The sequence below is a fragment of the Aedes aegypti genome, chromosome 2 (assembly GCF_002204515.2).
Source record: "Aedes aegypti strain LVP_AGWG chromosome 2, AaegL5.0 Primary Assembly, whole genome shotgun sequence".
NCBI classification, from domain to species: domain Eukaryota; kingdom Metazoa; phylum Arthropoda; class Insecta; order Diptera; family Culicidae; genus Aedes; species Aedes aegypti.
Genome location: NC_035108.1, coordinates 149,665,791 through 149,932,520, shown reverse-complemented (window position 1 = coordinate 149,932,520; position 266,730 = coordinate 149,665,791). Strand labels below are relative to the sequence as shown.

The 266,730-nt window shown below is 36.8% G+C and overlaps 3 protein-coding genes, 1 long non-coding RNA gene and 1 other non-coding gene across 18 annotated transcripts; 4 read left to right on the top strand and 1 right to left on the bottom strand.

The window, feature by feature from the left end:
• Positions 1-21,116: 21,116 nt before the first annotated feature.
• On the top strand, positions 21,117-50,924 carry LOC5568874 (death-inducer obliterator 1). The gene is made up of 10 exons (XM_021842708.1): positions 21,117-21,317; positions 21,660-22,021; positions 31,311-33,798; positions 39,460-39,637; positions 40,132-40,482; positions 40,562-41,140; positions 41,203-41,439; positions 41,726-43,267; positions 43,332-43,638; positions 49,288-50,924. The coding sequence occupies exons 2-10, from the start codon at positions 21,760-21,762 to the stop codon at positions 50,040-50,042; spliced, it is 6,699 nt and encodes a 2,232-aa protein (XP_021698400.1). The 5' UTR covers positions 21,117-21,317; positions 21,660-21,759; the 3' UTR covers positions 50,043-50,924.
• Trnaa-agc lies at positions 44,720-44,791 on the top strand. Its single transcript has one exon. It is a non-coding gene; the product is annotated as a tRNA-Ala (tRNA).
• A 10,648-nt stretch (positions 50,925-61,572) lies between the features above and the next one.
• Positions 61,573-97,270, top strand: LOC110676114. 3 transcript variants are annotated; one of them, XM_021842706.1, is made up of 5 exons: positions 61,573-61,874; positions 69,532-70,080; positions 96,279-96,410; positions 96,488-96,545; positions 96,725-97,270. In XM_021842706.1, the coding sequence occupies exons 1-5, from the start codon at positions 61,811-61,813 to the stop codon at positions 96,834-96,836; spliced, it is 915 nt and encodes a 304-aa protein (XP_021698398.1). In that variant the 5' UTR covers positions 61,573-61,810; the 3' UTR covers positions 96,837-97,270. The 3 variants fall into 3 exon arrangements, with proteins under 3 accessions (XP_021698398.1, XP_021698399.1, XP_021698397.1); XM_021842707.1 differs by having other exon boundaries at positions 69,526-70,068; XM_021842705.1 differs by having other exon boundaries at positions 69,526-70,080.
• On the bottom strand, positions 76,186-77,390 carry LOC110676115. Its single transcript, XR_002500082.1, has 2 exons — positions 76,692-77,390; positions 76,186-76,333 (listed from the first exon to the last, which is right to left on the bottom strand). It is a non-coding gene; the product is annotated as an uncharacterized LOC110676115 (long non-coding RNA).
• A 7,062-nt stretch (positions 97,271-104,332) lies between the features above and the next one.
• On the top strand, positions 104,333-225,470 carry LOC5568875 (protein N-terminal glutamine amidohydrolase). Of its 12 annotated transcripts, none has more exons than XM_021842703.1 (5): positions 104,333-104,476; positions 105,669-105,936; positions 204,176-204,478; positions 204,590-204,714; positions 224,439-225,470. In XM_021842703.1, the coding sequence occupies exons 2-5, from the start codon at positions 105,866-105,868 to the stop codon at positions 224,570-224,572; spliced, it is 633 nt and encodes a 210-aa protein (XP_021698395.1). In that variant the 5' UTR covers positions 104,333-104,476; positions 105,669-105,865; the 3' UTR covers positions 224,573-225,470. The 12 variants fall into 12 exon arrangements, with proteins under 12 accessions (XP_021698395.1, XP_021698393.1, XP_021698390.1 ...); XM_021842701.1 differs by having other exon boundaries at positions 105,573-105,936; XM_021842698.1 differs by having other exon boundaries at positions 105,412-105,936.
• Positions 225,471-266,730: the final 41,260 nt, after the last annotated feature.

The window sequence follows — 266,730 nt, the reverse complement described above, 5'->3', positions numbered from 1 at the left end:
AGATAAGCGGAAGTAAAATGGAATGATTTGGCAACAGACCAGCAGTGCTGAGTTTGCTCGGCGTCGAGAATAATATTGTAACACGGACATGATTTCCTCATTGCTAAAAGGTATATTTTGTTTCGTTATAGATCTTTGAGCTACATTTCCAAATAAATAAACAGCAGAAAAAATCAAAAAATAAATATCGCATTTAGAGTTTTCAGTTTTCCCGGGAAGCGGGAAATAAAATTTTGATTTCCCGGGAATTCACGGAATCCCGGGAAATTCTTAAAAAATGAAAAATTTAGCTAATTTGATGGAGTTTTTTGAAATCATACATATTTTCTTTATATTATATATTAGACCACTAAATTTGTTAGCTTCGTGTTTTGCTAAGCTTCACAACAAAGAAGTTTATAAAATTTTGCAGAAGTTTTTTTGGAGGTCAGTCTAGACAAACCGTTTGACATTCGAATAGTATTTACCAACATTAACAAACTAGTCTTTTTTTTTTAATTGTGACTGTTACGTTGAATAGAAACCATGAAAAACCTATAACCGTTCTCAAATCATGAAATAGATCTCTTGAATGTTCCTTGATAGGGTTCAGAACCACTTGGGCACTTCCATGATTCTCTTTGGCATGAGAAGTTTTTCTTGACCGAATTGTCTGAAACTTTGCAATAAGAGGCACTTCAATACGACGTATATTATGGCCCAATACGAGTTCCGTAGTTTTCAAAAAACCCCACTGCCGAGGTGAATCAAAAGTGCCAAGAATAGGATCCGGCTCCCTATTATATTGCATGTAAATTTTCTTGGAAATACATGTCTTGCGTTCAGCAGTGGTGGAAAGAATCATGCCGTTTACGCAAAATGAACCAATATTAAGCAGGATCCACGCTCACACGCTCACGAACAAACAGCGACCGATTTGGTCACAGATTCTTGCATCGGAGAACCAGAACAAAACAAATGTAAAAAGAGCGTGATTGCTGGATGAGCAGAGTCTGCTCACAGCCGTTCTTTTTTCCGTTCATAGCCATTTTTGTGAATAATTGGATGGATTATGATTATAATTGATAGATTACAAACTAATGTACGACAGTATTGAGAAAATTGACCGATATGTGGTGTTATTGTAGAAATATCACACGGAATCGGAAGCGTGATTGCATGTCAAAATATGGTCAATTAGTTAGTAAAAATGAGCTTCCCGGGAACCAGGAAATCATTTCAAAAAAGAAAAATATTTCATATATTTTGCTCTATTTAAAACAACTTACACCGAAATAATTTCAAGCGGATTACATAACTCCTCAAGAAAAGTTCAAAACAAACAATTGTTCGTTATTCTTCTTCTTCTTCTTCTGTTTGAGCTGTCATCAAACAGCTCGGTAGGGAGGGCTGAGTGGCAGAGACTATATTGCCCTGTTATTGATTTTATCGTCACATGGACAGTTCGTTGGGAGCTAGCATTTAACAGTTCATGCGTTTCACATTAATAATTATTTTGCTTCAGGTTATTATAAATCTAATTTGATTTCTTTCAAGAATTTCACTACCTCTTTAAATGTTGTAATATTTTTCGATTTGAACAGATCAAGCAAAGATCTATATTTACATTCAAAGGAATATTTTGATCGGATTCTTCCAAATCTTCTTCTTCTTCTTCTTCTCCTCTGATGGCGAGACTTTTGTGAGTCTATACTGCCAAGTGTTGTCAAATCATGAAGCATATGATTAGGGCATCTCCATCGTCCCTTAAATTTACTTAATGCGATCGAAATCTCTATCAATCTTTTTTTTTCGGTTAATTAATAGATTGTACCGATCCAATTTGGTCGGTAAACTACTGTAGTTGTACTGTCAAAGAGAAAAATCGCTCTGTTTGGTGTTAGTTATTATATTGTTATGTTATTTGTTTGAACGAATTTTGAAATTTCTCGATAGTTATTAGCGTCGGCTTGGTCAAGTAATGTTTCTATGTTATCGTGTTCAGTTAGTATTTTGTATTGCATTCTTGATTGTGAATATTTTGTGCAGTGTAGTAAGACATGGCTGGAGTCCTCTTTAACCCCACAGATATCGCATTTGTCGTCTTGTGTTAATTTCCATAAATACAGTTTTTCTTTTGATAAGGTATGGAATGTTCTTAATCTCCCTATTGTAACTATTTGTATTGTATCCAGTTCAAGTTTATCAAACCACGGTTTGAAGGTAGGTTTTGGCATAAGATTGTAATGTTTAACTCCTTTTTCTGTCGAAGTTGTGATGTATTCTTGTGTCCATTCTTCTAGTGTTTCTATTTTCGCTAAATTAATTGTGTCCTTGAGTGGTATTCTTGTGTGAATCATCTGTTCGTTAGTACATCCTTCTTTAGAGAGGGTGTCTGCTATTTCATTTCCTATTATACCTTTATGAGCCGGTACCCATTGAAAGTTTATAGTTTTCCTAGTTTTGTTTATTTTATTTCTAATATCCGTTATAATGAAGTTATCATCAGTGTTTTTATTTTTTATACTTATCAGTGCAGATTTTGAATCTGAGCAAATCACAAAATTGTTTGTATCTTTGGTATTAATTATGTCTATAGCTGTACTTATAGCCATTAGTTCTACGTTCATAATTGACATCGCGTTATTGACTTTACATTTGATTTTTTCATTTTTTTGTTCGTACCATATACCTATTCCGCAAGCATTCGCTGTTTTAGAACCGTCTGTATATATTTTGTGAAATTGATCGTATTTTTGATTTAGATAGTTTATTGTTATCATTTTTATGGCAGTGTTGTTCATATCTTGGCTTTTTACCCCAGGAATTTCGGTCTTTATTAATTCATTTAGTTCAATAGTATTTGAACTTTCAGTTTTGTTGTTGGTTATTATTATTAAATAGTTGTTTTCGAAAATTATGCACTCCAAGAATGTATAGCATTTAGGTAAATCATCTAGTTCCAAGAATTTTGAAATTATTTGTACAATTGGTTTATCATGGAAAAAGGTATTGATTGCTTCTTTTTTGGCTAGCCATCTAGCTCTATATTTGATTGGTAATTCTCCTGCTTCAGTGTATAGTACATTTATGGGTGTTGATTTCAACAATCTAAGGCACGTCCTTAATGAAGTATTAAACGAAGAGTTTAGTTTAGCTAAGTTGGTTTTCGCTGTTCCACCATATAATGTTAATCCGTAGTCAATTTGTGATCTTATAATTGCTTTGTTGATTTTTAGTGCTGTTTTAGGGTGAGCTCCTTTGTTTTTCTTACATATCATTTTAATTACATTCAATCTTTTTTTAACTTTATCATTTACATAATTTATGTGTGCTTTGTGTGAAAGTTTGTAATCCAGAATGTATCCTAGATATTTATGTATTTCTTTTTGTACTATTTGTACGTTGTTTATTCTAATATTTATTTTGTCATTTAGTTTTGAGTTAAATAAAATGACAGCGGATTTCTCCGGGTTGATATCTATTTTGATTGATGCCAGTTTACTCTTGATTTGTTCTAAAATTATGTTTGATGTTGTTTCTACTTCTTCTATTGATTCTCCAATTATTGTAATAGAAAAATCGTCTGCAAATTGTATGAAAATTACTTTGTCTGTATTTATATCATGTAGTTCTCTTGTATAAACATTAAACAATAGTGGTGAGAGGGGGCAACCTTGTGGTAACCCTTTGTTGGTATTTTGAATTATGTCTCCTTGTGTTGTTTGTATTATTATTTTCCTGTTTTTTAGGTACAGATCTAACCAAGTTGTGATTTTCCTAGGAATTCGTAGGTTGTCTAATTTATTTAATAAGATGTTTATGTCTACTGAGTCAAATGCCTTTGTGAGGTCTAAGAAAATAGTTGCTACAATTTGTTTCTGTCTCTTTGCTTCTGTTATAATTGAGTTTATATGGTTGATACAATTAATTGCCGAGTATCCTTTTCTAAATCCGTATGATAAGCTGGGTATTAGATTTTCAATCTCTAAGTATTTGTTTAATCGTTTTTTAATTTCACAGTTTATTAGTTTCAAGTTTATGTTTATCAAAGCGATTGGTCTATACGATGATTCTTTAAGTTTATCTTTACCTTGTTTTAATATTGGAATTATTTTGATTAATAACCATTCTTCTGGTATTTTTTCATTCATCCAAACTTGACTGGTTAATTCTAATATTTTAGTTAAAAGCTTTAAATTGATGTTTTTCAAGAAATAATACGATAACCTATTTGCTCCTGCGGCCGAAGTGTCTTTTCTTTCTCGGATTGTTTTAATCATATTTTCTATTTTTAATGGTTCAACGTAAATTTCTTCTTCTACGTCGTAGTTAGTGTTTGAATGACAATGGTTTGTCATTGCCTCTTCCTTGAAGTTGAGTTCAATGAATTTTGTTGCAAGTTCCTTATTGTTAATTATCTCAGAGTTTTCTTTATGTTTGAAATTGCCACTTACACACCTGACAATTTTCCACATTTGGTTTACATTGGTCTGTTCATTTATTTCATTTAACATTTTATCTCTGTATTCAAATACTTCTTTCTTCAAAGCCTTTTTGAAGTTTAATTCTGCTTTTTTGAATTCGTGTTTGTTAGCTAGAGTTAAATTGTTCCTGAATTCTATGTGTTTCTTGTTTTTTATTTCGTAGAGCTTTTTAATGTTTTCGTTCCAGTAAGGTTTTATTTTTTTCTTACTATTTGGGTATATATCATATGTTGCTTTTTTCATTGCGTTGTTTATTTCTTTGTTAAGGTCTTCAACATTTGTGAGAGTGTTAGGGTCAATTTGATTAAGGTTTTCTATTGCTTTATTTTTGCTAATAATTGTCTTTTTTGCATGGTTGTTGAATTTGTTATATTGTATAATGTGGCATTCTATAAGTTTATGGTCTGTTCCTAAATCTTTTGAACTGGTCTCCCAACTTGTTATTGGTCCTAGGTCTGGTGTTGTGATTGTTAAATCTATTGCTGAAGAATTGTTATTTAGGTCTTCCCACCTGGTTGCGACTCCAGTGTTCAAGAATATGACGTCATGATTTCCTAGTAATTCACTTATTAGCTCTCCTCTTCTGTCAGTTTTGTTTGAAATTTTATCCCATGTTGAGTGATGAGCATTCAAATCTCCTCCTAAAAATACTGGAACGGTACTGTTTTCGATGTAGTTAAAAAGTTTTTCGAGTGGTTCTTTGATTTCTGTTATTGGTGTGTCTGGGGGTAGATATAGCGAGATGAATATTATTGGTTGCTTAAGGTTTTTAATTTTTACAATTGTCATTTCAAGTTTTATATCTAGGATTGTTATTTCTTCGTATATCAACGTAGAGTGTACTAAAATTCCGGTGCCACCATAGCCGTCTGGCCTACAGTTTTTAATGAATTGATAGTTGAGAAATTTGTATTTCTCATCTGGCTTAAGCCAAGTCTCTTGAAATAAGAATATATGTATGTCATTAGTATTAAGGTAGGTTTTTATTGCTTCTCTTTTGTGAAGAGGTCTTATACTATGTATATTTAGTTGAGATATATTTAGATCGTTTAAAAAGCAATTATCCATGATTAAATTTTAGGTGTTACTGGTTTTACGTGATTTCGTCAAATGTATTAGGTTCTGTATCATTGAAGCTATTTCAATAAGGAGTAAGTCTGAATCCAGTTTGTTGTCATTAGTTTTGTTTGTAATTTTCTCGATGATGTTTTGGAGTTGTTTTGTTAGGTTTTCTTGTTCTGTTTGAAGTTTTTCTGGTTCAGTTACTTTATGTGGATTGTTCTCAATTACGTGTACTTGTTCGGGATAAGTGTCAACAGTCGGAAAGGTGTTTTTGTGTGTTTCTGTTTTGGTTTTGGGTTTACTTTCTGTGTCATTGTTTGTGATATTGCGAATGATTCCTCTGTAGTCAAGTTTTTTAGATGTTGTTTGGTTGACTTGTCTGAACTTTGTGTTTGTCATACTGGGTTGTTCCAACTGTGGGAATTCAACGGTAGACTCTAACAAAGCGAATCTGTTGGAGGTTTGTAGGGTGTGTTTGGGGTAAAGCTGTTGGGCTTCTTGGAAGGTCATTTTATTTAGGGTCATTGCTACATTTATGTGTTCCATCCTAACCCTTTCGGGACATTCTTTGTTGGTAGGAAGGTGATTCCCACCACAATTCCTACAGATTCGCTTTTGAGTCTTGTCGCATTCTGTGTGTTTGTCAGTTTCTTGTTGACCACACTTAATGCAGGTTTTTTTCCCCTTACAAGCCGTGTCTTTGTGCCCTAGTCGCCAGCATTTTGTGCATATTCTTACCGGGTAAATGTAAATTTCGGGTTTTTCAATGACACCGTAGATCGAAACAGTTCGCGGCAGTTCTGGTCCTTCAAAAGTAACTTTGATGGATCGAGTGTTAATTAATTCTGATTTTTGGTCTTTCGGGTCTTTTCGTCTTTTGATTCTTTCGATTTTTGTGATTTTTTTGTCAGAGATTGTGTTTTGATAGATTTCTTTTTCTGTGAGTGATATCGGTACATTTTTGATTATGCCTGTTGTTTCCAGTAGCATTCTTGGAATGAATGCTCTGTAATTGTTGTTTTTGAGTAGTTGTGTCGCGTTTAGTAGCTTTTCAGCGTCTTTTGGTTTTTTGTAAATTAGTTTGTATCGGTATTGCCCTGCTCTTTTGAGTTCTGTGAATTGGTCTAGTCCTGTGTCGTGGAGAAATTTCCCCACTTCCATTGGTTCGAGTAATTTTTCTCCTTCCTTGATTGAAATAGGTTCGATGAATAGTACATCATGTTGGTTGTTTTGAATCCAGATTGTTCGGTCATTGTTAATGTGTTGGTTGTTTGATTTTGCGTTTGTGGTGTTTGAGGTTAGGTTATCTGTTGAATTTTTTATTTGTTTTTGTGTTTGTGATCTGGTGCTGAGTTGTGTGTGTGGTTGTGATTTTTTTAACTGCTTTGTTTGTTTGTCTAGATGTGTGTCGTTGTCTCGTCGTTTCCGTTGGTGGTTTTCTTGTTGTGTTGGTGTCTGTTCTTTTTCGGAAAATCCGGCGAATAGGTCTTCATCGTCTGTGTTGGGTAAATTGGTCTCCATCCATTCCTTACCTTTGTCTGGTGGTAGTTTTGGGTCGTCTGTTCGTGTGGTGTCCATGTTAGGATTCAGCCAACATACAGCTGGCGTTCCTCCCTTTCACTTTTTTTTTCTTAACCTAGCTTACACTAATCACTACCGAGTTTTTCTCTTTTTTATTTCTATTCACAACTTATAAACTAACACTTATTGGCCGATTTTTCTCTCTTCTATGTACTTATTATCAAATTTGTGGAAAAATAAAACTATTAATTAAAGGAAATATAAAATGGAGATAGAGATTTAAATTTGGAAAAAAGTTTTCGCGCACGCGGTTTGAAAATGCTTCACTACACTCGACTGGTTTTTTGATTGGCTCTTGTGGTCCGCTCAGAACGACGGTTTGAGGAGGAATGATTCTTCCAAATCTACTACAGAACAATATGACGTGCTCTGCTGTTTCAGGCTCTTGACAAATTTCACAGTTTGAATCATCAGCTAATTTCATCTTAAACAGCCAAAACTTCGAGTAGTCGTGACCAGAAAGTAATCTATTCATCAGCCTTACCTCGGTTGCAGACAGATCCACACCAAAGAACCACGGTTCTTTTCCGATTGAATTTTGGAAATTATAGAACTTAATCCCTTTCCCTTCAACCTCAGCATAATCGCGATACCACAGGTTTACATTTGTCAATTTATTGTTTTTGAGAATCATAAATGCGTCTTTAATCAATATAACGTTGGGCATGGTCATAGTTCCCGTTGTAGCTTTTTTCGCTAAAGCATCAGCTATTTCATTTCCACTGATGTCCACATGGCTGGGTATCCATTGTATGGTAACCCCCCATTGTGCAATTTTATACAGCATATCGTTTAATAATTTTGCATTTTTAGTCTGCTTACACGCCGTGCTTAATATCGTACATGCTGATTTAGAATCTGTGTATATTATAGCGTTACTTATGTTGTTTTCTCTCACACTATTAAGAGCAATATCTATTGCAATTAATTCTGCCGTAGTAATACACGTTTCTTTTTGTAGCTTAAATGATTGTCTCGTCCTAAGGTATTCGTTAAACACTCCTATACCACACACGTTGCCGATCTTAGATGCATCTGTGAATATTCTTGCCTTGTCTTTATATTTGCCATTCATCATACATAGCGAAGCCTGCTTTAGTTGAATTGGGTTTAAATTTGATTTTTTAACAGTTATTAGCTTTATATCAGATTCTATAACTAAATTTAGTGGTTTCTGTGTTAATATTTCTAAGGGGGATATACTATTGATAAGTTCTCTATTATCAAAGTAAACAGTTTCTAAATAAGATAATTTTTCTGTGGATGTTGTCTCAAAATCTATTGATTTAAGTTGTTCGCAGATAATATTATTGCAGTGAAAGTTCCTGGCTATTTCTTTTGCTGTACAATAGCTATGGCGTATTTCTACTGGTTCTTGGCCTGATAATGCTATTAAGGTATTTATAGGAGTTGAACGTGTACAACCGGTTATCCTTCTAAGAGCAGCGTTTGTAGCAGTTTGCAAATATTTTTTGTTGCTTTTTTTTGAATTATTGAAAACTGAGGCACCATATTCAGCAGTACTTCTTATTAAGGCTTGGTATATCTTTATTAATGTTTGCGGATGGCTACCCTTCTTAATGCCACTAATAACTTTAATCATATTAATTCTTTCATTTATATTATTTTTAATTTGTTTAATGTGGGCACCAAAACTAAGAAACCTGTCTAATGTTATCCCTAGGTAAGTATGATGTCGTACCGTTTCAATTAATTGATCATTTATTTTTATGTTTAGGGTCTTATTACTGTTTTGAAATAGTATTGCTTTCGTCTTTTCAGGGTTCACCGTAAATTTTAGTTTTTCCATTTCGGTATTCAACGTATCTACAGCTACTTGTGCCTTTTCATTTAATTCATTTAGACATTTTGCTTTTATAATAAGTCCAAAATCATCGGCAAATTGTACTAATACTATGTCATTATTTGATATTTGGTGAAGCTGTGAGGTGTAAATGTTAAATAATGTTGGCGATAATACATCCCCTTGAGGTAAACCGTTTGACACAATTCTTTCTAAAGTTTCACTTTTAGTTTTAAAAATTATTTTTCTATTCTTCAAAAAGTTTGTTACCCAGTTTACTATTTCGAATGGTATTGAGTATGTATTCATAATTTGTTCTAATATGCGTGTATCTATTTTGTTAAATGCATTAGAGAGATCCAGAAATATTACTGCTGTTAGGAATCCTTCCCGTTTATTATTTTTAACTGTATTTATTACGAAGTTTGTACAAGTGATAGTAGAATTATTTTTCCTAAAACCGAAAGAGATGTTAGGAATTATTTTATTGGTTTCTGCAAATTGTTGAAGTTTATCCAAAACGGCTGAATTTATTATTTTAGTTATTGTAGGTACTAGCGATATTGGACGTTTTCCGTCTATGTTACACTGGTCTTTATCAGTTTTTGGTATAGCTACTACTTTTATCGTTTTAAGTGAAAGTGGAAGTGTGCAGTTTTTTCAGTTTTTATTTATTTCTCTGATGATTATTAATTTTGAATCTATGCTTAGTGCACGGAGCATGTCATATGAGATTTTGTCTTCCCCTGGAGAGGATTTTGGATTTTTGCTTGCGAGTATGCTATTGAACTTTGTCAAATCCATCAAATTATAGTCTACACTACCATAATATCCTTCTACTGATACAAAGTTGCTTTTTCCGAAGTGTTTATCCAAGAACTGATTTGCTAGATTTTTGTCTTCTACTATTATGTTATTATTTATTTTTTTTCTTTTTTTCCCAGTTAATTTATTAATTTTGTTCCAGAGTTGGGAAGAGTTTAGTGATGGGTCAATGCTAGCTACAAATTCCATAAATTTATTAGATTTTTCCTCTTTCTTGGTTTTATCAAAAATTGCTTGTGCTTTCTTGAATTTAAGGAGATTTTCAAGCGATGATTGTTTATTATAGTCTGCCTTACTTTGATTTTTGTTCTTCCATGCCTCTTCAACTCTCTTCGACCACCAAAATTTTGGACAATGTTTGTTTTTAGTTTTACTATTTTTATATATTTGTTCTACTTTATGTTGAAAATCATTTAAATCTGTGATACCTGTTAAATCTAGTTCACTGATTTTTTGTTTTATTTTCTTGTGATTGTAAATGTATTTTTCTTTTTCAATATGTTTATCTGTTGCAAGTGCTATTTCTATTGCTATATGATGACTTCCAATGTTATAATTCAAAGTTTGCCATGAAATGTTGTTGTAGAGATCTGGAGAGCTAAGAGAAATGTCTATAGATGTAGTTCTATTGGAAAGTATGTTTTTGATCCATCGTTAAGAAGAATCACATTATATTCATTAATTTTGTCCATTATAATTTCCCCTTTACTATCACTGTAATTATTACCCCAGGCGAAATGGTGCCCATTTACATCACCCCCAATTATAACCTTTTTGAATTGTTTTATTGTTTCAAATATTTTAGTTAGATCTTCTTCTAAGTTTTGGTTTGTTATGGAAGGAGCTATGTATATGGAAACTATGACCATGTCCAGACGCATTATTTTTATTCCTACTACCTGTGTTTCTCTTGACAAAAGCGGGAACTCTATAATAGAGTATCCCCAATCCTGTCTCAAATAAATCCCAGTCCCTCCGTAGTTATCTTCTCTAGAATTAAAAAACTTGTGATATCGCGATATGTTGTACTTACTGGATTGTTCCTGGGTTGAATCTGTCCACGTCTCCGATAATAAGGCCGCCGAATAGTCCCCTCCAATCAGCGACCTCTGAAGTTCCTCTTTGTGTTTCGATAAGCTTTGTATATTTATCTGTAGCAATCTGAAAGAAGCCATTTTAAAGGAAAGAAAGAGAATAATTATAATATTGCATTATCTATTTATTTATTTATTTATTTATTTATTTATTTAGGTTTACATCAACAGACTATGTATAGTCCCAATCTGGGAGGGAGAAACCAATACAAATTTTTTGTACGTCATAGTGAGCCGAGATTCCGCTGTCACGAACTGTCACTGTGAGCCCAGATCTCAAACATTGGACTAACATGAAAAAAGCGCGTAACTGATTAAAACACATTTTCGTATTTCTTCAAAAGTGATAAAAATCGAATGAAAATCAATTCATGCACATAACGCAAGTAATGTCACGTGAGCACCATATAATCTGATTGAAGATAAAGCATTGAAAAACGCATCGTTCTACTTTCTCCAATGAAAATGAATATTTAGTGCATAGAAAACTGTGGCCCTTTTTTCATGTTTGTCAGGAAAGATCGAAGGTGCACAACAAAAGGAAACTACCGATTTTCTCGAAGCCTGCCTTGATTGTTGTTGGCAAGCTGGAGTTATCTTGCAGTTCAAAATAACGTTGTCTTATATTTCGTGTGTAGTATCGGTGCCTCCCTCCCAGGTCCCAATGATATTAAAAATAAAAACAAAAATACATATTATAAAACAAAACAAACATGACAAAACATTGAATATAAAAAAGTCAAGATCGTAAAACATTTCAAACTTAAAATATGTCTTCAGTCCCTCCGGCCAGCGAAAAAGCTAGAAAATTTACGACGAAGCATATTTCGTGTCAGATGGAAATCGAAGATCGACGCCACACGATTAAAAGCACGTTGCAGACCATGAACAGCATTGCTCAATCCATAATTGGTGCGACGAAATGGAAGCCTCATCATCGAACTATTCCGCAGTGGACGAGGTTGCACGTTCAGATGCATTTGTTGCAGGATAGCTTCGCAATCGATTCTTCCGTTTAGAGTATCGACGACGGTTAAAGCTCTACAAACGTCTCTTCGAATTCGCAAAGGTTGCAAGTCGATCAGTTGGCAGCGGCTCTCGTAACTCGGAAGGCGTAAAGGGTCTCTCCAAGGTAGCCTCCGAAGTGCAAAACGAAGAAATCTCCGTTGAACTGATTCGATTCGCTCGCATCCATTGTTGTAGTTCGGACTCCAGACCGCAGACCCATATTCCAATGTTGCTCGAACGAGGGAACAGTATAACGCTTTCAGGCAATAGATGTCGGTAAAGTTCTTTGCAGTTCTAAAGACGAAGCCAAGCGTTCTTGATGCTTTATCGACAATATAAGCGATATGATGGGAGAATGTCAGTTGCGAATCCAACAGAACACCCAAATCCTTAACGCACTGCACTCGTTCGATTGGCGTATCAAAAATGCTATACTCGAAGATTATCGGCTGTTTCTTCCGTGAAATAGTGATTACGGAGCACTTTGCTGGATTGACGACTAGTCGGTTGAGATCACACCATCCAGCGAAGACGTTTATCTGGTCCTGGAGATAACGGCAATCTTCAATTGAGCATATTCGCAGAAAAAATTTTAGGTCGTCTGCGAACGTCAGTCGACGCCCTTCCACAACAAAGTGTACGTCGTTAAAATACAAAAGGAAAATCAACGGACCCAGATGACTGCCTTGTGGTATGCCTGATGACGCGTAAAAGCAGGGTGATCGATATTCTCCTAAAGCTACCACTAATTGACGATCGGTGAGGTAAGAGCGGAACCATCTCAAAAGGCTACCTCCAACTCCAAGCCTATCGAGTTTGGCGATTGCAATTTCGTGGTTTAGCTTATCGAATGCCGCAGATAGATCGGTGTAAATCACGTCCGTCTGGGCCCGAACATTCATACTCTCAGTGATGTACGACGTAAGGCATAGCAGGTTGGTAGTAGTAGAACGGCCGATAGTGAATCCATGTTGATCAGCACTCAAATACTGTCTGCAGTGTGCGCTTAGCGAATCCATGACCACCAGCTCGAACAGCTTAGCTACAGCATTCAACGATGTAATCCCACGATAGTTGTTAACGTCACGCTTGCTTCCTTTCTTATACACGGGAAACATTTCGGCTGTTTTCCAGCAAGTCGGAAATGTACCGCTGGTTAGCGAAAGCTGAAATACCTTGAGAAGCGGTTCCAACAAGCTGCCAATCATTCTTTTCACAAAAGCAGCTGGAACACCGTCTGGCCCCGGCTTGAACGAAGTTTTGAGCTGTGATGCCGCTTTCGAGATCGTTTCTTGAGTAAGGTGTATGCTGCTAAGCGTTTGATTAGCCAAAGGCACATTGTTAGCCGCGGAATTGATGGAATCGACGGAAAGTTGTTCGTTTACAAACACACTTGCAAACTTGTTTGAGAACAGATTGCAGATTTCCTCTAGGTTAGACCCAGTAGTGCCGTTGAATGTCATGGATGATGGCAAACCAACTTCCTTCCGCTGTTCGTTCACATAATTCCAGAAGGATTTGGGATGCAATTTTAGTCGGCGTTGTATTTTACTCTGATGACGATGAAAACAGAAACGACTCAAACGCTTGTATTCATAGTTGAGTCTAACGTAGTAGCATTTCGATGACCATGTGCGAAATTTGGTAAACCGTCTGAGCGCTGCTTTCTTCTTCCTCTTCAGCAAAAGAAGATCGTTGGTCATCCACGGAACACGTGAATCGGTCCGAATGACTTTTTTAGGAACGTGCCTCTCAATGACATATGTCAGGACGTGAGAGAAGGTTAGTGCTGCATTATTGACATCCGTTATATCTAGAATGCAATCCCAATCTGTCTCGGACAACAATTCAGCTATACTATGGATATCAGCTTTGCGAAAGTCATATGCAACAACCAATGGACTAGAGATGAAATCACGAACAACATTGGTTTCGATGGCGACTACTAGCGGCGGATGATGAGAAACAACCTTGACCAAAGGTGCAGGGGCCGTCGATATGAAAGGAGCAGTATCACGACCACTCACGAAACAGAGATCCAGGTAGCGGCCATTTTCGTTCATCACGTGGTTGATCTGAGCCAGAGTAGCAGTACTGTAACAATCAAGAAGAATGACAGCACCAACGTGAAGCGAAGTGCGTTGATAATCGGGACACAGAAAACCACTGTTAGTTGGAGTCCATGCGATGTCTGGCAAGTTAAAATCACCAAGAACGATCATTTCGTCACTAGGGGTGGCATATTCCGAGACGACGGCGATTGATTGACAGTGCGTGTTGATGTAATCCATATCACGAGTCCGGTCCGGAGGGATGTATACCACGCATAGATAGAGTTTGCGGTCGCTAAGCTGAATAGCCACCCAAACTTGTTCCACAGAAATCCAGGATTCGTTTTCGATTAGACTTGCTTTCAGCCGGGTATGGACTCCCACAAGCACGCCACCTCCAACCGTTTTGCAGCTGTTATTCGTATTTCTATCGCAGCGGAATACCTCGTATCCTTCTCCAAAAATGTAGCTCGAAACTGTTCGAGAATCAAGCCACGTTTCGGTCAAGACTATGACATCATAGCCGTGGTCCAAAAAGGCTAAATGATAGTCGTCTATCAGACCGTTCATTCCTCCAACATTTTGATAGTAAATTATGACGTCGGATGCAGTTTGTTGAGCAGCGGCAGCACTGGAAATGGGATTACTATCAGGTGCGGAAGCATTGGATTGCGGATGGTACTTGCCGACATTCGGACTTCGGAAGACCCCGTCACCCACCCCAAGCACAGGACCGGGACGGCTGCAGGTCTAGCTTGAAATGTTGTTTGGAAATTTGTTTTATGCTTTCGTGTAAATCTTGAGGTAGATCGTTCTTCTGTACTAGATCGGTGTAGAAATTCATTAATGCTCCGCGCATGTTCCGTTCTGCTGTTTCGTTTGCTGCCTGCTTAGCTTCTTCGGCTATCTTTTCCCATCGCTCTTTGTCGGTTACGGCGTATTTGTTGTTCAATGCTGTTCCTTGTTCAGATGACATCTCCATTCGGTGTTCTTGGAGAATACGGTTGCGTTCTTTTTCGATTCTCACTCGTTTCTCATTCACAATTTCGGCTTGCTGTACTGTTCCTTGTGGCTTCGGTGCTTGCGGCTCTGCTCTTCGTTTGGGTAGTGCTCCTGTGTTCTGCGTTGTCTTTTTCGTGTATTTCCCTGCTGTCATCTTCGCAAAAGTCTCCGCTGGTGTTGGGTATTCTGCGGCATCTGCCAGCAGATCATAGATGTTGCTATCCAGGCGAGGTTTCAACATCTCTCGAGCTTCGATGTAGGTTAGGTTACGTTTTGCCATCAACCCTTTGATTCGTTCTTGTTTCTCTCTTTCCGGACAGTTTTTGTCCGTGGTGCTGTGCGAGGATTTGCAGTAAAAGCATTTGGTTGGATTTTTGCATACTGTATAGTTGTCATCGTCCTCATTGTGTACAGTGAGAGGCAAAATAAAGTGCCCACCTTACCAGTTTTCGAATTTCTCTCATTGATTTGGTTCAAATTAAAGTTAACACACCTAAATCTTTTGTGATATTTTATTTTTGATGTTCTTTTAAAGTTGCACTTACGAAATTTTGATAAAAAAAAGAATTTTACTTAAAGAAAAAGAAAATCAATTTGTATTGAAAAAAAAGTAGTGACAAAAATAAGTGCCCACTTCCTTCTTGGCCCCAGAAAAGATGATTTAAGAAAAATAAAAAGCAATTTAATAGTTAATGTGTCCTCCTTTGGCCTTAAGGACTTGCTGGAGGCTCTTCGGCATGCTTTTCACCAGGTTTTGTAGGTGTTGTGGATCTAGTTCTTCCCAGGCGCGCTCCAAGGCTTCAAAATAATTATTTTTGTTGGTAACACCAGTTTTTTCAACCCTGGCATCGAGAATCGCCCACAAATTCTCGATGGGGTTGAGGTCTGGGCTTTGTGGAGGCCATTCCAGCGGTTTAATCCGACAAGACAAGGAAGTGGGGGTGTTTTTCATGGAGTGGAGTAGAAAACCTCGTGAATATCGACGGAATAATGATGGCAGATTCCTACATTAACATCTTGCTGGAAAATCTGGAGGTTTCGCTGATCCAGACGGGCCTTGAAGAGAAATTCATATTTCTCTAGAACAACGACCCGAAGCATACTGGAAAGAAGACCAAGTCTTTTTTCCGGTCTTGTCGGATTAAACCGCTGGAATGGCCTCCACAAAGCCCAGACCTCAACCCCATCGAGAATTTGTGGGCGATTCTCGATGCCAGGGTTGAAAAAACTGGTGTTACCAACAAAAATAATTATTTTGAAGCCTTGGAGCGCGCCTGGGAAGAACTAGATCCACAACACCTACAAAACCTGGTGAAAAGCATGCCGAAGAGCCTCCAGCAAGTCCTTAAGGCCAAAGGAGGACACATTAACTATTAAATTGCTTTTTATTTTTCTTAAATCATCTTTTCTGGGGCCAAGAAGGAAGTGGGCACTTATTTTTGTCACTACTTTTTTTTTCAATACAAATTGATTTTCTTTTTCTTTAAGTAAAATTCTTTTTTTTATCAAAATTTCGTAAGTGCAACTTTAAAAGAACATCAAAAATAAAATATCACAAAAGATTTAGGTGTGTTAACTTTAATTTGAACCAAATCAATGAGAGAAATTCGAAAACTGGTAAGGTGGGCACTTTATTTTGCCTCTCACTGTATCTCCGAGCATCTTGAACATCGTCGTCGTCCTTTGCAGTTTTCAGTTTTGTGGTTGAAGCGATGACATTTGCCACAAAACAACACCCTTTGTATGTATGGTCGTATTCGATTCGTACAACAGAAAAGTTTTACCTTTTCCGGTAGCCGACTGGCTCTGAAGGTTACACTTACTCTGTTTGATGGTCTCGCTCTTCCATCAACGAATCTGTTGAGGCGGTAAACGTCGATCACCTGGCATTCGCTCTCAATCTCCATCATGATTTCCTCTTCGGTGATGTCGGTTGGGATTCCGACCAGCACTCCTCTCACGCTGATGAGATGGCGGGGTACGTAGGCTTTGTATCCTTTTTCCTTCAAGCGTTCATCTCCGACAAACAGGTTGGCTTTGATGTAGCTGTTGAAGAATGCTACGATTTTGTTACGTCCAAGATATCGTAGATCCGTCACATGGTTTCAGTACTTTTCCAACTTCCTTATCATCGATCCTACTGCAAACTTGTTGATGCGTCCCTCTCCTGTGCTTTCAACGAAAACACGATATGGTGCCTCGTCGCGAATCGTGTACAGATATGATTCCTGTTCCGGTACTTTCTGCGTATTTTTCATGTCCTTTGCCGCTTCGTCCGCCATTTTTGATTCCCCACGTGCTCCTGCGTCCGGCGGTTCTGAGCCGCCGCCACCTTCCGCCATTTTGTATCCTTCTGCTGCCTTCAAGAAAAACTGGTTTTTCGCAAAATTCTTGTTTATTTCAACTTTTTCACTGTTGTTTTCAGCTACTACACCGCGTTTCTTTTTCACAAACTAAACTTCCTTTTTTCACCGTCGCTCAAAAAACCCGGAAGTGACAGTGACTGATGAGATGAAATGGGGTATGAGGAGCTTTTAATAAAACTATTTCGTTCTTCACTTCAACCACTTTAGTAGCATTTCAGGTCTTACCATTGTTTTATAGTAGTCTGGAATACTAGACTTCAAAACTACGACAAGGGCTGATTGCTGCTAGGGTACACAGCAGGGTGGGTGTACGGCTGTCAACTACAAACAAAACTCGCCTAACAATCATCTCTCGGGCGGGCCGTCCCAAACAGCATCATATCTCACGCGGGCCGTCCCAAACAGCACAGGTCAAAACGCGGGCCATGCCAGACAGCAAAAGCGGATGCATTTCAACACTCAAACCAGGTCCGTCACACTCGGGCTCAGATTGGGTACCACTTCTAGTACTGCATTTGGTCCCTCGGTAGTACAAAAGGTACCCAAGTTTGACAGATCGCAGTACACTTTTCACGGCATTCTAGATTACCTTATGAGCCATAAAATTTTGGGAACTGCAAGGGACATGGAGGTCTTTAATTTGTCTTTGCTCAAACAGCGGGATGCCTTGCAGCGTTGTGAGCCAAACGAATACACCCACAAGACATGAACGGTAGGCGAACCTCGTTGCGTATACCCCCCCTGGTACACAGTGACCATTTGAACAACATTGCTTAGGAACGTCTGTGTGATGAACGCAATAGAGGCTTATAAAGGCAAATGTAGGGAAGGAGCTTAGGGTAGATTAAAAGTTGGGAGGAGTTCGGGACAGCATATCGATAAAACTATCTCTTGAAGTACTGCTTTTCGACACACTCAAAACTAAAAATATATTCATTAAATTTCGCATTACAAGGTTACAAGTTTCTTTTACTACTTACGAATTCAGTCTTCGAATTACAAATTCTGCCTTCGAACGTTCTCCCTACAATGCATACCCTAAATTGACACTGTATAATCAGTAAAAGCATTAGGTTGTATATTACGGTAAGTAACTCACGGTATGAAACCAATTGTACGCTATTTCATAGAATCCTTTCAGCATCAATATTGTGCATCCTGATAAAATTCAGAGAGAGAACTTCGCTCATTTTTCTCTTCTTTATCAACGAACTTAAGGTAACACACGATAGACTCATCGTGGCATCCATGAACAATCTATGTTCAAACTATCGTTGAAAAGAAAATATTTCTGTTTTATATCATATCGGTCATTCGGTGATCTATCGGATCATATGCTTGCTAGCAACAGGCATGTTGATACACTTTCAGTTCATCTCTGTCTGGTGGAACCGATATCACACCCCGAAAACTGCAAAATTGATAATCATTTATGGATAGCAAACAGTTGCACCTTAAGCACCCCCAACACATTTTCAATCGGAAGGATTTTGGCGCGCTCGAACTGACAAATCCTCCTTTGTAGTGAAACTTCTTCCGTCGACGTGATGTTGGACTGTTTTCAAAAACAGTCGAGATAAAATCCGAGCCGGCAGAGCAATGACAGTTAGTTCGTTCAAAACTTCGCTTCGGAAGTCCAACCGGCGAACTCCAGATTGGTGCTGCGAAGTCAATAGTTCATCCAACTACAGCATCAATTTCTACGGCTTTAATAAGAATTTAGCTAGGTTTAAATAATACAAATTTTCTACTTACTATTTCAATTCAAATTTAATTTCAGTAACAATCCTATTTCTCTAATATTTCCAATATATCTTCGATAAATTCAATATTCTTACACTTCAGCTACAAATCTTCCAACTAACATTCAACTAATATGTCAACGCCCATACGGTTTGACAGTCATTCCATCTGTTTATATCTCCGTCACGCTCTCAGCTAAACCAACATGGTCGCGACCTGGGAGGGAGGCACCGATACAACACACGAAATATGACACAAAGTTATTTCGAACTGCAAGAAAACTCCAGCTTGCCAACGACAATCAAGGCAGACTTGATGGAAATCGGTAGTTTTCTTTTGTTGTGTTCCTTCGATCGTTCTGGACAAAAATGGAAAAAGGGCCAAAGTTTTCTGTGCATTTAATTTTCGTTTTTATTGGAACAAGTGAAATAATGCGTATTTGAACACTTCATATTCAATCAAAATAAAAGGTGCTATTGTGACATTACTTTTGAATAAGCATAAATAGCTTTTCAATTGATTTTGTGTCACATTTGCAAATGCAAAAAAAACGTTTTAATCAATTACGCGCTTTTATCATGTTTGTCCATTGTTTTAGATCTAGGCTCACAGTGACAGTTCGTGACAGCAGAATCTCGGCTCACCTTGACGTACATAAATTTCGTATTGATTTCTCCCTCCCAGGTCGCGTCCACGGAGTGAACCCTTCTATCCCGGCGTAATAACTACCCCTATCGCTACTGACAAAAAAAAAAATTAAATCACTATTGTTCAACACACCGACCAACAAGAATTTCTTTTGCAAACATGTTTAAATTGACAGTGAACGAAATTAGGGGGTCTATTTTATAAATCGAGTCGATATAAATGACTCGACTGGAGTCACTGTTGACCGAAAAATTCGCTCGACTCAGCTCTGTCACTCGAGTTTTTCGACAGTTGTCACTCAATGTGACTGGATTACTATGGGAGTCGACGGGTGACATCTGAAATATGCATGCTTGCTTTGATCGACAATGAATACAGACGAGTCACATTAATCTGCTCGATTTATAAAATAGGCCCCTAGGAGCGCGTGAAATGTGGTTTACAGTCAATGAGAATATATACCGAGGTGTCTATGGGGTCTATTTTGTAATTCGAGCGAATTCACGTGACTCGTCTATAGTCATTGTCGATCAAAGTAAGCATGCATATTTTAGATGTCACCCGTCGACTCCCATAGTAATCCAGTCACATAGAGTGACAACTGTCGATAAACTCGAGTGACAGAGCCAAGTCGAGTGAAATTTTTGGTCGACAGTGACTCCAGTCGAGTCGTTTTTGATCGACTCGACTTATAAAATAGGGCCCATATTCTCATTGGTTTACAGTAAAGGCTGGTTTGCTACTGACAAGAAAAGGAATCGCCTATCTCGATGCGTGGAAAATTTCTCCCAAGAAATGGTTAAGAAAATCATATTTTTCTGATCGCAGTACGCAGTTGAGAAGAAATGTCACTTCAAAGGGGGCTCTCTGTAGGAAATTTCTTGACCCATTCAGTCAAGGAATTTCTTTACTTTTCTTGGGCGAAACAGCATACTTAGCTTAAATGCACGCAAAAAAATTGTGCGGTAAAAACTACTATTTTAGGGGGTTAACTTAAGCGCTCGCACCGGCAATTTTCAGCAGACCAGAAATGCGCTTGATTTTACCATGTCTGTAGTTAGAATCAGATTGTTGTAAATTATTTCTGTCAAATATACCAGTAATGCGGTGAGGTGTACCGTAAACATAGTAAATTGGTCTGAATTTCCATGGTAGTTTTAAGAATGGGCGTAGTCAGCTAAAATAGTTATTTTTACCACAGAATTTTTTCCCGTGTGGGAAAAACGATTGTGCTATTTTCCCCTCGAATGTATTAATAAAAAATCATCCAATCATTTCTTTGAGTGTCCTCAACTTGCGTGCAAGTCGCGAAAATTGTTCAATGACGGCGATGATGACAGCTACTTTGTTAGAAAGAAACAAAAACACCAATCATCAAAAAACTTGCGTGTTTTGCGTGAGCGGAAAGAGCATAGCACCAAACTATCGCTGGAAACGGAACGTCCCACTTTCCGCTGCGTTCGCTCGACATCAGAAAAGAAAAATATTCACCGAAGGTACCACGCAAAAATTTGCTCGCCAAGGGAAAGCAATTTTCACTGCCCCGAAAACCGAATTTCTGATGCTTCTGGAGCGCTCAAAATAGTTCTAAAAAGTCCGCAATAGTGTCCGGGCACCGGTTCCGGTAAAGTGCGCTCCGGAAACCGTGATTCCGGAGTGGAAAATAGGTGCGTGTCTGATTTTTTCCAGGAGCTAACTCTGCTGCTGCACACAGGAAGAGAAAGATGGCGTCGCCTGCTGCGAGTTTGCTGCTGCACCTCGAAAAACAGCAACGCCAAGCGGAAAAGCAGAGGAACGATTTTGTGACGGTGGCTTGAGTTGGGCGCAGCAGGCCACGACTAGAAGCGCGAGTGTTATTTCGGAACGAAAGATCGATTTTGTGAACAAAAGTCATAATAATTGTTTTGCTTAAAAGCGATTGTAATTAAGTTTGAGCGGTTTAAAGCAAAACGAAAGTGAAACCGAAACTTGAAACGATTGCACAAAGTTTGTTTTTGTTGACACTGTAGGGAAGCAAAGGTGAATATAAATCCACCGGTCGTCGCGAAGTGATCTGGGTTAGGTTTGCTTGCGAAGCATTGTAGGAAAAGTGGCCAAAAACAGGGGGACATGTCCAGCAGTTCGGTTTTCAAGGTTTATCCGTCGTCTCCCCCTAAGTCGTCGTCGATTCACGAGGAGGAAAATCCCGTTCTGGGTGCGGAAGGAACGTCGTCTGGGAATGAAACCGGATGCAGCGCCGCGGCGGGAGTTTCGAATTCGGCGGAGGCGGAGGCCGTCGATGAGCACCTCAAAATTGATTCCAATCTGGTCATCGTGGTCGGCAAGGACGGCAGCGTACATGTGGATCAGAAAACGTTGCACAGTTTGCTCGGTGAGTGTTGGATTTGTTATTGTGTTGTATCTTGTCTCATTTGTTTACTATTTTTAAAAGGCAACCGGAAAACCCTTTCCGGTCGTTTTGTAGAAAAATTTCTTGTAAAGAGTGACTAGCAGTGATTAAGGTGAAGATGCATCGAAGCAAAACCTCAAATTTTGAAGAGCACAAATCTAGAGAACTAGGCAGCCCACCAGCGTGTGATCAATCGGGTAAGTTTTCAGCTCAAAACGCTGTCTGATTCTCTAGATTTGTTCTCTTGAAAATTTGAGGTTTGGCTTCGATGCATCTTCACCTTAACCCGTTATCGCCCATGGTATCTCACAATAGGGTCCTAAAGCCCTGTCTCAATTTTAGTACCAAACGGTTGAGTTTAGGCAGGAAACACATGTTTACACAATTTTTAAATGATTTTTGTTTGTTTAAGCCCAAAAAATATTTTTTGAGATTTTGTCATTGGGTATATTTTATTTTCCGTGTCCCTTCCGAAATGTCAGATAGGAACAATCCCAGTGGTGAAACTAAAACCCCGGTGGCATTTTTGTCGACAAAGTGAACGTCAAACATGGTCAAAAGTGTCAAGGTTCATATATGGAATAATTTTTAAAATTAAGGTTTAAATATGTTATAGCCGTTATTTGAGCTAGAAAAATTGCTAAAATGGTTGAAAGAACATGCTCTTTCATATTATTAAATAAAAACAAGAATTCATTTAAAACTTTAGGGCCCAATTGGAATTCAGCTCCGTTTTTGTTATTCATAGTCGTATTCCCATAAATTGAACCTTATTTCACCAAAAAAATCCAAGTATATGGTGGAGATCAAAAAAAATTCTTGAAAGTGTGTCGTCCATTTCTAGTTGTTCTAGAAGTTTATTTTCGAGATTAATCAAATATATTTTTATGCTCTTCGACCCATTACAATTTAAACAAGTTGAAAAAAACTGCACGTGTAGAAGAGGAATGAGGGGGTTACAAGGAACCCATACAAAAAGTGTGATATAGAGGAAAATTGAGGAGGGTGAATATGACAAAATTTTGCGTGATGTATTTTATGGATGTACCCTGATACAGAAATTGCAACATAAGGAATAAAACTTTCTGAGGCGAAAGATGCATGCCAGAACTAAATCATTTAGTGACTTCAATTCAATTTTCTGCTCTACCACGTAAGTAAGATACAGACATACATACATTTACTCTTTTTTGAAGCCATTTCAACTAAAGTCACTTTTTACGTCAAAAAGTCACTTTTTTCAACTATTTTGAGCTAAATTTTCGGGAGAAAATAATGGACCGGCCTTTTTCAATTTAGGCTAAGTTTTAAATTAGGTAATCACCAGAACATCTTCTTGTCGGTATCAAAATAGTGGTTCTAGTTCTAGGTTTCCATGTGAAAAAAACTTGTAAAAAAGTTAATCTTTCATTGAGTTCCACGTAATTTGTAATGCAGGTCGGACTCGAATATCCGGGGATTCGGATTATCCGAAATTTTAGACTCGATTAACCGGAGTATTTTTTTTTATATATTCTTGGTGTTTAGTTTTTATGCATATGCATTTAAGATAACTTAGTATTGCAATAAACAATATGAATAGTTAAGCTGTTTTGAACGTAGGTAAAAAAGAGGGTTTTAAGAAGGTCATTTTTAGTGTATTTTTCTTTTTCTTCTCAAGACTCCTAATATTCCTACAAATAATTTCTGGCTACGCCATTGCATCATATAAATAAAACAAAAATGATTATATTTAAGTTATTTTATCGCAGATATTAATAACAAAGAATAATTATTCAATGTTCTATTTGAGAGTAAAAACTTATCATGCTTCCTAGGACAGACTTTATTTGCAAACCAAACCTTTAAAAATGGTCGGATGGATCTAAGCTAGAGCATACCCTAAGGTTTTTTTACGTCGGTCGACGTCCCGCGTAAAAAACACGTTGTTTCAAAAACGGCGTGAAACCGAGTTGTTTTTAAAAACGACGTAAAAAAGACTCGTGTTTTTCGACTATTAATTTATCGTCAATTTATCGTTTTCATTGAATCGTTCATGAAATCTTGCATGCATTCTTCAAAGAAATGTGGGGCCTCCTCTTCTTGGATTTTTTGATTCACTTCGGCAGGAGGTTTTTGAAAGCCACAGAGTTTATATTTGACAATAATATGCGCGGTATTGAAGAATTTTTTATTCCAATTCGACCAACTGTCCCCGCTGTCAAGTGAATCATGAAAGTGTCCAAGTTATTTTGATTGAAATATTAGGAGATTAGTGCTATTAACTACTTTAAAAGAATAGCTCAAAAGAACAGCCTGTTAAACCTATCGTCTTTATACTAAATGTCCATTCAGCATAACGTACCTCCCATTAAACTTACTGATGGAAAATTCCAATGTCACTTATATCAACCATTTGTTCTTTTTAAGTCGGCGTTTGAATGACGCGGTTTTAAGAAGTATTTCAATCATATTCGATCTTCTATCATCATTTTTTATTTGAAATATTGATTAATGTCCAAGTATAACATTTTCCGTAATCTTGATCTGGTTACATAAAACATTAACCTTATTAGGTTGGAGAGTTTGGATGGAAATGTGAAACGACAAAAATTTTATTTTTTCTAATGTTTCAAATCGTATTGAAATTTACAAAATAAAATACTTAGGTGATACTTAGACACAACATTTTGAAAAGATGCCACCCGGAAAGTGTTTTGATGAAAAGTGTCAATTTATGAGAAGTTTTGATTTTGAATGTCGTGTCATTTACAAGTTCGACAAGTGAAAAATTGAATCGGCTGGTGGTGCTATGCCACCTGGCAAATGTGAGAGGGTTATATTGTGAAGTGACAACAATGCTTGTGGATGTTTTATAGCAGTGGAGTGCTACATAATGTTGAAGTGTTTTTCTGCACCGGACATTTTTTTCTCTACCGTCTTTTTTGGCTTGTGGAGAGTGTTTCGGGATGAACCGAAGCCGCGAGGTTATTTTAGAATCTCTGTGAGAAATTTCTTCTCGATTACCACGTGTGAATGGCACGTAGTGAAGTGTATTGGTGTCTCCGAGCGCAGAACCTTTTGTTGGACAGTTTGAAGAGAGAGGAGCGATGAATTCAATATGGACTTCAAAGGGAAATCGCTGAAATTTTAATGTGCACGAGAAAAAATAATCGAAATCAAATATGTTCAGTAAGGGGCTGTCCATTAATTATGTAAGGGTTTATGGGGGGAGGGGGGGTTTGGGATTTCTTACGCGCCATACAATTTATTTTTAATTTTCATACAAAAAATCTTACCATGGGGGGAGAGGGGGTTGAAAAACCCTGAAAATTGTCTTACGTAATTAATGGATCGCCCCTAAGAAGCGCGCCTTAAGCGATAATTTAGAAGTAGTGCGGATCGCATCGGTAGTGTTTGATATCTCGAGTGTGTAGCTTACTCCTGCGAAGATGAGCTCAACAACGGTATCCATAAAGTAGTGGAAAGGAACAACAAACTGGTGAGATCGTTCCTAATTATATAACCTTCAGAAACCATTAAATACGTGCCAGAGTCGAAAATTTAATTTTCGATTCAGGAAGTGCGAACTCATTTCAAATATCCATTTGATATCTGGGTGTTTTCATGCGGGGCTTACTGCAGTGAAAACGACCTCAGAATGTGTGTGTATGAACAGCCATTCTTGAAATGGGTTGTTGGAATTGCAGTAGAGCTATCACCTTCCATCTCCAGGGCTAAAGTTGTCTGCATCTATGTAGACATCTAAGTGTCTAGATAAATAGATGCAAACAAATTTCCTCCATAAAAGCACTGCCGGTCAGTGGGCGGTGGATTGTAAACACATACACACACACTTAGACACAACATTTTGAAAAGATTGAAAATTTGTTGAAAAAGGAATATTTATGCAAAAGTAAACTTTTCTGTTTGAAAAATTGTTGGGAATATCTTAAGGTTTTGGAAGTACAATACAAATTTCCAAATATGGTACTCAACTAGATTTACTACCTGCAGAAGATCATATTGAATATTTCCAATCTATTGGATATTGATCGTAAAACAGTAATATATTAGAATTGAAATAAAACTGATTTCGGTTGGATTTTCAAGTCACTTTTAGTCACTTTTTCGAGAATCGAAAGTCACTTTTAGTCACTTTTTTCTCAAATCTGGTCACTAAAATAACTTTTTTCGGTACCAATTTTTGCTACCAGCCCTGCTCATCACTGAACTGAGATATGAACAATCAAAATGTTCGATCACTAGCGTCATCTGTTGAGGTTTAAGGCGAATAGGTTAGTTGATCAACTTTATCGAAGACACCAATTTTGTATATAACTAAACTAAGATATAAGCAAATAAAGTTTTGGCTAACATGCGCCATCTTGGGAGTGTTTTTCCGAATTTATAAGGTTCTTTGCGAATAGATATTACTAAGTTGTTCAACTTTGTCGAAGACACCATTTTTTATCTCATCGCTGGACTGAGATATAAACGAAGCAAATAGTTGTACGCTCGAAAGTTCTTTCATATGTTGCTTATATATGCGACATTTGTTGGCGTCTGTGCGCCACCTGGTGAGTTAATCCTGAATTAAAATAGTTACCAAATGGAAATCAGAAGTCCTGTGATCAACTTTGCAGAAGACAGTTTTCTCCTAAACCTCTTTATTTTCAAGATATTTGCACTATAAGTACTGTCCTATTTTTAGCCCTGGGCTTGGAATTATATTTTCCAGGGAGCGATGAATTTTGATAATTGATCACTGTTGTTAGTAGTTTTGATTAGATGTTGGGTGAATTTCAAAGCAATGGCAACCTCTTTATTACTTCGATTTTATCTTCTGACCTAAAGATTCTGATTAAACTACTGTATTATGCAGTTGGGCTGCACTACGCTGTCACTCATCAAAATTACTTTCACTTCGGGAAAATATAATTTCAAACTGGCGAGAAGATTACAGACTGAGGGTGGGTTAGGAGCACAATCAGACCCTTGAATGTGCAATGTGGGGTAGTAATTGGGAATGCCATCGACGGTTTGTACTCTTCTACGAGGTTTTCGAAAACCAACAGGGCGCGTGCACCGGGTTGCGGATAGGAGCAAAGGGAGATCAATAGCATCTACCTAAAATAATAGAGCAAGAAGCCGTTCCATGATTAGGTAATGTTTAGCGATCTTCTATGGTGTTCTAGTACTACAAAATTCTTCACTCACTGGGAATTCTGGCCTTGATAATATCAATAGTGATAAAAACATAAAATAATACCTAATACTTAGGGCCCTATTTTATAAGTCGAGTCGATCAAAAACGACTCGACTCGAGTCACTGTCCACCAAAAATTTCGCTCGACTGGACTCTGTCACTCGAGTTTTTCGACAGTTGTCACTTTATGTGACTAGATTACTATGGGAGTCAACGGGTGACATCTGAAATATGCATGCTTGCTTTGATCGACAATGACTACAGATGAGTCACATGAAACCGCTCGATTTACAAAATAGACCCCTTAATAAGTACAATGTAGCTTCAATGTAGTAATAAATGAAATAAAATCAATTTTCTATACTTGACAAGGTTTTGAAGACAATCAATGAGTGAAAGAACTACCTATTAGAAAAGCCACATCAGCTAAGGCTATACATATACAAATGTTGGTCATAGGGTCATGGCGAACACTCGGTATGTATGTCTATGACTGATTCTTATCTAATAGGGGCACTAGAAGACCACGCGGACAACTTCGAAACAAATTATTTTTATACATCGGTCTTACGATCCGATAGGCTCAGCTATGCTGCAAAGTTTTTGTAAGCTATTCATTACTACTGTTTAATTGCACAGCGTAACAAAAATGACACTTTCGCGTGTCTCAAGGATCAAATTATGTGTCTCTAGTAGATTTTGGGTCGCTGAATCTGATGCCGTTCTCAGAAATGTTCCAGCACGTCACAATTTTTAGCTACAGGTCGCCAAAGTTGTATAAAACACTGGTTTTATTGATGTTTACATAAAATTTAAAGTATGATTTATCAAACTTTTTGTGATATAATCTACCAAACATGCTAAATAGGACTTGAACTTTCAATTTAGATACAAATCAGTTAAAATTTTACGATAAAATTTAGGTTAAAACGATTTTTTTCAACATGTTTGCAGTCTTCATATAAAATTCTTCGTTTCTCTTATATGGCATAATACAATACTTTTCTGAACCACCAAAAAGTAACATTTTACCATCGAAAACATCATGAACTTCGTTGATAATTATTGTTCTATGCATAAAGTTTGAATTCTGTGACAAATTGAGCAAACGAATTGCCGTACAAGTTGGAAAACTTGCATGCAAGTTGGCTGAAACAGTCAAATTTAGCATTTTCAACCGTCAATATCTCAAAAACTAGACGTGCCATGATATTTCTGAAAACGGCAATGGACTCAGCAACCGTTAATTTAATAAATAGCGGTATTTTGGTTTTTGAGACAAAACCGTGTTCCGCAGTGTTGTTTATAATTGTAACAAAACTATTGTAACAATTAACTCATTACTAATCACTGTTCCTATATTCTCTTTTTCTCTCCTTCTTATCTGTTGCATGATTATGAGCGTCACTAATATTATGCATGAGCATGCACAATAAGAATAATTTCAGGATTAAAAGCAGTACATGGATACCTGGATAGAATACCTTCGAAAAGGATGCTCAAAATAGAATATTTCTGGTCAGGGAAGTATTATCATCAAGGGTATGTAAATTTTTTCCATTGTTAACTCATAGATTACACAAACAAATGAACTAATAATATCAAATATTTTTATATAAATCAGCATCGTCAATCAGTGCAAAAACAGATAAAGTTTGTAAAGTTATCACCATCGATTGAATTGCGCTCTTTATAATAATGTTCAATCAGTATCAAAATCTCCTAAAGCGTCGCATCGTGCCATCAGCAGCTCTTAGAATCACTCTCATATTGTTATTATTTTGTTGTTTATAAAATTTCTAGAAAGCGATCAGCATATTCTTTCTTACTTGTACAATGGCCGATCTATTTGGATTTTTAATAAGTCAAATCAAACTTCAAAACTCAAATTAAATTGCTTTCAGCACATTTACATTTTGCAGCATTAATCGCATTACTGTGTCAAGTCCCTGGGCTTGGGATTATATTTTCCAGGGAGCGATGAATTTTGATAATTGATCGCTGTTGTTAGTAGTTTTGATTAGATGTTGGGTAAATTTCAAAGCAATGGCAACCTTTTTATTACAAAATTTAGATTTTATCTTCTGACCTAAAGATTCTGGTTAAACTACTGTACTATGCAGTTGGGCTGCACTACGCTATCACTCATCAAAATTACTTTCACTTCGGGAAAATATAATTTCAAACTGGCGAGAAGATTACAGACTGAGGGTGGGTTAGGAGCACAATCAGACCCTTGAATGTGCAATGTGGGGTAGTAATTGGGAATGCCATTGACGGTTTGTAATCTTCTACGAGGTTTTCGAAAACCAACAGGGCGCGTGCACCGGGTTGCGGATAGGAGCAAAGGGAGATCAATAGCATCTACCTAAAATAATAGAGCAAAAAGCCGTTCCATGATTAGGTAATGTTAAGCGATCTTCTATGGTGTTCTAGTACTATAAAATTCTTCACTCACTGGGAATTCTGGCCTTGATAATATCAATAGTGATAAAAACATAAAATAATACCTAATACTTAATAAGTACAATGTAGCTTTAATGTAGTAATAAATGAAATAAAATCAATTTTCTATACTTGACAAGGTTTTGAAGACAATCAATGAGTGAAAGAACTACCTATTAGAAAAGCCACATCAGCTAAGTCTATACATATACAAATGTTGGTCATAGGGTCATGGCGAGCATTCGATATGTATGTCTATGACTGATTCTGATCTAATAGGGGCACTAGAAGACCACGCGGACAATTTCGAAACAAATTATTTTTATACATCGGTCTTACGTTCCGAAAGGCTCAGCTATGCTGCAAAGTAATTTTATAAGTTATTCATTACTGCTGTTTAATTGTTTATAATTCTAACAAAACTACATAATTAACTCATTACTAATCACTGTTCCTATATTCTCTTTTTCTCTCCTTCTTATCTGTTGCATGATTATGATCATCACTAATATAATGCATGAGCATGCACAATAAGAATAATTTCAGGATTGAAAGCAGTACATGGATACCTGGATAGAATAGCTTCGAAAAGGGCGCTCAAAATATAATATTTCTGATCAGGGAAGTATTATTATCAAGGGTATGTAAAATTTTTCCATTATTAACACTTAGATCACACAAACAAATGAACTAATAATATCAATTATTTTTAAAATATTTTTATGTAAATCAGCATCGTCAATCAGTGTAAAAACAGATAAAGTTTGTAAAGTTATCACCATCGATTAAATTGCGCTCTGTATAGTAATGTTCATTCAGTATCAAAATCTCCTAAAGCGTCGCATTGTGCCATCAGCAGCCCTTAGCATCACTCTCATATTGTTGTTATTTTGTTGTTTATAAAATTTCTAGAAAGCGATCAGCATATTCTTTCTTACTTGTACAATGGCCGATCTATTTGGAATTTTAATAAGTCAAATCAAACTTCAAAACTCAAATTAAATTGCTTTCAGCACATTTACATTTTGCAGCATTAATCGCATTACTGTGTCAAGTCTTCTCCATTCCCTATACCCTACCCCAACCCTTCTTATCCTTTCCGATGGTGTTCAAGTGGTCCGCATAGACTATTACGGCCATTACCTATCCCTTACCCCGGCTTTGGACTGACTTGCGCTCTCATTGCCCCACCAAACGCTGCAAAATGAAAATGAAAATTAATCGCATTACTGTGTCAAGTCTTCTCCAATTCCCTATACCCTACCCCAACCCTTCTTATCCTTTCCGATGGTGTTCAAGTGGTCCGCATAGGCTATTACGGCCATTACCTATCCCTTCCCCCGGCTTTGGACTGACTTGCGCTCTCATTGCCCCACCAAACGCTGCAAAATGAAAATGAAAATGAAAATGAAATATAAGTACTGTCCTATTTTTAGGACGCTGGGCGGATATGGGTTAATTTAAAATGACTTTGTGTCATATATGTTTCTCCCTAAGTAATTTACGGCAAATAAATGATTTAATGCTTTCAATTTATTCAATTATCTTCTCGTCGTGCTTTTGGTTAGGTTAAGCATGCTATTTAAATAGATATTTTCAAATATGTATGATAATAATAAATTTCTGTTTTTTTTACAGCAAATGAAACAAATGACACTTCAGTCAGTGTTGTCAGAATAACATCGCCAACACCGAGTATCGAGGAAGAAATAGAGGAAGAGCGAAGATTGTTGCAAGAGCAGAAACTTCAACAAGAACTCGAATCCGGCACAGGATCTAGCGATAGCGGTTCACTTGATTCCCCGGAGTCATCTAATGCAGCTCCATCGGTTGGTGGCAAAAATGAAGCTAATCAATCCGCAGCGGGTCCAAGTGGAGTTAGTACACGGAGAAGCCATAAACCTGCGGCAGCCAAGAAGGAGGACGTAATGCTAGATGATGATGGAGAAACTCCGCACGTCAGTATGATGGTAGAAGGGTTTTATCCTCCCGACGAAGCGAAAAAGTTTGCCGAAGAAGTGCTCACTTTGGCTGGACTGCGTAAGCCATTGCATGTAGAAACTCGAATCGATTATGAATTTCATCGATACGTCGTGGCCAACGATCATTGTTATACTCCACTAACATCACCAAGTCAGAAATTGCCACCACGTCCATACTACGAAGATTTGGATTCACCTATCGAAATACGACCCGGCGACGATACTTTGTCTACTGATGTCCAAAACATTCAATCAACTGCTGCGGAGGGAACCAGTGGTACTAGTCGAAAGAGAACCCCGAGTAAAGCCATTGCTTCAACGTCAACCAGTAAATCGCGACGCAAAAAATCCTTTAACAAGGATGAGATCAATGACGCTGAAGACCTTCAAAGCATTCTAGAGGATTCAGACTCGGATTATTCTGCGGAGAGTTCATATCCTGAAGAGGATGACAATGATAGCGATTTGGACTTTAGCATTTCCGGGAGATCGCCGAAGAAGCGCAAATCGGTTTCACATAGTAAACATCCAAAGAGTGCTTCTAAAAAGGACGAGTCGCTTGATTTGGGCAAGAAGAAAACTGTCAAATCGCCGAAGAAATTTGAACCGAAAACTCCGACTTCTATGCTTAACAAGACAGGAGGAGTTCCGAGAACATACGGTTCAAAGCGTAACTTGCAACAGCATTTATCAGTACCGGCAACTCAAGTGTCTGCAAATGTGGTCCCAGCAGTTTCTGCTCCTGTTCATGCTCCTGCACCTACGATAACGATCATTAAAAAGGATCACAAGAAACCTGTCAAGCCAGCTCATCACAACCAAAAGCTGATAAGTGATATGACGTCTCTGTTCTCTACTCCAGACATCATCAAAAAAGTCGGTCCTGGGGTTGGTCGTTCTGCTTCGCATGCTCTTACTCCCACTACAACACCAGTGATAATGCCCAGCACTTCAAACACGATCCGAGTGGTAACGCCCAATACTTCAGAAACGATACGATTGGTAACGTCAAACACTTCAAAATCGATCCAAGTGATAACGCCTAGCACTTCAAACACGGTCCGATTGGTACCAGCACCGAGTACTTCGAACACGATTCGAGGTTTCGTGCAGCTTACACCCGCAATAATCCGTGGATCACAAAAGCTACCGGCTCACATTTCGATTCAAACCCACACCAGTGCTTCCGAAGAACACGATAAACGTTTAGATCTCATTGATTCGATTGTTCAGCAAGAACTGAACCATTCGGATTCAAAGCTTCCACTACAGCAACCTGCTCAGCCCACCATGACGGAGGATATTGTGAAAATGTTGGAAAATAACCTCCCTCCTGGTGGTGTTCAGGAGTCTGTTCTCCCTATTACAGACAACAGTATTTTGGCCGCACTCGGCTCCAATGACGATGGTCTTCCGGAAGATCTCTTACAACACGTTGCCGAGCTTGCCGAACATAAAGAACTTCAAGAAATTCTAGATAAACAAGTCTTGGGGGTTATAGGAACCGATCCTCCAATCCCACCTACTGCTCCTCCTTTACCCGTTCCCTCCACGTCAACCATGATACCAATCCCAGTTTCTCAGCAACCGTCAATCCCCGCTTCAACTACGAGCAGCAATCCATCATCTCTAACAAATCCAGAATCATTACCAACAATGACCGTTAAGGAGCAACTGATGCCACGAAAGGAAGCTATCCAAATCCGGCGGAGTGATGGTCGCATCATCACTTTACCACCCATTGAAGCACCTGCAACTCGATCAGCTAAACGTCGCGCTCAGGCTGGAACTAGCTCTAGTGCGTCCTCTACTTCAGTGTCAGCAGCTTCGCACACGACAGTGGCCCCGTCAACTAGTGCCACTCAACTATCAGCTACTCAACACAGCAAATCGTCTAAACAGTCGACCAAGGTTAGTGCCGGATCGATATCTTACGACGATGGATCCGGCAGTTTGATGATCGACGAGTCGCGAGGGAAAGGTAACCGAAGTGGCACCTCCAGCAGAAGGACCTCGGAATCGTCCTCCACATCGGGTCGCGGTAAACGGCAAAGCACGGTGGCAGTTGCTGCGGCCATTGCAGCCGCTGCCGAAGATGACGTCGAGTCGGATTCGAGTTGGAACTCGGAAGATGATCCGAACAGGTTAGTTATATCTTCCGGAAGTTGAATTTACCGTGATCGCCTTATATTCTGTGCACTTGAGTTTTTTCAAATTTCAATCAGCTGTCGATCAACTTTAGATCTTAGCTATGAGGGAAATATTTATAGCAAAGCTTGTAACAGGTCTCTTTTTAGAGACTAGATCACTATTCTAATGCAAGTATTTAAGGCTTAGTAGCCCATCATTCGTTTTGGCAACAATGATGACTTTTCAGCTTGCATTTCAAAGTGATAAAACTCAGTCTTGATAGTTTATATTGACTTGAAAATGTATCACTGTACGCGCTAACATGCTTAAAGTATGCTGATACATTTTCAGCTGTGTCAGTGCAAAACCAACTGATTTTCTTTGATTCGAAATCGTCAGATGAATTAGCAACAATCATCAACGACGCGTAGAAATTTCAATGATGGCCTACTTCGCCTTAAGGCCGCGTGATAATTTATATGGTATAGACGCACAAATCTCTCGGATGTAATCCAACGGACATTCTGCGTCGTTGATAGAATTGACGAACATTTCAAATAATTAATCTATTTAAAGTGAACATTCATACTATTGGTGACGATCAGTTTGCATTTTGCTAACCAGGATGATCCGTAGCCACTCTTACTATTAGCTAGCTAGACACATCGTTATCATATACGACGTAGGCAATATAACTCTGAGGAAAATGACTAGTAGATTCTCTGAGTAGAAATAAGCGGCGACAATCTTATTTTAATATGGTTTTTACATTTCCATAATAAGGAATACCTCTTTTGTAACAATGGTATAAATCTGGGAGGGAGGCACCGATACTACACACGAAATATGACACAAAGTTATTTCGAACTGCAAGAAAACTCCAGCTTGCCAACGACAATCAAGGCAGACTTGATGAAAATCGCTAGTTTTCTTTTGTTGTGTTCCTTCGATCGTTCTGGATAAACATGAAAAAGGGCCAAAGTTTTCTATGCATTTCATTTTCGTTTTTATTGGAAAAAGTAAAATGATGCGTATTTGAATACTTTATATTCAATCAGAATAAAAGGTGCTATTGTGACATTACTTTTGAGTAAGCATGAATAGCTTTTCAATCGATTTTTTGTCACATTTGATAAAATGCAAAAATATGTTTTAACCGAATACGCGATTTTATCATGTTTGTCCATTGTTTTAGATCTGGGCTCACAGTGACAGTTCGTGACAGCAGAATCTCGGCTTACCTTGACGTACATAAATTTCGTATCGGTTTCTCCCTCCCAGGTATAAATAATCTAATTCCAGCTTCATTTTCGCAAAATTTACAAGTAGAAAGTAGGCGTTGTGAAGCATTGCATTTGTCACCGAAAAGTGAATCTTGTAGGAGACTGTAATAGAAGCCTAAGGTAACTTTACTCTAAATATTCACTATAATAATGACTATGGAAAGCAAGACGCTGTGATCGATCATTAGGGCACACTTGTTAGTTTTGAGAAATTGTTGAACAGACAAGGACAATGACTAATTTATTTAAGGATATATGAACGTAATGACTAATGAATACTTTCAACAATAAAAAAACGAATGAACTACACACTTAGAAAATATCACCGACTCCGGTAATTTTTTTACCGAAATATAAACCGCTGAGCGCTCGGTAATGCTTTCGGTAAAGTTAAGAATTACCGAACAATCTGTAATTTTAATCGACACACAGCTGTCAAAAAATTACAATATGTTCGTGAACTATTACCGAACGAAATGTTAAATAAATTACCGAACACATTGTTCATAACAGCAGGCAGTCGGAATGAGGTCATAAAAAACAACAGTGAACTTCATATTGATGTTAAATCTAATATATCGATTTATTTCGCATTTCTGCTGCTTTCGGTTGATGAATATAAAATATTAAACACCATCAATGGGCTCTGGTAGGACATTGTTCCACAATCCTGGCTGTTCACTCCTCATGAAGAAAACTGGTGCCACCGATTCCGGCATGATCGTTATTATGTCGCTGCAATCCGGAAACGTAAATTGTAAATTATTCCATCTTAACGCATTATAAAAGCAACTCCAAGGTCATACTTACGAAAAACAAGCACTAGACGTTCACCCCACTTCTGTAGTTTTTTGAAAAACAGTTTTAATGACCGCAAAAACAGAATATTAAACAGTACCGGATGCAATACGATGTTGTTGATTAGCGCCGCAGTACGGAAAAGAAATACCAGACGCTGATTCCCTGCTGCTGTAGTCTTTCTCAAAAACAGTGTTCACGGCCTCAAAAACAGAAAACCTATTAGACAGTATCGGATGCAATAAAATCGTGTTGACAAGCACTTCGAAACAAATATGGCGGCAACAGAAATTCCAAATTACCGTTTGTTCGGTGAAGCATTGAGCACTAAGAACTGAAGTACGGTAAAGAATTACAGTCTACGGCGAATCTAAATGATTTACAGTTGTTTTCGGTAATGAAACGACGATTTCGGTAAAAAATGAGAAATATTGTTTTGATTTTTTTATTTATTCAAGGTTGGTCGGTAAATCTTGTTTGTAATACCGAAACCTCAGTTAAATATTTATTTACAGTACGTTTCCGGCAAGAAAATTTACCGAACAACGAGATAAAATCTAAGTGTGTAGAAATATTACTAAACAGCCTAATTTTGTTTAGACTTGACGACAATTGACATTTTGGACTCTAATCTTACGTAAAAGACAGGAGTAATCAGAATAGCATGACTAAAAAGGACACTTAAATGACAAATTATTCAAAATCATTTCGACTAGACAGTATTAGTAATGACCGGGCATTGCAGAATTCGCTCTCATTTGAGTATGAAGCACGATCAAAGCAACCAAAGAAAAATATCCCATCTGTTGCGGTCCACGATCGTCATTGTATCGCAAGGTGTAACAAGTCTGATAAATGGAAGCAGCGAGCGAGAGCCCCAAAGAGAGAGCGATGATAAAATCTATTTTTCTCGCTTGTTTACCGTTGGGGGTAGGTGTTTTTCTTTACTGGCCCGATAAACAATCCACGAAGTTCCAATAGCAATAGTGTCCCCAGGCTTGGAGCATGTTTAGACAGGTTTTATCATGCACTACTATCCCCCCAATCCGATCAAAGTTGTAGCAGTATACGACAAACAGTCTCTCATATTGTGCAGCATGTTATGATAGTTACAGAGAGCGATACGTGAGAGATTCTCTCAATTTTCTCAGGATTCAATCCCTGGTAATGACACTACTACACTACTATTTCAAACAAATTCTGATGGAGTTGCTGATTTTCATAATGCTTTCTTTCCTCAGAAGCAAGGGAATATGGGTATTTTAAAAAAATTACCACGTCACAATACTAATAAAAACAGTTTATGTGCGCACCATAGCCTAGTGAGTCTGAGTATTGGTCCTGGTAGAGAGGAAACTTGGCAATAGCCAGACCGAGGGTTCAGCCTTGACAAGTTAAGCTGTCAGGCAGCTCCTACTGAATAACATACAAAAAAAATACATTCCATGAATTTTCTAAGGTTGATTGTATCTGTGTTCGAATGCCAAATGGAAACTTAAGCTAGGAAATTTCTTTGTTTAGAACTGTGAAAGTACTCTGAGAACACATAACAGCTGAGTCTGACACCGTCCGAAAGTTGTTATGCCAAAAAGTACTAGCTCACAATGGCTATAAATTTGTTGACTTAACCCGACCTCAACATACGTATATGTTACTGACTGCAAAGCGCCGGAATTTATGCCAGTTGTTGTTGTTTGATGAAGGGGACTTTAACCCGATGGTCATTCGTCCCTTAGGGCCTAGTACAATACTCATTTAGGCTCGTTGCTTAAAGGCTGTTATAAGGTACCAAACTCAAATAATTACAGCCTCAAATGTTGTTACAGTGTTGTTTTTTTGTGGAAAATGTAATCGAAAATTCCAGAATATTCTTTTGAAGAATTGTTGTGGTGCTCTATAATATATCTCGTAGAGTTCAATAAAACATTTCAAAGCGTTACTGATAGACAGACAACTCTGGGATTTTATACTGATATAATATATATAATATATATGATGCTCCTACATATTTTTTGTTTCTTCATAAGACTTTGCATCCTCTAGTGGAATATGTCAAGTCTTTAACATAAAAGCTTACTGATCAAAGTGAATTGTATCTAGAATACAGTTCATGCAGTGCTATTAAATGTCAACATTTTTGAAAACTTAAAATGCTTATAGCACCTTCTTCTTCTTCTTTCTGGCGTTACGTCCCAACTGGGACAGAGCCTGCTTCTCAGCTTAGTGTTCTTATGAGCACTTCCACAGTTATTAACGGAGAGCTTACTGTGCCAATGACCATTTTTGCATGCGTATATCGTGTGGCAGGTACGAAGATACTCTATGCCCTGGGAATCGAGAAAATTTCCTTTACGAAAAGATCCTCGACCAGCGGGATTCGAACCCACGACCCTCAGCATGGTCATGCTGAATAGCTGCGCGTTTACCGCTACGGCTATCTGGGCCTTATAGCACCTTCCCAAGCGATTTATCGCATCAGCAAATTTTGCCAACCGATAGTAATTTGGAAAAAGTCACCAGGAAAAACATTTTCCGATGACTTTTTCCACGGGGAAGGCTGATGTTTCCAATATTCAATTGTCAAAGTCACGTGATATAATTGACATCTAACAGCTCTGTTTATGATAGTTACTGTTACTGAATCCCATTAAGCGTAAAGCCTTATTTGCTGCTGAACAGAAATCGCTAAAGGAAATTTTTGCCGATTCCTTGCAGAAATTTTCTACAGCGACTCCCGTTTGAACGGACATTTCTTCTCAACTGCGTACTGCGATCAGAAAAATGCGTTTTATCGATTCATTGCAGGAATTCCCCATGTGTCAAGATAGGCCAATAGATTACTTTTCAGCAGCGAATCAGGCATAACTCTCGATAATCAAAATCATTGGGTCTACCACAAAAGGCCGAATCACAAAAAGACGAATCACAAAAGGCGGAATCACAGAAAGCCAAAACTAGAAATCCTTTATAAGAGAGATTCGCGGAAGCTGACATTTCTGTCAAAGTGTGAGCCAATCGAGCAGCGAGAGCTGTCAAAGTGTGAGCCAAACGAACATGCGTTATGTTTGTTTTGAACTTTTCTTGAGGAGTAATGTTATCCACTTGAAATTATTTCGGTAAAAATAATTTTGCATGAAGCAAAATAAATGAAATATTTTTCTTTATTAAATTTTTTTCAATGCGATTTTTAGTTGTTAATTTTTTGGGCTGTTTATTAGTTTGAATGTGTAGCTCAAAGATCTATAACGAAACAAAATAATATTTTTAGCGATGAGGAAGTCATGTCCGTGTTACAATATTGTTCTCGACGCCGAGCAAAATCAGCACTGCTGGTCTGTTGCCAAATATTTCCATTTTACTTCCGCGTATCTCTCTATATAGGATCACTAGCCAAAACCACATAAAGCAAAAATTTTAAAATCAATTTTATTGAAAACCACATGGTGCATGGTTTCCGGGCCCCCAAATTAGGAAAATAAATTTCAAAGTATCATACTAGTTTTTGATGGGTTTTAGTAAAAGTGCACAGAATTTGGCACGGTCACGATAAATAAACTAAAACTATTTCGACTATTGTGTGTCTTCTTTTCGCAGACTGTGGTGCATTTGTAAGCAGCCTCATAATAACCGTTTCATGATTTGCTGTGACACATGCGAAGAATGGTTCCATGGCAAATGCGTCAACATCACCAAAGCCATGGGTCAGCAGATGGAGGAGGATGGCGTCGAATGGAGTTGCCCCAACTGCTCCAAGAAGAAGCAGGAAAAACAGGTAAGAGATGCTGTACGACGTGATTGCACTAATTACGAAAATTATCTGATTTCGTTCGCCACATTCTGTTTTATGACGCCTTTATTGTGTGTATGCTTCTATGCGTGTGCAAGGTTTATGGACACAATGGGATTAATATCCTTTTTTATTATTGTTCTCCTGTCCGGCTCCCAATTATGTTAATTTGTCCCACAACTCCCGTACATTTGTATTGCTTTCAGGAAAAATTAGTTCCTTCGTTTAAGATGAAACCTTACTCTAAATTTGCGAAGAGAAAGAATCGAATATTGTAAATTAAAACTTGAATGTTTCGAACTAGTACCTATTAATTACCTATGTAATAATGTGTAACAATAAATGGTTATTCCTCTTATTTGGAAAACGGTGTTGAACCAATTGACCTTTTTAAGTTAACATTCGCCACCAAAATTTATTTTCTTTAAACTCCGTTATTTTATGTCCTTCCAACGGTTTCTCTCACTTTCACTTTATAGCAACCAAAGATGACAGAATTTTTGGTGTCGAGCAGTAGTACTACGAGCATCAGTGCAGTACTGGCAACGGCAGCTGGCCAAACTACGCCAAAAGTAGTTGCGGTTTCCATGTCGGGATGCGTCGTTTGCGGCAGTGAGTCGAGGATAAGCTCCGTTTACTGTAGCGATGAGTGCATCCGGAAACATGCCGGCATGGCAAACAGTTCAGTAGCCACAACAACGCCCCTATCCTCTACCGCTTCATCACCTACTCAGAGCATTGGCGGATCTACTACCAAAGAAAAGCAGAGAGATCGATCAACTACGGAAGTTGAACGCAAACAGGACCCGACAAATGTACCTAAACGACCGGTAAGTGGAATCATGTTAATGTAGACTTCTAGATAATTCGTGGTTAACTTAACGGAATCTGTATTCTATCTCTTTTCAGTTGTACGTTATAGAACGTAAAACTGGCCGTTGTAAAAACATTCCAGCTACGGAGAATCTCAAGGAGTGGCTGTTGAAAAATCCAACGTTTCTGGTCGTTACACCGGGGAGTCCCCAAGAAGCCATAATTCTTGCCAAACAAGCAGAAGTACGTAAGCAGCAGTTAGTAAAAGAAGCGCAGAAGAAAGCTGCCACTCTTTCCCCGGGCACTGGGCATAGTTCAGCTGGAAAAGTACAATCACAGCTGAAGATAACGGACCAAAAAAAGCTAACAATAGCCTCCCCTACAAGTCAGCCGAAGCAGCAACAGCCGCAACAACCTCCGAAACCACATGTGAGAACATTTTCAAGAGTAGTCGCTGGAACTCCCGTTGCAAAGGCTGCTCAATTGGCCTCTAGCATCAAACCGACAGTGGCATCGACTCCGAAACCGTCTGCAAGCAGTACGCCAAACTCTTCGAGTGGCAGTGAGCATGGTGGTAAGAACCAACGTAAGACTCCTGAAGCGAAGGCGTCAGTGAAACAACCGACTGTCCCTGTCGGAGAAAACATTCGAGAGACCGCCAAGAAAACTCTGAAGGTAGAATATTTGAATTTAAATGCCATGATGAGAGGTAAATTAACGTCTCCATTCCTTTTTAGAAACATCTCCTCCAACGATCGTCGGAAATAACCGAGAAGGACGTTGTGCGGCTTACTGAGCAGGAAATCGAGAAATTTGTAGAGGAAGTCGAAGAGGAAATGTTCCAATTCTTCAACAAGGACACCGGCACAAAGTACCGTGCGAAGTATCGGACACTAGTGTTCAACATCAAAGATCCCAAAAATCTATCGCTGTTCCAGAAGATTTGCGAGAAGCGAATCGGGGCGAAGCAGTTGGTAAGTGATACATGTATGTTTTATTTACATGCATGAAAAAAAAACATGCTAAAAAGCAATTTGCTCCAAGTCATCTTCAGCATTGCCAGGCGTATTGTAGAGCTTCATCTTCGTCGGCTTTGGATAAAAGTTTCAAGTTCTTTGCTATTAAAGAGAGCTTGTATGTGCTAGTCGTGAACAAAACCTTACAAATCCTATTTCTTAGACCACCAAAAGTTTACAAATCTGATCAAGGCACTTATTCTACATGTTCTGTTTCGTTTTGTTTTATTCTCTTGAACAACAGGCACGCATGACTCCGGAAGAATTGGCTAGTCAGGAACTGGCTCAATGGCGAGAGAACGAGAACAAACATCAGTTGGAGATGATCAAAAAATCGGAACTGGATTTACTGGCATGTGCAAAGAATTATGTCCTCAAAACCCACAAAGGAGAAGAAGTCATCGAAGGCAAACGTGACGACCGGTTGCAGCTCGATCCAACCACTGCCGTTGAGGATGTGGTAGCCGTGCTGAACAATTCTACTGTTAGCAGTACAAGTGAGGTGGATAGCACACTTTCGCCATCGATAGACAACTATCGCAAAGATTACGATTTCCACGGAAAGTATTCAAGTGGGCTTTATGGAACTGGCTCTATAACTAGTTCGACCGTGTCCGGAACGAATACAACTGCCACCGGCAGTGGCACTGGATCGTCTTCAACTTCCTCCGCCAAAAAGAAGGAGTCTCGGCGAAGCCGGAGTAGAAGCAGAAGTCGCGACAGAAGCAAGGATCGATCGAGGAGCCGTTCAAAGCATAAGAGACGCCGCAGCCGAAGTCACGAACGCCGGAGTAGATCTCGCGATCGGGATCGAGATCGTGAGAGGCATCATCGCGACCATAGGTCTGAACACCACAAGTCTGATCATAAATCTGAACACAAGTCGGCGCATCACAAGCCCGACCACAAATCTGAGCATCATCATCATCACCATAAAAAGCACGATTCGAGAGATTCTAGAGAAAAATCCGTTAGTGAAAAGACGAAAGAGGAAGCCTCTTCAAGTGTTTCCTCTGAAAAGGACAAGCAGCTCAAGAAAGTGGACAACAAACCAGAAAGTTTTAATTTGATCGATCAAATTTTATCTTCTGCTGGAGGCAGTGGTAGCAAACAGGTTGATGCTTCCGAAAAAAGTAGCAAAGCTGAACCTGAAGTTGCACCTGTTGTACCAGCTGAGCAAGATCAAGAACCGACCAGTACGGTAACAATTCCCACGCCTCCACATTCCACCAGCTTTGACAACGAGTCTCCAGTCAACGACTTTCCTTCATCAGACACGGATGGAAACGTTGAGAAGGGCCTATTTGTTCACTGGACAGGAAATGTACATATGATCGATGTCGCTTCGGTGGAAATGTCTATCCGGTCAGTAAGTGGAGATGTGGAAGAGGTTTCGAATAAAATCCCCGAAGATTTGGAGATTGTTGGTACGATAAGACCAGAAATGGTGTGGAACTACATTGGACAGCTTAAGAGGCAAGATAACTATAAAATTTGTTTAGTCAGATTCCAATCTAACGACACCGTCGCTTACGAAGAGCTCTATACTAATCTATTAAATCGTGGGAAATTTGGCGTGTTTGAAAAATTCCCCTCTGCCATCAAGGACTTTTATATTTGCCCGTTGCCAGCGGAAAAAATGATTCACATGATTTTGAAACCTCTGCGAGGCGTTGGCATCATCGAAGGTGACAAAAAACCGAATCTTCTGCTAGGCATCATTGTACAAATCATAAGATCTAACAGCGGAACTGCATCTTCTGGTGGGAAGTCAATTGCCGCCAAGGTAGGCCAGCAATAACAGCATAATTTTTCTCCTAATTTATTGACCTCGATTATTTTGTTTCTAGACACCTCGACGACAAACCAAGGGAACAACTAGCAGTAGTTCTACGGCTGTTTCGGCGTCTTTTGCACTGATGCAGCAGGTCATAACGAAATATGCGACAGTGAATAAGAAAGTTCTGACTCCAGAATCCGGAACGACGAGTAGTTCACCCTCCGGAAGTCCTCGATCACCGGTGGCATCAACTTCGTCTGCATCCGTTGCTACGGTTGCCACAAAATCCGAATTAAAACTGTCACGAACCTTGTCGGAATCTTCGGATCACGGAGAAGTGGACATGGACATCATTAAGGCGCCAGTTGTAGCCAAAGGTAATATTTTATGCAGGGCTGGTAGCGAGTCACTTAATAGTCACTCAATCACTATTTCTGACCTGGTACACTATAAAGTAACCAATGTCACTTATTTGAAAAAAAAAGTATAAAGTCACTGTTTCCGTGATCTGATGATAAAGCAATGATCATCGGGATCTGCCTTTAAACTCTAGTAGTAGAACTGTAATGTTTTATATATACAGATTTGGTTGTTGTTCTAAAACAAACATTTTTTCGAAAACATGAATTCTTGTCAATATTGTGCGGACATTGCCTACAGAGTGTCTGAAATTAATTTGTTGTGTTCTGGAAGAAATTTGTGATAATGGTTCAGAAAAAAAATTGAAATTTTTATGACGGCTGAATTTACTGGCGAAAGCGTATTTGAAAGAGGTTTGCCAGGAAACCAGGACCAATTCCTGAAAGCAGGCTTGATAGAAACTCCTCTGCGAGGCAAAGAGGAAGCGATTTTTTTGTTTTTCTGAGGAGAAAAAACAACTCAAAATTTTTAACACAGATCCTCAAGCGACTCAGGCGAGAGTGCAACAAAATTGAGGATTTTTTCAGGTACTCTTTCTCTCTTGTTGCGATGCTCACCTTTGCTCACGCTTCAAAAGAATTCTTGAGTCTGTCGCCCAAACAAACAGTCCTCGGGGAGTTGTGAGAGCATCCTTTTTTGATGGAATTTTACTCTGTTGTTTGCTCTGTTGTATTTCACCGAACTCTAATGATGTTGAGCAGCATTATCAAGCCTGCCTGAAAGTCCTGTTGAGTTCAGTGAAATTTCTGGAGTAATAAACGTCGAATTTCGGAAGGATATCTCTTACCTTCCTATTGATTGAAATTGAACAAAAGTTTTTCAATAAAAAAGTCTTAAACATATTTGAAATTTCAACCCAAAATATTTAGGGATGGGATTTGAACCCAGGACTCTTGTATGCTAGACGAGCGCTTTACCAACTAAGCTACCGCGCCACTTGGTAACGCAATAACTGAGTCCAGATGAAAGGGATCTGCGTGATCTGTGTGGATTTGAATTCTAAAACTTGTAACCAACTCAGTTATTGGGTCACCAAGTTGCTCGGTAGCTTAGTTGGTAAAGCGCTTGTCTAGCATACAAGAGTCCTGGGTTCAAATCTCAGCCGAGCACGTGGATTTTTTCATAATTTCACCCATAATTTTAAGCTACTTTTTTCTCCAGTAAAGGAGAGAAATTTTCACTTGGCTGCTGGATTTATAATTACATCTTACTCGACGAGTTACATAATGTATAATTGTGTAAAACTAAAATTATGTTGAGGGGAAATTTCCATATCCCTTTTAAGGACTGTTCATTTTATAAAGTGGAAACTTTGTCTATGCTATATCTTTTTTATTTATTGATAAAATCGTAATCGGTTTTCTGTGTATCGTTCAACTACGATGTTATGAAAATATAAGATTTTAAAGTATGCTTTTGGATGAAGAGCTAAACAGTTTTTCCAAAAACTCCTAAGAAAAGCTGTTCGTCAAAGTTTAACATTATTTTTCGCATAACAAAAATCCTATTTTTTATGAACGAATTGTACGTTTGTATCCTTTACTATTCTACTAAGGGTATATCTTTAAAAAAATAATTATATTCCACCGTTCTCTGACATTAGGTACCTTTAGTGATTTACCCATTTATGGCCAAATTTGCTGATACACCATCCTTTCACTCCCAGCAAGAGAGAAAAGTAAAAAGTGTGTTCAAAACTACTTTGGATTACTAAAGAAACTATGTTTCGTGAGTTTAAACCACAGTAGTTAAGTATAATTTTTACTGTTTGTGGTAGTTTTGGATATGGTTTCGGATATGGTGTATGGATACTCTGAAACAGTAATGAAAAAGCGATGGCCTGAACTCCTTACACTTCAGTTTTTTGCAAGTTTTTCACTTTAAGTTTGTACAACGCACCGAATGAATATTTCCACCTTCTTGCCGTTTCAAATGAAAACCAAAATGGCGGGACAGTTTTTATGCTATACGCATGATTAGTTGAACCAACAATGAAGGAAATTGAAACAAATAAAACTTTCATTTGACTTAATGATTTTCTTTTGTTGTTTCAAAAAATTTCTAGTCAGGATTGTTCCCACTAAATTCAACAATATTTTTGAGTTATTATGATAAAAAACATTGTTGTTCCAACGCGTTTTTGAATTGCAACAAATTAAAAATGTTTATTGAAAACAACACAAAAATTTATAATTTTGAATAGCTGTTAATTCTCTGCGTGCATACAGTCTTAACCTACACGCAAAAAAATTGTGCGGTAAAAACTACCATTTTAGGGGGTTAACTTAAGCGCTCGCACCGGCAATTTTCAGCAGACCAGAAATGCGCTTGATTTTACCATGTCTGTAGTCAAAATCAGATTGTTGTAAATTATTTCTGTCAAATGTATCAGTAATGTGGTGGGATGTACAGTAAACATAGTAAATTGGTCTGAAATTCCATGGTAGTTTCAAGAATGGGCGTAGTCAGCTAAAATAGTAATTTTTACCACAGAATTTTTTCCCGTGTATGCTTTCTTATGCGCATTCGTCTAACGCGTGGGCGTGTTTTCTTATCTCGAACGCAGTCCTAAATAACTATATTCGTTCCTAGACGGATGATGCAATTGCGTTATGTACATGTGATCCTTTTATCGGATTTGGCTATTCATTTCATCTTCTCGTCTTATCGTATCGACATCGAGCGGGTCTCGACAGGCTGTTAGATTTTACTGCTTTTATGATTCAAACCGCTGCTAATCTCGCGGCGATAGAAGTTGATCAATTTTTTACCCGACCTGACCCATCAGAACACCGAAATAACTCCGGCCATCGGAAATAAATTGGTCCACTTATGCAAGCATATGAAACTAGAAGCTTTTGGATTACATTTAGTGAAAACCGCATCTAAATCAGTTGAATTGATAATAAATAAAAAAAAATATATCGTGACTCGGTCGGATACGGTGCAACAATTGAATAAATACAACATTGCCATGATATAAAAATGCGTCAAACGATCTCACCAGTCGGTAATCCAAAATTTCGTTGTTAATGGAATTTTATGGCAGATTTCTAAAAACACGTTGATAAATGGTTGGTTCGTCACTATAAGCGTCGGCTTAATCCCTTCTTTTCCTTGTCTCAAAAAATGAGAGAGATACACTTACCTATTTTATTTATATTCGTTTGTCGCCATTTAGTAAAAATAAACCTTAAATAGTTCGACATTAAAAATGTCTACGCATGATAGATAACTTTTTAAATTGAATCTACTTGAATCGCATCACTTAGTAAGGTGAATACTGATCATGTAGCTTTTTTACCGCGGTGAAACGTTTCACCTCTAAAGTGAAAAGACCCGTACAAAATTTGCGAGATCTTTTCAACCCTTTAAGGACGAGTTAGATCACTTCGCTCAACATATGGCAGCGTGATTGTCATACATCGTTGTGCTGAAGGGGTTAGGGGTCTCTTGATGATGTTTCATATCAAGAGAGATTCGCGTTTTTGGGCGATACTGACAAATTATACACAATTCAACAAAATATAACGAAGAAATTGTAGCTTGATTGTCTATTCACTGCTCTTAAACTTTTCACCTACCGATAAATCAACTATTCAAAATACGCATATTTGTAGAAGACGGCTGTGTTTTTGTTTATCAATGTAATGGACGAATCTGACTGAAACTGACATTCTCCAGTACGTTTTAGGCGAAACCTTATACGATTATTTGAGATCGAAATAACAAGGGAAATTGTAGGAGAGACGTGTAGTATTCATTGTGGTTTTAAAACTAGGTTCATGAAATGTGAATTATAGTGACAAGGTTTGTGTATGTTTTCTCCAATAAGCCATTTTATGAGACGTTTCGAATCATATGGTTTCCATTTGTTTACTAGCTTTGGCGGCAATGCAACAAAGTTTTTTAATTTGCGCATGTAAAATTTAAATCAGTAGGCAGAGAAGATATTTTTCGTCTACGTTACCTGTAATACATGTAAACCGGGTAGAAACATGCGCTGAAAGAGATGGGGACGTCATCGCCAACAAAAATGTGACCACCGCCATTCAGATATCATGCTAGTTTTTTGAACAACAACAATAAGCGGACCGCCAGAAAACGTCATTCGAACGTCTCATAAAATGGTTTATTAGAATCAAAAATTGCTCATGAGAATTTCATTGGGTATTTGGATATCAGTTATTAATTTGTCAGATAGGTCCTTAACGCGAATCTCTTTCGCCATCTACCGTTATATGCCCTAATTCAGCGCATCGTAAAATTCCGCGAATTTTTTGGATTAAATTGTCGAAATTTATGAAAATTTCAAAATTTTCCCAACTTGTTATCTGTATGTGATGGTAATACATCACACTTGTACTGAAAATCATTTTTAACAATTATTTCCAACTTGTTAGAAATATTCTAAAATGTGCGAAATTAGGGTCTGAGGTGCGCTGAATTAAGGCACTTTACTGTACACGCAGCGAACTGGAATATAGAAATTCACACATTGTCGCTTATTTAAGGTGGAACAATTATTGCAATACGAACGTCGATAGACGCGTTGTATACGCTTGGGCCTATCGATCGCATGGTTCTTGGTTCGACTCCAGATTGCCGCGGAAACGTTTTTTGTTTTCAAATTTTGGTTTCACTAGGCAAATCTATGAATTTCAACCCTATTTCTTGTGGCGAATTTTCATAAGGGATTCCTATGTATTTCGGTAGTCCGTTTGCCTTAGGGTATTGTACTTCAGTGATATAATTGCAAATTAAATTAAAGCAATTTACTGCCAAAAACATTTCGAATAACTAAAGTTTATTTTATTTTAAATTTTACGTCGATTTGGTAACATTCTTGATGATAAGGACCATGTTTTGGTTTCTAAACATACAGTCAGTGACATAAGTTAGTAACCAAATGCTGTTGTTCCATACAAAATGCTCAAGTTTGGGGTGCTGTATCTCATCTTCTGGTAGACCGAATTGGCTGAAATTTGGATGACGAACTACAAATAACTTGAAGTTTTGCCTGTGAATTATTACATTGCAGTCATTTTACATAGAGCTTTAGAGGGTTGTTCAAATACAAAAGTAAGTAACCGAGAGACTTTGTAATTTAATTCTAAAACGGTAAGTTGTGGGTTGTTGGTCTGTTCCACAAAGTTGTTGAATTTCAGAAATCACACAAATTTGCAGAACACTCCAACTTTCCACGAGTTACCGTTTTCGTATTAAATTAAAAAGTCTCTCGGTTACTTACTTTTGTCTTTGAACATCCCTCACAAACTCTATGTAAAATAACTAGAATGTAATAATTCCTTCACAACCAAAATTTAAAAAAAAAAGCAAAAGCTATTTTTATTGAGATACAGCACCTCAAATTTGGGCATTTTGTATGGAAAAACAGCATTTGGTTTCCAACTTATATCACTGACTGTATATTTTGGGCTAGTGTTTGTAATTATGAAGTCGCTCCAAAGTCACTATTTTGATTACTATTTTGTTGTGTTAATCGCTCAAGTCACTATTATTCTACAGTCTGATGGCCGCTACCAGCCCTGTTTATGCCACTCAAACTCATAACTTGTAAACTTATATGGCTCTTCAATTTACAGCAACCGCAATGAAGGAACCCATCGCAGCGGTAGTGATCGATGATGATGACGATGAGCCATATTCCCCTGGTGGTGTCAGTGATGATAGTGATCACTTTGCCGATGTTACAGCAATTGTTGAAACGAAAACTCCCACTTTGGACAGCGAGTCGGAACGAATCAGGCGGGAAATGGAGGAAATCAATCGTAAAATAGCAGAGGAAAAGAATGAGATTGTAGGAATAATAAATAAGGCGGAACTGAAAGAAGATGAGATCAAATCAACGCTGGATCCTTCGCTTATTACGGATATTGCTATTCCATCCAATTTGTCGGAAATTTTGGCCAGTATAAAAACTACACCGTCATCAGTTGGTGATATTTTGAAAGGTGGTTCAGCTAAGGAAACGACTAAAAACGCTACGTCAGTTGAAGACGACGAAGATGAATACGTGCCGACAGCAGTTTATTCCAGCTACAAATCTGGCTATGGCTATGGTACAGGTAAAAGTGGCATTGCAGAATCGTCATCAATGCCTAGGAAACCTTCAGCAGTTGGAACCGGCAATAGTAGCGGCACCAGTAGATTGGCAAAGTTAACCGAAGAGGAGCTCCTCCGAATGGTTCCCGACGATAGCTACCTTCAACCAAGTAAACCAACTCCGTCAGCCATTGAACTGGACAGTGACGGTTCCGCTCCGTCATCAAAGAAACCCAAGTGGGACTCAAATGAACCTCCGCCACCTGGCATGGAAGGTGACATGGATGTAGTTTAATTTTGGCCGAATATGGTAAATCTAATGTTTTGAGATTCCGATAGAGAGAAAGCGTAAAATATATTTGTGACCATTCTGGCAAAGATTCCTTCAAAAAACAACGCTCTATAAATCGCTTTCATGTTCATAGTATGTGCAAACGCTAAACATAAACATAATTGCTCTAATCTACTCTTGTGTTTAGAAGTAGTAACACTTGCAAATTATTAAATTATTTAATAATCAGCAAGCTCGTATATTATGCATTACAAACTACACAAGATATCGAATAAGCAAGCGTAATGTGAACGTAGAAGGAAACATAATCGTAAGGTTGTCTGTAGTTTAACAATTCAAACCTTAGATTTATTGTAGAACTTTGTTATCACTTCTGTTGACTGTGACAGGGACAAGTTCTCATGTCCCTTGTAGATTTGCAATCTTTGCTATTCGTAACTTTTATATTATAATTCACCGCTCATGTATGTAGTTTTTGCTTTGCCTCGAAACACACTTCGGAAATGATTTGGCTTTAATGTAATATTTATCTATGCATAAAAAAACACATTTAAACGATAAACTTGATATTGTAAAGGGGCATGTTTAATATATGCGTAAAGTAGAAAATAGTAATCGTAAGAGCATTTATTTAGGTAAGGTGACACTAGAGGCAGAGAACCACAACATTTTCGGCGCGAAATTTCCTCCTTAGACTTATTTCAAGTCATGACTTTGGAATACAAATGTAAATTGAAAAGCAAAAATGTACAAAATTGGCTCATTTCGAGCAAAAGTATCGTTAACTTATAAAATGTTCTATGTACATGTTCTAATAAAAAAAAACATATGTGTAATGAATTAATGGATTTATGGAGAACAAAATAAATTGCTTCAACAATTCAACGTAGCGTCTATTAATACAAATGTCCGTAATTCTTGCTGATCAAACGTCAATCAGTGTTAAAGTGTAGGCTGTCGTTGTCTGCTTATTTATTTACGGTGAATAAACTTTTTCGCGCTGCTTAGACGGGTAGGACTCTTTATTCCTTGTATGCTTTTCTGCTTCATCATGTAACGCAACGCTATGGTAATGCATGAATGGTATTTCTGGGAGGAATAGACAGTCAGCAAGTTGCAAAAAAATGTGGAATGCCGTAATGTGCGAAAGATGCGCATTACCTTTGCGGTTCATTAATTTTTAATACTTGAATCTGAAAGTCATCTAGTAAGGTTAGACGTTTTCGACATGTGTCGTTCTCGTTTCTTTGTTCTTTCATGTTACTGAGCGAAGAAAGTACCGTAGAATGGGGTATCTTTAGAAATGTTACGATGAAACGAAAACAATATGTGTTTAAAGGGACAGGATGCGTTATTGATTTCGAAATTTTCAAAAGCATTTTTTTTCGTTCAAAATCAAGAGAATTTACACGAAAATGTGTTCACTGTATTCTGACAAGGCTGGTAGCGAGTCACTTTTTAGTGACTTGGTCACTTTTTTTAAGCCAGTCACTTCAAAGTCTCTTTTTTGAAACACTTTCAACTAAAGTCACTTTTTTCGTCAAAAAGTCACTTTTTTCAACTACTTTTAGCAAAACTTTCTGGAGAAATTATAAATCGGCTTATTAAAATTTTGGCTACATGTCAAGTTAGATCATCACCAGAACAAATTCATGTCAGTATCAAAATATTGGTTCATGGTTTGCTTGTGAAAAAAAGCTTGGACAAAATGTTATCTTTCATAGAGTGTAAGTTCATTTTTATAAAACTAAAGGTTTAAATATTTAGTATTATTTTTAAAAAAATCTTTTATCAATTTGTTTCATATCTTGTGGTGGATAATTAGATGTTTATCTTCTATTGCCGAACACTACGTTTTAAAATATATATCCTCATTATTCTCTTTGTCTTAGAAATTCGTTTTATTAACCAAACCATCCTGATACAAAGCACATTAGCTCTTTTAGATTTTACAAAATCTATAATATAGGTTTTTAACACTGAAGCGCAAATTAAAGAATAATTATTTATTGTTCGTTTTGACAGCAAAAACTTATCATACTTCTTAGAATAGACTTTATTTGCAATCCAAACCTTTAAATATGACCAGATAGATCTTAGCAAGAGTTTACACTAAGGGTTTTTTGCGTCGGTCGACGTATCGCGTAATTTAAAAAACAACGTAAAAAAGACCTCGTGTTTTTCGACGTTCCAATAATAGCAGCGCATGTCGATTTTCATACAAAATGCTCAACTTTGACATGCTGTAGTTTTGTTCCCTCTCAAGCAATCGAGTTGAAATTTTCTCCACAGAACTACATATATGCCCAATTTTGTAAACACAAAATTTCAAAATTTTCTAAGCCCCTGCCGGAAAGTGAGATACTAGGTGAAATTGTTCGAAAAAATAGCAGTTTTAAAAATTTGAATTCCGGCTTGACATTAAAGTTTTAAATTGTATATCACTTACCATTGGAACAATCTCCTCCTACTTATCAAACCTACATCTAACCCAAAAATGTTTAAAATATTTGTAGAAGAAAAAATTTTAAAATGAAAAACTGCTATTTTTTCGAAAAATTTCACCTAGTGTCTCACTTTTCGGCAGGGACTCAGAAAAAACTGAAATTTTGTAGTTACAAAATTGATCATATTTGTAGTTCTGTGGAGAAAATTTCAACTCGTTTGCTTGAGAGGGAACAAAACTACAGCATGTCAAAGTTGAGCATTTTGTATGAAAATCGACATGCGCTGCTATTATTCAGAACAGCACTGTACCTCCCATTCAACATACTGATGGAACATTTCAATGACACTCAGGCTTATGTCATTCATTTGTTCTCTCTTATTCATGAAAGTGTCCAAGTAGCTCCGCACCCCATTACATTTTCCGTAATCTAGATCTAGTTACACAAAATTTTAAGCGTTAAAGTAGAATCTAATAAAGCTAAATAGAAAGTACTCTTCTGTGAATATTATATTTGACGGAACTTCATCTATACACTTATAATTTTTATAGGCTGAATCTTGAATTCTTATCGACTTGAAGTCATTGAAAAGTTTTGGGATCTACACAGTTTATAATGGATTCCATTTTTAGCGGCCTTCAAGGTGACATATTTTAGGAGTTTGGATGGAAATGTGAAATGGCAAAAATTTTAATTTCACAAATGTTACAAATTCTTACATACATTTACAACATAAAATACTTGGGTGATCTTTTGAAAAGATTGAAAGCCTTCTAAATAGAGGATTATTAATGTAAAGGTTAATTTTTCTGTTTTAAAAAAAATAGGCAATATCTTGAAATTTTGGGAGTACAATAAAATATTCCAAATATAATACTCAACTAGACCTGCTACCTGCACTAGATCATATGGAATATTCACTATCATATGGGATATTGATCGTAAAACAGTATAATATAAGTAATTGAAATAAAACCGATTACGGTCTCATTTTCAAGTCACTTTTAGTCACTTTTCCGAGGATCAAAAGTCACTTTTTAGTCACTTATTTCTCAAATCTGGTCACTAAAATAACTTTTTTCGGTATCACTTCTTGCTACCAGCCCTGTGTATTCTATACTTCAACCGAAAAACAGTGAACACTTTTTCATCGAATCAAATTTTTAGTTTTGAAAAGATAAACTGCTCTGGAAGTTTCGATGATAACGATGACGGATCCTTGAACGTTAATGAATGTGTACTGCCGTGATTCAGCGCTGCTAAAATCCTGATTCCGCGCATTTAGGAAAATTTTAAAGAAATCGAAAATTATTTATGATAATAATTTATTGTGTATTTATGATGTTTTATTCTAACATACAGGTACCGTCAAACGGGGTTTCTTTCGACATTTTTTCACATTCTTTGACTTTATGGATTCGTAGGATATTAGCTAATTATGGATAGATTGCGATAATTATTTTAGGGGGTGAACCCAAACTTATGCACGGGAGTGTATTTAAGTTGTACATCTGGGGATTTTTTTTATTTCCGTACGGGTTTGGGCCGAAAGGTCTCAGATTTTCATGAAACTTTTGCCACAGGCAGGGCTCATCAATATATGAATTAAAAAAAAAATGAGAAAAATTCAGGGTCGCCTATTTTTCCGGAAAACTCAGTTGGAATTTTTTTGTTTTCCCCTGACACTACTTACTTCGAAAAATCATAACTCAAGAACGAAGCATCATAGAAACAAAGTTTTTTTATGAAAATGAAAGCAAATTTTCTCAGGAATAAAAAAAAATATTAACTGGAAAAAGTTTTCCACCGTAGAGAAAGTTCGTAAAGAAAAGCCGGAAAAACTATGCTCCAACTCGTAGAAAATTTTCAAAAAAATATTTTTGAGAAGATAATTTCATAAGCTTTAATCGCTGAAATTTTTAAAATGTACTTTTTTTTCGTTTTTGAGTTATGGCTTATTTTGTAAAAAATGTGCAAATGTGCCATTTTGAGGCTTTTCTTTGAAAAATCATAACTCAAGAAAGAAGCATCGTAGAAACAAAGTTTTTTATGAAATGAATAAAAATATTAATTGGAAACAGTTTTCCACAATATTTTCCACCGTTGAGAAAATTCGTAAAGAAAAGCCGGAAAAAACTATGTTCCAATTAGTGGAAAACTTTCAAAAATATATTTTTGAGAAGGTAATTTCATAAGCTTTAATCGCTGAAATTTTTGAAATGTACTTTTTTTCGTTTTTGACTTATGGCCAATTTTGTGGAAAATGACCATATAAGCCTTTTCCTTATAACTATGTTCCAATTAGTGGAAAACTTTCAAAAATATATTTTTAAGAAGGTAATTTCATAAGCTTTAATCGCTGACATATCGAAGCATTGGAAAAACAAAGATTTTTTTTATCAAAGCAATTGCAAATTTTCTAAAACATCTGAAAAAAAGATATAGCCATTCGCTTAATGTTGCCACCGATACCATCACAAGGACCTTTTCCATGTGAGGTTGGGAAAAAGTGCCATTCTGCTTTAATTTTAAAATCATTTTCATGGTTGCATACATTTTTGAAATTTGACATTAGGCGAATGGCAAGAGATGCTAGTATTAGAAAGTCAACAGAAATTAATAACGTCAAACAGGGAGTTCTGTTTGATCTTTCGACCTTGACGCTTGCTTTTGCCGGAGCGAGCGACGAGGGCAGGATCAAACATGTCGCGCGTCGGTCTCGTAAGTGAAAAAGTGGCGTGATCGGGAAGTTCGGTTGGAGTGAGTGAAAAAGTGCCGCGATCGGTTAGTTCTGTTTGATCTTTCGACCTTGATGCTTGCTTTTGCCGGAGCGAGCGACGAGGGCAGGATCAAACATGTCGCGCGTCGGTCTAGTAAGTGAAAAAGTGGCGTGATCGGGGAGTTCGGTTGGAGTAAGTGAAAAAGTGCCGCGATCGGTTAGTTCTGTTTGATCTTTCGACCTTGACGCTTGCTTTTGCCGGAGCGAGCGACGAGGGCAGGATCAAACATGTCGCGCGTCGGTCTCGTAAGTGAAAAAGTGGCGTGATCGGGGAGTTCGGTTGGAGTAAGTTAAAAAGTGCCGCGATCGGTTCGTTCTTTTTGATCTTTCGACGACCTTGACGCTTGCTCCTGGGCAGTGCGTCAAGAAAGCCCGAGCTGTCGTCCGTGTTTTTTTTTCGAGTCGCGCGCCTTTTTTTTTTTTTTTTTTTTTTTTTTTTTTTTTTTTTTTTTTTTTTTTTTTTTTTCTGGGTGCTAGCCGAGCAAACGAGTGAAGCTGAAAATGGATTGTGGCCGCTCAGTCAAGGATAACGGATCAATTGGTGAGCTCGTTTCATGCTACTATTTCTAATCTATAAAATATGTATGACTGCACATTTAATCGTTACAATGGTGGGATGTAAATATGATTTTTCAACAAACTATGGATGGTTCGTCACTGTGAGTGTCGACACAAACTCTGATTCATGATTTATTTATGTTTAACATTTTTTTTTTTTTCAGAACACCCCTTATATACCTTTATTTTTGTAATTAAAAAAACTTTGAATGGTTCGACACTACAAGTGTAGACTTGCGAAAGGTCCACTTTATTCAACAAACTTTGGATGGTTCGCCACTGTAAGTGTCGGCATAAGAATAAGAGTGTTCTATGATGTCCCAACCAATTGAGTCTTTTGTTTCTTTTCAAATGAGTAAAATATAATAACACATGCTTTCGTACTGACAGCTGTAGGAATGTTACATTTAGGTATTTGTTCAACAAACTTTGAATGGTTCGTCACCTCAAGTGTCGGCATAATTTTCCTCTACATAGAAATTATATGAACAATTATATTTACGTATAAGCATGTATATATCTCACAAATCATTGTTTATCATGGTCTAATCGCTTATCAAAGTGAATCCTTTGACCCAACGATCCTCCCCATTAACAAACATCCCTCCCAGTAACCTTTGTGGAGATGCAGAGGCAAACACGGTCTCCAAATAGCAAAGGTTACACACTAACATTCCTTCCCTCAATCCCACCTGACTGCAAGGACGTGGCCGGCGCCGTTATTGACCTTGTATAAATAGAGGCACTGAATTATGCACACTGAAGAAGATTATGGCCTATCCCAGCTGAACTTCTAGTTGATTCTTTGTGCATTTTCACTGACTTCGGTCAATCACGGAATAGCAACCATTGATATGTGTAGTCAGTCTAAGCTAAGCTAAGCTAAGAAATTAATAACGTCAAACAGGTGAAGTGACTCTCCATTTGATTTACACGACGAATCAAGAATTGTCACCTCGCTATACGAGATCGACAATTCTTACTTCACGCCACTCGTAGAATCAGCCCGATAGATTCTAGAATAAATTTTCAATAAAACAGAACTTCTATAAAACATCTAGGAACACTAGAATTTTTAACCGGTTAAACTTATTTGAACGACACTGTTTGAAAAAATGAAGCTCTTAGAACCATTGAACTGTCAGCGAAACATACAATTTCATGATTCAAGTTTGACTTTAATCTCTCATACATATTGTCTTAATATACATTATGTCTTGCAAACGATTTTCAAATTGAAATAATAAGATTTAATATGGTGGCTCATATTGCCCCGTAGGGGGACCATTTTGCCCTGTATAGTGTAAAATCACACACAATATAGTGTTTTTAAAAATATTTCCCAAGAATATTCTAAGTAAACTTTTTTCACAAATTACAACTATGGCATTATACGGAGATCGCAGCAAGCCACGCGCGCGGGCGGCTGCGTTTTGAATTTTGTGTTACATTCAAGGATGGAAAAAAATCAGCTCTTATGGCCGGTACGCTGATCATAAGTACTGTGCAAAAGGATAGGACAAGAAACGGTCAAGGAATGATTCCGCTACCGAAATTACTTGAGCTGTACGCAGCTGAGAAGTAGAGCTGATTTCATAACGTCGGTAACGCCTGCCGTACAAATCAAAGGGAGCTGTCACTTTTCCGAACGGAAAAATGTGCCGCTCAATTATTCCGCAAGTAAAAGTGACATTTCGCTCATATTGAATCAGTTGTCAAAATTACTTTGGTAAAAAGGAGAAATTTTACTTGAGTGATTTACGTTTCAGGTCCGTACTTGGCTTTACGACAAACAACACGGTATATGAATGGTCCAAGAGGGCCGTCGCTCTTGCTGCAACATGATTTCAACACCTTACCACGCGCGCTAATCATAGATATATCGAGCATCCGATGAACTGTTTGTCGTAGGACAAAGCGTTTGTCGGATATTGTAACATGTTGCGATCAATGCGAATCAAACGGATAATCTTCCTCACATAGGGTAGATGTACCAATAGTGGAGGTACTAAGCACGATTGAACTTCATTCAATCGCCTAAATTCAAGAAGCGCAATTAATGTGCATGCTGATGTTGTAACGGGAAGTAACGACCATTGAGTTAATGAGAAAAATGATTTCATCGCAGTAATCCACGGCATGTCAGTGTAAAATAATACCTCCACTATTGGTACACTGTTCCTTTAGTTGTGGTATATTTTTAATTTGTGTTCCTATAGTTGCGGTATCAGTGGTTTTCTTATGGGATCCTCCACTATAGGAACACGTTACCGCAACTATTGGTACAAGTAAGAAAAGTTTAAGCAATTTTAGTTATATTTCATCAATTTTAAAGCAATTTGAACGCTCTTTCCAACTATTCCGTGTATCAACAAGCCAATACGTCGATTGGCAGTGTCGGTTCTGTGACTAGTGTAATAAAATCAGTGAAAACGGCATTACCGCAACTATAGGAACACCCACAACTAAGGGAACACTTACCCTACCATGCACGATTGACTTTCAGATTAAAAACGAAAAGCTAGGAGACAAATCGTGGAGTGAAATCAAAAAAATCCTCCAAAATTATGACTTTGATTCGCGAATAATTGATCGTCAACTCACAGGTCGAGCGATTAATTTTTCGCGGAGCGGAGTTTGTTGTGATGGCTTGACGACTAAGGGTTTGTCGTTGTTGCTATGATCGCATGATAAAGAACAACCACGATGCATCATTTGTTTTGTCATGATCACAAGATTCCCATCCTTGGTTACATTTATCTCGTCCCGCGTTTATTTTTTATTTTTTCTCAATTCGGCTGGTTTTTACCAGATTCGGCGGATGGTGCCACGTACAAATGTTCTGTGGAAATATATTTTTCTAAGGGCCGATTTCTTCACCCCCGCTTAAGCCTTAAACCTAGTTTAACTATATGGGTAAGCGTGGTTTACGGCTTAAGCCATGGTGAAGAAATCGACCCTAAGTAATTAAAGTGTATTTTTTACTTTTTTTTCGATTTTCATGCGTTTTGCTCGAGAGTGCTCTGTGATGGCTTCAGTAATTGAATTCGTTTCGCGCGACTTTTTTTGTTCTTTTTTTATCTCCGGCGTATTTTGAGCGTGTTAATTCACAAATTAATGTCGATTTTTCGAGCGGTGATTCATCATTAGAGGAGCAACGGATTTCAGAGGAGTTCCGAAAAAGGAATTTGGTGAGTTTGTTCTGATCAGAAGCGCATGATTCCAATTCGTAAATATTTGTCGGCCAGAACGTCTACCGAACGTATCCTTTGGCATTACTCTTTCCAGCATTTGCGAAATGCTTAATGATAATGCTAATTACAACTAACGCATGATACTTCAAACTACAAATTAAGCTTATGGAACAATTAAATTATATTGTGTTTCTATGCTTTTCAAGAACTTCTTCTAATGTAGACCATACTGCCCCTATCGACATATTTATGAAAGAAACTACTCTGGACCTCTTTACCTATCATCAAAACTTACCTCAAATTTGAGTTAGTGACACAGTACTGAAAATTGAGTTATTTGATTTAACGGTTGAGTGACAATAACTTAGCCAGTAGGTATATTTTCACATGGATGCAAATGGAATCAATTTGCACCCAATTAACTCAAAATTAGATTAACGCACGAACCCCGTGAATTGAGCACGCAAAAAAAATTGTGCGGTAAAAACTACCATTTTAGGGGGTTAACTTAAGCGCTCGCACCGGCAATTTTCAGCAGACCAGAAATGCGCTTGATTTTACCATGTCCGTAGTCGAAACCAGATTGTTGTAATTTATTTCTGTCTAATGTACCAGTAATGTGGTGGGATGTACCGTAAACATAGTAAATTGGTCTGAAATTCCATGGTAGTTTCAAGAATGGGCGTAGTCAGCTAAAATAGTCATTTTTACCACAGAATTTTTTCCCGTGAGTGGAATGAACTCACTTTTGACAGTGCGCATCGTGCGCATCGTACCTTTTCGATATATACTGTGGTGGCAACAAGGACAGCGTCGAGACTTGTGGATGCAGAGATCGTGAGTTCGATTCCAAGCGGTGGCAGGTAACGTTGGGAACATTAAATTCAGATACTTATGATATGAATTCCGGAAGCTGTGAAACAGCTTGAAAATAATATTTAATCGATAATACAGCGAAGCTGTATAATAATTATTCAACAGTTGCGAAATGGTTGAGAAAGCGCCTTCCGAGGATGTTACACAGCTACTTGTCGTATAACTGTCGAGATAGAGCAATGATCGGTATGAATAAGAGCTGCCAACACAGCTTAAAAGTAGCTGAGAAGATTCGCCAGATTTGTTGGTAAAAGGATCGCATAGAAGCTTTCGTTCGTATGTACAGCGCCTTTACTCAGCATAAAGCCGTATAAAGAGGGCCTAGAGAATGTTTACATTAGCACTAAATGTTAGTTGGGTTTGTCTTAAGAACAAGCTTTTGATATTCAAACAAATTTTTAGGCCAGCCATATTGTATGCTGTACCAATATAAACTAGCTGTTGTAATATCAGGAAGAAAGCTCTGCAGAGAATTCAAAATAAAATTTTGAAAATGATTCTGAGGCTTTATCCCTGGTATACTGCCCATACTTGCATAACAGTCCCATTTATAACGGGAATCCCGGGAAATTCTTCCCAAGATTAGAAACTCTACTTTTGTCCATGTTTTTCTATAGCTCTACGCGGTCGATACCATCAAAGTGCGGTTTGAAGAGCCCGAGCAAGCATGAGTTTTGTCGGTGCGTCACTGGATTGCGTTAAGTGAAACTGAAAGTGGATTGTGGCTACTCAGTCAAGGATGAAGGATCAATTGGTGTGCTCATTTCATGCTTTTATTTCAAAATTGTAAAATTTGTATGACTCCATATTTAATTGTTCAGCGGTGAGACGTAAGTATGATTTTTCAACAAACTATGAATGGTTCGTCGCTATGAGTGTTGGCATAAATTCTCATTTATAAACTATTTATGTTTTACATATTTTTTTTACTAAACATCCCTTTCCTTTTACTATTGTTTTTGTAATAAATGAAATACTTTGAATGATTCTTCACTATGAGATTTGACTTTTTTTTACTTTATCCAACACAATTTGAATGGTTAGCTACTGTGAGGCACTGAATTATGCACACTGAAGAAGATTATGGTCCATCCCAGCCAAACTTCTAGTTGATTCTTTGTGCATCTTCACTGACTTCGGTTAATAGCAACCATTGATATGTGTAGTCAGTTTAAACGAAGCTAAGCTACCATCTTATGTAAAGATGTTGAACTGGGCAAGAAAGAAACTAAAAATCTTTTGAATAGGATTTTCAGATTTGAAATAGATCGTTTATATATTTGTTTGACTGATTTGAAATATCCCCCTGAATGGAACTATGGAGAATCCATAAGTTGCAAAAGTAAACCAAACGTTATACCAATGCATGCTGCAAAATGATTATGTTGACTCATCCTGCCTAACAGAGCACAAACCATGTTCAATTATGCTTACTGATAATGATTAGTGGTTGATGTGTCCCTCTTGGAATACGAACATCTCACCTACGCAAATAATTAAACAGTTATTCGCACCGAGTCCATGCATCATTTGGCGCGCGCGTTACATTGTATGAATGAAAAGCTCTCTGAAGGAGTTGTCCTAGTAAAAAAAAAAGCTTCAATGGTACGCATTTGACGCATGACTGTTACGCTTCTTGGATCGCAACGAAACTGCCTATAAAATGCACTGGTCAGTTTGCATCCGTTCTAGTCGCATGGTGGTGGATCAACAGGTGAAAACGTGACTTCTAGTGTTGCCAACCGATGAAAGTTAGAACGATTCTGATGAACTGATAAGTGCAACATTGGATTTGAGTGCAAAGGAGATATTGTTGGAGTAATGAATCATTATATCTGGAGTGGTAAAAGTCGGTTGTGGTGAATGAACAAAGATGCAATAAATTGAAGGGTGATTGTTTCCTCAATTCGATCCAGAATGAATGGCATCAAAATGGAAATTAAGACCATTTGGATACTAGTGCTATTGGTTTACTCCAAAGGTAAGGAAGGATTGAACTCCTATCATCTTATTACAAGAATTAAGAAAATCAATGTGGAATATAATCAGTGAAGGAAATTAGCCGAGTAAAAATTTATAATCATTCTAAAATCTGTTAAAAAAATTTCAACCCAAAACCCGCTCGTAAAAACATTCTGTTATCAGCAAATAACCTATAATACTGTCGATTATCTTACCACTAAGTACGTGATGGAATAGGAACAAAGATTTATCATTGAGAAGCATTTTTGGAAAAGCTTCACAATGTTTGTGTTTTTTTTTGTGAAATCATCCACCATTTTTGCTTCCAATTTATATGAGAAATCAAGCGACGATAGCTGATAGCTTCGACAGACTCCATGTCTGGTTTTAAAACGAGTAAAGTCTTGGCCATTTTTGTTTCATTTGTCAGAAAAATATTACAACTGAAAACATTTGTTAAGTGCATCAATAAAAAATGATTAGATACTTTCTGGTAGTATCTTGATAAAAACGTAAAAAATTTCATCGGCCTTGTATATTTTTAATTTTTTTTTAGTAATAGTTCTCACTTCTTCCAAACCATTCCCCAAGAAATGTCAAAAAAGTGCTCTTGATTGAGAATGCTTTCGAAATCCTGAGTAATCTGATTTTCAATTGGACTAGCGAGTCCTAAATGAAAATTGTGCGTGCTCTCAAACTGCATAACAAGGTTTTGAGCTTTTTCGCAATCAGTTAAGGTGAAGCAGGCCGTCATTGAAATTTGTACGTGTCGTCAATGATTGTTGTTAATTTATCTTACAATGGTGAATTGATAAAAATCAGTTGGTTTTGCACTGATATAGCTGAAAAAGTATCAGCATACTTTCTGCATGTGAAGGAAGATAATGATACTTTTCTGAATCAATACGAACTTTGACGTCTGAGTTTTATTGCTTTGAAATTACGAGTTGATAAGCCAACATGGCAGGGAAACGAATGACGGGCTACTTACCCTTAATAGTATTTTGTTTTCCACTTTAATTGCTTTTGATAATTTCCAAAAATTCTTAGAGCCAACGCACAATTGAAAAAATATATATCTGTGCTGTTACTTCAATAGGGCCTAACTGACATGAGCGATTTCTCTTCATTGATCCTCTCTTTCGCTAAAAACTTCGCTAAAGTAGATAAATCTGTAATATTTCTTGTTAATGAAGTAAGATGTAGTGATTCTTCATCCTACAGCACAAAAATATGTTACGCAAAGATAATCAATTTTCTGCAATAACGCAAAGAGAGCAACGGTGAAGAGAAATCGATGAATGCAGATAAGCCCTTATGAAAAAACAACACAGATATGGATTTATATCTGAAACCCTGGAGACCTAAACATATATTAGCTTAAGGCGAAGTAGGCCGTCATTGAACTTTGTACGCGTCGTTGATGATTGTTGCTAATTCATTTCACGATTTCGAATCAAAGAAAATCAGTTGGTTTTGCACTGACACAGCTGGAAAAGTATCAGCAAACTTAATGCATGTTAGCGCGTACAGTGATACTTTTTCAAGTCAATATAAATTATCAAGACTGAGTTTTATCACTTTGAAATGCAAGCTGTAAAGTCATCATTGTTGCCAAAACGAATGACGGGCTACTTAGCCTTAAACTTGTTTAGTGGTCAGGCATTGTTTGACAAGTCTAAAACATTTTTTGGAGGTGTCATACAAAAAGCATGACGAAGGGGGAGGAGGGAGTCGGAAAAGCTCCATTTTGGCGTGACATAATTTGTGTACCATCCCTTATTCTGATGAACCGTGATTGCGGTTTTATTTAATGCTACGTTCAGAATAGACCTGATATTAAGTAATATAGGCTATCTTAATATCAAACGTCATACTTCTTATATCCAATGAAAACTAGATGTGAGGTTTCAGATATCAAGAGAGCCTATATTACGTAATACAGTCGATTCTCCACATCTCGATATCTCTCACTATGTCGATGATTTCTTCAGTCTTTTAATTCTGCATACAATTTTCCTCTCCAAAGCTCGATATTCATTTATTTTATTTATTTTTAATAATTCATCTGACACACAGTTTTGAAGAATGCTTTGTGAAATTATTCAAGCTAAATCCAATCTTCTCAATCTGTTGTTGAATTGTTTTGTTGACAGTCCAAAATTGAACACGGATTCCACGGCGTTGAACATACGAATCATAGCGCGAATGGGCTGGTTCGATGCATACGAAGTACGATGTTATCTTGTTTGCATTAGACTACGATGTCGTAACATCCTGCCAGAGACGCGGAAGTCGAGTAGTGATAAGTGATGAGGACAATCAATTGCACCGTTCAAAAGCTTAAGAACAAAAAGTAAAAATGCACGAAAAGTAACATAGGACAATTATGCGTATAACGGCAGTATAAGAGACACTTGGGTCGGGTTTGAGTTGAATACATTGAATTTGTTTACTATTTCCAAGTTGTCAAGCGATGTTTTCAGGTTATTTTTCCGTCCAACAGATAACATAATTTGTAGAAGATTACACTTTTCTCTAGGCCCCTTTAACTGCCTTCGGCGCAAAATGGCTCAGACAACTCTTACACGGTATGCAGGAAACCGTTATTAACAGAAAAAAATGTCCAACAATTCGGCACCCACCATTCGAAAGATATGGCACTCAAGCATCTCTTCTGTGAATTTGAAAATATTCTAACGAGGGAATCGAAAGTTATCGTGATTTGAAAGTTTTGAGCTGTTTTGGAAGGGAAATTCACATGCTTATAAGTATTCCCCAAATGGGCATGATTATTAACTTGTAAATCAGCCAAGTAGCCACCAGCTTTGCATTAAGCATTCAAAACATGTGATATCCAAGCACCTTCTCTATAAATTTGTAATCATTTCGTCGAGAAAATCTGATGTTACAGTGATTTGTATATTTATCATTATTTCTATGAAGTTTAAATTAGAGCTTATTTATATGCCTTTGTTATAAAAGTGTGCATAATTTTCAAATAAAATTATCTATAGGACTGACCCTCGGCATTCAAAAGATATAGTCGTCAAACATCTTCGCAGTTAGAATATTTGAGAATATTTCATCAAAAGACAACATAACTAGTGAAATTTGAAGTTTTGGAGTAATAAAGTTTTTTTTAATCGTCTAAAATAGTGTTCGCAATACGCATATAATAATTGCGACACAAATTAACTTAACAGATTTGCATTCAACTTTTATCTTTCATCGAAGAAAGGCAGTGCTTCGTTAAATCACAAGCAAATGGGTTCGTTTTTGTAAATTTTGTTTTATTTCCGCGCGTTTTGCTGGGCAGTGTTTCGTTATGGGCCAAGCAAGCATATTGGTGAACCTGAATAATTTGAAAGTGGCTCCTTGTTGCTCAGTCGAGGTTGGATTATCAACTGGTGAAATCGCTTTATATGTATAACCAAAAACTCTTTTCAGGATTTCATTTTATTAATTGGGTCCTAAAATTTTTAATAAAATCTTGTTTTTATTTAACAACCCCAAAGGGCATGTTACTTCAACTACTTTAGCATTTTTTCCCGCTCAAATAACGGCTATATCATATTTAAACTTTAATTTGAAAATTAGATCCATAAATGAACCTTGACACTTGAGATCATGTTTGACGTTCGCTTAGTCGACAAAAACACCACAGGGGTTTTAGTTTTAACACTGGGATTGTTCCTATCTGACATTTCGGAACGGGGTAACTTTGATAATGCGGGTAACTTTGATAGTGCGAGACCCACAACATATTAAACCAAATGACGAAGTTTCTGTCAATCAGTTAAGAAAAACGAATGCAAAAGTAAAAAGTTTTAGTATGGCACTTCATGTCAAAGCTATTTTCGTTGGAATCAAGTGCGTTTGAGAATTGATATGCAAATATTAAAAATTTGCAAGATTTTATCATTTTTGCAACGCCTACAAACAAACTGTTCTACGATCACTATTTGATAATGTCATAATGAGTTCGTCACTTATGACAGCCTAGTTATAGTAGAACATGAATTCGGTCTCAAATCTGTTAGCGAAAACCATTTTTACAAACTGGGACCATTTTTGTAATCTAAGTCAGAAATTTCCATACAGCGTAATTGCCTAGAGGCATACCAACGCCCTATAAATGTTCCGTAATGCATTCAATTTTGTTCGACTTATACTCCATTATGAAAGTTACCCCAAAACAGAAATCCGACTTTCGATGATATGAAAAATAATATATCCATTTAGAATAAGTATTTTGGCAATCTATCAAGATCAATCGATAGCGAGGATACCAGTACTTGTTTTAAAAATATAAACTGTAATTCTTTGAAACAGCATGCATAAATATTGAAGTTTTCTTCGAAAAAACTATCAAAGTTACCCCGTTTTACGGTACACACAATCTAAATTGCGTTCGGAACTTATGCCTTAACTTAACTTGTGCTCTGAACGAATAACGCGTTAGTTGAGGACTAGTTAGAGGTATTTGCTATGACCTCAATAGTGCCAATCGTGGTAAAAAGCTTCGAATAATTCTGATATTCAAGAAAAATAAAACAGTTTTCCAATTTTCAAAAATGCACAAGAAATCCCTAATTATATATCAAATATATTGTATTTGAATCTGCTCATTTTAAATCTCTCATTATGTCAACCGGCCATTATCCCAAACGGCCTTATTCCAAACAATAATATAACAAATCGTTTATGACAGGGCCTCAACGATCAAAATCAAAGAACAAAATGATTCGAGCTCCAGACCAGCACTTTTTTCAAATATTACGTTCTCTGGAAGTTTTTTTTTTTAAATTTTGCAATGTTTTTTGTGGTTTATGTAGTAAACATAATTTTCATGGTATTTGATATTGCTATTTTTTGCATAAATTTTGTTTGATTGACGTATTGCCTGAAAATGTTTCCAAAACCGCATTTTGAGCAAATTTAAATTGAAGCGAGTGGGCAAATTTTAATCTATTTTAAATACAATGACACAAACTTAACAACAAAGAAACTTATTGCCCTATCTTAAACTATGGTTAGAGTCCGCGGCTACAAAGCAAAGCCATGCTGAAGTCGTCTGGGTTCGATTCTCGGTCGGTCCAGGATCTTTTCGTAATGGAAATTTCCTTGACTTCCCTGGGCATAGAGTATCATCGTACCTGCCACACGATATACGAATGCGAAAATGGCAACTTTGGCAAAGAAAGTTCTCAGTTAATAACTGTGGAAGTGCTCTTTAAAGTTCAGCTTTTGCCAAGATGAAGAAGATGCCAGATATTTTAGTATAAAAGAACAAGCATCTTGATTTTTGATGAATTCTTTTCGATACAGTCTTAAGTGGTTTTGAACATCAATCATCTGGAGTCGTGTCCATATTATAGATTAGAAACATTTCGAAGGAGACCTGACAAAAAAAACGTGAGAAGGGGAAAAGTGCCATTTAAGTGTGACATAATTTGTGTATATCCCTCCTTTGATGTAAATTGTTCAATTGAGAAATTGAAATCAGAGGCAGACGTTCTTTTCCTCTTAAGGTGAACCGAGTTAATATTCGAGGGGATTTAGTTAGGCACGACATACAAATGCAAAAATTAAAACTTTGTCAAGGAAAGTCCTCGGTTAACCATCACCGATCACATGTGTACTGAGTACACGAAACATAAAAAAAATCGTTTGTTTTAGGGTATAAGCACCGGTTTTGGTCATACGCCAGTTGTATCCACAGTGGATTATACGCCGTTTTACATAGTCAATCAGCATGACACCTTTTTAGTTCAGTAGATCACATTAACATGATAGAGCTACATATATTTACTCTTCCAAATTGATTCAAAACATAAGAAAAACAATTCATTTTCCTTATAATTTTAACACCCATACACCTTGTTTAGGGCCTTCCTTAGTCGAGTGGTTAGAAAGCTCCTAGTTAATAACTGTGGAAGTGCTCATTGAACACTAAGCTGAGAAGCAGGCTCTGTCCCAGTAAGGACATAATGACAAGAGGAAGAACACCTCATTTAGCCACTTCCATGAGAAATCAATGTGATTGGCCAATTAAGGAACCAAAATTAAATCTCTGGCCGAAACTGGTTCTGGTGACCTAAACATTTTCAAAGCGTAAAAATAGTTTTAACCAAGTTTCGATATTTTACATACATAATATGGATTGAAAGCTTGCATTTGACATATTTGTAGTATAATTACGGCTTCCCATATAATTTTTATTGACATTCTCTCTCAGGATGGCGGAAACCCATCAACAGAGCACGAGCGTGGTGATGCTGGCGATGATCGAGGAAGTTTTTTTTTTTAATTTCAATATTAGTATCATTCCAAACATTACATTCATTTCTTACATCTAGGTGTTCTGTGTTATTAGCAGGCATTGCAGAATTCGCTCTCATTTGAGTATGAAGCACGATCAAAGCAAGCAAAGAAAAACATCCCATCTGTTGCGGTCCACGATCGTCATTGTATCGCAAGGTGTAACAAGTCTGATAAATGGAAGCAGCGAGCGAGAGCCCCAAAGAGAGAGCGATGATAAAATCCATTTTTCTCGCTTGTTTACCGTTGGGGATAGGTGTTTTTCTTTACTGGCACGATAAACAATCCACGAACTTCCAATAGCAATAGTGTCCCCCAGGCTTGGAGCAAGTTTAGACAGGTTTTATCATGCACTACTATCTCCGCAATCTGATCAAAGTTGTAGCAGTATACAATAAACAATCTCTCATAATGTGCAGAATGTTATGATAGTTACACTATCATCCTAATTCGGTAAAACAAATTTAAGATATTATTAACAATTTGTTAACAACATATTTCATTTCATTTGCCGTAGCAATTCAGATTTTTTACAGGTAAGTTGATTTCACCTGCTTATAAGAGAAAAAAACACGTTTTCAATTTACTTAACCTAACTTAACCTAAATATAACGCAATAGAAGATTGTTTTGTGATTTTTGAAAGTTAAATTCTTATCTAGCATGAGCTCTAGATACTTAACTTCATATGACCAATTTATTGGAACCCCTCTCATCGTGACAACATGTCTACTTGAAATTTTCAAATAAAGAGCTTTTGAATCTTCCATGTTTGCAAGTATGAAAAAAAAATATCCGGTCTCGATAATAAAGACAATTCATTCAATTCAGAAAAAAATATCCAAACTTTTTTGCATTCGACTACAGATGACACGCAGACTTCGTCCTATGGCGGAGAGACCTGTGTCATCCGCAAACAAGAATTTTCGACATCCCTGAGGTAATTCAGGTAAGTCAGATGTAAAAATATTGTATTATATTGGTCCCAAAATGCTGCCATGATGTGGACCATCATTCTGTTCAAAATAACCTTTTCAAAAAGTTTACTGATGGAGGAAAAAAAGCAAACTGATTGGACGATAGCTAGAGGATTTTTGTCTGGTTTTAAAGTTGAAGATCGAGGAAGTTTATTCATGCGACCTAATAACTGTGGAAGTGCGTGTTGAATACTATACGTAGTAAAATAAAATCTATTGACCTATAATAAGGAAAACTGTTGTTTACTAGCAAATTTACCTTTCACAAAGTAAACGAATTAAATACCACACCTACTTTAACTGTTAACGATAACACTCAGAAAGTACCTACTGCCTAATTCGTCAATTTATACTGCTTTGTTTCTGTTAGTTTCAGGCGGCGAATTTTACGATTCAAACAACAGCGCCTCTATTAATGCCAACACAGCCGTGGACAATAATTTGCATTCCATCGTGGTGAACCGCGAACTCAACGATAGCGATGACCCAAATTCTAGTAATCATGTCAATAGAGCCGAAGTAAATTTCCTTGCGAAATTAAGACAAAGCCAACGACAGGGACAAATTATCCCGACGATGAATATGCCTCTCAGGAGTCAGCAAAAACTACAATTGCCGCCAGAAATGGGATACGATAGTGATTGGCAAGATCTTCTCGTTGAATTGCTGAGCAACCCGAACAACGAAGATAACAGTTATCGGTCTTTGGAGGAAGACCTCGGTACGATAGTGCGATTTCTGGCTCAGCAAAGGCAACACTCGTTGCTGGGGGAGGCCAATTATCCTTCATCGACGAGTGATGAGCTCAGCGCACCTGGACAGAAGCGTGCCGCGGCTTTGAGAACCAGCATGGCGAGGCGGTCACACACGTTTCCCTACAATAAGGAGCGCTTTTCGCCCTCCATCAGTGTTGGTGAGTTGTACGGTACGGTGCTACAAAAGTATTTTTATTATTTTAGTGATAGCCTAATTTGCACAAGCTTTTATTTCGGGGTGAATTTTTGCACTTGCATGTCCGTTTAATGTGTTTTAGTTTTGACGTTATTCTGGGGTTCATTAAATTATCTAGGACGAGCTTACTTTGCTAAGAATGCTGTATCTTGGTGAATTTTCAATATTTGTTCTTCTTCTTCTTTCTGGCATTACGTCCCCACTGGGACAGAGCCTGCTCCTCAGCTTAGTGTTCTTATGAGCACTTCCACAGTTATTAACTGAGAGCTTACTGTGCCAATGACCATTTTTGCATGCGTATATCGTGTGGCAGGTACGAAGATACTCTATGCCCTGGGAAGTCGAGAAAATTTCCAACCCGAAAAGATCCTCGACCGGTGGGATTCGAACCCACGACCCTCAGCTTGGTCTTGCTGAATAGCTGCGCGTTTACCACTACGGCTATCTGGGCCCCTGTATTGTATTTGTATTAAAAATCAAGGGGATATTCTAACAAGTGCATGATGTGTCTCCCCTTTGCACCTTTCCCCATTTTTCTGGCAGGAGTTTTTCGCTATGCTTCGAAACTTTTCAATATCTATTGCTTGGTGACTTGTTTAAGTTATCATAAATGGTTTCTACTGATCACAGATAAGCAAAATATAAATAACTATTTCTAAAAATCCATTTAACTTTTGACATCATAGTTATCCTATGGCCTCTAATATATTCGTAAATTTGTACTTTAAATACTGAACAGTCCTGTGGAAAGGTTTACGAAATAGATTTTATGCTTTTTACAGACGCTCAAAAATAACTAGAACGCTATACTGTTTGGATTATCTAGACCATCCAAATTATATACTATGAAATTATAGCCAACATGCTCTGCCGTAATTTATTACTATTTATTACGTTTACTATGTTAGTTAAACATTTTAAAATATGCATAATGACACCAAAACATTCTAAAGTCATTTATCAATATTGTATATATTCAAAAACTGTTTAATTGTACGGCTACCGTCGCCGGGGATGAGAATGGGTCAAAAAGGCATATGTCTATGTTGATTATTCTATTACTTTCGTAGCTTGACTTGAAATATTCTTTCCAATATAGTTTTCTCATACTCATTGGTAACGGATGTGCACACGTCTTGCCATCGAGTAGGCTGTTGTTAAACGTCAAGTATTCCCCTATACAAAATGACTCATTAGTCTTCTTTCGTTTTTCCGATTATTCCCCAGACATTTCCAAACTTTTTCCTCGTACTATTATGTCGCATCCCTTGTCAGGTGTAACTGTGAAAAACTTACGTCAATCCATTCTCAAGCAACTTCATGACATACACACTTAAACGGTTTCGCCGAGAACCCAACAGCTGATATCTCGGTAATAATTTGACGATTATAGGTAAAAAAAATTACCGAGATCTCGGTAAACGTTTACCGAATCTCGGTAACGTTCGCCGAGATCTCGGCAAAAAATTCGGATTGCCGAAATCTCGGTGAAATAAGGACCGAGATTCGGCGTTGAAAATTACCAAATTCTCAGCTGTTGGGTTCTCGGTGAAAAGTTTTACTGAGGTCGGTGAAATAATTTAAGTGTGTACAAACACCACTTCATTTTTATTTATATATAGAAGAAGAAGAAGATATATTAATTACTGGTACCAGAGAGATCAATTTTTAATGGCAGCTTTTGACATGTGAAGTGAACATACCATTAAAATTAAACATTGATTTGTTTAGTTAACACAAAGACAAAATGAAGACCTCAATGTCCCTTACAGTTGCTCAAAATTTCATGGCACATAAGATAATTAAGCAAAATCTAGAATGCCGTGAAAGGTGTACTGCAATCTGTCAAACTTGGGTATCTTTTGCAGTACCAAGGGACCAAATGCAGTACTTGAAGTAGTATCTAATCTAAAACCGAGTGGGACAAACCTGGTTAACATCTAAACACATAGCACTGGATCAACAATTTCACGCCACAATACTCGGATCGTGACCGCATCTCTCCATCCTCGGTTCTGCTTCACGCTCGACAAATCGCTACGCACTTGATCCGCCCACCTAGCTCACTGTGCTTTACGCGTTCTTGTACAAACTGGATTCGAAGTGAACACCAAATTTGCAGTGTTGCTGTCCGGCATTTTTGCAACATGCTTGCCCATCGTATCCTTCCAGCTTTGACTACGTTCTGGATACTTGATTCGCCGTAGAGTTGGGCGAGCTCGTGGTTCATCCTTCGCCGCCACACATCGTGTTCCTGCGAACCGATGAAAAAGGGTATAAATATAAAAAAAAATCAATAGCAGTATGCCAACACACAACTATATTTAGTAATTCAAATTTTTGAAATGTGAAGTCATCGAAAAACACCTAGAAGTTTTTATTAAGTTAACTTGAATTTTGACGGGTTTTCACGCTCTGTCCCTCGAATGTGCGGCTTTCCAGTGACAGTCAGTGTTGGGAAACTCGTGAGTACTCACTGAAAACTGCAAACTCACTCGCGAGTATGAGCTGTACAGCTTGAACTCTCGCGTGAGTATACTCAGGCGTGAGTTTCAGTTGTACAGCTCATACTCGCGAGTGAGTTTTCGACTAACACTTACTCACTCGTGAGTAATTTTACTCACTTGAAATATTGTAAATATTCGAAAAGCTTGCGAATGGCCCAAATAAATAATAAGTAATAAGTAAGGCTATTCTTGGGGTTACCTTATTCAAATGATAGCATGAAAATTTTATTCTGAAAACCATTTGATGCACGCAAAACGTTATTATGATATGAATTCATAACACAAGCTGTAATTTATGTTTGGTATTTCGCTGCGCATGTTGCCTCGTAAATGCCCTTTTCTTCTTTCTTCTGACGTTACCTCTCTACTGGGTCAGATTCTGCTTTTTAGCTTAATGTACTCATGATATGAGCATTTCCACATTTATCAACTATGAGCTTTATTTACCAATTGACTATTTTTTTATTCTCTACTTTACGATATGCAGCACTACTGCAATAATAAAAACCTGAGACAGAGACTCGACAAAACGTATCTGAGTTTCGTGCCAAAACTAATAAGACGCTGATTGGTCTGCCAAACAGCGTTGCCAACAATATTTTGTGCGACAACTTCAGCACCAGCTTTTCTCGCTCTTCTTTTCAATTTTCATTATTTTGTCCCGGTTTTCTGACAATATATAGATCATAAAAGAGGAGCAGAAATCTAACAATAAGTGAGGTGCTACATGTCTTAGATAGAAACGAACAAAAGAAGTTAAAAAAATATTTCAGAAATATTTTTTTTTTCAATAATTTTGGGACTAGATTAAACGTTGAAAATGATACATTTTTCAATGTCTCGTCTGTCTGTCTTTTTTTCCGGAAGGAATCTCTTGAGTAAATCGAGTAATGAAATCCTTACAAGAAATTCCTGATAATCCTCGAGAATCTTTGGATACATTGCGGGAGGAATTTCGGGAGGTATCCCTTGATTAATTCCGAGAGAAATCCCTTCAGGAATTCCGGGAGGAATCCGTTAAGGAATTCCAGGAGGACTACCTTGAAGAGTTCTTGAAGAATTTTCTAAACGTTCGGGTAGAATCCCCTAATAAATTCCGAAAAGAGTTTATAATTGACTGCCTGATGGAACCCAGAAGAACTCTAGTGGGATTCTTGAAGGAACCTTTAGAAAACTTTCTGATAGAATCCCTGACAGAATTTCTGATGAAATCCCAAGAGGATTTTATAATAAAGTCTTAGAAGTTTTTCTAATGGAATTCATGAAAGAACTTCCGATGGAGTCTCTGCCGAAACTCCCAATGAAATCTACTGAAAAACTCCTTCGGATGGAATCCTTGGAAAAACTTGAGTAATTCCTGATGGAATCATTAGAAAAACTTTTGATAGAATCCCAGAAGAAATTCCAAGTGAAATGCCTAAAAAAATGCTAATGATACCCTAAAGAAAATGCTAATGAATCCATTGGGAACTCCTATTGAAAGACTCAGGGGAACTCCGGATGTAATCCCTACAGAAACTCTTGATAGAATCCCAGAAGGAATTTCAGGTGAAATGTCTAAAGAAAAAGCTAATGAAACCCCTGAAGGAACACTTTTTGAAATCCCTGATGTAATTCCCAGAAGAGTTCCTGATGTTATCTCTAGAAGAAACTTCTGATGTAATCCCTGGAGGATCCAGGTGAAATCTCTGAAGAAACTTCTGATATAACCTCTACATGAACCCCTGATGGAATCTCTAAGGGAACTCCTGTTAAAATATCTGAAGAATTTAATTATGATTCCTGAAGGAATTCCTGGTGAAATCCGGAGGAACTCTTGATGGAACCCTTTTAGGAATTTCTTGAGATATTCTTGCAGGAACTCCAGATGAAATCATTTGAGGTACTCCTGTTGAAATCCTTTGAAGAACTCCCTATGGAATCGCTACAGGAACTACTGATGAAAACCCTGATGGAACTCCTGATAAAATGCCTAGAATTGCTTATGAAGAAATCCTGATGGAATTCGTAGGGGAACTCCTTATATAAATTCTAAAGAAACTTCTAATAGGATCTCAGTAGAAATAATTGCTGGAATCTCTGAAGGAACTCTTGATGAAATCCTCAGAAGAACTCTAATGGTAGTCCTAAAGGTACTCCTGATAGAATCCCTATTGGAATTTCTGATAGAATCCCTGGAGGAACTCCGGATGGAATCCTTGGAGGAATATAAAGATATTGTTGGAGGAACTCCCGATAGAATCATTGAAGAGACTCCTGATGAAATCGCCAGATGAACTCCTCATGAAATTTCTGGAGAAATTCCTATAAGTTTCCTGAAGGAACTCCTGATAGAATCTATAAAGGAACTCTTTATGATATTCCTAGAAGAAGTATTGCGGAGTCGATGTTGGTCAAACCGTCTGAGCGTCTCTGGGGTGCATAATGGGCTAATGGATTATGCCCTCCCATCGTGACAAGGTCGCATCACCAAGGGGAGGGAATTACTTATGAAAAACTATTTGCGATGAAATAACTATCCAATCGGAAATCAGAAATGATAAGGCATGACATTGCCGGCCACACCCATCTTCTCCGTTATGAGGAAAGGAAAGGATAATGATGATATGACACCTATTTCAGTAGAGGCCAGCGAAAGTTACAAGTGGTGGCACACAGTAATCGGCACCAAAAAGTGGGTGGTGTTTGTCTGTCTTGTTTTCGTCCATGGCTCGTTATCTTCCACGAACGATAGATGTCATGCGTGTTGTAGGAACCCTTCGAAATAGCCCTAGTTTTTGTGGAGTTTAGATTATCAACCGGAAAGGAATCACCCTTCACGCGATGCTCACACAACTTACCCATACAAGTGTCTGTTCGCAAGTAAGACAAAAGACTTCTTTCAAAAAGAGGCCAAGTCTCTTAACAGAGACCTGCTATCATTCCTAAAATTGATAGCTTCGACATTTTACATATAAAGTTGTTTGAATTGCAGATTATTTTCCCAAATTCAATTTTAGAGTTTTGTAAATTTCGAATAATATGTTAATGAATTACTGATCAAATCTTATTCCTAAAATTCAACCATGTCATGGCCCATGACTCTTGAGAAGTCGATAAACTTTCTTACCCAAAAAAATCCTCACTGAACAGCTCAAGAAGCGTCTTGATAGCAGCGCAGCCGAAATATGTTGGCTTTGACGCGAAAATCCTTTGTCATGAACATATTGAACCAGTAAAATACTGCTTCGCATAATTTTCCTCATTGTTATCGAAATCTCCTGAGAATTCCACGTTTTATTTTTGCTATCAACTCTACAAATGTCCGTTATGCCAAATGACCTAGACTTGATTTGAATTCAGTAACTGTGGACCACAAAAAAAAACAATAAAAAATCCATACTTACCATCGTCCTGTGGTTCCCCGCCAACGTGTCTCAGCTTCAGCGCTTCAAAACTGGGAAGTAAACTAATCTCCTCGCCGTCATCCGTCTCATCCACACTCTCCTTGTCATGACCGTTTTCATCAACCGGAATTCGGTTCCCTTCCGGCTGACGGACAATTAGCTTCTGGTCTTGCAACTTGTTAATGTCCAAAGCCACCCTCGGCGGCGACTCTTCTCTCGTTCCGGCATTCCTACCCGAATGGTTTTGAGACTTATCCGTCGTTTCTTGGCATTTTGCGCTCTAGATTTGGCGAGATTGGCATACTTATATTTGGGCAAATTGTCCAGCTGAAATCTATTGGGATCGACTTTAAGGCGAAGTAGGCCGTCATTGAAATTTGTACGCATCGTTGATGATTGTTGCTAATTCAGCTCACGATTTCGAATCAAAGAAAATCAGTTAGTTTTACACTGACACAGTTGAAAAAGTATCAGCATACTTTATGCATATTAGCGCGTACAGTGATACATTTTCAAGTCAATATAAACTATCAAGACTGAGTTTTATCACTTTGAAATGCAAGCTGAAAAGTCATCATTGTTGCCAAAACGAATGACGGGCTACTTAGCCTTAAACCTAGCTTTCAGCCCCTCGCCTCGCTTGAGGAAGGGCTTCGTCGGAACTTTCTTGGGGGGTGAATCGGGTAACTTACCCCTCCGTTTTACTGGTTCCCTCTCAATCTCCTCGTCACTTTCAACCGGAGGTTGTTCCCTAGCGCTTCGCCTCCATTCTCCTGCCACTTTTCGCTGCATGTTGGTCTGTTCAAATTCCGAATCGTCCTCGTCACTAACATCCGGTATAGGGTCATTTTCCCCTCCCCCGTGATTCAGCCCCAGAATGACGTACATCTTCTGCTGTTACTGGCTCAGCAATTCCCGCTGGGCCATTTGGTTCTGCAATAAAACGCGCTGCTTTTCCTGATTCCATTGCTTAAGCTGTTCCAACCGGGCCAGGATACTTCACGGCGAGCCGGACTCGCACATAGCACAGATGTCCCCCGCGGACGAAAATCCGGCTTTTTAAAAAATTTCAAGAAAATACGGACGAACACTTACCGAACTGCAGCGGTTTAAAAAACGGTTGTTTGTTTACTCGCGGTTGTGATCGTTGCGATCCGCCGTGCGAGTTGTGCCTCGCTAGGGGTGCTCAGATACAATTCAGTCAATCGATTAAAATAGAGTCGGCACAAAAACCCCTGACTAACATTCAAAGAGGGCCCTTTTAACATCGGTAAAAACTGGGAGCGAGAAACCGATACGAAATTTATGTACGTCAAGGTGAGCCGAGATTCTGCTGTCACGAACTGTCTCTGTGAGCCGAGATCTTAGTCCAGTTGTTAATTACACCTATCGTTTGTCTGGTGAGTTGCACGCTTACTGTCAATGATGATGTCACGCTACACGATAAGTGTTCATCTGCAACAACCAGACAGCTCACCAATCCACCGCGAGGTGGATCGTGCTGAGTTGTTGAGTTGAAGGAGAGCGAAAGAAGGAAGGCACAAAAGTCTGTTTGACAGCTCTGCAGAAAGCGCGTGCGCACGGACAGAGCGCGTGCGCACGGAAAGAGCGCGTGCGCACGGAAAGAGCGCCAGTTCGGCTCGATTTGCAATGATCGGTTATTATTATTATTTTTTCGCTATTGGATATTCTATGGTTTGGTTGATCGATGTTAAAGTTTGTTTTAAAAGCAGCTCCACTTATTTTGAAACACATTGCCGTGTACAATAGTAGACAACACAACTAATTTAATTAAAATAATTTGAAATTATAATTAGTACATATACAAAAGGGGAATAACGTTTAGGCTGGTTGTGCATTACGATAAAATCTCTTAACATAAGCAATGCTTGTTGTTGGTTCTTGTGGAAGGATCAACATGTTCGGCTTAACGAATCTTATTTTAAATATCGAATAACACCACATGCTATTGAACAAAAAGGATGTGATTACAATAGACTTTTGATATTTTCAATTCTGAACCACCGCAAAAAAAAAATATTGGGAATCAAAATTCTCCTGAGAGGGATGATGTGGGGGAGGCTCATTCTAATTAATATTGTCGTTCAATTATGGGGATAAATTAAAATTGTTATTGTTCTATACATACTTATTTATTATAATTACCTGTAAATATTGATACAGCACAATTCAAGAATTTAAATATCAAATAGCAAACATAGATATGGTCCGTGTTCAGACAGACTGAACCAAGTGTTTTTTTCAATCGAGTAAGAAAAATGTACCCCAAACATGTGAAACATCAAAATATTATAGATATTTACTGTAATAATGGAACTTATCTATTTGATGATACATTTGTATCAAAATAACATGGAAGATTTAAAATTGATGGAGTTCTTTACGTATCCTTAGAGCTCCAAAATTCATCTAGTCTGGTCTGTCTAAACACCGACCATATGATTCTCAAAAACTCATGAGAATGGTATTTTACTCTTTGAACTGTTATTTAATATGGATGTGTTTAAAAGATTTATAAATTTAATTTATTATTGATGTTACGAGCTATGTCTGTAGTTAAACTTAATGCTACACAAGAAATATATTTGAATCAAAGTATTTTTATATATAAATCACATGAAAAAAAAAAAATGTTCCAGAAAGTACTCTAGAATTCTTTGGGAGCGTCTCCCGGGATTCTTCCTTAAATCATTCATGAATCCTTCAAATCCTCTCTGGGATTGTTCTGCTGAAAATCTTGAGATTATTTCTGAATTTTCTTCCAGATATCGCTTTGGGATTCATCCAAAAAAAACGTTACCATTCCGGTATTACTTCTGAGATTCTTTCGGATATCCCATTGCGATTATTCTGGGCATCTTTTTGGATTTTTTTGCAGAACTCTGTATGTGATTTTGCGTGTATCTCCTTAAGGATTACTTTTGAAATCCAGGAAATTAAATTCTTTGAAATTCTTGAAAATTGTTTTCGAAATACTATGGAAGATTTTACCATAAATCCTGATGCAATCCATTTGGATATTTAAAGATGATTTTATCAAAAAATGTACGACTCTACTAGAAATTCTTCGAGAATTCCTCCGAAAATAACTCTAGATTTTTATCCGGAAATACTTCTGGTATTCTTATGAGAATGCCTCTGGTATTCTTTCAAAAATGACTTGAGATGCTTTCGGAAATCTTTCTGAAATTCTTCAAGAAATTCCACTGAGATTTTTACGCCAATATCTTTGAAATACTCCTGAGACTCTTACAAAAATCCTGTTGGAGTTTTTTTTTCGGATATCTTTCTATTCTAAATTTTTCAATAAATTTTGCTGGGATTGTGCTGTAAAACCTGCTAAGATTCATCCAAAAATACGACTGTCATTCTTCCGGATATCATTCAAGAATTCCACCGGAAGTTTTCGTGAGATTCAACCGTAAATCGTTCTGGTATTTTTCAGAAATTCCATTGAGATTCTTAAAAATATCCTTCTGAAAAATTTTCTGAGAATTGTTTTGGGATTATAGAAGGATTTCCAGAAGAATTCCAAGGCGATTCACAGAAACATCACTTCTGTATGAAGGATTATCGTTAATATCAGAAATAATCCCATGAGAATTCTAAATCCAAATTACAGTGATATTCAAAAGAATCCCAGAAGTTATTTCGCAAGAACCCCTGAAGATTCAATGAAAAGTCACAGACATCCAGACGATTTCATGAATATTTTCCAGAATAATTACGATGTCCAGAAGAGCTCCAGAAAGATTTACGGAATAATTTCAAATGTAATTTCCAGAACCATTTAAAAGTCACTTTCAAAAGATGCTCAGAAAAAGAAATCAGTAATCAAAGAATCTCATAGGTATTTTTTTAAAGTCCCAGTGACTGTCCGGTAGTTTTCTTGGAGGATTTCCATTTGAAGTCAAGAGGGATTTTCAGAAAATTCTGCCAAGGATTTAAGAAAATTTTCAAGGAAAATCAATGATAAATCACGAAAAAAATCAAAAACACTTCCTTATGAATTTCCAGAAGAATCACAAAGTTTTTTTTTCTCAAAAAATCTTAGCAAAAAATTCTAAAGAATCACGAAGGAATTTTCGGAATAATTCTGGATATACAAAATTATCTCAGGCAGAAACAATAAAATCAATAGCAATAAATCTGTAAGAATATGAGAAGGATTTCTGTAAGAATATAAGGAGGATTTACAAACAATTACAGAGGAATTTTCGGATGATTTCCATAAATAAAGATTTAAAAAAATCCCCGTCATCTGGAAGATTCTTAGCAGGATTTTCGGAAGTATTCCACAGGGATTTCTGGGAGAATTCCATTGGGATTTACAAAAGAATTGCAGAGGAATTTCCGAAATAATCCCAAGAATTTGCACGGAAGAAAGTGAAGTGAAATAATAGATTTTTTTGATTATAGTCTCAGGCGTCTTTCCGAGAGTATTCTAGAATAATAGGTATAATCTAAGACATTTTTCGGAAAGAATCTCAAAGGGATTTTGAAGAACTTTCAAAAAGTTTCACGGAAGAAATACTGAAGAATTACGAGGAAAATATCAAAATTTAAATAATAATTTCGATTGGATTTTCAGAAGAAATCCCGAGAAATTTTGTGAGAATCCCCGAACCCAGATTTTTAAAATAGATTCCATTACACTGGAAAGCAATCATTAAATCATTTTCGGCAGAATTCCAGAATTTTACAGCAGAATCCTGAAAGGATTTCCATAATAACCCAAGACGGGTTTCTGGGATAGTCCAATAGGAAGTCCCAAGGAGGTTATTGGAAAAATCAGAGCGATCAAAGAAATAACTACATATAATAATTTCAGAAGGGTTTCTGAAAGAATCTCAGTGAATTTTCAAGATGTCCTCTAGCAACACAACTAATATATACTAATATTTACAACTCAATACTTAATTATAAATTGCGTTAAGGTGATTATAGAACAAAGCCACACCTCAAATTTTCAAAAGCACAAGACTTGAGAACCAAACAGCTCTCACCGTTGAAAATTTATCCCATTAGTCACCACCAGCAAGCAAGCAAATTGATTGGTTTTCAACGCAAACTGTTGTCAGATTCTCCAGTCTTGTGCCCTTGTTTGGCTTCGTTTTATAATCACCTTAAGCTGAGTGTACGCCATCGGATTGACGGTATCGAAGTGGATTAAAAACGATTATAGGAGAACGTGTGGAAAATACATATGAACTGCGCAGAATACATCAGACCGAATTAGGCTTGCTGCGCACTTCTAAAAGCATTTTATTTTTATTAAAATGTTTGATAATAGTAGAACGACAATGATCATCAGTTGATTTTCCGCTACTGTTTTTTTTTAAATCACAATTGTTATTTCTTTCCGTGCACGCGCTCGGGAAATGAATCTGGCCATGGTGCAACAACCGCGCTACATTCGATGAATCCTATGCGACAAAAATTGTCGGCGCTATCCGTCAAATTCGCTCACCAAAGCTATTTTGGTGACTTTAACATCACAGCTCTTGAATAATGGACAAACATTTTATGTCACTAAACAATTGGTCTGGGAAGTATTTGAACACAATCGGACTTTGGCATATATAACTTGTTTATCCATTTTGAAAAACTGACTCTGAAATCGGTATAGTTTAAACAACCATACTAAATAACTGCATATCACAATACACACTGAAGTCGACAGCAGCTGTAAACACTTTGAATTATTTACATTTACAGTCTTCCACCTAGTACATATAGAACATACCAATGTACAATTTTATTTTGCTTTGGAAATTGGTTACTCACCATACTCACAAAGAGTAACTTGCTCACTCACCCGAGAGTAATGACGTCATACTCACTGCGAGTATTACTCTTTACGTGAGTAATACTCGCAGTGAGTTATGACGTCATACTCTCGCGTGAGTTAGAGTAAGGAATGAGTGACTCACAGCGTGAGTATTACTCGCTATCGAGTACGAGAGTGAGTATTTTTTTACTCGCGAGCACGAGTTTCCCAACACTGGTGACAGTTGGTGACAGGTTTTCATGACTTTTGGGAGCTCGCAATCTAAGCCAGCTGTCTCATCTCTCTCAGGTCACCATCAGTGAGTGAACAGTGATGTAATTTTCAGCATAAACGGTTGACTGCTCCTCAATATTTGCGCTCTTGAAAATTCAAGCTTTGGCTCCCAAACATATTCAACTTAAACTGCATTTTTAAAGAAAGTTTTCAACAGATTCATTTTAGAACATCTCACAAAATTCTCCAGAAATTCCATCAGGCATTCTTTTAGGTTCTGGATTTTTTTCTTCAGATTTTTTTTTTGTTTTGTTACAAATTACAATTCATACCAGATTTTCACATGCAAAAATTTTTTGAAAGAACTTCTTGAGAAATTCGATAGATAATCTTAGTTTAAATTTAATTTGGAAAAAGTAATAAATTCCTGTCGAAAAATTCAAGATATCGTAAGGAACAGACAGAAAGTTTTTGTAAGATTTACTACAAAAAATTTTGTTCTTTTTCATTAGTCTTTTGTAACGAATAATCATTGGTGAAATTTTCAATGAAAGTATTAGTATCAAATATCTAAGAAAACGTTTTGCATGAACTATGAAGTTGGGCACATCAGGAGTTAATCATCAATGTTAACTTCCTTTTCCCGATCAGCCTAGATAGCCGTGTAGTGTCGGTAGCGGTTGTTTCAATTGGCTAAGAATTAACACTACGGACTGCCTGTTCCGGTGGTAAAAGTCCACCTCACAGGTGACCCCTAATTCATGCGGCTTTAAGCTTACCGTGCCTAAGAATGAATGGTTAGGGGGGTCTAAATAAATCCTAACCGTAAACGGAGTCTGTGGAGTACCAGGGCGCCCTCTACAGTATTATGCCCTTCCTGTGCTACCCGGAGCAATGGTGTAGGTGACCTTGTGTTTCTCCGAGATAATCGGCTGCCCTTCTTCAGTCTCAAGCCTGAGGCAAAATAAGGGTGGGATTATTAATACGTTGTACTTTAGTTTAAATTTTCACCTTTATGGTTCCGCGTTATGCGTTTTACACAGTGTATTCTGTGCTTTTCGCCTTTGGCGACTTTTAAGAGATGCCGATCTGTTTTTTTCGTTGCTGGTCTTTTCCGTTCTGAGATTGCGAAAAGCTTAATCCTGCCTAGTTTGGGTAGTGGCTAAGGTTAGGATAGCTTAGTTAGACCAATCTTCAGCATAAAATATCAGCAACGATCAATCTTCGTAGACTCATGTAAATGGTACAGCTCAAGTAGCGCTAGTTCAAAAACCTTACTTTTGTGAACTTTTATCTAGGTAACCTAGTGGACCCAGTTTTTGTTACTTTCAGAAACATGAAATCGTGTTCATTCGATTGAATGTAAATTCGCAGACTTTGCATTTGTTATACTCCATAAACTGGGAATTGGTTGTGACCAAATTCCATGGATTCTCTCCGTCCATTGGAAATCCTAGTGATTTGGATGTTTCCACTTCCGGTGAATTGGGACACAATTGTCCTTGCTTCGAGTGATCTCACAATTGCTTGTTACTTTGCTTATAGGAAATGTTCCTCACAACTCCCTTCGCGGGACGAGTGGATGTCTGGCTGTTTGTAAAGGAATATGTCAGATAGTCAGGCTGATTTTAAAGCTTTTGCTTCGGCTAACTCAAGGTCGAAGCTTGTTATCGCATGTCGAACTCAAATTGAGGAACTGAATTCAGTCAACTCTGTAAACCTTGTATGGGTACCTGGCCATTCTTCCATCGCTGGAAATGAATTGGCTGATGAGCTAGCTCGCGATGGAGCATTGCATGACTTCATTAGCCCTTAGCCGGCTATTCCAATTTCGAAGTGCTGGGTGAAGCTTCAGATAAACTCTTGGGCGGCAACTCAGCACAAGCAATATTGGAATAGTTTGGAGTCATGTCGTCAAACAAAATTGTACATTACTGAGCCATCTCCAAGGGGGGCGAAGTATTTAACAAATCTGTCAAAGCAGAATTGCAGTCTCTTGGTCAGAGCGTTGACAGGCCACTGCCAACTCAACTATCACATGGCAAATATTCAGCGTGCTGACTCATTTGTGTGTGATAGTTGTGACTCCGATTATGGAACTTCGTATCACCTGATATGAAACTGTCCTGTTTTTGCGCAAATGCGATTCCAATTACTTGGTAAACACTTATTAAGTAAAACTTAATTCAGAAGCCTGAATCTTCAGGACATTCTGTTATTCTTAACCCGTTGTGGTAATGAGCTATGGGCTCTCTTTACGCTCATGCGTTTTACAGTGCCCTTTTTAGGGCGCTGTTCGAACCCATTGTGGTATGGAGCTACATGCTCTCATTTCGCTTATGCGATCTTCCCTCTTCAAGGGACCTCACTCCTATTTCCTCCCATCTTTCCCTTTCCTTTCCTCTCCCATCGGGTAGATGATGAAATAGGCTCAAATATGGCAATGGCACAAATCTCCCAACTGGTGGGGAACATGCCTTTGGAGCCGGCCTTCTGATACCTGATGATACTATGGCAAACAGATTAATGTAAAATCATTTTTTCCTACTTTCAGAATTCCGAAGTAAACTTTTTTGGAAAGACAATTTATTATTATTGTGGTAGTAACTGTAGAAAATTCAAGCGAAGATATTGACGGTATTTTTTAAGAACAATACCAAAGAAGTATTAGCATCTGTTATGAGTAGCGTTGGGCAAATTTGTGTATAACATCGATGTCACTGAATCGATTCACATTTGAACTTCTGAATCGATTCACCGATGTAATCGAATCCCTTGAATCGATGTTTTTGAATCGATTCGAATCGAAATAAAATTGGAATTTATGAAGTTTGAAATGAAACCAAACGTTTTTACATTCGATTTTAACATCTTCAAATCAAATCAGTTTTGGAATTCTTGATTCCTGAAATTTGATTCCTTTTTCATCAGCTCGGTAAAAAATATTCGCCAAGTTCAATAAAATGAATCGAATAAAAAAATTGAATGCAGAAAATCGATTCAACCGGTTTTAGATGTCCCAAACATCGATTCAAAAAATCGATTAATCGGAATGAAAACATCGATTTTCGGAACATCGACTCAAAATCGCCCAATGCTAGTTATGGGTCATTTGCATTTGAATTGGCTTGTTTAGGGATATCCATTTTCTTAAATATTTAGAATCTACGTTAGAAATTGAACTAGAATCCAAAGTTTCGCAATTTTCCGTTACCTGGAACTCTTTTTAAAACACGTTAAAAATTAGTATGGAAATTACTTTCGAATCACCCATCGGCGAATTTTACTTCGGGACGAACTGTCATTATGTAATTTGAAATGTCAATGAGTCGTCGGATTGGAATCTTTTTTAATCATTTATAATATCAGCACTGAGATATTGAAGTGCATTAAAATCGTGTTATACTTAGAAAAATGTGCTCTTTCGAACGAGCTGCAACAAACTGTGAATTTTTCTTCACTAAACAACCCAATTGCATGCAGAATAGAGTGACTAATAATCATGACTAAGAATCACACAAAGGGGTCTGTTTTATTCCTTCAGGTACGTGAATTGTTGTGTGGTTATGGTTATGTGTTTTCATAATCATTATTAAAGTAATTTCAAAGCAAATTTTGAATTGCGATCCATAACTGTACGAAATGTTTGAACCCTGTTCAGCGGATAGCAAGGATTTTTAAGTGAAATTTAAAAATGTCTTTTTTATACAAATATCTATCGCCCAACTCTTTACAGGAAAACTCAGCATAGCTATTTCTTTCTCTCTCTACCATGAACTATGCAAGTTCACATACAGTTTTTTAAATTTAAATTGTGATAATGCCATCCTTTATCTTTACCATTTATGAATGGCTCTAATGCAAATTCAAACGTCATGCAAGCGATTCGCGCTTCAGGTGGCAATAATTTCTATTTTCGCGGTAGCCACATTCATCACGTATGATTAAAAAATTAGATTAACGTGTGTCATGTAAGGTAGATTAGATTTCCCCACCCGAAACACCCACGGCACATTGTTGCGATGATGTTAGCAAACGCCACTTTGAATCTCCCTGGACGTCAACCGAGAATGTGTATAATGATGATGAATTTCCATGCCGAAGAATGCACAGCCCACCGAGCAGCTGTCTAATACTTGGTGCAGTTACGCCAATTAAAGCGCTGCTGTCGTTGCCACTTGTAAGAGCGGTTTTTCACATCAATTAGTTAGAGGTATGATAGGGAAGTGAAATTTCTAAATCAATCAATCAATCCATATAGACATTCCGAGCTCTTCCTGAATGGGCGACAACGTGTTCCATTACAGGGCTCCATCGCACTTGTATCATGGTTAACGTATCTTGGATGATACATGTTAATTCATTACACCAGAAGCACCCACGCGGAAAAAGTCATGAATCATATTGTGCATATTCCTTACAGGAAGGTGGCATTACATAGCTACTGGAATAGCGTCTGATTTTTTCAACGTCAAGGCCACGCATAGATTCATCAATAGCACCTTCTGCAAAAGTAATCAGTACAGAAGTTTGGTCTAGCAATGTTTTTTTTTAATATTAGAAGATAAAAAGGAGCTAGCTTTTCAGCAAATATTTTTTACATTCTAAATTTAGTTTGAATTTGTCCTTTTATTTTGTTGATATTCACACAGGCACACTGCAATACTCTGAAGAACAGCCTATTTCGAAAAGAAGGGTGAATTTATTATGAAAATGATATGTAGCTATAATTTTTTTTTTTTTTTTTTGTATGGTATTCAGTTGGAGCTGCCTGACAGCTTAACTTGTCAAGGCTGAACCCTCGGTCTGGCTTTTGCCAAGTTTCCCCTCTACCAGGACCAATACTCAGACGGACTAGGCAATGGCGCCCACATGAACACTGTTTTTTATTAGTATTGTGACGTGGTAGTTTTTGAAAAGTGCCCATATTCCCTTGCTTCTGAGAAAAGGAAGCATTGTGAAAATCAGCAGCTCCATCAGAATTTGTTTGAAATAGTTGTGTAGTAGTGTCATTATTACTAATACTGTCTAGTCGAAATGGTTTTGAATAATTTGTCATTCAAGTGCTATTCTGATTACTCCTGTCTTTTACGTAAGATTAGAGTCTTAAATGTCAATTGTCGTCAAGTTTTAACAAAATTAGGTAGTTCTAGTTAATTTTATTTTTTGTTGTTAAAAGTGTTTATTGGTCATTACGTTCATATATCCTTAAAGAAAAAAGTCGCTTTCCTTGTCTGTTCAACAATTTTTCGAAACTAGCAAGTGTACCCTAATGATCGATCTCAGCGTCTTACTTTCCATAGTCATTTTATAGTGAATATTGAAGAGTAAAGTTACCTTAGGCTTCTATTACAGTCTCCTACATGATTCACTTTTCGGTGGCAAATGCAATGCTTCACAACGCCTACTTTCTACTTGTAAATTGTGCGAAAATGAAGCTGGAATTAGATTATTTATACCGCTGTTACAAAAGAGGTATTACTTATTATGGCAATGTAAAAACCATATTAAAATAAGATTGTCGCCACTTATTTCTACTCAGTGAATCTACTAGTCATTTTCCTAAGAGTTCCTATGTATTCCCTACGTCGTATATGATAACGATGTATCTAACTAGCTAATAGTAAGAGTGGCTACGGATCATTCTGGTTAGCAAAAGGCAAACTGAACGTCACCAATAGTATTAATGTCCACTTCGAATAGATTAATTATTTGAAATGGGCATCAATTCTATCAATGACGCAGAATGTCCGTTGGATCACATCCGAGATATTATTGCGTCTATGCCATATGAATTATGACGCGGCTTTAAGCAAAAAATGCCAAAATGTGATACCACCACTACAGGTTACGCCTTTGGTTTCCATCATATGGGCTAATGGATTATGCCCTCCCATCGCGGCAAGGTCGCATAACCAAGGGGAGGGAAAATGATATGTAGCTATAATATGCACAATATTAGGATGTAGTAAAGTCTTCTTTTGGACTCTGTTACCTACTTCATTCACTCATATTTTTTTAAATGTCGGTCTGCTAGCATTAAGATTGCTAAGCAAAGAGATTTTGTGGCAATGGATGATCACCCTGATAATATCGTTACAAGTGTTCTTGTATGGAACCCGCTCAAAGACCAACTTGATAGAACATTGTTCCGATGTGGCATAAAACACTAATAGACTATATATCACCGCTACAGTAAAAACTTTCCTTGGTTTGAGGGATCATTCAGCTGAATTTCGAAAGCCACAAATATTGATTGTGTTTGATTCAAGACAATGAAGAAATGATTAGATATGTCAGAAAAGTGGTGAGCAGTTCTATAAGAGATCTGACTGTTTTAATACAACAAGATAAAAGAAGGAAAATTTCTGATTAAATTTAGAGCTTGATTAACTTTAATGAATGCCTGGAGGATATCCTGCTTTCAAAAAGCTTAGCTTTTGCATATAAACATAACGAAACTTGAAAGCGTTTAAATACGTTTAAAGGGTAAATTTCTGGTAAAATGCTAGCAGCTATGACGTGTGCAATCACTTTAGCAACGTTTTGCTATGGCACAACCTATATTCATAAGAAAGGGAAATCTTTGTTAAAAACAAAAAACAAAATTGAAATATGAACACCATCAAGCAGTCTAAATATCGGTGAGCGCGCAGCTGTTCTGCAAGACTACCCGAGCAGAAGAAAATAACTTCTGAATACCAAACTAAGGTTTTCCATACCCGATAATTTCCAATACTTACAACCGGTTGTGCTACTTTTCCCCGAATGTCGGTTCCCCGAATGTCGTTTCCCCGAACGCCAGTTCCCCGAATGCCAGTTCCCCGAATATCCCGTTTCCCCGAATAACCCACTTCCCCGAAAAGTTTTTGGAACTCATAATTGTTATATATTTATACATTTCAGGGTGGTGAACGTACTGGTCATCTAATATGCACCCTTCTTTATTTTGTTGGCGGTTCTTACGAGTTTTACCGTCCTCAGCATTTTTGGCAACATGTGTATAGCCCTGAAAATGACCAAATACCTCCTTCTTTTGATTGCTTATCATTATTTCTATTCACCACCTTGCCACTGAAAACTATTCCAGCACCTATTAGAACTGCTCCACTTTTCGGGGAAACGAGTCATTCGGGGAAATGGCATTCGGAGAAACGGGTCATTCGGGGAACTGGCATTCGGGGAAACGACATTCGGGAAAAAGTAGCACAATCCTTTCAACCTGAATGTGGTATGAATGAGCCCTGCATAAGAGGTAAAATACCTCAAATAATATCTCAAGCATATTCTACGAACACCAAACTGATAATTAGATCAGGTATTGTAATACCTCAATAATATGAAATTTTTCATTAGTAGTTCAATACCTCCAGCTATTGATGTCTAATACCTGAATGAAGTATTTTTAATTGTTTTAAAGATTTTTTTCAATACCATTATGATACCAAATTTATTTATTTCATGTCGTCAATCAGAAGTAGACCATTTTGTTACAAATTTACACTTAATATTATATAGTTTGAAAACGTTATTTTCTTAATCTAGTTCGAATTTTGATATGACATAAATTTTTGTTTTAGTTCCGATTTCGTCATAGTAAAGTCAATGGTTTCGCAATGTTTATTGTAAACAGACATTATTTGATTTAAAGGCTCTAATTTGGCATAATTTGTGCGGTGATGGTTTGTATAAAAAATACTACGACTTCGCAGTTGTCTTGAAGGAGCATACAAATTTAATTTTGGTAAAAGTGTCATCGAGTCAATACGATGCGAAACTATATCGTTTACGAACGAGACCATTGCAAATTCGCGGCGTTTCTTCAATGTTTGAATATTAATGAGCATGCATCGTGCTTCATAAGATGATAGAGGTAACCTTGTCCAACCTAATTTTCGAAGTGCGAACAACAGAAATTGTTTTTGAACTGATTCTATACGATTTTCATGGGTTGGTGAAAATGGTGATCAAATTATGCTACAGTATTCTAAAATTGAACGCACATAGGTTATGTATAATGTTTTTATAGTGTATGGATCGTGAAAATTATAGCTAAATCGTTTTATAAATGCTAACATCTTGTTTGCCTTGTTGATAATTGTATTATAGTGATCTATAAAAGTAACTTTGGAATCTAAAATCACTCCTAAATCTCTTATTCTTACGCATTTTTCTACTAGTTGATTCCCTAGGTAGACTGTTTAGTTAGGTATACTACGCTTTCTGCTAAAGGATATAGAATTACATTTTTTCACGTTCAATTGAAGAAGGCTTTTATTGCACCATTTGTAAAACATATCAATTTCATTTTGAAAAGTATGTATATCTTCATCGTTTACTATTTCAAGAAACAGTTTCATGTCATCAGCAAATATGAGAGCTTTCACTTTTTTCAGAATGAAGATAATGTCGTTAACGTATAAAATAAAGAATAATGGCCCTAAATGAGACCCTTGAGGAACTCCCGATGTAACTTTAATTGGAATAGATTTTACTCCTTTGTATCTAACTATTTGTTGACGATTAGTAAGATAAGACTCTACCCATTTAGAAGATCTGGTTGAAATCCTATTTTTTCTAACTTAAAAAGCAACACATGGTATGTCAATGCGATCGAAAGCTTTACTGAAATCTGTATAGAGAACTTCCACGTGATTACCATTATCCGTGGCTGTCAAAGAATAATGAATGAACTTCAGCAAGTTTGTGCATGTTGAGCGTCCCTTAAAAAAACCATGCTGAGTATGAGTTATTCTGTTTTTAATCATATCGAATAAAATTTTATTTATTATTGCCTCGAAAAACTTTGGAATACAAGAGATAATGGCTATCCCACGATAATTACGTATGTCAGATTTTTTGCCACTTTTAAAGATCGGCACTAAAAATGAGCTTTTCCATGTTTCAGGGAAACTACCTGATTGTAGAGACATATTGTAGAGCCAAAATAGCGGAGATGCAAGTTCGATTGATAACATTTTCAAAAATACAGGTGGAATCCCGTCAGGTCCAGCACCTTTGGAGACATCTAGACTTTTTAGTGCATCTACAATATCATATACTTTGATTTGATTGACGCATTGAGGTATTGACAACTGAACAATACCTAATTTTGGTATGATACCAAAATATGATATGCATAAGTTATTGGTTAGTTATTTGTTCCTCCTCGGGTATATTGCAAGTGGCTGTCCTCATAATGTACAGCTCATACACAATTTGTAGAATTCCCATACAAAAAGTGTTACAAGAGGTTGGGTAGGCGTCAAAAATGGTCATTTTGAATTGCGTAAGTGCCACTGGAGCTGAGGAACATGCTCTGCCCCAGAAAAAAAAGAAGAGAAAATTAGTTGCCAACCGGATATTTCGAAAAAAAGCTGACACTCGAAAGTAGGGAAAAATATGATGAAAATTTTACGCACCATAAAGTTTACATTAGAGACGCATACAAGAATGATCAATTTTATAACAGTATAGTCAACATATTTTGTCCGCTAATCAGTATACTGCACTGCATCTTATACTATTCGAGGTAGTGGCATGCTACTTGATCAAAGATTGTAGTTTTAGTTTGTAGTTTGATAGTAACAAATTTCAATTTCAAACCTCATTATATATCATGGATTAATTGGGGAGGAAAAATGGAGAATCGTATGAATATTTGTAATATTTATGATAATGAACAGGCAAATTCTTTTGCTAAAATTGCTGTAAATCGTGTAAAAGTTTTCTTCACTCGTGATATCTCAGATTTTGGTGCTGAGGATCAATGGTGCGGACGTTCAGAGGTAGGGGGGCATGGGGCAAGAGCGACACCCGGGGCAATAGTGCCACCTCTAATTTCACGTAGTTCAAATCAATTTTTTGATGTTAAACTCAGGATATGAATAAATTGAGTACTAATTGGGGGTTGTGTAAACATTACAGTTAAAAATGTTTAGTACAAAAAAATAGAAAAATGTCTTTAACTCACCAACGCGAAAAATGCGAAATATTATAAGAATGTAAGACTGGAAAACAAGGTTTGACTCCCAATAAATACAAAACATATTGATTTTTCCGCACAGTATTGATGATTTTCAATTGTTTAATATAGCTGTGAGGATTTTTTTTTATCGAAAAAGTCCTTTTGACATTAAGTTTTACATATATAAAATCAGTATGTCTTAAGGGGCAAGAGGGACACCCCAATTTTCTCATATGAAATCAAATGAACTTTTATTTTTCTTGTTTAATATTGCATTAAATCAATGTTTCCTACTAAATAAAATCAAAATAAACCATTTTGGACATTCAAAATGGTTTCTGAAACTTTTTACTATTTATGTTACAGTCAAATAAGATGAGAACTAAATTAATTTCGTCAAATTACTTTTAAACTATAAGTCAACTTTTATCCCTCAGTTTTTATTTTTACTTACTCTAGAATTTATCGTTTAGGCGGGGAAATAATAATTTACAAAATTTGTGGCATTTTGCTCTGGTGGTCTTCTTGCCCCATACGAGTGGCACTCTTGCCCCGTGCCTCGTTTAAAAACCGCATAAGAAGGGACATTTTCAAAAATCTCAAATCATCATGTGTTTCTTATATTTTTGAAATCTATCGATAACATCATTTAAAAAAAGAGTTGAGCTTGTCCCTACACTGGAATAATCTTCAAAAATTGTGCTAATCAACCATGATTTGAACCTATATATCTTAAGGTGTCCTTCTTGCCCCCAGCCCCCCTAACCATTAAATCTACTAGAGCTGCGGCAACACACACGAGCTATAGTGAGGGGTGATAAGCAGAGGCGCGTGATCGGGTGGTGACCGATCAATGAGAGAATGTGCAAGTTAAGGCTCAAAGACCGAAGAACCGTTGAGCATAAAAAACGTGCTCCGGAAGGACTGATGATGATAAAGGCGCTTTTGACGCGCAGCTCGAACGCGAGTACGACAGCTGCCCAAGCCACGACGTCAAAATCATCATAGGAGATCGAAACGCTCAGATTGGCCAGGAAGAGGAGTTCAGACCGACCATTGGAAAGTTCAGCGCCCTGAAGAACGAAAACGGCCTACGACTAATTGATTTCGCCACCTCCAAGAATATGGCCATTCGTAGCACCTACTTCCAGCACAGCCTGCCATACCGATACACCTGGAGATAAATCACAGCAGACAGAATCACAAATCGACCACGTTCTGATTGATGGACGGCACTTCTCCGAAATTATCGACGTCAGGACCTATCGTGGCGCTAACATCGATTCCGACCACTATCTAGTGATGGTCAAACTGCGCCCAAAACTCTCCGTCGTTAACAACGTACGATACCGACGGCCGCCCCGGTATGACCTCGAGCGGCTTAAGCAACCGGATATCGCAGCTGCATACGCGCAGCACCTCGAGGCTGCATTCAGGGCTGGCATCTCCTCAGTGCACACAGAAAAACACAAAGAGTTTGCACTTTGTGTTGATCATGAATTTGGGTGCAGTGCGACAGCTACACTTTGAGGCCTCTTTGTGTTTCTGCTTTCGCTGCAATGCATCCTTCGACACAAAGTGTTGATGGAAAATGGTGAACACACACTCTTTGTGTGGCTCATTGAGTACCTACTGAATGGGCGAACTTCTATTGGAAAATACGGGAGAATTGTTGAAACGGGACCGACGAGTAGGTAATGGAAATCTATGTCCGATGTCATTTTGGAACCCAAGATGACGACTTCCGGTTTACAAATCCTTCAAACCCATGCAATATGGGTATTTCCGGAATGGGGCCGACGAGTAGATGACGGAAATCGATGTCCGTTGTAGTTTTGAAATCCAAGATCCATCTCGGACAAAGTTGTAGATTTTGACGAGATGACAGTTTCTGTGCAGGGCTATCTGATTTTAAAATAAATAGTTTTGAAATTGTCGTCGAAAGTTTCACTTTAGTTAAATCGTTATTACTTTTAAACTGGTTATTGTAAAAATTATTGAAAAAATATGGTAAAATTCAGTTAAAGTTAAATCTGATATTCTGTGAAAATTTCATTCGAATCGATCCATAAGTACCTGAGATCTAGCTTACCAAAATTTGTCATTTCGTATGGAAAATCGAAAAAGTTGCAAATGTTTTTTCCAATACAGTATATGTCAACTGAAATTGATTCTTTGAATTTTCAAATTTTGTGAATGTTGCTCTGTCAAAAGTACAGTTTCTGTACTAAATCACGATCAACGTCGTACGCTTTTTTTGCGCCAATATATGAAAACAAATGTTCAATAACCCGAAAGTTTTATCAGTGTTGAGATTGGTGTTTGTTGGTTCATGCCGTGCCAAATATTTGCACATTTGATAAGGCTTGTACTGATAGCTTTGTTAACAACCTATTAGGGTAAACAGGTTTAATACGCCCCCCCTAACGAAAAACTTCTGTATCGCAGTGGCAAATGCATTAATTCTATAGTTTTTGGTCTCAAAGTGTTAATTACTTAGTTGGTCATGCTCTGCATGCAACTTTCTCTCGCCAGGTAGCATCATTTTTGTAATAAGTACAATAGCAAAGGATGGGCTTCATTTACAACGAGGCTTGCCTATTGTACCCAACATTTTACGCCAAAAAGCTTATTTTCGATATTATTGGCATTTCATTTGGTTGTTTATACTTCTCAAAGATCTTATATGTGCAACATATTTTTTCGCGGATGTTTAAGATCATATTTAAGTGTTAAGGAAGCCTCAATCCCTTAAAAATGAAGGGGGCGTATTGCCCGGTTGGGGCGCATTCGACCGATTTATCCTACACGAACAATATTTGAGAACAACAAGCATTGCTTGCTAAAACCAGGCCAGCAGGTGAAAAACACACACACACGCCTATTTTTTCTCACTTAAATTAAATTAATGCTCTTATTCTTCACTCGACTCGAAGAAAACACCAACGACTGAAAACTTATTTCTTTGTTGTACAAAAAAATAGTTTTCATTGATTGCACTCGCCATGTACGTCAAAATAGTAGAACATGATTTAGAAAATCGTTCATTTCATAGGGTAAATACCATTGCTTACCTAGTCTTTGTAGCCTATCTTACTCAGTTTTTTCTCAGCTTTCAGATAGTGACCTCAGAATTTTAAACGAGCCAATGGTGAAAAAAAAACGGTTTTTCTAACAAAATTCAAGATGACGGCCATATTCAATTTTTTTTTAGTCTCAGTTGAAAGCTATATCCTTCCTCTATACGATGCCACTAAGTTTGCTATGTGTTCCAAGGGCAATATGATACATACACTCCCGTGCAAAAGTTTGGGTTCACCCCCTCAAAAACATATAAAAGTGTTCTGTCTCTGTGATTACGCGTTCAATTGAAACTCTCTAAGTCGCATTCGAAGGGCAAATTGGATCGACCAAAATTTTAAAACAAGGTGTCATTAGAATCGTAATCATATATTCTTTGAAGAACACTCACGAATTTTTTTGCGGAAAAATCTGAAAGCTATTCAAAATCATTGAAACAGTCATTCAAGTCATCGTGCAAAAGTTTTGGTTCACTCTTCAATATGATGCAAATCGTGCAAAAGTTTGGGTTCACCTGAACGGCACGCAAATCATTTTCGTCAATATCTCAGCCATTTTTCAACCGATATTAATAATTCATAGCTTTTTCAAACGCAAATAATGGCGCGTACATGATTGGTTTGATATTTTACAGATTTTTCGTGTTTACAGTTAGTTCAGGTGAACCCAAACTTTTGCACGATACACCATACTAAGCGGTGAACCCAAACTTTTGCACGATGACTTGAATGACTGTTTCATTGATTTTGAATAGTTTTCAGATTTTTCCGCAAAAAATTCGTGAGCGCTCTTCAGAAAATATAAGATTACGATTCTAAGGACACCTTGTTTTAAAATTTTAGTCGATCCAATGCTGAGTAAAAAAAATTGGAATTCTAACGATGGGTGCCGATGGCGACCTGGTTTCAGCGAGAATTGCTCAGTATGAATTCTCCGGAGTAATACCGAAGCTAAATTGAGCTTTGGGTTTCCACATTGTACTGTAAAACAGACGAAATTTTCTCAATGCCTTTTATTCCATCCAATAGAATTTTCCTTTCAATATCTGAATGTACTTTATGTTCAAAATATGTAATAAAATTTTAAATGAAAAAAAAAAAAAAACGAATGGAAAATATTGCCAATTATGGAATGGAATGCATGCAAAATTATAGTAATCCTAATGAGAGTTACACAAACCTTAATGTCTCACATTTATCATTGCAGGAGCACTTACGAATTTGGGAGACTTTTTCCAACACTTAAGGAACAACCTTGAATCGCTGGAGTCCAAGAATCTGTCCAAAGACCAGGTGAAGCTACTGGAGGGTGAAAACATGATTTCCAATCTTCGGAAAGGTAGGTAAAATCATTCCAATAGAATGAGCACTGATTCGCTGCTGTTAATTTATCCTCTCTTGTTTGTTCATTTCCAGAATTCACAGCAGACTATCCCAAGCCTGCAGGAAGTGCAGCCTTTCTGCACGCTTACCGGTTGGTTGTAGAAATCAGTTGTATCAGTGGCGTCGGAATGAGTTTGTGGTACTAATTGGAACGCACATTTTTGACTATAAAACTGCTATTAAAAAGCACTTTAAACAAAGTCTTCACGCCACTGACCTTCACGAAGCCTGTGGTTGACAGCAAGCACAATAATTGCAAATTCATTTCAGGAATTATCGCCCTTCGAATGGAATCCGAGCCCTGGTGTCGTCCGTGCCCGATTTGTACCGGGGGACCAATTACCACGATCCGGTGTACAAACTAGCAGGACTGGGAAAGTAATGTTCCCGCTAATCCATCGTCCACTTCCTCTGCTCTCGTGCTAATGACATGCTGCATATGGCTTCAAACAAATTCGTATCCGATCAGAATACGACAAAACTACAGATTTGTCCATTTGATAGACCCTCACGCGTTTAGTTCGTTCCGTTTTAGCCTTCACTGATGGATATGCTTGAAGTGGCCCCACAAGCATTGCTGCGTTTATCGTTGGTCATTTGGTTGGTTATATCGGAGAGATAGATGACATGATCTGCCGCTTAAACTTGATGAATTGCTCGCAGAACGCCCGTACAAGAACAGTGCTGATATTGGTACATATGAAGATGGTGAATGTACTGGGTAGGTGTAAAAATAAAATGCGTGTCAGTAGATTTTAATCGATACCTTAACGCTTTTGATGTGTGGAATAAATTACCTTTCACTCTCAAAAAGGGGACGACCTGTTTTTTTTCGATGGATGACATTTTCAATATAAAAAGTTCCCTATTCAAAAAAAAACTCCATTTTATCTTTTCTGAAGCCCCACATTTTTCAGCACAATAAAATTTCCTTGTAAAAAGGTGTTCAAATAGTATTAGAGATAAATGCACAGCTGATTAAGTCTTAGACAAAACGGTTAACAGCGAATTGAACGCTTCTTCCTGAATTGTTTATGGTTTTCTGACAAATATTACTTTATAAAGTAAGGTACCGTGGGGTAAGTGGATACAGAAAAATCAATAGTCAATTTCATTGTTATATACAGCTAAAGTGAATAATGTAATTCAAACTTTTTCTGTGGATCACAAATGAGGGACTAATATACTTCAAATCGTCTTTTATTTCGATTTTTCTGATTGTTATGTATTGAGTATGAGGGACTTAAAAATTTGTGCCAAATGATTTACTTGCCCCACCATGGTGGGGTAAGTGGATCACCAATAAAAAAAAATCTGTTCTCAAAACAAATGTGGTGTAATTATGTACAGTAAGAATGATATTATTCTCGTTCTTGTTATTAGTGCTAGTAATGTCACATTTAAATACTTTAAAATTAAAAAGTATCTTTATTTAAACAAAATATAAGTAAAAATATGTAGACATTAGTTCACACTAATTTAAACATAAATAAAAACATTGTAACTAGAATAATTTGGAGAAAATTCATCAATTTATACACATAAGTTATACAAAAGTATTGTAGGACTATTCCTAACGATGTTTTCGAAATACACTCGTAGTTTAAAATATTAGTTACATTTACTTTTGAATAACGAACTGAAATCATTTTATTCTATTTATGAATATATTTGTATCATCTGTCTAGAACAATTTATATGGTCAAATAAGGTGCGATTAAGAGCATTCAATAGGAAAATTAGTTTATTTTGCTCTTTTGCAACTCAGCTTAAATAAACTACGAAAAGTTTGGTGTGAATTTTGAAATTATTTTTTTTTATATTTTTTTATACCAGAAAGGTTTGAAAACCTTTAGGTGGATTAATTCAAATTTTTTATGGTTAATTTGACAAATTTATGCTGGGAATGAATAAAGTTAAAGGGAAACAACATTTGCGGATAATTAAATCTATATAAATAAAAATGGAACGGTGTTTGTATGTCACGAAATGGCTTACGAACGGATCAACGGATTCACATAATTCTTCCACAGGTGTATTCGTTTAGGACTCTGACGTGTTCGTGGGGAAAGAAAGTTATCAAAATCCACTGCTAATGGTTAGAAATAGTTTAAAACCAAAATTTTACACTTTTCAGTGCTAATTACCAAAAAACTAACTGGTAGTGATCTAGAGTGCGTTGCCATTATCATGGTGGTGCTCAAGATCAAATATTGACATTGAACGTAAAAAAGCATCAGCAGGTTGGTTTGTATCCTTTAATTTACGACATAACTATTTCAATTATTTTTCACAACTACATCCAGTTTTCAAAAAATAAACAATGCGAACAGCTAAACGTGTCAGTATTGGTCGCCGTACACGTAATGCAGTTGCAATAATGCAGTTAAAGAACCATTCGTGCAAGCCAAAATGAAGACCAACGGGACAGGATGTATATGGCCACACGAAGCCGTAACGCTACAGTGCGATTATTGCAATCCCAGGAGGATCGCGCATTACAAAATGAAGAGGCCCGATTGAGAACCCAGCGAGCACGAGCAGCAATAGATCGATCAGTTGAGTCCAGTGAGCAGATTAATGTAGATCGACGCAGATCAAATTTGTTGAATGTTCATGAACGCTTGGCGTTCCATTATAATCCAACAATAAATTATACTGAAGAAATATCGATAACCATTGGGTCAATGACATTGTAGAGCCTTGAAGTTTCCCAATGAATCTAAGGGACTGTGTTGCGCGGGCGAAAAGATTAAATTACCTGCATTGAGTAAGCCCCCAGAACCCTTCAACACATTGATGAGCGGAGCAGGGAATGAATCGAAGCATTTTCTTAAAAATATACAGCAATATAATAATTGCTTCCAAATGACATCGTTCGGTGCAACCAATATTGTATTGTAATGCCTACGTTCAAGGTAATTTATTTGTTGTTCAGAATGCTAACCGTTGGGTGAATAAATACCTTTTTTGAATAGATACAAGGTCAAATTTATCATCGAGCAGGATCGTCATTACCACTATCTGACCAGGATCACAAATTTCTGCAAATCTATTTCATGGGCAATTCAAGTGATGAAATAGATCAGCGTTGTGCGCATAATCCTTCGGTGAGAAGAGAGATCATTGAGAGACTTCAAAACGTTCTACACCATAATAATGAGTTGATTAGATTGTTCAAAACCGCATTGAATCACATGCCAACCGATAATCACAAAATTATAATCAGAGCCGATAAAACCCCAGCAGGACAACATGCTAGACGTTTCAATGCGCCGACAATTGACGAAGTCGCTGTAGTCGTTGTGGGAGAAAATTTAACCTCTCGCGATATTGTGCTACACAAACGTAATGATCAATTGCTGCACGTATATGAGACTCATCGCTCATATGATGCTCTACAATATCCGCTCATATTTTGGCGAGGAGAAGATGGTTATCATGATAATATTTGCACGTGTATTAATAGAAGCTGAAACGAACAAGAAAGTAAGTTGCATGAACTACTATTCCTACCGGATGATGATTCGGGAACATGAAGATAACCATCTATTGAAGTGCCGTCGACTGTTTCATCAATATGCTGTCGATATGTACGTCAAAATTGAAACAGAGCGATTGACATTCATACGGTTGAATCAACAAAAGCTGCGGTCGGAAGAGTATATTCATCTACGAGATGCCATCAATGCAGATGGGAATGCGAATAATGTTGGTCGGTTGACGATTCTTCCAGCCACATATGTCGGAAGTCCGCGTCATATGCACGAATATGCACAAGACGCGATGTCATATGTCCGGCATTACGGACACCCAGATTTATTCATAACGTTTACGTGTAATCCAAAGTGGGTTGAAATTCAAGAGCTTTTATTCCCTGGTCAATCACCCGTCGATCGTCATGATATCACAGCACGGATTTTCAAGCAAAAACTAAAAGCTCTCATGGACTTCATAGTGAAGTATCGTGTGTTTGGCGAGACCCGATGTTGGATGTACTCGGTTGAGTGGCAAAAGAGAGGATTACCGCACGCACACATCCTGGTTTGGTTGATCGAAAAGATAAGACCAGATGAAATCGATGCCGTCATCTGCGCGGAGATTCCAGATCCAAACATTGATCCTGATCTGCTCGAAGTAGTTACAAAAAACATGATCCATGGTCCATGTGGTGATTTGAACAGGAGTTCGCCGTGTATGGTTGACGGCAAGTGTTCCAAGCGTTATCCGAGAGCGTTATTAGCCAAAACTATTACTGGAAATGATGGATATCCACTGTACCGTCGGCGGTCTACTGAACAGAATGGAAGGACCACTGTCGTAAAAGTAAATCAACAAGAGCTAGGGATTGATAATCGTTGGGTAGTTCCGTACTCGCCATTACTATTGAAGACATTCAAAGCGCACGTCAACATTGAATATTGCAATTCAGTTAAGTCTATCAAATACATTTGCAAATATGTTGACGAAGGAAGCGACATGGCAGTATTTGGAGTGGGGGGAACAAATATGCGTGTTGCATTGTTGAACGAACCATCCGCTGAACTGTTTTCACAGCAATTGATCGATATTGGTAATGGACGAATTCCTGTTGATATAACCACTGGCCTGATATCTTTTCCCCAAGATTTTTGTCAATTCACCACTTCGAAGACGGAACTCATCAGTAAGGTATTTCCAGACGTTGGAGGGAACAATAAAAATCATCATTGGTTAAGCCAGCGAGCAATATTGGCAGCAAAAAATAAAGATGTTGACGAACTGAACATAATAATTCAAAATGAAATAGATGGTCAGATACGATCTTACAAATCTGTTGATTCCGTGACAAGTCAAGACGATGTCGTCAACTATCCAACAGAGTTTTTAAATTCGTTGGAACTGCCGGGATTACCACCCCATAACCTGCAGTTTAAAATAGGATCGGTAATTTTTTTTTAATTGTAGTCATTATCAGTATTTCCTTGAAAAATTTCTTATTTTCACTTTTGAAATCCTCAATAGCTAAAATTTTTCATGGAAGAATCCTATAATACTTTAACCAAAAACTTACTGATATCAAAAATAATCCGTATCAATTTTACAGGTAATCATAATGTTACGGAACATCAACCAACCACGACTTTGTAATGGCACTAGATTAGCAGTGAAAAAACTTTTGAACAATATCATTGAAGCGACTATTATTAAGGGAAAATATGAAGGCGAGGACGTGTTGATTCCAAGAATCCCAATGGTACCAACCGATTTACCGTTTGAGTTTAAGCGTTTGCAGTTTCCTGTGCGCCTTGCATTTGCGATGACAATAAATAAATCGCAAGGACAATCTTTGGACGTTTGTGGCCTCAATATTGAATTTCCATGCTTCTCACATGGACAGTTATACGTCGCATGCTCACGTGTTGGCAAACGATCGGCATTATATGTTTATGCTCCTGACGGAAAAACTAAAAAAGTAGTGTATCAGAAAGCATTGGAATGAGTTAAAAAAGTTAACTCAGTGAACTAGAATAAAATCTGTTTAAAATGTAATTTCCCAGAACTTCATTTAGTTTTTATTATAACAATGGCAAATGCAAAAAATACTACAGCACATTCAATGCATACTGATTTAAAATAAAGGCAGAACAACGTTTGCCAGGACAGCTAGTAAATAATAAATAAGTAAATAAATAAACTGACATAAAAGCATGAAATTGATTAAAATGTTAAAATAATTAGCCTTGTTATGTTCCAACATAATATCATATTAACATCATATTAGCCCGTAACGCGGGTAGATCACCTTTTCGAGGTGCGTTACGGGGTAAGATCTACCAATTTGAACTCTAGTCTCATCTTGTTTGTCGAGCTAGGGTAATCTGGTAATTCAAGGATTCGCGGTACAAAGTCCTTGTTACTGGCAACAGTTTCTGAAATTTAATCTATTTTACCTTGCAGACAGTTAAAGCCTCGGAATTGGTCAGTCCCGAGACTACACTTGAAGCCAGGATAACAATCATGAGTTCTAACTCTACAAGGACTGTTAAGTACTGGTAATTCAAGGACTCACGTGAATGCTGATTACTAAATAAATTTTCTAGCTTGATACGGTTTTGCCGCTAGCGCAAAGCCCCTTTTTTCTAGTATTTTCTGGGACTAAACTAAAAGCGAAACAAGGATGGGACTAGAGTTCCGTTGCATGGTCAAATATCAGTAGAACCGATTCGGTTCCTCAGAAATTCAATCGATTATGTTTGCTACGGGGCGCGCCTTCGCTAAGATGTAAGTTTCTATGAAGGGTGTAAATAGCGGAACCTTTTCATCACATTCGATTTTAATCAGTCTCTGAGGAATCAGAACAAAAACTGTACAGAAATCGATGCTTCATTACCTATCAATGGAAATGGAGTAATGCGACATGCACTATACACTAAGGATGCGGGTAATGCCTCAATAGATCTAAATAATGGTCGCAGTGGCGCACCCGAACATTGAAAAAAAAAAAAAACATCATATTAACCTTTGTGTCCCTGACCTATTTTTCAAAACCAAAATTTTGTGATTTTTTGGCTTTTATTTCCACAATTTTCAGCTGATTTCAATGAAATGAAATGAATCTCGCCGAAAAAACTTGAAGATTGATGTGTAGCATGATATGAATTGCAATAATCGGATTGATGTTCTTTTCTAGGGTCCCGGAATCAGCACCAGGATATTCCGGAAATGTTGTGGTGTTGTGTCAAAATTTCATTGAAATAGGCCGACATTGTGGAATGTGAAGCCAAAAACTCACGAAAATTTGGTTATTTAAGAGGTTAAGAGTTGATTTATTGTTTCCTTTTTGAACACTTTCACTGGCAACTACTCCAGTAATAAAGCTATGACTCAATCATGAAATCACTCAAACTTCTTCAAAGATTAATTCAAGAATAACTTCAATATTAAGTTTAGAACAAAATATCACAAAACAGAAAATTTTACAGAAACATTTCTCATGATCCCTTTACGCATACTTCCAACAATTATTATTCCAAATAAATGTTTTCAAGAATCGAATTTCATTACTTACTTGCCGTTTCTCTATTCGCCGTATCGTTAGCATTTATGTCGCAATCAGTTTTCAAATTTGAGATTTGATATAGTGAGTGGTCAAAATACAACATATCAACGCTATAATAAAATGTTTTACTAAAACGATGAAATATATTGAAATAAAAAAAAATATTGTATGTGGAACATTTTAAGTTTGATACGACGAATAATAGCGCTTACGACGAAGTAGAACGAAACCCTACATAAATTTTATTAACATATCGCCGATACCGATACATTATCATATTACACATCTTTTAGCAATCAGTTTTTTTTTTTGCAAAACATATGAAAATTAAGGTATTGAATTTGGGAATATATTTTCGAATACTTCGATCTTTGATTAATATTTTGACCAACCAAAATTTGTCAAGCAAAACAGAACAAAAATAATAATATACAACAGATTTAGAAGGTGAGTGGGTAAATAAATAAATTAAAAAAAAAAAACAAAATTGGTGAATAAATACAACAGTGAATAAATAACAAATATATAAACGAATGAAATACATTAAATAATAACAACACAAAACTTATTAAATTAAGACATAAATAATACTGAAACATATCTGAATTGAAGGAAAATTTATACAAATAATGCTCACAATATATGCATGAGTTTTCCTTTGTTCTAAACATTGAAATATTCGCTGTACAAAGCATTAAAACTTCAAAGCTCTAACCATAGCCACAAACCGATAAAGATAACGGGCGTAACACAACCATGTTGAACACAGCCATTTGAACGTTTCATTTCGTTTTCCCGTCATTCTATGGCTTGATGCGGCTATGACACCTTGAACTAAACATTGCCTTTTTTCCCGGCATCGTTCGCTAAAGGCAGGCAACTAGTGCGAGAGAGTTTGCCTACCACCAATTTTCCATCGTGATTTTTGCGTCCTTTTTTCGTGTTTTTCGGAGAGTTTTGAGAGAGAGTTTGGCTTGGAGGTGGGTGGTGATTTTGAAGTAAAAGTTATTGTTCCTCTTTTGGCTCTCTTGGCGATACATTCTCGCTGCTGAGTGCTTTCTCCGGGATTTGGGTTCAGCAGGCAAGGCTAGACTGGCGTTCCGTCGGTAATAATAATACATTTTCCTCTGTGACCGCAAGCAGACAGGAGTTTTCCTTTGAGTGGTGAGGAACCGCCTGGTTCCTAACTAGTATAAAAAACCAGCATAGCAAAAAAAAAAAAAAGACTTGCTATAGTGGCGGAGAGTATCCCATGCAAATCCCATTTCCCCGTGATCCTTGTTTTGCGAGTTAGCCCCCCATTTTCCGACACTGATGCTGGTGGAAGCTGTCCGAGATCCATCCGAGTGCTGCAGTGATGAGAAAGACGGTGATAGTAAAAATAAGTGAATCTTCGGAAAATTTATGAATACTGAAAAGGGAATTTCTGCGTATGTGTTTGAAGGAAACAATAATTCAGTGAATTTTGACGAAGTATCTGTTGGAGCAATCTACTTTTGTCGTAGGAGACTCATATTTTTAGTTGATTTCTCTCTTCAAGGAAATCTTTCAGGAGGACATAGTAGTGAAGTGGTGATTGAATAGGGATAGCTCTAGATAGAATTTCAAATTTGATTTATAGTGGTCATAGAAAGGTTTATTTGACAAGTTTTGTGGAGTGCTGAAAAGTGTTTGGAAAAGATTATGAATGGTAAAATCTGCAGATGTGTATTGTAAAGTGATTTTAGTAGATAGACGCCCTTTATTTAAATGATCCTCTCATAAATTCTGATGTCGAGCGATACATAAAACATCAACACTGAAATCGTTAGTTGTTACATTTCAATGTGCGTACCAATTCGTTTCTATTCAAAAATGTTTCTATCGATGTGATAAAAATATTGTGCTCAAAAGATTCTTCCTTTCATCTACGTAGTAAAAAGTGGATTAGCTAAATATAGAAAGCTATGCATCAGCAATACTAAGTTCTGCGACTCGAATACAAAAAATGAAATAAAAATTATGAGTGTTATCAAATGCAGTCGGGACATTTAGTCAAGATATTTAAATCTTGTTGGCCTCATTTTTGAAAATCAGTACAACTCATCGCTGAAACAAATTCCTCCTGACCCACGGATACGAATAAATGTGTGATTGTGTTAAGAGCTCTGACCTGTATCTATTACCATCAAGAGTTTTTGTCAGTAAAGTCGTCGCAAGGATCATCACAGAGAGCGTGAGTGTAATCGAGTAAAACAAAAAAAAGAGCGAACAACGAGAGTGAGCTTTTCCCGAGAAGAGCTGTTGTTGCGTTTGGCTGCGGATATTCGTCAGGAGAAACAGCAACAACTAACAACAAGATCATCAACACCACCAAAAAGGAGGCGAAAATGTCGGCAAACGATGCAAACTTTATGTTGTTCTCCAGCATTAATGATTGTTCCTACGTTTCGTGCTACTGGTAAGTGACAATTGATTTATGCTTGCTCCCGAATCACTTGCTCTGCAGTTACGCGCGCTTATTTTTTTTGTTTCCGTGCAAGTTGCAGAAAAAAGCAACAAGCGGGAAAACAAACTCGTAGGAGGCGGTGGGTAATTTCCAAGTAGCATGTAGGTGTATCAACAATTTCTTGTTCGAATGAAGGGTGATTTAATTTTGTTCTAGCTGATTGATGTTATCGTTCGCAGAATCACTCAATATGCGAGAAAAAGTAAACGCTCTAACTTCCTAGTTACGACAAATCTAGTTACTAGATGAGCATGGAAAGTAAAACTCAATGTAGTTAAACCAGTAACATATCGCAAAGTTACGTACCGCAATCTGGGGCAAATTGATCACTATATCACAACTTGTTATGTTTTCCAAAATTAGGAAAACATCAGTATTTCATTGATCTTTTTTCAGTTACATAGGGTTGTTTATACAATAACTGAACATTTCATAAAATTAGTTTTAAGGTGAAGATGCATCGAAGACAAATCTCGTATTTTCAAGAACACAGAGAACAAGACAGCCGATCGTACTGGAAATTTGATAGATTCCCGACTAATGGATTACAACAAAACTGTAGCACAATTATATCAAGATTTGTTACAAGTAACAATTTTTGTTCAATTTTTGTTAGAAGTAGAAGGTTGATGGAGAAAATTATAACATATATAGAACAAAATCGGTAATAATAACAAAGACTGTTTCAAATTTGTTTCAATTTTAAATTTAATTGTAACATAATTAGTTATAAAAAAATGGGGAAAAATTACTTATAACAAATGTTGTTAAACTTATGGAATATAAAAAAATGAGTTATATTTTTGTTTGATTTGTAACATAATGAGTTACATTTTTGTTTGAATTATAACATATTTTGTTTCAATTTTGTTTAGTGTAGAGGAAATTTTGTCATGATCACTAGATTTCCATCCTTGAGTAGGATTGTGGGGCTTGGGGATGCTACAAAGGTCATTAGCCAAATACTTCAGTTTACCGTAGCGTAGCTGTAGTATAATTGGTAATGCGTCCGTGTACATAATGGAAATTGTGGGTTCAAGTCCCGCTGGCTATATAATCTTTTAGCACAATGTTACCACCATTACACTTAATTTGGCAAACATATCTCTATCTGCCGATATTGAATACCTTTACCCTAAAAGTAAAAATAGCTGACTGCAAAAGTCGAAAATAAAAAAGAGAAGATATTTTATTAGAAAAATTCTGCTAACTAAGTAACAAAATCTGTTGCAACTCTGTTGTAATCCAGTGGTCAGATTTGTCACTCGCTGGTGTTGACCAATCTGGTTCTGTAAATGTGTAGTCTTGAAATTTATTTATGACTTCAATGCACCTTAATATCAAAAACAGAAATATACACACTGAGGTGAAATTGATCCCCATATGACAAAGCAGAACTGAGCAGGTTTGATAATAAAAAATATTTATCTACTCAGTAGCGCAACCACGATTTGGCTCTAGGGGGGGTTTTGGGCGGAAAAAGAGGGTCAAAGTAGAAAAATTTGAATTTACGAAATTACGTTTACGAAGGACGCAACAACATTTACAAATTTCAGTTTCTTTCGTTCGCCCTAGGCATGCCTTTTTGTATGAACTTACACCTCTAGTTGAAGAAAGTGTAGTGTACCTGGTATAATTTTCCAAAATACGCCGGTGGTGTATGAAAGAAACCCAGAAAACCCCAGAGAGGGGTTCAGATAGCCGTAGCGGTAAACGCGCAGCTATTCAGCATGACCATGCTGAGGGTCGTGGGTTCGAGTTCCGCTGGTCGAGGATCTTTTCGTAAAGGAAATTTTCTCGATTCCCAGGGCATAGAGTATCTTCGTACCTGCCACACGATATACACATGCAAAAATGGTCAATCGGCAAAGAAAGCTCTCAGTTAATAACTGTGGAAGTGCTCATAAGAACACTAATCTGAGAAGCAGGCTTTGTTCCAGTTGGGACGTGACGCCTGAAAAGAAGAAGAAGAAGTATGAAAGAAACTCCACAAAATATTTTATTTTTTATAAAAAAAGCATAGATTTCACTTTTTAGATATTAATGATAAAATAAGTTCATATAAAATTTAAACATTCTGATAACTATTTAAATCTCCACCCATTGTGGTTTGCTAGTAGAAGCATTAACCTAATGTCGCTGCTGTTCGTGTTACCAACATCTAGTTTGCCACGAACTGGCAGCGTGATTACCGGGCCTCAAATTGTCAGATTAATTTTCAAAACCAAAACAACAACTTGGTATTGAACAAACAATGAAAATCCATAATTTAAGGTGAGAACAACACTTCTAGCGTTCTACTACTAATATTTCTATTGGTTTGCTTGAAAGTTCAGAACTGTTCCTTCACTTATAGTTTTATTTAGATGCACATACATTAGAGTGACAGCGTTGAATCACTTTGACCCCCAAAACGCCCCTTTGGTTGCGCCACTGTATCTACTATATTTGCGTCTCTGCAATATAAAAATGATGTCAAGTTTTTTTGCCACTCTTGTATTTCATCATTTTATTGCAAAATTAAACTTTGTAAATGTGCATATCAAATGGATCATCCGATTTTGTCAACTCATTTTTTAAAATGTTTTCCAGATCCCCTTTAAAATTTGAATTTGTCAAATTTATTTATTATCAATGGTGTGCATATTCATAGAAACTTTAGCTGGATTGAAAAAAAAAAAAATAGAGAAAATTCATTTATGAAATGGTGAAAACAAAAAACAAATCCGAAAAATAGGGTTGTCAAAATCGGGTCAGCAGTTTATATTTAAATGTAGGCAATTCCTCCTGAAATAAGCACCTTATTCCAGAATAAAAAGCCCAAACCGTTGATTTTAGCGATATAGTTTGTTCGGAGAAGTTTCTTGGTATATTAAAGCGCAACTTTTGATGCAAAAAGTTTTGTGATCAATCCACCTAGCAGTGAGATAGAAAAACTATTTTTTCAAAATATTTAGATAGACATATGGTGTCTTCGGTAAAGTTGTAGAATTGGCAATTTGAAACAACTTTGTCGAAGACACGGTTTTTCTATCTCTTATACTTTTTGAGATATATACCGTTGTATGTGAATGGCCCCTAAAAATCATATTTTTTATCATAACTTTTTTCCAAGATTTTTGATATTTTTTGTGTTTTCTATAAAGTTGTTTGTCATGGAAAAACCCGTGTTTTTGCTGAACATATCATCACTCTATCTTTTGAAGTAACAAAGTTATTCATGAATTACTCTTTTTTCAAGGGGTCATTTAGGCCTCTCTAACTGGCCTCGGCGCAAAATGGCGCAGACAACTCTTACAAATCATGAAAGTACCATATCTCCCCTTTCAACAACTTTGTGGGAGACATGAAAAATGTTAAAAATCTTGTAAAAGAGTTACGAATTTTTTAACATTTAGTACATAAATTTGTATGAAAACTCTTGTATAAATTCATTTTTGTTCATAACTTTTTACTTAAATTTTTATCATTTTTCATGTCTTCTACAAAGTTGTTAAACATCTTAAAATGCGTATTTTTGCTCAACATTGCACCTCTCTATCTCTTGAGGTAAAAGAATTATCAGTCGAATTTGTTTTATTAAGGCTTATTTGTTTGATAGCAAAAACCCATGCAAAGACGCTTATAGACAAAAGTTTTTATCAACTGCCGAAAGAGGAGATATGGTACTTTCATGATTTGTAATAGTTGTCTGCGCCATTTTGCGCCGAGGCCAGATATAGAGGCCTAAACGACCCCTTGGAAAATGAATAATTCATGAATAACTTTGTTACTTCAAAAGATAGGGTGATATGTGCAGCAAAAACGCGGGTTTTTCTATGACAAACAACTTTGTAGAAAACACAAAAAATATTAAAATTCTTGGAAAAAAGTTATGATAAAAAATATGATTTTTAGGGGACATTCACATACAACGGCATATATCTCAAAAATTATAAGAGATAGAAAAATAGTGTCTTCGACAAAGTTGTTTCAAATTGAGAATTCTACAACTTTGCCGAAGACACCATATGTCTGTCTGAATGTTTTGAAAAAATAGTTTTTCTATCTCACTGCTAGGTGGATTGATCACAAAACTTTTTGCATCAAAAGATGCGCATTAATATACCAAGAAACTTCTCCGAATAAACTATATCGCTAAAATCAATGGTTTGGGCGCTATTCGAAAAGCGCATGAAATCGAGAAAATAAAACACAGTGCAGCGTATTGTTTAGTACCGACATTTTCAAATTGTGAATATTTCTATGCAAAACTGACCTTAATAATACTGAATAGTTGAAAATCATCATAAGTCATATAACAACTAGAAAACATGGAACGGCTGTGTTGCCAACGAAACATTAAGCATAGAGTCACATATTTCTCAGGAGCACATAAATGTACTGACGAGCCTCTAATCAAACCGTCTCTCAGCTCATCGGAATCCTAGTGTGCTGCGCAATGGACCGATGCACGTGTTCACTAATTTGACGTTTGAGCGGTGCCGAATTCACTGGTTGCCATGGTCACATAAATAACACGGCACCGCTAGAACGTCAAATAGTGAACCCGTGCATAGGTCCATACTAGGTGATGTGTTCTCGGGGAGACTCGTCTCATGAGCTTCTCGGCGCTACGGCTCGCCATCGGTATCCAAGTTTTTTTTTTTTAATTTATTAAAGACGCTTCAACCACTATCGGTCATTCGCGTCTGGTTATATTAACATATTTTTACAACAATTTGATTATATCTAATGCCTTAACAAATTTTACAAGTTTCTCCTCTGCATTAACATCGTTTTTATTAATATTTTTTAAACTTCCTGATATATCATGTTCTTTCCGTAGTTTTTCCAGAGGTTTACATTTTAACAATATGTGTTCTATAGTTAACAAATCTTTACATTTTGCACATCGAGGTGCATCTTGATATGGTGTTAATAGGTAACTGTGTGTTAGTTTACTGTGACCTATTCTCATTCTTGTTATAATGTTTTGTTCGTATTGATTACATTTTGTTCGTATTGATTACATCTGTCATTTTTTCACGTTTTCTTTAACTATGTTTAATTGTGTTCCTGGATTAGATGAAGCCCACTCCAACTGCCAAGCTTCCCATATTTTATTTTTAATAAATCTTTTTGCGTCTTGTCTTGTGAGTTTATCATAAGTCAATTCTGAAGATCTACTTTTGTTTGCTAAAATATCTGCCGCCTCATTACCAGTGATTCCAGAATGTCCTGGAATCCAGACGAAAGAAATATCTTTCCCTTCACAAGCATTTTCACATGCCTGGATCCATGAATTTTTAGACGACCCTTTTTCTAAAGCTTTCAAAGTGCTAGCACTATCGGAAAAGATTACCGCTTTTTGCTTCCGTTCAAACAGCCATAATCTCAGCTGAGTAAACCGAACATTCATCCTTTATCCTACCGCATATTTCATTATTATCCGAATGTACTCCAAATCCTGTACATCCCTGACTCTTGGATCCATCAGTAAAAATCTTGTAGTGCATTGAATATTTTTCATTTTGCCATTCATTTTGCCATTATTTTTCCAGAAATCTCCCGCTCTTACATTGCGTTGAATGAACCAATCTATTTTCAGTGTTCTTTGATCCCAGCGTGGAGGTCCTAATCTCCACGTTCCAGTAATTTTTGGAAAATCCTCGTTTGTTATTAACGAAAACCAAAGTTTTGTTCTACGAATGATTGGTAAATCTGGAGATGTTCTCTCCATTTCAAGAAGACGTATAGCGGTTTTAGCTTCGTTCAGGTTAGCGAGATATTCGAACGGTAGTTGACCCGCCTCACACATTATAGCTTTAAAGGGACTTGTAGGGAAAGCACCAGATAGTATACAGCTTTGTTGTACATAGGGCTAATAATTGGTAAAATCTTCTCCTTGTTTCTTCCTGCTAATGTGCAGCGCGCCGTGCGCTTGCAAGCAATGAGGCTCCTGAACCTAAGGCTACAGCACGTGCACAGTAACTCTAAAGCATTCTTGAAAGGAAATGCTATTTGGTACCGACCAGATCAAATTCCCTCCAGTTATTGATTTCCATCATTTAGAAACCCTATACTATGTTTCATAACTACAGATCCAAACAATTGTTGATGTATTCAAAAACTGTGGACTAGTGGCATAATGCAAAAATGGAGTAAATTGGAAAATCGGTTTCCTCTCTTATTCGCATAACTGAGGAAAAACACAGCTTAAATAAAACAGCTAGGTACTGTGTTGATATTTTTGTTTTACGATTTTTCGGTTTGAAAGGAGAAAACTGCTTTTTTCAGTTTTGACGGTTGCTCCAGTTTTACTCGGCCCTTAGTAATATTCAGGACAGCTACTTGAAAGGCAGCTTATGTACCTTAAATTAGTTGTCTTGATGAAATCATCAACAACAAAAAAAGAAAATGTCCTGTTGTATACCCATAGAAGCATACAGAAGTTTATTGAAATTAAAGGTTCTTACTCCGACTATTTAACTGTTTTAATGATGATTCAATCAAATTCACGCTTCTTTATGACGATTGATTAGCTGTGGAGCTTATTTCAGGGGGTGGATCCGTCATTGATTTCGGTATTTTCAAAAGCAGTTTTTTCGTTCAAAATTTATAAAATTTACAGGAAAATGTGTTCACTGTATGCTTCATCTCGTCAATTGCGTGAACGTGATCTGCTGTTTGTTAGACGTCATAGGACTTCCTACGGTATAATAATCCGTTGGATAAATGTTTTCGTTCGTTTAAAAATGTAAGTGCTGTTTTTGATTTCAACATCTCAAAGTTTGTGTTCAAGAATAGGATAAGGAACTTAGATTAAGCTAAAGTCTGGGTAATTGGTTTTATGATTCAAGACGATGACAAAAAATAAATAAATAAATAGACGTCCTGATTGCTGATACCAGTAGTGATGAAAACCAAACCATAACAACACATGCTTATGGCATACCGGACGAGGTATTGTTTCGGGAATTTCGGATTGGACGTCATATTGAAAACTGGAGAGCAAAGGTGAAAACTCATCAAAGCAACCATTGTATATATACTCAACTTTCAAATGCAGCATTTCAGTTTTTTTATGCATTTCAATAGAAACACATCGAATTGAAGTGACCAATTTTTGCGCGTTTCAGTCTTTAGTTGGTTCAGTCAAAATCTCCTTGTTCCAAAAATTCTGTGCTGTCAAACGGTGCCTGTAAATGTAGAATGTTCTGCACATGATTCTGAACTTGAATCTACTAGGATGAGAATTTTATTTAGAATTCCGTCAGAATATCGAATAAGATTCTTTGAAAATAATACGAGAATTACATCCAGAATTTTCAAAAATTTTTGCTCCATCAGCACCATTCTGGCATCATGTAGTAGTCTGTTAGATTGACCACAAGGATTATTTTAAAATTCATAGATATGTGCAGGATTTCCTATGAGAACCAGGATGATTTGTTGTATTTTCGGCAGATTTTTTCTTCTCTTCACAGCCGGTTTTCTAAAATTACATTAATGTTCTTATCATAAATTTTCATCGCATAAAAGTATCCCAAGTAACCATGGAGCATTATGTCATTGCATATATAATACAAGCGGCATTGCCGTAAGCCTATCATAAAAGTAGCCTTTAAGTGGAAATAGGCACAAGAACGTCAATAAAACAATGAAGCAATTTATAAAGTAATAGGGTTTCGTTCTACTTCGTCGTAAGCGCTATTATTCGTCGTATCAAACTTAATATGTTCCACTACGGCTGATATGCCAACTTACCTGCAACACAGATTCATTTTCCAAGTGTGTTTTTGTAAAAGCTGTCATTGTTTGTACACTTGTACATCAAACATGCAATATTTAAAACTACTTTTTTATTAACGACATATTACACCAAGTACATTCATGTCGCTAAATTTCGTTAAAAACTTCAGTTCAATTATCCACTATTCACTTTTTCACCGAAATCGCATGGACTAACATGATTTGAGAGAAATGCTTTACGATCGACACCAGGTACACCACTTTATTATACAAGTTTCTTCCCGCCCCCCTGTATGACTTACTTCGCCGGGCACTTATTTTCACTATGGAAAACCTTTGTACTTCTTCACTGAAGGATTTCATTCCAATCACACGCCGTAAAAGTTCTGTAATTCACAAAATTTTATGAAATTTCCCCAATGACCGCGTCAAATTGAGAATGTAAACAAAGTTCAAGCCGTCTGTAGGTATCGGGTGTAAATTCTTATGTTATTATGCGACTGAATGAAATGAGTAGTACGAATGAATTAACAAGATTTAGATATATAGAATTAGAATTCGTATTTAACAATAATAAAATTTAACGAGACAAACTTCAATGATTCATTTTGAATAAGCGTGTTGAATAGGAGAATATAAACAAACCATGCGAAAGCGCAGTACCTGCGGAGTCTCTAAAGTTTTAAAGAAAAGGAAACAAAAGAGATACGAGACTGAAAGCTTGCTCGACTGGAAAAAAGCTTGTACGATGTGAAAAAGTGGAAGAAGTGTTGAAGAAGAGAAAATGATCAGTTTTGAGACGAATGTGAATGAGACCAGTTTGGTGTGCCTTTGGTTCCGTGAAACAAATTCGGCGGAAGTGATTGGAGTCCCTGCGGGACGTAAAGGTAACCTACAGTAGAAAATTTTAGTTGAATTATCGTCAATTTTGTTATTACATCTCCAGCACATATCCCCTCACGTAGGAAAAATATGTTATGGACGCCATTTTGAAGACAATATCAAATAGCCTTCAAATATTCACCTATTAAAAAAAATGCTAATAGTCGATCTGCATTATCTGCATCTGGTTGTTAAAAAAATATGCAAGCTTCCCATTGCATCAGTGTTTCTAGTTCAGTTTTGCTTGCAATCCAACACTAAATTAGTCCTTCATATTGAGCTCTTAGGGGCCCAGATAGCCGTAGCGGTAAACGCGCAGCTATTCAGCAAGACCAAGCTGAGGGTCGTGGGTTCGAATCCCACCAGTCGAGGATCTTTTCGGTTTGGAAATTTTTTCGACTTCCCAGGGCATAGAGTATCTTCGTACCTGCCACACGATATACGAATGCAAAAATGGTCATTGGCATAGTAAGCTCTCAGTTAATAACTGTGGAAGTGCTCATAAGAACACTAAGCTGAGAAGCAGGCTCTGTCCCAGTGGGGACGTAACGCCAGAAAGAAGAAGAAGAAGAATTGAGCTCTGTTGGTCACCAAAAAAAAATATCGCCATTTTGTTTCCATTGATATTTTATAATGGTTTTTTTTTTCTTATATCGTGGCCGAGTCTTAACAAAATATCAATACTTTTTCCGAATGGGAACGTTTTTGGTATCCCCGACCATACCATTGTAGGATTTGTCCATTTTACACTTCCGCCTAGCCTTCACGGAACTTCACGGAATCTCCAAATAATCACTTCCGCCGAATTTGTTTCACCGAACCAAAAGCACACCGAGCTGGTCTCATTCACATACTGCGAAAAAAAAAGCTTGTGCACATCCCCACTATTGGGGCCTTCCTTAGCCGAGTGGTTAGAGTCCGCGGCTACAAAGCAAAGCCATGCTGAAGGTATCTTGGTTCGAATCCCGATCGGTCCAGGATCTTTTCGTAATGGAAATTTCCTTGACTTCCCTGGGCATAGTGTATCATCGTACCTGCCACACGATATACGAATGCGAAAATGGCAACTTTGGCAAAGAAAGCTCTCAGTTAATAACTGTGGAAGTGCTCATAAGAACACTACGCTTAGAAGCAGGCTCCTGTCCCAGTGAGGACGTAAATGCCAAGAAGAAGAAGAACATCCCCACTATTCTGTTACACACTTTACTAACCTGTTTCTTATTCAGCATACCTGAAACAAAACAACAAACATTAGTAAAACATTATGGTTTCATCAGAGCATTTACTTACCATTTCGATCATTCCAGATCACAACATTGAACAAACATTGTTATTGTTTATTCTTGCATTGTATCATTGTCTGACAGTTCCAGAAGTTTCAATCCATCAATTGTATTCGCGACTACGAAACAAAAAGAGATTTACAAAGCACTCGCACTTATGGAAAACCTCGTTAGGAACTGTCATCGTGTGCGTGAAAAAAAGATAAAATATTTCTCTCCTTGTTTTTCTCACAGAAAACCGAAGAAAACATCAGCAGCTTCGTAGTCCCGAATAACAGTTACCTTTCAACACATTATTGTATAGGCCTTTTCATGTGACAGATCCGTCTATGCATTTGTTTACATCGGTGGAGGACCGGTGCTAACACGGGCCTGTCATTTTCATAGAAGAAATGTCAAAGTGCTTCCCGATCAGCTGATTTGAGACGTCATTTGAATAGGCCTATACAACAATACACTTCTGGAAAATTCTATACAAGTTCAATAGGGAAGAGCGGAGTATAAATATGGCACCATTAAGTTGTACAAATCAGTCTGAAATAAACCGTGAATTCGAAAGTATCTCTCTCGTAGTAATTATTCCCTACCGGATCGTATCCGCGGGAGCAGCGCATAAATGTGTGCGCGATGCTCGACTTAAAAATACGGTTCCTTTGATTAGGTTGTTTTCGCTGCACTATGAGCAAATGCCATAACGGTCAAAAGGAATTGTGTTCAATGTTTGGGCTGAATTTTGATGACGAACATTGAATTTTAAAGGAAATTAGTATATTCCATTATGCTGAAGGAATGGAGGGAGATGCCCGTTGATCTATATATTCTAGTAAAACATTTTATTATAGCGTTGATATGTTGTGTTTTGACCACTCACTATATCACAGTGAGCCGTAAGTTGTGAGACGAATCTGGAAACTGATTGCGACAGAAATGAAAACGATAGGACGGATTGAGAATACGGCAAGATGCATTTTATTTGCATTATTTCCAAAAAGAGATCAAGATTTATCAAAATCTTATTGTACTGTGCTAAAGCCGTTTTGAAAAAGAATTGTTTGGCATCGGTTTGTATCAACATCATTCACTGCAATACTGGGAAAATTGATACATTTGAACAGCTCTTGAAACTTGTCGAATAAAAGCAATGTTTCATCAATGTTGTTGATATGCGGTAGAATACGTGCAATGTTATAATGCTGGTGGTTTCTTGGGATATATCTCAGGCCTGGAAAACCCTTTCCTAACAAAGAGAAAAAAGCAGCCAAAAGAACACAAATTTTCCTGTATCCCGGATGGTGTGAGAAACCTGCGGAGCACTGTATAAAACAGATTTTCAAATATTTCATGGGAATATTACTTAAGATAATGTAAGAATTCTGCTGCCCTTGACTGCCTAAAACTGTACCCAGTTTACGATGAAAATTCTTCCAGAATCCCATTAGATCCTCAAGGTTCTTAGAATATGTTTTTAGTAAATTCGTTAGAATCCAATCTATGATTCAATGAAGTTGTGTTTGACGAATCTAGCTGTAACGTAACAACGTTTATTTGTGATATAGAGAAGCAGTTTTGCTTATTAAAAAGTTTAAAAGACGTTGGAGAGGAAACGTTTTTTTTATTTTGTATATAAAATTAATATAGTAAAAAAGAGCTTGTTTATTTTTTTAAATCTCAATTTAAACACCACTAATTATATTTATGTCTAAATCAGTTACGGTTATTATTCAAAGAAGAGTGCTAAGAAGAGTGCTTAGAATCTATCAGCTTAACATACTCGTAAGCTAAATTCTGCAAAAAAATGTAATGTAATTTTCATATAATGTCAAACGAATATATATATATATATATATATATATATATATATATATATATATATATATATATATATATATATATATATATAGAAATTTCAAGAACTTTTCGCAGTAATCTTCAATTTATAAATTATGCAAACTTCAAAGATGCTTCCAACATATATTGTTTAATAATAAATTAGGAATATCTTCTTTTTTCCACTGTTGTTTTTAACTGCCCCTTCATTAGATATGTATCTTTCAAAAATTTGCTATGTGCTTCAATCGTTTTGGTGCCCTCTGAAGGCTGGCGCACTTGGCGGGTGCCAACCTGGCCAACCGCACGCTACGGCACTGAGAACACTACGATGCACAATGGTCGGAAAAAAATGAAGTTTGGCCAAAACTATTTTTATCGCCTTAATCGATGAAATATGTAATCTGAATATGTTATTTGGTGTTTTTGTTGTTTCAGAAGGGGTCATTCACAAATTACGTAACTTAAAAAATATTTTTTTTTAAATTCAATTTGTTATCAAACTGGGCTGAAAGCACAAATTTTGTTTATATTTGAACGAGTTTGATCAAAATGTGTATGAATAGAGGTTAAATATATTTTAAATAAACTTTGTATGGAAAATATCGTCCAAATATATGTAAAATATTGTATTATGCAAATAGCTCTAACTTGCAAATCAGCAAATTTCTGCAAAAATTTTAAAGGTTTTTTGTAAGATCTAAGGATGCTTTTTGATGTGCAATATTCGAAATGGCGGCGACATGACGCGACAAGAGTCGTTTTTCATGTTCAATATCATCAAAATTACTAAAGTGTAATATTGAATAGTATTAAAACTTTAACCAAGTATTTTTTTCCATCCTCATGCTCGATAAAAGTGTTGAACCATAAGCTTTCAGGTAGTGGGTAACTTTGGGAAAATATTGCATTCCTAAACTATAAATTTTGTGCTTTATTTTATTGTTACATTTTTAATTTTTTTGACTTCAGCCGGTTTGCCGTCATAAAAGTCATAGAAATTTAAATTTTAGATCAAGTTCAATTGAAGATCATAATAATATAACACATGAGGTATATTTTAAAGTAAAAAAAATAAAAAAAATCTCAAAAAAGTTTTTGGTAGTTTTGGCCGCCCCTTTATATGGAGCCCGACCATTGTGCGATGAGAAGTATGCTCTGTCTAAGTAGAGATGTAAGGCCAAGAATAAGATATGGAATGAGAAATGCACTAGCTTGTATAATGCATTCTTGGTATCAGATATCAAATATTGTATAGTTACTAGAAGCACTTTGGCAGGCTGTAAAATGCTGATTGTAGCGAAGCATATTTTCTTAGTGACATCTTGAACCACTTCTCCCTAAAACGGGAGCAAGTGGTGCATATCAAAATTTCGTAAATTAATTTCAAACGAATACCTTAGTGTCGCAAAATGTTTGTATTAATCAAAGAGAAGATGATTTTGTAGTCAAACATCACATTCAAGCATGAAATCTTACCCTCAAAGCTAACCTCGACGGTTTCAACTTTTTTATGTCATGATAGCTTTTGTAAAGGAACGATGACATGAAATAACGTCTTTAATCATTTAACATGGAAAAGTATTCCAAGCCCAAAGTTGCAGACAAGATCCATCCCCCAACAACAATCGGCTCGTTCAGTAAGTCGATATCTGTCAGAGGGGTGGTTGAAGTTTCTTCGAAGGGTGAAACACAACTTGTTTGTCGAGCCATTATTCGTATTTTTATTCAAATGGTGCCCGCTAATACCATTAGTAGTAGTACTCATCCCAAGGTACGGGAAAGGCAAAACATCGGAGCGCATTTTCTTCTCCTATTAATGCTCTAATGGTTGCTTTTTAGATTTTTGTCCTTTCTCTTCACGCGGTAGGCATTCCGTTTCTTTCTTATTTTGTTGTTTGGTGATACGCCCCAACTGGGACGAAGCCTTCTTCTTAGGAAAGTATTCTACTTTCACAGTTTTTAACTGAGAGATATCAGACAAGGATTTGAACCCTCCACCCTCCCGAAATGATCAAGATGATTAGCTGTGCATTAACCGCCACGACTACTTGGGCCCCAAACCCTACAGCAGACATTAATGATCCAACCGCATTGGGTGGGTCAGTTATCCCGATTTCTTTGTCCTGATACACGTTTTCTGATATCTACAAGGACGATGACTATTGAACCGTTGACGTGGGATGCGTCGCGGAGATTTTCTCATCAAGTCTAGGGATGGATGAAAGCGTGAAATGAAAGACGCTTCGGATCTCATATTTTATGCAAATGGAAACTGTCGAATTTTTGCCGGTTCTTTTGTTGTGCTCAATTTGTATGATTTGCATGGCGGGCAAGTTTGCTTTGCATCCCATGGCCATGGATTTTGGTGGTGTTCATTCAGCTCACGCTGAATCTAAAGCGATGATTTTCCATGTAGAACAGTGGTTCCCAAACTTTTTGAATCTGCAACCACTTTTGGGATTCTACAAATACCTCACGTTGTTGTTGTAATCTGCAGAACATTTTTTTTGTTTCGAGCGTTTTTGCCGTTTTCACAAATATCAAAGCACTACTAGTTTTTGAGATGTTGGCTGATAAAAATGCATTATTGAACGATTTTAGTCAACTTATTCTTCTTCTTATTCTTGGCATTACATCCTCACTGGGACAAAGCCTGCATATCAGGTTAGTATTCAATGAGTACTTCCACAGTTAATAACTGAAAGATTTCTTTGCCAAAGTTGCCATTTTCGCATTCATATATCGTGTGGCAGATACGATGATACTCTATGTCCAGGGAAGTCAAGGAGATTTGCATTACGAAAAGATCCTGAACCGACTGGGATTCGAACCCAGACACTTTCAGCTTGGCCTAGCTTTGTAGCCACGGACTTCTTGGGAAGTTTCCATGGTCCCCTAGGGGTCCACGAATCTCCAGTTGGGAAATCCTGCTAGAAAAAGGCGCCCGACTGTGCTTTACCCAAAACGATCGATTGTCACCACGAGCCTGGAGAGCCAGGGGTCAGCTGAACATGTTAGCTTTTGTTCGTTCGTAGGATTTTGAGCGTGTGATGAAAAATAAGCTCTTTGTAAGTATCGCATGCTCGGGGCCATGAATATTGTATGTGTAATACTTTTATGCGAGGCAAATGATGGAAGGCTTCCATGTTTCGCTTTCAGATGGAACAGACACCGCGGCGCTAATGTGCATTACTGCTTGGCGTTATTTGATACTCAGACAAAAGCTGTTACATTGAAACTAGTATGGCGCCTTGAGAACAAATGTTTTAGTCCGCTGTACGTGATACGAAGTTGAAATCTGTGATGCAATGAAAAAGTAATACAATCAACGATTCTAGTGACTTTTTCAAAAGTAATCAATGCTAATGCGTTTTGTATTAGTCTTTATCAAGCACATTTAGCATACAGTTTTGATACCGCATCTTTTAAAGTATTTCATAATTCTGATTTTTTATGTATTTCGCAATGGAAGGTATAGATAAATCACAAACATTTTTTCCAAGGATATGATGGGATGTCAATGTACGTGTTATTTAGCTTTCAAAGCGCTAAATATTAAACATATTCATCCATTGCGCAAACGAATCGTTGAGGCTCGCACCAGGCAGATGAATGGTAACGTTTTTGTCATTTCGCACTCAAAGCTTCCGAAGAAAGTATCATTAAACTTCATTCTAACACGGTAAGGTCCAACACAGTAAGTGCGTGTAAGTGTGACACCTGAATCTGGTTTAAGTTTGCACATTTCGTAACGGGTACAGGAGAGCAGTTCTCCACGTACAAGAATTATAGCCAAGTTCTTTCCTGCAAATTATGAAGTGTGCTCATAGCCGAAGCAAACCGACCCAACTCGATTTTGACCTGATTCTCACGTAATTTCGTCTCCCATTGAAAACTCACGATTCACGAGTGGCGTCATCATCGGATAACTGACAAACCTGGGGTGGTTCGGATCGTTATGTCGAGCAATGGAAAATGACGTCGTCCCCAAAGTGTCGTATTCATGCAGACGGAATGTTTGTAGCGGAAATTGTTTATCTTCTGCTTTGAAATTTACCTCCATATTAGCTTATCCTGCCGTAATTTTCTTCTGAGAATTTTCGACATATATCTTCCTGGAAGTAGGCGAACTTTGGCCGTGGAGGGTGGAAAATTGTCATTCCATGAGGGAACCAGGTGCGAAGAACAAAGTATTGATGCTGTTTGCCGCCGCTCGTAAATGTCGTAAAGCATTTAGCACTTATCTGCTGGATTGAGCATTTTCAATGGAATACCTGATATGAAACCTGAGGTGAATGAATATTTAAAAGTAGCAGGTTTAGTTTGAAGCTTGCCTGGCGAGTAAAAAACGGTTCCAAAAAAAAACTCCATTTAAAGAACTCATATTCGCAGATTGAAAGTCTTGCGAATTTTTTTTGTTCTTTGTCATAATTCTAGTGATGCCTATAGATTATAATCCTTCGGTATACCTTCAGGAATAGGCTAAACAGAAATGGCTGGAAAAGTACTATATATTCATTTGAACTTTGATGTTTATCATAGAGATTACGTAATAATTAATTATTATTCAAAAATGTATTATGTCGCAAACATGAGATTATGAATGCGAACACATATGAGAAGTGAGCATGTTTACGTTTCTTTTAATCCGTATATGTTGCGAAATGATGACGAACAGCAAACATGAGTCACTTGCCATCTAGGAATGGAATATTCAAGTAAAGCCATAAGCTAGCTTTGAAATTCCATAGTGAATTGAAGATTTACTACCTACCCTTGGAATGAATTTGTTTTAACATCAACTCGCACTCCGACATCATTTCAAGTTTCCATAGATTGATTGAGGTTCTGTTTTGGGAAATATCCTTTCCATTTATGGTTCATGCTTGTATTTTACGCTCCAGATAGCCGTGGCTGAAAATGCGCATTTATTCAGCAGGATCAAGTTGAGGGTCGTGGGTTCGAATTCCACCGGACAGGATCTTTTCTCAAAGAGGAAATTTTTCAACTTCCCAGGGCATATAGTATCCTCGTGCTTGCCACACGACATACACATCAAAAAAGGATCTTCTAATTGATAGCTTTCAGTTGATATCTGTGGAAGTACAATTATAAGAAAACAAACCCTCTAATTTAAAAAATATCTCCAGCTTTTCTTCAATGCTCGTCAAATTTTTTGACAGATCTAGGATAAACATCAAGACTTGTTTCCAAGTGAAAAAGGAACTCTTAGAAACTTTCAGAACATTATGGAGTTCAGTCTCTTGGGTTTTCAAGCCGTTCTTAGAATACAATAAATTTTCAAAACAAAAACAAAAAAAATAATTGTCAGTTGTGCTGTCCATGAGTTGAAATGTCATAGATAAACTAGTCATGGTTAAAATATTAAAAAAATACGAAATGCACATCGCACTCGAATTCAAAACAGATCCGCTGGCAGATAATTTTCGATGCTTACCACTTGAATAAAGTAGTAATGCAGGATAAGAGGTAAAATACTTCGAAATATCTGTGCATTTTTAAAGTCAGGGGGAAGCGTACATTTGTAAAACTGAATTTGAGGGGCGAAAAAGCCTAGTGCTAGTATGAAGAATTTCATTTTTCCAACTTATAACACTTATAGAAGACACTAATTTTAGGATTATACTATTTTGTACCTAATATGAATTCTAAAACATGAATTAGCAACTGAGAGTTTCTTAAAAGATGACGCAGATTGGAATAAATTGTTGTCACAGAAATGTTCAAAGTTAAAAGTATGTGAAACAAAACAAATATTTAAAAATCGTGAGAAATATTTTGATGTCTTTCTCATAGGGAAATTTAAGGATTAGGCAACTAATGCTTTTAATTTTGGTATCCTGTTTTACGCACAATTTCATCAGCAGTACTAATTTCTAATTTTTTAAAGAAAGGAAAAAAATTGAGTTCTTCTGAATTTTCGAAAAAAAAATCATATTGCATGTTGCCGTGAAATAGAAGTGGTAAAATTGTCTGAATTTTCATATACCTAGGTATTTTTAGTTTTGGAATGGATGAAAAGCGTCTTCAGGATCGTCAAACATTTTTAAATGAAAATTTCTCAAACTTATTTCACAATTTCAGAAATAACAGAAAATTTAATAGTGAAACATTAACGAATCCAGGTATATAACATTTGAAGAACAGGAAGTGATAAAAACTGTATTTATTACATTTGCCATCTTAAATTACTAATCCGTTGATCATTTTAATAATTATTGATTACACAGCGTAACAAAAATGACATTTTTGCGTGTCTCAAGGGTCAAATTATGTGTCTCTAGTAGATTTGGGGTCGCTGAATCTGATGCCGTTCTCAGAAATGTTCCATCACGTCACGTTTTTTTTTTGCTACAGGTCCTCGAAGTTGTGTAAAGCACTGATTTCATTGATGTTTGCATAAAATTTAAGGTCTGACTAGACGTGCTATAATATTTTTGAAAACGGCAATGCTTTTAGCAACCCCTAATTAATTAAATAGCGGTATTTTGGTTCTTGAGACAAAAACGTCTCCGCAGTGTTATCGTAATGTATGTCTGAAATTTTCGTTGACGATAGAAATTTATTTTAATTTTATTGACCAAATGCTTTTAACGGGTGCTACGATTTTTTTTATATTTTGTTATAATGAAATTCAAAATAAGCTCTGTCTAAATTTCATGCTGATTACTCATAGGAAAACATAATTGCAGCTTGCCAATTTTGAGCATTTCGTATGAAAATCGGCTTGCACCACTATTATGCTGAACATAGGGTAAGTGTTCCCTTAGTTGTGGGTGTTCCTATAGTTGCGGTAGTGCTGTTTTCACTTATTTTAATGCATTAGCCACAGAACCGACACTGCCAATCGACGTTTTGGCTTGTTGATACACGGAATAGTTAAAAATAGCGTTCAAATTGCTTTAAAACTGATGAAATATCACTCAAACTGCCAAAACTGTTCTTGCTTGTCCAATAGTTGCGGTAAAGTGTTCCTATAGTGGAGGATCCCATAAGAAAACAGCGGATACCGCAACTATAGGAACACAAATTAAAAAAATACCGCAACTAAAGGAACAGCGTACCAATAGTGGAGGTATTATTTTTCACTGACATGCCGTGGATTACTGCGATGAAATCAGTTTTCTCATTAAGTCAATGGTCGTTACTTCCCGTTACAACATTATCATGTACATTAATTGCGCTTCTTGAATTTAGGCGGCTAAATGAAGTTCAACCGTGCTTAGTACCTCCACTATTGGCACATCTACCCTAGTCATATTTATTTGATAAAACATCAAATTAGCATCAAAAAGAATGAATGGAGTTCTTGACTTATCTTAACAAAAACAAAATATCTTCTACTCCAGCATGTTTAAACCTCGACTGTACATGAAATCAAAAAATGGTTAAGATTTTGATCACATTTAAAGTACTCCACCAGTAAATTTGATAATTTGACCAATTTTTGAAACTTTTATGATAAGATGTAGATCAGAATCTTAACACAGTATAGCGATTATTTAATAAAAAATACACATCAGGGGGGCAATACCTAAATAGATTGACCTCAAAGGGGCGAAAGTAAAAAAAAAATGATAAAAAAAACTGTTTTACACACTTCACAAATGATTAGATCAAATATTGAAACAGCTCAAGAAAAGTGAAACTTTTCAATAGTAGTTTTCACTAAATTTTTGAGCGGAATATTGTTTAAAGATGAATGTGTCTGTATGTGATTACATAAAATTTTTGAGATGTATAGTTATAAATTATGTCACACTATTTTTAATATATTACCGATCTTAGATGTAATTATATTAGATTGCACTGTGGAACAATTGTTTGTCCCAAGCACCAAAATACCGCTATTTACTTACTTTAGGTTCAATGAATCCATGGCCGTTTTCGAATATATCATAGCTAGCACGTCAAGTTTTTGAGGTATTGGCTGTTTAAAAGACAATATATGTCAATTTAAACAAACTTGTATGTGAGTTTGCCAGCTTGTATAGCAATATATTCGCCTGTTTTTTTTTTTGATTCTACCCCATTACCCCGAATCCCATTACCCCAAATCCAATCAATCCGAAGTCCATTACCCCGAATTCCAAAACCCCGAACGATCCATCACCCCGAATGACATTATCCCGAATTCCAATATCATGGGGAAATGTCTTCAATATCATTATATCAAGATAATTGTAAATTCGGGGAAATAGCATTCGGGGTGATGGAATTCGGGATAGTGGTACATTCGGGGTATTGGAATTCGGGGTGATGGCATTCGGGGAAATGGAATTCGGGGTAATGGGGTAAAATCAAAGCCGTTGATCCCGAGATGAACTAGTCCAGTGCTAAAAATCTCGTTAATAAGGATAGCTAAAAAATTAAGGTACCGTGGGGTAAGTGGATACAGAAAAATAAATAGTCAATTTTATTGTTATGTACAGCTAACGTTAATGATGTAATTCAAACTTTTTTCTGTGGATGACAAATGAGGGACTCATATACTTCAAATCGTCTATTATTTTGATTTTTCTGATTGTTATGTATTGAGTATAAGGGACTTGAAAATTTGCGCCAAATGATCCACTCTCCCCACCATGGTAGGGTAAGTGGATCACCAATGAAAAAATCTATTCTCAAAACAAATTAAGTGTTACTATGTATAGTAAGAATGGTATTACTCTCGTTCATGTTATTAGTGCAAGTTATATTACATTTTGATACTTTTTAAATTAAAAAGTAGGTATTCTTATTTTATCAAAATATTATGAAATATATATATATGCACACTAAAAAAAATATTGAAACTTTAATAATTTGGAGAAAATTCATCTATTTTATTCTCATAAGTTATACAAACGTATTGTAGGATTATTCCTAATGATGTTTTCGAAAAACACTCGTAGCTCAAAAATATTAGTTACATTTACTTTTGCTTAACAAACTGAAATCTTTTTATTCTATTCGTGAATATAATTGTACCATTCATCTAGAACAATTCATATCGTCAAACAAAGTACGATAATATGCTTTCAATTGGTAAATTAGTTTATTTTGCTCTATCGCAATTAAGCTTAGATAAACCACGGAACGTTTTGTTTGAATTTTGAAATATTCATTATTTTATATTTTTTATACCAGAAAGATTGAAAATACTTTTAGGCGGATTAATTAAAATTTTCTATGGAACTTCGACAAATTAAATCTAGGAATGAAAAACAGTTAAAGGAAAACAACACTTCAGCATATTCAAACTTGTTCAAATTCGCATAAGCAGTCTGCTAATATGCTATAACAAAGCTTGATCCACTTACCCCATCCCATTAAAAAGTAGGGGGAAGTGTACCATGTCCAATATATCTGTATTTATTTATAAAAATCACACATTTTTCATTATGATTCACTCAATTAGAACTGAAATGCTCACCATGTGTCGAAAAAATCAATAGTATTCGATTTTAGACAGAGATACAATGGATTGTTGATTGATTGAAAACAGTTTTGAAACTAATTGATTTTTGCAGCTTGCAACTTTGCTAGTGTTAGTGAACGTGTTTTACTAGTTTTGCAATAAAGCCTGTCCACGATAAATTTCGGACACGGATGGCGGGTGTACCACAGAAAGTTCGAGAATTTTACAGAAAGAAGGATTAACATCCTTGTCAACTGTTTATTTTGTAGATATAACTCTTTTATTCTGAAATAAACAATTGTTTTTGTTGAATTATGAGTAACTTTTTTTTGCTGCCATTATTTGGGTGTCCGAAATTTAACGTGGACAGGCTTTAGTATTAGTGTGGACTAGAGTTTTCAAATTTCCCGGGATTTGATTTCCCGGGAAACGGGAAATAAAATTACTATTTCCCGGGAAATCCCGGGATCCCGGGAAATTCTAAAAAACGAGAAAATAAAGCAAATTTGGTGGAATTTTATTTTTCAAATTATTCGTATTTCGTGTAGGGTCGGTGTTCCCTAAGTAGACAGTCCCCTATAGTCGCACTAGTACGGCCGTTTTGCTACAAATCGTTTTTAACATGGAGTTCAGGAACCAGTAAAAAAAAATGACCGAATATAGTTTTGCTTATAATTTAAACTCCCTTTCATCAATAGGAAACCTAATGTTCCTTTAGTAGCACTACTAAGAAAAGCTTTTTTTCATAAAACAAAATAATTAATTAAATTAAAACTTTTTTATATCAATCATAAGCTTTTGATCCACTTTTCCAAGCAAAAATATAAAAGTTTTGTAAAAACACGATTTTGATTTGTATTTTGCTTTGTATTATAGGCACAGTAGCACAAGCGACAATAAACACAAAAAAATTATTTTCGTATATTTGTGTTTTTCTTACAAAACCGTGATAAAAAGGTTTCAGACGTAAAAACAATGCCACTGGTTTTTTTTTCGATTTTATTCGAAAATTTGTTGGTTATTTCTGTTCTTTGTGAGTAATTTATTCATGTTTCTCCAAAGAAATGATTGCTTCATTTCAAACGCTAGGCTCCAGAACAACAAAGTTTATAGCATTAAGCAAAAGTCCTCGTGGAGTTTATTCTTGATCCAACTAGAGTCTTTATATTTAAAATTGTGGCTGTTACATCAATGAAAACTTTATAAGCCTTCTGAATTCATAGAAAAGATCTCTTGAAAATTGCTTTATTTTATATAGCAAAATTGGTCAAAAACGATATCTATTTTATGATCAACTATTTCATTACAAAGAAACTAAAAATCAGCATCGAAATATAACTAGTGATGTAGTAAGTTCTTGGTTAGAAGGATATGATAAGTAAATGGTGCGATGGTTTTTGTTTGAAAATAGATTGTAATTTTTTTTATAAAGCTACCCGGGAAATAGGAAAATCCCGGGAAATACGGGAATCCCGGGAAACAGAAAATCATTTCCCGGGAAACGGGAATCTCGGGAAATCTCAATTCCCGGAAAATGTTCCCGGGAATGAAAACTCTAGTGTGGACGTAAGAATATAACCTAAAACGAAGCAATGGTGCGAAAACATTTAACATTTTCAAGTATTTATGCTTAATATGGACAAATGATCCACTTCCCCCACTGTACCTTATACATATCATCAGATTGTTCGAGTGTACGGGAAGGTACAAAATGTACAAATTAACTCGGAAAATAGTGTTTTGTGCAAGGAATGTCAGCTATAAAACGTTTTCATTTATCGTGTAGCGCAGGTGTGATTTAATTTGAACGTATAAACGAGTTATTGCGTGAATTTTTGTGCGATTTGTTATTTTCTGGGGCTCTAAGACAATATTGTATGTTGCCATATAAAAGAAACGTAGAATTTTATCGTTATGTATGGAGTCTGCAAATATGATAAAACATAAATTTAATCTTACCATTCAAACTAAACTACTTAGTTGAAACCCTATTTTGCTTGCTTATTGGATTAAATAGCGGTAGCCCATTTCGCATCAAGACGATTCGCACGAAGACACGTTTGCGCGACTCAGTCTAATATGTTTCGTTGGAAAACCGTGTTCTATCATTATCTGCCATATCTCATTTCTCTTCACTGACTCTTACGTGCTTTGAAATCAATAAACAGATGATGAGTCTGCAAGTGCACTCCCGGAACTCATCGAGGATTTGTCGGCTAACTCGTACGGGTTCATTTAAGGTCCTGACATTACAGGTACAGAGTTTTCAATCATAGTCCTTATTTCGTTGCTAGGTGGGTTGCCGAAAGTATAGTTCGTTATATTTCCTTTCTCTATTTTTCGAATCACGGTGGTGGGGCTGCCACTTTAGGTGTAGCTGACGTTGTACAGCATTGCATAGTCAGCCGCTGGATGCCAGAACAGGCACTGTTTGAGCCGCATCTTTTTGGAAGACAGACGCTCGCGACGCACCTTCTCACTCTAGCTGATGTCAGAAGGACAACGGTGCCCAGGCTGTACTGCCAGCTAAGCACGCAACCCTTGACTGACGGTCTTTGTCATCGTTTAGTATACTAACTTTATAACTTTGAAATAAAACGGAAACATTCTTAGAAACCACAAAAATTTCTCAGAAAATAAAAGGAAGAAATCATTTTCCTTAAAATTTATGCTCCTTTGTACCTTATTTCGCAACGGTGTTTCTAAATTTTCCATCCTCAATAAGAAATCAACGTAGGTGGCGAATTCAGGAATCAAAATTAAAAACATTTCCAATACTGGTTCAAGTGGTCCAGTATTCTCTACCCCAAAACAGTAAACAATCTATCTGTATTGCTTATATTTTTCCTAATAAATAAATATGGATAGAAAGCTTTAGAAAGGGTTCGAATCCCTATTCGGACGAGAATTTTATCGAATTGGAAATTCTCTCGAGGGGACGGACCTGGTGTAGTAGTTGGAACACACCCTCCTCACGCCGAGGACCTGGGATCGAATCCTATCCCCGAGAAAGTCACCAAAATTTCAGTAACGACTTCCTTCGGAAGGGAAGTTAAGCCGTTGGTCCCGAGATGAACTAGCCCAGGGCTAAAAATCTCGTTAATAAAGACAGAAAAAAAATTCTCTCGACTTCTCTGCAAATAGATCATTTTTATACATGGCACATAACACACAAATGCATAAATTGAGTCGGGACGGTTAACATAGTTGTATGGATTGTAGTTTCACATAATGAACATTTGGCATAAAGAGGAATATATGCCCTCTTTGAAGCTACCTGTTCTTATATGAAACTGATTTATGCGAAACGTTCATTATGCCAAATGTCTTTATGCGAAATGAGCCACCCCTGCATAAATGATCAATAGGCAAAAAAAGCTTACAGTTAGTGACTGAGGAAGTGCTTATTCCTGGCAATGAGAAGTAATGTAATGTAGTAATGAAATCATGCTATAGAGAAAAAGGAGTTTTTTGAAACTCAATGTTATGAAATCTGAAGTTCTTAAATAATAAATTTAAGCTCTTGAATGACTTGCAAGACTTTAAATCAAACTGAAGTGTGTTCCATCATACGACTAATGGATCTCCGTAAAGTACCAGCAACGTCATCAAATGTCATGCTTTTCTTGTCCCCAGCGGTATCACTTATCTCCCAGGAGGATAAAATCATCAATACCGTTAGCACACCAGTTTTTTTGCTTTCCTTCCATCTGCCTGGGGTATGGTTGGCAACGGTTATGTTCTTAGCCATAGGGGGCACATGGCTCAATATGCACTGATGGGGTAATACGGTCTGTCTCATAAAATCATTTTCGTTTTAAGCCATAGAACTATTTTTTTTTTGGTTTTCCAGAAAAAAAATCAACATTCTATTCTTACTTTTTTTTGTTTCAGCTGTAAGTTTTACTGATGATTTTATTATCAAACATGCAATTTCATGCTTTAGAGTCTACTCATGGAGGCGCTTGGTTGCTGTCAATTTGTTCTCCATATTGAATGGTGTTCTATTACACCTCTTGGATTACTTTAAACAAGCCACTTTTTTGTCGATATAAACCATGGAAATGCTCAAATTTAGGAAACATTTTCATAAGAGTACACAAGTAACCATTTCCCGAGCAGCACACATGTTAGAATTGAGCATTTACAAATGATATATGATCAGATATGGTCATATATAAGTTGATAGTACTAAATTATAACATGTGTGTTGCTTAGCTTTGGCTTTTTGGGCTATTATACGACTGATATGAAGTATGTCAGCACTAAATCAGTACGGCGGGTGAATCAAACTGCTGTTCGGTTACTTGAATAGTTAGAAAATATTTTAAAGTAACTTTTAGCGCGTCGAATCACCGTAAAATGTGAAATGTATTAGGGGAAAATAACCCGATAAGTGGCATTTTGGTTCTCATTCCCCTACAGCTGAAGTCACCACACCCAATGCGTTGATGATTTCTAACACGATAATCACATGAAACCGCTGTTGGAGCTGGACAGCTACGGCTGGCTACGGGGGGCACTGTGTTGAGTGGAATGCCCGAGACAGCTTTTGGGTGGCTGCCACCGGAAACAAGAAAAGCAACATGAAAAAGTTTGGAAAATGACATGATATTCTGGTCCTTTTATGGAGCCGGCGAGCTTCCTGCTGGCATATATCTGCTGAGGGTAATCTTGAAGACCCGTTCCCGTATTCACATCGGGTACCTAATAGTAATTCAAATGGAACGTTGCTGTGAATAATAATTTCGTTTGAGGTTGATTAAAGGTCGGTTGGTCTCACATGACGGTTTGCGTTAAGATACAGCCAAGATGTCCACTCAACATGTGAGAAAAAACTCCGCCACCAGCATACTTATGTATACACACTCCGAAAAAAATCATGCGATTTTACGTCTTTTGGATGCACATAAAGGAAGCGAGTCAAATAACGTGAATTTGTGTCACATTTTAAATACGATGGTGTAAGATTCGGGAAATGTCAATCATAGCGGCATCGTTTTCATGTCCTTCATCATGTAAAATTACATTTTTCTTCCAATACATCTTTCAGAACCCATTTCTACGTCATTTCATCACTTTCATCATGTGTCATTGTCATGTTATCAAAAGTTCAAAATGGGATGACACATTTCGAAGAACGCATATTTAGCATAAAAAACATCAGTAGTCGCACTGTTGTGTGACTACTGTTTTACGCTAAATATCGATAGTCCTTATACAAAACTTGTATAGGCAAAAAGATATCCTAGTGCAACTACATACTTGTAACAGTTTTTTTTCTCCTAAATTTCTTGCGGGAAGCATCATAATCGCATGCTCTAATACAAAAAGTACAGTCAATCGAAAAAAAAAAATCCGCGAACTAGCGTGGACTTTTTTACACTCCCTGATCTCCTCTAAGTTGTCCACGTGTTATACGGACAGCCCCTAAACCGTTCAGATTTTCCGATTAGCCTCAGGGTTCCAAACGAATCAATTTTCCACCCAGGGAATAGATCAAACGTATAGATTCCCACTGTCACAATTGGGAGCAGAGTGGATGCGTCCATATATTTATACCGTTGTTGGGATAGTGAGGGTTTACAGTTGGGAAGGACTTCCCAGTGGATGAAATTCGTCATCGCTACGTGAGTGTGCCAACAAATGGTACAACGGGTGGTATCGCGTGTACGCGACCCAAATGAAAAGCTTATTTTGCATATCGAAACACTGGAATTCGCGTGGCACTTTCAGGGGGAGCTTACTATTCACACTTACACAACACTGGGTATGTGAGATCTTGATGCACGGATTGGCTTTGCTGCTATAGTTGCTCACGTTAGTGGTGTACCAACTGCTATGCTCATGTCAGAACTTCAGGTGGGGGAAGTAATCTAAATCGTTACGAGTGCTGTGCCTTTTAAGAATATACATATGCACACGTGTGAGATACGTGAGCATATCGCTCGTTATTCACAGTTGGGAGAATTTGTGTGCTGGTGCTGTTTTAATGATTAATTTCATTATATTCATTCCGCTGTGATTTTCTATGACTTTAGATGTTCGTGTGTATTCAATTGAAACGGACAATTGCACATTTGAAAATTTAATCTAAAAATATTTGAAAACGGATATAATTTTTTCAGAGAAACTTTACTCTTATAATACGTTCAGAAGTTAATGTTTAACAGTTGACAGTTGAAACGGATGTCGAGATAATTTTCCATTTTTTTTGTAACCATAACAAATAAAAATCAGTTCTGATTAAAAGTTGCAACTATTGGACTTCTATTGTAAACTGGTGGGTGGTCTAAAACGCAATAATCATCCACGGAGCACGTGAGGATTACAATCCTTATTTCCGCAAGTGCGCGGTATTGTACATTTAAATCTTTTCTACGAACGTGCCACCGACATTGTGGTAGTATGTAACTATAACTACTGTTTAAACTTACATCTTATACGAAAACAATAATGCTGCATACCCGAGTATATCCTGCGATTCAATTAGTAACTAATTTTGCTGCTGTACTGCAGCGAAGTAATATAAAGATAACATGCACATGTACAGTACATAAAGGTTCTATTCAAAATTGGTCATTTGCCAAAAATGAAACAGCAGTTCTATCACGAACGGACAAAAAATCTAGAAAACTAAAAGCTTTCGTTTTTTTATATTGTCAACTATGATAAACGAGGGGTGAACCCAAACTTTTGCACGATGACTTGAATGACTGTTTCATTGATTTTGAATAGTTTTCAGATTTTTCCGTGAAAAATTCGTGAGCGCCTTTCAAAGAATATAAGATTACGATTCTAATGACACCTTGTTTTAAAATTTTGGTCGATCCAATGCTGAGGAAATTCGCTATGTTTTTTCAGTGTGTTTTTTGAAAAATATCACAACTTTAAGTAAAAATTTAGTATAATACATTAAAAAAATGTTTTTGGAAAAATACATATGAAGTAAGAATAACTCTTTGTCTTTCGAATGCGTCTAAGAGAGTTTCACTTGGACGTGTAATCTCAGAGATATGGACTGAACACTTTTGTATGTTTTTTAGGGGGTGAACCCAAACTTATGCACGGGAGTGTATGTGTTATTCGAATACATACATTTCTGAGATTTCTGAGATATGAGACGTGAAAACATCATACAATATTGCTATCAGAATACTGCCTTGAGGAACATCAGTAGAAAACTGTCAGACCTGGAGTTCTGATAATTAAACCCTGAGAGAGAGGAGACAGCTCACTGACAGTTGGCATGTTTTCTTGCCTTCTTTGATCTCTTCCTTTTATTCTTGGGTTGTGCACAACGGTCAGATAAACTTATTCTGGTCAAAATTACATTCACTTGTGTTGTTCACTCTGAAAAAACGGTATGAATATAAAAAAAATCTATAGCAGTTTGCCAATACATTACTATGTGTAGTAATTCAACTTTTTGAAATGTGAAATCATCGAAGAACAGAAATTTCAATTGAGTTTACTTGAATTATGACGGTTTCTCACGCTTTGCCCTTCGAATGTGCGGTTGTCCAGTGACAGTTGATGACAGGTTCCCATGACTTTTGGGAGCTCGTAGTCTAAGCCAGCTGTCTCCTCTCTCTCAGATTAAACCGAGTCGGTGAAAAAATCTAAGTGCGCCAGTCAATTTGAGCTAGTGAGTTTGAAGCAGATGAATTTGATGCAGATGAGTTATCTAGTGCATTCTAAAAGCAAATAGACAGCTATGTATAATGAGTACTACTACTTTTACTGAAGGCCACTGCTTCGAATAATTCGTTTCCTTTTTTTATTTCTTTATTAGTATCATTCTAAACATTACATTCATTTCTTATATCTAGGTGTTCTGTGTTATTAGACAACTCTATCATTCTAATTTGGTAAAACAAATTTAATATATTACTAACATTTCGTTAACAACATATTACATTTCATTTGCCGTAGCAGTTCAGATTTTCTACAGGTGAGTTGATTTCACCTGTTTATTAGAGGAAAAAAACACGTTTTCAATTTACTTAACCTAACTTAACCTAAATATATAACGCATTAATCGTGGCAATAGAAGATTGCAACGATTTTTGCCTGAAATTATTCATTATTTTATTTGACATTTGTTCCAAGGTTTCAACATCGGATATTCTATGTAACTCATTGGTACTATGCCGGGGAGGACGCTTCAGAATCATTTTCAAAATTTTATTTTGAATTATTTGCAGAGCTTTCTTCTTGGTATCATAACAGCTAGCATTGGTACAGCATACAACATGGCTGGCCTGAAAATTTGTTTGAATATCAAAAGCTTGTACTTAAGACAAAGTTATCATTTTCTATTAATAAGGGGATAGAGACATTTTACATATATATTACATTTGGCTTGAATGTCCTCAATGCGTTTTTCTAGCATGAGCCCTAGATACTTAACTTCATCTGACCAATTTATTGGAACCCCTCTCATCGTGACAACATGTCTACTTGAAGGTTTCAAATAAAGAGCTTTTGGTTTATTTAGGAATATTATTAGTTGAGTTTTGGAAGCATTAGGAGAAATCTTCCATTTTTGCAAGTATGAAGAAACAATATCCAAACTTTTTTGCAATCTACTACAGATGACACGCAGACTTCGTCCTTTGACGGAGAGGCCTCTGTCATCCGCAAACAAAGATTTTTGACATCCCTGAGGTAACTCAGGTAAGTCAGATGTGAAAATATTGTATAATATTAGTCCCAAAATGCTGCCTTGAGGAACACCAGCTCTTACAGGAAGTCTTTCAGATCTGGAGTTCTGATAATTAACCTGAAGTGTACGATTTGACAGATAACTTTGAATTATTCTAACAATTTATGTTGGAAAATTAAAGTTTTTTTAATTTTACAATCAAACCTTCATGCCAAACACTGTCGAATGCTTTTTCTATGTCTAGAAGAGCAAGACCAGTAGAATAGCCTTCAGATTTGTTGGCACGGATCAAATTTGTTACACGTAAAAGTTGATGAGTGGTCGAATGTCCATGGCGGAATCCGAACTGTTCATTGGCAAAAATTGAATTTTCGTTGATGTGGGCCATCATTCTGTTGAATATAACCTTTTCAAAAAGTTTACTGATGGAGGAAAGCAAACTGATTGGACGATAGCTAGAAACTTCTGCAGGATTTTTGTCTGGTTTTAAAATTGGAACAACCTTAGCATTTTTCCATTTGTCAGAAAAATATGCTAATTGAAAACATGTGTTAAATATATCAACTAAAAATGATAAGCTACTTTCTGGAAGTTTCTTGATGAGGATGTAGAAAATATCATCATCGCCAGGAGCTTTCATATTTTTGATTTTTTTAATAATAGTTCTCACTTCTTCCAAATCAGTCTCCCAGGCATTTTCGAAAACTTTCTCTTGATTGAGAATATTTTCGAACTCCTGAGTAACTTGATTTTCAATTGGACTAGTAAGTCCTAAATTTAAATTGTGCGCACTTTCAAACTGCATAGCAAGTTTTTGAGCTTTTTCGTTTTTAGTTAGTTAGTAATAATTTGTTTTCCTCTTTCAATGCCGGTATTGGCTTCTGATGTTTTTTCAAGATTTTAGATAATTTCCAAAAGGGCTTAGAGCCAGGGTCCAATTGAGAAATCTTATTTTCAAAATTTTTGTTTCTTAAATCTTCAAAACATTTCTTGATTTCTTTCTGCAAATCCTGCCATATAATTTTCATAGCAGGATCACGAGTGCGTTGAAATTGCCTTCTCCTCACGTTTTTAAGACGGATCAAGAGTTTAAGATCATCGTCTATAATCACGGATTCAAATTTTACTTCACATTTTGAAATTGCAGTGCTCCGGGCTTCAACAATGGAATTTGTTAAAGTTTCAAGAGCATTGTCAAAATCAAGTTTAGTTTCTAAAGAAATGTTAACATCAAGATTAGAGTCAACATACGTTTCATATATATTCCAGTTGGCTCGTAAATAATTGAAAGTGGAGCTGATAGGATCGATAATCGCTTCTTGGGATATTTGAAATGTAACAGGGACATGATCAAAATCAAAATCAGCATGAGTAATCAGTTGGCTACAAAGATGACTAGAGTCGATTAAGACCAATTCAATCGTAGATGGATTTCTAGAAGAGGAAAAACATGTAGGGCTATCAGGGTATTGAATTGAGAAATATCCTGAAGAGCACTCATCAAATAAAATTCTGCCGTTGGAATTACTTTGTGAATTATTCCATGACCGATGTTTGGCATTAAAGGCACCAATGACAAAAAAATTTGACTTATTGCGAGTCAATTTTCGCAAGTCAGTTTGGAGCAAATTAACTTGCTGGCCAGAGTATTGAAAAGGCAATTAGGCAGCTTCTTCTTCTTCTTCTTCTTGGCATATACGTCCTCACTGGGACAGAGCCTGCTTCTCAGCTTAGTGTTCTTATGAGCACTTCCACAGTTATGAACTGAGAGCTATCTTTCTCAAAGTTGCCATTTTCGCATTTGTATATCGCGTGGCAGGTACGATGATACTCTATGCCCAGGGAAGTCAATAAAATTTCCTTTACGAAAAGATCCTGGACCGACCGGGATTCGAACCCAGACACCTTCAGCATGGCTTCGCTTTGTAGCTGCGGACTCTAACCACTCGACTAAGGAAGGCCCCCAGCTGCAATTAGGCAGCTATGAAGGTATATTTACCAAGCTCTGTTTCAACAGAAACACCTAAAGTTTCAAAAACTTCAGTTTCAAATAACGAAAACAGTTGATGTTTTATACGCCTATGGATCATCAAGTCGTTCATTACGATAAACAAAATAGTTGGGATTTCTTCTTAATTTAGATCCAGGTTTTAAATAGATTTCAGTTATAACCGCTATATGTACGTTATTAGCCGTAAGAAAATTAAACAGCTCGTACTCTTAACCATTAAAAGAACGAGCATTCCAATTTAAAATATTTAAATTACTATATATTGGATCCATTAGAAAAACGTATTCCAATAACAATTTGATTAGTAAACTTTACACCAACTTGGACTGCTTTAGTCATAGTGGTGGTTTTGAACATTGCATCAATCATTTGATTCAATTGTTCAGTAAGAAAAATAAAATCAGAGGCAGACATATCACTTGAAGTGGGTACATTATCTGTAGATTTTCCGTTAGAATTTTCGGTAGACGAAGAGGCGAAGTAGAAGTTACCTGTGGCGGCAGGGTTTTTTTTTAATTCGATTGGAAACCATTAGAATTGTTACTCATAGTATGAAAAGGGGAGGTGTTTAAATTACCTGCTACGATATCGGCATCGGATTTTCCTTGGGTAGATGCATTTGAAATTAAATGAATCCAACGGGTACCCGACGGATTAAAATTAGTTTGAGAATGAGCATGTTTATTATCTGTATGATGGGTATGACTGTTAATCAAGCGATCGTTTACTGAAAAATGAGCATTGTTCGAAACTTTACCATGGAAATTCCGAAACTGTTATTGTAACGGACATTATCTTTCATCTGCCTGGCACGAGCCTCGACGACTCGCCTACGCGAAGGGCATGCTCAAAAGTTAGACTTATGATTGCCCCCCCCCCCCCAATTTGCGCATATGAACTTATCGGTATCTTCCTTCACTAGACAGACGTCCTTAGCATGAGAAGAAACTCCGCAATTCATGCATTTAGCATCCATGCGGCAATGCTTTTTTACCATGATCCCACTTTTGGCACCGACGGCACTGAGTGGGGTTCTGAAAATTTCCTCCAGGTTTCTGGAAATGTTCCCATGTCACACGGACATCAAACATGCATAAGTCTAGCTTTCTCCAAAGCTTTAATATTATTCAGATCTTTTTTGTTAAAGTGAACTAAATAATATTCTTGAGAAAGCCCTTTCCGAACAATGCCAGATTAGGTTCTATTTTTCATAATGATTACTTGGACTGGGGAAAATCCAAGTAAATCATTTATTCCATTTTTGATCTCTTCAGGTGACTTATAGTCACTTGAGAGACCTTTCAAGACAATTTTGAACAAACGTTCAGTTTTGTCGTCATAAGTAAAAAATTTGTGCTTCTTCTCTTCAAGATGTCTGAGAATAAGTTCGCGATCTTTAAGAGTTTCCGGCAAAACGCGACAGTCTCCTTTCTTTGCGATTTGGAAGGAAACCTTGATTCCCCTAATGGAGTTCAAGATCTCCTGCCTAAATCCACCAAATTCGGAACAACTAACCACGATAGGCGGCACTCTTTGCTTTCTCACTTGAAAGAGTCTGGGCTAGAGACTGCTTCGATTTGGTGTTCAGAAAATTTGTCTAGAGCATCGAACTGATTGCTTATTTCGATGCAATTACTAACAGTATTCAATTCAGAAATTCTATTTGTTAGTGGTTGCAACCATGTTTAGTGAATAAGAGAAAGAAGAAGAATCGATCTTCTAAGAGGGGTTTCCTAAGACAGTGTCCAAGAAGGATTACCATCGCTAGTATTCGCTAACGGGTCCAACGATAAATCGAAATAGTACTGATAAGTAATGTTTTTGTAGTACTGAAAAGTACTGTATTTTAGCTTTGAGAAGTACTGTTTTATTGCTTTAGAAACCTTCGAGAACAGAAATAATTTGTGTACGCACTGCATGAGGGTATGATGCGCACTGTAGAGGCTACTTTGATTCGTTGCTTATTTTCATCTTTGACATTTTTAGCGATACCTAATTTTAAAACCTGTTTTTTTAAGGAATCAGTAAATTCAAAGGTTATCCTGCATTTGGTTTATGATAGCAACTATATTGAGTAAATGTTTAGAAGTGACCTCCAAACAAGATTTTACCGAGATGAGAGTACGATGCATAATGATTTTGATTTAGTGGTAGGCCTACCCGTTACGAAGCCACGAATTTGCGAAAGTACTGTCTAATATTTTAAGCAACATAAACCTGTATCGCAATGTACTCCACAGAAAATTTTTACATTCGAGCGAAACTTGCGAATCTAGAAAGAACTCATGTAACTGTGTATACGTTCTCAATGACTGCGAACCCAACGATGGCACTGAAAGTTAGATATGTGGGGTTAAATGTTCCATCTCCATAGCAGGCAGCACAATTGTTCCAACAATACGAAACATTTCCGCTACCCTAGACCTTTGGATCCTTTTCAGTAGGCAACTTGCACATATGGGCTGGGCGTTCACTCACGTTTCGGGCTTTATTACTTTTACCAAAATGGGAATCGAAATATCTTTTCCACCCACAATTGAATGCCTAGCCCCGGGAATAGTTCTGCGAGAAAGCACTGGCTGATGCGGAGATTTGCGACGAACAATTTACTGAATGGAGAAGCTGATTGCAATGCGGCATTACACATAAGTGCTCGGGAAAGCTTTAAGCTGCATGATTCTACCGAGCCAATAGAGAAAGTTTAATGAACAGTGGAAGCGGTAACGATGCTCGCTAGTTTAAGTAAACTTTACCTATTGTTCACTTTAAATGTAATTAATATTCGGGGAGTGCTTACGTGGTTGATGTTTCACATTGAAATAGTACCCGAAGTAAGATTGGGAACTATCATTTGATGGAAAGGAACATTTGCAAACTTTCTTCTAGGTCGAGCATTATATTATTTATCATGATCAGGAATTGATTCTGATATCGTATAAAAAAAAACACTTTACTTTATGTCTTTCCAATGTCAATCTCACGAAAGTTTGAAGCTCCCTAATCAGTACTTTAATTAGTTTTTTGATTAATGATGCCGTTGATCCTGTTCATGGCAGTATGAGGATGTGTGGGAGGATGATGGAACCGCCTACAAAGTCATTTTTCATAAACGGTATCTTTTGTGCAAACACCGGCGGAAAGGAAAATTATTTCCTCATGCGTTGATATTTGTGGAAAGAAAAACACTTTTCAACGAAGCACATTATCTTGTGAAGCTAACCTCCCCATGTTGGAAGGAAAACTTTTTAAAGCCAACCTCCACTTCAAAAAGGCGACCTCCGGTGCGAAAGGAGCAGCTGCTGTTCATGATAGTTGCGGTGCGAAAATACTGGATTATAAGCGTGCGTGATGTGTCGTAATTAGCCTGGTTCAACACCGTACCACAAGTGGAAAATGAAAAATTGGGTCAAAAGGTCTCTACACATTTTTATAGGAAACAGTATCAGTAATATTCATGATCAAGAAGTGATGTGAGTAGTTTTCTGTAACCCCTCAGTAAAGTCAAAAAAAATATTTATATCGCCTTATTTTTTTGCTTTTGATATGTTTGCATCATTTTTCACATGTTGAGCATTAGGGTGTCCCAAAATTTCACTTTGTTAGAAAACTTGAGGGCTCAACGTCCAATTGAAGCTAAGGATATTGCAATCAAGTTTTTGTATGGGGGAATTTGAAAAATGTCTTTTACAAGTTGTCCCGTTGAGAAAAAAAAAGTCCGATTTTCATGCGTAATGTCAAACAAATATTTCATACAATTCGTAGTTCTGCTCTGCGATTGACCAGAACAATCGAAGTTGCACAAAGATTCAATGAAGATAGCCCCATCTTATATTTAAGCTGTACCGTTTTTAATGTGAACAAATCGTAATCTCAAAATGTAAAAGCCATTAAAGGCGTCGGCCACGTCATTGGGGTCATCGGAGAAGGGAAGGAATGTTGGTTAGATAAACCTTGTTATTAGACATCGAAGAACCTTCTGCATCTCCACATACAAATTGTAGAAATTATTCTTCGTCTTTCGCGATACTGCATTGTAAAATGTTTTTAAAATCGATTGGATTTCAAGTACTAGAAATAATAGAAAATCGTCGAAGTTAAATCGATCTCGTACGTGTGTATAATACTAAATATATTTTTAAAACTTGTGCCAAATCGTCCAACAAAGCGTGTTTTAATACAGTTTTGGACTAGTTATTTCCTAATACTCCTGATACTTAGCAACTCTTCGGAGTTCCGCATATAAAAATACGATTCAAATGAAATTTTAGCATAACAATCTCAGGTTATCACACAGACATTATAAATCAGTTTGATTTAATCGGTAGACCTACAGTTGGAGGATATCTGTGGTAACATAGATTTCATTCAAAATTATAAAACATTCGCACATTCTTGTTCATTTCAAAAACAATTATTAATTTCATATACAGATAGAAAATATTATTTTGACGACGGCAAAAAAAAAAATCGACTGCATATTATGTTTTCTCGACAATATAATACTTTTGAGGCAATTAGAACAAAATTATGTTAAATTTAGCATGTTTTCCTTGTTTTGTTGTTCAAAATTACGACTTTTGCTAATAAATCTTGAACTACAATTTTTTCAACAGTTTTATTTAACTCAACTATCTTTGTATGATCACAGACAAACAGATGCAACATTAAGAACAAATCGCGTTCAAAATCGTAGTAGCGAGAACAAGTACCGCTAAAATCACTAGCTGTGTTTTAATATTCACCAAAATGGTTTTGATGAACAAATTTTATGGATAGCGCCGACATTTTTTGTTGCATAGGATTCATCGAATGTAGCGCGATTTTTTCTACACAAACTTTCAAAAAGACCCAACATTTGCAAACTTCCTCGTCTACTCTAGGCATACGTTTTTCATATAAACTTACTTCGCTAGTAAAAGGGTATCTCTTGTAGCTGGTGAAATTTTCCAAAACTTTTCAAAATAACTTTTGTGGGGGATACAAGAACCTTCGAGATCCAAAGTATATTTAATTCTTTACCAAAATGTACTTAAAATCATTCGAACATTTCACTTTCCAAATAAGAATGGTTAAACGCGTTTATAGTATTCTGAAATTGATTAAATCTACATCCTTCGTAGTTTGTTCGAAAGTTTCGATGCACATACATTAGCGTTCAATTATTCTTCGCCTGTGCTATTCCTCAAACACGTTTTCAATTTTTTTAATAAACAGAATGATCTTTAGGTGCAATAAGAGCATTGAAATTATGATAAGCAATTGACCGAAGCAATTATCCATTGCAGATACCAAAGCATTTCCATCTTGACGAATATTTCGTTTGAAAGATGGATTTGATTTTTCAACTGGCTGGGCAGTGTTTTGGAAAGCCCAAACAAGACGCTTCGTTTTCGGGACGCCGGGAGTTCGGTTTTCGTTTCACGTGTTGTGTTGGGCAGTGTTTTGGAAAGCCCAAGCAAAACGGTTCGTTTTCGGGGCGCCGAGAAGTTTTGCTGTTCGCGCTGTGTGAGTGCGAAAAGATATTCGTATTCAGTCGAGGATGGATTACCAACTGGTGAGCTGGTTCCATGCTTATGATAACACATTTTTTTCATGAAAGCGTTACTTTTTTGTAATATTCAATCAAACTTTGTATGGTTCATCACTACAAGTGTCGGCATTATGCCTGTTTTATACAATTCTTATAAACATATAATATTTTTTACATTACTTAACATATTTTTTGAATTGTTCGACATTATGAATGTCGACTTTTATTTTAAAGCTACTACCAAATACTTTTTGAGACAAAACTAAAAACTAGCTTTAAGTATAAATCGTATTTTGCCTCCTTCTCCATGGATCGCATCACCGACCAAAGGTGACTCCCAGATCTTTTCCTTATCCACTAATAAACACCCTTCCCGTGGTGATTGTGGAGATGCAGAGGTATTCTCGGTCTCTAGAAGCAACAATCATCACACCCTAACATTCCTTCCCTATCCCAACTGACTGTAAGGACTTGGCCGGCGCCGTTATTGAGCCCAATTTGGATCGCAGAGCAATTATTACCAGTTCCGATCAATCACGGAGTAGCAACCATTGACATGTACAGTCAGTCTATGCTATGCTAAAGATGGATTTGATTTTTCAACTTTTGAGCGGAACCACCACCTCTCTAAATATTTTCTTGCGTTTTCATTTGTAATCAATAAAAACTAAATCTCGTGTACCCCCGCTAATTTGAACGGTACCTCATGCAAACTTATTTGAACTCATAGTCACCCTACGAATAGCAGAAAATCGTACTTCTGGTTACCCGTTTTGCTGTTTTGTTTTGATTCTGCGTTCCGTGGCACAACGCTCCATTTCACTTTACTTCGTTCCATGAGCTAAATGACGTTTGAACCAATTTTAATCTGAACGATGTGCAAACTAGCAAGGTGCAAATCATTTCACGACGCGTGCACAAAAAAAAAACAATTGTGATTGAACACTACAAAAAACATACCAAGTAACTAATAAGTTTATGCATTAATTATTTGTCTGGGATTTTTCTGAATATTTTCGGAAAATCACACTGCGATTTTTCCTGAAATCCTTCATCAATTCTTAGGTAAATTTCTCTGGAATTATCCCAAAAATCTCTGAAGTTCCGGTAACCTTTTTTTTATGAAATCCTTCTGAAATTTATCAGGAAATCCCTCTGTAGTTCTTTTATAATTCTATCTTGACCTCTTCCGTCCACAAACCCTTTTTGGATAAGTCCGGAAATCACCTTTTTGGATTATTCCGGAAATGGTTCTGGAATTCCTCTCGCAATTTATTTATGATACTACAAATAATCTTTCTGAGAATCTTCCAAGAATCCTTGTGAGATTCTTCCTAAAAACCCTTCTGAGATTCTTCTATAAACATTCTTGGTAATTCCTCATAGTTTCTTTCGGAAATCCTTCTGAAACTGTTAAAGTTATCTCTCTGACCTGATTCTTCCGATTATCTTCCTTTTGGGTTATCTCGGAAATTCTCTTGGATTTTAATGGAAATCCTTCCGATTTTTTCCGTAAAATTTCCCTGGAATTCTGCCGTAAATGTTTCTAAGATTGCTTTTCTGACGAATTCTTCAAAAAGATCTGGGATTCTTCTGAAAATTTTCGAAGATTTTTCTTTCGGCGTTTTTACAAAAATCCCTCAGGATTTCTTCCGGAAATCATCTGAAATTATTATATCGAACCCTCGGATTGTTTTTCAAAAATTTATCAGTAATTCCTTCGTGAATGTCAATGGGACTATTTTGGATATCCCTCTTAGATTCTTTCACGATTATTTCGATTCTTCTGTGATTCTCTCAGAAAACCGTCCGAAACTAAAATTTAAATAAATTCTTTCTCTGTCAGATTATTCCGTTCAAGTTCTTGAGATTCTTCCAGAAATCCCTATGGAATACTTCCGAAAATTCTCTGGAAATTCTTCTCGATATCTCTTTGGGATTTCTTTGACAATCTTTTTTTAATCCAAAAACAATTCAAACTACTATGGGGAACTTTTTTTTAAATTTTCTCATTTTAAATTCTTACGTAAACTTTTTATTTTGAAATCTTCCTACCCCTTTTCTAGAAATCCTATTTCAAATCTATCAAGTGTTCAAGTTTTTCCAAAAATCTTTCTGTGAAAATTTCAAATATCCGTTTGGAACTCTGATATTCTGATACAATCTCCTTGTGATTCTTCGGGAAATGTTCTTGATTTTTATGATTCATTATTTAATTTCCATTTTTGAATTTAAATGGAAATCTCTTGAAAAAACTTCCAGACAGGCCTCCTGGACTCCTGGAAAATACCACTGAGATTCTTACGGAAATCTTTCTAACACTCTTATAAATGTTACTCTGAAATGGTTCCGTTTGAAATTTAATCGTAAATCTCTCTGGAGTTCTTCCAGACATCGCTCTGGAATAATCCCGGAAAATTTTTCAGGAATTCTTCCGGATGTCTTAGTGAATTCTTCCCAAAAATCTGGGAATTTACTGAAAATATTACAGGGTTTCTTCCGAAATAACTTCAGGGATTCTTTTGGATATCACTGAGAAATACATTCAAAAGTCAATTTGTAATTCTTCCATAAATCTTCATGGGTATCTTTCGATTTTTTTTCGAAAAATCCTTAAGTATTTTAAGTATTTTTTTTCCAAAAATCCTCCAAAATTCATTCCGAAATCTCTCTGTGATTCTTTCGCAAATTACCTCAAGGTTGTTTTTCCTTTGATTCATCTACAATCCCAAAGAAATTCCCACAAAGGTTTTCAGAAGAATTTCAGAAAGATATTCGGGAAAGTCCTAAAATTATTGTCTGAGGAACCAAATGGTGTTTCCGGAAGAATACCAAAACGATTCACGGTAGAATCCCAGGAAAACTTCCGTTAGCATCTTTGAATGGGTCTGGATGATATGATATTTTTGGATATATCTTAGAAGCTTTACGGAAGAACAAGGGATTTCTTTAAAAATCCAGAAGGAATGCCCAAAATCATCCTAGAAGTTATTCTGGAAGAACTTATGAAAAAATCTATGAAAAAAATAGTAAAAAGTATTCAGAGGATTCTCAGAAAGATTTGCGAAAGAATACCATAAGGTCTTCCGAAAGATTCATCCAAAGATATCCGGAAGAATTCCAGAAGGATTTTCGAAAGTATCCTCGATTCCAAAAGGATTTCCAAAAACGTCCCAGATGATTTTCGTTAGAATATAGAAGCATTCTCGTAAGAATCCCAGGAGTATTACCGAAAAATATCTTAGACAAAATCTCAGAGTTCGGAGGAATTCCAGAAGAATTTCTATTAGGGCCCTAGGAAACCTTTGGAAGGATCCTTTAAAAAATATCCGGTAAAATTGCATCAATTTTTTCGGTAAACAATTTCTAAGAATTTAATCTCCAGGATTTTGAACGAAATACCGAGAAGAGGGATTTCTACAAAAATCCCAAAAATTTGTTCAGAATAATCACAGAGGGATATCTAGAAGAATCCAAGAAGTAATGCCGGAAGGGGTCTATAAAATTGTTTGCAAGAACCTCGGAGCGATATCTTCAAGAATACTGGGGCTTCCAGAAGAACTTAGAGAGATTTCAGGAATAATCACAAGTTTTGCAGAACAATCCCAAAGGAATTAAGGTGAAATTCAAGAGGAATTTTGAGGAAGAATCCCAGAAGAATTTCTCAAAGGATTCTAGAGCAAGTTTTCATGAATAGTTAAGATTTCTAATAATATGTATAACAATATTATGATTTAAATCGATTCTTTGTGTGACATTGAATTTAAATGTAGAGGCAACATCAATATAGCATCAAATCTATAAATCTTTATTCAGGTGAATTTTGCACATCCTTATTAACTAAAAGTTCAAAGAGTAAACTCCCATTATCATTAAGGATCCCAACTAACAATTCAGAGCCACAAACAAGCACGCATGTTTAATTATTGTTCAATAATGGTAATGACAGCTGAATAAAAATTTTGCTCTATAAAGAGCTGAGAAGGTGCTTTTTTAACACAAACTAAGGTCAATGTTCAACGTTATGCATTAGAATGAACAAAAGTTGAATCGCCACTTATTAAACGTTTCCAAAGATTCTCATTCGACTAGTCAATATTGTTTTACTAATGAGCTGAACAAGACATGTTTCCCCCAATTAAAAAGCCAATATTCCACTAAACAAATGTATATGTATAAAACGTTTTACTTGCATCGCACTTCAGCTATTTCCACATGTTTAACATAAGCATGAATAAGAGCTGAATAAGTATCTTATAAAATCCTTATTCAGCTTCGGTTTACTATAAGAACAGTTTATCCAATAGAGGCCAAAATGACGATTAACAAACACATTGTTCAGTATTAAATAAGCCTTGTAAAAGCGATCACACTATAGCTAAACTTCATAAAATGGACAAAATATCCAAAATGCGTGCTGAGTTCCGAATGCATTTCAAAGCTTATAACTTTTGCTTTCTCAAAACTTTTTGAATAGTCGTTCAGAAAATAAACATGGTAAGCCTCCAGAAATGTAGGATTATTTTGAAAAACAAACATTTGAGCTAAGTATTCCTAGTAGGAGCGAAGTACTGACAAACAAAGCGTGATATTGACTTGATTGACATAAAAGATCTGAAGACAACATCAAAATTTTGTTTGGTTTTTGTATGTAGTTAATTTTAGATATCGTTTCCAAATCTTTTACATATTATATCTCTCAGGTTATTATCACTTTCTGCTATCCATATTATTATTAGCTATTGCTAAGCTTTTTTCGCCTGCTCGGGATGTTGTTCCGTACAAGAAAAGTGGACATTTCTTTGACAGAAATGAAAAATACAAATCAATAATATAATTAATAAATACAAATATAATTTATAAAATAAATGAATTTTAATTTAAGTTAATGAATCATTAAAATTGAAGTTTTGAACAAACTAAAAATTAGTATAAAATTAGATTAAGGTGAAGATGCATCGAAGCCAAACCTCAAATTTTCAAGAACATAAATCTAGAGAACTAAACATCTGTTCAAGCTGAAAACTAAATCGAATCACCACCAGCGTGTGACTAATCGATTAGGTTTTCAGCTCGAACCGCTGCGCAGTCTGGTTCTCTAGATTTGTGCTCTTGAAAATTTGAGGTTTGGCATCGATGCATATTCACCTTAATCATTTCAGACTGATTTCACTTTGTGTAAATAAACATTATTTTTGACCATCATTGACATAAATTTTCTCTTTGTGCGCTAAAAATAGCCGACTGAACTCAGCTTGGATCAGCACTAAACAGCAGCTGAATAATATGCTTGCTCAGTTGTTGATTAGCGTACCATGTGTTGATTAGACGATGTCGAATAGAAGCTCAAACAAGATCAATATTCAGCTATGAGAGGTTTATATTTTGCACTGGACGATTCATTCATCAATTCTAGGATGGCGCAGATGGCAAGGCATACCGCTGACGATTGGAAGGTCTCGAGTTCGAATCCAGTATCCAGGCGATTTTTAAATATGGTTGTCATATCATGATAATTGTAAACACTACATTTTTAATTGACGCGCCTGAAAAATATTTTTTTGTTTTTTATTTGTTTTTAATTATTTTTGGACCAGTCGTATAAAAGCTGAACTAAATGCTTGTAAAACGTTTTAAAAGCTGAAAAATAAAGTTGGAATTCGACGACATGCTTTAAAGTTTCTCCAAAATTGTGTGAACACCGCCTGAACAAAGGTTGGCCATGAAAATTATTAAAATGTTATTAAACATGATGCTGAATAAAACTGCCATAATGGTGTTTCTTAAATGAGTGAATGTTAGTTGGGATATACACAAATTTGTTATTTGATGATAAATACTTGAATTATATTGTATCGAGAATTAACGATTAAAATAAAAAAAAATATAATTATTTGAAAAACATGTATGTATGGAACCAGGGATTGAATCATGAGAAAATTAAGAGAATCGCTCACGTAACGCTTTCTGTAATTATGATAATATGTAGCACATTATGAAAGAATGTTTATCGTATACTGCTACAAGTTTGATCAGATCGGGGGATAGCAGTGCATGATAAAACCCCTCTAAATAAGCTCCAAACTTGGGGGGCACTTTTGCTATCGGAAGTTCGGGGATTGTTTATCGTGCCAGTAAAGTAAAACACCTATCTCCAACGGTAAACAAGTAAGAACGGGTTTTATCATCGTTTCCTCTTTGGGGATTTCGTTCGCTGCTTCTATTCATCAAACTTGTTACAACTTGCTATACATTATCGATCGTGGACCGCAACAGATGGGATGTTTTTCGTCACTTGCCTCGTCATGCTTCAAAATCAAATGAGAGCGAATTCTGCAATGTTTGTATGGAACATTAACAATTTTAATTTCTCCTCATAATTGGATGACAATTTTAATTAGAATGAGCCTCCTTCTCTATTTGGTTTGTTCGGATGACTGATTTCAGGAGGATCTTGATTCTTTTTAAATAATAATTTAATATTTTTTAATTAGTGTTGAGAATATTAAGTATTCTGTAATTGAATTCTTGTTGAACTGTTGTCTAGTTATTCGATATTTTAAATAAAATTTGTTAAGCCGAACATGAACCAACAAAGATCATTGCTTTAAGTTATGACGTGCACAATCAGCATAAACATCCTCCCTGTTATTTTAATGTATGTGCTAATTAGAATTCAAATCATTTTAAATTAATTAGTTTTGTTGTCTACTCACGGCAAGATATTGTAAAATATGCTGCTTTTTAAAACAAAAACAGGACAATATTAATAATAACCAGTCATTTCGAATCGAGTGTCAGTCTCGTTCCGTGCGCGCGCTTTCTGCGAAGCCGTCAAAACAAAAGCTGTGTTGTTATTCACCAAAATGGCTTTGGTAAGTGAATTTGACGGATAGCGCCAACAATTTTTGTTGCAAAGGATTCATCGAATGTAGCGTGGTAGTTGCACCATGGCCAGATTCATTTCCCGAGAGCGTGCACGGGAAGAAATAACAATTGTGATTGAAAACAAATCTCTAGGGGAAAATCAACTGATGGTCATTGTCGTTCTACTATTATCATAAGTTGCGTGGAAAATTATTCCAAAAAGTATTGTCAATAAAATAGAAAATGGTTTTAGAAGATATGACAATTATAAGTTCCGGGGAAACGGGATATTCGGGAAACAGGCATTCGAGAAAATGACATTCGGGGAAAAGTAGCACAACCATAAATGCTATATGTTACAAATATGATAATATATTAGTTGTGGTGCTGGAGGACTTCCTGAAAATCCACTGAAATTATTATATGTAGTTATTTCTCTGAAACCTCCTTGGGACTTCCTATTGGATTATCCCGAAAATCCCTCTTGGGTTATTATAGAAATCCTTTCAGGATTCTTGCGTGAAATTTCCCCGGAATTCTGCCGAAAATGATTTTATGATTGCTTTCCAGTGGAATGGAATCTATTTAAAAAAAATGGGTTATTTCTGGGTTCAGGAATTCACACAAAATGTTAAGAAATCCAGAAAAATCCTTTCCTTCCCTGTTACAAATGTATTCCGTAATCCTAAAACTTCCGCAAACTAACATAGTTTTTAAAATATGTTCAAATTTCAAATAACGTAAAAAAAGAAAAGAATTCGGCTTTGTTCTGCCCTACGGCGCCTGAGCTTGCCAAATAAAAAATTGTTCTGGTAATCCATCCGAAATTATAATTATAATCCTTCTGATATTGTACGCGAAATCCTTCAGTAGTTTTTCCATGAATTTTTTTGGAACTTCTTCGAATATCCCTCTGAGATTCTTCCAGAAACAGGTCTTAGATTATTCCGATTCATCTGGAATACTCTAGAAAAGACGCATGAGACTATAATAAAAAACAAATCTTCCAGATGCCCCTCGGGGATTTTTTAGAAATTTTACAGGAAATTTCTATGAAATTTATCCGAAAATTCATCTGAAACTGTTTGGAAATCTTCCTAGCACTCTTCAAGAAATTATTTGTATATTCTTACGGTAATCATGATTTACTGTTTCAAGAAATCTGCCTGAGATAATTTCGAAAATCCGGAGTTTTTCCGGAAATTCCTTCGTGATTCTTGACATTTTTTTCTAAGGTTCCTTAAAAAAACTCTGGTATTCTTCTGTAAATTCATAAGGAAGTGTTCTTGATTTTTTTATTGATGTATCAGTTAAATTCCTTGGACATTTTCTGAGATGCTTGGCGGAGTGTTATGAAAATTACTCTTGAGTTCAAATGAAAATTCCTCAAGAAAACTACCGGACCGCCTTTTAAGACTTTTAAAAAATATATGAGATTCTTTGATTACTGATTTTTTTTCTGACACTCTTCTGAAAGTTATATTTAAATGGTTCCGCAAATTCCTTTTGAAATTATTACGTAAATATTTCTTGAGTTCTTCTGAGCATCGGAATATTACGGAAAATTTCCAAGAAAACTTCTGGATGTCTGTGCATCTTTTTTAAATCTTTCAGGGGTTATTGAGATATAATTTCTTGGATTCTTTTGGATATCACTGTAAAAAACATTCGAAATCCATTTGGAATTCTCATGGGATTGTTTTAGATTTTTACGAATATTCTTAAATAATTCCTTTAGAAATCGAACGATTTACGGTTGAACACTTCTGGTAGAATTTTTGAATGCTTGAATGATATCCGAAAGAATTCTAGTCGTATTTCCAGATGAATCTCAGCAGGTTTTTTTTTGTAAAATTCCAGAAAAATTTCTAAAAGAATCTCCCAAAGATATTTTGAAGCCTTCCAGCAGGATAACAGAAAGAAATCTGGGGATATTTCACAAGAATTTCCGCAGAGTTTTCTTGAAAAAATCAGGATACTCCTGGAACCTAGAGGTAATTCGGGAAGAATTTCTGCAGGAATCCTTCAAAAAGGAAAGATTTAAAGGATCCTCAGAAAGATTTCTGAAAGAATCTCAGAAGGTTTTCCGGAAGAATCTTAGAAAGACATCCAGAAGAATTCCAACAGGTTTTTTGGAAGAGTCCCAGAAGTATTTCGAAGATATTGACGTAAAAATCTCAGTAGAATTTCTAGACGAATTTCATAAAGATTTTCGGAAGCATCCTTGAAAGCAGGGACGAAAATACTCAATCTACCCTCGCCTACATTGATACTTGCTGGGTAAAATCTTCGTTGATTTTTATTTGTTTTTATCCTCACCTTGACAACACAACAAAGATTGGCAAAGCGCTTGCACAAGATTTTCAGTTTCCTTTTAACCTGCTGCTACTCAACCGCTTTGTGATAATCGGAAACAAAAAATGATATTCATTCTAACTAGCTTGACTTTTTTTACATTTCGCTTCGGGAAGTTGTAATTTTTGCACGAGGCACACTAAAGACGCGTCAATATAATCGATTACGTGCATCGGATCGTTCATTACCCGTATAGCTGCATATTTTTTAATTAATATGAATCTCATTGATAATCAATTTCCTAAAACTGATACTCTTCTGCTTCTGATAATCAAAAACACCAACTACATACGGGCATCGTTGTTTGTTTTGCCAATCTACTTTTGTGCCATCTTCATTAGAACAATCATATTGGTGGTAGTGCGGTTACTTGATGGTGGCATGAATGTCGGTCAATTGAGTATAGTGAGCATGATTTTTTTCGTCCCTGCTTGAAAGTATTCCGAAACCATCTTAGGTGATTTCCGGAAGAATAACAGAGGAATTCTCATAAGAATCCAAGTAGATCAGAAAAAAAGTCAGAGTTATTTTCTGAGGGATTTCCGAAAAATGTCAAGTAGTAATTTCTAGTATTTTTTTTTGGGAAAATCCTCTTAAATTATAAAGCAGCATAGCATCAAGATTTTTGGTGAATCTTTCATAGCATTTCCGAAAGTATTTTCAAGAATTTCGAAGAATTTAGATTCCATGATTTCAAAATAATCTTTAAAGAGATCGTCAAAACAAGCAAAATCACAAAAAAAAAACATAACACAAAAAATTCCAAAAAGATGCCCAGAAGAATCACAAAGGGATATCCAAAAGAAAGAAGTAATACCGGACTGGTAACGATTTTTTTTTTATGAATCCCAAAGCGATAACTGGAAGGGTTTTGTGATTTCCAGAAGAACTTAGAGAAAAATCAGAATTAATCTCAAGATTTTCAAAACAATCCCATAGAGGATTTGAAGGATTCATGAGAGATTTGAGTAAGAAACCCGGGAGAAACTTGCAAAGAATTTTAGAGTAATTTCTGGAACAATATATTTTTTAAATACTTTGATTAAATTTTATTACTGTGCAGCTTAAGTTTCACTATAGACGCAGCTCGTAATATAAATAATAAATTTAATTTATGAATCTTTATCCAGGTGAATTAAAGCACATCCAAATTAAATAACAGTTCAAAGAGTAAAACACCATTGTCATGAGTTTTCGAGGATATAGATGTGTTTGTTGTTTGATATTTATATACTTGAATTATGCTGTATCAATATTTATAAGTAATTATAATTCATAAGTATGTATGGAACAATAACAATTTTAATTTATCCCCATAATTGAACGACAATTTTAATTAGTATGAGCCTCCGCCACATCATCTCTATCAGGAGGATTTTGATTCCCTATATTTTTGCGGTGATTTAGAATTGAAAATATCAAAAGTCTCTTGTAGTCGCATACTTGTTTAATTGTATGTGTTGTTATTTGATATTTAAATTAAGATTCGCTAAGCCGAACATGTTGATCCTTCGACAAGAACCAACAACGAGCATTGCTTTAAGTTATGAGATTTTTTTCGTAATGCACAACCAGCATAAACGTTCTCCCCCTTTTGTTTATGCACTAACTGTAACTTCAAATCATTTTAATTAAATTAGTTATGTTGTCTACTATTATACACGGCAACAGATTGCAAAATAAGTGGAGCTGCTTTTGAAACAAACTTTTACATCGATCAACCAAACCATACACAGTTAAAAATAATGAAGATTACACGTCATGTAAACTTCATGTATGCGATGTAAACATAACGTCATTTAAATTTAAGTCTGAAATCATGTAAATTTGTGTTATATGTCACGTAATCACAGAGGATCCTGCTGGATTACATGACAATATGTAAATATCCATGATTTGCCACGCTCCAATTATGTCTCAGAAATTTACACGTTTCGTTCGAACTGTGTAGAACATCCAATAGCGGAAAAATAATAATAAACCGATCATTTCAAATCGAGCCGACTGGCGCTCTTTCCGTGCGCGCGCGCTTTCTGCAGAATTGACAAAACAGACTTTTGTGCCTTCCTTCTTTCGCTCTCCTTCAACTCAACAACTCAGCACGATCCACCTCGGGATGGATTTAGTGTGCAGTCTGGTTGTTGCATCTCAACTCACCAAAGAAACGGCCAGTTGAGAATAATAACAGCCCTACACGGGGAAAATGAAAAACCCATATATGAGTATTTTATAGTTATTTTTGAGTTATTTTTCTCTGCCTATTTTATTCACTCTTTCTATTGTTGTCAGAGAGCAAAGAGTAAAACAACCCAAAAACCGAACCTTAGTGCGTTACCTCAAATTTGAGTAAGTGACATAGTACTGAAAGTTGAGTTATTTGATCTGCCGGTTGAGTGAAAAGAACTTAGCTGGTAGGTATTTTTTCGCATGGCTGCAAATTTAAACCACAGGTAAAACTGAAAATTAGGTTAACTCACGATCGTCCCGAATTTACTGGAGTAAACTTACTTTTAAGTACTTCATATCCTCCGTGTACTGTGTTTGATGGATAGCCCAACAGGTGGCGGTAGTGTACAAACGTCAAACACGAACAAAAACGGTGAAGTGGTAGATTGAACACTTACCATATTTGTGAATCGACCGTTAGAAGGTGGTTGATGGACAGCAACGAGAGTGTGACGTCTGTTTGTCTGTGGTGTGATAGTATGTTTTAGTTTGTATTATTTTGTGATTTTGGTCATTTTTAGATTATTATCAATATGTTTTCTGGCAACACTGATATGTCAAAATAAAATAAATAATTCAAGTTTATACGCAATGCGCAACTATGTTATTACATTTCCAAGTTTGCGCTTGGTTACATAATTTTGAAAAGCAGTATATAGCTAGATCATATTTGTTTAATTTTTTATTAGTATCATTCCAAACATTACATTAATTTCTCATATCTAGGTGTTCTGTGTTATTAGACAACACTATCATCCTAATTTGGTAAAACAAATTTAAGATTTTATTAACATTTTGTTAACAACATATTCAGATTTTCAGATTTTTTACAGGTGAGTTGATTTCACCTGTTTATAAGAGAAAAAAAAAACACGTTTTCAATTTTCTTAACCTGACTCAACCTAAATATATAACGCTTTATACGTGGCAATAGAAGATTGTAACGATTTTTGCCTGAAATTATTAATTATTTTATTTGACATTCGTTTCTATGTTCCAGCGTTGGATATTCTATGTAACTCATTGGTACTGGTGAGGAAGCTTCAGAATAATTTTCAACTTTTTTTTGCAGAGCTGTCTTCTTGGCATTACAACAGCTAGTCCATATCGGTACAGCATACAACATGGCTGGCCTGGAAAATTTGTTTGAATATCAAAAGCTTGTTCTTTAGACAATGTTTTGATTTTCTATCAATAAGGGGATAGAGACATTTTAAATATTTGTTACATTTGGCTTGAATGCCCTCAATGTGATTTTTGAAAGTTAAATTCTTATCTAGCATGAGCCCTAGATACTTAACTTCATCTGCCCAATTCATTGGAACCCCTCTCATCGTGACAACATGTCTACTTGAAGGTTTCAAATAAAGAGCTTTTGGTTTATGTGGGAATATTAGCTAGATCAGTTATTTCTTGACAATTTTCGTCTTATGACGACAGTTCATAGGGGGAAAGCCATTATTAACTGCTGAAGCTTCGAATGAATGGGAAAAATCTGATCATGCAGTACGATTTAATAATGCTCTTCTTCGACTTACGAAGCAAAATGTTGAGTCTTCCCGAGAGTCCTTCAACCATCTATCAATTCATCGTAATAGCATTATTGAGCAAATTATATAATCTATTTTTAACACTCTTCCCGCCCGTTCATCATCATCCAAGGAAGAAATCATAAAAACTAATTAACCAATAGCTTGCCATAATGCTGGCCCTTGCACCCGGGCGAAACAACTTTCTTGCCAACGCAACGACACAGTGTTTATGCGATCGCTTCCGGTGCTCTTCACTTTGTAGCCTTGATTTAATTAAGATACCCAACTTGCCCTTCTTGACCCGCTCACAGCTAGTAATCAAGTTCGAAGCAAGGGCCAGTAAGCCTCATCACTCTCCACCGAGATTACTTTCATTGGCTAGTGATGGATGGTTGGTAGTGGTGCAGGATGATATCAAAGGTACTGAAGTAAACATTTTCATTTTATGTATTACCGTGAAACAGCGTAATTTTAATAGTAATGAAAGGTCCTCATACCCTAGCGTCCCCTAACGTCCCCTGATTTTTGAATGGTATGTTCTCCATAGGAAAGTTCACAAGCTTTCTGACAACATCGCTGAGGACGATATAAGTCTCAGCGTTTAAGATATTGAGATCAAGTGTTGGAAATTATTGCATTCTCACGAGCATCACCTAGCGGATGAATTCCTAATTAATTAGGCCACTAGCATGTAGCCCTTGGTCTACTAAACAACTTTGACGAAGATGGTATTTCCGCATATAATCTTAATCGCGAGCTATGTCATGTTGAAAAGTTCTCGACAGATACCAAAAAGTTTTAAACGATTTTTTTGCAGATTATTTGCGGATACGAAACTTTTGGAACGACTTTTGCTGAAATCTTCAGCGGATACCTGAGGTTTGGCAGATTTAAGGATTTTTCTCTTAAAGCAATTATTTAATGGAAATGAGTGGTGCATATAAACTGTCAAAAATTATTGAATTAACTTAGTATCACTTGTGGAAAACTTTATCATTCGGTCAGTGGAAGGCAATCCCCATATGTTCCATGGCTCGTCCATGCAACTATACCAAACACATTCTTTGACTGTCACGATATATCTACAGTTCTTAACTAGCTATGTTAAACCCCCACACAAGGTGTCAACTTCCAAACCGAGATTGCACAGATTATACTATGGTTAGAAAGACAATATTTTTCGCATCGTCTAGCATCGTGTTCTGTATCCCAGAAGCCAAGAGATAGAAATTCCTACGCAAACTTACTGTTTGATTTATCCATTAGAGCGTGAAGGAAATGCTTGTCAAACACTTTCGAAAAATTAATTTCTAGAACTCTCGAGCAAAAGTTGAATAATTTTCCATTTAACAAAGCACAACTTTCAACTCGGGTACCTACTCGTACTCGGCAAATGAAGCTAGATTGCCTAAAATAATGGAAATTTATAGAAAAAGTTGGATGGCGGCAAGCTCCCGAGTCCAATGAATCGAGCAAAGTCGGTGCAGATCTTCCGGTCATGTTGTGTACTGCTTAGCTGTACGTAAGATGCAATAGCGACCGTGACTGGTGAGGAAAACATGGCAGCATCTCCGTATTGCACTCGCCGTCCTGGCCGAGTTGCATATCCCTCATATTGTGCAGCGCTACTTTTCCGCCAGTCACATACAACGCAAACTGAAAGTGGCACCTAGAAGTTCCATTATAGAATTATCAAACATTCATGCATGCATGATGCATTCCTGGCCCCAGGCAGATGCTGGGATATTCTTTATCGCCAGTGCTGCAACATCCACCAACCACGAATAAAAAAACCCTACTGGCGTTATTAGGAAAAAACATCGTTCTGTACACAGGAGGGTAAAGTCAACTCTTCTAGGGCCTGCTTGCGCCTTTTGCAAGCAGTTTGGGAACAGTGTAGGTAGTTTCGTTTAAATTTGAACTGATGTCATAAGGAAGCTTGGTACCCTTTTGAATAATTCGTTACGACGTGACAGCATAGGTAATCATAACATAAGTGAGTTACTAACTTAGAATTCAACCATTTCCTTATAATTGGGGCAGTAAAATGACAGGTTGAATTCTTGGTTTCAGCAACTAAGTAAAAGCTTTTAGAATTTATCGGGCTTAGACAGTGGGAATAGTGGGAAAAGGGTTCCGTGTCATTTACAGTTTATTATCGTCAAGTTAACATACCAATCACCGTGTGGTGGATATTCACCGTGCTCATGCGTGATTATTGAGTTGATATCGAATTCAGGTTAACTTCTGCGTCCATGAGTCCTCGTGGTGTAGAGGATCTAGTAAATAGGGAGTCGTGAGTGCGATTCTCACTGAGAGGACGTGTAACTGTAGCAAATTTCATTTAATTTAATCCAATTGCGAAGTATTATGATGTTTAGTTTTACGGTAGTTGTTCAAACATGTAATAAATTGATCAAAACGCTGTTTTTTTTCTGTTTTTTCTCAATTCCTTCTAACATATCTATTTCTTCTATTATTTTCAGGTAAGTTACGGTTTTTGCATACTTTTGGACACAATGGTAAGGAGAAAATAATTCCACTAAGAGATATGAAGTATTTTTTAGTGATCAATTAGTTTCGCAAAACTGTATTACTGCATAAACTCGGAGACTTGAAACCATCTCTATAATTTATTTCTTTGCTTTAGTTGCCAAGCACAGCGCGGAGGTCATTCTTTTGCTTCATGTGTGATCAGCACATGAAAGGTTAGCTATTCGTTTTGCTAAAAGAACATTGAAGAAGCAATAATTATAAATAATAATTATAAGTATAAATAATCAGTAGAAATTCTAAAAATATCGAGAATCAGGTTTTTGGTTTAAAATTTTGCTTTTGATAAGCAAGCCTCAGGGTGAAATGAAGCCCATTCTTTACTTTGTACTTAAAACCAAAAACTTTTACCGGAAGACGACTGCTAATGGACCCTTTTAAGCTTAGCAGGTGGTGGAATTCTCATTGGAAACATTTCTACAACGCTGTGGACCTTTTATTCTATAGGAGGGGCATACAGCCCGGATTATTTTGAAACGTAAACATTGTGACCGTTTACAAAAAAAAACATCTTGTCCACTTTTTTGAAGCAACCTGGAAAGAAAAAGTTGCGTGCAGAGCATGACCAACTAAATAAGGAAAACCTTGACAAAAAAAAAAAAACTTTAGAAATGATGCATTTGCTACTGTGATAGAGCAGTTTTTCTTTAAGGGGGCGTATTACACCTTTTTACCTTACATGTTGCGGAAAAGTCCTTATAGAAAATTGGACACATGTTCGCGAAGAAAGACAAATGTAGTATTTCTGTTAGTGGCTTCAATTTCTGTGATGAACTTCAAGATAATATAGCATCGTTGCATCAGTATTATTTCGAATAGTCATTTCTTGGTCCTCTGGAAGATCCGGAACATCCGTAAAAGTGGACGTGTACTGAAAGTTGACCTTGAAAGCAGGGATTTTTTTTTTCAAACGATTTGTAGTGATGAGCTTCAAATTAATATATATCATTGCCTCGGTTCGTTCTAGAATGGCCATTTTTTGGTCCTCGTGAGGATCCGGAACATCCGTAAAGGTGGATGTATTCTGAAAGTTGACCTAGAAAGCCGGATTTGTTTTTCAATCAACTTGCAGTAAAGGGTTCTAAACTAGTATACCACCATTGCCACAGTATGATCTCGAATGGCTATTTCTTGGTCCTCCGGAAAATCCGGAACATCCGTAAAAGTGGATATATTCTGAAAGTTGACCTTGTGAGCTGGTAGTTTTTACAAACGACACGCAATGATGAGCTCCACATTAGTATACTACTGTTGGCTTGGTATTACCTCGAATGGTCATTTCTGGTCTTCCGAAAGATCCGGAACACCCGTAAAAATGATGATTTGCTGAAAATTGACTAATAGATCTGCGATATCTTCCAAACAATTTGCATGCGTGGTTTCAGAATCGTATCAATGTCGTCTGTCCTATATGGCTGTTATGTGGTCCTTCGGAAGATCCGGAATATCCGGAAGAATGAACATTTTTAGAAAATTAGTTTTCACAGCTGCAGTTCTTTTTAACCTGCTTTCTTTTACGTTTATTAGGTAGGCTTAAGCGCCGTCAGGCATAACGCACTTGAATTCACAGGATTTGATTTACAAATTCATATTGTGATTAGAGAATCGTATCAATGAGATTGCCATATTTAAAAGTCACTGTATGATGAAAATCTGTAAAATGGACATATCTTGACAATTAACCTAGAGACCATCATTTTCTTCTAAAAAATTGCATTCGTGGTGTCAAAAACGTGTCAATGTCGTCACCGTCACCGTTTTTAATGGCCACCTAATGGTGTTTCTGAAAATCAGGATAATACGTTTGGAAGAAATCTCAGCTCTGTTGGTCAATTGTCAGCTTTTGGCCCTTTTTACGGATGCTCCGGATCTTCCAGATTAACAAGAAATGGTCATTCGATATCATACCGAGGCAACGATGGTAGACATATTGGAACTCCATCCCTGCAAGCCGTTTAAAAAAATCAGCTCTTTGATTTTTCGTTGAATTTGTTGGCGGTGGTAAAGCTTCTTGGTCAAAACCTTCTAAATTGTAACTATCAAATATTAACTGAACATATTTGCTATAGCTAACGAACCAAAAAAAGGGCAAATCTCTGAAGTCACAATTTACATTTGAAAAAGGGTGCTTGTCGGATTACGCGTTTTCTTCCATGGATGATTTCATTTTGTTCATTTGAATAATGTTGAAAATTGCGTCAAAATTATAAATCAGTACAAAACAAATAGAAGTAGCCTCTAGCCCAGGCCCTGTAACTTAACCTTCGGGCTGTCGCGCTGTTGTACTTTGTACAACAGCTGTGATTTATATGCTATCATTTTGCAACAAAGATATCTATCGACACCAAACCAAAATGTATTCCTCAAGAATCTTCTTAAAAACAATACTCGTCAGTTTTTATTTACAGTATGACCCTCTATATTGCGGTAAAATCAACAAATGTACATGGAAGTCGCATAATAATGAACGCACTATATACGGTTCGAGTAAGCCACAATTTGAAATCGGTATATCTCAAAATCTAGATAATTTAGAAACTTGGGGTCTTCAGCAAAGTTGTTCTGGAGATGAAGCGCTATCTTATGGTACCCAGTGATGAGAAAAGTACTGGAGCAAACATTTACCGCCTCTACATTTACATCTTTCTACACGACCATCAAAATCCAAAGCAAACCATGACCGTTCAAAACCAAAAAATGTCACGGCTCTTCAAAACTGTAATCTTCTTCTTCCTAACGTTTTTCAACCCCGAATGCGAAATGACTCGAGCACAGTGGTGACACGATTTTTGCGGTTTTCGGGGTTTTGCATTTTTGCTCGATAAAGGTAGCATGAAATTGAACTTGTTTATTTGTATCGCAACAGAATGATTGTGCTCTTTCTGTTAGAGCTAATAGATTTCAATTAGTTGAAAACACCAGCGAAATATTAGCGATTGAATGATTTAACACTTTTTTCAATCATTCACCTTGGAATGGCTGCCCGAAAACGGTCATAGTGGAGAGACAAAAACAGTCAAGCAGTGTGTGAACCGTTGGCAGCGCAACGCCTGATGGTATTGATGCTGCTGCTGCTTTGTGTTTTGGTTGAATGGCAGAATCGATGAACTGTGGTGAATTGTGGTCACAGTTCCCAAGACTGATGGTACCTCATTTAATTCGGAATTTTACCGCTAGGTGGCACTAGTGAGCATGGAAATTTTACTTTTGTTATGCAGATATTTCAGTATCCTGACCATTTAGAAAGATAGCGTCTTCGGCAAAGTAGTTCAGTAGCTCAAGGGCTATCATTATTTGTGCCAAGAAATAGGATATTTTGTCACCAAGCGTGGCTAATAAGCATGATATTTTTGTTTTGCGAATACAGCAGGATCTTGATAACTTAGATATGCACCTTCGGCAAAGGTTCATAAGCTCAGGGGCTATCATTATTTTACAAAATCTAGAACTTTAAGGATTGAACAATGAAATAATTTGAGCTACTGAACAATTCTGCCGAAGACGCCATCTTTCTAAGTGTCAGGCTCCTGAGATATTCGCGAAACAAATGTTTTATGATCACTAGCGCAGCCTAGTGGCAAAATTTTGAATCAACTAGCTCAAACAATGATAGTCCTTGAGTTACCGAACAACTTTGCCGAAGACGCCATCTTTCTAAGTAGTCATGATCCTGAGATCTGTGAAACAAAAGTTTCATGCTCACTAGCGCCGCCCAGTGGCAAAATCCCGAATTTCTTGGCTAAAATGAGGATAGCCCTTGAGCTACTGAACAATTTTGCCGAAGTGGTCATCTTTCTAAGTGGTCAGACTCCTGGGATATTCGCAAAACCAAGGATGTTGTACAAAGTACAACGCGCGACTACTCGCGTTACAAAAATTCGCGCGACGACTGAAAAGTTAAGTGGGCAGGATCCGTCATCAATTTAAGAACTGCTGTGCTTTCGTGCCCCTGGAGGTATGCAAATTTCAAGTCACAGATAATTTCCGGAATGGCCATTGAAATTTAAGAAAAACGCATCAGCGTAAACCATTCGAGAAACGATTAGATTGCAGAACCATGTGACCTGCATTCGATTGATTCTACAAATAACAATTTTCGGATCCCAGGGACGCCTCAAATTTACAATAAACTGACCAATTTTTATCTAAACATCTGTGCCAAGCGTATTGGAACGCGTTTTAGTTGAACTGTTATGTATGATCTCTAGTTTTCCAGAGTTGAAACGGTTTAGTATCCATCAAAAATATAGCCGGCTCTTCAGGACATTAAGTCCAAGTGGCCACATCCGGTACCTTCTAAATGGTGCAAACCTCTTCATTCATAATATTGAATATCAGATCTTAATGATTTATGCAAATTGAAATGATTGGCATTGAAAATAAATCAGGATAACTTGGCATGTCTTAAAAATAACCCTTTTTTACCCGACTTGACCCACTGACCTACCAGAATCGAGTTCTTCTGGCCTATTCTAGAGACGAAATATATGTGCCAGTATACTGACAAAAATTATATTTGAATCCACTAAGTATTCGCTGAGCGGTGAAAGTTTTTACATTTTTGCTTTCACTTGGGCCTATATGGGTTAAAAAAGTTTTAAAACGTTTACTAAAAGTTTTATAAAAATTATTATGTTTTGTCACTGGTCACCAATAAAATAACTTGTTACTATCATTACTAGCAGTTTAGGTCTTTTAACAATTGAAAATCCGTGTTATGGTATTTTCTTACGATTTGAGATGTGTTCTCGGAAATTAGGTGCAACTCTGCTAAATGAATGCCTCAATCAAGAATGACGCTTTTTGTATTGTAGGTATAGTATAACCACGAACAAAAAAAGTAGAGTAAAACTTATATCTTGGTGAAAATTTTTGGATAAAAATGAAATTCGGCTGAACGAATGTCGACCACTGGATGATTGACTGGCCAATAATAACACATTACTCGATGTACTATTATGAACTACCAATCTCAAAAGGTGAAAAGCATTCCTCTATCGCTCTTTGTCGATTATGACAGTGGAATATTAAAGCTTTTGAGCAGTTTCTCTCCAGGTAACCAATAAGCATTGAAATAAGCCTCGCATTGGACTGTTTACAGCATTTGATCTGCTTACTGTCGTATGAAAGCATGTTCATAGCTTAGCTGACATAAACCAGCACAACCACTGCTATTCAATACCTTTCCGTTCTTAATAAGCATTTACACTGCACATGTTATTTTCGATTCTTAGCAAACGAAATGCTTTTCCATTGCAGTAAGAATGCAACGAAAGAGCAGTACAGGTCGAACATTACATATTTGACTCTGTTTTGTCTCTTTCACACTTATGTATCGATTCTTCATCTGATGGAAACGATCTCAAAAGCAATCACTATATAATTCTAAACAAACATAATTGCCGGGGGAGAAACCAATTATCGCAAATTTCGATTTATTGTTTAATTAGAATGATAGCTCTAGTATCCAAATCATCCTTCCTTCATGAGGATATTAAATAATTTACCTACCCTCATTAGCTTCAATAAAATCCAATAGCATCCATGCATTCTTGCAATTTCCATCAAGAATCATTACCTCCCATCGAGACATTAAAGACTAGCACGTATATAAATGAATGTACCTTCGAGCAAAACGTGCCTTATATTGGGCATGAAATCAACGCTCGACCAACACCAACTGCAGCATACCTTGTAGCGTGAGTTAAGTTTTTGTAGACGGGAGTTTCTTTTTAAAAAAGAACTACTTATCTACTCGCGAGCCGAAATCGTACTAACTGGTTTATTCAATATTGAAATTAATTACACATTTAATGCTTGCACTTGCACTTTCCGTCGTCGTCGTCGCCGTACACCGAAACTGCCAAGTCGCTCGATGTTGCCATCCGCTCCAATGCCGTCGTCAGCGTTCTGCACTGCCCTCGTTCTGGCGGCCCGTTGCCAACTCGTTGCAATGAGGGCGTCAGCTTTTCTTACCACCGCCCGGGTAGCTTCGTTGCTAACTCGTGGAGCATCACCATCGTTCACAATCACCGGGTCGTCAGTTCGCATCGCAAAATGTTAAAAACCAGCAAAAAATGATCCTCAACGAGTAGTATCCAGCACAAGACAAGCAGTCGCCATCGTTGGAAAGATGCGAGAGAAGGTGGGAAAATATTTTGTTTTTTTGCTCTTCGCTGAGACGTTATGTTTTTTGACAGAAAAATGAGACGTTCCTGAAGGCGCAGCATTGAAGCAGCCCGATATTTCGCCAAAACCTGCTTTTAAGAAGCACTACTGGCAGCTATACGTTCAATCAGCATTTAATGCTCTGCCGTACTAGCGCATATAATGCTAATTGTATGCTGTTTTAAGTGCTTATTGGTTACCTGGGTCATTATAAATCGAAATATAATAAAGGATACTAGTTTATTTATTTATTTAGTTAGTGTTACATCAATTAATTTGATATAACCTCGTTAACGTTCAACACTCCGTCATTGTAATCATCGTCATCAATGAAACTTCAAAATCAGTTTTTAGGTTCAAAATCAAGAAAAGTTACAGGAAAATGTGTTCGCTGTGTTTCGGTTGGAGAATAGAATACAGTGTACACATTTTCCTGTAAATTTTCTTGATTTTGAACCTAAAAACTGATTTTGAAAATTTCGAAATCAATGACGGATCCTGCCCCCTTAACGATGTTACGCCAATCAACTCGGTCCATTGCTGTGTCCCTCCAACTTCAATTTTAGCCACCTCGCTCGATGTGCTCCCCGCCTTCTTGTGCCAACCGAATTCGACGAGAACACCATATTTGCAGAGTTGTTTTTTTTTATCTATTTCGTTTATTTGAGGCTCAAATGCGTTTAACGCTTTACGGAGCCGAAATTCATTTTTTGTAGTTTTATTACATACAATTAATTAGCTTTTTCAGTTCAACATTAATATGGGATTGAGCCAGAGTACTCGTGGCAACTCGAGGTTATTGGTCACAATTTTTTAAGGAAGGACATGGTAGGGATTGGGATCAGGGTTCTCAGCAGCTCATCCGGGAGGTATAACGTGGCATCTTGATTTTCGTTTCATGGCGTTGGTAGCGATTTCTTGCCGGTATTCGTCTGCCGGATGGCCAGGATCCTCAACACAAAGGGGACAACACACAAAAAAAAACTGAGGAAGAGAACACAAGAGAATTAAACTTTTATACAAGACAAGCGAAGGAAATCGTAAATTGCGACCATATAAATAAGATCGCGGGTTCCCAACACATCTCTAACTGGAACATAGGGTTGTCTACCTCGGGCTGCAAGGGTATCCAAAAGATGCGCTCTGGAGGCGTCCATATCCGAGCACTGCCAAACTACGTGATCGATGTCATCATAACCGGAACCACTCCTGTTAATCCTGTGCAAATGTGCATCCAGGGATAGGGTGCGACTCAAAACTCTTTCAGTGCAGCACGCGCTGCCGGGAGACAGCACGTTCAATTTGAAAGAGACGTGCTAGTGCAATATGAATTGTGTTTCACCCATTCTTTTTTGTGTGCTAAAACTCCCATGTGCCGTTGCTTATAATCTCTCTGAGCATTAGGCAAGGCTCTCTCAAATAACATCACTTTGCTTTGATGACGGAGTACGGATAGACGCCACTCCCAAACGAACCACACAAACGTTTGTTTACTTTATGAATCATACATGATTTCGCCTCACACACAGGGTAGATGTACCAATAGTGGAGGTACTAAGAAGGGTTAATCTTCATTTAACAGCTTAAATTCAAGAAGCGCAATTAATGAACATATTAATGTTGTAACGGGAAGAGACGACCATTGACTTAAGGTTGGTTTGCTACTGACAAGAAAAGGAATCGCCTATCTCGATGCGTGGGAAATTTCTTCCAAGAAATGGTCCAGAAAATCACATTTTTCTGATCGCAATATGCAGTTGAGAAGAAATGTCATATCAAATGGGGCTCTCTGTAGGAAATTTCTTGACCCATTAAATCAAAAAATTTCTTTACTTTTGTTGAGCGAAACAGCATACTTAGCTTTAATGAGAAAAATGATTTCATCGCAGTAGCCAACGGCATGTCAGTGAAAAATAGTTCCTACACTGTTCCTTTAGTTGCGGTATATTTTTAATTTGCGTTCCTATAGTTGCGGTATCCGTTGTATATAGGATCCTCCACTATAGGAACACTTTACCGCAACTATTGGTACATGTAAGAAATGTTTCAGCAATTTTAGTGATATTTCATCAACTTCCAAGTAATTTGCTCGCTGTTTTCAACTATTTCGTGTATCAAAAAGCCAATACGTCGATTGGCATTGTCAATTCTGTGATTAATGCAATAAAATAAGTGAAAATGCCCTTATCATAACTAAATGGATTACTTATCCTACTTCGACAATTCCGACGACTTAGGTATACATTTCGTGTTGACCAGGAGTTTTGACAATTTCCTGAACAAACGGTTGCTTTGATTAGATTCAATCTATCTGACAAAATTTTCGCGTGATCGTTGTGTTTATGGGTCACTGCACAACAATCTAACTCTCTCTTTTACTCTTACTTAAAATTTGTTATCAACAAGGTCAGTAAACGTCAAAATACCAAACAAAATCAAAACAGTGCAGAGCCCCATTGTCGTTTTTGTTTTTAGGAACTGGATCGGTGATCAATACATAAACAAACTAACTTCAAGCATAGTTCGCATAGCATAGTTGTAGTTCGGTCGAAGCTGAATCGGGTTGGGGTAGAAACTGTGATTCAGAACGGATTGCGTCAGTTTCAACCTAGATTCAAAAACGAATTCGACATATGTTATTGCTGTGTGCAATTCCACGGAAGTGTCAAGAGTTTTGTCGGTTTTTTGACACCCCCTCTCCCGAGGGAAGATTTTTTGTATGAAATTAAAAATAATTTGTCTGGCACGTAACAAATATCTTCCTACCCCTTCCACATGACTCACCTTACACATAACTCCTTACTTAATTAGTGAACGGCCTCTAATTACAAAATAATTTCCGAATATTGTAAAAAATGTCCTACGTCTCAGTTTTAAATTCACGTGCTTTCTACGTAACGGCCCATTCACAAATTTCATAACGCTGAAGGGGGAGGGGGGTGTCCTTAAGATGTCACAGCTCATACAAAATTTGAAAAATATTCATACTAAATACGTTACGAGGGGGTGGGTGGGTGTCAAAAATGGTCATTTCCGGCGATATGAAATTTGTGAATAAACCCTAAAATGATTTTGAAGTGTAGAGCAAGCAACAAATAATTCGACACCGCCGTCAGTCACATTCGTTCTCGAATACGTTTCCAATGAAAAGCACCAAACGAAGCACATTGTGCTGTACTCCAAGAGTTTTAAAGAGTAGAGCTGGAGCTATCTTTTGCCTCTCACACAGTTGCGGCAATACTCGCACCTTCTTTTGTGTCACTCAACAAAAACAGGAGACGCACGCAAAAGTCGGGTGCAGCACATGCATATTTTGCACCGCTCCGAGTTTTCTGCCATTCTCTGTGTGCATCTAGCGAGTAATGGTTAGACATAAGTCTTGACATCACGCGAATGAAATCTCGACTTACGTCCAAACCTTCCCACCAGGAAAACTCAAAAACTCTAGGAATTATGAAATGTAACCACCGTCCCAGTTGGCCATTTACCAATCGCTTTGCCAACCGTGAAGAGAACTTTGACGTACTAAATGAAAAAAATCATCGTGTGAAATTTGTCTATCATAAATGTCACCTTCCTCAGCGCCCACCTTTGCGAAAGAGTCCGCCTTCTCATTGCCATAAATTAAGCAATGTAAGGGGACCCATACAAAGGTAATCTTATATGATCTTCCGACCAGTGCACACATCTGCTCTCTTATTTTTGTAAGAAAGTAAGATGCATGCTTAACAGGTTTCATCGATCGGAGTGCCTCAATAGAACTGAGACTATTCGCAAAGATGAAGAAGTGGTATGCGGGCATGTTAGAGATCATCCCCAAAGCGAAGTTGCTGCCAGCTCAGCAACATAAACCGTGCAAGGTTCCTGAAGTTTTCGGAAGGCGGAAGAATTTTCATTGAAGACACCGAAGCCAGTGGATCCATTTATACGTGACCCGTCAGTGAAATATCTCCTGTAGGAATCGACATTCTGGAACTTTGCGTTGAAAATACGTGGAATAGTTATACATCGAAGTTGATCTGGAATTCCATGAATAGCTTGTTTCATGGACAGATCATATTCAACAGAGGAACTGTCATTGGAGAAGCGTACACATGGAGGGTTATAACATGGAAGGCTAATGTCAGATGACATATAATAGAGATAAACTCTCATGAATTTTGACTGAGTATTGAGTTTGAGCAATTCTTCGAAGTTTTCGATGACGAGTGTGTTGCTCACTCCACACTTAATAAGTATTCTTAGCGAGAGCTCCCAGAATCGGTTCTGTAGCGGTAAAACCCCTGCCTGAATCTCTAGGCTGGCATTATTTGTCGAGTGCATACACCCTAAGGCGATACGCAAACAACGATATTGAATTCGTTCCAATTTAATCAGGTGGCAGTTTGCTGCTGAGAGAAACCAGAAAGAGCCATACTCTAGAACAGAGAGAATTGTTGTTTTATAGAGTTTTATGAGGTCTTCAGGGTGAGAACTCCACCATGTTCCGGTAATTGTTCGTAGAAAATTGCTCCTTTGTTGGCATTTTTCCGTTAAATACCTAATATGAGTTCGCCAAGTGCCTTTTGAATCAAACCAGACCCCAAGGTATTTTGAAGTCAAAGACTGGTCGATATCTGTTCCCAAAAGCTTAAGCTTTAGTTGGGCAGGATTCCGCTTCCTTGAAAATACAACCAGTTGAGTTTTTTGCGGCGCAAACTCGATCCCTAAATTTCTAGCCCAAGTAGATAGATTATCAAGGGAATTTTGCAATGGTCTTTGCAGGATTTCTGCTCGTGGGCCCTTCCTAGAGACCACTGCATCATCTGCTAGTTGTCTAAGCGTGCATGGTTCTTCCAAACAGTTGTCAATATCTTTAACATAAAAATTATAAAGCAATGGACTCAGACATGAGCCTTGGGGAAGGCCCATATAGCTAATTCTGGAAGTTGTCAGTTGACCGAGAGTGAAGCTCATGTGTTTTTCTGACAACAGATTGTACAAGAAATTAGTCAATATTCCAAGTAGTCCACTATTGTGCAAGTTTTATGACAATATTTCTGTGGAAACTGAATTAAAAGCGTCTCTAATATCCAAGAATACCGAAGCAAATTGCTTCTTGTCCGCAAAGGCTAGTTGAATATCTGATGAAAGCAACGCTAGACAATCGTTTGTTCCTTTGCCCTTGCGAAAGCCAAATTGAGTATTGGAAAGCATATTGTTTGATTCGATCCAGTGATCGAGTCGGGATAGGATCATTTTTTCTAACAATTTCCTTAAGGCTCAAGAATCCATCATTCAATCATCAGCAATCATCAAAAATGGAAAACCAGTTTTTTCGTTCATATTCAAAGAAATCCTCATGAAAATCTATCATCGCAATCCAGATAGCAAGTGTAATGCAATGATAGATTTTCTTGAACATTGCTTAAATTTTGAGCAAAAAAACTGGTTTTGGAAATTTGTAAAACGATGATGGTTATTTTCCTCTTAAACATGATAACATAGCAGTCGGGCGCTACGAATTATGATCAGACGCTGGTTTCCCAGGCTTTTGAATAGCTATTACTTTGACCTGTCACCATTCAGGTGGAACAATGTTGTGTTCCATGAATGAGTTGAACAGGTCAAGCAACCGTCTTTTAGCGATATCAGTGAGATTTTTAAGAAGATTGAACTTAATCATATCGCGTCCCGGAGAGGAGTTGTTTGATGAAAGAAGAGCCATAGAAAATTCCAGCATAGTGAATGGTCTGTCCAAAGATTCGTCTCTTGGAGTTTCCCAAAAAGGCGGATGAGCTGGAACTGAGTCTGGACAGACCTTTTTTGCGAAGTTGAATATCCATCGGTTGGAGTATTCATCACTCTCATTTGAAGATGAGAAGTTTCGCATGTTGCGAGCCACTCTCCAAAGCGTCGACATTGAAGTTTCTCGCGAGAGGCCATCAACGAAACGCCGCCAATAACTACGCTTTTTCGCTTTGATTAGATTTTACAGCTTTCTTTCGAGCTTCGAGTACTCTAAATAAAGTTCTGAGGTACCATATCTACGAAAAGCTTTAAAAGCATTAGATTTTTCTCGATGCAACTGAGTGCATTCATCATCCCAACCAGGTGTGGCTGGTCGTCTTTTGAAGGATGCACTTGGAACTCGCTGCTTTTGGGATTCTAATGCACTTTTATAAATCAATTCTGTCAGGAATCGATACTCATCCAACAGTGGGAGAGTATTGAATGATTCGATACCCAAAGTTACCGATGAAGCAAATTTTTGCGAATCGATATTCCTAGTGAGGTCAAAAGGAATCTGAATTGACTGTTCTGACCTTTCACGATTATTTCTGATAGAGGTTATTATGGGCAAGTGATCACTACCATGGGGATCATCAATCACGTTCCACATGCAATCGAATGAGAGTGAACTTGAACCCAATGATAGGTCAATGCGGCTTTTTTTGCCGTCGGATGAAATACGTGTCATTTCACCTGTGTTCAAAATGTTCAAGTTGAAATCGTCGCATAAACCATAGAAAATAGCCGCTTTATAATCGTCATAAGATTCGCCCCAACCACTACTATGTGAGTTCATATCACCCAGTATTAAAACTGGGGATGAGGGCATGGAGACTGCATTCCAGAGATGACGGCGGTTTATTGAAAATCTTGGAGGAATATATACAGAAGCTACGCAAAGGTCTTTACCGTTTACGTTTATTTGGCAAGCAACGATTTCTATGCCTGGATGAGTCGGGATGGGGATTCTGTAGAATGAAAGGCACTTTTTGATCCCTTAAAACACACCCCCGTAATTATCATCTCGATCCTGGCGTACAATGTTAAAATCGTAGAAGTTAAGATCATCTTCGGAAGAAAGCCATTTTACAGAATTGTTGTCCGCTAGTCTTGCAACATGCCCTGCCCAGCGCACCCTTCCGGCTTTCGCAACCTTCTGGATACTGGGATCGCCATAGAGCCTAGCGAGCTCGTGGTTCATTCTCTGTCGCCACACGCCGTTCTCTTGCACATTGCCAAGGATACTAGTGTTTTTTACAAAAAGGGCAACGTGAGTTATTGACTTAAGAGAAACTTAACAATGATGGGCTTTCAAATTAGAAAACGTATAGATTGTTTATAGAAGCTCAGAGTGATTTCATAGTCTACCTAGTAAGCACAAAGGGCTTTCCTTAGCCTTGTGGTAACGTCCGAGACTACAAACCAAAGCCACGCTGAAGGTATCTGGGTTCGATTACAGGTAGGTGAAGGATTATTTTGTGATGGAAATTTACTTGAGTAGTAACTCTCAGTTAATTATTGTAGATGTGCTTTCAGGACATTAAGTTAAGAAACAGGCTCGACCCAAAGAAGAAGAAGAAGTAAGCATAAATTGTATCCAACTACAGTTATCTCTCCCTTACTCGATATTGAAGGGACCATCGAGTTAGGGAGGTATCGAGTTACAGAACACAAAAGCAGTGCAACTGCGTTCCAAGGGACCATCGAGTTAGCCATGAAAACCAACTTTTACTATGGTTCTCTAACTCGATATCGAGATACGATATATCGAGTAAGGGAGAGTTAACTGTAATATATTTCAATCCCTTCCACCTGTTTTATTCGTTATTCACAATAAAATATGTGAAGTAAAACCCACGGAGACCTACACTTAAAAACCGGCAATCTTTACCGATACGCTAGTGGCATTTTAACGGCATTCACAAAGTTGTCGCTGTTCATGTAGGTGTATTCAAACCCGATATCGTTGTTGGATATACGTAATGCTGTATCCTCGGCACCGCCACTAACGTAAATTCTCCATCATGCGAGGAAATAGAACGCCCATTAATCTTCCGCCGATGATCAGATAGGGATTTTCATTTGCCCACTCCGCTTCCGTCATCCATTGGAATCAGTCACAGCCACATTTCATTTGCTGCTTTCAATCAGTTCTGCAACCAACCATCAGCCACCAACACTTCACACATATGGCTATGGCAAGACACTATGGCCGATTTCCATACAGACTGGCGGCCAAAAATATGTTTGTCATATAAGCCTTTATGCGATTAACGTTGTGCAAACCAATATAAATATTATAACTTACAAATAAATGATGATATGAATGATTTAGCTATATTCAGTCACCTTATGTTTTCACTGAAAATTCTAACTTTGACATACTGTATCAATTAAACTAAACAAGATCTTGCCCTTATATTCCAGGAATATCTTAATAGAAGTGTTAACTATGGAATGATGTACAAGAAAAACCTATCAGAACAAGTCATTTTTTCGATTATTGGCCACCTGATCGCCCATAGTGCAAGACTACCGTTTGATGCTTGGAACAGTTCGTTGTTGTAACTGTTATTGATGTCGGTGATATGCAAACCAGAGTCATGTCAGATGTCGATGGCATACCTTTTATTCGATATATTTTCAATTTATTTTGAACGCATTTTCGCGATGTTGGGGTTTGGGGGGGATATGCAATAAGCAGGTATTGTAATCAGAGTGTTTCGAATTTATTTGAACGTCGTATGTTGTCATCATGAACGTGTAAAATATTAACGCGTTTACCCCTGTACAAAATCCATTAATTATTCTAAGAGTATATTTATGACCCACAATGCGGTGTGGTCCAAATTTTATTATGTGAGTATCACGTTTTCACCATTTAAATGATTGTAGCGGACACTTTAGCAATTTATCGGATTTTCGAATCAATCCATTTATGGATATTGCATAAACAATGAGCATGAGCATAAAAAACCTACAATTCGTAAGGATACGCGTCATTTTCCTACTTCACTATGCCAGCGAGGTGCGACAATAGAAATATTAGTAGTAGAACGCTAATGGCGCTGTTCTCACAAAACTGAATTAGTTTATTATCACCTTTAACTGTATCTTTTCATTGTTTGTTCGATGCCATATTGTAGTGGATGATTTTAAAATTTATTTGACACTTCGAGGACCGGTACTCAGGTTGTCAGCGCTTGGCAAACTAGGTGTTGGTAACACGAACAGTAGCGACATTAGCATTCTTAGGTTAATGCTTCTACTGGCGCGACAGGTTTGATCCTGATCGCATCACCCACCCCCGCAGTGACGCGATGTGTTTTGAGTCTTTTTCAAAATTTTAGATAATTTTTAAACGGTCTCGGACCAGAGACTTAATCGATTGAGAATTTTTTTATAATTTTTGGTTCTTAATTTAGAATTTTTTTTTTTTAATTATTTTAAGGTTGAATTTATTATATAAGGTTTTCTAGAAGAGGAAAATCAAGGATCGCTTCTTCTTCTTGGCATTACGTCTTCACTGTGACAAAGCCGGCTTCTTAGCTTAGTGTTCAATGACCACTTCCACAGTTATCAACTGGGAGTTTTCTTTCTTTCGTGTGTCAGATACGATGATACTTTAAGTCAAGGAAATTTCCATTACATAGAGATCCTGGACCGACCGGGAATCGAACCCAGATACCTTCACCATGGCTTTGCTGTATCCCCCATACAAAGTGTTTGGCGATTTTAGACTTGTTAATGGCGATAAATGAATCAATCACGAAACATACCGAGCTCATGCTCATATGATCGAAAACCACACAAAAAAAGGAATTATTTTACGGCTCGGTAAATATGTCCACGGCTATGGCATCACAATTTTCCTTCACATGCGGCGGTGAGGTGGGGAAAAATATCGTACCGAGTATCGAAAGGGGCGTAGCTAGTTTTGGGAGGTTACATTCCAAATAAGTGGTCTATTTGGTAATTTGATCAGATTCATGTGACTCGTCTGTAGTCACTGTCGATCAAATTAAGCTTGCGTATTTGAGATGTCACCCGTCGACTCCCATAGTAATCCAGTAGAGTTACAACTATCTAAAATTCTAAGGATACCATCTTTTCTATATGTAATGACAAAACTCATTTGCAAATTGTGTATGGCTCAGCAATACCTGGACAATTCGCAAAACTACGCAAAACTGTGTCAAAATATAAGAAAGAATCGATAATATCGGAAAATTATTCGATTAGTATTCACATGGAAGATCCCTACGTTTGAAATGTGCAATCACATAATTTTGATCGTTGCAGTTACAGTCAACTCTCTTTAACTCGATATTGAAGGGACCACCCAGTAAACATACCACACAGTTAAAAATAATGAAGATTACACGTCATGTAAACTTCATTTATGCGATGTAAACATGACGTCATGTAAATTTAAGTCTGAAATCATGTAAAAATGTGTTATATGTCATGTAATCACACAGAATCCTGATGGGTTACATGACATATAGTTGAAGTTTACATGACATATCATGTAAATATCCATGATTTTCCACGCTCCAATTATGTGCATTATATGTCTCAGAAATTTACACGTTTCGTTCGAACTGTGCATCGTATATAATAGGATATAAGAGTACAAATGTGGAGGCGATATACGTACAATTTGCATGCAGCCATGTACTCTTATACGCCATCGTATACGAGTTTGTGTTAAGGCGAAGTAGGCCGTCATTGAAATTTGTACGCGTCGTTGATGATTGTTGTTAATTCATCTCACGATTTCGAATCGAAGAAAATCAGTTGGTTTTGCACTGACACAGCTGAAAAAGTATCAGCATACTTTATGCATGTTAGCGCGTGCGGTGATACATTTCCAAGCCAATATAAACCATCAAGACTGAGTTTTATCCCTTTGGAATGCAAGCTGAAAAATCATCATTGTTGCCAAAACGAATGACGGGCTACTTAGCCTTAACTGGGCATCGAGTTACAGAACACAAAACCAGTGCAGCTGCGATCCAAGAAGCCATCGAGTTAGCCAAGGAAACCAGGTTTTACTATGGTTCTCTAACTCGATATTGAGATACGGAATATTGAGTAAGGGAGAGTTGACTGTATATTTTTCGTGTACCACATTTAGTGGCAGTTTAAAACAATCACTGTTGGCAGACCAATGTTACGCTGCGCGAAAAAAAATTAATAAATTTGTAAAAATGAATGAGAAAAAAGGACATTACGCTGATAAGCCCACAACATATGTATGTGGACGAGCATCATAAATGCCGAACAATACATTCGTTGGTTAAGCTTACCGCAATCGATATTTGGATTGGCGGGAAAGGCTTATTTATTTTACCTTCTGTTGTATTTTTTGTCGATGTACAGCATATTGCACTCGCGTATGCGGTGGTCAACATAATTGAATTGCGGATAAAACGACCAAAGCCCATTTTTTATGCGAGCTCAATGGATTCAATTGACTTGAATCATGTGAAGTTGTGTTCAGACACACTGGTTTCTTACGAAACAAATAACAAATGAAAATGTGAATAATTCATAAAAGGTTGAAATTATTCAAATGTTTAGTAGCTATACAGTAAATCCATAACAAGGGAACAACTACCGTAAAACTGAACGTTAAATATACTTTGTAATTGGATTAAATGTAAAATTGAAGTGAAGTTACGTCTTCTCGGTGAGAATCGAACATACGATTCTCTGTTCACTAAATGGGGCGTGTTACCCCTACACCACGAGAGGACCCATGGACGCAGTAGTTAATCAGAATTCGATTCAAACTCAACTCTCAACTCTACGAAAGATGTATTACATGTTTATTTGAGACTGATTTTGTTTCATGGGAAATGCTGTTGCTCATCATAAAAACTCTGCATATCTTCATCTTTAAACTAATCGAATGGAAACATTATCTCAAAAATAAAATATTCTCCTTCACACACATTTTTCCCATGTGATAATCGTGATGATGGGACGTTATCCACATCATTTCCCTCGATAAATCAAAACCCAAATTGAATAGTTCGTTTCTCTTGGGAATGCAAGGAATCTGAAAGCTCAAACTTCATCCATGGACGATGTTGGTATAGTTTATCTCCTCTAAGGGTTCAATATTTACAGCTGCACATATTTTACGTCGTGATGAAATGGAACCATCATTAAAGACATTTTTTATAGGGGCTCAGATAGCCGTAGCGGTAAACGCGCGGCTATTCAGCAAGACCAAGCTGAGGGTCGTGGGTTCGAATCCCACCGGTCGAGGATCTTTTCGGGTTGGAAATTTTCTCGACTTCCCAGGGCATAGAGTATCTTCGTACCTGCCACACGATATACGCATGCAAAAATGGTCATTGGCACAGTAAGCTCTCAGTTAATAACTGTGGAAGTGCTCATAAGAACACTAAGCTGAGAAGCAGGCTTTGTCCCAGTGGTGACGTAATGCCAGAAAGAAGAAAGAAGAATTAAAGACGTTTCTTAAGGAATTTTTTTTCTAGACATTCAAAACCACCGCTTTGAATCAGAATCAATCTCTGATCCCACAGTAGTGACATAAAAACGAATCTCCAGATCTAATGGCTTAACACGGATCAAACAAACATTTATTCAATAGGCACTCAGGAAACTTTCTACATTATCAAAACTAATATCCAATAATTTCCTTATAGCTATTGTCGACGACTAAAAAAAATGGAATACACGACCGAGCCACACCGGGGATAAAGTCAACGGGTTAAAGACAAGCCATATCCATAAGTCTACGAACAAGTAACCCTCTGAAGCCACTAAAGGGTGTTGCTCCTCACTTGGGCCATTACTGAAGGATTGGGACGCAACGAGCTCTCATTTTTTATTCCTTTCGGTTGCCGTCCTTCCATTTATCCTTTAAGCTGATGCCGACCGTCGTCAACCGCCTCCTTCTGGACTGGCAGTGCTGAATGCAATGAAATGGAACAGTGCTTTTCGATATTTTATGGCCCTGGATGTTTAAAATTTTATAGATATTGAACTTTTAGTGATTGTTGGTAGAATTTTCATACGCAGGATATCAAGAATTTACTTGAATTTAAACGACATTTTTAGTAGGTTAAATCTTAGGCATTTTTAAAATTACCTTCCTCAATAAATCCAGACAGCTATCTCAACTCCGCATCACACACTGTTCGACAAAAACACCGTTTGATCATTTTGAAGACCTCATGTTCATTGGAAGTTTTTACACTCCAAAATTCAATATAAAAAACTATTAATGATCAATGTTGTATGCATAATTGCTAAATTTAACTGATTTTTTTTGGTTATTACTTAAATTTATTTTGTGTTGTTAGTAGTATGAACCATTAAGTCTTTTTTTAATCATATATTATCGAGGAAATTTACAATCTTTTTTTAAATTTTATCAGAAATGTCCTGATTTTATCAAATTTTGAACTGTTAAAACTAGGATGAACTGCCTATCATATTTTATCGTTGAACTTTAATTTGCAAAACCTCTGTAGATATATCATTTTGGGTGCATACTGTAGTTGGCATGTGGAAATGGGTTCAGATCTTCATTTTCAGCTCACGTCGGCTCATGCCTTTTACCAGCGAAGAAAATGTTCTTATGTTTTTTTTTTCTCGCAAGCTGAGGTTGTGCTATATTCGCTTTTTGTGTCACATTCTACAAGGGCCATAACAAACAGTTTACCACAACGTAAACACTATGACTGCATTGAATACAATGGAAGCTACCTTGTTATACTACATAATTGGTTGATGAGTTTACCGGATCAGTGACATCGGTAATTATGTACAATGAGGTTTTTTACCCTATTAATTATTGCGCGATTTTTTTTAAAACGACGTAAAACAATCACGTTATTTAAAAAACCGATGTGAAAAAACCGAGACAAAATAATGTCCTACATTATGATTCGTATGGTCATAAAACGTCGAAAAACACGGGGTCTTTTTCATTATTTTTTTATAATGCGTTTTTACGTCTTTTTTTTTTTTCTAAATAACGCGTTTTTTATGCGGGACATTAACCGACGTAAAAAAAAAACCTTAGTGTAATCATTTTCCTCTAACGTCTTGAATCTGTTAGCCTAAATATCTACAATTTCAAGAACAAAAATTATAACAAGTTCGATGAGTTTCAAGGTTTTCTACCATTAATTGTTATTATTACTATCCTTATCTGCTTAATCACTCACAGGTTGAAAGGATAACAATTCAAAAATCATTTTTGTCTACCATTTTCAATTCGAAGGAAGGTTTACATGAGTTGCAACATCCTTGCAATGATCTCGTGACAAGATAAAAATGTCGTGACACTGACTCTGTAAGTGCTCTTAGCAACAACTTCATAGTGTAATTGATTATTGCGACCTATGTTACCAAGCATTTTACACTAGACCTAACAAGTATAATCGGCTTCGTAGGTCGTTTCTTGTAGCGAAACGATAATCTCATGAATGCAAGCCAAAAATAAAGATTCCACTTCGTTCTGCACTGAAGAGGGCTAGGTTTCTTAGTCTGTAATCTGTAGCCAAAATCTACTTCGAAAGCTTTTCTGATAGGTAATAAGGTTAACCGAAGGAGAGAACTTGTTGCATGTGGCGTGTTGAATATCCTAAACTTGAGTAGCTAGAAGCTCTTTGTGGGAGTGAATTGAACTTACCTTTGCATAGTATACAGCTATCTCTCATGTAAGATGTACATGGAACTTGCAGCAAATGGATTTTTGACTTGTTGCCTGCCGAGCAGAGCCTGCTTTATAAGTATCTTCACTTTATTCGCTAAGACCTTTCTTTTCTAATTGACCATTTTCTTTACATTTATATATCGTATGACAGGCAGTAAGATACTCTATGTCCTGAGAATTTGAAGATATTTACAACTCGAAAACTTCATCGACTGTATTTTGACAGAGAAAAGAAACATTGACAAGAGTGATATTGCAGGAAAACAGCTCAGTATATCATATTGGAGTTTTCAGTGCAACCATATATTGAGTTTTTTTTAGTTCATTACAGTAAAATAAGCACCATACGTCACAATGTTGAAATATGGTTCACAAAAGTAGCATAAAACACTGAATTCAAAGATTTTGAATCAAATTTAAGGTAAAGATTAATTGAAACCAAACGTCGAATTTTAAAGCGCACAAATCTTGAGAATCAAATTTCCATTCATGCTGAAAACTTGATCGATCGATCAGTACCAGAAAGTGGCCAATCAATCAAATTTTCAGCCTCAACGGTTGTTTAGCTCTCCAGGTTTGAAGTTTGGCTTCGATGCATCTTCACCTTTAAGCTTGATTAATTTATTTGTTGGTGTTTTAAATTTTCAAATTTAAGGTGAAGATGAATCGAAGCCAAACCTCAAATTTTCAAGAGCACGGATCTGGAGAACCAAACATCCGTTTAAGCTGAAAACTTAATCACTCGCTGGTGGCGACCAATCGATTAAGTTTTCAGCTCAAATGAGTGTTTGGTTCTCCAAATCCATGCTCTTGAAAAATTGAGGTTTGGCTTCGATTCATCTTCACCTTAATATGAAAGATGATTTTATGTTTGAATATCAATGTAATTGGAATTTTGAACATTCTTGCAGTCCCCATACAAAACTTTTTTTTTATGTGGCTATATACAATGCTTTTGCAGAACTTCAAAAAGTAAAAATAAAAAGTTTTTAATATCCGAAGCAGGGCCGCATTTATGGGGGGCCAAGGGGGCCTTGATCCACGAGCCCCCACATTTTAGTGGCCTCCAAATATCTTAGAAATGCATATTTACTTATTATTAAACTTTTACGAATAATTTGAATCAACGCAAAAGTACATACTTTTTGGAGTTACATCATATGATTTGAAAGATTAATATTTTTAAATAAATCCGTAAAAATGGGCAAAATTTATGCTAATAAGCTCAAATGAGCAGTTCCATTTGAATTCGAATGTCGGTTTACTTTTGTATTTTTTGATTTGGCTGAAATTTGGCATATGTTTTCTTTATACCCAAAAAAAAAAGCCTTAACAATTTTCAAAAAAGTAAAACTCAGAAACTATTTGTCTGATCGGTTTGGTGTCTTCCGCAAGGTTTTAGGTTATTGTTGGAGCTATCTGGAAAAAAATATACACTGTAAAAAAAATGTTGTAATTTTTCTTTTATTTCGAAAACAAAGCTTAAAAATCCATTTTCTCAAAAATCGTTTTTTTTTTTTGTTTGTTTTTATATTTTAAAGTAGACAAAAAATGGAGTCTTTTGCACAGTGGGTCAAGATGGAGAAATCATGGACAAAAAAGGTATGATTTTTTAAAAAAAGGTTGATTTTTCAAAATGGTCCAAATAAGCTTTTTGAATGCTCTTCGACCCGATTTTATAAAAGTACGCAAAATTTGCAACAAAAAAGTTATATGAGAAAATATTGCTAATTGCTACCGTTTAGAGTTATTTTTTCAAGTTGATAAAAAAAGATTTTTTTTTCTGAAAGCATTTTATTTCATGTTCTAATACAATGATGGAGCGTCCTATTTTGATACAGATTTCTTACTTTTTCATAATGTTTACATTTTTTTTACTATCATTACAGTTTGAAAATTGCCTAACTTCTATTTTATCTACGGAAACTGGAATAAATGAATGGTATTTTTTGAAATTTTGAATGGTCAAGGTTGTTCTAGTTGAATCTAGCCGAGCAATGTTGAGTAACAAAAAGATAACAAGTTGAGTTATCCGATAACAATCATTTGATAAATTAGTTTGTTTTCATTTTGGTTCAATAAGCAGGTAACATTACAAACGTGATAACAACAACAGATCATACTAAAGAGGTAATATAAATATCTCATTGTGTTATCATTGGAAACAGGTTGATAACAAGTTTTGTATTGCATCTAATTTCTCCGATTGATAACTAATTATGTTATCAATTAGTTATAAAGATCTAATTGTGGTAACAAACATTTGCCGTCATTCACCCGTCAATAGCATCCTCGATCTGACAGCTCACTCAAAATTCGTTGCTAACATGAGTCTTTCTATTGATAAATAAATATAACAAAATGAATTCATGATTTATATCTTGTAATCACTATGTTATGTGATTGTTATTCAGCTTTGCTCAGGAGACCTCCAAAAGGAATTCACGTTGAAAGTATGGACAAATCTCGTAATGCTACTATTAGAGTGGTTCAAAAAATCGTTTTTGCTCCACACCGCTCATTCGATTCTAGATCAAATTCTGAGTGTCCTCCCAAAATTTGAGCTCATTCGGATGAAAACTGAGACTGCACAAGCCGATTATAGTTTTTATAGGAATAACTAGGGTCGATGTACCAATAGCCGCATAGCTAAGAACAAATATTCGTATAAAATCGAAAAATAAAACCTGCGGAATTATTTTTAGATCATCTGAAAGCTATTTATTTTGGCTTTGTGGAAAAATTATGAAACATAAGAAAACTCATGTTATTGTATTTATTATCGCTTGTGCCACTATAGGAACACATGTGCCTATAGTAGCACTATTCCTAATTTCTGTTCCTATAGTAGCACTAGTCTCACGGAATAGGCAAAACACAAATCAAAACCGTATTTTTACAAAACTTTTATATTTTTCCTTTGAAGTGTGGATCAAAAGCGTTCGATTGATGTAAATAAGTTCCTAATTTATCGACTATTTTGTTCAATAACAAAATAGTTTCTCTTAGTAGTGCTACTATAGGAACAATAGGTTAACTATAGGTGCAAGGGAGCTAAAATTTTAAGCAAAATTATTTATTTCGATCATTTTTTGAACAAAATCGAGCTGTGTGTCAATGGTACTTAGATAAATAGCTACTGATCTTCATGCCAAAAATAATTTTGCTACGATTACCAGCGAAACGGCCGTAAAAAGCCACTAGTGCGACTATAGGGGACCGTCCACTAAGGGAACACCGACCCTATGGGAAAACCAAGCAATTCAGTCAATCGGTCATAGTGTTTGTCCATGTGCTCTTGGAGATTAGAACTACGTTGATACTGTGAGTTACATTCATCAGCTACAACTTTGCCGAAGACCGTTTTTGAATTGGACGCTCCAGTAATTAGTTATTGATTTTTGAATGAGTTGTAAAACTTTGGCTATAATGATTGGACTGTTCTGCAGGCATCACTGGATATATGCAGTAAAACATAGTAGCCATGATTTGTGCGTGCTATCTTTCGCGCCAGGTGCAGCAATGTTGCCTGTTAAGAAGTGAAATGAGCACTGCTGAAGAATTTGTAATTGGATATAAATCAATAACTAATTACTGAGGCGTCCGATTTGAAAACGGTCTTCGGCAAAGTTGTAGCTGATGTATGTATCTCACAGTATCAACGTAGCTCTTATCTCCAAGAGCACATAGGCAAACACTATGACAGATTGAATGAATTGCTTGCTTTTCCCATAGTTATTCTTATATAAACTTTGAAGGGCTTGTGCAGTCTCAGTTTTCGTCCGAATGAGCTCAAATTTTGGGAGGACACCCAGAATTTGATATAGAATCGAATGAGCGGTGTGGAGCAAAAACGATTTTTTGAACCACTCTAGCTACTATATTATAACATTCCTATATTATTGACTAATTCCCAAAAGATTTGTAGCAAAGTTCAGAAGCCACCCTTCTATATTCCTTGAAAAAATTGGTTCTATTAAAATTCATCAAGAAATATCGTAGGGTGGCTTCAAAAAATTTTCAATGAATCTGGTTGGAAATAAATCAAATAATTATTTAAATTTCTTTAAAATTTTAAACATAATAAGTTTTGTTAAAAAAAATGAAGTTTAGGCAATAAGTTCATAATTGCAAAATTATTTAACAGAAATTAAGCAATATTGAAGAAATAGAAAACTATGGTCAATTTTGTTTTGTTTTTTTTCACACCATGGTAAATTTCTGCCATCCATTTGACGAAATCTTTAAACAGGTTAAAATACCTTGAACAATAACTGTTATAAGTTAAGCCTTGTTTTTTGCCAAAAATTGTAACCATCTGTTGTCTAAGCAATTCTTATAGTTATTTTGCCTACGTATTGTAATTAATGTATAGATTTTACTAGTGAATTCTTATCATCGAACACCTTGAGCAAGACACCCTCCAAAAACATTGGAAACGATAATGCACTAAATAAGGTGCTTAATGCTAAAAAAAAAATCGATTTTTTTGGATTTTTTTAAATTTTTCTGGAGGTTGGTGTAAGATCAATGGGTCTCAGTCTGTTAAACATGCATGACAGTATTTTGTACATCGAATTCAGTAGGGTAATCTCTCCGTAATTGGCACACTGCAGACCGTGCCCTTTCTTGTAGATTGGGCGTATGAGGCCATTCAACCATACAGCATTGCTTCGTTCTCCCATTCCTTCAGAAGAACTTGGTAAAGCTGATCATTTCGTGCTTAATAAGCTCGACCGGGATCTTGTCCTTCCCAGCAGCCTTACAGTTTTTCAGCTCGCTGATTGCCTTTTTAATTTCTCCTATGGTCGGTGAATCCACAGCTCGTTCGTCGTCATCAATGTTCACCCTGTTTCTCGGTACATTTCCATTTTCAACGTTCAACAATTGCTGATAGTGCTCCTGCCACCTGGCTGCCACCGCCGTTTTATAGGAAATCAAGTTCCCTTCTCGATCATTGCCCATGGCGGGCATTGGTACGGAATTGTGTCGCGCGCCATTGACCGTTACTCTAGTTGGTACTTAACAAAAAAAAAAAAAAGGCTTAAGTACAAACCTCTTTTCAATCTTGTATTTAGATTTATCGTCTTTTTCTATGTAATTTGAATTAGTAAACCAAGCATCACATTGTAGACCTGGTCACGTTCTTATAATAGCCTTACAAGGGTTAGGCCTGCCCAACCTTTTTGCACCGCGGACCAAATCGGAGGAACAACTTTGTGTGGCGGGCCACATTTTCAAGTGCACAAAAATTCGCATGAAGTTTGACATAATTAGGTAAATGAAGTTCATGAAATGAGACAAATGTTAGTGAATTAAGAAAATTTCGTTTGGAGAATGCTAAAAACAGATCATTGGTGCTAAGCATCCCGCTGGTTATTGTGAGAGTCCCTTCCAAAATAATGTAATAATCTAGTCCAGAATATTCTGAAGAGTCTATCCCAGAAATTTTTGACCCTGTGAGGATCACATCTAGTATTTTATAAAAATAAAGCTAAGAATTTTCTTATAATCTGACCTAGTAGTATTACAATTACCCAGAAAGTGTCCAAATCCTTACCGAGCTGTTAAGAAATTTTTTTATGAATATAAGATTCTGTCAAAATCTTAAATAGGATTATATTGTAACCTTGCCCAAGATTTTAGATAATTACGTATTGAATTCGATAAAAATTCTCACTATAAGTCTATAGTCTATTTTCTATTGAAGATTTTTGAAAAGCCATGTTACATAACTCCTGATTTCATCAAAAATCCTTTTCAAGATTTTGTGAAAAGGGTTTTTAATAATCTTTCCAAGGATTCTGCGTGAGGCACGCCCAAGTGTTTATTTCCAGGATTCTGTGTGAGTATTAACCTATGATTCAGTGAAATTATGTTTGATATTTAGCCTTTTGGCAATGAGTTTTGTTCAGGGGTCATCTATTAAATGTTGTAGGAAGTCATGATACAAACATTGTTGTTGTAATCCCAGCAACATTAATCGAATATTTAAGCTTTTATTCATAATGAAACTTAAATCAATCTTCTCATGTCACATTTATGCGTAGAACAATTATAATCGTTATTTAAACTGCCATCGACCGTGCCTAAAATCTAGCTGCACAACGCCCTGAATTTGAGATTAAGAATATGAATTATTAATAATGTCAAGTATTCAAGAAGATTTGCAATAATGATATAAATAATTATCGGACAAAAACATTAGCTTGAAACTTAATTGAAAGTTCTTACTTCGGGTTTGTAGAATAATGTACGGGCCAAATATGAGAAGAATCTTCGAATCCTCCACGGGCCGCACAAAATGAGGTCGTGGACCGGATGCGGCCCGCGGGCCGTACGTTGGGCAGGCCTGGGTTAGAATGATAGTTCAACGTCCACTTATAAAGGGAATGCAAACTATTTTAATAGACTTCACGGAATAAAGAAATTGTATTAATATAATGGTTATAAGAATAAGCTCTATTCGATAATTTGGAGCATTATTGGTAACATTTAGTTATTAATATTGATCTTGATATTGAACTTGTCTGAATAGTCTGGATAATTCCTGAAAAAACTCTATATTTGTACTATACAAATAATTCACATGAATCAGAAATACACGACCGACATCAGAAACTTACACAACCAAATGATCAAGCACCAATTGAAATATCTTCGGAATCAGATGGCAAAAAACACAATAAGGGTAGATTTCTAGTAACTTGTTACAAAACTTTCGTAAATAGCTAACAATAAACTGGAATTGTAATTCAAGCTAGTTTTGCAATATTATGATGGTTGGATGGGTGAAATGTAGTCAGTTAGACTGAATCCATTTTTTTTCAATCTGTTTTTATACAAAAAGTTTATGATTTAAAATAGACCTGGCATTTTTTCCCTACATTTTTCTATGTCACACAAAACAAACATCTACCGGTGCCGTTTAACTTCTGTGATTGTACGTACTTTCGGCTCGAACTAACAAGCGGAATGGATGGAAAAGAAACAAACTCTCATGCCCAAACCACCCTCAATGACTTTGAGTCAGCACAAAGTCTATCAAGTTTACGACAAGGCGACGACAACGGTGATGATGGTCTCCCAACCCAGTAAAAAAAACTTGTATTTGTCCTTCGACCTTGCCGGCTGACGTCATCAAGGGGATTGCTTGTTTTCATTCATCACTTTCTCAGTTCACTGAGTTTCATGGGAAATATATGTGGGGTGTACTTTTTCACCGCTGTATCCTCCTTCTGGTGTGAAAGTGTTTTGATGGCCTAGAAAAAAGGCCAACCCATCGTGTTGAGAGACGAGTGGAATCCTCAAGTCTCAATCACTTCAGTTTAGTTCATTATTGCAATCTGCTGTCCTTACGTGCTCTGTGGATGGGAGGTACTTGCTGTACACGGTTCAAATCCATTCATGTGTACACGTATATATTTTGTTTGTCGTTCATATGTGGGTACGATGTATTCAAGGGCTCGTGGGAAATCCTAGCCGTTCCTTCGTCAATGCCAATTTTCTTCTCAGAAATCTAATCTCGTAGTGATTCGAAGTGGAGTGCATATTATTTTCATAGTTCCTACATTTATGTTGAATTATATGCTACATTTTTCGAACGGTTTCGTAAAATCACGTGTAAATTCTTGAATTTACGTATAAAGTAATAAAATCCGTGCATCTTTCGTATTCAAGAACTTTGCTTGGAGTAGCGCCAAAGCTGTCGCCCCGTCATGGTATTTCTGTTTACATTCCCAAGTGAGTATGTAAACATTCTCTCATGCCGGATTGCAAGCATTCGATAGAAATGCTAGAGATGGCAAGCATAATATTGCATGCATTTTGCAGACAGGTGAATTGGACCTGGTACCAGCAAAATACATGCCCATTAGGGTGGTTCAATCTTATATCTCCAGTCAAATTATGTCTCTGATCCAATGTACATTGTAACGCAGTTATAGGATATAGTATTTTTAGTTTTTTTTTGTAATATGAAACACCCTAATGTACATAACCATGGGGTTGGAACAACATACCTGGTTTAGTCTGAGAGTTTTGATTATACAAAGAATCTCTTCATAGTGTTGTTGCATGATTTGAATAATTCTGTGTGTGAATTCCTTTTTTCCTCTTTCGTGTTGTATGTGCATACAGAACGACATCACGGCTTGTTTCTTTGGTTTGATTCCCCAGGATGTGTATCTCTATCTCTGAACAGCCGCCTGATGTGTGGTGGTATCGTGTGAGATACCTATAAAATATTTCTCTTCCATCTTGCGACGTTACCATCGTCAGAAGGAACATGCTACGATACACAAAAGGGAAATTCGCAAAATTGGCGTAACGCAAGGACTGCCGAAGCAGAGTTTGTCCAATCACTGTGAAAGGTTGGGACTAGTGCTGCTGCCATCATATAGGATACTGACGGTAAACAGGTTGCCCCAATGGAAGATATTGAATTAGTTTAAGTGCTTCCATGCGAGAAATTAAATTTCAATACACAATGAAAGCATGCATTCGTCAGAATCTACATACTGGAGAATTTGCAATTATGATGATCCACAAACGGATTTCAGCCTTTTTGAGGAATTTTGATTCTAAGTTCAGATTGAGAAGAAGAACATTGGAAGTATCGTTCAACTTACCATGGGAAAATCGCATGGTATCGAATGTTGATTTTATTTTCGTAAATTAAGTGAAAACTTGATGTCTTGGATACAATCAATTCTCCCTCACTCGATATTTTGTATCGAGTGAGAGAGCCATAGTAAAAGTTGATGTATGACTATAGTGTTTTGTAAATTCGAAACATTTAAGTTTGCGTCATATATACTGCCGTGAATCGCAAGTAAGTCCCATCTGTATTTTCGTCAAAATTTAAACGAGTATAGTTTTTAACATATCTTCCAGCAATGCTCTTTCAGGCAGTGCTGTTAAATGTCAAAATTTTGAAAAAAAAATAGAATGCTCATAGCACCTTCCTATGCGAAATATCACATCACTTGATTGCATAAATAACACGGTACCCAAAAATGAATCGTGTTTTGATTATCTTTATATTTTTCTCAGAAAGATATCTTAGTGAAGAGTAAATTGTGAAAGTTTCATTAAGATTTGGACATGTTACAATCCTCTGAAATTTTTTAAATTTTCGTATGGAAAACGAGTTTGGAAACTTCACACCCCATTTTCTCAATGCCTACTTTTTACAGATGGAACTGACTTGTGATTCACGGCAGAATAAGCGCTCGAAAAAAAATCTGTAGGAAGAAGGACTTAACAAATTATAAAAAAAACTACTCTTGTAACCCATGGAATTTCTGAAGGAATTCTTACAGCAAACCCTGTAGAATGCCCCTATAAATTGTTGTAGAAATCCTTGTAGGAATGTATGTATCAGCTCTCGTGAAAGGAAGTCATGAAAAATATCTTGAAATAAATCAAGAAATTCTTGAAGAAATCCTTGGAGAAATCCATAAAGTAGGCTGATTTACTGTTTTGGCACCATTCGACTATTATAGACAACCAGAGTATCAATTGTTACTCAACACGCACCAACAAAAACATTGTCATCTCATATTCTTATTGTAACAATTTTCTTTCGCCACAACAGTTTATCACCATTTGAACAACATATGACAATGATCGCTCACCACGTGCGCAGTGATTTTCTGGGCTTCGCATTGCAATTTTCGAGAACTTTCTCCGTGTTAGTAAATATTGTCACATTATCTAACAGTCCGCAAAAGTTGGGACAAACGGTAGTGAGCGAGCTTGCTTTGTTGCTAGTTTTTCGTCTGTTTTGATGACAATTTGATTCACTGTACACAGCAAAAAAAATCTGAAATTTACATGGCACGTAATTTTTTTTATGATAACCACGTAAAAGAAGTTGCAACTGAAAATTCAACGATAATTAATGTAAACTGTCTCATTGCATTCGAAAAATATTTCATGATCTTGCATCTTGAAAGTGAAATTGCAAACAAGAAATCTCGGTTTACATGATTCTACGCTGAATATTCTGTCCAAAAAAATGCACATGGATGGATCGACGGCTTGTCATTCCATGTGCATTATGTGTGATTGAATTTTCAGCGTGTAAATCATGTAAACCGAGCCGTTGTGCATGCAACATTCTTCGAGAGAAGACGTTTCGCGTTCAATATTAAGGATTTTGGTAACAATTTTATATATAATAGATGTGTTTATAGGTTTTATCACTGAATAAAACACGAGGAATTGCTTTGCATGATTGAGGCTAAAATTACGTTACGTGTAAATCTAAGATTTTTTTTTGGTGTGTAGGCAACCAACATTCAAACTCCAAATTGACAGTACATTAAATGAAATTTTCTTTCTAAATACTTCATTATGTTAGAACCCTGATACAATTATTAAGACTTTATTTGGCAAGGAAATAATATGGGATTAGTGGGATTCGGTAAGGGGTTGGGAGACTCTTTTGGTTGGTGATGCAATCCATGATATTTCCACGCATGGGCATATCCAGAGGGGGGTAGGGTGAGGCCATTGGCACCCCCCACCCCGGGCCGACAAAAAAATCAAAATCAACTGATTTGCTACAAAGGAGAATACTTAATTTGAATTTTTAAAAGCATTAATTTTTATGTTCATCTTCTTCATGATCATTTTTTTGATCAATTCTTGGCGTTGACGCAAATCATGGTATGAAAACGATAAATTCGGATTTGTTAGAGCATACTGTTATGGAATCTATGTATAATAGCTATGCACTCATGCACTCAGCATTTAGCACAGCACTTGGCGCCAAATTATATGGGCGAACTTAGAGTACCAGAAGATTGTTCTGAACAATGATTCTTTAGAAAAAAAACGCTAAGGTACAGTGGGGGAAGTGTATCAATGGGGTAAGTGGATCATTTGTCAATATTTAGCATAAACACTTGAATATGGTGAATGTTTTCGCACCATTGCTTCGTTTTAGGTCATATTCTTATGCCCACACTGATACTATTGCAAAACTGGTACTACACGTACACTAACACAAGCAAACTTGTTAGCTGCAAAAAGATATTAATTTGAAAATTGTTTTCCATCAATCAAAAATCCATTGTATCTCTGTCTTAAATCGAATTCTATTATTTTTTTCGACACATGGTGAGCACTTCAGTTCCAATTGAATGAATCACAATGAAAAATATGTGATTTTTATAAATAAATACAAATATATTGGACATGGTACACTTACCCCTACTTTTTAATGAGGTGGGGTAAGTGGGTCAAGAATTATTATCATTTATTGGCAGACTGCTTACGAGAATTTTATTAAGCTTTAATATCTGCAAATGTTGTTTTCCTTTATTTTCTTCCATTCCCAGCTTGAATTTGTCAAATCGACCATAGTAAATTTGAATCAATCCACCTAAAAATTTTTTAAACTTTCTGGCATAAAAAAATATAAAAGAACAATAATTTCAAAATTTACGGGTGTTTTATCTAAGTTGAGTTGTAAAAGAGCAAAATATACTAATTTTCCAATTGAACGCATAGTATCGTACCTTATTTGACCATATAAATTGTTCTAGACAGATAATACACATATGTTCATAAATAAAATAGAAGGATTTCAGTTTGTTATTCCAAAGTAAAAGTAACTTATATTGTTAAACTAAGAGTGTTTTCCGAAAACATCGTTAGGAATAATCCAACAATACTTCTGTATAACTTATGCGTATAAATGGATGAATTGTCTCCAAATTTTTCTAGAGTCAATGTTTTTTTTTGTTAGATTTAGTATGAACTAATATATACATACTTTTTATTATATTTTGATTAAATAAAGGTACTTTTTTAATTTTAAAGTATTATAATGTAACATTACTAGCACTAATAACAAGAATGAGAGTAATATCATTTCTATTATACATAATCACACCACATTTGTTTTGAGAACAGATTGTTTTAACAGATTGTTTTAACCCCACTATGGTGGGGTAAGTGGATCATTTGGCGCAAATTTGTAAGTCTCTCATACTCAATACATAACAATTAGAAAAATAGAAATAAATGACGATTTGAAGTATAATAGTCCCTCATTTGTTATCCACAGAAAAAAGTTTGAATTACATTTTTCACGTTAGCTGTAGATAACAATGAAGTTAACTATTGATTTTTCTGTATCCACTTACCCCACGGTACCTTATATAAGACATGGCTGTTCAGTGCTATGACTAATATACGATAAGATATTGATGTAACTATTTCGTATTCTGTTTACGCGTCCATTTTATACAGTCCATTCGTCATTCAGTTTAGTTCAAGTTCAATTTGTTTTACTACACGTTTTGTACAAGTTCACAAGTACCGTAATAAAGAATAGTTTGTGTCTCAAAAATTACCAAAATTGTGGAACAACATCACCAAATAAACTCCAAGAAGAAGTAAACACTTGGAGTTCAACCAAAAAATTAGACTTCTGACAAAGATTTTACTAAAATCATTCGATTTTATCTACATTCCAAGCTTTCATCTACATTCCGCAATGGATCTTGCGAGGAATCTGCCAAAAATGTGTTAGTTAACTTAAAATGTGTTCATACTACATATACTTGCCTGGTATTCCTTTCGGGATTCAACAATATTTTGTACTACATATTTTGCAATAATTTCTTCAATAAATTTCTTGAAAAACTAATCCAATAATTTATTAATCGTTAATCGGAGAAGCTTAAATTTCTTCATTGAGTCCTCAGCGATATCTCAAGATATTTTTCTCCCTATCAAAAAAAAAATCAGAAGTTTATCTTTGATTTCACCCGAGAATTTCTATAGAATCTCTACAAAAATTTCACAAAGAAATTCTCTCGAAACACCTCCAAGAAATCATAATGTTGACATTTTTTTCTTTATGAAATGAAATGAATCGTAAATTGTTTCAGTAGTTTTACTAAAAATTACTAGGAAGGTTGTAGGAATTCCTCCAAAGATTAGTCTCTACGATGCCTCCTTCGGAAATTCTTCCACAAATTTTATAGAAAATTTCTTTGTGCTTTCCTCTCGAACTTGATTGGAAATTACCACCCAAAGTTATGCTTCTGGAATAATATTTTCAAGAATCACTTCTTGGATATTTTCCTTGTAAAAGAGGTCCAGTTTTTTCTTTATATAGGGGAACTTACGTATTCTCGGCAGTCTAAGCCGATGCCGCGCTTCTTTTGTAATTTTCTCGCCCATCAGCAAACAAATTCCGTGTTTGTCTGTTTACATTTACGCGTTGCTAAATTCTCTTCACACCGACAGACTTGTCAACATGCTTTTGGAAATGTTTCTGCAACTCTGCGAACATCTCTTGTCAGTGTGACTATTGTCGGCAGCCTCAATCTCTTCGGCAACATTCCCATAAGAACTGCTGGTGAATCTCTTCGGCAGCTCCAAATCAGTCGCATCTTGAGCCGTGTTCATTTGAATTGAAAACATCTCTGGCGATATTGTTTGTTCAGTCTCGGAAATATCGTCAGCGGGAAGCGGGCAGAACAAAGAATCATCTGAATGTTTTCATTGATGTGATTTGATTGAAAAATACTGAGTATTTGGCGTTTGAAATTTGGTTGCCGATAATAGTCGAATGGTGCCGAAGCCGTAAGTCTCCCTAGCTTCAATAATCCCCAATTTGAGATTTTGCTTTAAGATCCCTTAAGAAATCAATTTTCTTAAAATTTTGCTTATATAATCCTTGTAAGGGTGCAGATCGTTAGGCCGAAGGCCATTAGACAGAATGTCGTTAGGCCGAAAGGGTCATAACACCGAAATAACCATTTACTACAGTTTCAAAAGGCTTACACATTTATCATTGTTTTGTTCCTTCTTTTAATCAAAGGCTGGTCTTTTTAGTTATATTTCACAGCGGATATTGCTGGCTTCTGGGTAATGCAAATTATCCTGACCTTTCCCTGTTAGTTACCCATTCGACCTTCCGGTTCATTAGACCTGCCGGTCAGTTTCGGCCTGATGACCCTTTCGACCTAACGGTATTCGGCCTAACGGGATAGAACCAAACAAAGTCTATTTATTATTTATGGTTAAATATTATTTTAGAAATTTTTCCAGGAATATTAGTTAGGCTTCTCAAAAAAGATCGCAGTATTCTTTAGATAAAATGAATTTTTCCAAGTGTTTCTTCTCGCATTGTTCTAGTAATCACTCTAGGTATCACATGAAAAAGTGCGAGAATTTCTTTGGGATTCTATCCAATGTTTCCATCAGGTTTAAATTTTATTTCATCTATGAATATCTCAAATAACACTATCAAAAACTAATCTGCAGAATCCAAAACTTATCTGTAAAATCCATTTCTCAAGATTTTACTTCTCGGATTCCATAAATTTTTGTAAGGGGTATTCTTAGAAAAAAACTTGAATTTCTGAAGTATTTTTAGAAGAAATTCCTGATGAATCCCTTTCAAGTATTTTCAGCCACTTTAGGGAATGTATAAAACATTTCGCAATGATTTCTCCAATAATCAATCTTGTGACTTTTCTAGTTTTTTTTTTCAGCATTCCTCCAAATATTTATACAGCATTAGAAAATACTTAGTTAGAAGGGTTTTTCAGGATTCCACTAAATGCTTCAATAATGTTTTATTTTTTGTTCGATAAATCCTAGTAAGACTTTCGAAAAGGAGGTTCAAGAAAAAAACTTCCCAACTAAGTAGCTGCACAATGTATCAGTTATGTATTGTACAGGGAGTGCAATAAGTTTAAATTCAACTTTTCTTCGTTGTGTTGGTGCGCACCATGTTCATTCTGTGTATTGGTAGTGGCGACAGCTTTAGCCTCGTATATAGGCTAACCGACGCGCATGGTGATTGGTGACGACTTGCTGTCATTTGCTGTTTGTTTACCGCGTACGATGAAAGAGTACGGTGACGTCGTAGTAAAGTTGTTTGCTAGGTGAGCGGAATTTCATTTATACCACCATCCGTAAGTACCGAGATACGGGCTTGGCCAAGGATCGTGTGAGATCTGGACGCCAGCAGCCATCATGGTGATGAGAGAGCGGGTTTGCTGAAAAATGAACCGCTCGTTCTGGAAGATTGTTGCAGACCTAGATGTGCCAATCGGGACTGCTTACACCATTATGACAAAGGACCTGGGATACAAGCCGTACAATAAACGTAAGGTTCACGAATTAACAGAGGCTACAACGAAAAAGTGGCTGGACAATACCAAACTGATATTTTCGCGGTACGCAGATCAGGAGTTCGTGTTTTCTGATGAGAAACTCTTTGTCTTGCAACAGCCGCACAATGTCTAAAATTAGGGGAAGTGGTGGTAAAATGAACACCTTGAAGACGTGAGGTTTTTCAGTGAATATCGTTATGATATGAGGTCAAATCTGATACCTTTAGAATTCTTTTTGAATGGGTTACAATTATTAATGGATATATTTTCGTTAGGGTAATACAAATTTTCAGAAATATTTGTTTTGCTCACGTTTTTTGCATGATGTTCATTTTACCACCAATAGCTGTTCATTTTACCCACATAGTGCAGGTAAAATAAACATTTACATCCTTTTTTTGCTAGCGACAAAAATATGTGAAAATTCAGCAATTATAGTCTGAATTCGTGTCGCTGCTATAGATAACATCCCTGTTTTTGATGTTGTGGGATATAACTATACAGAGAGCGTTAAGAATATAATGAAGTCAATAACGGCGCTGGCCACGTCCTTACGGTCGAGGAGGGGAAGGGATGTTAGTGTGACTACCGTTGTTACTAGAGGCCGAGATCACCTCTGCATCTCCACGGTTGTCACAGAAATGATTTTTTGCTAGTGAGAAGGGTTATAAAGTTACATGATCAGGAATCACTGAAAAAAAAAAAACGTTTGGGTTCGTAAAAGTTAATTCTCGAAGAATTCATAGAAAAGCTTTCTCAGATTCGAGAGAAAATTTAAAGAAATTTCTGGACAAATATTAGATCAATTTCTTGGTGGATCTTCTGTAGAAAATATTGAAGGGTGTCATGAAAAATACATAGGTAAGGTGGGGTAAGTGGGTCAAGAATTATTATCATTTATTGGCAGACTGCTTACGAGAATTTTATTAAGCTTTAATATCTGCAAATGTTGTTTTCCTTTATTTTCTTCCATTCCCAGCTTGAATTTGTCAAATCGACCATAGAAAATTTGAATCAATCCACCTAAAAAATTTTTAAACTTTCTGGCATAAAAAAATATAAAAGAACAATAATTTCAAAATTTACGGGTGTTTTATCTAAGTTGAGTTGTAAAAGAGCAAAATATACTAATTTTCCAATTGAACGCATAGTATCGTACCTTATTTGACCATATAAATTGTTCTAGACACATATGTTCATAAATAAAATAGAAGGATTTCAGTTTGTTATTCCAAAGTAAAAGTAACTTATATTTTTAAACTAAGAGTGTTTTTCGAAAACATCGTTAGGAATAATCCAACAATACTTCTGTATAACTTATGCGTATAAATGGATGAATTGTCTCCAAATTTTTTTAGAGTCAATGTTTTTTTTTGTTAGATTTAGTATGAACTAATATATACATACTTTTTATTATATTTTGATTAAATAAAGGTACTTTTTTAATTTTAAAGTATTATAATGTAACATTACTAGCACTAATAACAAGAATGAGAGTAATATAATTTCTATTATACATAATCACACCACATTTTTTTTTGAGAACAGATTGTTTTAACAGATTGTTTTAACCCCACTATGGTGGGGTAAGTGGATCATTTGGCGCAAATTTGTAAGTCTCTCATACTCAATACATAACAATTAGAAAAATAGAAATAAATGACGATTTGAAGTATAATAGTCCCTCATTTGTTATCCACAGAAAAAAGTTTGAATTACATTTTTCACGTTAGCTGTAGATAACAATGAAGTTAACTATTGATTTTTCTGTATCCACTTACCCCACGGTACCTTATATAAGACATGGCTGTTCAGTGCTATGACTAATATACGATAAGATATTGATGTAACTATTTCGTATTCTGTTTACGCGTCCATTTTATACAGTCCATTCGTCATTCAGTTTAGTTCAAGTTCAATTTGTTTTACTACACGTTTTGTACAAGTTCACAAGTACCGTAATAAAGAATAGTTTGTGTCTCAAAAATTACCAAAATTGTGGAACAACATCACCAAATAAACTCCAAGGAGAAGTAAACACTTGGAGTTCAACCAAAAAATCAGACTTCTGACAAAGATTTTACTAAAATCATTCGATTTTATCTACATTCCAACGTTTGGGTTCGTAAAAGTTAATTCTCGAAGAATTCATAGAAAAGCTTTCTCAGATTCGAGAGAAAATTTAAAGAAATTTCTGGACAAATATTAGATCAATTTCTTGGTGGATCTTCTGTACAAAATATTGAAGGGTGTCATGAAAAATACATAGAACGGATGAATTCTTTGAGAAATTCCTAAAGGAATTACTGATGGAATCTCTGAAGAAATGCTTAAGGAACCTATGTAGAGGTCATTAGTAAAAGGCCTGGTTGAATTTCTAGAAAAAAATGTTGGAGAAATTTCTAGAGGAATATCAGGAAATTGAAAAGATATTTTTGAAAGGATGGGCCCATGTTTCGAATGGATTGTTTATACCAATTTAAGGACAGTTCATTTTATAAAGTAGACACCTTGTTTATTCTATATCTTTTTTATTTATTGATAAATTCGTAATCGGTTTTCTGTGCATCGTTAAACTATTATTCTACAATGTTATTGAAATATGAAATCTCACAAAATGCTATTGGTTGAAGAACTAAATAGTTTTTCCAAAAACTCATAAGAAAAACTGTTCGTCAAAGTAATGCATTATTTTGGCATAACAAAAATCCTCATTTTTATTAAAAAATTGTATGTTGGTATCCTACTTAAGGTAGAGCTTTAAATAAATCAATAATATACCACCATTCTCTGACACAAGGTTACTCTAGTGATTTATCCCTTATGGCCAAATTTGCTAATACACCATCCACTTACTCGCAGTAAATAATTAAAGGAAAAAACGTGTTAAAATTGGTTTGGATTACTAAAGAAACTATATATGTATAACATAGTGAGTTTTAACCGCATTCTTAGGTGTAAGGTTTTTATCCTTTTGGTCGTTTTGTTAAAAAATCTTATACTTTTAAAACCTTGTACACATATTTAGCGTTTTTCTCCAAATATTTTGATAGGTCATCTCATAAAAACATATTATGAAAATAATACATGGAAAATAACTTCGATTTCATTACAGCAGTGTTCTCAACTTTGATGATTGTCATTGTGCTTTGGGAGGTCTTCTGGAAATAAAACATTTGTTTTTCTCTTGTGCTTCAAATGTGTCGTGAGGACTAAATAGACAACTCTATGAAGGCATAAGTTATTTTCATTTTAATATTATATAAGTACTTCCATTTTATGATATCTGGAAAATTTTTGCTCCAAAAATAACTTAATATTTTTCAACTGGTTTCTGAAAAAATATAGATTGTCGTTTTTTCCAGCCAATTTCTAATAATCATTGTTTTTGATAACCTCCAAAAATCGTCTGTGCGAAACGTTGTGACGTATTAGTATCTACTTTAATTATTTTGGTAGATTTTTTATTTACCCGATATTGTACAATATTAGTCGAACGATGTATTGAAACCCGATTGATATTTCATTGATAAATTAAAAAGATATTGCATTAACAAAGTGTTCACTTTATGAAATTAACAGTCCTTAGATATGGATAATGATATTGGTTTCTCTCTTAGTCTGCTCATTCATAGAAATCATAAAAACCTCGTTGATTAGTATGAATCAAATGCTTCTAGGCCATTATATAAATATCACTGATAATGCATATTTAGTTCTTAGTAATGCTTAAAATTCTCGGACCCCGTTGTTCTTGGATATACAGTGCATTCCATTGACGGCCCGCGTTGCTTCTACCTACATTGCCCGATGATTCCATTCATTTTAATTATAATTAATATTTATATGTTTCATGGTTAAACTTTACGAGCGAGCGCCAACCAATAAGCCCCATTTAGTACCGCCCTCTATGCGAACATCCCCCGTAGCAGCTGCTCTTTTCCGCGTCACCACAACATAACACGTATACAGTTAAAATACTGATTGTCCTCTCCGTTTATGGCAGTAGACCGACCCGTGGTCCTATGCTAGTAATGAAAAAGTTTTATAGGAGTTTTTAGTCGCACTACCACAATACTTAGGCACTGAAAGTTTCAACGCCGTATTTATCATATTGGAGAAGTATCGGACTTCAGAAAAAGAGTTCCTTTTTAACCAGTCTAATATCTCAATTCAGAATGGTGTTAAATTGGGGTCGTACATACATGAATGCCGCCTATGCTGTAGAAGTCGTTTCAAATTGACTAAAGTGGCGTTCATTAAATTATGAGCTCCTTCGGCGGTGAATATAACGTATGGAGTGTAATTAGTTTTAGATAATTTATGGCATTGTTTGACAACACACCTCGAAATTCGATTTTGCGGCGAACTGAAATCACTCGCTGTCGATAAATTAATTGCGATGCGACTCATTGATAACATATCGAAATGGAGTAAATCATATTGATCTAGCAAAGATTGATGACCCGGGTTTCAATGTTGATTGGGATTAGAAGGATATGAGGACGACAGGTACTTTTCATCATTTCATAAGGAACATCGTCGTTGGTTATCTTCTGCCTTCGTTGACGAGGGAAAACGTTCGTTCACATAATATTACTTTTCAAATTTTATGCTTTTCTTTCATGATTGAGTTTGCCGTTAGATAGCCGTCGTGCCAGACAGTAACTGATGAACGGAATGGAAAAGTTTAAAAAGTATTCCGGCAAAGGCACATGCCAATGGTTGTCTCTTCGTGATGCTGTTCTGGAAGGAGCTGTTTCTGAAACCGAACCTGAATTTGACATCTTGTTTAGACAGCATGTTTGCATCCGGTGGATGATGCCGGTTGACTTTCTATGAAGGCTGTATTCAACTTGATGTATCCCGTTCTTCTATATTTGATTACAACATTCACGATGTTTGTTTTTATTTTAAACATTGTTCTATTTTTTGTCGTACTCAGATAACTTTGGTTTGCTTAATTGCTTCTCACACTTCATTAGCTAATATTAAGGGTCTGTATTTTTCTCTAAGCTGAACTTTTTTTTTCACAAAGTTTATTTATTTGTTTGGAGCAGGGAAAAGTTCTTGGGTTTTAAGGTAAAGCGTGTTCCTCTTCCCAAAAGACAAAATCTACTCTTCTTTTCAATACATATACAAAACTCTATATAGATAGATAGAATTATAGATAAACTCAAAGAAAACTCTTCGTTCACTATAGTGCATCAACTTAAAGTAACTCAGGTAAATCAGATGTAAAAATACTGTATGATGTTCGTCCCAAAATGCTGCCTTGAGGTACACTAGTCTAGTACAGGAAGGTACAGGAAGTCTTTCAGACCTGGAGTTCTGATAGTCCTGAAGTGTACGATTTGACAGATAACTTTTAATTATTCTAACAATGTATGTTGGAAAATTAAAGTTTTTTTAATTTTACGATCAAACAAACACTCGAATGCTTTTTCTATGTCTAGAATAGCCTTCAGATTTGTTGGAACGTATCAAATTTGTTACACGTAAAAGTTGATGAGTGGTCGAATGTCCATGGCGGAATCCGAACTGTTCATTGGCAAAAATTGAATTTTCATTGATATGGACCATCATTCTGTTCAAAATGAACTTACTTAAGTTTACTGATGGAGGAAAGCAAACTGATTGGACGATAGCTAGAAGCTTCTGCAGGATTTTTGTTTGGTTTCAAAATTGGAACAACCTTAGCATTTTTCCATTTGTCAGGAAAACATGATAATTGAAAACATTTGTTAAATATATCAACTAAGAATGATAAGCTTCTTTCTGAAAGTTTCTTGATGAGGATGTAGAAAATTCCATCATCGTCAGGAGCTTTCATATTTTTGATTTTTTAAAATAATAATTCTCACTTATTCCAAATCAGTCTCCCAGGAATTTTCGAAAACGTTCTCTTGATTGAGAATATTTTCGAAGTCCTGAGTAACTTGATTTTCCATTGAACTAGTAAGTCCTTAGTTAAAATTGTACGCGTTTCCAAAATGCATAGCAAGTTTTTAAGCTTTTTCGCAATTAATAAGTCATAATTTGTTTTCCTCTTTCAATGCCGGTATTGGCTTCTGAGCTTTTTTCAAAATTTTAGATAATTTCCAAAAGAGCTTAGAGCCAGGGTCCAATTGAGAATTTTTTTTTCAAAATTGCTGTTTCTTAATTGAGAAAATCGTCGTTTAATTTCTTCCTGCAAATCCTGCCATATAATTTTCATAGCAGGATCGCGAGTGCGTTGAAATTGCCTTCTCCTCACGTTTTTAAGACGGATCAAGAGTTTAAGGTCATCGTCTATAATCACGGATTCTAATTTTGGTATTGTAATGCCCCTGACTTCAACAATGGAATTTGTAGAAGTTTGAAGAGCATTGTCAATATCAAGTTTAGTTTCTAAAGAAATGTTAACATCAAGATTAGAGTCAATATATGTTTTATATATATTCCAGTCGGCTCGAAAATAATTGAAAGTGGAGCTGATAGGATTGAGAATCGCTTCATGGGATATTTGAAATGTAACAGGGACATGATCAGAACCAAAATCAGCATGAGTAATCAGTTGGCTACAAAGATGATTAAAGTCGATTAAGACCAAATTAATCGTTGATGGGTGTCTAGAAGAGGAAAAACACGTAGGGCTATCAGGGTATTGAATTGAGAATTATCCTGAAGAGCACTCATTAAATAAAATTCTGCCGTTGGAATTACTTTGAGAATTATTCCATGACCGATGTTTGGCATTGAAGTCACCAATGACAAAAAAATTGACTTATTGCGAGTCAATTTTCGCATGTCAGTTTGGAGCAAATTAACTTGCTGTCCAGAGCATTGAAAAGGCAAACAGGCAGCTATGAAAGTATATTTACCAAGCTGTGTTTCAACCGAAACACCTAAAGTTTCAAAAACTTTAGTTTCAAATGATGAAAACAGTTGATGAATGATGATTGCAACTCCCTGGGGCACAAGTCGATCATTACGATATACAAACAAGTTAGGATCTCTTTTGAATTTAGATCCAGGTTTCAAATACGTTTCAGTAATAACTGCGTTATTAGCTGTAAGAAAGTTAAACAGCTCGTCTTCTTTGCCATTCAAAGAATGAGCATTTAAATTTAAAATATTTAAATTATTATTTGGATCCACTAGAGAAACGTAGTCCAATAACAATTTGATTAGTAAATTTTACACCAACTTGGACTGCTTCAGTCATTGTGGTGGTTTTGAACATTGCATTAATCATTTGATTCAATTGTTCAGTTATAAAATTAAAATCAGAGGGAGACATGTTACTTGAAGTGGGTACATTATCTGATGATTTTCCGTTAGAATTTTCGGTAGACGAAGAGGCGGAATAGAAGTTTCCTGTGGCGGCAGTTTTCCATTTGGTTTGAAACAATCAGAACGGTTAAAAGTAGTGTGAAAAAGGGAGGAGTTCAAATTATCTGCTACAATATCGGCACAGGATTTTTCTTGACTCGACGAAACAAAATTAGTTTGTGAATGAGCATGATTAAATCCACCTGATGGGTATGATTCTTAATCAAGCGATCGTTAATTGAACTTTCGATACCTTACCAGGGGAATTCCGGAAACGAAAAACATTACCGTTCATCTATCTGGCATGAGCCTCGACGACTCGCTTACGCGAAGGGCTATCCCAAAACAATATACTTCTTTTCTTTAAGATGTTTAGAAGAAGTTCGCGATCTTCAGCAGTATCCGACAAAATGCGACAGTCTCTATTCTTTACAATTTGGAAGGAAGCCTTGATTCCCCTAATGGAGTTCAAGATCTTCTGCCTATGTCCTCCAAGTTCGGAACATTTGTCAACGATTGGCGGCACTCTTTGTTTCCTCACTTGAATCAAAGAATCTGGGCTAGATGTTGCTTCGATCTGGTGTTCGGAAAATTTGTCTAGAGCTTCGAATTAATTGCTCATTTTGATGCAATTATCAACATTAACCATTTTACTCTTGGAAGAAAGCGCGCATTCTGGAGAAACGTCCTTTCTTCCATTTTTGCTAGGTTTAGTGACATTTTCAATCCCACTTTTTTGGAAGGAAGTTGTAAATTGAGAGATTCACCCTTTCGTTTGTTTGTTTGTTTGTGGTTGCAACCATGTTTAGTGAATAAATGAAAGAAGACGAGAGATTTTTTGGTAAGAATTGGTGTGCATACACGAAGGAAAGAATTGTACTGAATGTTGGTCTTTATTGAGCTTTATCCCACAGGAACCAGCTTTAAATTACCTACGCTCTAGAGGAATGGAGGAAGTACACTCAAGCTTTATAGCTCATACAAAGATGTGTCATTTGTCGTACATAAAGCGTTCAAGAAAGGAATGAGCTGAAGAGAGGGGGATTCATAATTGTCAATTTCAGCGTTTTGCCACACAATATGAATTCTAGGTTGCTGGTTGAAAAGGGGGTTTATGTGTTTGAAATTTCTCGAACAAATTTGTTTATATTGTTATTGAAACATTGTAGAAAACGTAACGAAACAGTTAAAAATTACATTCACCAATTATGATATATTTTTTGGTTGTGTATCAATCAAACATAATCCTCCAACATAACTCCAAATTATTGTTGTTTGTGACATCTCTTTCGCCATCGCACATCAATCTGATACCAACATACATTTCAACAGTTCTTCGAAAAGGCTGCTCACACCAATGATCATTGAAGCAGACGACGAAGCGCACAGTCGGGTTTAATTATGGATTACAGCTGATTACGGCTTAAACATTTATCAACACTGCCTGGCTTCAGTGATTCTCCGTCCGGCTGCACGGTAAACGACGCGACGACGATAGTGAAAGAGTAAATCGCCGATTGCGAAATGTAAACGGTGGCCACTATAGTGCAAACAGACATCGGAGCCTAACGGGATAGCGTAATCTATCACCGGAAGACGGATCGGTTTGCGGTGGAATGGGATAAAATGGGAACTTTCATAATTTACGTTGGCTTTCCACGATGTTCAGGGATTGCCAAACAGACGAGTTGATGCTGTTTACCGCGTTCGATAGAGTTTACATACCATTCGATAGGAACTTTACTTAAATTGATGAATCGATAGTTTAAAACTGTTCGCGTTTAAAATTGGTCCCAATGACATATATAGCAAAACAAAAATGTTTGCGCCTCAACCGTCACTTTTAGATACAGTTACGGACAAAACAATAAGATCACTGCAGCAGAAAGAGTTTAAGATTTACAGTGTATGATGAGACACTGTAAATCATAAAAGGGAAAGCTTATCAACCAAACGTGACATTTTGAGCTTTATCTTGGACTTCAATCAACAATAGAAACTTTGAAAACCATTTTGAATGGCCTATTTGTAAAAGGAGCCGTTTTTACAGTTAACGTGATTTACATCCAAGATAAAACATGAAAACCGGTGAACCGTACCCTTTACAAGATTAATATTAGGTATTTCTAATTAGTCGTCTCCGTTCTAGATTTATCACTCACTTCCCTTTTTTCCATTCTCTTTTTTTTCAGCGAGGAAAATGTGTGGAAACTGTGTGAGCAGGTGAAGAAGACACATCCGGCTGAGCTGTCGAAATGCTACGCCGTGTTCGTGTCGAACGAGAGGAGAACGGTGCCCCTGTGGAGACAGAAAGCCGGTCGCGGTGACGAGAAGCTGGTGATATGGGACTACCACGTGTTCTTCATGCACAATCCATCGCCGAACCGGTGTCTGGTGTTCGACATGGACACCACGTTACCCTTTCCGACCTATTTCCACAAGTACGTTACGGAAACGTTCCGCTCGGACTATGCGGTGACGCCCGAGCATCATAGGTAATTCGATTTCGCTTGCCACTTCGTTGAACTTCCGAAATGCGCGACGGCAAAGGTAATTCAATTTTTCTGGCAATGTCTTTCCTCTCGTTTTTCGTTCTGTCGAATTAGGTTCTTTAGAGTAATACCTGCCGAAAAATATCTAGCGGAATTCTCGTCCGACCGGAGACATATGCGCAGACCGGATGGATCCTGGATAAAGCCGCCACCGTCGTATGCACCCATCCAAACTACCAGTAAGTTGCCTTATTTCGTATCAGGAAACAATTGAAATTTCAAAATATCTATTTGTAATATTTATATTATTAAAGAAAACAATTGGAGAATAAATTATTTCCGCACACACTTAATAATAGTAAATCTTCAACTTTGGCATATTGTAACTTTGTTGACTGATCGGCGCGAAATTTTGACATGTAATAACAAATATGCTCAATTTTATTAGCATCGCATAGCATTGACAACTGTACAAATCGTGGGTGGCTGTACATTGCTCAGCTCTTAACGTTTTGTGAAATCTATACCTATGTAGTGTCGCAAAAAAAAGAGGTTGATGGTTGTTTTGGCCCCTCAGGGGTTAATCAACAATATTTACTTCCTTTTCTCTAGAAGCCTAGATAACCGCGTAGTGTCGGTTCCGGTGGTAAAAGTCCACCTCACAGGTGACCCCTAATTTAAGGTGTGATGCGTACCGTGCCTAGGAATGAATGGTTAGGAGGGGGCTAAATAAAACCAAACTACTAACAGAGCCAGTGGAGTACCAGGGCGCCCTCTGCAGTATTTTGTCCTTTCTGTGCTACCCGGAGCACCTTGTGTTTCTCCGAGATAATCGGCTGCTCTTTTTCAGTCTCTAGTCTGAGGCCGAGTAAGGGTGGGATTATGAATATGTTACTATTAAATTTAAATAAAGGTGATAATTTATGGTTCCGCATTATGCGTTTTACACAGTGTATCCTATAATTTTTCGCCTTTGGCGATTTTGAATAGATACCGATCTGTTTTTTTTTCGCTGCTGGTGCTAAGATTGCAAAAAGCTTTTTTTTAAATTTCTTTATTAGTATCATTCCAAACATTACATTCATTTCTTATATCTAGGTGTTCTGTGTTATTAGACAACACTATCATCCTAATGCAGTTCAGATTTTTTACAGGTGAGTTGATTTCACCTGCTTATAAGAGAAAAAAAAACTTTGAATTTACTTAACCTAACTTAACCTAAACATATAACGCATTAATCGTGGCAATAAAAGATTGTAACGATTTTTGCCTGAAATTATTAATGATTTATTTGACATTTGTTCAAATATTTCAACATTGGATATTCTATGTAACTCATTGGTACTATACCAGGGAGGAAGCCTCAGAATCATTTTCAGAATTTTATTTTGAATTCTCTGCAGAGCTTTCTTCCTGGTATTACAACAGCTAGTCCATATTGGTACAGCATACAACATGGCTGGCCTGAAAATTTGTTTGAATATCAAAAGCTTGTTCTTAAGACAAAGTTTTGATTTTCTATTAATAAGGGGATAGAGACATTTTACATATTTGTTACATTTGGCTTGAATGCCCTCAATGTGATTTTTGAAAGTTAAATTCTTATCTAGCATGAGCCCTAGATACTTAACTTCATCTGACCAATTTATTGGAACCCCTCTCAACGTGACAACATGTCTACTTGAAGGTTTCAAATAAAGAGCTTTTGGTTTATGTGGGAATATTATTAGTTGAGTTTTGGAAGCATTAGGAGAAATCTCCCATTTTTGCAAGTATGAAGAAAAAATATCCAAACTTTTTTGCAATCGACTACAGATGACACGCAGGCTACGTCCTTTGGCGGAGAGGCCTGTGTCATCCGCAAACAAAGATTTTTGACATCCCTGAGGTAACTCAGGTAAGTCAGATGTGAAAATATTGTATAATATTGGTCCCAAAATGCTGCCTTGGGGAACACCAGCTCTTACAGGAAGTCTTTCAGATCTGGAGTTCTGATAATTAACCTGAAGTGTACGATTTGACAGATAACTTTGAATTATTCTAACAATGTATGTTGGAAAATTAAAGTTTTTTAATTTTACGATCTAACCTTTATGCCAAACACTGTCGAATGCATTTTCTATGTCTAGAAGAGCAAGACCAGTAGAATAGCCTTCAGATTTGTTGGAACGGATGAAATTTGTAACACGTGAAAGTTGATGAGTGGTCGAATGTCCATGGCGAAATCTGAACTGTTCATTGGCAAAAATTGAATTTTCGTTGATGTGGGCCATCATTCTGTTCAAAATGACCTTTTCAAAAAGTTTACTGATGGAGGAAAGCAAACTGATTGACGATATAGAAGCTTCCGCAGGATTTTTGTCTGGTTTTAAAATTGGTACAAGCTTAGCATTTTTTCATTTGTCAGGAAAATATGGTAATTGAAAACATTTAATAAATATATCAACTAAAAATGATTTTTGATTTTTTTAATAATAGTTCTCACTTCTTCCAAATCAGTCTCCCAGGCACGTTTTCTTGATTGAGAATATTTTCGAAATCCTGAGTAACTTGATTTTCAATTGGGCTAGTAAGTCCTATATTAAAATTGAGCGCGCTTTCAAATTGGATAGCAAGTTTTTGAGCTTTTTCGCAATTAGTTAGTAATAATTTGTTTTCCTCTATCAATGCCGGTAGAGTAAAGTGGGGCAAAAGATCGAGTGGAGTAAGAGTTTCTTTTTAAGATTTCTAGCTCAATTCGAAACAAATCTTATAAATGTCATGGTGGTTCGAATGCTATTCAAGTAAGAGACTTTCAATATAATTATCATAAAAATCGATTGATATTTGGAAAAGTTATGGCTATTTATTGTTTTTCGACGTGAATATTGTAATTTTTGGTCAAACTTTCGTTGCATGAAACCAATTGAAGATAAAATATTTTTCAATATTTTATGTAAGGGCGTTTCAAGGCCTATCATAAGGTTGCTTGGAGGTGTATTAGTTTTTGCATAAATGCTTGAAAACAATTTTTGGCCCATAGTGGGGCAAAAGTTCGAATCAGCGGGGCAAAAGTTCGACCCATGTATAAAATAACGGAAAAATTTACAAATTGCCTAAAATCTACATATTATCATCAAATTTAGTTAAATTTGTCTGATCGTGTGAAAACTGTCACCAAAATTTTACATTTCCACTTAGTTTTGCGAAAAACTGCTATTTTTGAGTATATTACAATTAACCCGGTTTTGGGCAACTTTTTGATGAAAATTTAGTGTGTATTTTTCATTAAACTTAAGTTTACGGATGGTGTAAAGTATGCCTGTCATAAGAGGATCGATATTTTGTATATTAGCCAGCGAACTTTTGCCCCACACTAGATTCGAACTCTTGCCCCACCGGTGGGACAAAAGTTCGAACAAGACAATCAATTTTGAAACTGTTAACTGTTAACTGGCTTCTAAGGTTTTTTTCAAAATTTTAGGGTTCAATTGAGAACTCTTATTTTTAAAATTTTTGTTTCGTAATTGTGCAAAACGTTTCTTGATTTCTTTCTGCAAATCCTGCCATATAATTTTCATAGCAGGATCGCTAGTGCGTTGAAATTGCCTTCTTCTCATGTTTGTAAGGCGGATCAAGAGTTTAAGATCATCGTCTATAATCACGGTTTAAAATTTTACTTCACATTTTGGAATTGCCATGCTCCTGACTTCAGCAATGGAATTTGTTAAAGTTTCAAGAGCATTGTCAATATCAAGTTTTGTTTGTAAAGAATTGTTAACATCATGATTAGAGTCAATATACGTTTCATATATATTCCAGACGGCTCGAAAATAATTGAAAGTGGAGCTGATAGGATTGAGAATCGCTTCATGGGATATTTGAAATGTAACAGGGACATGATCAGAATCAAAATAAGCATGAGTAATCAGTTGACTACAAAGATGACTAGAGTCGGTTAAGACCAAATCAATCGTAGATGGATTTCTTGAAGAGGAAAAACATATAGGGCTATCAGGTTATTGAATTGAGAAATATCCTGAAGAACACTCATCAAATAAAATTCTGCCGTTGGAATTACTTTGAGAATTATTCCATTACCGATGTTTGGCATTAAAGTCACCAATGACAAAAACATTTGACTTATTGTGAGTCAATTTTCGCAAGTCAGATTGGAACAAATTAACTTGCTGCCCAAAGCATTGAAAAGGCAAATAGGCAGCTATGAAAGTATATTTACCAAGCTGTGTTTCAACAGAAACACCTAAAGTTACAAAACCTTTAGTGGCAAATGACGAAATTAGTTGATGATTGCAACTCCCCCACATGCTCCATTAAGTCGATCATTACGATAAACAAAATAGTTAAGATATCTTTTAAGTTTAAATCCAGGTTTCAAATACGTTTCACACGGACATCGAACATAAGTTTTGCTTTTTCTAAAGCTTTAGTATTGTTTAGTAAATAAAAGAACTGTTCTTTTTTTGTTAAAGTGAACTAAATAATATTCTCGAGAAAGCCTTTTCCGAACAATGCACAATGGTCGGAAAAAAACGAAGTTTGGCCAAAACTCGTTTTATCACCTTAATCGATGAAATATGTAATCTGAATATGTTATTTGTCGTTTTTATTGTTTCAGAAGGTGTTATTCACATATTACGTAACTTTTTTTTTATTAGAAATGCAATAAAATTTGGCTGAACGCACAAATTTTGTTTGTATTTTAACGAATTTGATCAAAATATGTATGAAGAGTAGTTAAATATATTTTATATCAACTTTGTATGAAAAATATCGTCAAAATGTATGAAAATATTGAATTATTCAAAAAGCTCCAATTTGCAAATCAGCAAATTTCTGCAAAAAATGTAAACGTTTTTTGTAAGATCTAAGGATGCATTTTAAAGTGCAATATTCGAAATGGCGGCGACATGACGCGACAAGAGTTGTTTTTCATGTTCAAAATCATCAATATTACTAAAGTGTGATATTGAACAGTATTAAAGCTTCAACCAAATATTTTTTCCCATCTTCATGCTCGATACAAGTGTTGAACCATAAGCTTTCAGATAGCGCGTAACTTTGGGAAAATATTGCATTACTTAAATATGCATTTTGTACTTTATTTTACTGTTACATTTTTCAATTTTTTGACTTCAGTCAGTTTGACGTCATAAAAGTCAAAGAAATTTAAATTTTAGTTAAATTTCAATTATGAATCATAATAATATTATACATGAGGTATATTTTAAAATGATAAAACCATAAAAATCTCAAAAAAGTGTTTGGGTAGCTTTGGCCGCTCCTTTATATGGAGCCCGACCATTGTGCAATGCCAGATTGGGTTCTCTTTTTCATAATGATTACTTGGACTGGGGAAAATCCAAGTAAATCATTTATTCCATTTTTGATCTCTTCAGGTGATTTATAGTCAGTTGAGAGACCTTTCAAGACGACTATGAACAAACGTTCAGTTTTGTGATCATAAGTAAGAAATTTGTGCTTCTTCTCATCAAGATGTTTGAGAAAAAGTTCGCGATCTTTAAGAGTTTCCGGCAAAACGCGACAGTCTCCTATTTTTCCGATTTGGGAGGAAACCTTGATTCCCCTAATGGAGTTCAAGATCTCCTGCCTAAATCCCCAAATTCGGAACAACTGACCACGATAGTCGGCACTCTTTGCTTCCTGACTTGAATCAAAGAGCCTGGGCTAGAGGCTGTTTCAATTTGGTGTTTGGAAAATTTGTCTAGAGCATCGAACTGATTGCTCATTCCGATACAATTATTCATTTCACCCTTGGAAGAAAGTTCGCATTCCGGAGAAACGTCCTCCCTACCATTCTTGCCACGTTTAGTGACAGTTTTAAATCCCACATTTTTGGAAGGAAGTTGTGAATTCAGAGATTCACCCTTCCTTTTGTTTGTAGTTGCAACCATGTTTAGTGAATAAACGAGAAAGACGTGACCTCCTAATAGTTATTTTCCCAAGACGGTGTCCAAGAAGGATTACCACCGCTAGTTTTCGCCAACGACTCTAACGAAAAATCGGAGGCACGGGTCCAAACAAGGATCGTAAAGGGATAAATAGTAGAAAAAATAGTACCGAAAAGTACTGTTTTAGTAGCACTGAAAAGTACCGTTTTTAATTTTAGCACTGAAAAGCACTGTTTTTGTAGCACTGAATACTACTGTTTTATTGCTTTAGGTAGTTTTTAAGAAAACTTTCAAGAGCAGAGAGAATTCGTGTACGAACAGCACGAAGGTACGATGCGCACTGATTGCAAAAAGCTTAATCTTGCCTATTTTGGGTAGTTGCTACGGTTAGATTAGCTCAGAACAATCTTCAGCGTAACAAAACAGCAACAATCAATCTTTGCAGAATCATGCAAAATGGAACAGCCCAAGTGGCGCTAGTTCAAGAACCCTACTTTCGTAGAGGGAACTTCTATGTAGGTAACCTTGTGGACCCAGTTGTTGCTACTTTCAGCAAACTTGAAATGGCAAACTCGCGCGCCATGCCCCGCGCATGCGTACTCGTTAATAAAGCAAGCAACGACTCACTTCTGAGTTAACTACCAGAGATGTATGTATGTCACAATTGATGTTTCTGTTGGTGACCTCGACAGGAAATACGTCTATTGTTCGGTATATTTACCACATGATGAACCATCCCCAACGGATGACTTCAAACGAGTTGTCGTACACTGCGTAACATAAGGCCTTCCGCTGATTGTGGGCAGTGATGCCAATGCTCATCACATCATCTGGTGCAGCTCAGATATCAATTTTAGAGGCTCCAGTATGATGGAATACTTAAGTAGTACAGATCTTGGATTACTTAACATAGGCAATCGACCTACCTTCATGGTATTTAATAGAGAAGAAGTGTTAGATATGCTCGAAATAGAATCAGTCACGAGTTGACGAATTGTCATGTATCAGATGAGGAATCATTATCTGATCATCGCTACATCTTCTTTGAACATTCAAATGTAACTGCGCATACTTCGCCTTTCAGGAATCTCCGATCAACAAACTGAGAATTCTACACTGAATTGGTTGCGAACAAATTTCATGGATATTCTCCGTCCATTGAAAATCCAAGTGATTTGGATGATGCCGTCGATACTACAACATCCTACATTATGGAAGCTTTTGAAGAAGCATGTCCTCTGCGGTCTGTGAAGACTACAAGAGAAACTCCATGGTGGAATTCCGATTTGACTAGACTCAGGAAACAATGTAGAAGGAGTTGGAACAGACGCCGTTCAGCTGGATCAGACTCGTTCAAGTTGGCTCGCAAGGCTTACAAGAAGGCTCTTCGTTCTGCTGAACGATCCGGCTGGAAAAAGCTTTGTACAAATGTTTCCAGTTTGAGTAAAGTCAGATTTCCATGTGAATGAAATTTGCTTACCCAATGGTGACTTTACTTCTTCTGATGACAAAGTTTTAGAATGTTTATTCAATACACACTTCCCCGGATCTATGGATGAACCAAATGTCTTTTCAATAATTTGTTCATCCCAGTACGAAGCAATAATTTCGAAATTGTTTAAAATTATATTGTGTGTTAACATATAAATGTTTTAAAAAAGATACATGGACATCGATTTTTCTTTATTGTTTTCAACGTGAGATAACGTTTTCCATATTTTGTTGTTCGGATAATTTACGAATACCCTGTACGCTCCAGATTCCAGGTATAGTAGTTTCCAGGTGTCAGTGCGAGTATTGCCGGCAGCCTTTCCTGCGTGTGAATCTGCTGTTCTACCATTGGCATTATCAAATCAGCCGAATTTTAAGCTGTTGTTCAGATTCGGAAATTTTATCAGGGAGAAGCTGAAAGACCGAACCAACTATCAAAATGTATATATTGAATCGTTTTGATAAAACATTGATCTGAATGTTGCGTTTCACTTTTGGTTGCTGATTATAGTCGAATGATGACGAAACCACTGGATTTCCGTAGTTTAAAGGAAATATGCAATGAGATATTACGGGTCGATTTTTTTTTGCAAGAATCTCTTCAGTATTGTAAGACTGTTAGCAGATCTCTTGTTGAGACATAGGGTAGATGTACCAGTAATGGACTTAAAAGTTCCCTACGATAATTTGATTATTTTCAAATTTTTAATCATTCTGTGTGTTTAAGTAGTGTGATATCAAATAAATCTTGATGTTAAAACATTCAAAAATATTCAAGATGTGAAAGTTTTCGAGAAAACACATATCGTCGAATAGGGAATCACTATAGATACACTTTCCCTATTCTCTATTTCAATGCAAGTCTCTAAAATGTCTTTATTTTTGATGGAGGGCTTTTAAAATCCTTTTTTCGCCAAAATTGCATCTTATGTCACTTTTATCCTTTTCTCTTGTGAATGGAACCGGGTGCACAATTATAGAGACTCCAGAGATATGTTTAGAGCTACTCACGTAACTATTGCACAGGTTCTTCAGGAATTTACACTAGGAAATGTTTCAAGAGTTCTTCTCCAGCGGTTTATTTAAAAATACTTTCAGGACCCCTTCCAAGGATCTCTTCAGCAACACTTCTTACACATGTGCTGAATGTGTCTTCTAGGATTTTTTCACCAATTCTCTCAAGAATTCCTCAAGAAGTTTCCACAGCAATTTTTCAATGACACGGCCTTGGTGTAGTGGTTAGAACACACGCCTCCCGCTCCGAGGACCTGGAATCAAATATCATCCTAGATAGTCAAATATGACTTAAAGGTTATAGTGACGACCTGCTTCGGAAGGGAATAAAAAACCGTTGGTCGCGAGATGAATTAGTCCAGGGCTAAAAATCTGGTTAATAACGATAAAAAAATCGGGTGAACTTTCTAAGAAATTCTTCAGCATTTCAACGCTACGTATTTTAGTAGTTTTAACAAGAAGTATTCGAATAAATTTCCCATATATTATTCCAGGATTTCCTCCTCCTCCTTTGTATCGAAATTGTTCCAAGAAAATTTAAAAAGGTTTATTCGAGATTGTTTTGAAGAAATCTGTTTAAGGATTTTTCCGGGAAATTCAACAAAAGTTCCTCCAAGAGTTTCTACGCCGATTCCTTCAGTTTTTCTCACCATCTTAATAGCGATTTCTCAAAAAATCGTGTACAGGAATTGCTTAATAAATTTCGTCATTAGGAATTTATTTAAGAAAATTCATTAAGAACTCTTCTAGGATGTCACCAATAGAATAGTCCGTCAAAACATTTCTCGAGTAATTTCTCTAGTCAATTCTGCATGATTTATACATTATACGGTTTCCAGTGACTTTTACCGTCAGTTCGGTAAATCAAAACACATTATTTCCGTGAAAAAAGCAGATTCATTACAGTAATTTTCTTTATCAAACTGTTGAGATATAAGAAAAGATATTTATAAATGATTTTGTGAAAAATATCAATGGATCTCAATTGGATTGAACCAATGTTTGACATGTCTAGCCAAATACTGGCACATTTGTCAAAGCGTGTGCCGATAGCTTAATAACTGAAGGGAACTTTTGAGAAATACCTGAATTGATTTCTGATGAAATTCCAGGAGAAAATAAGATGTATAGACACTTTAAACATTGTAGTGATATACGTTAAAAAAAGCGCCAGGATCCGTTGAATCTGCTGCATGCTCTTTTGTGGGACGGAATCCAGATCAATTGTGTTCGGTTAGCTTTGTGCGGGTGATAAAAAAATAATTGCGTCAGTAGGGGACAAGCACTAATTTTCGACCTATAAGAAATCTGTGCCAATTTTCGGTTTTTCATTACCTACTTCAAAATCGTATGAATGGGTCGAAAATTAGTGCTTGGTCGAAAATGGGTGCTTTTCCCCTAGTGTTTGATCAGTTGAATCTGTTGTATGTTCCTCGTCTGTTGTGTTCTGACGTGACTGGCGCCACTACCTATACACTGAGAATGTCTGTAAGTTGCAACCAGTCATCTGGTTGGTTTCTTGTGTAAGTGAAACTATTCCATATGGAAAAAGTAGGCATTAAATAGCGCTAGTTGTAGGTTTGTCTTCTCATTCAAATGTTTATATTTTTCTGGTACATTACTGCATATAATGAACACAACCGTACATATTACTCATTTTGCTTCTATTGATCAGCGAAAAATAGAAAATTGAACACAATTCATGTTTTGCAGTTGCTATTTGGTTTGAAAGTTTATATAGATACTGTTATGTTTTTATTTTTCTAAAACATGTACTAACAAAGTGTGTTAATATTTGTTTGCATAGCAAAGTATATGAGAAAACATGGATGATACGACGAAAAATTACCTGCATTAGATTGACCCTAAAAATGGCCATTTTTAGGATGCCATGGGACACCCAAATTTTACTATAGTTGTCATTTCTTCTCCAAATATCTAAATCAAGCTTATGGGAACGTTTTTTGAGAACAATGATGTTGTTATATCCTATATTTCTGAAGGTTTGAAACGATTTAGTATCCAACAATGCTGGTTCTTCCGGCCATTAAATCCGGGTGGCCACATGCGATACATGCTAAGTGGTGTAGAGTTTAATTCATAATGTCCAAAATCGGATTTCAATGATTCATGCAAATTAAGATGATTTTCATTGCAAATAAATGAAGATAACTTTTTACCCGACTGGACCCAGTTACCCACCGGAACATTCACTAGTTCCTCAGATCAGTCTAAGAAACTCGATATGTGTAAGAGTATACTGACAAAAAAATGGCTTGCTCAATTTTCACCACCTAATTAAAAATTTTCAATCTTGTCGCTCCCTTGCGACGCCTATGCACCTATTCGTTTCCATCATTTGCTTCTATAGACTCCCTTTAGCTTTGAGTCGCATGACCGCTATAGCCGTAAAACAAAATAAAATAAAACAATCACGGTCGATACCTTCTTTTATATACTGACAAAACATTGATGGGGCCCACATAGCCGTAGCGGTAAACGCGCAGCTATTCAGCATGACCATGCTGAGGGTCGTGGGTTCGAATCCCGCTGATCGAGGATCTTTTCGTAAAGGAAATTTTCTCGATTCCCAGGGCATAGGGTATCTTCGTACCTGCCACACGATTATACACATGCAAAAATGGTCAATCGGCAAAGAAAGCTCTCAGTTAAAAACTGTGGAAATGCTCATAAGAACACTAATCTGAGAAGCAGGCTTTGTCCCAGTTGGGACGTAACGCCAGAAAGAAGAAGAAGAAAACATTATTGAAATCCCTAAAGTATTCGCTGAGTGGTGAAAGTTTCATTTTTTTGGCTTTTAATCAGGCCGAGACGGATTAACCCTTTGTGTTTTCTTAGTGATCCGGTTTGTGAAACTTTTCCACACGTTTTACATTGGGGAAATCCGAACCCAAAGGTGGAAAAATTGATAACTTTCACAATAGAAAGACTAAAAATAAGTTTTATAGCTCGTTCGAAAGGAAATTTTCTCAGGAATCGGTTGGTGATGGTTTTATAAACGTGGTACCGCTCTGGGATAAGCTTCTTCTTCTTCTTTCTGGCATTACGTCCCCACTGGGACAGAGCCTGCTTCTCAGCTTAGTGTTCTTATGAGCACTTCCACAGTTATTAACTGAGAGCTTGCTGTGCCAATGACCATTTTTGCATGCGTATATCGTGTGGCAGGTACGAAGATACTCTATGCCCAGGGAAGTCAAGAAAATTTCCATTACGAAAAGATCCTCGACCGGTGGGATTCGAACCCACGACCCTCAGCTTGGTCATGCTGAATAGCTGTGCGTTTACCGCTACGGCTACCTGGGCCCCGCGCAGTGTTGTTCATACTCATTTCCCCGAAAACAACATTTTCCGAACTACGAAGCCACGAACTACTACAGCCATGCTCTATCCTCCTAAGATAGAAAAGCAGATGGTTAAGCTTGAGTACTGCACACAAAATCGATCAATTTTGATCCCAGAGAGCCACAATTCAAGTTTCGGTGAAATGAAATGAGTGAGTGAGTGAGTGCGAATCATTTCACCGAAACTTGAATTACGGCCCACCGAGATCGAAACTGTCGGATCCCATGTGCAACACTCAAGCCCAACCACCTCCCCCTCCATCTCAAGAATACAACGCACAGTTATAACAGTTCATGGCTTCACAATTCGAATTTCGGGGAAATGAGTCTGGTCAACACTGGCCCCGCGATAAGCTATGGATCCCGTTTTGCCCCGATTCCTTGGAAATTTTTGATTTTCATGTTGTTTTGTTAAAATTGTTTTATTATGGAGATTATTTCCCGTGAACTCCGTCATTTATGGTCCATTCAACAATGTTTAATAGAGAAAGTTACAAATAGATGGAAATTTAGGGGATTATGAAATATTTTTGAAGAGGAATTTTTGTGTTCAACTTTTACAACGTATTTTTTATTGAAATACATTCTAAAATAGTAAAATAATCATGAATAAAGCTTGCGGAAATAAGTTGTAGTGAAATTTGTAGAAAATGTGTGATCATTAATTATGCTCTATGCAAAATATTGTGAATAATTTACCTTCTTATATCATAAATTCCAAACATTTTTAAACGATATGCGATAGTTCGGGTACACGATATAGATCTAAATGATCGATTGCCGTTAGACTCATTGATAGGAGATAGTGGGAGCACATAGTTTGTTTTGGCTTTTTTTGCCCTAATTCCCCTAAAAACGATTTGTTACATAATTAATTAAACGGATATCTCCGAATTAAATTCATTATGTGGGGAACTTTTACACATAATAATAAAAAAATAAACAAATAAAAACTCAAAAAAGAATCCATTAAGAAACTATCTGCAGTTTTTTTCTGATTGAAACAAATCACTCAGGATTAAGTTAGTTACACAAGCATTACTGTAGAAATTTCATGAGAGTAACATTGCATTTTACACGAAATTATTCGGGAAATAAATTTGTCTTTTTACGCATGTTTGTTATTACAATATTCGGCAGTGGGCTACAAAGCTCATATTTGGTCAGGTATTTGGTATTTAAGCGTTTCTTATTGCAAAGTTTCAGACAATTAAACTGAAAAAATCCCCCCTGCCAAAGTGAATCATGGAAGTGCCCAAGTAGCTCTACACCCTACTACAGAAAAAGTGATCATAAACGTGAACAAACAAAGTCTTCCATATATTTTAATATGGCACATTTTTATTGAAGATGTAGTAGGGAAAGTGTACCAGTTATAGCCATAGTGGTTCCCTATTTGGCCATATGCATTATTTCGATAACTTTCACATTTTTAATTATTTTAAATGTTTTAACATCAAGATATATCCTATATCTTAATGCTAAAACACACAAAACTTTTCAAAATGTGGAGACATTCAAGTTATCACGTATGGCGAAATAGGGAACCACTATGGCCATAACTGGTACACTTACCCTAGTTAAAAACGCTCAATTTTTAATATTGTTCATACTCAGTTATCCATTTCATTAGTATAATTTATGCCATGTTTGTTTTGTTGCCTGCTTATTCAACCAAAATGAAAACAAATTAAGATATAAAATGCTTGCTATCTGATGACTCAGCGTTTATCTTCTTGTTATTCGAATTTGCTTGGGCTCTTTTATGAAAACATTTAAAACAAGAAAACAATTTCTTTATGTTATGCATTTCAGAAAGCTCTTGAACATGCTTGAAATTCAGTCAAACAGATGTAACTATAATAACTGTTTACAATATTAACACAGTATGATTCACCAAGAGGGACATAAATGTCAACCAACAAGCAATCAGCAAAGGTAGAGGGCGGCAACATAACAAACATAATAACAATAAATTATACTAGTTAAATGAATGATCGATTTTGGAAAAAAGAATCTAGAATTGAACATTGGTATCAACTGCATTTTCATTGTTATGATCACTTTTTCTCTAGTGTATGATGGCAATAGGAATATTGTAATACCAAATATCCGTAAAAAGACAAAATTATTTCCCGAATAATTTCTTGTAAAATGCAATTTAACTGTCACGAAGTTGCTACAGTAGTGACTGTGTAACTAACCTTTTGTGTAATTTGTTTCAATCAGAAACAACGGCAGATGGTTTTATTATTGTTTTTTTTTTTATTTATTTATGTGCAAATGACCCCCATAATCTCCTATGTTTAATGATTTAAATATTGTATTTAGTCTTTCTATTGTAAAAGTTATAAATTTTTTCCACCTTTGGGTTCGGATTTCCCCAATGTGCGTTGGTTGGTGCGTTTCCGCAAGTTTTTTTTTCATTTCTGCAAAGATTGCGCAAAAATGCGAGCATCATGTCAGTGTGACTACCCAAGTAACCACTAGCCCGCTAATTCTCCGGCAAAAGCAATAATTAGCATAACTGATTAGAACGGAATAGGGTAGATGTACCAATTATGGATGCAATATGTCAACAGGATGGACAAAAATCAAGTTTTAACTGCGTTTCTAAAATGTAAGCATGACTTGTTGGTGTTCATTACTAGTTTGAAGTCTTGCGAAACAATTGAAATAAACCGTTTTAGTACTAAATTGACTTTTAGCTTCCAAAAATTGGTTTTAAAAAGCGTTGTCTTTGTACCAATTATGGCAATAGTGTTCCTAGCATTCGACATAAAAGTGTACCAATTATGGACTATCGAATATTTGCACGAAATGAACTCAAACGCCATCCAGAGCGAATGATAATGCAACGCTAATACCGTAATTTCGGGTGAAATTGATCATTTTTCACGGTTTTTCTTGTCCGTTTTCTATAATGTTGACAATGCCAAACAATTGAATGCAGGAAAACAAGTACGAAGGTGAGTCTCATTCGCTCATGTATCGAAATTTTCTAACAAATGTCATTTTAGTGCTAAGAAATATCTCTAAAATAAAAAATCTGGAAATCTTATTTCGGGGTGAAATTGATCACTTGTCAATGCGGTTATTGTTAGTTTTCAAACCAACTCTATATAATAAATTTGAGGTCCCTGAATCCGAATATGCTTGCTAAATTCTTAACAATACAATAATTATAGAAAAATTGAATAGTTAAATTTCAAGAATTACGCGAAAAACGCCTAAATGTATGCAATTTCCTAAGGAATATCTGGATATCTAACAGAAATTCAATTATTTCCACCGAATGACCAAATTGGTACGAGTTTTGGTTATGAAATCTGGTTTGGGGATATATCTCAAGCATCCTCACAAACTTTCAGGTTTATACCATGTTCAAATCCTTGTTTAGAACTAGAAGTTTATGGATGTTCGTCAATATTGCACCGCGCATGATATTGGAATTTTACATTATTTTCATAGAAATAAACATTCTTTAACGCAAAACACTTAACAACACACAATTCAACAATAATTACGACAAACAACGTTCATTCACTGCAGGTTACATTGATATTTGTGCTCCATTAGGAAGAAATAAAATCGAGTGACACGGTGATCAATTTCACCCGAATTTACGGTATGTTATGAAGTAATTGCTCATAAAATTTTCAAAAAAAAAAAAATGTTAAATAGATGTTAAATCAATTTATTGGAATAGGTTCATGGTAGCAAATTAATTTTCGAAAAGGATGTAAGTGTAAATGTAGTGAAAATGCAAATTATTATACAAAACAGCATTAATGAGCTCACATGATCTTTCCAGCGCCTAATTTTTACGAAAAAAAGAAGGAAAATTCAAAACTAGAGTGTCGCTGAAACCCCCTCTCAACCATGAAATCAGCATCTTCCGCTTGCGAACGTTTTCGAACGTGTGATCGATAAATCTTAGTTATTGAGTACAAAACGGGAAGATAATGCCTTACCGAACCGTCCCGTCGTGGAAGTCACCCGTAAAATAGCTTTACTTCTTTTATTTCACTGATCAAAAATGTAAACAAACCGCCTCCAGAGTATCGCCATAATAGGGTCCTAAAGGCCTGTACCAATTTTAGTGCCAAACGCTTAAGTTTAGGCCAAAAACACATGTTTACTCAATTTTTCAATGTTTTTCTTTTGTTTGAGTCCAAAAAACATTTTTTTAGATTTTGTCACACTCCTTGGCTTAAACTTAAATTTTGGGTGTATTTTGCTTTCCGTGTCCCTTCTGAAATGTCAGATATGAACAACCCCAGTGTTAAAACTAAAAGCCCTGTGGTGTTTTTGTCGATTGTGCGAACGTCAAACATGATCAAAAGTGTCAAGGTTCATTTATGGCCCCAATTTTTAAATTAAATTTTAAATATGATATAGCCGTCATTTGAGCGAGGAAAATTGCTAAAATAGTTGCAGTAACATGCTCTTTCGTATCATTAAATAAAAACAATATTTCATTCAACATTTTAGGACCCAATTGGGCTCTCTTACACTATTTGTACCAGTTATCGACATAAGAGAAATAACACGATTTCCAACTTAAAACAGTGGGTTTGATTGCTCACCAGCTACATCTGTTCATTTGTTCTCACTAGACAACATACATTTATCGGCTGAGGCAGTTTTTACGGATAAAAACATATATTTCGTAACGGGTGTTCTTTAGCATACTGCTCACACATATGTGTGAGGCAAAATTTTCAAATGTTCATATTTCGAAGCTAATTGCACGAATGATCTCATCAAGGTTTAGTTACCATCGAATACAAATAGGTTTATCATTCCTGTGAATATTATCCGTTATATTCTAGTGAAACAATAAGAATAATCTCTTTTTGTTCTTACTATTGCCATAATTGGTGCTAAAGCCACAGAGAACAGACGTTCATCTTTTCTCGTCAGCGTGTGTAAAGCTTGTACTGGTCATTTCAAAGTATGTCGTTATGCTCCTGTTACGTGGCGCTGTCGTCAGATTGAGAACGCTACAAATTTGCCGCTTTTTACACTTTGGCACAAGTGTCGATATCAAAAATTGCCACTTGTCGCTAGCGTTGCTTTGTGTGCTAATGCATTTTGACGTTCACTAGTGACGTCGTGTTGTCGAAACGAGTTTGTATGTCGGGCTGTCTGCGTTGGTGGCGCTGATGTTCGAACCTTTACACATGGTTCAGATATAGCCATAATTGGTACTTCTACCCTAGTGGTAATAGGAGGCAATAATGATCAAATATTTCAAATCCATATGTTTCAAAATTTTATATCAATCTTGAAGATTACCCAGACAACCAGAAATCGCATGAAAGTTCACGTTTCAACTCGTTTATTCATACTAATTACATCAAACCCGCAAAACACTGTGGAAAACTCGTCGGATTGATGAGTTTCCTCGCATAAAACACTTTTTTCTGAGTTCATTTGTACATTTTGCTTTGTCCCGTACACTCGTACAAAGTAAGTCGAATCGATCCGTAGCAGCTGTCAAATCAACATTTGTTTTCATACGTTAAGTCACATAAGATTACAGGTTAGTTCGGTAGAATATATATACACTCGCAATGTATGTTATTATTCATCACATAGTATATGCACGCATATCGCCTCCGCTTTTGTACGTAGAAGGCCTTTTCGCGACATCTTATAAGTGAAATGTTGCACATACAAAGCCTCCAGGTGATTTCGTTATACGTACATATTGGTTGTCTGGGTAGTGCTTTCGGAAAAGTTGTACTTTTGTTCGTCACTATCGTATTGAATCTATGTACCGTAAAACGGGGTAACTTTGATAGTTTTTTCGAAGAAAACTTGAATATTTATGCATGCTGTTTCAAAGAATTACAATTTATATTTTTAAAACAAGTACTGGTATCCTAACTATCGATTGCAGTTGATAGATTGCCAAAAGATTTATTCTGAATCGATATATAATTTTTCATATAATCGAAAGTCAGGTTTCTGTTTCGGGGTAACTTTGATAGTCGAACAAAATTGAATGAATTACGGAACATTTATAGGGTATTGCATACCTCTGCGTTTAACGCTATATGGAAATTTCTGACTTCGATTACAAAAACGCTCCCAGTTTGTAAAAATGATATTCGTTAAGAGATTTGAGACCGTATTTATGTTCTACTGAAACTAGACTGTCAAGGATAAGTGACGAACTCATTCTGACTTCATCAAATAGTGATCGTAAAACAGATTGTTTGTGAGCTTATAAAAAATGTTAAAATCTTATAAATTTTCAATATTTGTGTATAAATCCTCAAATGCAGTCTTCCAAGATCATCCTTCTGCTCCAAGATTTAAACAAGAATGCTTTGAATTCATCTTGATGAGCGGGATCGTTTTGAATCCTGATTTTTTTAATCTCAGCGTGCGGGATTTGTGCCAGGATTCAATCTCAGGATTGAATCACTGTCATTAGGCTCGCAGAAGATCAATTGAATACAAAAATACCTACAACATGCTCCCTGAAAGTACAAAATGTTCCTCGTGTCTAATACATTCGACGTTTCAATGGGGATTGGGATGAACCAAACCTATTGAACGAGAGGTGCAGAAAAACAATAAAATTATATCGGTTCAGAAACGTCCAAGAGTTGCATCAAACCACTCTAATGGTTGGCTCTTCTGGCGGTCATTACCAGCTTTGGTGAGGTGTATGGAGTCGAATATTTGACCCTCACAGCATAATATTTAGTAAAAACAGACATGCTCTTGTGGAAGTCAATTCTAAAATTCTGATAGCATTTCATTTATGTGTTTAGAAGGCTATCAAAAAGCGACGATAGACTCATCCCAAACGACCTGTCAGACATAAATTTTCAGTTAACATTGCCAGAAATATCGTTGCTGACTAGATTTATTTTACCACCAAACAATTAATCAAGGATTGAATCCTGGGATTCAATCCTCCCATACACGTGGCATGATTCATTGCATGCCTGGATTTGAACCGAAAATGCGCGCGTAGCAAATCTTGCTCTGGTGATTTTAAATCTCAGCAGCTCTTGGATTGGGATTTTTTGAAGACTGCTCAAATGTACTTGATTCCAACGAAAATAGCTTTGACGTAAAGTGTCATACTAATACTTTTTACTTTTGCATTTGTTTTGCTTAACTGATCAACAGAAACTTTGTTATTTCGTCGGAGTTATTTCGGTGGATCACTGGGTCAAGTCAGGTGAGAAGGGTACTGTGCGTTTGTGCCCCTGGAGGTAGGCAGATTTCATGTCACAGATAATTTCCGGAATCGGTTGTAGTGTGGCCACTACATGACGGAGTTTTGAGAAAATTGCATCAGTGTGAACCTTTTGAGAAACGCTTAAATTGGATAACTTTGAGTTTTGCATTTGATTAATCCTACAAATGACCATTTTTGGATCCCGGGACGCCTCAAACTTAAGATAAAGTGGCCAATTTGTATCTGAACATCTGTGCCAAGCTTATGGGAACGTATTTTGGTGCACAATTATATTTGATTTCTACTTTTAGAAAATTGAAACGGTTTAGTATCCAACAAATCTATAGCCGGTTCTTCAGGGCATTACGTCCGAATGGCTATCTCCAGTATATTTTAAACGGTGCAAAACTCTCCATTTATAATGTCGAATATCTGATCATAATGATTTATGCAAATCAAAATGATCGTCATTGCAAATAAATAAAGGTAACTTGGCATGTTTCAAAAATAGCTCTTTTTACCCGACTTGACCCAGTCACCCACCGAAATAACTCTGGCCACATGAATATTTCCGAGTTCCTTTGGCTACTTCCAGAAACTAAAAATGTGGGCCAGTAAACTGACAAAATATCATTTGAATCCGTTGAGAATTCCCTGAGTGGTGAGGGTTTCAATATTTTTGCTTCCACTCAGGCCTATGCGGGTTAAGTTTGCTTTCAAAATGTTGGAAAAATCGAAAATCCATTTGAACTTCGCGAAGTTATCGAAACTTTAATTTGGGGTCAATAGGATTCTCTTTAAACCACAAGTTCTTTTTGGTGGAAGGGATGGAACGTTGTTGCTCAGTGGCATGTGGTATATGAACAACACCTAGCTACATGAACTATTCAGTGCACTAAAAAGACCACGCCACTGTTGTTCCATAATAACGTTATCAATTTTCAAACAATTTTTCCCTTTCCGCCCTTTATTTGCAGCCAACACGCACAGCCTGGATGACTTCATCTGCATGAAACCCGGCAAAGGGCCCGGCAGTGTGTACGACCTGCTGCATTTTGTGCAACAGTTTTACAAACCACCCGACAGGAATATCACCAAAACGCAGAACTAAATTACGCTTACGGTAGGTGGTGTGCTCGGTGACAGTGACTGCCTCACTATTTGCTGTTTATGCTCCTGTTTCTACTGTTGTTGTTGCCGCTGCTGTTGCTGTACCCGCAACTGTTGGTCATCGGTCCTGCTGCTATCGCCACTGTCACCGCTACTGGTGGAATGTGTAATAATTACGAGCAGGCATTTGTTACGGTGGATGTTTTCGTTGGTGGTAGGTTCAATAATTTACGTATGGTCCGCCGTGCGGTGATTGGACGGTAGCATTCGATCCGGGCGGAAAATGACCTGCAGCTTTCTGGCGATCTGTATGGTGCATCATCAGTTTTTTCGTACGAAACCGAACAATACGGAGGCAGTTTTTATCACCGAGAGAGATATACGTAGTGTAGCAAGAATTACAATTCATAGTTTAACGAATACGAACGGAAATAACAAGAGCATGTGCATAGCAAATAAAATTCAACATTTTATGAGTAAACTAATTCAATGTATGCGCGTCCAAAGAACAAAACATGCAAAGGTTTGAAGTCATATTTGAGCGTATGATTTTAAGTGTTATGAATTTATTATTAATCTAGAAGGGATTATCAATCCTATTGAGTATAAAGAGCTGAGAAACATAGAAACAAATATGAGATCCGAGATATTATACAACAAAATACAAAGTTAAGTAATGAAGATTAAATCAGCGAACATGATTGTTGCATTTATAGATAAAAACAAACTCGAAGGGCTAATTATCTGTTGAACTAAAACTAACGAAAGAGAATGAATTGAAGTACGAACAAGACACATTTTTCCTCCTTTAATGCACAAAACTTAACATATTGTGATTATATCTACCCAAGAGAACAAAACGGAGGTCGACTAAGGCGACACATTGTGCGGAAACATAATTGCTTCATTGCATTTTCCGTGAGAAGGACAAAAAGAAAACGCCACGCAACTGATATGTGTATGAAGAACCGCACCATTAGAGGAAAAACATCAGCAAGGACGTAAGAATTCTTAAACTTTTTCTCTACGCTACGCATACCACAATGTGATATTAGTTAACTAATTAAGATCGATAAACTTTTCTTCCCCTCCGTGTTTCTTCACTCCATTGTGTTTATACGTGTTTCGCAATCGTTAGGGTTACTCGTTGGGAAAGGTTAAACCTGTAGGTTATGGTTTATATTCGGTTGCGTTCCGTGCCACAGGTCGTTTCGCGCTCTTGAGTTGGTTGTTCTACTTACGATTTTAGTTGTTTTAAGTTAGGACCATCATGCGATACGATTAACACGGGCTGACAAAGTAAAAGCACTTCACGGGTATTGGGCATAATATAAAGTAACGCAACGGTTTAGTCACAGTGAGTAGCTAGTATTGAATGATTATTGCCACGATAACAGGCGCCAACCTGTACAGTGCTGTGAAAAATATTTAAAAACAGTAATAGTTCTATTAATTTATTAATACGTATAATGTATATAGAGCATCGTCACATTTTTACGAATTAAACATAAACCAATTCAGTTCAATATTGTAATCTTGTTCTAGGAATGATGTTAATAGCTCATTAGAGACTGTCCGTAAACCACGTGGTAATTTTTGAGGATTTTCAGAACCCGGTCTGCGGTCTTTTGTCCATAAATTTTAAAATTTGTGCGATCTCTTACAACAATGAAAAAGGGGCAATCGAACACGACATGCTCCTTGTTTCATCCATACCAGCACAATTGGGGCACGTAGAAGATTCTGAGTGCCCGAACCTATGCGTCAGGTGGAAGTTTACTTCCCCATGGTTTCTTTTATACCAATCTAGCACATTTGGTATAAGCCGATGGGTCCATCTACCTTTAGTGGACTTAACCCATTCCTGCTGTTAACTTCTAAGCATTTTATCTTTACACGTGTTGCGGACTCCTCTGATACCTCTTTGGTAGAAGCATTGACCATCTTCTGTGATCATGAGCCCGATGAGCCATCTAACGAGTTTAGCGTCCGTTGTTCGGACTTACGGTTGTTGACCACCACCACCTCAGTCTTGTGACGGGCCAGTCCCAGTTTCCTAGACCTCATTAATTCAACTATGGAGATAGAAAGCGCTGCTGTCAACTCTACTTCACCATAGACCACTATGGTGATGTCGTCGGCAAAGCCAACAATCTTAACACCCGTCGGAAGGGGCAGCCTCAGTACGTCATCATACATCGTATTCCATAACATTGTGCCTAAGATTGAACCTTGAGAATTGAATTTTCGCGGGAGTTAATTCGAACGCTTTTCTGCACCTCCTCTGTGTCACACAGTAGAATCCTAGCAGTTTTCTAAAGCTTACCCAACTGCACCGGTACCTTGAGGCGGTGAAGTGCGTGGACTATCGCTTCCCAGCTTGCGTTGTTGAACGCATACTTCACATCCAGAATACCTGCAGCGCCAGCCTTCAGCATCACTTCACTTGAGCAACGCGCGGATTTGCGTGACATTTTGAACGTTCGCTGTTTTTTATTTACCTGATGTCAGGTTAACTCAGATTGTAAATTGAAAAAGAATACTTCGATTGAGTTATGCAAAAACTCCAGTTCATTGTTTACCATGGCAACGAACTTCCGTGATCATTCATTGGAGTCCGAGCGAGCAGCATAGTTCGCTCACAGAGGGTGGGTACTATGATTATAGCAGGATCGCGCTCACAGTGCTCGCTCACATCTTTAATGCCTGATCCAGAGTGACAACCGCGCAGTAACGGATGTCGCTCCTTTTATGCTCGATTGCCACCTCAGCAGTATGAATGACCGACTGGAGTAGATTTACCTTTCCTGAATCCAAACTTGTTGTCCGCACCTTTCGTATACGGTACTAACCTGTTGAGAATCAACCCCTCCAATAACTTGCCCTTCGTATCTAGTAGACATCCAGGTCTATACACCGACGGGTCACCTGGTTGTTTCACCAATTTCTGTCGCTTCCATACATCCGGGAAGATCCCTTGATCAGTACAGCGTTGCATCGTGGTTCTGAACATGTCCGGATGTTAAGGCAACATCGGGTCCCGGTGCCTTGTTTGACGTGAATGATCTCACGACATCTGCCAGCTCTTCGTTCGTCACCGTCGTCACTTCTTCTCCTTCATCTACCGCATACGGCCATGGGCTTGGGGGATGGGATGATACGGGAAGAGTACATCGATTATCGATCGCAGTAACTCGGGCGACTTCACTTGGGGCGCTATGACGCCTTTGGTCTTAGCCATTACCACTCTGTAGGCGTCGCCCCACGGACTCGAGTTGGCACTCTGGCATAGACTATCAAAGCATGCCCGTTTTCGACTCTTGATTTCCTTTTTGAGAGTCAACTTTGTCTCTCTGAATGCTGCACCGCGTTCTTCTATTTGTGCTTCTGTGCGTGCGCGTTGCATTCTTCGTCTAGCCCAAAAGCAGATTACTCGAAGATTGGGTTCAGAGTGTTCCTATTGGCGTATACTTCTCCGTCGAAGCGCACTGTCTTGGGTCGAGTTACATCGCACTGCCCTCCGTCCGCCTGGTCGGACTACATCGAATTGGTTGATCATCGCTATTGAGTACAACCGTCATCAACGCGCCAGATTATGGTACCTAAAAGGTTGAGACTACACAACGTTACGTCGACAATCGAATCTGCACCATTTTTGTGGAAGGTACTCACTGTACCCACATTTCCAACTCTACATTTAATGCGGTCAGGGATTCTAACAATAGTTGGCCTCTGGTTGGTGCAGCGGCTACCCCACTCCACTCCCCATACATCAAAGTTACCAGCTATCACTACTGGCTGCCAATTAGATAGTTCGGCCATATCCTGTTGACCATGTGGAAACATTCACAACACAACAGCTGCAATAGAACACGCCATTGATTTTTACATTGCAAAACCTTCATTTGAGATAGTGACTACTTCTTGGATTGGGTATCGTCCTGTCATTCCTATAGCTGCTAGCTGTTGAGGCCTATCCGCCACCCAGTTCCCGTTGTTGTTTGGTATGTCGTATATGTCCGATAGTAATATCACGACAGTCTTCGTTTACGAAACTGATTGCCATAGTAGCTACTGGATTGCTTCACAGTGGTTTAAATTCAACTGTGTTACTTCCGTTTTGGCTGCTTCGATACTTCGCTTGTGCCCGGACATTTGGGTCCACCAGTTAAATGTCCGTTGTGTGCTCTGTCGACACACATTAGGCACTTGAGTGATTTTCTTACAATCGTTTGGCAAATGGCCTTCGGTACCGCATTTTCTGCACAGCTTACTTCTGTCGGGGTCAATGCATTTCCACGACTTAAGGCCTTTTCTGCAATCGCAAAAAAACTTCAAGATGCTGTTGGATGCTCATCCAGCAAACCGACCAGTGAACCTTGAGTTTGCCTAAGTTCTCTAGCCACTCTTTGAGGGTAGCCGAAATCTCCACTTCATCGGTGATCTCATCCAATATTTTACACTTGAGAATTGCTCAGGGATCTCACATCAATCTCGTCGATAAATATTTCTTGTGCTAGTTGCTTATAGGCTGCATCCTTTAGCTTGGCACCTTTTTAAAGACTAGGATCATTTTATCAATCCTAGTCCGCCTCATGCTCCGCACATCTGTGCCCAATAGTGAAAACTTCTCCGTACTTCGCATCGCTTTCAGAGCCTCGGCGTATTTTACCTCCTCTATTTTGATAACGATGGCCTCGCCTAAGTTCCTACATTTCACTGGCTACGGTTTAGGATTCTCCTTTGTTCGCCGTTTCCGGGTTTCTCTTTACTTTCTTCTTACCAACTCGTATCCACGGGTTGCTATTACTCCGTGGTTTCTGTGGAAGCGCTGCCTGGTTAGAGATATCCCGTGGCTCTTTTTTCTTGGCTTCTAAGCTGATTTGGGGTTTATAATTTGTGCTTATGCGAATAGTTTTTTTTTACGAATAACGTAAACAGCCTAGGAACCGTAACTTTGTCAATAAAAAATAAAAGAGAAGAGCCAGAGAGGAAGCTGAAGGAGCTGGAAGCGGCCATGCTCCAAAAAGATAAGGAAATCGCCAGGCTACAGGAAGATAAAAAAAAAAGAAATACGAGAGGATCAAGCAGATGATGGCTTTTATCAAGCAGTCTAATCCAGAAAGAGTGCACCATGTGACGTCTTACCTCATCCCCAATGTGAGTCATCCGGGACGTCTTACCCCAACCCGTTGATGACGAGTTCACCTCCGTAGCCGATGGATCCAATGACTATACCACGACACTGCAAACTCAATCGGCACCAGCATTAAGCAAGAGCATCGCATCCAACAACCAACTCACCGATGATACTACACAAAGTCTTTCCCCTTGTTGCCGGTGTTTCTGGAAGCAATGTTTCGTCCCACGTCCCACAGGTCAGTCTTCCCATCGCAAACGATCGCTGCTGCGCCTAATTATCTTCATCCACATCACCACCACCTCCCGGAGAAGGCCCTTCGAGACTTCATCGCAGAAACATTACACAAAGCGCTTCTCCAGTGCCGGATGTTATCGTTACTGTAGGACAAAGCGTCCCACAGGCAAGTGATAGTTTGATTATTTCGTTGTCAGAGGCTACCGTACTCCCACAACAGACACGCCGATCCGAAGAACATCAACCTCGTCATCCATCACACAATCAGCTACGGACAGTCGCTCCGGCGGCTGCTACGCCCTCCAGTGGAATATCCGTGGTCTTAGGGCTAACATCAGCAAACTAAAGCTGCTCATCTCCGAACTCGAACCATGCGTCGTAGCCTTGCAGGAGACCAAGGTGAACCAGACTGCAACAACGGCAACACGGTGTTGGCCTTGGCCATCCGGAAAGGCAGACCGTTCGAACGCGTTCAAGTCGATACCTCTCTACATCTCGTTGCTGCTTGCTTTCACGCACCGATCCAGGCAGGTCTGTGTATATTTCGCCGAATTCAACTCAGCGCCAGATCGCACTGGGGGAACTATTCGATCAGTTAGAGGGTCCGATTTTGCTCCTGGGAGATTTCAACACCCACCACATCGCATGGCAATCGCATCAATCAAGCTCGCTTCGGCAATTCATAGCTGAAACAACGTTGACAAAGCAAACAGTTATCCTGAATGACTGTTCAGCAACTCGCATCGACCCTGCTTCGGGCAACAGGCTTCGCCAGGCTCAACGGGCGGACTTTATCAGACACGTACGGCAGCGATCACTTCCCGATTGCGGTGTCCATACCCGGGTGATCATGTCAGCAAACAACGCGGCAAAAATGGCTCTACGACCAAGCTGGCTGGACGATATATGAACGAATTATAGCAGAAACTATTCGTCCAAAGAGCGAGTGGGATGTAGATAGCTTCACCGAAAAGATAATTGCAGCAGCGACTCAGTCCATCCCGATGACTAGTGGCCGAATCGGACCAACAGCGGTACCGTGGTGGTGCCCCGAGGTAAAAGCGACAATTCGTCGGCGACTAAAGTGTCTTCGGTCACTCCGACGTCTACAACAGATCAACCCGGAACAGTCTGAAGCGTGGGCGGAATTCCAAGCAGCGAAAGCGGAGGCGCAAAGGCGATTAAGAAAGCGAAGGAGAAATCGTGGGAAAGTTTTATAAGGAAGATCTCCCCGCACAGTACGACGACCGAACTGTGGCGCACGGTTAACACCTTGCGTGGGAATTGGCAGGAACGCTCAGTTTCTCTTAAACGTCCAAACGGATTTACGGACAACCCCGAAAAAGTAGCGGAAGAACTGGCAACGTAGTGTGCATTCAGATTAACTTTAGACGGAAGTTCATAAGGGAAATGAAATATCGCTAACAAAAGTTCGCCGAAGTTCGGCGTCGGCATTTTAACGAAGTGCTACGCCGACAATGGCATTTCTTATGCGTTGGCGAAGCACTAAACTAGAATACCAACGCCGAACTTCGCCGTTTTGGCTACCGAACTTCTAATTGCCACTCGAATTGTCAATACTGCGGCTAAAGATCAGCGACGTCTAGCTACCCTCCATCGCTTCTGATGTCGAAAATGGCAGCTGAGAGAGAGAGTCGATAAGGTTGATTCAAATATGACGTCCATCGTTTTTCCGGATTTATAGAACCCCCCCCCCCCCCCTCTGTCACTCTTTTCCCAATACCTAATGCACAGTCACACTTTCGTAGAACCACCCCCCCCCTCCCCCTAATAATGGACGTCATTTTTGAATGATCCCATAGATGTTTCGTCTAATACCGGCGACGCGTACTACGTTAACATCACCCTTGCCGAACTTCTGTGGGCTCTCGACAAATGGCGAGGTGCCTCGAAAGGTACCGATAGCATAGAGAACCCGCTGCTTCAACATCTTCCCGTATCCTTAAAGTTTGTACTGTTGGAGCTGCTGAAAAAAATCTGGCACAATAGTGAGGCCTTCTCCAGCCCTCGGCCTAATCTTCTGTGACCACAGTCACCATGCAAATTATAACACGCTTTGCCAAATGTGCAAATATTAGGTTAGGCATAAACCATCAGACAAACATTAGTTACAACACTAACCAAATCTTTACGATGTCAAACATTTGTTTGGCTCAGTTACAATCCCAGGCAAATATTTGCCTTAGTGTACTGATAGCTTAAGAGTACCCACGGACTTCTGCAACTCTCCCTGTAGTTGAGCCTCTCGGTCGGTCGCTTGGCATTAGCTGTTCCCTCTCGTTCGCGGACTGGCGTCGCTCTGACGTTTTGTTCGTGGTCGATTTTCTTCGCCGTACGCCACGCTTCCGTATTGACTTCCGGTCTCGAACCGGTCGTTTCCTCTCTTCGCGTCGCTTGAGTTTGACTGGAGGAGTAGCACAAAACCGCAACGATGACCTGCGAAACTAGCTCCTGTACTCGTCGCTTCCTGCCTCTCGTTGATGTTCAGCACACTGTTAGGCTTCTCGCGGACCTGTATCGATCCGGTATTAGAACGGGGTTCACAGTTCAGTTGTTAGCTAGGAATTCGTCAGCCTAATCCGAATAGGGGAAAATGAAAAAGGCACCCTGTAAGGGCTCCACATTAGCCACGCTCCATAGCCTTGCACTATATCTGGGTAACTCATCTTATAGTAGAGACGCCTTTTCTTTGTACTTCTACCTCAGTTTGTGCCTGTCGGGTTTTTTCAAGACTTCGCCTCTGGATCCTCAATCACTGGCTACTCAATCACTAGCCAATTTTGTCCACTGCCGAATGTCGGTATCGACTGAAGAAGAAGCTACGTGAGTGTTTGATCAATCGATCCAGTTCGTTGGAACAATAGAAATATTAGTAGTAGAACGCTAATGGCGCTGTTCTCACAAAACTGAATTAGTTTATTACCACCTTTATCTTTTCATTGTTTGTTCGATGCCATGTTGTAGTGGATGATTTAAACATTTATTTGACACTTTGAGGATCGGTACTCAAGCTGTCAGCGCGTGGCAAACTAGATGTTGGTAACACGAACAGTAGCGACATTAGCATTCTTAGGTAAATGCTTCTACTGTTGGAACTTACCGGCCGTTTTCCTTGCCAATGTGCCTTTTGTCTATTTGCCCCGTGGTTTTAAGGGCTGACGGCAGCACATGTCCGAATGGCCAACGAAATGGTCAGTTACGTCGCCTGCTTAGTACACAATTCCGCCCTTCACAGGAATTCACAACGACGCGATCGAATTTCCCTTGTTTTTCCCCCAAAACTGAAAGCCCTTCAAAATGGCAATTGACGGCTCCATCCACACTTGCTTTCTGTTGAATGACTCGCTCTTTTTCCTTTGCTGACTAAAGCGGAAAAAGTTTTGTTGTTCCGTTTTGATACGACTGCTGATTACTGCCATTTATTTCGGCAAAGGGCGTATGCGAATAATGGCTCATAATCAAATTTACAGAGAGTCACAAATCAATTTTATTTTGACTCAATTCGGCTTTTTCGTGGAATACTTTGAATTTGGGTTAACTGGCATATACCGCTCAGTAGCTAGTTCTCGTTTGAAAACAGCGGAAAAAACAACTCAGAGCAAAAATAAATCAACCCGGCGTTAACTTTCGAAGTCTCCGTAGTGGGTTGAAACAACTTAAATTTAGGTAAACGGAAGAACCCAAATTTGGCATATTCTGCGTAGTAGTCTGTAGTCTGATTTCTTCGTGTATGCTGAAGCTGCACAAAATTAAGAGTCATTCGAATTAAACGTTACAACTTGCAAACAGAAGCAAAATTCGCCCTATGGGGTCATTCAAAAATGACGTCCATCATTTGGGGGAGGAGGAGGTCTGCGAAAATGTAACAGTGTATGTATTAGGTATTGGAAAAAGGGTACAGAGGGGAGAGGGGGGGGGGATGGTCTAGAAATCCCAAAAAACGATGGACGTCATATTTGAATCTTCCCTAAATAATACGTGGATTAGGTGTCTGGGTTCGATTCCCGGTCGGTCTAGGATCTTTTCGTGATGGAAATTTCTTTGACTTCCCTGGGCATATAGTATCATCATACCTGCCACACGATATACGAATGCAAAAATGGCAACTTTGTCAAAGAAAGCTCTTATTGAATAACTGTGAAAGTGCTCATAAGAACACTAAGCTGAGAAGCAGGCTCTGTCCCAGTGAGGACGTAATGCCAAAAATAAGAAGAAGAAAACATGAATTCTTCCGTTGAAACGTGAACTTTTTTTGAGACAAATGAATCAATTTGCATGAAGTTTTGAAGATGTTGACATCCGCTTGAAAAGTGTATTAAAGCAGCCCTTCAATACCTGAATATATGTGTGGTGCATATATTATTTGTTGAATTTAATATCAAAAAAACGGAACATTGGAATACCTTCAAAAGTAAGTGATCAAAATTCAAAAACGACACGGATACTGGAGAATTTTTTTTTTTTTGAGAGCTTGTAAAAAATGGTGTAAAAATATAGAAAAATAAAAAAGTTTTTGCAATTTAGCGACAAGTGCAGCGATTAATGTAAGATTTCGCAAATCAATCTCTAAAATGACAATTTATGAAAATGCGATAAGTTTCTAAGCTTCTTTCTAGGATTGGTTAATAGTGAAAAGAAAATCCAAATGGAGAACACTCGATACAAGATTTAGTATTCAGAGATTTTAATAGCTACTCACTGTCGACAAAAAATCTTGACTGAAAAGGATGGAATGGTGACCATTAAGACATTAAATACTAAAACTCAAATTTAACTATTCCAAGCACACGATATTAAAGCAATGCAATTTAACGGTATGAAAAAAAAAATCATTTTTACGAATTCGGGACACGCACCAGACGGTGAGCGTTGGGTTCAGATTAATGAACAGTCAGTGGAAAAGTCCGACGAATATCAACGCGACAACGCTAATGGGTAGGGTAGCCTGATAGCAACAAGAAAGAAAATGAACAAAAAAAAAAGAGTCCAGTCTACAAGCTACGGTTCCATCGAATTTTCCAGCTACTATGTATTTAAATGAGGTAAACATAGAGTCAACCACGCGAAACTGACCCTGCATGATTCATTTCCATAATATGACTGCTATTATCGCTTGGTTTATTATACTACAGGGCCATAATTTGCAAACTCAATGTACGCCACGTCATGTTGCACTGGTCATGAACTCCACAGGACAAACTTCATTTTTAAAGATAATCATTATAGAAGATTTTAAATTTGGTTTGATGTGAAATTTATGTTATCTAGACGAATTAGTTTAAGTTTAACCGTAATCTTCTACGGAACATTAAGAAAAAGTCTTACGAAGCAACTTGAAAGCCAAATTTTCCGATAGCGACGCAAATTAAGAACTGATAGTCGATAAAAACAAGTAGCTCTTTTTGGTCGAGATTCAGTAGCTAACAGTTTGTAAGATGTCTATGGAGATGACTATGGTATACAAATAGGTTTTTGGAATGAAATTTATATTTTTTTTAATTGTTTTAGTTTTTGAAAACAAAGTCGAAGTTTTGGAAGAAGACTTGAAAAAAAAACAAATACAATGATTTCTCCAATGTAGTCTATTTTTATTTGAATCCTGTAGCATGGTAGTGACAAAATTTGTATCCATGTAGACTAAACTGAAAAAAATAACAACTATAGGCCGAGATGCATTAAACTTACAATAATAGTAATACTTTCAGAATTTTATACACAAATCTTACCATTTAAACCAGTACCAGCCGTTACACCTTAATCTTCCAAAAGAGTCGAATCGAACCAAAATCTAAAAAAAAATTTCTTTCTATCTATTTGCAACAAAACCTGTCCAAGCGTTTTTCTGTAACAACACCACAAGAACCCCCCCCTCCCAATAGTTACGTTACCAGAGACGAGAACTGTCACAGTGGGAACGAATGTTAACATATACCGGGGGGTAGAATTATTAGGGAAACACCCTCAAATAGCTACAGCTGAAGAAGTGCAACTGTGCAGAGGTGCAACTTCTGACATAACAAAGCAAAAAAAAAACAACAACAACAAGAATATCAAATGCAAAAGTGTACGTTACTTAAAAAGGAAAGTCTTACTTTACAACAGGAAATCTATTCGCGTTAGGTGAAGTACTTAAAACACTAGAAACAGTTGTTCGTAGAATATGTGCTGAATTTTGGCGCGATGCGAAGTGGATGAATGCAATCAAAATCATTGGTTATTTCAGCTTTTTTTTTTTTCTATGTGCTTCAAAACAGATGATCAGTTAACTGATCGGTCGATCTCTGGCAAGGATTATAGATTCAGTTGAAGTTGAGCTTAGCGACTCAAAAACAGACAGGTTACATGAAATGGCAAACGAAACATCCCGTTGTTCCAGCACGAAGTGTGATTATGTTGCTAATAATTGCTACAGTTGATTTTAAGTGAGTAATTCAGTGAGTATATAAACTTGTAATAAATAGGTTGATTTCAAAAAGGCCCCTCAGCTTGGTCTTGCTGAAAAGCTGTGCGCTTTCCGCTACCGCTTTACGGGCCTCCCAAGCAAGAACTTATCATGCTTGAATATCATTTTCGTTGCGGCTAAATCTGCCAAAATTGTTAAATAAGGAATCGGCCTCAACGACATTTTTTCGCTGAAGAATTATAACTTTTGCAAGAATCACAATATTGGGCCCAGTTCAAATGGGGTTCTAGGAGTTCCTTCGGGAAAACCTTCAGACATCTCCAGGTACTCTTCCAGAGAAGTCTCCAAGAATTCCTTTGAAGATTTCTCCAGGGATTTTACCAGAAATACTTCAAAAATAATTACAACCGTAATCCCTATAGCGATTTCTCCAAAGATTTTACCAGGAAGAACTTTTGTTCGCCATGAGACATTTGAGATCGGTTCTGATATGGTTCCAGGAATACCTTCAGCAATTCCTTCAGGGATTCCTCTACGGTTTCCTGCAATAAAAACATTTACAGCGATTTCTTTACAGATTGCGGAGTTCCTGTAGGAATGTCTCCAGTGATTCCTTCGTGGATTCCTCCAGAATTCTGCCAGGATTTTTACCAAGCATTTCTCCAGGATCTGTTTCGAGAATTCTTCCAAGAATACTCCGGAATTTCTCCAGTGATTTTTCAAGCGATATGTTCAGATATTCCTCCAGGCATTACTCTAGGATTGCTCCAGGGAAATCTCTACAAGGATTCTTTCAGAGATATCTTTAAGGCTTTCTCCAGGAATTCCTCCAGGAGTTCTATTCAAAAATAACTCTAGATTTCTTCTCTAGTAATTTCTAGTCAATTTTCTTCGAGGGTTGTAGGACATTTCCCAGACATCCAAACCCCAGAACGACATTCGCCAGAATGACGTTCCCCAGAATCTCTTTCCCTAGAATGGGACATTTCCCAGAAATCCATTCCCAGAATCTTGAGAGAACTACTTGGAGATATCTTTGAATGTATCCTCGGAGAGATTGTACGACATTTCCCAGAAACCCATTCCCTAGAACGTCATTCCCCAGAATGGGATACACCCCAGAAATCCATTCCCCAGAATGGGACATTCCCCTGAAAACCATTTCCCAGAATAGGACAATCTCCAGAATCGTTTTTATATATTTAAAAAGTGAAAATAATAAATTTGTTTTTTTTTGTCGTTCAAAAAATGTATCCACCGAATTGGTTCGAATTACCAGATGCTTAGAATTCCGGACAGCGACGTCAATTCCCCAAAATATTATTCGGTCAAAATTATTATTATGGACCTCAAAAAGCGAAAAAAAAAACGAAATTAAGTCCATAAAACCTTCCAAAGGGTGAGTGTTTGCTTCCCTTTGTCTCAGGCAAATTATCTCACAAACAACTTGGTCATCTATGTGGGCGAAGGTTTGGCCAAAGACCTCGGCCCATACAAATTCCAAATCGTTTGTATGGACAGAAGATCACGAAGGTAAAAGGAGGTGGTCGATTGTACGACATTCCCCAGAATAGGACACTCCCTTGAAATCCATTCCCCAGAATGGGACATTCCCCAGAAAATAAATAATAAAAGATCTTTGGGCTGTTAAAATCCAGGTAAATGGTAAATAGTAAACAGTAAACACAATTACCTGAAAATTTTTGAGAAAACTAAATTTAAGTTTCCATTGGATTTTTTTTAACAACAAGACTTCCTGTTTGTTGCAGTCTTATATGTATTAAATGGAGTATCTTATAAATTAAAAAAAAACAAGAAATTCTTCAAATACAGCGCCACCTATGCACAGTGCTTCAAAGAGTCTAAATTCGTGATCGAATCACAATTATTACGGTTGAACGCAGCGCACTATTCACATATTCACCCTCATTCTTGTTTACGGCGGATCCAACTTTCGATCGAATCCTATTCGTTCGAATCCATTGCCCATTTGATTTTGCTGGCGTAAACGAGAATGCGAAACGGTTTTCGATCGAAAGCGCATTCGAACGTAAACAACAATAGGGGGTCATGCACAAATTACGTCACGCTCTGAGGGGGTGGAGGGAGTGGCTTCGAGCCAAGTGTGACAAGCCTTACAAATATTTCGGAGGACTCATACAAAAAATGTGACAAGGGGGGGGGGGAGGTGGTCAAAAAAGTTGAAATAGCGTGACATAATTTGTGTACCATCCGTAGGGGTGATTTGCTGCGATGCACGGGGCCTGAGAAAACAATAATTATAAATAATTGTTGCTCTTGATTTCTACCGGATACATAATATGACCAAGTGACTTAGGCGGCGCCTTAGATAGTTTGCCTGAGACAAAGGAAGCAAACACTCGCCTTTTAAAAGGTTTTTCTGGACTTGTATTCGCTTGAGATCTATAATAATAACTTTGACGAAAAACAGATTTTGGGTGAATTGACATCGGCTTCCGGGATTCGAAGCATCTGGGAATTCGAATCAATTCGTCAAGTACATTTTTTAACTACAAAAGACTAAATAAAACCAAATTTATTTCTTCCCGCTTTTTAAAAATGTATAAGATTCATTCTGGGGAATGTCCCATTCTGGGGAATGGGATTCAGGGGAACGTTATTCTGGGAAATGTCCTACAACCGAGGTGGTCTTGAGAATCCAAAATAAATTACTATTTGGTTCATGGCCAAACCCGACCAAAATCTTAACGGGAAAACGATGTATAAAATCTTCTCTGAAAACCCGTTTCCTAAGAAACACATTTCCCCGAATGACTCGTTTCTCCGAATAAAGATGCAGTTCAAACAGGTGCAAGAATAGTCTTTGGGAATAGGGTGCTAAACTAGAAAAAATGATAAGCAATCAAACTCCTTCTTTTGATTATGAGGTCACCTTCGACGTTACACATCTTGCCAATAATTCCTAGGACGGTGAAACTCGAAAGAACCGCCAATCAAGTAAAGAAGGGTGCATATCAGATGACCGGTTCATTCACCAGCTTGAAACGCAAAAAGTTATGAGAATTATGAGAGCTAAAATCATTTCGGGGATCTGGGCTTTTTGCGGAAACGGGGTATTCGGGAAACTGGTGTTCGGAGAAACGACATTCGGGGAAAAGTTGCATAACTGTTCAACATTAGCTGGTCTTACACATGACATACCATGTTTAATAATCAAACTTTTCTATTCTATATAAACCCAAACTATTGTTTTTTGTTTGTTTTCATAGTTATTCTTCCTTCTTTCAAAATTGGCGGTTATTGATTCTGTTTTGATGTGTATTAGTGCAATATGCTTTATATCCACAAATATTATTTTGTTGCTTTCATAGCATATTCTCTCTTGTTCAAAACATTGGCTGTAATTCCTAGGTTTATTGTTTTCGTAATTATGTAGAATAATGTAACACAATTCCACTACAAAATTTCCCTTGTCTTTGATAATTGTCTTTTACAGCAAAACTTAAGCTTAGCTGCAGATGATCATAGTATGCGTGCACTACGGTGGCCTATATTAAGGCTAAGTAGTCCGTCATTCGTTTTGGCAGTCATGTGACATAGCAGCTCGCAATTTCATTGTGATAACTCTTAGTCCCCATAGATTATGTTGATCCGGAAAAGTATCACTATATACGATAACATGCAGAAAGTATGCTAATACTTTTTCAGATGCATCTGTACAATACCAACTGATTTTCTTTAATTCGCAATTGTGACATGATTTAGCAACAATCATCAACGACACGTACAAAGTTCAATGACGGCCTACTTCGCCTTAACTGTGAAAATTTGAGCAGAATCCATCAACTCTAAGAAGAGGCTAAACGAGGTTATGTTTGTAAAGAGAAAATCATCCAAACGGCTTTAATTGCATTTCCGCCTATGGACCAATGCACGAGTTCACTAATCTGACGTTTGAGCGGTGCCGAATTCACTCGTTGCCATGGTCACGTAAGTAACACGGCACCGCTCAAACGTCAGATAGTGAACTCGTGCATCGGTCCATAGGTGGCGCTGTATTTGATGAATTTCTTGAATTATTGATTTAGAGATTCTCCAACCAATAAATAAAAAAACTGCAACAAACCGGAAGTCCTGCCATTAAAAAAAATAAAACGGAACAAAAAATTTTCACCTATTAAAACTAATATTTGGTTTTTCGGGTTTTACTATTTACAATTTTTCCTGAATTTTAACATCCCAAAAATCTCTTGTTTTCTGGGGAATGTCCCATTTTGGTGAATGGTTTTCTGGGGAATGACGTTCTGGGGAATGGGTTTCTGGGAAATGTCGTACAATCTCTCCGAGGATACACTCAAAGATATCTCCAAGTAGTTCTCTCAAGATTCGTCCAGGAATTATTCCGGAGATTTATTCCGGGTTTCCTGCAGGAATCGTTCGAGGGATTCTACCAGAATTTCCATCAGGAATTCCTCCAGATGTTCTACAACTCTCGAATTCGTCTAAGCATTACTCAGGAAATCCTCCTGGAGTTCTACCAGAGTTATGATCAGGAAAATCGCTGCATGACTTACTCTGAGGATTTCTCTGGATAATCTCCCGGAGATTCCCCAGGAATTTCTCCAGAAGTCATTCTGGGATTTTTTTAAATCCTCCGAGGATTCCTCCAAGATTCCTTCTTGGAATTCTTCCACAGATTCTCCTTTGAATTCTTTCAGGAATTTCATCAGATATTATTCTAATACATAAGGCAAATCTCTTCAAAATTTCCTCTATTAAAATCTTTACATATAGTTTATTTTTTAGACTCTCTTTATGAATTCCTCCAGAGATGTCTCTTGGAATTTCTACAGAAATTTCTCCATAGATTCCTCCGAGGATTGTTCCAGGTATTTCTCCATTCAAATCTCTGGAATAATGCCTAGAGGAATCTTGAGAGGACACCTGAAGAATTTCTGGAGAAAACACTGGAGTAATCCTTGAAGAAACTGTCGTAGTGTAACCTGGAGAAAGCCTTGAAGACATCTAGAGATTTTACTGAAGAAGTTTTGAAGTGTTTGGAATATTTTTAGAGGAATATCAGTGAAGAATCTTTTGAGGAATCGCTGGAAGAATCCTTGAAGTAATCTCTGCAATAATTCCTGAAAATGTTCCCTGAGGAATGCTTGGAAAAAATCCTGGAGAAATGCCAATAAAGAGCTCACTGCAGCAATTTATGGAGGAATCACTGGAGGCATTCCGACAGAAACTTTTTCAGAAACTCTTGACGAGTGTAGAAATGTTCTTGCAAAAATTTCGGGAATTACTCTTGGAGGAATCCAATCCTAAACTAATTGCAGAAGGTATTTTTGGAGCCCTATCGAAACCAGCCTAGAAAATGTGGTAGCGACAAAAGTTCTTCCTGGAGGAATCTCTGGCAAAAGCATTGAAGAAATTGCTGTTGATATCACGAAGAAGAATAGTTTGTGGGAATTTCTTGTAAACTCCTTGAAGGCATCGTCGTTTCCAGAGTTTCTGAAGATATTTCGAGAGGAATTCTTCGTTATAATTCGTCAGCGATAAAATCCTATAAGACGCTGCTATCCTATTCGCTGGGTGTAAAATGGGTACACCCAAAACAATAAAACTAACTTCATAGCATGTGAATCATGAAATAGGTGAAGTTACACCAAAGTTACGTTAAACCTTTTTTCCTTTAGTTATATAAGAAATAATAGAAAAAATAACCTTTTTCAATTTATAAAAGATTTATTTATAATTTTAAAATTTGTAGAAGAATTCAACACTTGTTTGAATTGAACTGGAAATAAACTTCCGAGAAATATTTAAATTGAAATCTCGCATAACTTCTGATCTCGCCCTAAAAGCCATTGGTAACCATGTGTGTAGCTCGTTGTTTCTGAGCATTTGAAAGGATTTTCATGTTATTTAACAACGCTATGGGAAAGAAAGGATCATTAGCTACCTGGCCGTGATGTTGATTTGGATGTTTATTCTTTCTTTTGCTCAGAAACAACGATCTACACATGTGGCTACCAATGGCTTTTAGGGCGTTATCTCAGAGTATGCGAGAAATGTTCGACTCTGAGCTGAACGTAAAAATACACCCAACATAATTTATATCATATTTTATCGGTTCAATCGGTTTTGTTCTATAGTTGAAGCATCTCATGAAGCGTGTAGAAATATATGAGCGTGCATACGACGTTTAGTACTTGGTGCACATGGAATAACGTCTCACAAATACAATGCTAGTCAGATTGTCTCTGCTATGACTATGTTACAGGCATTACAGTTTTCACCACCCGTGAGCTTCACTGAAGAAATAATTCAATCAACACTTTTCTGCTCTGCTGAAACATTTCGGCTGTAACGGCAGAGCGTAATATAGCCGTTAGCATTTACAAGCATGTCACACTTCGACTGGAACAGACTGTTACCATTTCACTGTAAACTACGATTTTACTCACGACATACCTAACACGTTGAAACTAGAAATTTATCTACTTATACTTAAATAGATTTATAAAACATAGAGCAAAAATAAATCCAAGTGTATGAAATCGGCTCAAGCGAGCCTGACGAGAGAATTATATGAGAATAATGTGATTGCATATAGTCTTGCGGTTTACTGTAGTTTGTTTTTAGTGCAGTGATGGTTTTTATCAAACTGATTTTTTTATATGAATATATGAACAAAGCAAAACATGCGAACATGTTATTTACATTCAAACAATAATCAAACTGATCTATTAAAATTTATGAGGGCATTAATCTACCGCGTTTATAGTGGCATTTGTAAACTCTACAAATAGCCTGAAGTTTTATGCAAGGCGAGAAATCTTAATTTGAACACGATTTTGACAATGATCTAGAGCAAATATTATCCTACATATTTTTATATATCAATTCATTCCACTCAACGCTACAATCTATGAACCACAGTTACGAATCCTACCAAAAATACTAGAAAAATGTCAAGCATGCACTTTACCTTTAGCAGTTTTCTAAAACACTTTAGAAGAACTTGAATAACAAAAAACAACCTCACGAAGTTTGTTTTCAACGAAGCAAATAAACGCGAATGAGAAGAAAAACGTACCAGTAGAATAATCCTGACCATTTGAATACATTTTTTGTCCAAAGCACCTTCTTGCATTTAATAGCTGTACAGTTGAGCAGTTTAATATCAGCACCAACTTACGAAGTAAAAAAAATAAGAGAAACATAATTAAAAGAGTACCTACCTTTCATTCTAAGCAATGCCTCGGTTTTACTACTTGTTGTCCATTTGACCTTCTAACAAAAAAATGTTATTTCTACTTCTACTCTTTATATAGTGGTAAGTGCTAACTAAAAACAAATCCACCTGAAAAAAATCTATCTGTACTAGTTTGATTATTAATTTTTCCCTAACTTCTTACCCGTGCAAAAACAAAAACTTTCTATAATGCAACAAACGAAAAGCTATACAATTTTTAAATATTAAATGCGTTTTGATGTGAGTCTTGTAATCCCAATTGTATTTAAAAAAAGATTTAAAAAAGATGAAAACATGTTTACTTATTACCACATATATTACCAAACCAAAACAATGAGAAAAAGGAAAACATACACAAACAAACACAAAAACCACAGGGCTCTGAATCGATGAAGTTTTATTCCACATTTGATACTGTTAGATATTGAACGATTGGCCTATGGAGCGAACAAAACTGGCAGTAACATAAAAAAAACGATTCACACGAAAGCAAAGCCAAAGTTAAAGATTCATAACTTTTCGGTGAAGCCTAAATAAAGTTGCTGGACACAAACGAACGGACGACATTGGCTAGCTTAGGAAGCAATTGATTAACTTATAACAAATTGACGGAGAAGAACTTCGAGAACACACGTGGAGAGACGAACTAAAAGAAGAACATGGTGAAGCAGTTAATGATCAAGAAGAGCAAACACGGGAAAAAAAAACAGAAGAACATTATGATTGTACAGCAAAGAGGATGCTTCAATAAAAGTCATACTATATACAATGGTGTTGTAGTTTGTGCAAGAATTGATGACATTTTGTTCAACATTCTTTTCATTTAGTTGGGTACCACCTAACTCTAGTAAATTAGATTCGTGGCTGCATCTCTCTATCCTCAGTTCTACCTCATGATTTTTCTAGGAATTCTTTCATCGTCTTCTTCAGTAATTTGAAAGTAATTTTTCGATACAACATTGCAAGATTCCTTTCAGTCGTTCACAAGATCATTGGAACAATAGTTTGGTGAATTTCAATAAGCTTAAGAGTGATTTGTTCTGCTCTTTTTCTTAAAAAAAAAGACACGGACACCGTCTTCAGCCATTTAGCTGCACAGACTGTAACTTAACACTAGACAACGGACAAGCATGCTCCAGTGGCACAGCCGAGAAACATTCCTGACGAAAAGTTTCAATGGCTGAAGCGGGAATCGAACCCACACCCCATGACACGATGCGCTTAAGTGCCTGACGACATTAACCGCACGGCCACGAAGCCCACGAAAAGCAAAAATGTTTGTTGGGAAGGAATTTATTCAATAACTTTAATTCATCCGATAATTTCTACAGTATATCCGTCAAGATTTCCGCCAGAATCTGAAATGGTCTGAAAAAGAAGCCTTTTATTAGTATTAGTGCAAAGATTTCTCATGGATTTTTTTTTGAACCCCAGCAGTTATTATTCATCCATGATTTTTTATGGAAATCCTTTAAAAATTGTTTCATGTTTTTTTAATGTATCTAGTATTTTTTCCGTGGATCCCCAATAGGGATATATTTTCAGATTGTCTTCAAGAATTGTATGGCAATTTTAAAATCTTTAAGCCTTCTCAATACACTTCCAATCAGCTAATCTTCCAAATATCGCTTATGCTACCAAAACAAAAAATGTTCATAATGCAATTCAAAGATTTACTATTATTTCACTCTTACAAATAATGAAAATTACTGTGGACAGCTGTGGACGTAATTCACGTTATGACTGATTGACCCATGATGTAAGCGACGAAAATGCGTGTTCTCGAATATGTATTGAACTAAAAATGTAATTTTACATGTTTAAGGACACGAAAACTAAGGCTCTATGATAGACATTTCCCGAATCTGACACGAATTTACGTTATCTGGTTTGCTTCTTTTATGTGCATCCAAAAGACGTAAAATCACATGATTTTTTGAGAGTTTGTTCTCTCAAAGATGCCTGAAAGAACTCCTCCAGGTATTTTTCTGAGAGATTCGAGAAGTATTCCATCAAAGATTTCTACTAGACTTTTAAAGAAATTTTACCAGTGTTTCCTTCTGGGATTTTTTCAGAAATTCGTTTTCTCAGGGGTTTTTTTTCCAGAGAATTGTTACATTTCACTTTGGATTATGTACTCCAGAGATTCTCTTGGAATTCCCCCCACGAATACATCTATAGTATGTTCATTAAATTCATTACTGAATTACTTCAGTGATATGTTCTTATGGTGGTGTCAATCAAAGGTTTATTGATTCTTTTGTCGTATGTCTCCAGAGAGGACATTTTTCGAACATTCTTTCAGCGCTTGTGAGAATTTTCCCAGGTATTTAAATGAATTTTCCACGAAGTTATTGATTAAATTATCCTGAAATTACTCAAGTCTCCAAGAATTTCTTGGGAAATTCTTACAACTATTCCTCTTTAGAATACGTAGAAATCTCACTAAGAATGTTGTTCCCGGATAATGATTTGTTTTTTGAGTTTCTTCGATGAGATCTTCTATTAAATGCAAATTCACCGCCACCGAGTAAAATTATTTCATTATATACGGTGAACTCAACCAGATAGCGCCGCTGCCATCTTCTCAAATCCAACATGTTCTTTGCAACCATTGTGTACCGTTTTGATTCATATTACGGACAGCTTCAAATTCCGGACACTCTCGTTTGTATGGGAAACATTTCACACGAAATGTTTCAATTTTCGCCGTCCAAAAGTTCTCATTTTCGAGGCTCGTTTTATTAGGTTTTTTCCATAAATATCATTGCAAATTTATAATGCCCAACTACCTTAGACGTCTCTTAAGTGGTTGAACGATTTCAATTGATGATTTGACTGTTCCATTAATGATTATCATGAGCTGTCCGTAATTCGAATCAAAGCGTCCGGAATATGAGGCAAAAGTGAGGGAGCGTCCGGAATAAGAATCATGAAAAGGCCACACGTTTTGATTTATTTAAAATTATTCAAGTTGCGGACGCGTATTCTTTACCCACCATCCGAAAGTTAAGGGCTTCCGTCGTTCGATAACGTTAAAAAATTATACAGAATGATTTATTTTGTATGGTCCAAGCTGGGTTATACTTCACTGAGGCCTTAAGTGTCCGTAATATGAATCAAAACGGTACTCAAATGCATTTCAGTGTGGATATTCAATTGATCTTGGCTACTGTCAAATCCATTATAAGTGGAATTGGGGTTGCCGTATACGTGGTGAATTCTCTATAACTCGATATTGGTCCATTGAGTTCGAGAGGTATCGAGTTAGAGAACACAAAACTAGTGCAACTGCGATCTAAGGGACCGTCGAGTTAGCCATGAAAAACAACTTTTACGGCGGTTCTCTAATTTGATATACGGAATATCGAGTAAAGACTTGACTGTATGAAAGAATGAATCTATGACATTTGGTCGAAAGACATCTGGTCGAATGAGATTTAGTCGAATGACGTTTGGTCGAAAGTACATTTGGTTGAACGGACATTTCGTCGAATGGACATTTGGTCGAAAAGGTAAAGTTGCTACAGAAATCGTATGATATTTGATCGAACCGACATTTCTTGGAAAGGATAATGGTCGAATCTAAATAGTATAGAAACAAAGTATTATGTTTAGTCTGACTATAGTCGAGCAGCATATAGTCTATAGCATTTTGTCGCTAATACAAAAGTGATTGAATTATTGAAAAAATATCAGCCATTTTACTAACAATCTCGATTAGCGAAATTTTGTCATTCAATTTGATGGATGTTCTCCCAACATATTGATCAACTTCTTGCGTTTTTAATGTTTCATGCTGCTTAAATGGAAGCAATCCAACTTTTGTCTTCTCAGTTAGCTCATCTTCCCTTACCCGATACATAGAATCAGCACAATTTATATTTTTAATAACTCAAAGCTTCTACTTCAAACTATGTTATTCACCCGAGGTCATCAAAGCCACATATTTGCTTGAGGAATTTTATTAAGCTGAAAGTCACAATAAGCCAATTGGCCATAAGAAGAGCTACCGACACCTAACATTCACTTCGTCACAAAGGTTTGCTTAAAGCAAATTTTTCCTGCCGTTTTAAGTATGATTTTCGAAAAACCTTACCCACTTCCGTAAGCTGCAAGACCTAGAATTCAAAGAAAGATCTCGAGCACTCTCTCCGAATTCTTCCATCAGATGAACGAAGACATTTCAAAAGAATAATAAATAATTTGTGTATTTTTGTGTATTTAAAATAATCCATCAATTGAGTAATAAAACAAAAAGCTGTTGAGCTGTTTTTCAAAGAATGATGATATTTTCAAATAATAATAAATTCACTAGAGCCAAATATTTCAGTCAATATTTCAGTGTATAAAAAAATATTTCTAAAAACTTAATTTAATCAAAAGATGTATGCAATTAAAAAAAAACTACATAAAATGTCCCATTTTTAATTTAACAATAGTTAATAATTCAGATTACTCAAAAGAATACTCAAAAAATTGCTCAAAACAATAATTAATTTTACCAAATGATATTTTAATAAACCATTTAAAATAAGCTTTCAACCAAGTTCCCGTTCAACTAAACGTCATTCCACAAAAAAAAAAAATTCCAAAGCTATTCGACCAATTGTCCATTCGACCAAATGCACTTTCGAATTGTCTAAATGTCCGAAAGCCTGAAAGAATGTTGCCTCGAACGAGAAAGATTCAACGTGTTAACATTGGCGTAGCTGGGATTTTTTTTCTGGAGGGGGCCAATGGGGGGCCTAGCAAATGCTTGTTGTACAGAAGTAATGTCGGTCGCAATAATCAAGATTTTTTTTTATCTTGTATCATTCTTCAAGAATTCTAGCGAAAAAACTTACAAGGAATGTCTTTTGTGATTTTCCAGGTGCTTTGAAGAGATTCCTCTGAGTATTCTTGACTATTTTGTAGTTTTCAGTGCTTTCTCCAAGAACTCCTTTACCAGTTTTCACTGAGTTCGTCCTGATATTCACACGGAAAATCTTTCCCAGACTTTCTGATCTCATCAGAAAATTTTTCGAAGAGTCTCTATCAAATTGCTTGAAAAAATATTTTGAAGAATTCTGCCAGAGAATGCATTAGAAATTCGTTTAGCCATTTCTCCTGGAAGGTCCTCTAAGTGTTTTGTACATATAAATTCCAATTGTAAGTTTAAAGTATCCTTCAGTTGTTTATTAATAATTTGTTTCGAATTTTCAGGAATTTCTGAGGATTTCTCCAAAAAATAGTACAACAAATTCTAGGAGTCTCGCCAAAAATAACTTCAAGATGCCACAAATTCTTCAGAGAGTTTGCCTACATTTTTCAACATTGCTTTGAATTTCATCCTAAAGTTTCTCTACAGGATTGTTTGAAAAAAAAAAAAACGCAACAAAAGTTATCCAGACTTACTGCAAAAAATTAAATATTTTTTATAGGTGTTACTCTAAGAAATCCTCTTAATATTCTACAAGAATTTCATGAGCAATGAGGGAAAATGTTATTCATGAATTCTCAGAGAAGTTCTCCGCAGATCTATCTGCATTTTTTCACAGATTATTATTTTTCTACACAGAAAGAAAAATCATTGTAAATTTCTGCATAAAATCATGCATATGAAAGGAATGCCAGATGTGCCGCAAATTTAAACGTTGCATCGTGTAAAACTACAATAACATCATGTAAGTTTCCGCTATGCATCGTGTAATCTAGCATGGACTCTAACCGATTACGCGACGATTCGTATAAATTCACATGATGTTGATGTAATTTTACATGATGTGTCATGTAAATTTGCGACAAATCTGGCATTGCCTTTATGTGCATGATTTTACGCTGAAATATACATGGAATTTTCTTTCTGTGTAGATATCTCTAAAATCAAGGAGCAACTTAACGCGTTCCTTCAGAACTCTCTCCATTTTTCTAACAAAGAATTCTAAAATTCTTATTAAGTTTCTAGTGGAATACGGTCAACTGTTCTTTCAAAAACTCATCCACGAAAATTCTCAAGGATTCTTCCCCAAGTGCTTCGTTCAGGGATTTCTTAGAGAATAATATTAATGTTTCCCTAAGATTCTTTCGAAAAATTTACCAGAGATTCATCTAAGCATTTTCCACAGATTTTTTTTACCGCGCTAATGATTCTCATGGGAATTTTGTGAAGAAGTTTCTTATCAGATTTTCTAAGATTTTGCAGTTCATTCTTGAACTCCAAAAAAAATTCTCCAGAAGTTTCATCAAGTTTTCTTTTAAGTTCTAGAAAGAACTCCATTATTTTCCGAATGATAATCTCCGGATTTTCCATAAGTAAACATTTGAAAATTTATCCATTCTCCATTTTTTGGTTCTAAAACTACTCCAGGAATATCTCAATATTTTTTAGGGATTTCTTTACAAATTCCTCTACGAATCACTCCATACCAGTGTTTAAAGAAACACATACAAAAAAAGGTTTGAAATAACTTAGTTGGTATTTCTTTGAATAGTTGTAGCGTAAATATAATTAGGAAAAATATGTCAAATTCCTTTCATAAAATTCAAGAAATATATAATATAATTTCTGAGGCTTGTCGACAATTTACCTCACAGAAAAACTTAAGTGGTCTTCCTAGGATTTATTACAAAAATTATATTTCCTATTATTTATGGAATTTATGGAATTTTTACTGAAAGTGTTTGTAACTAAAATCTTGGATAATATTTTGTATAAACTTCAAAGTTTCATGGTACTATGGTGAATATATTGATGTAAAATTCATTATTCCTATCTTTAGAAATCCCAAACAAACTTTTTTTTGAAGGGTCTATCATCCATATTGTTGTAGTACTGTAGAAGTTAAACGCGAAAATATTGCCTGATTTTTTTTATGAACGTTACTGAAGATATATTGTGGTAGAATTCGTATAAGATTTTGATTAATTTAAATCTTAGAGGAAACTTATTCATTAAATATAAGTGATTATTTATAATCTTTTCTCTAGATGAAAATTACAGGTTAGTTAAAACCTTTCTAATAAATTTAAAAATAAAACAAATTTTTCAAAAAGTTACATCTGAATCTTTCTTACAAATTATCCTTATAACCTATCCTTCCTTGACTTCTGATTTTCTAGAATACTGTCAAAAGCCTCTAGAAATTCAGCCTTCGTATCGCTCAAAAATTCAAACCAAGTGTATACATTCTGCCAAAAGTTGGTAAAATTATTTCTAAAGCAATGTTTTTTTAAGGAAGATCAATATAAATTTCCATATGGATATCTTAATAAATTCTTCCCCCCTTCCTAGTTATTTTTCTACATATTTTTTTACAGATTGCTTTACCACTATGCTAATTTTCTGGGGGTTTTCAACAAATTGCCTCTGAAGATTCGAAGGCAAGAGACATTTCAAAAACATGTTCCAATTCTTGAACAGTCCGAGGATTAGAAGCAAAATTTCTTGAAAAAAAAAAACAAAGAAGAATTTATGACGCAATTTGTGAAGTATTTTGGAAATATTTCTTAAGGACTTCGTTGAAGAATTTGTAATAATAATTTTGGGAAACATATTCAAAGAAGTTCACAAAAGAATTTCTAATTGGGCTTTCAGAGAAATATCTCAGTATTAGCTTTGACAGAATCAATGATTTTTTGGAAAAATTGCGAAGGAATACTGAATTTTTGAAAAATTAAGTAACATTTTTGCATGTTTGCAACATGATTTGCAAGAGTTCTGAAGCCACCCTTGAATATTCTTTGATGAATATAATTATACTAAAATTCTATGAAGACTATCAAAAGCTTTTTTGAAAAACAAAATTGCTACAAATTTGTAGGAAATTAATCAAATAATCTATGAAATAATAAGTTTATTTGGACAACATAGTTTAAGCAAAACGAAAACACTACGGTCGATTTTGTTACATTTTTTTCATACCAGATTAAATTTCTGCCGTTCATTTCAAGAAAATTTGGCCATGCCTTGAAAGTTAAGTTTTAGTTTTCGATAAACATTCTCAATGTGTATTATCTGAGAAATTCCTTTAGTAATTTTTCGGACTTCATACGAGTTGAAGGTAATGTATGGATTTCTTTAGTAAAGTGTCATAAGGGAAATTTTCATCACCGGATACCTTGAGCAGGATATTCTCGAAAAACATAAAAAATCAGAATGGGGTGAATATGCTCTATTGTTTAGATTATTAAGAAAAAAAAAAAACGAATTTTGGAAATTAAATTTCCAGGATATTGACGCTTGTTTTGCACCTCGATATTTTTTGCAACGGAGATATCGAAAAATTGCACTTATCGCATACAACAAAAAGCTAGTTCTAAAAGTAACCATTCGATCGACAGCCGAACGTCAAGCTTTCGGATGTCACGCAATTCACCGAAGTCAGAACCGCTACGCTGATGCTGTGTAAGATAAGCGAGATTTTCTCAATATAGTTGTAAGACATAAAATAACGTAACTACTAAGGAGATTTTTGTCAATAACAAGAGTGCTGTACATTGATTCAGAAGATTTTGCTTCATGTTAAGCAAAACAGTCTGAATCAAGTGTTTTTTTTTTATTTACATAAAAAATTCTGGGGGGGGGGGCTGGTTGATTCCAGAGGGGGCCAGACCCCCCCTGTTCTTACGCCAATACGTGTTAATGTGAAAGTTCTTAGTTTATTTGACTATAAGGCATTATACATCACAGGAGTATAGAAAGTGAAATGCCCAACCTACAAGATTTAAAATGCGAAAAAGTATACTATCAAAGAATTCTATTCGAGAAGATATAATTGAGCATCCAACAGTTGGACTCACAAGCAATCATTCACAGTTCGAACGAAACGTGTAAATTTCTGAGACATATAATGCACATAATTGGAGCGTGGAACATCATGGATATTTACATGATATGTCATGTAAACTTTAATTATATGTCATGTAACCCAGCAGGATTCTGTGTGATTACATGACATATAACACATTTTTACATGATTTCAGACTTAAATATACATGACGTCATGCTTACATCACATAAATGAAGTTTACATGACGTGTAATCTTCATTATTTTTAACTGTGTTTAGTTTATAATCATATGTATTTTTTACTGATTCAAAGGCCCAAGGCGTGTAATCGATATTGGTTTGGAAAGTCTGCATTACGACTAAATCGAACGAAAACATGTTATCGTATTGAACCAGCGTGATTGCCTGTAGCTAGATACCAGAGTTGAAGGTTGTTAGTCGCCACAAAGTATTTGCTGGACATTCATTAGCTCACAGCACTAATTATCCCTCATTTTGGAGATCCCATAGAACGACAATTATAACTGACCTCCGGTGATTCCAACATTGACGAACCGTGTAGGTACATAGCAGTAGAGGAAAAATTCACTTTCTAGAATTACTTCAATCAGCTAGCAATCCTATATCTAGTCAGTGCTCTGAGCGGTCCAGTTGGCGACAAGTTTTGCATAGTACATTACGCAACCAATAAAACTTTGAAATTATCATTTTCAAGGGCTCCAATGCCGCAAACAGATGCATTCGAACCATGTAGAACTAGCCGGTTAGCTCGCTCAATCAAGAGTAGAGAAAGGTAGGGCAAAAAATCAATTCCGAAATAAACAGTTAAAAACTATACATATTCACACATTCTTAGTAATAATTGATTGAAATTTAACTGTATAAACCGAACTACGCCAGTATAAAAGCAGCAAAACTTCGAAACTAAAGTGAGAAAAATGTTCGCTGACCGGAACACAAAATATAAAAAAAAAAGAAATAATTTCTTCTAGCCTTGAAATGATGCTTGCCAAAAATACACATTAAATTTAAATCAAAAACTTGCTTCAAATAGAATTATTCCAAATTATACCCAAAAACAATCATATTCGCAAATCTAAGGCAAAACTTGAAATATCGATGATACTTTTTACAGAGTTCAGTAGAAATATGTAAATTTTAGGCAATGCATTTTTTTCATGACATTATGTGGGTCGAGCTTTTGCCCCGCTGATTTGAACTTTTGCTTCACTATGGGCCGAAAACGACTTTCAAACATTTATTCAAAACTGATACACTTCAAGTCGTCTAAACGATATGCCCAACTGTGCCCTTATAAATCAAAACTGGATAAGCTTTTTTCATGTTACTTCTTGCGAAAGAGATTAGATATAAATTTGCAACTTTCACGTCAAAAACAAAATATTGTCCTAACTTTTCCAAATCTCAATCGACTTCTAAAATGTTTGGAGTGAAAGCCTCTTACTTGAATACTATTCGAACCACCAGATAAGTTATAACATTTGTTTTGAATAGAACTAGAATTCTCAAAATGAGACTTTTGCCCCACTTTACTCTACCCACAGAGAAAATTTGCCTATTTACTTCATAAAGCTTTGTATAGCTTTGATAGGGGGTGGAAGTGTCGTTGGCTCACATCGGATGATTCTGAAATCGTACGAGCGAGAGCAGATTGGAGGTGTGTTGTGTAAGAGCACGCGAATGATAAGTGAGATGAAACTTTCATCTAAAGGCATTCATAATCTTTTCCAAAGTGTGATTCTGATTGCGGAGAGGCGCGTGCAAGTATTTCACGAGATCGTCGCACAGTTTTGGAATACGAGCTGATGTAGATACATCTCGATTTGGAACCAAGCAATTCATTGCGCATTTTTAAGTGGCTCGACTGCGGTGATAATTTAATCTGCATTGAAGTTGACAATGCAAATGCGGAGCAGAATGTGTGAATAATTCAGATTAGTTTCATTGTAAGCTTCCATCAATAAATCCGACGCATCAAACAGTCGCAGAATGTTCTCGCGAGAACTTGAATAGGTGGGATTGGTTTCAGTATACTTATAGAAGAATATCGTCTCGAATGGGAAGGATCCAGAGTGTAAATGTGATAGCTTCTTATTTATGAGACGCCTAACCTACAAGCATTCAGATGCGAAACCTACAGAACTTTTCTCACTATAATTTGCTCCAAAATGTGAACAAACTTTTTTTTACTCTGTTTACTTTTGTATACACTTATTTTACTTTTGAAGGTGCCAAGCACTTCAAGACATGACTTGAGCCAAAATGTTACTTCGACAGACTCAGTCCATGAATATTCACCTCCAGTTTCTCGATCGCCCACACCTCCAAGATCCTGCTCCTCTTGGTCAAATCACCTAGGACCTAGATCTTTTCGCCTCTCTTAGTTTTATGCCGGCAGGATTCGAGCTAAACATCATTTTTGAGGGATTGTTGTCCGAAATTCTCACAACGTACCACGCCCATTGTACCCTTCCAGCTTTGGTGACTTTCTGGATACATTCAGGTCTCCTATTAAACAAATGATTGAAAAGCGTTGGGGATTTCATCATTTTGGGGGTGTTGTAGAATATCTCGTATGGGTTGAGAGATAACACAGTACTGTTTTGGGCGAAGCTTCAGCACTCAGTACGATCTACCTTTAGGAGTTGATGATCGTCCTTTTAGTTGAGAGCTTGACCGGCAGGGGCATTAGTTCTGACTTGCACTATGTGAACCTTGTGAGATAAGAATTCGTAGCCGTGCGGTTAGTGTCACCGAGGCATTTAGCCGCATCGAGCTAAGGAGCGTGGGTTCGATTCCCGCCTAAGACCAAAAACTTTTCGAGAGGAATGTTTTCTGACTGTGCCACTGGGCGTTGCATGCTAGTCCGTTGTCTAGTGTGGTGCTTTCTTCAAAGGGCAAATAGCCCACTGGAAGCATTAACGTGTAGTGTCTTAAAAAAAAATGCACATTTTACAACGTATAATAGCTCTAGTTCCTAAAGTTTTGGAAGGTTGGTGTCTTCGGAAGAGTGGTTCAGTAGCTCAAAGACTAACATTATTTGAGCCAATAGATACGAGATTTTGCCACTAGTTTGCGCTAGTGAGCATGGAACTTTTATTTTGCAGATAGCTTAGTAGCCTGACCACATAAAAAGATGGCATCTTCGACAAAGTTGCTCACCCAAGTAACCACTAGATCGCTACGCTTTTTGGTGTTATAGGACTATTATTCGGCTAATATATGGCATGTTATTTGAATAATAGCACTATATAAGAACGCAGGGCGAATTAAAGTGTTATTAGGTAACTTGGGCAGTAGGTCAAGAACTTACATTGTTTGAGCCATTTGATCCAAAATTTTGCCACTAGGTGTTGCTTGTACGCATGAATCTTTTGTTTTGCGGATATCTCAAGAGCCTGATCACATATACATATGTAATCTTCGGAAAAGTTGTTCAGTAGATCAAGAAATATGATTTTGTGAGTTATTTTATTAAAAGTTTTGCAACAAGTGGGCATGAAACTTTTGTTTTGCGAATATCCTTACCACTTAGAAATATGGCGTCTTCTTTTACTGGCTGTTTGGGCACGTTTATGTAAACATCGATAAAACCAGCGTTTTATACAACTTTGAAGACCTGTAGCTGAAAATTATGACGTGCTGGAACATTTCTGAAAATGGCAACAGATTCATCAACCCTAAATCTACTCAAGACACATATTTGGTCCTTGAGGCACGCAAAAATGTCATTTTTGTTACGCTGTGTAATGAGAACTAAAATGAGAACTAAACGGCTCCGTCTCAGTTGGAATGTAACGCCAGAAAGAAGAAGAAGAAGCCCATAAGAAAAATCAACACCGAAATTAGCAACTCAATTACATCATTCAACATCCATCACTCGACAATCACGCATAGGAACAGTGTTAGAGATTACGAACAGCTGTTGCTGCGACTATCTCGCCAGACATTACGTCGCATGCCGTCGGTACTTCTTCTTCCTCTTCCATACGGCGCTACTTTTCAATTAGAAACTAATCTGTTGTCGACTATGTTGCTTTTATAATTATTTCCCCTGATGGCAAATGATGGCTTCTTAGAAGCATCAACCTAAACGTTCTGTGATATGTTTGATATTTTACGTAACCATGTCTTCAAATAACGATAAAATTTTCCGCTTCTATCTTCGGTTCCGATCGCTACGAGCCAGATTGTCTCAGGATGCCGACATGGTGACAGGGCAATGAACAAGATCGGGTTTCTTTCACTGCCACGAACATTTCACACTTACGATGAAGTATGACTCTATCGATGATCGTACGATTTGCTGATCCAATTCGTACTACGTTTACTGAGAATGGCGACAATGGAACGCATACAGTACTCGGTATCAGCTGATGAATGAACTGTTCAGTCAATATTAAACTTGTGAATGGAGAAAGACACTGCTACCCTAGACGGGCTTAGAAGAAAGCGAAACAGGTTTTCTGGACGTTGATCACTCGTTGAACGCATGACATTCCATTGCATTGCTTAGAGTGCTGCATTTGTGGCTTATCAGTAGTAGGTGGACAGTGCTGCTAGAGTGGATTTTACAGTAATTAATGAGACTTAAAATTCAAGTGGTTCCCGTTCGTAGAAGATATTATGTCATGATGTCTATATAAAACAATACTGCAATTATGAACTTCTTTATTACTCATACTGAAATTTTCATCACACTCAAATTTTTTTGACTTATTCTTATATCTCTTTAATTAATGTTCGAATCCTCTGAGCAGAATCTCAATAGAGAAACTTAAAAGTAGATGGAGTACCGTTTACCTTTTAATTCCGCTCCTAAATGCTTATCTTTTTGTATTTCGACTACCACTTGCAGTCTTCTTCAGTGTCAGTTACTCGTATCCACTTATATGTTGACTCTTGCTTATTTATCTTTTATCTAGATTTTGACATAGCATTTGATAAAACTCAATCTACATTACATTTGAATGATTATTGATTCTTTCTCGACATATATTCGACTTGCCTTATATTTCCTCACGAATCATTCTTGACTGTTCTAGACTTGCTTACTATTAATTTATGAATCATAATCATGGGTTGAATTCTGAGAAAATTGCGAGTATCTCTCACTCATCGCTCTCTGTAACAATCATGATCCGCTACACATCATCAGAGTCTGTTTATCGTCTACTGTTACAGCTCTGATTGTTTCAGGAGGATAACAATGCATGGTAAATCCCATCTAAACGAGCTCCAAACCTGGGGGCATTATTGCTATAGGATGTTCCGGGATAGTATATCATGCCAATAAAGTAAGACAACAACCCCCAATGGTAAATAAGCGAGAAATATGGGTTATATCATCACCCTCTCCCTGACGCTCTTCATCGCTGCTGCTATTTATCAAGCTTGTTACAACTAGCGAAACAATGCCGATCATGAACCGATACAGATGCGATGGTTTTCTTCGCTTACTTTGATCGTGTTTCGAAATCAATTGAGAACGCATTCTGCAATGTCTGATCTTAGAATTCCTCTAAGAACACATCCAAGAAATTGCACAGGAGTTTTTAAGCATTTCAACGTCAATTCTCTCTGAATTCTTCGGATCGGAGTAGTCCTCTTGAGACTTCATCAGACACTTAAAAAATCCGAAAAGTCCTCCTGAAATTTCTCCATTCAACCTTGCAAGAATTCCTTCGTTGATTTTTTCAAAAAATTTTTATATCAAGACATCTGCGCAAAGTGCCAATAACTTCTTTATCAAATTTTTCTTGATTTTTAAGTCATTTTTTATACACTCATGCAATATTCAAATTAGTTAGTCCTGTATCTCCTAGAATTCCTCTGCAAAGTTCTAAGATGTCTCCAATTTCTTGGAAACTTCAGCAGGTGAATTGAAGAATTCCGTTTTGTTAATGCTAAATTACATTCCCCAAGCTCCTATTGCCCTTTGTATATACCAGGGAGGGAGTTTCAGAATAATTTTCAAAATTTTATTTTGAATCATCTGCAGAGCTTTCTTCCTAGTATGACAACAGCTAATCCATATTGGTACAGCATACACAACATGGCTGGCCTGACAATTTGTTTGAAGATCAAAAGCTTGTTCCTTAGACAATACTTTGTTTTTATGTTAATAAGTGGATACAGACTTTTTACATATTTGATACATCTGGCTTGAATGCCATCAATGTTTAAGTTTTTGAAAGCTAAATTTTTATCTAGCATGAGCCCTAGATATAGGGTTACCATATTTGCTCTTACTGAAAAGAGTACATTTTTTCAACTCTGTAAAAGAGTACTTAAGAGTACACTTAGCCTACCTTGAAATTTTTCAAATGTACTACTAATTAATAATTTTGACATTTTTTTTCAAAAAACAAATGTTTGGTTCTTAAGGCCCAAACGCAATGAAAGCGAAACCGGTTCGCCAGCATGAAACACACCGTCCTGAACGAACGAAAGTGAACCAAGTCTGAGTCGACAGACATGCTATAGTTCATGCTGGCGAACTGGTTCCGCTTTCCGTTGCCGTTCCGCTATCATTACGTTTGGGCCTTTAATCACAGCCACTTTTCCTACATATAAATTAAAATTAAGTTTTTCAGGGAGACACTATTCTCAAGTTTTTATCAAATATTTTACGAAATTTAACTCTCATTTGTCGCATGCCATACTCTCTTACTATATTGAACATTGACTCTAAGTGAATCGATTTTTTCTATCAATTTTTTTTATTATATTGACTGTACCAAAAGTCGTTCGATTGTTTTTAAATAATATTGTCTTTCAAATGAGATTTGTTGAAAAAATTCTTAAGAAAATGTAGAACATTTTGAGTATGTGAAGGAACCAGAAGAACTAAGAAGAGTGAAATGTGTAAAAAGAACCTCAAGCATTGTTTTCGATTTAAGTTTTATTAAGGACAAACTGAAATCTTTTCATTCCCACATCTTTTTTCCCACGTTCATCGAAAATTGCATCGCCAAAATGACGTTTCTTTAAAAAGCGTTTGACAAAACAAGTTGCTTCAATAAGATTAAATTATTCAAAACAAAGCGATTTTGAATTTTGACTGTCTGTTTTTTATTGAAAATAATTAGTTGATTGTGTGCCAGTTTTTGTCAAAAATCGGTGAATTATCTGTATTATCCTGGGAAAAAAGTTGATATGATTTCTTCAACAGGCTATTTGATTTGACGATTATCGTCAGTTATAACTGAAAAAGAGTACACTTGAGCCCATTTAGCAAAGAAGAATAGTACACAAATTTTTAAGGCAAACTTGTACTCTAAAAAGAGTAGTCTGGTAACCCTACCCAGATACTTAACTTAATATTATAAATTCAGTATTTTCACCTAATGCCTCCAATTAGGTGAAATCTTCCATTTTTGGAAGTATGTAGAAAATATATTCAAACTTTTTAATAATCTATCACAGATGATACGCTGTTCTTTGACGTCGTTCTTTGACGGAGAGACATGTGTCATCAGCAAACAATAATTTTTGACGTCGCTGAGGTAATTCAGGTAAATTAGTCGTGAAAATATTGTTTACAATTTGTATTTTTAGTTTCACCTAATCGTCCACAAAATTGGACAGAATGATCACAAAATCTGACAAGTCATAGGAAATGAAGAAGCATCCATTCAAGGACGCATTATCTTTTCCATCTTTTTCGTTGTTTCAGCTAACTCAGCGCCTCCCATTTTGGCAGCACTGCGTAATCAGCATATCCCATTAGAACTGGGTAAACGAACGGAATGCTAATAATTTCCCATATACAACGCGAGCTAGCTGCTATAGGGTGATTAGATCGATAGTGAGTTAAAATCTCGGACAGGCAGTACTTCCCTGAACAAAGATCGATTGGCTGCTGGAATCAGTCGGTACAAAACGTTTCTTCCGTACCTAATACAAAGCAAGCCCAAACGAACTAAGATTCATTAATAAATTATATCGGCACACTATCGTACAGGTTGTAAACGGTAGTGATCACACTAACTAACAGAAGTACCCAGCTGGAGCATTAAGGTAGCGTCTATAAACCACGTGTGAGGGAAAGTTGTCTCCGTCCACATTCCACAATCTAAACATATTCTTTGAATTTTGGGAGGACAGGAGACCTATCATTCAGGATCACCTAGTTTATGGATGGCCCTAGGTGCGCTATCTTGTTTGGATGGGAAATTGTGGAAATATCATAGCTCATGCATGCGCAAATTATTGTATCTGTCTTTGAACTACCGCCACGCGCTGCTTCCAATCATCGGCTAATGTGGTAGTAAAACCACTTGTACTGTTGAGGTTACCTTTACGTTACCATACGTGAATGTATACGGCTGTGTGCACCAACAGTATGTTACCCGAGCTGGTAGAACATTCTTCAGCTGGTTTCATGCGTCTACGCAAGGGAGAGATGGGCCTAAAGCTGTGCAGAAAAATACGGATGATATATAGTTAGTAAGATAAGACAAACAATAGCTATCAATTTTTTTTATAACTTTGGAGTCAATAAATCGGAAATATTTCGAGTAAGGTAGGTGTACCAGTTATGGTCATAATGGTTCCCTATTTCGCCATACGTAATATTTTGATTACTTTCAAATTTTCAATGATTCTGTGTGTTCTTGTAGTTTGATATCAAATGAATCTTGATGTTAAAACATTCGCAAATATTCAAAATGAGAAAGTTTTCGAGAAATCACATATGGCCAAATCGGGAACCACTATATCCATAACTGGCACACTTTCCCTATTTTGAAAAAATCATTCTAGTTATCTGAAATTGGAATGCTCGTTCTCTGAATGGTAAAGAGGACGAGCTGTTTAATTTTCTTACGGTTAACCTTTCGGTCGTCGCGCGAATTTTTGTAACGCGAGTAGTCGCGCGTTGTACTTTGTACAACACCCTTGGTTTTGCGAATATCCCAGGAGTCTGACCACTTAGAAAGATGACGTCTTCGGCAAAATTGTTCAGTTGCTTAAGGGCTATTATTATTATAGTCAAGAAATTCGGGATTTTACCACTAGGCGGCGCTATTGAGCATGAATCTTTTGTTTCTCAGATCTCATGATCCTGACCACTTAGGAAGATGACCTCTTCGGCAAAGTTGTTCGGTAACTCAAGGACTATCATTGTTTGGGCTAGTTGATTCAAAATTTTGCCACTAGGCGGCGCTAGTAAGCATAAAACATTTATTCAGGAGCCTGATCACTTAGGAAGATGGTGTCTTCGGCAGAGTTGTTCAGTAGCTAAAATTCGTTCTTTGTTTAATCCTTAAAGTTCAAGAATTTGCAAAATAATGATAGTCCCTGAGCTTCTGAACAACTTTGCCGAAGGTGCTTGTCTAAAAAATCGAGATCCTACAGTATCCGCAAAACAAAAATTTCATGCTCACTAGCGCCGTCTGGTGGCAAAATACCCTATTTCTTGGCTCATATAATAATAGCCCTTGAGCTACTGAACTACTTTGCCGAAGATACCTACTATCTTTCTAAGTGGTCAGGCTCCTGAGATATCTGCAATCAAAAGTATCATGCTCACTAGCGCCGCCTAGTGGCAAAATTTTGAATCAACTAGCTCGAAAAATAATAGTCCTTAATTTACTAAACAACTTTGCCGAAGACGACATCCTTCTAAATAGTCAGCATCCTGAAATATCTGCAAAACAAAAGTAAAACTTCCATGCCCACTAGTACCACCTAGCGGTCAAATTCCGAATTAAATGAGGTACCATCAGATAGTGCTTCACCTCCAGAACAACTTTAACCTTAGTTAGATACTGGGGTCATAATGACCCAAAATCGAATTTCAACCTGCAATATCTCTGTTGTTATCAAACGGATCTATCTGAAATTCCCTGACTTTTAATATTTTGTGGAAACGAAGCGCAAGAACAAAAATTTTTTTTCTTAAGGTGATTCTAAGATGGCGCCACAAAAAAACAACTTAATAAGATACTGGGGTCATTATGACCCAGAAATGTATACCCCTATAAATCAGCGAAATATCAACCGAATAATGAAATTTATGCCGCATTCGAAAGATATGCTCCTCAAGATTCTGATCACTACCTGGAATACCGGTTCCGGATCCAGTGGCCACCGGGAATCGGCTACGAAGGGGACCATGTTGGCCACGTGGAATTTCAGTACACTCAGTCCAGAAATCTGCAGTCATCACCAAATTGTATAAGATGCAGGCCATATAGGAATGTACTGTCTTCAGCAAACTTGCTTCGGGACCAAGAACTTCCACATGGGATACAATTTAGTTCAGAACTCGACCACCGCGTGGCGCTAGCGTCGATATGAACTTCCGGTAGGAGCTAATTATGCGATAACTCGAGATTGCGAGCACATAGAAGGATGCTGTCTTCAGCAAAGTTGCTCAGGAGGATGAGAACTTCCTTTTGAGATACAATTTAGTTCAGAACTCGACCGCTGCGTGGCGCTAGTGTCGATATGAACTTCCGGTAGGAGCTAATTATGCGAAAACTCGAGATTGCGAGCACATAGAAGGATGCTGTCTTCGGCAAAGTTGCTCAGGAGGATAAGGACTTTCACATGAGATACAATTTAGTTCAGAACTCGACCACCGCGTGGCGCTAGCGTCGATACGAACTTCCGGTAGAGGCTAATTATACGATAACTCGAGAATGCGAACACATAGAAGGATGCTGTCTTCGGCAAAGTTGCTAGGGAGGATAAGCACTTCCTCATGAGATACAATTTAGTTCAGAACTCGACCACCGCGTGGCGCTAGCGTCGATACGAACTTCCGGTAGAGGCTAATTATGCGATAACTCGAGAATGCGAACACATAGAAGGATGCTGTCTTCGGCAAAGTTGCTCAGGAGGATAAGCACTTCCACATAAGATACAATTTAGTTCAGAACTCGACCGCTGCGTGGCGCTAGCGTCGATATGAACTTCCGGTAGGAGCTAATTATACGATAACTCGAGATTGCGAGCACATAGAAAGATGCAGTCTTCGGCAAAGTTGTTCATGAGGGTAAGGACTGCCACATAAGATACAATTTAGTTCAGAACTCGACCACCGCGTGGCGCTAGTGTCGATATGCACTTTCGGTAAGGGCTAATTATGCGATAACACGAGATTGCGAGCACATAGAAGGATGCTGTCTTCGACAAAGTTGCTCAGGATAATAAGGACTTCCACATGGGATACAATTTAGTTCAGAGTTCAGAACTTCCGGTAGGAGCTAATTATGCGATAACTCGAGATTGCGAGCACATAGAAGGATGCTGTCTTCGGCAAAGTTGTTCAGGAGGATAAGGACTTCCACATGAGATACAATTTAGTTCAGAACTCGACCGCTGCGTGGCGCTAGCGTCGATATGAACTTCCGGTAGGAGCTAATTACACGTAGAAGAATTTCTGTATGTTAAGATTACAATCCTGTCAATTACTTTTACCTACGCACAAATAGTTGTTCCGAAATAAAATTAACTTACGCCAACACTAAATTAACGTCAAATCAAATAAACACACTTCTTTGATTGAGCTATCCACTTGTACTTATAACAATTATAATTTTGATAATTATCACTATTCGGAAACATTCACCTCCCTAGAAATCAAGTCATGCTCACAAATCTACTTACTTCTAACTTGTAAGGAATAGTGTAGGTGCTAAGATGACCACCTCTCACGCAGGAGACCACATATCAAGTTTGTCGACTCCTCCCTTTGTTTTCATTTTTGCAATGTTTTTTTTTTAGATCGATAAAGCAGCACCGAATCTTTTCAGATATGTTGATAAAGTAGAACAAAATGCTGAGTAAACATTGTAAAATATTGTAAACTCAATAAAATTCACTTTGAGTCAACAAAAATATAGTTAAATTTTGACGTTTGACGTTTGTAAATTCAATCAAAAATATAGTTATCAACAACTATATGGAATAGTTATGTTTAACAATATAGTGTCAATTCAACTATATCTTTAGTTATATCCAAATTAACCTTAAAATATAGTTAAATTGACCGGAAAAATGATTACGAACACTATATTTTGTTCTCCGTGTATGCGATAACTCGAGATTGCGAGCACATAGAAAGATGCAGTCTTCGGCAAAGTTGTTCATGAGGGTAAGGACTTCCACATAAGATACAATTTAGTTCAGAACTCGACCACCGCGTGGCGCTAGTGTCGATATGGACTTTCGGTAAGGGCTTATTATGCGATAACTCGAGATTGCGAGCATATAGAAGGATGCTGTCTTCGGCAAAGTTGCTCAGGAGGATAAGGACTTCCACATGAGATACAATTTAGTTTAGAACTCGACCACCGCGTGGCGCTAGCGTCGATATGGACTTTCAGTAAGGGCTAATTATGCGATAACTCGAGATTGCGAGTACATAGAAGGATGCTGTCTTCGGCAAAGTTGCTAAGGAGGATAAGGACTTCCACATGAGATACAATTTAGTTCAGAGCTCGACCGCTGCGTGGCGTTGGTGTTGCTATGAACTTCCGGTAGGAGCTAATTATGCGATAACTCGAGATTGCGAGCACATAGAAGGATGCAGTCTTCGGCATAGTTGTTCATGAGGATAAGGACTTCCACATGAGATACAATTTAGTTCAGAACTCAATCACCGCGTAGCGCTAGCGTCGATATGGACTTCCGGTAGAGGCTAATTATGCGATAACACGAGATTGCGAGCACATAGAAGGATGATGTCTTCGGCAAAGTTGCTCAGGAGGATAAGGACTTCCACATGAGATACAATTTAGTTCAGAGCTCAACCGCTGCGTGGCATTGGCGTTGATATGAACTTCCGGTAGGGGCTTATTATGCGATAACTCGAGATTGCGAGCACATAGAAGGATGCTGTCTTCGGCAAAGTTGCTCAGGAGGATAAGGACTTCCACATAAGACACAATTTAGTTTAGAACACGACCACCACGTGGCTAATTTTTAATGAAAACAAAGAAATAAATTGCTGAAAGAAATTCGTGAGAAACTCCAAAAAGACCTAAACAGTAATTTAAGGAGTAATTTTTAAAATCATTGGATAAATAAATAAATTGATAAAATTACGCCTTGAGTAGTACTGGGGGTGTCTCTCCTAGGAAATAATTTATAAGGATGTCACCGAAAAAAAATTCTGTGGCGTATCCCTAGAAGAAATAAGAGATAGAATTCCGAAAGAAACTCTTGAGCACATTTCATAAAAAACTTCCTACATTTTCTTACCCCTACTTAAAAAAGTGCACGTCATAAAATTTAATTTGAACGTAATCTTCTGTTTGAGTTGTGATTATCTAATCACCTACACTATTCTTCGCAAGTTAGAGTAAGTAGATTTGCGAGCATGACTTGAAGTATAAAGATGTGAATGTGTTCGGATAGTGATAATTATCAATATTATTATTGAAATAATTAAAAGTTTATAGTACAGTGAAACCTCCATGAGTTGATATTGAAGGGACCATCGACTCATGGAAATATCGGGTCATGGAACAGCATTCCTTTGGATAGCAGCTTCTAGGGACCATCATAGTAACCATGAAAGTTTGTTTTTACTATGGTCCCATGAGTCGATATCGAGTCATGGAACATCGACTCATGGAGGTATCACTGTAAAATCAATAGAGTGTGTGAATTTGATTTAACGTAAAATTTAGTGCTGAAGTAGTTGATTTGATTCAGAATCAATTATTTTTGCGTAAGTAAAAATAATTAACAGGATAGTAACGCCAACATAAAACATTCTTCTCCGTTAACTTCTGGACATTTCTTTTGAATCAGCTTCTGCAGAAATTTCAACAAGAATTTGCATACAGGTTTTGTATGATAACAATATTGGCAGGAAGAACTCAGAAAAATTTCGTCAGATTTGTAAAAAAATTAAGCAATTTCGCAAACACCAATGAATAAATCCCAAAAATCCAAATTTCTCGTAGAATTCTATAATAAAGGATTAGAAGAATCAAATTAGACTTATGTAGAACTTCGAGGAGACCTTCAGTAGATTTCTGGAACAATTGAATAAATGACCGTGGAGGAATTCATACATTAACTCGAACGAATGTTGGAAATATTTTATGGACTTATACTAGAAAAAACAGCTGGAGGAATTTCAAAAATAGCTTCATTGGGACGCATTATTAAAAACTACTCTGAAGTGTTTTTAAAAAATCCTCTTGAGCATATTCAAAATTATCCTTTAGAAAAAAAATCAGACTATTATTCCGTCAAATCCAAAAATAATAACTTGAGAAATACCGAAAACAATTTTAAAATCAGATCGTAAAAGAATTCAATAAAAAAAAAAAAATACCTGTGAGGGAATTGCAAAAACT

Excerpts from the sequence above, each read along its gene's own strand:
- LOC5568875 (XM_021842703.1), top strand. The coding sequence starts at position 105,866 with ATGTCGGCAAACGATGCAAACTTTATGTTGTTCTCCAGCATTAATGAT. Across the intron at positions 204,479-204,589 it reads GTGACGCCCGAGCATCATAG|GTTCTTTAGAGTAATACCTG; the intron begins GTAATTCGATTT and ends CTGTCGAATTAG. Across the intron at positions 204,715-224,438 it reads TGCACCCATCCAAACTACCA|CCAACACGCACAGCCTGGAT; the intron begins GTAAGTTGCCTT and ends CTTTATTTGCAG.
- LOC110676114 (XM_021842705.1), top strand. The coding sequence starts at position 61,811 with ATGAATGGCATCAAAATGGAAATTAAGACCATTTGGATACTAGTGCTA. Across the intron at positions 61,875-69,525 it reads GCTATTGGTTTACTCCAAAG|TTTCAGGCGGCGAATTTTAC; the intron begins GTAAGGAAGGAT and ends TGTTTCTGTTAG. Across the intron at positions 96,411-96,487 it reads GATTTCCAATCTTCGGAAAG|AATTCACAGCAGACTATCCC; the intron begins GTAGGTAAAATC and ends GTTCATTTCCAG.
- LOC5568874 (XM_021842708.1), top strand. The coding sequence starts at position 21,760 with ATGTCCAGCAGTTCGGTTTTCAAGGTTTATCCGTCGTCTCCCCCTAAG. Across the intron at positions 40,483-40,561 it reads CAAATGTACCTAAACGACCG|TTGTACGTTATAGAACGTAA; the intron begins GTAAGTGGAATC and ends ATCTCTTTTCAG. Across the intron at positions 41,141-41,202 it reads CCGCCAAGAAAACTCTGAAG|AAACATCTCCTCCAACGATC; the intron begins GTAGAATATTTG and ends ATTCCTTTTTAG.